The sequence below is a fragment of the Telopea speciosissima genome, chromosome 2 (assembly GCF_018873765.1).
Source record: "Telopea speciosissima isolate NSW1024214 ecotype Mountain lineage chromosome 2, Tspe_v1, whole genome shotgun sequence".
In the NCBI taxonomy this organism is placed as follows: Eukaryota; Viridiplantae; Streptophyta; class Magnoliopsida; order Proteales; family Proteaceae; genus Telopea; species Telopea speciosissima.
Genome location: NC_057917.1, coordinates 63,055,610 through 63,294,790, shown reverse-complemented (window position 1 = coordinate 63,294,790; position 239,181 = coordinate 63,055,610). Strand labels below are relative to the sequence as shown.

The following is a 239,181-nucleotide window of genomic DNA, read 5'->3' as shown; positions in this document are numbered from 1 at the left end:
GGTTTGGGTAACTAAGCGTCTAAGGCATTATATGGTAGCACATCCCGTTAAGTTGATCTCGCGAATGGATCCAATTAAGTACCTTTTCGAGAAACCAGCATTGACAGGGAGGATGGCTAGGTGGTTGTTGCTATTATCAGAATTCGACATAACTTATGTCAATCAAAAATCTGTGAAAGGGTGAGCAATCTTCGACCATCTAGCAGCATTCCCCTCAGAAGTTGATTCCTGAGCAGCAGAGGACCTTTTCCCAGATGAAGATTTTCACTCCATAGAAGCGGAACCAAATAAAGGGTGGCAATTGTACTTTGATGGAACCGCCAATCAAAAGGGGTTTGGTGCTGGGGTATTACTAATAACCCCAGATGATTTTTATTTGCCGATGGCCTTCCGATTAGAATTCAGTTGCACCAATAACATAGCAGAGTATAAAGCTTGTGCTATTGGGTTAGACATGGCTTTGTCTGTAGGGATGGACAAGATTAAAGTTTACGGAGATTCCTCCATTGTGATCTGTCAAACACAAGGAAAGTGAAAGACTAAGGATGAGAAATTAAAGCCTTACCAGGTGTATTTGGAGCGGCTGACTCAATGCTTTAAGGAAGTCTCTTTTGAGTATCTACCCAGGGATAGCAATCGGTTCGTTGACGCTTTAGCCACTTGGCGTCCATGGTGGAATGTGATACTCAGGACAAGATCCAACCTTTTCTAATAGAAAGAAGGACTAGCCCAGCATATGGAGAGCCATTCAATGCACTCACTGAGGATGGAAGGCCTTGGTATGCTCTAGTGATTGATTACATCAAAGAAAAGAGGTACCCTGAATATTATTCAGAAAGAGAGAATAGGCAATTGTGGAAATATGCTACTCAATTCATCCTCCAAGGAAACTTGCTATATAAGAGGTCTTATGATGGTATCCAACTATTATGTGTAGATGAGGATCAGGCTCAAACCATTATAAAAGAAATCCATCAAGGAATATGTGGACCACACATGAATGCAAGGATGTTGGCTAAGAAAATTCTCAGGATGGGATATTATTGGGCCACTATGGAAGCTGAGTGTGCTGCCTTCGTAAGGCGATGCCATAAATGCCAGATATTTGTCAATATCTTTCATATTCTTCCAATAGAGTTGCACTAATTAAATGCCCCTTGGCCATTTTCTACTTGGGGAATTGATGTAGTTGGTAAGATAACTCCAAAAGCTTCAAATGGCTATCAATTCGTATTAGTCGCCATCAACTACTTCACAAAATGGGTGGAGGCTCAATCTTATACATTATTGACTTCCTCCAAGGTGGCAAAATTCATAAAAGAGAACATCATCTATAGATACAGTGTCCCTCAGCAATTAATTTTCGATCAAGGCTTGCATTTTTGAGGAAAAGTGGAAGAACTCTGTAACCGATTTGGCATTAAGAGGCACAAGTCTACTACTTACCGTCCACAGACTAATGGACCGGTAGAAGTAGCTAACAAAAATATGAAGGTCATATTGCAAAAGATGGCAAATACCCACAATGACTGGGCAGAGAAACTTCCATTGGCCTTATGGGCATATCGGACATCTGTCCGAACCTCTACCAGAGCTATTCCATACTCCCTTGTGTATGGGATGGAAGCTGTATTGCCAGTAGAAATTCAAGTCCCTTCTCTTCGAGTCTTACTCGATAGTCAATTGCCAGAAGGGGAATGGGTAGGGGCTAGATACGAAGAGCTCAACCTCCTGGATTAGAAAAGGATGAAGGCTATGGACAATCTCAAGAAATATCAACAAAGAATGGCTAGGGCATTCAATAAGGGTGTCCGCACTCGAAGCATTGAAGAAGGAGCTTTGGTCCTTAAAGAGCAGCGGGCTCCGATTCACGACCCAAGAGGAAATTTTTGACCCAATTGGAGTGGACCCTACAAAGTCAAGACCATATTACCAGGCCAGGCAGTCCAACTCTCTGACCTTGACAGAGAAGACCTTTGGGGATTGGTCAACAAGGACCAGTTAAAGAAATATTGTCTGAGATGAGACTTGAACTACGTTCGACCTGATTCCCCCCAAGGGATACGTTGGCAACTCGATGTATTCGGGTACGGTCTAAAAAAAAATAATAATAAAAAAAAAGAGAGAGGGCATTGTGTTGGCTTCCTTCCACAATTCAGCCAGCCGGCATCCCTTGCACATATGGGTAAATCCCGCCATTTGGCCTTTAACCCATTTTTCGTGACTTAGCTTAGGTGTAGAGTCATTTGGAGTTAGTTATTAACAAAGGATTTATTCATTCTATGTCACAAAATGCTGACCCGATCCTTGATGTAGGTAGTATAAGGGGACCAAAGAAAGAAGGGTTGGATGAACAGTTGCGCCAGTGGACTCTCCAAATGAATGTAGATGAGCCTACACTTCTAGAGGATCTCCATCTGACCATACTGGGAAGAATCGATTGTTTCAAGCTCCATCATGACTTACTAAGAGAAGTAACGAAGTGCTGGAATCCCTAATTACATGCATTCCATTTCAAAAAAGTCTGGCTGGCTCCAACTATTGAAGAATTCCGAGCTTGCATGATGGCACCCCCTCGAGGAAGATTATTCCTCCCAACCATGAAGAAAGAACAACTTTTCAGAGATTTGGAAGATTTCTTCGCCATGAATAAGAAGGAGGTAAAGCAAGCTCTCAATTATGACAAGGTGGATGCGTTGAAAGTTGTGAAGATCTTCAACAATAATAGGTTTGAAGAAGAAGGACAGATCAGATACAGAAAGCGGGCATACTTATTCTGTATGATTGAGAAGTACCTGTTAGCATCTCCAGGAAAAGGCATGTCTCCAATGATTACGGAAGTAGTTAAGCAGATTGAAGAAGGATGCGACATCGTTCCCACTATTTTAGCAGAAACATTCAAAGGGTTTGATACCATGAGCCAGTCTCAGAAATACGGAACGGACTTCCTTCATGGATCTTCAGCAATGTTCCAAATGTGGTTGATGGAAAAACTGAAGTTGGTAACACCAGTTCCATGTCCTCACCTCCGACCCATACATTATCAAATAAAGAGGGAAAAGTCGGAGTTCCACAAGGTCCAAGATTAGAAGAAATATTTGGAGGAAAGAGATGTTCAAGAAATCCAATGGAACTGCCCCTGGATGAAGGCTGAAATGGAAGAACCAGAAACACCCGGGGTGCAATTATGTGAGATTCAAGGGTCTGACTGACACCAGATTTTATATCCCTTCCTTAGTATCTCCAAGGTAGGAACAACCTAAGTTGAAGAATTTCAGAACCCCAGAGATGTTGACACAAGAAGTGGTGATTCTGTTATCCGAAATGTGGAAAAATGTTGTAAATAAGTGATATCAATCCAATGTTCCTATCTTTGTTTGTCTTTTCTCAGTTTTTTTTTTTGTCATTTCTCATGTGATGGAACCATTTGTCAATGGAATTTGTGCTTCTAAGGAAAGGGATTGAGTCATGTGTGCATTCCAAAGAAGGAAGTATCCAATGAATTCATAAACAACTTGTTTACGTACATAAAAAAAAAGAAGAAAAAGTGTACATAAAAATCACAGTAGTATCTATACAAAGAATAAACAAATATAAACAAAAAAAGAAAAAAAAAAAAAAGAGTAAATGTACATAATTGTGACAATATTTCAAAACAAAAAAAGAAAGAATAAAAAATAGTCACGCCTCGGGGGAGTAATCATCGACATCCAAGCCTCCCCCCTCACCACTCTGAGACATCCTCAGAATGTCTCTCTCGACCTTGGCTCGGGCCAGATTACCCTGTAGCCTCTCTACCAGGAGCCTCATCCTCTCATTCTCCCTCCGATAATGGTCTAGCTCAGTCCTCTGAAAGAAAAACCGAAGAGATAAGCATCAAAGAAATAAAAAAATAAAAACAATAATAAAAAAAAAGGAGAAGAAGAGAAGCATTACCAGCTGGTGGGTCGACTGCGCACGAGAGATGATGACCTCGTCCATACTCGCCATCATACGCCGCATGTTGGCGTATCGACTCGCGTCCACCTGGACACATCATTTATTTGGGATGTTAAAGAGGTTCAAATAAATAATGAATGAAACAAAACACCCAAAAATGTCAAATTTGCTTACCCCGTCATAAGGAAGAGGAAGGCCTAGATCCGCGTTCTCCGAGCGGGGAGGCTGCAGGATAGTCTCAGCTCTCCCAGGCTCGTGATGGCGGATGAACCAGGGCGATACCCCGGGATATGATCGTCAGGGCCCGTAATCTGTAAAGTCGGGACCCCACTAGAAGGCCCAGCTCTCGACTCGGTTTCCCTCGCTCTGGAAGCACGAGAAGAACTCCCACCCCCATAGACCCCCGGGCATACAGGGCGGTCTGGGAACTGTCAAAAGAAGGAGCAAGGAAAGGCAAGAGTTAGTCTAGCAGTCCGAGAGGACAAATAATTCAATGGGAGAAAGATAAGGGAAATCTTACCCGAGGCCCCTCCCGAGTAAGGGGGACACAGACCGTCTCCCGATGAAGGAAGGTGGTGTAGTCCATGTTGGTCAACACCAACCCGATCCCCGGCTCACCCGCTCTCCAGTGCTCGATCTCCTCCCGGTCCATCAAGGCTGGCTCATGGACTCGAGCATGGGGAGGGCAGGGGACCAGTCGTGACTCAGACCACTGCAGGGACACTCGCTCTCCCATGTAAAATGAGAGTCCCCACGGACCCTCAAAGAGAATCCGGTAGGAGGAGAGAGCTGAGGCCCTAACAAATAGGTCCGGCTCCACAATAAATTCCCCCAAGTGTGAGCGGAGGGCACGCTGTTAAGGAAGGAAACATTGTCAGCACAAAAAAATAAAAATAATAATAAATGATAATAAATATAAAATAATAATAATAATAAAAAAAAGAGGAGGCTAAGTAGGGGTGTACCTCGTCGAGCTGTATCTCGTTCAGGAGGCCACGTATGGACTCAAGGTCCTTATGGCGGCAGCTCTTGAGCAAGTGGGACTTACGCCATCGTGTAGTCCGAGGAAAGGTGGTTCTAGGGTCATCCCCAGCCTTGAAGGTCGAGACCTAGAACCGAAGAGTCTCGTAGCTCCATGTCTACAATGGATGAGGGAAAGTCAGTAAAATGAAGTCAATGAACAAATAGTAAAATATATATATATATATATAAAGAAAAAAAAAAAAGAAGACTTACCCAAAGGACATAGCAGCAACCGATCAGGTTCGGCGACCCCACAACCAAAAAGTCCATCATATAGAGGAAGTGGGCGTACGCCGAACCACCCCAATCATAGCCCGCGGCTAGATCGAAGTCCTCGAAAAAGTGGACAAAGGCGGCGTCAGCTATCACCGTCCCCGTCATATCACTGAATACAACCTCCATTAGCAGATATAGGAGGAAGCATCTAGCCTGCTGGTCGAGCGGCTCGAAAGGCGACTGGTCCGTCACGACCCTATCATCCCAGTAACTCCTCAGGACGGCTGTAGGGATATCTCTACTAATAACTGGAGTCCCCAAGTAGCACCGGTAGTAGTCCAGGCGCTCGGTAGGCTCCATCGAGGCTATGATCCTCTCATCCAAAGTCAGGGTCATGGGCATCCCTCCAAAGGGAAGCCCAGTGATCATATAGAAATCGAGAGGGGTGACCATCACCTCACCTGGAGGGAGGTGGAATGTGTGGGTACTCGGCCACCACCTCTTTATCAGCACCCTCGCTATATGGCTATCTAGCTCTCGGGCTGAGGATGTGGCGATATGACCAAGCCCGACCCTGCTCACTTGCGACTGCACTGCTGGGCAGAGTGCTCTATACCACTCTGAAACAGCCTCCAACCCACAATACTTCTTGGGCGAAGGAAGAAACTGGCCCTGCAAAGAAGAAAAGATCAATAATCAGTCTAGATACATTAAGCAATAATCAATAAGATGGATAATGAAAATAAGAACCAAAAAGGAAAGATGAGGAAGAAGCATGTCACTGGGTGCCTAAGGTGGTATCTAGCGGCATTGCCTCGATTGATGTGTCAAAAGACACTTAAGGTAGTATCTGATGGCCTCGCCTTGATTTACGTGTCACTGGGTACCTAAGATGGTATCTAGGGGCACTGCCTCGATTTACATGCCAAAAGATACTTAGGGTAGTGTCTGATGGCCTTGCCTAGATTTACGTGTCATTGGGTGCCTAAGATGGTATCTAGGGGCATTGCCTCGATTTACATGCCAAAAGACACTTTGGGTAGTGTCTGATGGCCTCACCTTGATTTACGTGTCACTGGGTACCTAAGATGGTATCTAGGGGTATTGCCTTGATTTACGTGTCACTGGGTGCCTAAGATGGTATCTAGGGGTATTACCTTGATTTACGTACCAAAAGACACTTAGGGTAGTGTCTGATGGCCTTGCCTTGATTTGCATGTCATTGGGTGCCTAAGATGGTATATAGGGGCATTACCTCAATTTACGTGCCAAAAGACACTTAGGGTAGTGTCTGATGGCCTCGCCTTGATTTGTGTGTCACTGGGTGCCTAAGATGGTATCTAAGGCATTACCTCGATTTGTGGGCCAAAAAATACTTAGGGTAGTGTCTGATGGCCTTGCCAAGATTTATGTGTTACTGGGTGCCTAAGGTGGTATCTAGGGGCATTACCTCAATTTGCATGCCAAAAGATACTTAGGGTAGTGTATGATGGCCTCGCCTAGATTTACGTGTCATTGAGTGCCTAGGATGGTATCTGGAGGCACTGCCTCAGTTTGCGCATCAAGAGACACTTAGAGAGATACCTAATGGTCTCACCTCAATGGGCTGACCTTAAGTCATGTCTAAAGGTTTTTTTGCAAGAAATAATGACAATAATAAATAAATAAAAGCAAAGGAAGGACGACTGACCTGGCCCCAGATGGAGCAGTAGCCATGTCGGGACGTGTCGACCAGCGTAACCCCAACAGGGCGATACCAGGCCGCTCGAGCATCCCTACCAGTAGTTCCAAGAAGTGCGCCCTTCGAGGGCTGGCGGGCTCGTCTGTGGAAAGACATGGTGAAAATAAAGTCGAAAAAAGAAGTCAAAAAACAAAAATGGCAGAGCTTCGCAACAAAAATGGCAATGAAGAAATGAGGAGGAGGGCCCTCTATTTATAGAAAAACACATCGCGTCCACGGCGCCGTGGAGATCTCCATGGCTTCGTAGGCCAGCGGCCCACTGTGCCATGGGAGATTCCCCATGGAGCTATGGAATCTGGCACATTATCGTGCACACGGGGCCGTGCCAGCACGGTGCCGCCCAAACACGATGTCGTGCGGACTCCCATAAGACACTGTGGACCAAAAAAAAAGAAGAAAAAGATATAAAAATATATATATATATATATATAAATAGTAAATTGTGCCTGCCAGCACGAATGGACCATTTGGTCTCTGATAGTGTACATTTTTGGATTGCTTGTTGGCTAAGAATTCATAGGATTGTATGACCATTGCCCTGATCATATACTGTTCGAATTCAATCATAGCAGAGCGGGTTTGGTCTCTGATCATTCAGTTCTATCAAATCTCCGTATAATTTAACCAACTCATGCGATCATTTCTGTACTCACGTGCGAATGGATTATTTGATTATTGTTAAGGCCACATGCCATCCGAGTCATGGGTCCCATGTATGGTTGGTCTTTCCAGAGTCACGTGCAATTCCACATCCCCAGTGATCTTCTGTAACTTTGCATTATTGATTCATTATCCGATCGTCCCTTGTATTCACGTATAAGTCAACATTTTTCATACTCGTATGCATATGGTAATTCCACTATAGGACCATTGCTTACCCATATCCCCAGAGAAGTGCATCTAATATGATTTTCATCCACAATGGAACCATCTTTTACTCATGTTCCCAGGGACGTACGTCTAATACGATCCCCAATAGAGTGGTCAAAACCTGATCTTCGGTAGAGCGGTGCCTTATCACCCTCAAAACTTGATCTTCGGTCGAGCAGTGCCTCATCACTAGGGTTGTAAACGGATCGGATTTGGCTCGGACTCACTACTATCCAAATCCGAATCCGTTTACCAAATGCCATATCCGAATCCGATCTGATATTTGACGAACTTTTAAAATGTATTACCATATTCGAATTCAGGAGTTTATCGGATATCCGGATATTATCCGATCCGATAACCTCTCCGATTAGTGAACACATCTGAGATTACAATTATGGCCTCCTTCGAGCTATTGATTAAGATTCAAAACCAAAGAACACAACGGAGTCACAGAAATCAATTATAAATTATTTTAGATATAGATTGAAGCAGGGTAGGGATTTATTACAGATTCGAAAAGATAAGAAATTAAAACAAGATTACAACTCAAAGGCAAGATCCAGTATGGATCAGACAAAGAAAAAACTTCAAAGAAAAATAAGATTGGATGAAGGCTGATGCATCTGAACGCTCCAGTGTATAGTGTCGATGATTAGCTTGCTTCGATTCTCCATTTTCACTGTCTTCTTCGCTGAGTTTTCGCCTTAAATCTCTCTTTTCTCAAACCTTAGATTTAGGTTTTCATTTCTTTTTTCTCTCCTTTCCCTCCGTTTTCTGGCCTTCCTCACACATCCTTGTGTAGCCTTACAAATTTCTGCCAGTTTCAAGAAGTTGGGTATAATGATGTGAAAGAGATGTCACAAAAGACTAGATCACTAGAATATAAGTAGCAGAACAATTTCTCATTTTTCATCCGTTTCATAGAGAGCTACCATGTTGTCATGAATTGTGCATTTATATTTCCCAGTGTTCAATATAGGCCGAACTCCACTTCGCTCGGTGGGATGCTTCAGAGATCAAATCTATAATTACTGAAAGCCTAAAAAGCAGGTTTTCTTCCCCATCCACCCTCTTTTTGAGTGAGTGGGCGCTGAAGGAGGGTTTGTGAGAGGATGTAACTGAAAGCATCTTCAACTTAAATGCCAAAAAACCATCAGAGGGTGCTAGTGACCATTATCATTTAGCCAACATCATAGATCGGGTTCTGTTGCCATTGTCATCTCTGGCTGCTAGGCAGCAGTGCCATTACGAGGGCTGTTGAAATGAACCAAAGAGAAGGAAGAGAATGAAACAAAGAAAAATTAGGTGAGACGAATCTCTATTTTCTCACTCAGAACGAAAGATCCCAAAAAGTCCCTTTTAGAAACCCTTCTCTATCTTTTTCTCCTGTTTTCTCTCTTCTCTTCCCTTTTTTCTCTCGCCCAGAACGAAAAGATGGTGAAGAAACCTAATCAAGAGTTGAGATGGAAAAACAAAAAAAGGGAAATCAGAAGGCAGAACCTACCATTGTCGGTTGCGCATGTGTTGCTGTCGGTGAGAATCGAGAGTTGAGAGGGTTGTGCATATGCCGTTGCCGATGCCGAGTCGAGAATCGAGAGTGAGAGTTGAGGTCTTGAACGACCTTGAGGCTTGAGTACAGAGTGCCGCTGAAGGTGAGGGCTTGAGACATTGAGACTTGAGAGACAAGAGTGAAAGAATACAAATGAAAATGGGATTAGTCGATTAGGGTTTAGGCTGTATTACCAAAATAACCTTAAAAAATAAAGTTATAAATGGAAAGTTAAATGGATCGGATATCCTATCAGAAATGGGGAACTATCCAAATCCGTATCCGATTAGTTATCGGACGGATTCAGATAGTTTCCAAATGGATACAGATAGTAATTTTTTAAATACAGATAGTCTTAAACGGATTCGAACACGGATCAGATTCGGATTTTTGGCTATCCATTTACAGCACTACTCATCACCCTAAACTTAATCCTCGGTTGAGTGGTGCCTTATCACCCTCAAACCTGATCCTCGATCGAGCGGTGCCTTATCACCCTCAAAACTTAATCCTCGGTCGAGCGGTGCCTTATCACCCTCAAAACTTGATCCTCGGTCGAGCGGTGCCTTATCACCCTCAAAACTTGATCTTCGGTCGAGCGGTGCCTTATCACCCTCAAAACTTAATCCTCGGTCGAGTGGTGCCTTATCACCCTCAAACCTAATCCTCGGTCGAGTGATGCCTTATCACCCTCAAAACTTAGTCTTCGATCGAGCTGTGTCTTATCACCCTCAAAACTTAATCCTCGGTCGAGCGGTGCCTTATCACCCTCAAAACTTGATATTCGATTAAGCGATGCCTCATCACCCTCAAAACTTAATCCTCGATAGAGTGGTGCCTTATCACCCTCAAACCTAATCCTCGGTCGAGCGATGCCTTATCACCCTCAAAACTTGATCCTCGGTTTAGCAGTGCCTTATCACCCTCAAAACTTGATCCTCGGTCAAGCAGTGCCTTATCACCCTCAAAATTTGATTGAGCGATGCTCACATAATAGAGATTTGGTTTTTTCGAGTTTTTCTTTTGAGGTTTATCAAAAGATTTTATCGTGATGAACCGTCTATTTTTAGCAACTCTGTCGCCTTTGAGCAAAGCGTCAGCAGTACATGCTCTTGGTGATAAAATTAGTTGGTCTTTTGTCTTTACCCTTCGACTGTTGGCACGGGGCTCAGCCAAAGAGGGGCAAACTGTAGATACCGATTTTTGTCACCCCCCGATTGGCGATGATGACAACGGGACATGGACGATGGACGATGCATTTTGTTATACCTGCACCCCGGGAGTATAATTAATTATTATTTTCTTCCCATGACGTGTGATTACCGCTTCCATATATGCTGGTGAGCTGTTCTCACTAGTGGTCAAACCCAGCTATAAAATTATTGATCACAGTACGGGTTTGCCTGTAGAGGAAACTATCGGGGTCATGGGGGACAAACCATGACAATTGGAGAAGTAAGTTCTAGCTTTTAATTTTATTTATTTATCATTTTCCTCGATGCCCTTGAAGTGCGGGCCAAGGTTTGAATCGCCCGGGCTATTTTAGTTGGGTAGGAAATATTTTATTTGTGGGTCCCATTTATTTAAGGGAGCGTGTGATGGGCCTATAATCCCATGGTGGACGGATCCATCCCTAAGTGGGTTCTTTTCTATTTCAAACCAGTGGGTTGACCCATTTAGCCCTATAGGCCCATTTGACTTAATGAACTAAGAATGGGTTTCTATTCTAATGTTACCCAACCAAATGGGTCCTAAAGTCACATTGCCTATTTAGAACTAAAGGCATTTACTTCTCTTTACTATTCTCACCAAGCCTAAAACGTGGAGGAAGAAGAGAAGGGAGAAGAGGTGTGGAGGAGCTTGATAGGGGGCTGGAGGATCTTGCTTCTTGGAGCCTCAACGTGGGTACCACTTCCTTGAGGAAGGTAAGCCTTTAAGGCCTTCTTCCTTCTTTATTTTGGATTTTGGGGTTGGGAGATGGGAGAGAATCGATCTAGGGCTTATTTTGAGACCCAAGGATCGATGTGAACTCATGGCCATGATCATGGTGGAGCTATCTTACTCCTTTGGCTAACCTCAAAGCTCCCAATCCCATCCTAATGGAAAGTCCTAGGGTTTCTACCCTATTATGCCCTAAATAAAGTTCTCCTTGCTTTCCTTTGTTGAATCCTTGGGATGTATAGGCCTAATGAGGTCTTAGGACCCTAATGTGACAAGGAGGAAGCTCTCTTGGTGTTTCCTTTCCTCCAATCTACTCGGAAATGGAAGCCTTGGTGAAGAATCCTTTGATTTTGGGGTTTGGAGACATGTGATTTTACCTGCGGTTTTAAGACCTATGAGAAACCGCCTTTGCAACCACCCTAAGACCATCCTCTTAAGAAGCTCTCGATTAAAGTTGGTTTTAGATGCGGTTTCATATCTGAGGTAAAACCACCCATAAAACCGCACCTAGCAGAACCCTTCCTAAGCCCCTGTTAAGGCTGGATTTACATGTGGTTTTAGGTTCGGGCATGAAACCACCCATAAAACCACCCTACCTTCAAAATCTACAACTTAGGTAATTTGTGGGGAGACCTTTTGGGAACCCTCCCCTTTGACATAATTAACCCTATTCTCAATCTTTCACTAGGTTTAATCTCCCATTTTGCAACGTGCTACTTAATCGCGGCGACAACTCATAACATCAGGACATAATTTACATTGTGAGTGGGTTTGGTTTGTTTGGGTTTGCTATTATTATTAATTTCATATGTACCATGCTATTAGTATATCTTATTAAGCATGATTGTGCATTTTGCATACTTTATTAAATGATTGATATAATGATGTTGTGGTTGCTTTCCATTCTTTATTGGGTTACGGTGTTGGTGAATGCCGGTACCAGAACCCCGGAATACATATATAATACATTTGATTGAATGTCATATTGAACTATATGCGTCGTGCCATGCTGGTACCTGGGTGCTAAACCAGATGAAAAGTTGATGCGCCCGAAATATCTCTCGGGACGATAAGACTTGCATATAGTATATTTGAGATTAGGACTTGGTACCCTTATGCTACGACCCTTACCAACAGGGGTTTAGGTGTTGGATAACCAGAGCCCGGATTCTATGGTGTAAGAGAGAGCCAGTCATGGTAGTGATGGTTATCAAGGGGTTTGCCACTGGGATGTTTTGGTGGCATTGTCCGGCGTAGGCCCCCATATGACAATTGAGGTTTCATTGTGGTGATGATAGAAGTGACCCACAGTGTTACCTGAGTTGTCACAGTAGCATATACCTTTGACTTAGTCGTGATGATAGGTGAAAAATTTATTTAACATATGCATGCATCATTGGACTATGTGATCTGTGTGTTTGTGCATCCCCATCCCCTCACTGGCTCAGTGGAGCTAACCCCTTCGTGCGCACATTTTGTAGATTATGATGCAGATGGTGGTTATCTCGCGGGACTCGAAGTCCAACCCTCGGGATACGATGATATTGGTACGGAGGAGCCGACAGCTGTGTCAGAGGAACATAGCGACGAGTGTCCTTGTAATGATTGCGCCTACGGGCCATGAGAATACTTGGGACTTGGTCCCTTTTTTGATTATTTTAGGGCTTAAAGCCCATGTATAAATATTTACTATTATACCCTTGTTGATAGTTATTAGATGGTCATGAAAAATGTATTAATTACAGTATTTATTATTTAGCCTTTAAACATCTTGTAACTATTTGCTTTTATACGCTTCCGCAAAACTACTGATCTTTGGAATGTAATATTATTCCCTTTCCGCACTCTGATATTATATTACTTTAATATTGGTTATGACTATGCGTTGGGACACTGTGTCAGTGATCCTGGCAGCTTAATGGGATGACACGCGTCGTCCTAGTCACCCCGTATATTATATTATATTCCTTGTCTGGAATAGGGGCGTGACACATTTTTCCTCTTTCTGGACCTAAGATACCTGACCCATAAGCCCAAGAACCATTCTGAACACAAAATGACCCATTTTAGGCCCAAAAACAAGGGAAAAGTGGTACTGCGCTCCCACGGTGCCGTGGGCTCCTTCCCACAGTATGGTGGGGACGTGTACTTGATTTCTACGGCACCATGAAGGGGTGTGACATCAGCCTGCTGACGTCACACATGACGCCGTAGAGGACTTATCTGGCCAGTGCTGAGGGTCCCCCTCCCCTATAAATAGGAGGGTCTCCCTCCCTTATTTTTCAAGGATTTCCAGGTAGAGAAACCCTCCCTAAGTGATTTCCACCCATCTTTTCTCCATTTTCACCCTCCTTTCCCCTCTTTCTCTTATGAGAGTGTGAGTGAGTGAAGCCTTCTTTGGCGTGGATAGATCCTTTGATTATCCCTCCAAGCATAGAGCATTTCCGCCCCTAAGCGTTGTTATCCCGTCAGTGTACGGCTAACAGTTAAAACCCCTTTATTACGAGACGTTATTCTGTGCTGTTTGCTCCCCACCAAATCACTTGAAAGAGCCGTTGCTCTGCCCAGAAGGAATCGGTGTCAGCCCGTTCGTCCATCTCCCCTGAGCCAAGGAAATATAATCGTATAGGTATAATTACTGCATTCTCATCGTTTCAATGTAGTCCTTTCGTATTTCATCGTTTTAGTATATGTTTTTTTCATATATGTAATGTAGTTTATTATGTTCTAATTTATTTTACAACGTCTGAATGTAGTCCATAATATCCTCCATCCCCGTAATAAAAGAGAGAGAACATTCGTCCTTATGTAGCATTTAATACAGAGAGACCGGCTTCGGCCGGGCGAGGTGGGTGCCTAACACCTTCCCACACTCGTAACCTGACCCCTTACCCGAACCTCTGGCCAGACCATATAGAATCACGTAGCCCGATTCCGTTCACAACAGATAGGGCTACACTTAATGGGTCCTAGGCCCTAACCCTAGGTGGCGACTTCACATTATGTTAGCATATTTTAATGCATGATCTCAATCCCCATTTATCAATATTATACATTGACAATATTATCCATACCAATACAAACGGACGCCAAGAAGGCTGCGAAAACCTCGTCAGAGACCGTGGACCATGGTACTTACACGTTGTTGAAGTATATCAAGCATATTCACATGTATCATCGGTGAACTCCGCCTCGCGTGATTTCGGCGATTCTCATCCCTCAACCCTGCGTTGTTAATCTCTTCCCTCCATCCTGTCCTTTTCCTCTATCTTTCGCCTTTTAGTCTGAGCCCTCATAACCTTCTTATCCTACATCTTCACTTTGTTTTCTCCTACCGTCCCCTCACCATCTTAATCTCCATTGCTGCTACTATACTCAAACCTATTGACCTCCTTTCTGACTGTCTCTCCAACCTCATGAACCGTATACCTCCACCACTTCCAACACCCCCTCCATCTATGCCACCAAATGCTCTATCACCTAGACGTGAATCAGAATCAAATGAAGATGCCTTTGTGCTGGAAGATGACACAAAGAATCGCTTATCCCATTCCTAGAATCTAATTCTAGTCGGAAATATCCTACAAGCCAAGTAATACCGACCTCAAATTGTCACCGGAGTATTGCTCCGGGTCTAGAACACGAAGGAGAAAGTCGAAGCATACCCATACATGGACATGACTTATTTGTTCCACTTCCAACACGAACAAGACCTCCTCAACATCCTTGAAGAGGGTCCTTGGGATGTTGCTGGTAACCTTATCGTCCTTGAATGATGGAAAGAGTCTAAGGACTGGAGTTTTAATAGTGTATAGTTTTGGATCCAACTACACGACATTCCAACATAACTACAGGGTCTAAAGCTTGCGCTTCAACTCAGCTAAAAAATTGCCCAACCATCAAAGGCAATGTTGATAGATGGGAACCAATTTGGGGAGAGAATCTGCTTCGTGCGGGTTTGAGCAGTTGTTGATATTCTTAAACCTCTGAGAATACATCTTCCTCTCCGACGTAAGGATGGCTTTCATATACCCATTGACATCAAGTATGAGCGGCTCCCCTTGTTTGTTATTTCTGAAGTTAGCTAGGGCACAATGAAAGCAGATGTATCTCTTGGTACGAAGAGGAACAGAATCACTACTGTACACATGGATGTAGAATTGGTTCAAAGTGCTCTCTTCTTTCTCAGAGTCAATGCGGCCTAAGTATCAGAGGAATTACTCCACCACTTCGTGCTCTTGAACTAGTTGTTGTTATGACTATAGAAGAGCTACCTGATGCAGCAACTTTCGTCGAAAATGAAAGAGATGATTGGAGTCCTATGACTGGGCAATCAAGCATGCAGAGAGAATCTACACGTATCGAACCTGCGCTGGCCCAGGCACGCTTTTCCCCAACTAAAAATACTGCTACCAACGACACTTTCTCTGCCATGTCAGGTAACCAGGACCACTCCCCCCTCTCACGATTGGCCAGCTCCCTTACTCCATACGCCAAATCCCATAACCATCTTTTCGATAACTAAATTCCAACCCCACCCATGACCAGTTTGAGTTACGGCCATTTCACATCACCTCCACACACCCTCCAATTCCTCACGCCCAACCAATACTATCCTAGGTGTTGAATAATCAGACCCATTTTCAACACCTGAATACTACCCTAGCCCACCTTCAAGTTCACCTTAACCCACGTCCTGACCTTAACAATACTTTGTTGAACCTTTACCTCAACTTACTGCATGCTCCATCTCCAACCCTCCCCAAAGGTCTACCCTAACATCAGAGCCTAAGCTCCCTCTCCAACTCATCGGATTTTCACCCACCAAACGGATCTTCACAATTTCTACCTCTCCTAATACCTCTTCCAGTCTACCCGATTAACTACCAATCCCTCCCATTACCACCTCAAAACTCCACCCCAGGGGGCCCACCAACATGGATCCCAATTTCCTTTCCACCACTTAGAACCTCTGACACATCTTCCCTGACCAAACTGAAGCATGTACCACTAATGCATATGTGGCACCCACCCCCTTTGGAACCTGCAAAGTCCAGGACCAGAGGTTGGAGAACTAAGCAAGGCATTGTAGTTGACATGGAAGCGGACTCCACAAACCCTGCTACAGATCATTTTTTAACGTGTGTCCCCATGGTGGCTGGGGGATAATAAGCCCATGGGACATCATGAAGATTTTGAGTTGGAATTGCCAAGGTTTGGGGAGCTCCTTGAAAATTTGGTCGTTGAAAAATCAGACCAGATACCATGTTCTTGATGGAAACCCGATGTACTCCTCTGAAACTCTCTCGTATTTGTAGGAAATTCATTTCATCTGTTACTGTGACTCCTATAGGGATGGCTGATGGGTTAGCTATCTGTTGGCAACCACACGTCCTGCTGAATGTTAATTTCTCTGATAATAGAATTTTAGGTTGTCATGTCTTTGTTTAGCAAGAGGACCCCTTTTTTATTACATGTGTTTACGACGATCCAATTCGTTCCAAACGTCAAAATGTTTGGGATAGGATCATCTATATTGGTGCTAATAAAAGGGAGAATTGGGTCTGCTTAGGTGATTTTAATTGATACCTGGGCTAGTATGAGAAAGTGAGTGGCACCAACAGAATTTCACATTATTCCCAACGCTTCCAAGATATGATCAACAAATGCAATTTGATGGACCTGGGCTCTAAAGGCCCTAAATACACTTGGAGCAACTGGAGATCTGGTGCGGCGAACATTCGAGTGAGACTTGATCACACTCTTTCTAATTCTCCATGGCGGACAAGATTTGAAGATGCGGCCATTTTTGTTAGACCAATTTTGGGATCAGACCACAACCCGATTTTGGTCGACAGAAATGGAGGCAAGTTTAAATGAGCAAAACCTTTCCGCTTCGAGGGGGCGATGTGGCTTCGACATCCCCAATGCAGAAGCACCGCTTGCAAAGCATGGCATATACCTTCTCATGGTTCTGCGGCAAGTCAGATTCATCAGAAAATGAAAAATTGCAAAGAGACTTTTAAAAAGTGGAACTCAGAAGTATTTGGGCACATCCAGACTAATATTTGAAACTCAAAGCAGGAGCTCGAACATCTTCAGAGCATGGACTAGTCCGGTTTCTCCCAGTCTCGTATCAATGATGTCTCTACAAGCTTGGTGGAGGAACTAGCTAAAGAGGAAGTGATGTGGGCACAAAAATCCTATATCAGCTGGTTAAGGAGTGGAGACCTTACACGGCATTTTTCCACGCTTCCACTATTCAACATCGGTCTTCTAACAGAATCCTCAAGCTTAAATCAAATTCCGGTGAGTGGACCACATCTGATTTTGAAGCTCAACAACTCCTTCGATCATGACCATTTTAATTAGTACATAGCATTCTTCAACAATTTCAATTTCCTGTTATTACTACTATTGTTGTTCTTTGTGATGCATGTCAACGTTCCAAGAGTCATCGCCTCCCTTTCCAGCTTTCTTCTTCCATTAGTTCTGCTCCTTTGGAGCTCATTCATTGTGACTTGTGGGATGCTGTCTCGATTCTTTCATTGGATAATTTTTGTTACTATGCTTTGTTTGTAGATGATTACAGTCGCTATAGTTGGCTGTATCAAATTCCAAAGAAATCTGATAGTTTATCTGTCTTTGTCACTTTTCAAGCTCATGTTGAGACTTTCTTTGCTTGTAAAATAAAATCTCTCCAATCTGATGGCGGAGGGGAATATCAGAAGTTGGATCCTTTTCTATGTTTACATGGGATTTCACACAGGTTATCTTATCCACACACTCGGGCACAAAATGGTATCACTGGGAGAAAGCATAGACATATAGAGGAGACTGGTTTGTCTCTTTTATATCATACCTACGCATTTACCCTCTAAATTCTGGTCATATGCTTTCTTTACCGCCGTTTACTTAATTAATCGACTACCTTCTCATGTGATTGGTAATATTAGCCCTCTGCAGCGTTTGTTTGGTGATGTTCATGATTATACCTTTTTGAGGACTTTCGGTTGTGTGTGTCATCCTTGGCTATGTCCATTTTGTCAGCATAAGTTGGATCCTTGGTCTACAACCTTTATATGTCCTGGATACTCACTTACTCCTGGAAGAGTCCTGGTTGTCTTCTGCTCCTCCAATCTTACTTCCATGTTCTGCGCCCTTACCTGCTCAATCTTCACGGCCTACTCTACCTTCACCAGTCCAACCTACTGTCCCTTCACAGGCTCCAGCTACTATCTCTTCAATGGTTCAAGCTGATATTTCTTCACAGGCCCAAGCTGGTATTCCTTCACAGGCTCAGGCCGCTATTCCATCACAGGCCCATGCTATTCCTTCGCAGGCCCAAGACAACTTATCACGCGAGGATCTAGACAGAAATGAATCCAACAAGAAGGCTGACCTTTTTTCCGGTGACGGCGGAAGTATAGTTTTCTATCAGACTCTAGTCCTTCTTATCACTTTCTCCGCTTACGCAGCGTTCCATGCCTCTCGGAAGCCTCCTAGCATCGTCAAGAGTGTACTAAGTCCAGACGTTCAATCGAGCGACTCAAAATTAGGCAAGAATTCGAGCTCAATCGATACAGGGTGGGCTCCATTCGATGGAAAACATGGACCTCACAGGTTGGGTGAGCTCGATCTCGCTTTTCTCTCAGCTTACTCGATCGGAATGTTTTTTTCTGGACACATTGGAGATCGGATCGATCTTCGGTTTTTTCTTTCATTTGGAATGTTTGCTAGTGGGATTTCTACAGTTGTTTTTGGGTTAGCTTATTGGTGGAAGATTCATTCTTTTGGGTTCTTTTTGCTTCTTCAGATCATCAGTGGATTGTTTCAGTCGACGGGTTGGCCTTGTGTTGTCTCTGTTGTCGGTAACTGGTTCGGGAAATCGAAGAGAGGGCTGATAATGGGGATATGGAATTCGTACACTTCGGTTGGTAATATTCTCGGTTCGATTGTTGCGTCATCAGTCTTAGTATTCGGTTGGGTTTGGTCCTTCGTATTGCCTGGGGTTTTCATTATTTTGGTCGGAGTAGTTGTTTTCCTATTCCTTATCGTCACTCCAGAAGATGCAGGGTTTGAATCCGCTGTAAAAGATGTAGAGATGAGATCAGAAGCTGAAAATGTGACAGCTTCAGAGGAAATCAGAGGGGAAGAAGAGAGTCTCATTCCTGGCTTTCCGGATTCAGAGGTTGCAATTGGATTCTTGGAGGCTTGGAGGTTACCTGGTGTGGCCCCATATGCCTTCTGCCTCTTCTTCTCCAAGCTTGTGGCTTATACTTTTCTGTAGTGGTTGCCCTTCTATATAAGGCACACAGGTAAGCTTAAGCTTAGACTATGTAGTAGCATTATTAAAATTGAAGTTTCTGGTTGTCCTTTGTTTTTGGAAGTTTTAGTTTTAATTGATAGAATAATGTGGTTATTCACGCTAGTTTAATATTGGTATTGAAGCTGTTGCTGGAGTGCAATTATCACACGAAACTGCTGGAATGCTTTCTACAATATTTGATGTTGGAGGAGTATTTGGTGGGATCTTGGCAGGATATATTTCTGCTAGGATTGAGGCCCGTGCAGTTACTTCAATTATATTCTTGATATTCTCAGTCCCAGCTCTTATTTTGTACCGAACTTATGGAAGCATCTCTATGTACTCCAGCATTGGATTGATGTTTCTATCTGGATTGCTCGTGAATGGTCCATACTCGTTAATTACAACAGCTGTTGCTGCTGATCTGGGTACCCAGAGCTTGATCAAAGGCAATTCCAAGGCTTTGGCTACAGTGACGGCTATCATTGATGGTACTGGTTCAGTTGGGGCAGCTTTAGGTCCTCTATTTACTGGATATATTTCCTCTACAGGATGGAACAGCGTATTTTTTATGCTTATTGTTGCTGTTCTTTTTGCGGTTTTATTCTTGATTCGCCTTGCACAAGCTTAGATTACTAGCATGTTGAGTGAGGGAAAATGGTTTTTGGAAAGCATGACAGTGAGGTGAGATCAACCTTTCTTGCTTGGCCAACATTCATGTATGTCTCTTCTCCTCTCATTCTTTATACCCAGCTAATCTTTTATTTGTAATTATACGTGTAAGATTAGTACCACATTACACTTGAATAGCTCCATTTTTCTCCCATTTTGTTTAGGGAGGTCTGACATACTGGTGTAACATGTGTTGTAATCTTCTACTGTTCCATTATTAGAATTTGGATTTTCTTGTAACTATACCTATTGGACCAGAAAAGGATACCAAAATATTCTTATTCATTGGGATTCCTAATCCTTCTTTTGATTTCGTTTTGAATGTGTTGAATTGCTTCGACTGCTAGTTCGTTAGCAATTTTGGAAAAGAAAACAGAATTACGTTTGATGGATGGTCTGTCAGTAAAATATTGTTCCAAAGGTTATATTTTCCGTGATTCATGGTTCTTTGCATCACAACATTCAACTTCATGGCTATTTTAATTCTTCAAGAGGAGGACATGGTTTGGTTTATGAACACTTTTAATTTGGTTATGTCACACTGTATCGTTTGGATCCTGATCATCAAAAAAGATCTTTATGGTTCTTTGCTCCTTTAACTCCCAACCTTTTTTTTTTTTTCCCCTTTTCAAGTAAGTTATAGTTTGGATTGAAAATATTGGTTTCTCCTCAATTCTGGTTGGTAGAACTTTGCTCATGTGCAATGGAATAAGGTATACCTTGAAGATCTTCTAGGTGGGACCTGTGTTTCATCCCTACTTTGAACCAATTTTAGGTAAGGAATCTTTTTGCAACAAACAGGTCACTATGTAGAACTTTCCTTTGTCTTGAACTTCATTTTTCAGGCCTGAAAAGTAATCTTATGCAATAGTCAGAGACACTCAAGCAGCTGCCATATATGATGATTGTTACTTTTGATATGGTGAAAAATTCAGTTACTTTTTTTTCTTTCTGATACTCAATGTTTCTTCATCATCATTTTGATGACTTATACCAAACATTTTGATTGTTGGAGCTGCATGTCAAGATTCTTGTGATTGGATGGGCCCTTGTTTGTTCGAGTGGCATCAAGAAATCCTTGTCCCACCTATTTGGATATGCTAGATGCACCCCGTTTCCCACGCCCATCTTGAAACAATGGATTTTAGAATTCAAGCTTTTATGGGTTTGGCTAAACGTTAGATGCTGGACCCGAAGCTTACGCAACCCTCCATTATCTGGGATTGGGACTGGCAGTACGCAAGAGCACTCCTTGAGTTGGTTCCTTGTTTATTCTACATCTTAAAAATCTGGAAGAAGATCATTGTTCTACATTAAGTTTTAAGATCTTCTTATGGTGATATTATAGTCATGAAGTGATCAGGACCAGTTGACATTTGGTCCCATTACTGCACTCAATTTGTTGTAAAATTGGTCCTTGTTGAAAAATATATCCTACATTACAGATTAAGCTACTTACATTTGTTTATGCAAAATCTCTCCATTTGGAGTCCCCCTGGCTTCACTTGGCAAGTAAATGATCAAGGTCTTCCTATTAAAATTTGGTTGCTGACTGGTAAATTTGATGTTGGTGAAATTTTTTGGATGAAAGGGGTATGGTTCTGGTTTCGTTTTGTATGAATGCTTGTATACTCTATCTCCTAGTTCCTAGCATTTATGACCGGCTGCGCCAAATATATCATCTTGATGTATACCATGAATTACTCAAATCAAGAAGGTGGGCTTGAAGATGTCTTCTGTATTTCATGCTCATGTAACAATCACAGTCCCCAATTGTCCTTTCATCTTTGTTCAAGTAGGCTAACTCTTTGATAGGCAGATCATTGTGGCTGATGAGCATTGATTCATCTTTGTTGGAAATTGAAGATATATCACCATCCTATTCTATTTTAGGCAATGTTACACAACTCTTCCCCCCATCCCCCAAATCAAAAAAAGAAGAAAAAAAGAACATACAGACAGACCCAAAGAATATGGAATAGAAGAACAGATTGAGATGAGCATTTAATCAAAACATATATACAAACAGCATTCCAGAATGCTCCGAATATGTCTGGGCATGGGAAAAAGGGCACCATTAATCAGGATAAAACAATCAGGTCACTAGAATCCATTACATCTGCCAAAGTGAATCCTTGAAATGGCTAGTTGTTGATGAATTGAAATGTGATGGAGCAAAAGCAGAAAATCAGATAGTGAAGAGAGTAACTAAGCTAGATTTCTCTGTTCCTCACTGAATAAGATAAATTGAAGACATATACAAATGTACATGGAACTACTACCTCCAGGCTATCTTTTATTCAAAGTCATTAAACTGTCATAGGTATCCATCCAGAACTTACCTCATCATATGCTGTATTAACATGCGTCCTTTCCTGCTAGAGATAATGGTGGAACCTATAGCAGAATTCTTGAAATGTCAAAGGTGAAGAATGGACAGAAAGCCTTGGAGGAGAGACAATAGTAGTTTTTTTGGAACAACTGAAAGAGAGATTATAATAGATTTTCAGTCATGCTCGCATTCATAGTCAACAAACTACTACTTTTATTATTTTCAATGAGGCAATCAGACAACATATAATGGAACACAGTCCAAAAGTCTCACAAGTCAATGAGGCTATGTTGGATTTTCAATTTTCCATCCTCTGCCATGGGAAACTGCACTCTGGACCTCAATATGTAGGTGCGGAACCACAACTGAATCCAAGAAACTTTGCCTGAATTTTCTGTAATACAAAGGAAACATTTCTGGTTCAGGCCTTGGTGCAACGGTTAAGTTGCGCTATTGCAACCTGGTGGTTGCAGGTTCAAAACTTGGAACAGCCTCTCCTGCGAAGCAAGGGGTAAGGCTGCATACATTTGCCCCTCCCACACCCTTCTGTAACAGGAGCATTGTGCACTGGGATGCCCTTTTACAAAGGAAACATTTTTCTGGATAACAACGGGAGTCACTAAGTATTGCAATTGCTCGTGAATGGGTAGAGAAAAGATGATGATCTAAGCCAGAAGAAGAAGATTTCAGAGGTTACTCCATCACAAGAGAGCTTGTTGTCCAGCCCTGGATTGTTTGGTCCTGACTATCGTAACAGATCCATCACAAATACACAGTTCAGAATGATTTAAATACAGATTAATGGAGAATCTCATAAATTTTTAAAACCTTGTACAAATTCCTTTATCCTTTTGAGTTATTAAATTGAACAATGCATTGAGAGTTCATGTTTCAGGATTTGGTTGGATGTTGTTTGGTATTTCGAATCACTGCCTCAGAAATCAATTCCAAATGCTGAATGCAGAAGTTGCTTAATCAACCAGTAGATGTTCAGTCAGATGTTCTTGTTTCTACAGAATTAAGAATATACAATTTGAGGACACTGGCAGCAAATTTGATACAGAGACCTTATCTCAACACCCCCCACCCCCCCCTTCAAAAAAATAAAATAAAAAGAGGCAAAAATGAGACCAAGAAAAAAAAAAGAGAGCAAAATTCATTTCTAGTAAGAGTTATATACAGAAACTCCAGAGAGTGACCAATTGATTAGCTACCACATATTAGTTCTCTCCTGAAAGACATCTGATACTGTGAAGAGTGTGAAGCCCCTCTGCAGATATACTCCTTCTGACTCTACCCTTTTGCACCACACTACGGGGAGGTGGGTCTGAGTGGAAACATATTAACACAATTGTTAGATTGTCTATTGCCCCACGCTTTATCGCCTCATCCACCATTTCCTTACAACACAGCTTCACATCATTGTGCTCCTGGAGCCTCCTCCTAGTGAAGTCAACAGCATTTTGGTTTGAAAATACATCCCATACTCCATCACTACCGATGATCAAGAACTCATCCTCTTTGGTTAGTGTAATCATTTTCAGTTCTGGTTCAGCACTCAAGGGTCCACCTTGCTCACCAGTTTCCTTCATCCCTTGAAGGTGCCAATCCCCAAGAGCCCGGGTTACACCCAACTCTCCATTCAAATAACCATCATCAATGAACCCACCCAAGGATTCAATGCGCTTCCTTTCCTTTTTACAGCAGGGCCTATGATCCCTTGACATTTCTATGGCAACACCAAGTCGTGACAACACAGCCCGACAATCCCCAGCATTTGCAACCAGCAGAGATCTGTCCAAACAATATCAGAAGGGTTAGCAAATTGAACTTAAATGGTACATTTCCTCTTTCTCAGTAATAACTTTCGTTTTTTTCACCCAAAAAAAAAAAAACTTTCGTTTCTTATGAATTATTTTTTATTATATATATGTTCTCTATTTGGCTTACGCACAAATTTGAGGAGCATAAGTGCCCAATGAGCAGTGAAGAATGGAGGACTGACCTCCCAAATATCATTGCAGTGAGAGCAGTTGTGCCAGAAGACAAAGCAGACTGCAGTGAGCACTTTCTTGCGAATGCAGCATCTGTCTCCATAAATGACCTCATGACCACCTTTTCAAGTTCCACAGGAAAATCAGCATCCTCCACAATGACCCTCGGCAAATTGTCACGGACAAAATGTGAGGCATCCTTTCCACCATGTCCATCGAATACCTGTAAGAGTTCAGGACAAATTCCATTTTCAGATGTTTTACTCTGCAAATTATTCCCAGTGTGGGGTGTTTAATATTAAGATTCTTATTCAGTATCTTGATCCATTTTAATGTAATAAGTTTATATAATGGTTTACTGGATGAAGAAGCTAAAAGTCTTCAGCTTGAATGAAACTGCAATGTCCTCTATCTAAGCTCTTATGGATTCTAATTTGCTGGGCTGTACGGAAAGAAAGAAAGAGCCATTTTTTTAACATTTTAATGAATCCAAGTTGGAGATTACTCAGAATATGCACTCAGTCATAATTCTTTGGACTTCTATATGAATGAAGAATTTCAGTCTATCTGGAATTTGACAATTTTGAAGCGAGATCCAATAGCTAAAATCAGGAAATGTGTTCCATACAGTTATGTATCAGTTGAATATTTATAGTTAGTTGCTTTTGCTCAAAATGGGGTACTGCAGGCTGCTTGATCCCTTCCTATTTTTCTCTTCTCCTCTGAAAAAATTCATCATTAAATGCAAAAAAATACTGTTTTTAAAGAGTAGAAGAAGGCATTATAATTTTGGCTTCTGGTTAATTATGGATGATGACTCGATGGCACTGCGCATCTTTATTTAGTAGGTGGACAGGACACCCACTAAACTAATCTTCTTAGTAACACTTCGGAAGACAAATTGAAACTACCATAAAAGAGATCAAATTATTGACTCATATGCCAACTTAAGGAGTATCAGAGACTAAATCCTGTCATGTTTTGTTAGATATCCTCTGGTTAAGAGAACTAGATTTTCTTTCTTTTTTAAGCCTTCGTTTTCAACTATTTTTGGTTTCTTCTATTGCGTGTAAGCGAATTTTGGTTGCTAATCGATATAGGTAATCTTCCAGGAATTACCCAAACAAACACGCAAAAGAAATTTCTCTCTTTCCAATCAAATTATTTGCAAAACTATAGTAGTCTACTTGTTTCTGCATAAAATCATTGTTAACAATCAACTTATGTAGATTAGAAGAAGCACTTACGCCAAATAAGGAAATTGCCTCTCTGTCAAGGACATCATAACCAAATTTCTTAGCCAGGTCTCCAATGCAGACATGGGTATCCTCCATGTACTGGCGGCCTCCAATATCAGCCCATTCTCCTGACCGAATAGCTGGGACAAAGTTCCCTGAATTGTTCTGTTTACTGTCTACAACTACTGTGTCCTCACAAATGCTTTTGAGCTGCCGAGTACCAAAAATAAAATGGGGTTAGAATGGCGTAGGGGACAAAATGGAAAACAAAAACAATGGTAGAAGTTTCAAGCTAATTATCATACTAGGAAGACTTCCTGTATGCTTTCCTACATGCATCATCATGTAGGTGGGTGATTTACCTTGAACATTTCAATGAATAATCTGGTATTCTAGCCTTCTTCAAAATTATATCTACCTTCCGCTGAAAAATAAAATATCCTAAGAGTAGATTTTCAGATAATTTTTCTGAACCTCAACCAAATTACAAATTATCAGGGAAATGATTTCACTAGAGAACTGAAACAAGGTTGGAAAGGGAGCTCTATTAATGAACAACTAAGGAAAGAAAAGGCCAAGAAGGAGGGCACACAGAATGAATAGAAGAAGAAGAAGAAAAAAATCTGACTAAAAAGCAGCAGAGTTCTTGATACAATTTTAAAGCAGGAAAGGAAAATGTGGCAGATGGGCCATAAATGCTATACAAAACTTTAAGGAAAGAAAGCAAGGAAAATTAGAGATAATTAGAAGATAAGAATAATGACCTCAAATGAGTGAAAGAGAGCAAGGAAGATAAGAACAGTGACCACAAATAATGGGTGCTCAGAAACAACCATTCAGATCAGTATCCACAATAAGCACTCAGGTAAAGCTCTTAAATTAATTTTCATTCTTATTTCTCTTTAATACTCAATTATCTATTAGACATGTTAAAGCTCAGAATTAGACGAAACCTACACAGGAAGGAAACTAGAAGAATCTGCTAGAAATAGTACCTTGACAAGGAAATGACCTGACAAAAAAAGGAGACGATGGCCTGAACACAGAAAGGCTAACTAAAGAATAAGAAGAAGAAGAGGAACAAGCAATAGCTTCAGTGAAATGAAAATGTAGAAAAAAAAAACACTGATGGACCAAAGAATACTATTCTGAAAGTAGCTTCAAAATGATTGAGGGGAAATTAAATGCAGAGCCACAAACTTGAAACTCATGAGTCATGATACTTTAAGCACTGACAACAATACAAGACAAAAGCCAAGCAATTAATAAGAATTCCAGGGAGAGAAACCCCCCCAAAAAAAAGAAGAGCCATGAAATAAAGCGAAACAGATCAGAATGAAGCCCAGAACCGAAACCCATCACCAACATTCACTAATCCTGTTAAAGGGGTTTGTCAACTTTTCTTTCTTTTACTATGTGCAAGTGACCAAATGAAAACAAAAATGAAAATAAAGAAGGGTAGCCAAAAAAAGAAGAGAATTGAAGCTCTTACAGGAGATGAATTGGAGAAGGCAGAGTCATTTCCTGAAGAAAACAGATAAGTGGTACTCATCGGCGAAGGTGAATCTTGTTCCCAATTCTGAACGCGGGAATTCAAGAAACCCTGCCGCTTCTTCTCTTGGTTTTCCATACTTTCCCCTGCTATTTCTTCTTCATCTACACACATGCTTTGAAGACTCTCGAGTTTAGGAAATTATAGAGAGAAATGAACTGAAGGAGGAAAGAGAGATAGAAACAGAGAACAATTATTAGAGGAATAAAAACAAGATTCGGAGATCCGCTTAATGGGAGAAATCGAGGGTGAGAGTCTGAGAGTAGTAAGAAGAAGTAGATATTAAGCGGAAGAGAAGAATAGAGAGCGAAGAAGATGCCAAGTCCAGATTTTTCTATGAAAAGCGTGGCCGGAATACGTCCGAGGTGGTGTTAGTTTTGTTTCTGAGACTGCGTCCCTCCTCCACATCATCGTTTACATTACCTATAATTACCAATCTAGGCCTCATCTTTTTGAAATTATAACTTCACCCCTCTGTTATCTCGATTTACTTTGTTTATAGTGAAACATTATTTCCTTTTCCTTTTCTTTTTATGGCCGGAGAGTTGGGGGGGGGGGGGGGGGGGGGAGGAAATTATCTCCTCCCGTTCCCTGCCCGGCCCAGTTCTCCCGGTGCCTGTTATAAGGGGGGGGGGGTGGACCCCACTTGGACAGTGTTTGGATAGGGGTAGGGTGGTCATTGTGCCCCCTCATTATAAGCATTGGGGGAACTGGGCCAGGCAAGAAACTAGAGGGGACAAAGATCGAGGGCTGGTGGTTTGGCAAGTTTCAAGTGTGTCAAGGCCTGAAGTCCCATGTTTTTTTAATAGTGGCCCATATAATTATTATTGGACTTGTATATAAATTTGGGTCAAGTTTTGGGTCCATTATATGTATATGGGTAATTGTATGGAGATTACATTTTTAGATTTCATATATCCTCTCCATGGGAAAAACATTGGACATAAGCAAGGGAGATCACATTGCAAGACGGAGAGTGGTGCAGAGAGTTTTTTCTGACTTAATAATAAATCTCTTGGCTAGATGTAAGCGTACGGACCACGTTAAATTCTCCATGTTGTGTGTGATTGTTTGTTTTGTTTCTTCCTTATGACTGTACATTCATCCCCTACAAGGCAAACAAATCAGTCAAATGACATACCAAGGGGATTTTCAGCCATCTAATAATCAAAATGACAGAAATTCAATCTACTTGATAGAAATGGGCAACACAACCTTAGCCAGTATCAATGGAGAAGTATGACAACAAATTTTTTTTTGGAGGCGATAGTATGGACCAGGATCCTTTGCAGTACCGGGGGGCAACGGTGCACATCCGACAGCACAGCCGAGGCCACGTGGCACACATGGCACACATGGTCTCTGCTATGCCGCCGGATGTGCACCGCCGCCCCCGCCGGGTATTGCAGAGGATTTTAATTCGGGTAGTATTGCATGTAGATTAGCCACCCCTTTTTTTTGGGGGGGGGGGGGGAGGGGGGAGGGGGGCACAAGAATAATATAATTCCAAAATTTTATAGATTGTTACGAGAAATAAAAATTTGAAGTCTGGAGTCCTTACTGGTTTTGTGTTTAATGTAAAAGAGTGAAGTTGAGCAATAATTGAGGACCATAAGTAAGAGTGAAGTGGTTAAACCAGGATCATTATCCTCTGTTGTCCGCTGCCAGAACAGCACCTGCTGTCCCCTCACATGGGGGCGAAATGATGACTTAACCTCCCTGCCCGAATACACTGTCCGAGGGAGGTTAAGTCGTCATTTCGCACCCCATGTGAGGGGACAACACTGTGCTGTTTGGGCAGCGAACAGCAGAGGATAAAAATTCGTTAAACCAAACCGAAACATTCATTGGTTGAAAATTCTATTATATCTTTGAGGTCACAATTAAATCAAATGTCAACTAATTGTTATTTGGGAAAAGGTTTTATTGAACCACAATTGGAGGATACACATGCACCTTATCTCTCTATGTCTCTCTCCTCTTCACATGAAATGACCTCTTTTACCTCTTTGTATGAAATTGTTTCATCACAGTGAGCTCCCTAATGCTACTCGCTCAAATAACCCTCTCCCTTATTTTTACTTGCCACATTTTACATAGCTTTTGATGCTCTACATCCCAAGTGCCTTGCTTGCATGGTTAGAGGTGCAATTGGGCTGGGCTTACCCTTGGCCCTGGTACTAAATGCAATGTGCTTTTAATGATTAATAAAAGTAGGAAGCAATTTTCCTTCATCCATGAATCCTTTGATCGAAGGATTCGGATGGCGTCCAAGAGTATTCGAAAACAGTCAAGAAGTATTATCGACTTCATACTATGAGCCAAAGCCTTTATGACCTTAGGTGAGTGTATTTTTCCTTCATCCACTGCAGAGAAATTTTTTCCATAACAGTAGTGACTTCCCCCACACCGCCCTCCCCCCCCCCAAAAAAAAACAAAAAAAAATTAGTAAAGATAATAATGCAAAATATAGATAATAAAAGGATGAATGTGCAAATACATCCAATGGGGATTGGAATAAGAGGCCACACGACAAAGGCCAAAAATGTTTCAAAAAAGTGGGATTCGCTTACATCATCTTCTTCCGGTTATTTGGTAGGTGTCATTGGTGTGCATACCACGAGTAGAGGCGCGTCATGCATAATGTGAATTGCCCCATATTTGGGCCCAAAATTGGCCCATAAGTTTAAATTATTATTAGTATAATATCTACCACAATTGAGAGAGTTCAAGATTCAGTTTTCTTTTCTGGCCTTTTTTTTAAAAATGGAAATAGAACAAAAGTAGATTAGGAAAGAAAAGAAATTACGTTATCCACAACATAGGCCATCAGTCTCAACTTTTCTCTCCTAACTAGAGAGATAATGGAGCAGGTTAGCAACATATCCCAATTGTTTCTTATTTACAAACCCATCACACTTCTTAATAAAACATAACAAAATTTCCATGGTCATATCTTCTCATTAATTAGTTTTCTAGAGTAGACGGGTTAACAAATCAAAATCAGTCTATGCTTCTATGGGTGTGAGATCCAACGAATAATATTTCTTAAAACAAATAGGATTAGGGGTGATCTTATGAAAAACTACTTGGTTCCTATGAATTCAGATGAAATACAAAGATATAGATGAATGCTAAAAATTCATTAATGCTCAAAAATCGATAAAGCATCATTTGTTAAAAAAGATATGGGAGAGGGTTAGGCATACTCTCAATTTTTCAGAAAGCTAGCAACATACACCAATCACAAGCAAGGATCAAGAATTCTAGTTTCGACCTGACTGAAATCAAGATTTGATCGAAACCAATCGAAACTAGGTCGAAATCTGGTACTTTTTTCCATTCATGGGGAAACCTTGGTTGGAGGGGTTTCTGTCGAAACTATCGAGTTGGAGGGGTTTCTGCCGAAACCAAGTCGAGATATGCCTTTCTCGATCGAGATGAGGTATTATTTAGGCCTGGTTCAAGGTGGTTCAACCATGTTTCAACCGAAATATGGTCGAAACATGGTCGAAATTTTCGATACCGAGTCGAAGCCATGTAATTTTTAAAACATCCTTCCATTTCGTCTTGAAAACCTGCGAAACCGAGATATCTCGGTGGTTTCGACCGAGTTTTCTTTCCATGATCACAAGGTTAGACAAAGGAGGGCAAGGAGGTCTTTTTCAAATGGGGAGGAGAGAAGAAGACACATGCTGGGCACCCTCATGGCGTGCCCAACCTTTTCCCAAAAAAATATATTGAAATTCTTTCTCTTCTTAGCCCCAACACCGCTTCAGTTTAAACTCTTTTAGAGAAGTCACATGAAAGAAAGAGATATGCCGAATACTTTCAATTTTCTTTTAAAAAGACACACATCGTCTAAATTGTTATTTAGTCTAATATCAGCAATTGGAAAGATGATGTTGTTACACATTAATCCTTGGGATGAAATCTCGATCGTATATCATACAGTGAACCCAAAACATGATGTAACAATTCATAGAAAAGAGATTCAGGTGTACCTTACACCGTTTTATGTTGGTGGTGAATAAAAAAGAAAACCCTCTTCCAATACTAAATTATTACTACTTTGATCTGAGTCTTCTAAAGCTTTCTGCCAATCTTTGTTGTCCTTCTTTGTGAGAGAAGAGAAGAATACTGAACATAGATTGCAGGGACCAAAGACAATAGTATTTATAATATTGTCTTAACCATAGTTCACTTCCACAATGAATAAGATTGACCTATCTCTAAAAGTGACATACCTAAGCGATTTATAAATATAGACTTCCACCAAACTATTAACACTGTAATTAATTAAGCCCTCTTAATTTAGAACTCCAACAATGCAAGTGAGTAGAAATATGAAATGGGACTTGCCTTTCAATCTTTTGGTTTACTTTGTAAAAGCTTCTTTGCCTAAGATATTAGGGGAAAATATCTTCTTTCTCTTTCATTGTTACTAAATTTATTTGCCTAATTATGGTTGCCTTTGTTTTCAAATACAAAATACAAATGGGCTTTAGGAGTCGTTTTCTTCTTGGGCTTATATCATGTCATCAGTGCTCGTTTAAAGGTGTAATTGTCAAAATGTCACGTTTAAGGAATCGGACAATGACAGTTGACACATAGTATGAGAGCGTGGCATAATCTTGACCAGTAGATTTTGGGTTTCAACTTTCACATCTCATGAAGATTAGCAAGAGTCGATTTCACTTATAGCTGACACGTGAATTGATTCTAGGGCTGCAACAAGGTCGGGTTGGGCCGGGCCTATTAAAACCTTAGCCCAACCCTGAGTCCCCTTCGTTGGGCCCAGACCCGACCCGGCCTTGAATCAGGACCAGAAAAATCCAATCCTGACCTGCCCTCAAGGTTGGGCTGGGTTGACCCTGATTGGCCCTAGCCATGGGGGGGAATGGAGATGCATGGGCTGGTTAGGCTGGGATAGAAAGATGCATGGGCTTGCCAGGCTGGGAAGAAGAAGAAAAGAAACAAGAAACAAGAAAGAACAAGAACAAAAACAAAAAATAGAAGATAGGGTCGGGTTGGACCGGGCCGGGCTCAGCTGAGGCCTTAACCCTGACCCGGCCCAACCCTGACTCCGGGTCAGGAATTCCTAACCCTAACCAACCCTCAGAGTCAAGGTATCTCAACCCATGTCCTATTCGGGCTCAGGACGGGTTCGCCATCAGGGCCAAACTTGCACCCCTAATTGATTCCACTCATTCTATTTCTCATTTCTTTTACTTATTACCTCTTCCTTCTCTTTTAGCCTCTCACTCTCCCTCTTATCTTTTATTTATTTTTTTAAAATTCTTATTCAACATTCATTTCTTTTTTATTTGGCACAATAGTTTCGGGTAAAGATCTTGGTTGATACTTGACAGTTGATACCAATTCGAAACCGATAAAAATGAAAATAATAAAATATTGATAAAAATTAGTATCGGATTGGTATCATCGCCAGTTAGCGTTATAGTACCATGACACGATGGTGTTATGATCATGATCAATATCAATTTATATTTACATATCAAAAAATTTGCCACCATGATGTCATATTGCCAAATCGTGGTCATGACACCAAATCATCATATCGCCAACATATGGGCATCATGGCACCATATAGTGATTTAGTGATATGACGGCATTCAATAATATTTTTGATACACCGATACAAATTGATATTGATCATGGTCATGGCGCTACGATGCTATATGATGATGATACCGATTTTTATCAATATTTGATTATTTATAATTTCTATACGTACCACTGTACCAGATTAGTATTGACCGAGACCGATACCTAAAAACTATTGTTGTGAAATAAAGAGTAGATGTTGAATAAAAAAATTTTAAAAATAATAAATCATAGAAGAGAGAGAGAGGAAATGAAAAGTTATCGGTTAATGAAATGGGTCAGAGAATGAGTTGAATTCATGTGTCGGCCTAATCACTCACTTCACGCAAGTGAAGATTTACTGGACTCTATTAGCACTACCAAATTGGCAACAAGGAAAAGTAATACCTGGCACTGAGGTTACGTTTGGATCCCAAGAATGGCAAAAAATTCAAAAAAATTTGAATTTAAGGAGAGAGATAGACACATAATACAATCATTACATCAACATGATTTTTGTTTCATTATGTTTTTTCTTTTCTTTTCTTGTCTCATTACAGATATTTTGTTGTACATTTCCCTTGACCCAACTGGTCAAAAACTCGCCATGCCTCACAATTTTTAAAAGCATGGTTTGGGCTGCATTGGGATTTTGAAATGGATATGGGCTTTATGAGTGAATGAGTAGATTAGATGAGATGTGATATGGGTATTATGGAGTAACTCCTTCGATGATTCATTCAATCCAATTGATTTATTGAAACTCTTTTTCCTATGTTCATTTTTGCAGTATAGTTTTACACTTTTACCTCCTTTCCCTGCTCATTTTGCAGAAGCTGTCATAGGGGATTCGGCTCCTCTTCTTGGAGGGCATCACCCAATGAGAGCCCAATGAGGCACGGACGACTGGGCTGTGCTGTGCTGCACACATCCTGGCGTGTGCCCAGTTAGCCATTGGGATGTGTGTGGCACAGCCCAGCCATTGGATGCCTCGTTGGGCACTCATTGGGCGATGCCCTCCAAGGAGAGGAGCCCAATCCTTCATAGGTTGGCTAATTAACCTTAACATAGGTGATTTATAAAGGAGCTGTTATTGAATTGGGCTGGGTTTAGCATGGACAGGAGAGCCCAATGGACTTCCTTAAGTTGGAGAACAGAAGACAAAGCCTACACAAGAGCCACTCATTCTTTGGTGTGGCCTTGTGGCCTCGGTTATGGACTTATGGAGCCAAAGAAGAGAATGGCAGAGATGGCCCATTTGTAAGGTGGATCCGTGGAGAGAGGGAGAAACGACCTTAAAAAGTTTGAAATTGAGGTCCCACATTCCCACGGTCCCACCCAGCAGCAGTTAGTATGCCAGTAGAACTCATCTTTGATTTCCCCATTCTTTGCGGAACTACCTCTCACTCATCTCGTCATTAATGGCTAAATTCTCTCACTCCTTCAGCAATCTCTCCCTCTCTCTCTCTCTATATCTCTGCCCCATCCTTCCCTTCTTAGAACCTCATAATCTCTGTGTCTCTGCAACACAGATAAATCTTCTACCAAAAGAAAAGAAAAAAAAAAGATGGAAACGAGGTACGATCTTCCCCTTACCTTACTTTCATTCCCAGTTCTAGCAATTTAGTAAGGGTTGAATCTCTTGATTTGGCTTCATATTTAGTAGGGTCCAACCAAATTGACCAAATTGATCAGTTTATAAGCAGTGACTATTGGTTGATTTCATTTACTTTAGATTTTTCTGTTCTTAGAAGATTTTAGAAGGGAAGCAATTTCCTATATGTCCGATGACCAAACTCAACTAGACCAGGAGAGGAGAAAACCTTTGTCTCACTCTAGCTACATTTTAAGCTTCTGACCAACATTTTTAAATTGAAAAAATGGAACCTTTTATCTAACAGAGTTATCTATGAAATGAAATCATGGTGGGTCTGTTCGTTCTATGATCCCAGTCCCTTCCCCTCACTACAAATCTAGGACCACAGAACATAGGAAAGCAAGACAAGTAAAATGCCCAGAGAATCATCTTGGTTGGTTCTTACTCTCTCTCTCTCTCTCTCTCTTTCTGTTGGACATTAAAATAGTTTTAAGGTTATATTGCTTTGTTTCTTCTTCTTGTTAGAAATCTGAATTTGGGGGTTTCTCTTTTTTGTTGGATTTAGGAATTTGGTGTCTACATCACCTTGTGACCTTCATCTTCACATACATGGTACGATTTGCAGACTTAACAGAGTAAGAACAAGTCTCAAACACAAACTGACAACCATTTGTTACATATATAAATCCTTTTGTTATTTCATCTTCTTTCCTCATATCTCTGTATGCAGGAACTTGTGGTTGCAAAATCAGCTAAATTAGCCATCCTACTCAAAGAATGCCACCATGAAGAGAAGCCTTCCCTTTCACTCCCAGACATCCCTGGCGACACCAAAACCTTTGAGCTAGTTGCAAGGTTCTTCTATGGTTTTGAACCGAATCTCTCTGCTTCCAATGTTATCCCTCTTGCCTCTCTTGCTTACTATCTAGAGATGACAGAAGTTCACAGTCCCAATAACCTCTTGAACAAGTCCCTTGCCTTCTTTGAGCAGAGAGTCCTTCCCAGCTGGAATGAATCCATTAAGGCCTTTAGAACTTCAGAGAATGTTATTAAGCAAGCTTCATCACTTGGTTTAATCGATGCCTGTTTGGATTCACTCACCAAGAAGGCACTTTCAGATCCCCACCTTCTTGGTGGACCAATCCAAGATGACATTAATGACAACAACAACAGCAACAGCAACAACAATGGGGAGAGTTGGGTTTCTAGGAGGAGGCTTTTTGTTCATGACTGTCAATCAGAAGATTTGAACACATTGCCTCTCTGTCTTTATGAACTCATCATGTTGGCCATGATTAAGCATGGTGTTCGATCAGAATACATAGCTGGGTCACTTTTCCGGTATGCAAAGAAGTGGGCTTTCACAGAATGTGGAGAGGCAAGTGTATTGATGTATGTGAAGATGGTTCCTCAGAGAGAAGTCATTGAAGTTGTTCAGAGGCTTTTGCCTGATAAAAGAAGCTTAATACCTTGCAAGTTATTGTCTGAAATGCTCCGAGCAGCGAATGCCTTGCAAGCAAGCTTGGATTGCATAAATGGGTTTGAACTTAGGATTGGGAAACAACTTGATGAAGCCACTGTGGAAGATCTCTTGATACCTTGTCAAAATTACTCGAGGGAAATGCAGTATGACACACAGTGTGTCAAGAGAATTTTGAAGAACTTCTATGGGAATTACCCATCTAAAGATGATCCATCTAAGCTCATCACAGTTGCAGTGCTGATGGATGAGTTCTTGGCAGAGGTTGCAGGGGATATTGATATGCAGAAGGACACATTTACATCATTAGCAGAGATGTCGGTTGCTGCATCAAATGGGACTGGAAGGAATGCTGATGGGATATATAGAGCCATTGATATTTACTTGGAGAAGCATGGTTTCCTGACGGAATCAGAGAGGGATGAGGTATGCAGGATGCTGGATATCAATAATATTTCAGCCGCGGCACGTGGACATGCAGCGAAGAATGAGAGGTTGCCGCTGCGGGTGGTGGTACAAGTGCTGTTTGTGGAGCAATTGCAGCTGAGGAATGTAATTGCCAATGAAATGCAAGGTTTAGAGGAGAGGTGGGGAAGGGAGGAGGAGGAGGAGGAGGAGGTGGGGGTGGGAGGTGGGGAAGAGGAGGAGGTGAGGATAGAGATGGAGGAGATGGATGGGAGGGTGATGGAGTTAGAGAAGGAGTGTTATAAGATGAGGAGAGAGATTGAGATGGGTGGGAGAAGCAATTCACTAAAGAAGGACAACGGGAGCTTGTGGAAGCAATTGAAGAGGAAGCTTGGGTGCACTAGTAGCATTCATTGCCATGTGAAAAAAAGAGGAAAAAAAGAGGAACATGCATACAAGGGATTTTCTATTATCTACAAATAGGGATGTAAACGAATCGAATTCGAACTAAAGATAACATTGTTCATATTCACATCTGATAAGTTTTCGAGCGAATTTGAGTAGTTTTTGGAAATCTATTTTTTGAATATTCCTTTAAACAGATATGAACACGGATCAAATATCTGTTCATTTACGCTCCTAGTAGAAATAGGAAAGTAGAATCATGAGTCTGAAGAGAGTAGCATTGAGTGGCGGAGGATGTGGAGTGATGAATCCACTACCTAACTGGGGTTGATGTTGAAGTGTCATATTTGAATTTAGAAGGATGTCCTCGTGAATCTTTTTTATTTAAATAACTATTATGTAATCATATTCTTATTCAGGTCGGATAATATCTGGTTGAAATTGAATTATCTACACCTGATTAGATTTCGAATGGATTCGGTTAGTCTTTGGAAACCAAATTTTTTTTTTTTGTTTTAATACGGATTCCTCTAAACGGATACGAACATGAATCGAATACGTTACATCCCTATCTACTATAAGTACACGGTATCGGATCGGGTATCGACTAGATTTCAATACTAATACCGATATGTATTGGTCCGGTTGTATCATACGTTTTTGCTCTCAAAGAAACATATACCAGCATTATTGACCATTTTACCCTTTGTTCATATAGTACCACTGATTCAATATCGACCAGGTATCAGTGTCGGTTGATACCAATAGTCATCGTCCAGAAAAAAAAAAAGGCTAAAAACCCCTAAACCCTAATTTTCGTGTAGGATCGATCTAAAAGCAGGATGGGCCATGGCCAATTCTGATCTAAATCGGCCCAAAATGGCTGATCCGATTTTTTCAAACCCTGTGTTGGAGTCTAATTTTGTTTGGCAGGATTCTTTTCACTTTCGGTTAATAGTCGCTTTTGATGCATTGTTGTTTGGTTTTATAGTTTAATGAAATTTTGAAAATTTTGGTATGGGAATGTAGATTGATCATTGAAGAGAGAATCGATCTACCAAAATTTATATACTACAACACGTCAACACCCAAGGTTCTCCAAGTCAATCCAAGGACCTCTTCAAATATTCAAACAAAATTCTTGGTTTCCAAAACCCTAGCTAACTCTCAAAAGCAAGAGAGCAAGAGAGAGAGAGAGAGAGAGAGAGAGAGAGAGAGAGAGAGAGAGTGGAGTTCGTCCAAGGGGAAAGAGAGAAAATTCGGTTAGTAGTGCTGGCCGGCTCCCCCCCCCCCCCTTGTGTTTATATATGTGAGGCTCTAAAGAGCCTGACTTAATAATCTCAGTGAGAGTCTGGCTCTCTCACCTCCTTGACTTGAACCTGTTTAATCTCAGTGTACTTCTAATAGGTGAAGAAGCAGAATCTTAAAGGGAATAATAAATAAAATATTTATTTTCTATTTAATGAATAATTAAATTATTGCACCACATCCATTGAATTAAATAATCTAATTAATTAATTAGCAAATCCCAGAATTAACCTTACATAATAATAACACATTATGTACCAACCCTCCACTAATCAACATCATCATTATGGAATCTAGGACATGTACACATGTACCGCCAAACCTCATTCCATAGTACATGTCCATATCAGAGCATCCGTATACGTGATCGGAATCCGCAAAACGCAATCAAACATTTTTAATCAAAACATACATTTAATCTATCATTTTATGTGAAAATAAGTTTTGCAAAAATCATTTTCAAAACGGTACTGAATCTAGATTCTGATTCGGCCATCTATAGACAATCTCTATGTTGATGTTCCCCAATCGGGTAGTGGAGACCATGTTGAGTAACTCTTTCACTCACAAAATGTTTGCGCATTCCCAGAACACTAGCTTTGATTCTCTGGATCCTTAGTCATTGAAGATCCAAAGAATGCGTTCACATTTTGTAGTAATAAGGTCTTTTCAGGTACTGGGTCTCGGTGACACGTGTCTATCACAATCCTACATCTAGCAGTAATTAATGAGGGAATCGACAATGGCAGAATCTTCGCCAATGCACATCATAATGTGCACTCGCATTCGTACTCTGATATCAACATGTCTAGGCATAACCAATGCGACGACCATATGATAAGGATGCCCAACCCAAACCCTAGTTGTGAATACCATTTTAAGTTAAACTTAAAGACACATGATGCTCAAAAAATTTATATCACATGTGATAATATTAAACCAAAATATATAGACAGTTCAATACAAAGTAAACCGGAATGAATTGGAACAAACTGGGTTAATTTGATGGACACAAATCCAACAAACAAAACAAAGACTTTGAGAGTGTGTATATATATGGACACTCTCTAATTTATGGCAACCATAGATCTTCATTATTCAAGAGACTCACAGTTAACATCTACTTCAACATTGCATTTAATTTAAGCATTTAGCGAATGCGTCTGCACAAGGTAACACCATCACCAATAGAAATTTGTGATATTTCTATATGGGGATCAGAAGCCAAGTAGGAATTGAAATCCATGATAGCCCTTCTGCTATCCTTTAAGAACTCATGGGCATCCTCTTCATCAACAGCAACTGAGCCATTCCATAGTGTGTTATCGTAAGCAATGAGTCCTCCAATCTTTACGATCTTCATTAATCGCTTGTGGTAATTAATGTAATTAGGCTTATCAGCATCCACAAATGCAAAGTCGAAGTACTCCATTCCATGCTCACCACCCTGCATGGTTACAACATAACATGTAGATGGAGAAGGGTTTAGAGAAAAGCAGGGGTGGCCAGTTAAGAATGGTAATATAAACAATACTTGAATCATCGATCATCACCAGTCTTACATTGTCCAGCATTTCATCTAAAACTGATAAAGCATTTGAATTGATAAAGTTGATTTTGTGCTCCACACCAGCCTTTCGTATGAGCGGCAAACCGGTCTCATAGGCTTCTCTATCTGGATCAATTGCTGTTACCTGCCAAATCATAAAAGTTCTTGATATTAGCATCTACTCCTTATAATGTTTTCATCATGTATAGACCATGCATCAATAATTGTGTGGGTTCGGATTAATAGATGGATGTGTGAGACCTAATTGTACTCTATTTCAGGGTTAGTCCCTGCTCCCGTCTATATAAAGGAAGCAATGCCCATTGGTTGTTATTTACAATTGGGCCTCACTCTATTTCAAGGTTAGTCCCTGCTCCTGTCTATATAAAGGAAGCAATGCCCATTGGTTGCTAGTTACAATTGGGCATCATTATGTGTGAGACCTAATTGTACTCTATTTCAGGGTTATTCCCTGCTCCCGTTTATATAAAGGAAGCAATGCCCATTGGTTATTATTATTGATAGATTGTGTAGAGAGGGGAACGGACAAGACTAACAAAGGAGGGAAATGAACATCTGAGGAGTTCTTCAAGAAGTGATATGGATTTGGGTATAGTTCCAATCAAATCTATTACTATTTTTGCATGCATTCTTTGATTCGTCATATTGATCCTATAAATTATTTCCATCATTCGCAACCATTTTTCCTCATGGTTCTGCGTAGGGATGCCCTTGGCTAATTTTAGAACCAGTCCATTACTATCTAGTTTAACAAATTTTCCAACTGGATTAACAGTTTAGTTACAATTTGGTGGTAATTAAACCAGGCCTGAGCCAACCCGGTCATGATTGAAAGGATGAAAGCCTTTGTAACCATACTATTTGATCATCGATACCTACCTTACCATCATCTGGCAATGCAAGAGCAGTGGTTAAGAGAGAATAACCAGTGAAAACTCCGAGCTCCAATGCCTTCTTGGCATTTATGATCTTCAAAAGCATGGATAAGAACAACCCTTCATCAACAGGAACTTGCATGATACTCCTGTATATACGCAATATTTCTAGTCATCTCTGAAAGCTTTTGTATAATAATTAGTAGTTACTAATTACTAGAAATGACTAAGTTGCAAGTTTTAGGTTAGGGGGCTTACGCAAAGCCATATTTCTGAATGGTGACCTCTCTGATCTCCTTGAGCTGCTCATGCTCTCTTGGGTAAGAACTAGTCTTTAAGATATACTGCACACAAAAGAAAAAAAAGGGAAAATTACATCTCCCTACCCTGTACTTTGCCTTAATTACACATTTCTCCCCTTGGTTTTCTACCTTACATACATTCTCCTGTAGTTTTCAAAAAATTACTAAAACCTCCCTTACCGTTAGCTTCTGTCTGTTAAATACTGATGTGGCATGATTAATTTTTTTATAATGCCCGAACTAACCCTGGGTCATTTTAGGATGACCCATTTACCCTTTTGATTTAATCCCAAACTAACTCTTGGTCCATGTGAATAGACCATTTAACCCTCCCTTCTTTACTTCTTCTTCTTCTCCAGCAACCCCTTTCCTGTAAATGGAACCCACCAAAATCCACTTCAATGGATTCAGATTCATGAAGTTAATGGTAAGATCCACTCTGGAGTATAGGGTGAAGATCTCACGGACTCTGGATCTGATCTCTCCTCTGTCATTATCTGAAACTGAAGAATTGTGAAGAGACGGAGGAGTAATTTCTGATGGCGAGATGGGCCACCCATGGATCTCTTCTCCTTCAGATGCAAAAATACTACTCTATAGCCGATATTGCCTTGGAACTTAAGAAGGTTGCGGCGAAAAAAAGGAAGACGAGAGAGGAAAGTGAAAAGAAGAAGATTGAGGGAGTTAGGGTTTTTTTTTTTCCATCAAGAGGAGGACACTTGCAAAGACGCAAACACTTCAGGTCGCGAATGGACCATGGACAACTTGTAGTGAATCCTTCACAGAGTCATTTTCGAAAGCAGTAGGCTCTGAATTATGAGAACCACTAATGGATGTTTCTTGAGTTCCAAGCTGAAATGAGAAAAAACAGGGAAAAAAACCGAAAAAGAAAAATGAAAAGATTTGAGTCCCAACCGAGAAACTAAAATGTAGGCAAAAAAGTTGAATCTGAAACCTATGCAATCAGATTATGAACATGAATTACAGCTGATTATTTTGCTCATTCCTGTAGCAAGGATTTAAGAATTAAATGAAAATTTTTCCGGTTTTTTTTTCCTTCTAGTTTAAAGCAGAATTTCACGGAAAAACTTGAATTCGTTTTGCATTTCAAATTCTCAAAATTAGAGATCATCAACCGTCGGAAGTCGGAACGATCGTCGTCTTTTACGACTGATTCTGTTTCCTTTTTTGACGGTGGAGGAGGAGGCAGTAGTGGTGGCGGTGGTGGTGGTCCTGGCTGTGGAGGAGGAAAGTAATGGGTGTTTAAGGTTGAAGATGATGAAAATGGTATCATTGTAATTCTACTTGTGGTATTTTAGAACAAGGGTAATATCATCTTTTCAAATCATTAACTAACAACACTCTAACACTGTCAGCCATAAAAGGTCAAAATGTAAGATGAAAAAACCAAAGGGAAGAATGTGTAATTAGGGTAAAGTACACGAGAGGGATATGTAATTTTCCCTAAAATATGGTGATGCTCACCATTATTACAGTTGATGACCAAACCAGCAAGTCAGAGAGAGAGAGAGAGAGAGAGAGAGAGAGACCTCTTGAAGGGCTTCGCTTTGGAGGATACACTTACGAGGAGCTTTTGTGTTTTCCATGGTTAACTCGGGGGGAATACTCATGTTTTGAAATAAGATGGTGGATTGAAGGTGAAGCACATAGAAGGAACGAAGGATATAGATATATAAAAGAGAAAGACGGAGAAGCATTCAATTCAGACACCTAACCATGGCCACGGAACCTCTCCGCTCTCCGCCAGTTGCTTGAAACTAACTAAGGTGATCACAACAATGCAAAACCGTCACAGTTATTTATGGGAATTTTTATCCTCTCAATTACATTGCCTGTACTTTACGTCAAGTACATCTAATAGAGGGAGGTGGACCCCACCTAGGGCAGTGTGTTCGGATAGGGGGTAGGATAGTCATTTTTGCCTCCTCTGTTAGATGTACTTAACGTCAAGTACGGGCAGTGTAATTGAGAGGATCAAGAAGATCCTATTTATGGCACATAGATTTTGACTAGGGGTGTCAATTCAAGGCCCGGCCCGGCAGAACTGATGGAGCCCGCCCGACTAAAGCCCGGCCCGGCCCGACCTGTTTACTAAATGTGTCGGGCTTAAGCCCGGCATGTTTAGTAACCGGGTGGTCTCGGTGTGGGGTCTTAGCCTGTCGGGCGCCCGACTGGACCGACCGAATGCTAGCCCGACCTAGCCCGACCTTGATGTGTAAAGATATCCAGGAACTGGGTGATCTTCCATCCTCTCCTGCTGCTCCTTTCACCTTCAACACAGAACCACCACCACATATATACGCAATATTTTCTTATCTATGATTTGATTAACTCCTCCTAATCTAATCTTCCATAAAGAAACAATTTAGTTTCAATTTGATGATAGGAGATCTAATATAAGGCTCTTGATGATACGTACTATACCTGATAAGCCGAAGTTCTTGCACCAAAGACGAAGTCGGAGGGGAAGTCATGGCGACTATATTTGGGTGAGTTTTGGCAACTATATTTGGGTGAGTTTTGGCCTGAACCCACCTCTGATGAAGCTAATAGACAACTTAGCAAATGAAGAAGAAGAAGAAGAAGAAATAGCCAAATTGACTACTCCTTTCCTGAACCCACCTCTACTATTATTTCACTCAAATCGTTCACTGTTGATGAGATGGAACCCATTGCAGGGTATAATATTGTATTAACATCAGTGCTGAGAAGTGTCAATTTAAAAAGATTGAATCCATTACATGACATTTGGTCTGAAACATCAATTAGTCCGACCGTTTAGAGTTAAATAGGTCATTAACCCAACCGAGACCCGTTTCAGGCCCGTTTAGTCCAAATAAGGTTGCACCGATTAAAGACCGAACACCGATCGACCGAAATGAAACCGTACCATGCCCGCCCAATGCAAGCCCGAATGCCTAAACAGTCGGACACGGTGCAGCCTATAAAATTGGTGAGGCCCGTTCAGGCCCGACTGAGACCGACCGAGCCCGACCGATTGACACCCCAAATTTTGACAGAAGAAAATATACACTTGCTACTCCCATGCTATGATAAATGATAGACATGCAGCTGTCTTTAGGAATGTAAATGAATAGTCGAAATCCGTTTTCGTATCCGTGTCCGTATCCGTTTAGCACTATCCGAATTCGTTCAAAAGCTAATCGGATGCGGATGCGGATATAGCACTAATGAGCCGAATCCGATCCATTTACATCCCTAGTTGTGCTGTCATGCGTCATGGTGAGAGAGGATGTAATGGTAAGGAAAAAAATTTGCTGCTACCCAGGTTGCAGGGATGTTTCTGTTACCAGGGCTTGTAGCCAAAGAAATGGAATAATTTACTTTTCCTTTGCTTCATAAATACCCTCTTAGGTTTTAATATTTTTCAAAATACCCTTTTAGATTCCATTTCTTTATTTGTGAATTAATTAAAATGAACATTCCTATAACCCATAACCCGGGTAGTAGCAAAATTTCATCAAGGCCCCAGTGACCAGTGAGATGGTTCTTGCGTGCACGAATTTTGTAGCTACCTGGGTTGCAGTAATGTTCCTGCAGCTACCCAATTCACAATCAAAGAAATAGAATCTAAAAGGGTATTTTGGAAAATATGAAAAACCTAAGAGGATATTTATGAAGGAGAAGTAAATTATTCCAATTCTTTGGCTGCAAGCCGGGGTAGCAGAAACATTCCTGCAACCTGCGTAATAGCAAAAAAATTTCCCACTAAAGAACAAATACAAGAAGCAAAAGTCATTTTGGGTTAATAGAATCTAAAGAAACACTTAAAATTTTGGACCGAGTTTCCCTCCAACAATTTGTGGGGCAGGAGAGGACGGAAAAGGGTATTGGGAGGGAATTTTGGAACATACAAAAACCCTAGGAGGGGTTTGTGAACCCTAGGATAGTGGGTGAACCGTCCTCTATGGGTGGAGGAAAATTTAGTCCTATAATTTTTGTCTTTCCTTCCACTTTTAATCCACTTCCCAACTTCTTTACTCATGATTATAGGAATTGGAATTGGAATTGGTTTAAGTGAATCACTTGATTCCAATCGATTTCTGCAAATTTCTGTTTAATCGCCTTGGTTTCATGTTTAATCTTTATTTTTGTCATTTTTTCATTCTTCTAGTCAGTAAAATAGCCAAAGAAATCACTAAAACTTACCTTATACTTGAAATGTCAGATAAGAATGTGAACGGTGAAGAGATTCCATCACTTTATTGCCATTGCATGAAACTCTAAAGTAGGGACCAGACACTTTGTACAATCGGAGGAGGGGGAGATTATGACTTCGATTCTCTTCACCTCATCATGGGTGAAGAAAAACTCTCTGAAAAATTAGTTCTCGGTTTCTAGGGTCTTTTTTTATGGGCATTTTTTTTTCCCATCATGCTCATCTAAGTTGGATTCTAATTTCTCCATGCAGAGTTATTTTTGTTTGGTTAAAAGTTTTGTGCATGGTTATGTACTATGCACGGAGTCGGGTTCACGTTCACGTACGTTCAGGATCTACATGGAATGGATTTCATTTGAACGGCTGTGAGCCGTTCTCGTACATTCACGTACGTGAACGTGAGTCCAACTCTTATGCACGGTCACGTAACAGAAATGGGATGGAGACAATAGAGACAAAATGACCAAATTACCCTTATTTAAAGAATGGTTGGATCCCCGTGTTTGACCTTCAACCCTAAAAAAAAAAAATCTTTTATGGGAATGTAGATGTGTATAGAACTGTTCTACTATAATGTATAAATTTTAATTACTATTTGTATTCTTTTTCTCATGACTTTATAGAGTTTTTATTTGGCTAAATGATCTGAACAAAACAAACACCAAAGTGTATATACTTCACCAAACTCACAATCAAATAGTCTTACTACAAGAAAAAAACATCAAATAGTTTATGGGTAACAACAAATTGCATTTAATTTAAAGATAGGCAGGAGATCACTACTTGGTCACATGGTCTCTACACCAACATCTGGGCCAATGGGGGGAGCACACCTGGGTATCTACCCGGGGGTAGGTGCATCATTTCATTGTGCCTTGTGAGAGGGCGTAGGTGCACCACCAAGCAAGGATCTATTTCCCTTTAACAAATGCGTCTACACAAGGTAACACCATCACCAACGGAAACTTGCGACATTTCGATACGAAGATCAGAGGCCAAGTAGGTATTGAAATCCATGATAGCCCTTCTGCCATCCCTAAAAATCTCAGGGACATTCTCTTCATCAACAACGACTGATCCATGCCATAGTGTGTTATCGTAGGCAATAAGTCCTCCAATCTTTACGAGCTTCATTAATCTCTCATGATAATGAATGTAATTAGGCTTATCAGCATCCACAAATGCAAAGTCAAACAACTCCATTCCATTCTCACCATCCTGCACAGTTACAACGTGTAGACAGAGAAGCCTTTAGAGGAATGTTGCTCGGTCCAGTAAGATACTTAGATCCCCAAGAGTACAGCGGTCATTTTGCGTAACCCTGTGTCTAGGGATAGGAACCGCATGCCGAACACAACAGGTAGCATTCTCTTTCCCTATATTAATTGGGCAATTTGGCGGTTCAGGCTTTAAATGAAAGAGGTGCACTACCTAATCTGGCCTGGAGTCCATCCATGCCTGAGCTCAAGCCCTAGACTAGTAAGTTTGTATAAGTTGAGTCAATTTCAATGGTTTAACCACCAAGGCCAAGTAATTAAATGGTCCACAGAATAAACAAAATTGAAAGTAGTTGCATAAATTCAAAGGAAGGGCATGTATCAACAATAGTTCTTACTTTGATCAGCATTTCATCTAAAACTGATGTAGCATTGGAATTGATAAAGTTGATTTTGTGCTCCACACCAGCCTTTCTTATGAGCGGCAAACCAGTCTCATAGGCTTCTCTATCTGTATCAATTGCTGTTATCTGCCAAGGCATATAAGATCCCAAGATATTAGCATTATTTCTAACCATTTCTCCCGGCCCCTGGTTCAGGGTAGGGATGCCCTTGGCCAATCGCAAAACCAGTCCATTAATTAACCTGATTAATAACCGGCCAGGCCTAAACCAATCCAGTCTCCCTTTTTCTTTACCAATAAAGAACCCACCAACTTTGATCATCACCTACCTTACCATCCTCTGGCAATGCAAGAGCAGTGGTCAGGAGAGAATAACCAGTGAAAACTCCGAGCTCCAATGTCTTCTTGGGATTTATAATCTTCAAAATCATGGATAAGAACTGCCCTTCGTCAGCGGGAACTAGCATGGCACTCCTGCAATATTTATAGATAAGTCATCTCTGTAAGCTTAAGTTATTGTTTTATGGCCAAAGATTTCATACACGGCCGTTGCAAGCATGCATGGTTGTGTCCCATCTCACAAAGAGTAGGAAAAGTCATAAACCCCCACCCATATTTATTGCCTCGAAACTCCCACCCTCTAACATGCATCGCGTACATAACTGTGTATGAAAACTTCCCCTTGTTTTATCATGAAAAAAATGAAGAAACAAGATCTAAAAATACGATACAATTCGGTTTTTTATTTTTAATTTTGCAAGAGAACGCCAGTTGGTCGTGTAGCCCCAACACTACAACTGGGGCTAATAAGAGTGCACGCACAAACGCCAGTTTCGATTTCGATTTTATTGGGGACTGAGCACTCTTTTCACGTGTTCCTATTTCTAGGCATAGGAACCACATAATCAGCTAGCGTTCTTTTTCCTTTTTTGTTTTTTAATTGGCATGTGACTGATATGTGTTCGTGATATCGGGATCGGTCTCGAGATCAGTCAAAATCTGTTTGTATCGTAAAAACTGACAAAAAATCAGATTTTGTTGCATTGGTTCCCGTATCAGCCAATATGAGTAAAAAATAGGGGGAAAGAGTGCTAACCAGTGTTATGCCTCAGCGTGTACTTACGCCTAGGGATAACCCACAAAAAATGATCGGCGCACTCCTTGGAAAGACGGAAAGGACCAGGGGTGCACTGGTCATTTCGTGTGTGGCTGTGCCTGGGCACAGGTACACGTCGAGGCACAACACCGGTTAGCGTTTCTTTTCTCAAAAAAAATATTAGAAAATTATATTATAAAAAGTAAAAATAAATCGAAAATACCAATCCGATCCCAATATTACGAGCCATTTTAGAACCGTAATGACCGATATTAACCGATTCAATCCCAAGATTCGATCAGACCGATCCAAGGAAAGAGCCACTAATAGTGAGCAGGATTGGTCATAACTCTAGATCGGTCTAGGCGATACCGATCCGAGCTTATGAACCATGGACCTAATCCTTTAGCATTATTCGGGCCACAGTGAACCGAACCAATTAATAAGCTCGATCTCTATCCGAATCAAGGCTGGATTACATTTTAATCCTCTATCTTTCGTTGCTCATCGGTGTTGGATCCATCAAGTAAAGTTTACTGCAGCTGACACAAAGGTATAGGAAGCTCATAATAAAGTTGCAAGTTGTGACTTACCGAAAGCCATATTTCTGAATGGTGGTCTCTCTGATCTCCTTGAGCTGCTCATGCTCTCTTGGGTAAGCACTAGTCTCTAAAATATACTGCAAATTAACAAAAGGAAAAACGGTGATGCCCACCATTATTACAGTAGATGGCCAAAACAGCAAATCAGAGAGAGAGAGAAAGAGGAGAGCTACCTCTTGAAGGGTTTCACTTTGGAGGATGGTGCACTTACGAAGAACGTCTATGTTTTCCATGGTTGAAAACGCAGTTGAAAATTTGAAGAAAATCTGAATGATGGAAAAGAAGGTAATACTATATATATATATATAAAAGATGTATCCAGATCTTCTATGGCACGCTACCCATAGTGGCTTGAGTGGTGCAGATACATGGGTGCGGATATTGACCACCGCCTTAGTGCCTTACTGATAAAGTAGAAGAAATAGAGACAAGAAAGAGAGATAAGAGAAGAGATACCATACCACAATTTAACGTTGTTCGGTTCAGTTTGAACCTACGCCCACAAGAATAATTTTCACTTCTGTAGTTACAAGGAAGACATGGTTCTCCTTTCTTATAGAGAAGGAGAGAATCAAGGAATGAGGATATGATTGATTAATAAAAGGAAAGATAGTGAATAAGAAACAATTAAGTAGCTGTTGAATGAAGAAAAAGAAAGAAGGAAAGAGCAATTTGAGAGAGGGAGAGGATTTTGATTTACAGCACATTTATCCTCTCCCATAGTTATCTCTTCTTATCTCCAACTGTATTTCCTTCTTTATTGGATTTGAAATTCTCCAACTCTGATTCTTTTGAATCATATCCTCTTATACTTACCTTTGTCCGAGTGCCTTATCCAAACGGGGGTAAGACAGTCATTGCATGCAACCATGTGTCTGTGCCGCTCAAGCTACTACGGGTAGCAGGCCGTAGAGGATCTGAATTGATAGAAGATACAAGAGTTTGATTTCTATTCTAAAACACATGAAGTAGAGTTGATTGAAATAGTATGAGCCAGCTATTAGTCGGTTGACACACTAATTGAAGAGGTAATTATTCTGAGAAAAAGACAAATGGGAGTATTGGCGTAGACCATACTTTTTATCAGAACCTATTTTTTATTTTTTACTTTTGAGTTATAAAAAATTATTTGGGAAAGTTTTCATACACGGCCGTGTAAACCGTGTATGTGAAAGGGTCTCTCACAAAGAGTTGGAAAAATCATAAATCCCCATCCATTAATTAATGCCTTGAAACTTCCACCCTCTCACATACACAGTTTACACGACTGTGTATGAAAACTTTTCTCAAAAAATCCCTTAAAAATGAAATAGAAAACTTAAAGAATTGATATGTGCACATGTATGCACGTGGAGAGGAGCTGAACTCACTATCGCCAAGCATTGGATTTTTTTATTTTTTTATTTTTTTAATTTCTTAATTATTGATTATTGAAAACCCCATTTATATGAGAAAAGCTGGTGGTTGTCACTGAGTTAGGGTACAATAAGTATCGTAATTTATTTTTAATTGACTAAAATAATCACCATGACAAATGCATGATTGAATGTACTATATTTTAAAAATATCGTGTTTTGGCTTATGAGAGGACATAAATGAAATTACATGTTGCCGAAGACCCATTAAAGACATTTACACTCGTAATGACATCATACATCTAAGCTAAGGAGATTCAGCTCCTCTCCAATGAGTAGGATCTCCCAATGAGGTTCCAATGATTCCTAGAGAGAAAATATTCCATTACTTTATGGGAAATTTTCAGTGCCACCCCTCAAATAGACCAATATTTTAATGTCAGCCCACTAAGGGCCAATATATCATTTTGGGCCCAAAAACTAACAGAAATAACTGAGAGTTAACTGAGTGGAAGTAAAATGACTAAATTACCCTTCATGCTAAAAACATAAAAAAAACCCAACCTTCTCCCTCTTCCTCTCCCTGTCTTCTCCGTCTCCGGCTACCATGCATCAATCTCCCTCCAACTCTACTTCTACCTCTCCCCTTCCTCGCCGGCTCCGGCTTCGGCTCCATTCCTCTCCCCTCCAAATCTGGCCCAAAACTCCCTCTCCGACCTCTGCCATGACCCTTCCTCATACACAAGCGGCAAGCTCATCCTGCATAGCGACCTTGATATGGCCTCTGCCTCCCTCTCTTCCATTCTCCACGACCACGACTTGCTCCTCAAATCCGATGTCCTCCGCTAATCGAATGCCATCGTTCTCTCTCAACCCGGTCTCGGCTCCGACAAAGAGGAGCTAGGTTTTTTTCCTTTTTTCAGCTGCGACCTCTTTGCTCGCTTGCAGATCGGAGGCATCGAGTTCAAGAAGAAGGCTCTGGATTCGTTGCTCCAGCTCCTCAGAGAAGATGACAGGGCTGCTATTTTGATCCCAAAAGAGGGCGACGTTGGCCTCGAAGAAACCCCGAAGAAAACTAAGTGGGTACCTGAGAAAAATACTCCAAAGCATGATTGAAGTTTCCCTGAGCCTGCAACTCTTTACCCTTCTCAAGCAACTCAATGGCGTTAGAAGACTTGTTCAGAGAGGGCAACGTTGGCTTCTCTCTCAGCTGGGCTCACTGGGTTGAAGTTGGGAAGAGCAAAGCAAGAACCGGGTTGATTTATAATGGGAAGGATTTTTTTGGGAAATTATCAGCGATTCATCCAGGGATTGCATCTTCAAAGAAGGGGTTTATGGCCCTCTGCTTCGTCTTCTGGACAGACTCTTAGGGTTTGAAGGAATAAACACACTCCTATCTTATCGTTGAACTTCAAATGTTAGGGCAACTGGGAACCTGCAACCACCGCTTCTTCCTTCTTCCATCTTTGTGATCCTGTACACCTGAGAACCTTCAATCGGCGGACGACTTGCTCTGTAAGTGAAGTCTACTCTCCATTCTATCTATTCTATCTACTCCTCCCTTCCCCTGCTACCTGAGCAAACGCATTCCCTTTCCCCTACTACCTGAGAGCGACCTTCACCTTGCTGTACTCGAGAACTGGAGATTAGATGATGAATAGTCGATAGATTATGGTAGATTTCATTTTTATTTTTTTTTTAATTTTTCCTTGTACATCCAATTCCTTGTTTAATCAAGAACTGGCAATTTATAGAGTTTGATCTACCTGCAATTTTTTGGGAAAATTGAAGTAGCCATTTGTTTGTTTGAGATTAAATACAAAAAAAAGTTTCAGAGGCAGCGAAGTGTCTGTGTCTCTTGCTCTCAATCCTTCTCGCTGTGCTTGGTTTCTGTCTTTTTCTTTCTATGGTTTTCTCGAGGTTTTGGTTTAACTGTGGTTAGCGATTGCAGGGGAAGCCATCGAACCAAAGACTCGAATGTATAAATTGAAACTGTTTGTATTCTTTTTCTCATGAATTTAGATGTATAGAATTGTTCTTTTTTTTTTTGGATAGGTAGGGGGAAGATGTAGGATGTATAGAATTGTTCTACTACAATATATAAATTGAAACTGTTTGTATTCTTTTTCTCATGACTTAAATAGAGTTTTTATTTGCCTAAATGAGCTGAACAAAACAATTACTTTGAGTTTGGCTGTGGACCTTCTGTTATTTTTTGTAAAAACGATAGGTCTTCATAAATCAAGAAACTCACTATCTTAAACATAAAAAATAGTCTCTGGGTGTATGATGTTCATCTCTAACAACAAATTGCATTTAATTTAAACATCTAACGAATGCGTCTACACAAGGTAATGCCATCACCGATAGAAATTTGTGACATTTCTATACGAAGATCAGAAGCCAAGTAGGTATTTAAATCCATGATTGCCCTTCTGCCATCCCTAAAAATCTCAGGGGCCTCTTCCTCATCAACAGCGACTGATCCATGCCATAGTGTGTTATCGTAGGCAATAACTCCTCCAATCTTTACCAGCTTCATTAATCTCTCATGATAATGAATGTAATTAGGCTTATCAGCATCCACAAATGCAAAGTCGAACAACTCCATTCCATGCTCACCACCACCCTGCATAATTACAATATGTCTAGACATAGAACCACACGTCACATGCGACCAGCTAGCTAGCATTGTCTTAAACCAATATTAATTTGGCAATTCGGCGGTTGGGGCTTGAAATGAAAAGGGTGCACTAACTAATCAGGCCTGGGGTCCACGCCTAAGCCCAATCCCAAGCCCAAGCCCATTTAACAATCAACTAAGAAGCCAAACCTGATAACAACTTATTATTAGTTAAATGGATTAGGTTCAGGCATCCATGCTGAAAATTGCCACCCTTGGATAATTAATACTATTCTTGTTCAACCGGTCCATTCATTCTAAGTAGGGGTGTAAATGAATAGCCGAAATCCGTTTTCGAATCCGTGTCCGTATCCGTTTAGCACTATCCAAATCTGTGCGAAAGCTAAACGGATGCGGATACGGATAAACTATTGCTATCCGAAAAGCTATATTTGCATGTAAATGGATAAAATATCCTATCCGTATCCGTGTCCATATCCATTTAGCACTATCCGAATCCGTCCGAAAGCTAATCGGATGCGGATGCGGATATTGCACTGTCCGAGCCGAATTTGATCCGTTTACATCCCTAATTCTAAGGGAACCCTCTTGAATGTGCCTTTAAAGGACCCATCCTGTCCATGAATCAAGGGGAAACAAAATGAAGGCAGGTCCTTTGGGGACCCATTCCAAGGTATAGTCCCCTTAGTATCACTTCCCTAGACTAGTAAGTTTGTATAAGTTGAGTCCATTAACTTCAATGGTTTAACCACCTAGGCCAAATAATTAAATGGTTCACAGAATAAACAATATTGAAAGTTGCTTAAATTCAAAGGAAGGGCATGTATCAACAATAGTTCTTACTTTGGTCAGCATTTCATCTAAAACTGATGTAGCATTCGAATTGATAAAGTTGATTTTGTGCTCCACACCAGCCTTTCTTATGAGTGGCAAACCGGTCTCATAGGCTTCTCTATCTGTATCAATTGCTGTTATCTGCCATGATATATAAGATCCCCTGATATTAGCATTATTTCAAATCTGGATGCAACGGTAAAGGTTGCTCCATTGTGGCCAAGTGGTCACGAAAATAGCATCTTTGCGAATATAGGGGTAAGACTGCATACATTAATTACGACCTACCTTACCATCATCTGGCAATGCAAGAGCAGTGGCCAGGAGAGAATAACCGGTGAAAACTCCGAGCTCTAATGTCTTCTTGGGATTTATAATCTTCAAAAGCATGGATAAGAACTGCCCTTCGTCAGCGGGAACTAGCATGGTACTCCTGCAATATTTATAGATAGTCTTCTCTGTAAGCTTTTGTATCATAATTAAGTACTTACTAGGGGAATTAAACCAATTTTTTTTACTGAGTCGGATGGGTTACTTATATCTTAAATGACTTGATCTTTTTGAGCAAAATTCATTGTTTTTGCTTGCCAGATCAGAAACCTGGTTAGGCGAACTAATGTTGACCAGAGATGGCCGTTTGGTGGTTAATTATGTGGTCCAATTTGTAGAGACATGCTAGATCTATTAGGGTTTGATTAACCTTAAATAAAGAACTATTATATCTATTATTATGCGTGAAACTACATAAAATCTGCCGAAGATAGGATTGGACTGGGCTCAACCTGAGGCCTCAACCCTGGCCCTGATTTAGGGCCAGAAATTCCTAACTCTAATCCGTCCTCAAGGCCAGGGTATGCCAGCCCAGGCTTTGTTCGAGCTCAGGGTGGACTCGGGCCAACAGGGCCAAACTTGCACCCCAACTCACTATATTATGCTTAACACGTATATATCTGCTTTTTTCCAATATATAGACATTAATGCTCTTTTCCCTACCAATGGCACTATGGCAGCCTAATTATCACAATGTATGATTGTTGATTAGAGGATCCATACCTCTATGTTTTGAATTTTGATGATGAAACAACTTGGATGATAATATTGGGATCATTAACATTGTATGTGAATGTGAAAAGCTTATATAATTCCATACGGTCCATAATACTATGAAGATATCAAACAAGAGAACTTGGAAAAGTGCATTCAAACGTCAATGGAGTAGAAGAAAAGAATGACGGTTGTCTTATGCAAGAACTGAGGAGTCTTTAAGTGAAGATGATGAAAAAGGTAGTGATAGTGACATTAAGAAAAAATATCTCGAAAAGTGAGTGTGCCACTTCATTTTGGGTTTGTAAATGGATCAAATTTGAATAGAATATAACACTATCCATATACGTATTCAATTAGCTTACGAATGGATTCAAATAGTTTAGTTTCTTGAAACCGATTTTCCAAATAGTGATTCCCTAAACGGATACAAACATGAGTAGAATGTATTCTCAATTATCAATTTACATCCCTAGTGGAGATTGGAGAGTGAAGATTGGGTTTGGAGAGAGCGGCATTGTAGTGTCACTGTTTGCGTTGAGCAGTAGAGAACTAGAGGAGAACCCAAAAATAAAAATAAAAATAAAAAAAAACAAGAAGGTAAAGGGTTGAATGTTGAAGTGTCATCTATGAAACTACATAGATGTCCTTATGAATCTCTTCTTTTTTTTTTTTCATTTAATTTCTTTTTTAATTATTTTAGTATTATAAAATATTACTCATAAAACTATTGTTTTATCATAATTTTCTAGTCGGGCCTAAACGGATCAGATAATATCCAGCCTGAAAATGAAATATTTGATTTTTATTGTTTTATCCACATCTGTTTACCTTTTGAATGGATTCGGATAGTTTTTGGAAACCAAGTTTTCAAATACGTATTCCCCTAAACGGATATGCAAACGAATCAATTAAGAATTTTTGACTCTCCGTTTACATCCCTAGTTCCAAAGGTGTCAATCGGTCTGTTCGGGCCGTTTTCGGTTTTGTTGAGTTGATTTCGGTGTGGGAATGATGAATCCGAAACCAAACCACTAAGGAAAGTTCGGTTTCGGGTTTGGTTTGGGTTCGGATTGTATCGATTTGTTATCGAGGTCGGTTTCAATTTCAGACCGATTTGGGTTCGGTTTAACATACATATTTATACAAAACTATGGAAAAACTATTTTTTTAGTGGGTAAAAACTACTTTTTTAGTGGGTTTTGGGTTATTATCAATTTCTTATTGGGGTAGATCGGTTTGGCTTAGGTTTCAGATCAAGTTTTGAGTCGATTTTGTTGTCGGGTTCTTTCGGTTTCGTTTCGGGGTTGTAATACCCCAATTTGAAACATGTCCAATAAGACATTGGTTCGATTCGGTCCATGCCATTTCAGTTTGTCGATGCATTCACATGGTATTTTTATCTGCTCCATTTCCTGCCCGTTCCATTTCCCCACGTTCCTCTAATAGAGGGGGTGGACCCCATCCGGGCAAGGGTTGGCTGTTCATTTCTGCCCCCCCTCTCTATTAGAGGAACTTGGGGAAATGGACCTGCCCAATAAATGGAGCAGATAAAGGTCCGCTTGAAAACGACACAAGAGGATTATAAAATATACTCTACACATTGGTATACCAAACCTATTTCTCATTTTATAGTAACCCCTACACTAGTACAGGGCCAATGAGAGTGCACACACATTCATTAGTTTGGATGAGATTTTGTATTATGAGGGATTGAGTCGTCTTTTCGCATGCTCTTGTGTCTAGGGTCTAAGCCCACAAACCATGCAACCGGTTAGCATTTTTTTTGCCCTTTTTTGTTTTTAATGATATGTGACTAACGTCTATGTGTTTGTAATATCAAGATCGATCAAAATCGATCTATATCATTTAAATTGACAAAAATTAGGATTTTGTTGAATTTGTTCCCGTATCGGCTAGTATTGATAAAAATATATTAGAGACTTATAAAACATCAAAATAAATCGAAAATACCGATCCGATCCCAAGATTACGATCCATTTTAGAATCATTATGATTGATACGACCGATTCAATCCCAAGATTTGATCGGATCGATCCATTAATACCGAGCAGGATTGGTCATAACTCATAACCGAGATTACGAACCATGGACCTAATCCCTTAGCAATATTCGGTCCACACCGAACCGAACAAATAAGCTCTCTGTGCAAATCAAGTCTGGATTACATTTTGATCCTCTATACTTCGTTGCTGTACCTTTTTGATATTGTTGATTGCTGTTGGATGAATCGAAATCCTCTATTTCCACCAGTCCAGTATTGTTGTGTGCGCCCACACACAAGTAAAGTGAAAAATATCGCCTTACCCCTGCCGGAACCACAGTACCCGGCAAGCAGAAGTAGAGGATTAGGACTCGTGTTGGATTCATCAAGTAAAGTTTACTGGAGCTGACACCAAGGTAGAGAAGCTCATAATTAAGTCGCAAAAGTTTTAGGTTATAAGTGACTTACCGAAAGCCATATTTCTGAATGGTGACCTCTCTGATCTCCTTGAGCTGCTCATGCTCTCTTGGGTAAGCACTAGTCTCTAAGATGTACTGCAAACAAAAGTAAAAACCGGTGATGCATTCCCACCATTATTACAGTAGATGACCAAAACAGCAAGTCAGAGAGAGAGAGAGAGAGAGAGAGAGAGAGAGAGAGAGAGAGATACCTCTTGAAGGGCTTCACTTTGAAGGATGGTGCACTTACGATGAACGTCTGTGTTTTCCATGGTTGAAAACCCAGTGGAAACCCTCTATTTTGAGTTGAAGAAAATCTGAATGATGGAGAAGAAGGTAATACATATACTCTGATTTAGTTTAGCTTACTGCCTCAAAGTTCAAACAGTGAGACAGCTGTATTCTTTTTTTTTTTTTTTTCTTATATCTATATCTTTTTCTCTCCTCCCAAGACACATCTGTCTCCATGTTTTGACATTTGGGAAAAAGAGACAAAAAAAACACATGGGAGCTGGCGTAACACCATACTCCCGAGCAGAAAGCGAGGCAGGTTCCCATTCACCTTCCCATTCTTGTACAAGAACGGGTTTCCAACCATCCATATGGCCCACGCCAACATTCCTATATGTTTATCTCTTTTCTCTTCGTATGAAAATACATTTCTATTCCTTGACTTTGAAGAGGAGGTGACTTTGAAGAGGAGACATATAGACACATGAAAATGCTAAACCGCACTCTTAGACAGATAATTACCTCTCTATTCTTATACTTGTCTGATCACATGGCCTCTATCATATGCCCCTATTAATGTTATACAAATTAGAAACTATACAAAAGGTATACTAATTATAAGTTTGACACCTCATCAGCTCATCTGATGGTGAAAAAAAGTATGACACACCTAATGCCTCCATGTGCCAATGTCCGCAAGCATTGGCTTCTTTTATTTTATTTATTTTTTTTTTTGAAAATTGAAAAACTTTAATAGGGGGATAGGGGGCAGTTTTTATCCTCTCTTGTTGCAGTACGGTACTGTAACGCATCATGTGGTGGCTACAGAGGCCATGTGCACTATATGAGACCCGCTATGCCATATGACCTTTGTAGTACCATACGATACGTTACAGCACCGTACTGTAACAGTAAAGGATAACGATTGAGATAGGGGATGGTTAATTTCACAATTATTGATTATTGAGAAGCTAAGAGAGCCACGTGAGCCATTTGTATGAGAAAAGCAAGCTGGTGGTTGTCACTGGGGTAGGTTACAATAAGTATCGTCTTTATTTTTAATTCACTAAAATACTCACCATGACAAAGGCATGATTGCATATTTGCATGTAATATATTTATAAAAAAATGGGAAAATTGTGTTACGACTTATGAAAGGACAAAAATAAAATTACGTATTGCCCAAGACACATTAAACATTTACACTCGTGATGGCATCATACGTCTTTTAAGTTTGAGAAGCCTCCTCCGTAAGTCAAGAATTTGACTCCTGACATGTGCAGTGTGGTACAGTTAGGGGGTGAGATATCACCACAGGTGCGATATCCAATAGTTTACCTAAAAGAAAAAAAAAAAAAAACTAATTGAATTGGGATTAAATTTTGCTGTAACACTTATAGCAGGGATGTTCTTGGCACAAGGCTAACAGACAAGGACATGGAATCTTAAAGGGTATTTTAAAAAATACAAAAATTTAGGAGGTTATTTATGGACCCAAAGGGGAAGTGAATTATTCCATTTCCTTGGCTTCTAGCCTTGTAACAACAAATTTTTTTCTACTGAATTGAGCTCAGACCGTTATATGTTACGCCTGCCAAATGACGACATCCCACTCCCGAACTGCACCACAATGCACATGTCGAAAATTGAAAAGGATTTTAATCCCAATTTGGGGGGGGGGGGGAGGAGCAAATTATAACTCTTGCACCTCATCATGGGTGAAGAAAAAGTGTCCTCTCAAAAATAAGTTTTGATATATTGGGTCTTTTTCTATGGGCATTTATTTTTCCATCCTTATCATTTGGTCTAATTTTTCCCGTTTAATAGAAGCCTTGGATGCATTCTTTTTTTTTTTTTTTTTTTGTAAAAATGAAAAATTTTTCAACCCCTAAAAAAAATCTATTATGGGAATTTAGATGTATAGAATTGTTCTGCTACAATGTATAAATTAAAACAGTTTGTATTCTTTTTCTGATGACTTAAATAGAGTTTTTATTTGCCTAAATGAGCCGAACAAAACAAACACTTTGAGTTTGGCTGTAGACCTTCTGTTATTTTTGTAGAAACGATAGATCTTCATAAATCAAGAAACTCAGTGTCTTAGATATCAAATATTCTCTGGGTATATGATGTTCATCTCTAACAACAAATTGCATTTAATTTAAACATTTAACGAATGCGTCTACACAAGGTAACGCCATCACCAATAGAAATTTGTGAAATTTCTATACGAAGATCAGAGGCCAAGTAGGTATTGAAATCCATGATAGCTCTTCTTCCATCCCCAAAAATCTCAGGGACCTCTTCTTCATCAACAGCGACTGATCCATGCCATAGTGTGTTATCGTATGCAATAATTCCTCCAATCTTTACAAGCTTCATTAATCGCTCATGATAATGAATGTAATTAGGCTTATGAGCATCCACAAATGCAAAGTCAAACAACTCCATTCCATCATGCTCACCACCGACCTGCACAGTTACAACATGTAGATGGAGAAAGCCTTTAGAAGAATGTTATTGGGCCCTGCGAGATACTTAAAATGGCAAGGCCCAAACAATTTGAGGCCTTTTCTATTTGTTAAGAGCACTAGATAGATCAGGCCTGGGGTCCATGCCTAAGCCCAAGCCCAAGACCATTTAACAATCAACTAAGAGGACAAGCCTTATAACTAGGGGTGTAAGTTTGGCCCTGTTAACCTGAGCCCGAATAGGGCCTGGGCTGAATTTTTCAACCCTGAGGGTGGGTTGGGGTTGAAATTTTCAGACCCTGGGTTAGGGTCTGACTGGGTCAGGGTTGAGGCCTCGGGCTAAGCCCAGCCTAGCCAGGCCCTGTGTTAGGTTATGCTTTAGAATTTATTGTTTACATTTTGTAATTTTTGTAGTATCTAATTATCTATTTGTTTATCAAAAAAATAAACTAATTTATCTATTGAACGTAAATATTTACAATTTTAAGATTGGGCTAAGTTTTTTAACCCAAAAAAAGTCTAATAGTCAATTGAGTATGAAACAAACCAATACCCAATCACATGTGTCTCATTTTTTTAATGCATCAGATGATGACGTAAATGGCAAAAAAGTAGAGCAAGTTTGGACCAATCCAGCCCTTGGCAAAAATCAGGTTCGGGCTGGGCTTGGGTTGAGCTAAGAGGATTTAGGGTTGGGCTTGGGTTGAACTAAGAGGATTCAGGGTTGGGCTAGCGTTTTAAAAAATCCGGCCCAACCTGGCCTTGTTTCACCCTACTTATAACAACTAGTTATTAGTTAAAATGGATTAGGTTCAAGCATCCGGTCTAGAAATTGCCACCCTTGGATTAATCCTATTTTGGTTCAACCTGTCCATTCATTCTAAGGGAACCATATTGAATGTGTGTCTAAAGGACCTATCCTGTCCATGAATCAAGGGAAACCAAATGAAGCCCTAGGTTAGCATAAGGTTTGTTTAAATGCCAAAACAAGGCAGGTCCTTTGGGGACCAATTCCAAGTAATTCAATGGACCACAGAACAAACCATATTGAAAGTGGCTTAAATTCACAGGAGTTGAAGGGCATGTATCAACAATAGTTCTTACTTTGGTCAGCATCTCATCTAAAACAGATAGAGCATTCGAATTGATAAAGTTGATTTTGTGCTCCACACCAGCGTTTCGTATGAGTGGCAAACCGGTCTCATAAGCATCTCTATCTGTATCAATTGCTGTTATCTGCCAAGGAATATAAGATCATGATATTAGCATTATTCCTAACTATTTCTCCCTTGGTTCTAGGTTGAGATGTTCTTGGCTAATCCCAGAACCAGTCCATTACTATAAACTTTTAGGGAAAAGGAATGCCATCCGGTCGCGCAGCATGGCGTTTGTCTGTGCCCAGACATAGTCGTAATCAAAATGACCAGTGCACCCCTTGTCATTTCTGCCTCTCCGGGGGTACGTCAGTTATTTTACACGCGGCTGTGTCTAAGCGCAAACACATGCTGCGCTGCGGGTGGTGTTCTTTCTCCCAGATTGGGTTTAACACATTTTTCAACCGGATTACCTAGGCCTGAACCAACCCAGTCTCCCTTTTTTTCATTTTCATTTTTTTGTTTTCTTTTCCAAAGAACCCACCAACCTCATTGAAAGACGACCAACTAGCCCTTGCATTTTTCAGCCCAAATATTAAATGGGCTGGGCTTGGGCTGCATAATTGATTCTCACTCTCTTAGGATAAAAGCTGAGTTATCTATCCTTTTTTTTATTTTTTTTGGTAGAGAGGTATCAATCCTTACTAGTTATATAGTAGAAGGAAATAAAGGGGGTTTAAATGAAGGGAGAAAGAACGCCACCCAATCCGGCAGCACACAAGTCCCCGTTTTTTCAGGAGATGCGGCGGTCATTTCATACACCCATGTGTCTGGATGCAGGGACGACGTGAGCTGTGCAACCGGATGGGGTGTTCATTATCCCTTAAATGAAATTTGAAATTAGAGGAAAGCCTTTGTAAATTGTAACCATACTTTGATCACTTACCTTACCATCATTTTGCAATGCGAGAGCAGTGGTGAGGAGAGAATAACCGGTGAAAACTCCAAGCTCCAATGTCTTCTTGGCATTTATGATCTTCAAAAGCATGGACAAGAACTGCCCTTCATCAACGGGAACTAGCTTGACACTCCTGCAATACTTATAGCTAGTCATCTCTGTGAGCTTTTGTATAATAATTAAGTAATTACTAGCGCTATTAAACCAATTTTTTTTTACTGAGTCCGATGGGTTACTTATCTCTAAAATGAGCCCATCATACAAAATCATGCATAGATGAGTGTGGTAGTTTCATTTAGGGTATGTAAATGGATCAAATTCAACTAGTATATAGCACTATCTGTATTTGTATCCGCATTCAAGTAGCTTTCAAATGGATTCAGATAGTTTCTTGAAACCGATTTTTTGAATATGGATTCCCCAAAATAAATATGAACATGAATCAAATACATACTTCGACAATCCATTTACATCCTTAGTTGAGATTGGAGAGTGAAGTTGTGGGCATGGAGATAGCGGTACTGCAGTCTTGCTGTTTGTGTTGAGCAAAGAAGAACTAGAGAAGACAAAAATCGAGAAGACAAGAAGGTGAAGGATTGAATCCACTACCCCTCTAGAGTTGACGTTGAACTGGCATGTATGAAATTACATAGGTGTCCTCATGAATCTTTTTTCATTTAATTTATTTTTTATTTACTTGTAATATACCATGAGTTGATAAGCTTATTTTAGTATTATATATAAAATATTATTTATAGAAATTATTATTTTATCATATTTATTCTAGTCAGACCTAATTGGATCAAATAATATCACAATCTGAAATTGAAAAATCTGTATCCGCATCCGATTAGCTTTCGAATGGATTCAAATAGTTTTTGAAAACCAATTTTTCGAATACAGATTCCCCCAAACGAATATAAACACAAATCAAATATGAATTTTCAACCATCCATTTACATCCCTGGATCCATTCACAATCACTTGAGAGTTGATACTAACATTGGAGGATTATAAAATATATTTTGTACATTGGTATGCCAAACCTATTTCTCATTCTGTAATCTATTACATCTATTAATTAGTAACCAAACAATTATTACTTATTACCTGTAATTTACTCATAAATGATTTCTCATTACAAATCTTAAATACAAAAAGTTATGCTACTATTAGGCATGGGAGGATGAAGCTTTTGCCAAACCAATAAGCTGACCTAAGCCCTTTGCATTATTCGGGCCACACTATCTGTGTTAGATCCATCAAGTAAAGTTTACATGAGCTGATACCAAGGTATAAAGCTCACTAATTCACAAGTTTTAGGTTAGGGGACTTACCAAAAGCCATGTGGTAAGCCATATTTCTGAATGGTGACTTCTCTGATCTCCTTGAGCTGCTCATGCTCTCTTGGGTAAGCACTAGTCTCTAAGATATACTGCAAACAAAAGAGAAAAAGATGATGCCCGCCATTATTACAGTAGATGACCAAAACAGTACAATTCAGATCCTCTACCGCACGCTGCTCATAACGGCCTGAGCGGCCCAGAAACTGAGGTGCGTGCAATGACCGCCTTATCTCTATTCAGGTAAGGCGTTCGGGCAGGGGTAAGGCGATCAATGCATGCACCTCAGTGTCTGGGCTGTCAGGCTACGTGCAGCGCACCGTAAAAGATCTGGATCCAAAACAGCAAATCAGAGAAAGAGAGAAAAAGATAGATACCTGTTGAAGGGCTTCACTTTGGAGGATGGTGCACTTGAACAGCGTCTGGGTGTCCCATGGTTGAAAACGCAGTGGAAACAACCATCTCTTAGATCTTATTTATAGTTCATTTGGGTTTGGTATCTTCAATTGTTCACAGCTGTACTCACCTTTTTTTTCTAATATCTATACAAATATTTTGTTCATATTCCCATCATCGGAGTACACACAAAATTATACAAAAATCCTTGAAAGATGAGATTGACAGCTTGGAGTAGAAGAAGAAGAAGAAGAAAGAAAAGAAATATTCCTGGTTCTTATATTTGTCTGATCACATGGATTAGAAAGACAGTATTGGCTTCTTTCTTTCTTTCTGTTTTTTTCTTTACCTAATTCAGAATTAATTATTGGGAACCCACGAGAGCCATTCTTATGAGAAAAGCTTATTGGTCACTGTGAGGTAAGTTACAAAAGTATCGTAATATATTTTTGAGGTGATGTTCTCTGTGCCGCAGCGCAGGCTGCACCCTGACGCATGAGCTGGTCATTTAGGGGGCGGGGTGGCTATTTTACCCACCCCATGTGTCTGGGCACACCCTATGCCCACGGCAAAGAGAACATTTGATCCTTTTTGTTTGTTTTATGTGTTGAAGTTCTCTCTTCGCATATATATCTCTGGCCCTCTATAACAAGAAAATTCATGGCATCAAAATCTCCCGCAATAGTGCTTCTATTTCCCATTTATGCTTTTTTCTCCTTCTCAATCTCTTTCTTCGACCTTCGAAAAAGAACAGAAGATGAGAATGAAGTTTTATACCTACTCTGAGTTTGTTCTGTTTACAAGTTGTAGAAGCCTCCGTCCGCTAGCAGGTAGGATATTAACAAATTTTGAAGCCATATGAAATCCCAAGAAGCACATCGTGAGTAAAACTACAAACTTCATTGTCATAAACACTGATTGACCTCTGGCCTGGCTTGCTTCAAGGACAGATAATGGAATCCTCTCCATGCTTTCCTCACCCAATTTCAAACTAATGAAGCCTAAATACATCAATCAAAACTGAATCAATTTAGCGCGCAGACTTGTTCCTCCTTTGAATATTGAATCACAAGGAAAAGGAAAGTTGGGGGGGGGGGGGAGGGAAGGAGAGAGAAGGAAGGGGACGTGAGAGGAATAAATTTATAGAGTATTTGGAAAGAGTTTTAGAAGGAAAAGGAAAGTTGGGGGAGGGCGATAGTAGAGAAAGGAGGGAAAATTATCTGCTCCATTTCCTACCCGGTCCGTTTCCACAAGTCCCTCTGATAGGGGGTGGACACCACCCGGGCAGTGTGTTTGGGCAAGGGGTAGGGTGGTCATTTTTGCCCCACCTATTAAAGGAACTTGGGGAAATGGACCGGACAGGGAAATGGAGCAGATAATGATCCAGGAAAAGAGAGATGAGGAAGGAGACGACCAAGAATGAAAGGAATAAAGGAATAAATTTTTTAGAGAGTATTAAGAAGGAGTTTGAGAAGGAAAAGGAAAGTGAGGAGAGAGGATAGAGAGATACAAAGCATAGTTAGTAAGGGTATGACAATAATACGGGAACGAATATATATGACAAATAATCGGCCCATATGGCAATAGTAATTAGTAAGGTTTCAAAAAAGCTGGCGCAATAAAACGTGTACGACAATGATATTATATGTGTTTAATACGTGTTTTAATATGGTTGATCTGTAAAAGTACAGGGTTATCCTAGTAAAAATCAAGGAACAAACTGATTTTTTTGCGACTAAATTCTAATCTCTCCTGCCTTCATAAACACTTAAAAGTACGGTGATAAGTGAGAAGATAGGTGAGCACGATGCCCTGGGCAAGAGATCTCTACTTGGTTGCATGGTCTCTATGCAAGTGTCTAGGCCAATAGGTGAGCACGCCTGGGTATCTACCCAGGGGGCAAAGGTGTCATCTCATGGTGCCCTGTGAGAGGGCATAGGAAGCACCACCAAGTAAAGATATTTTTCCCATATTTTATAGTATAACTTAAAACAGGGTCAGGCTGGGCTAGGCGGGCTCAACCCGAGGCCTCAACCTTGGCCCGACCCAACCCTGACTCAGGGTAAAAAATTTCTAGCCTTGACCTGCCCTTAAGATCAGGTATCTCAACCCAAGCCCTGTTCGGGCTTAAGGTGGGTTCGGGCTGACAGGGCCAAATGTGCACCCCTAGTTTTTTGGTGTGAATCTTATCGAATCCGTTGGAATCAGGATTAGTTACGATTGATTTGGCTGATTCACTGATCCAATTCTTAATTCTACCCTGACGGTAAATCTTAAGGGTGTTAAACGATTCGATTAGGTTTGGTTTAACATGTTTAGGGGTAGAAATCAAAACCAAACCGTTCAACTAAACGGTTTTAAAAAGCGAAACCTAAATCAATTACTAAAATGGCTTTGATTTAAATAGTTTTATTACGTTTTGGGGAAAGTTTTCATACACGGTTGTGTAAGCCATGTATGTGAGAGGGTGGGAGTTTCAAGGCATTAATTAATGGGTGGGGGTTTATGACTTTTTCAACTCTTTGTGAGAGGGGACATGACCATGCATGCTTACCCAGCCGTGTATGAAAACTTCCCCCTTAGGTTTTTATAATTTTTTCAATAGGTACGATTTTAAAAAACGAAACCTGAACGAGAGTCTCCGGGTATCAGGTTTGGGGGTTTTCACACGGATTATTATCCTATCCAATTCCCTATAGCTTGGCAGTGCAACAGTGCTAGTGTGGATGCCCGACATGTGGCAGCTCGAACATCCAACAGTCTAAGCTCAACATAGTCAATGAGCTTTAACTGTTGGATGTCTGAGCTGCCACGTGTCGAACATCCACACTAGCACTGTCGAGCTATAGGGAATTGGAGAGGATAATTTTTCGTTTTCTCACTGGCTTTTAGGTTTTAGGTTTTAGGTTTTAGTTTTTTATTTTGTTTAATTAAAACTCATAAATATGTATTAATACGTAATTAATACGAAAATTAATATAGTGTTTCTGAATAAAATTATACTACCTTAGAGAATAAGGTAAGAGTCGGATTATTGATTCATACGGTCGGATACGACAATTAATATGCGAACTTACTAACTATGATACATAGTGAGTTTTTAGATAGTATTTAATTACTAAAATAATACAAAGGGTACCAAAGATTTTAAAAAATTAAGAAGAAATGACATGAATGATAATGAGGAAAAATAATATTTAAATAAAAAGAATAAGGATAAAGATGTCAAGTGAAAAATTTACCGCATATTTTTATGCCTACTGTGAGTTTGTTCTACTTACACTATGTAAAAGCCTCGTCCGATAGCAAGTTGAATATTAACATATTTTGAAGCCATAAGGAATCCACAACAAACTTCATTGTCATAAACATTGCTTGACTTCAGGCCTAGCTTGCTTCTAGGACGGATAACAAAATCCTCTCCATGCTTTCTTCACCAAATTTCAGAGTAATGAAGCCTAAATACATCAATCAAAACTGAACCAATTTAACAGGCTTGTTCCTCCTTCGAATATGGCATCAGAAGGAAAAGGAAAGGAGAGATAAAGAAGGAGACGTGAGAGAGTGAGAGAAAAAATGAACCTAAATTTTTAGAGAGTATTTGGAAAGAGTTTGAGAAGAAAAAGGAAAGTTGGGGGGGGGGGAGAGGGAGGAGAGATAAGTGAGAGGAACAAGGGAACTAAATTTTTAGAGAGTATTTGGAAAGAGTTTGAGAAGAAAAAGGAAAGTTGGGGGGGGGGGGGGGAAGAGGGAGGAGAGATAAGTGAGAGGAACAAGGGAACTAAGAGCCCGCTTGATAACTTTACAAGAAATAGTTTTTGGTGTTTTTCCGTTCCAAGAAACGGGAAAACACCAAAAAACCGCTTGATAACGAAGTGTTTTTGGAAACATAAATCAAAATTTATGCTCTTTGAAAGACTTTTGATAGAACATGTTGGACATGTTTTGTTGTTCTGTGCTGAAAATTAAAAGTTGTGCCCGATAAACTGCTCACGCCTCTAACCTCTCTCTCACCTCTCAACGTCTCTAACCTCTCTCTCACTTCTCACGCCTCTAGCCATTGAAACCTTGTGCAACCTGCAACTCATCTTGGAGGTAAGATCAACCTCGTACTCTATCCCTTTCTTTCTCTCACTCTATCTCTTCCTCGCTCTCTCTTTCTGTCGCTCACTCTCTGTGCGCGATTTGGTTCACAGAAACCCTAAGAACCACGGTTTCTGTGTTCATCCATTGGAGTGAACTGAAAGCCGTGGTTATTAGGGTTTCCCACTTGAGAACCTTCGCGGCGAAGTAGGAACCCAGGAACCTTTCATTGTTGCTACAAACTTCAACAAAATCACCGGTTCGATATGCTTTCCCCATTACTAGAAACGGGAAGACCTCCCTCACTGAAAGCCCAATCGAAGGGAAATTTCAGGGTAGGTATCCGAATGTACTACCCTCTTAAGTACAGAGTATTTATTCACCCAAAAGATCAAGCCAGAAATAAAGCCAAGCCATTGAAATCATACCTGGTGGGAGAATAGAGATCAGATTTGATTTCAGTTTGATATATGACAGCAGAGTTGGATTTAGGGTGTAAGAAACAAGGGCTAGGGTCGCATAAGAGAATCTATTCAGACCCTAGAATTTGGGATGGAAAGATGAATAATTGAGAAGGATCAGTGTCTCTCTTGTGGAACCAGATCAAGCTGGGACTGAACAGAACAAAACAGGGATGCATGGGTAAGGAAAAAATAAAAAAGGAAAGAAATTGAAAGGAGGAAGGGAATCGTACCAAGAGGAGAAGGGAAAAAATACAAGTCGGCCAAGTCAGCGACTCGCCAAGCAAACACACACAGAAGGTATGATCCATTGATAAAGATTTAAAAGCAGGTTGCAATTGCAGACAAGACCCATAACCAAGAGAAGAAGAAGAGGAAAAAGTGAAGAAAGAAAAACGTTTTCCAGAACAAGTTTACCAAGCGGGTCAAAAACGGTTTCTCAGCACAAAAAAGAAAAAAATTGTTCTGCTGTTTCTCAGCACATAACTAGAATAGAAACAACATTAAAGTTATCAAGCGGCACTAAATTTTTAGAGGGTATTTGGAAAGAGTTTGAGAAGGAAAAGAAAAGTTGGGGGGGGGGTGAGAGAGAGAGAGGAATAAGGGAACTAAATTTTTAGAGAATATTTGGAAAGAATTTTACAAGAAAAAGGAAAGTTGGGGGGCAGGGAGGGAAGGAGAGAGAAGGAAGGGGACGTGAGAGAGTGAGAGAGTGAGAGAGTGAGAGGAATAAGAGGACTAAATTTCTAGAGAGTATTTGGAAAGAGTTTTAGAAGGAAAAGGGAATTTGGGGGGAGGAAGAGACTAAAGAAAGAAGGAGAGATGAGGAAGGGGACGTGAGAGAGTGGCAGGAATAAAGGAATTAAATTATTTAGAGAGCATTTGGAAAGAGTTCGAGAAGGACATTAGTTTCGATAAGGAAATTAGGAGTTGTTTGAGAAGGAAAAGGAAAATGGGGGAGAGAGGGTAGAGAGAGAGAGAGAGAGTATTTATAATAATTAAAAAAATACAAAGGGTACCAAAGAGTATAATAAAATAAGGAAAAAAATATGAATAATAACGAGAAAAATGATATTTAATAAAAAAGAATAAGGATAAAGCTATCAAGTGAAAAATTTATCGCGAAACACGCGTATGTTGACGGGAGCATATTTGTAAGCAACGACTTGGGTAGGATTTCCACCTTTTCATGAGGTAAGGTACTAAGGTGATACTTTCCATGGGAGAAGCCGGGAAGGGCAGTACTATGTCTAAGCGCAGGAGCCATGCTTGCCACATGACCAGGTAGAGTTTTTTTCTATGAAAATATTAGATTTTTTGGTTTTGATCGATCTTAAGAATCCAATCGATTTAGACCGAAACCAAATAGAACTGAGATTTATTTAAAATAAAAAATAAAAAATCAAAACCAAAGCCAAACCAATTTGGAGTTCCAAGTGGTTTGGCTCTATAATTCTTTATGGGGTTATAGACCGCTAAGCGATTGCACTCTAGGCGTGGCTCCAACGCCTGGACCGTCTAATCGTCTTGGAAATGACCACCTTATCCCAATGAAAAAGCAGAAATCCCTTGGGGCAAGGCATTCATTTCCAAGGCGGTTAGGCAGTTATGTGTCTAGCCGTGGGAGCCATGCCTAGATTAGGCATTCCTTTTCCCTTCTTTATATATAAAAAAGGGAGAGGGTTCTCTGACCAAGCAGGGTATTCTCCACCCTCTCACATTATTTTTTTGGAAAAAAGTATGCTAACCCTGTCATGTGGTAATCCCATTCACTTAAATGCTTTTGCACATGCTCTTATTGGCCCGCACTACACGATCGATTAGGGTTCTCTCGCCATTATTTTTTTAAATTATTATTTTTCTCTCATTAAAAAATAATGGGAAAGAGATCGCTGCCTGGGTTTTCAGAGTCTGCAAGTGCGCTAGCCAATAGGAGTGCGCATGCAAGCATTACTTTGGCGGGATTTCCAACTTTCCATGGGGCAGTACAGTACTTTCGCATGCTTCTGTGTCCAAGTGCAGGAGCCATGCGACTGGATAGGATTCGTGCCCAATAATATTAATTCTTGGGGTTTTGAAAAATACCCCTTGAAAATGCCCATTTGTCCAAATGCCCCTCTACAACTTTTCTAATTGTAAACTCTCCCCTATTTTTAAAACATTGTAGCATTTTGGCCCAATCCATTACAATGGGATGTGAATCTAATGACCAAAATGCCCCTCTGATAAAAACCCATCAAAATTAAAGAATAAATGATCAAATTGCCCTCATCTTCCCCAAATCGTTTAGGATTTGAAACTAAAATTTTTTCCCAAATCAGTTAGGGTTTGAACCCATCTAGAAAGCAAGGGATCAGAAGAAGAAATTGAATACAATACTGGGCTCAACGAAAATGAAGAAACAGTTTCAAAGTTTGATAAATGCAAACATCACAAGAGAGTTGAGATTTATAATATCAACACGTGAAATTGGATACGATACTGGAAGCTCAAAAATGGAAACTTTTAAATCCATGGAGGCAACCAAGTAACCACAGATGTCATCTAACAAAATTTCCTCCCCAATTATAAGAGGGAAATAAAAAATAAAAAAAAACGAAAATGTGTAAGCTTTGCAGGTTCTGGCTCTCCTCCCAAATGCATAAAGATAAACCGCGAAAATTGAAAATTTTCACTGTAAATGGAGAAAGCACTTTTCGTTTGTGAAGCATATTTCACTCGACATTTTCCATTCAACTATTGCATGCCCAGAACAGAGTCTATTTTCAGATTTAAACTTGGAATTAAATACCACAGTATCAGGCAATGGATTAGGGAGGAAGTTACCATCAAATGGAAAGAATGATATGGTGAATCAGCTCTTCAAAAATCAGGTTCAATTGATGGTTGGAGGCCTGGAACTGCAGTTGCAGAACTTCCCTAATTTAGATCACCAAAGGAGAAATCTAGCATCAGCCCTTGCAGTGATCCAAAGACAACCAACTTCAAGGTAGAGTGTTGGTTTCTATGTGAAAGTCCTTGGCTCCAAATATCACCCAATTCCAATAGGTGATTGCTAAGATATAGCTCTTCAAAGTTGCAGCAGAGGAAAACTTGGGGACAAGTCAGCCGCAGGCAATGATGGGAGATTTTAGTATCTCCCAGATCTGAGGTCAGATCTCCTTCAAATGCTGATCGAGGGACTCCTTAGGGGGATATTTCAATCCCAAAATATCAGCAGCAAAGGCCTTCAGTTTGCAAAGATCGATACACTCGAACTAGCAGCAGGAACAGAGAAAATAATCAACCGCAAGGTCTGGTTTGATCTTCAAATCAACAATAACTTACAAGCAGTGGTGTGGTCTCGAAATCTACCATTTTCTTCTTCTGATCCCTTGTTTTCCAAATGGGTTCAAACCCTAATCGATTTGGAGAAAAAAATTTCACTTTCACATTCTAAACGATTTGGGGAGGATAAGGAACTTGGTCATTTTATTCTTTAATTTTGATGGGTTTTTATTAAGGGCATTTTGGTCATTAGATTTTTTAAAATACTACAATATTTGAAAGTAAAGGGAATTTATAATTAGAAAAGTTGTAAGAGACATTTGGACAAATGGCCATTTTTAAGCGGCATTTGTCAAAAATCCTTAGTTCTTTGTGAGAAGGTGCACTGTACGCCGTATAGCCGGTTCCAACCCACAAAAACAAAAAAAAAAAAAAGGGAAAGTTTCAGAGTAATTGCATCAAACGCGAGTAAAGAGAGTGACGACGTCACGAGCCCCAATTTGCTGCGTTTGCCACGCGGGTGAGAACACAACAACGTTACAACAGAGAGAGCAGAAGATAAAAAAAGGAGAAAGAGAAGCTCTCTGTTGGCTTTGCCCTCCTTTCTCCCTCTCTCCCTCTCTCCCTCTCTCCATATCTTCTCTCTCGAGGTTTGTTCGATAAAGTTCTCATCGAGACAATACAGACCTTCGCAGGTAGTTTCTCTCTCCTCTTTTTTTTTGTGCTTTCTCAGTTGACGTTGACGTGATTAACAATCTTTGTTATTTTTTCCCAGTTTTATTTTTTGATTTTCTTGCTGCGATCCTTGTTTTTCTGCTCAGTTGCTGCATTTGGTATTGGATATGGATTCATGAATGTTATTTCTGATTCAAAAACCCTAAGCTTGTCGGACTGTTACGTACGGCTTCTCGAAAGCCAAAGTAACGTCAATGTGATCAGATTTGATCATTGTTTTGGTTCAGTTGCGTGTCAGTTCAAAGTAATAAAAATTGCAGATTGTGTCTGCCGAATTTAGTATGTGAAAGCTGAGTTGTGTAGTGACACTGTAAATTTCTTCGTTTCATTGTATTGGCGACTCTCAGTCGGCCCCGACTTTCAAATACTCATTGGTTCGCATTGGAAGTATACTCGATTTATAGAGGGTTGGTTCTACAAGTTTACGAACTTTGTGAATTGATGTGCTTCAGCTGAAACTGATCCTGTTCCCGGCTAGGGATGGACTGGTCTTGGTTTAGTTCTTTGACTGCTGAGTTTTTACTCTATCTCCCCCCCCCCTGCGCAAAGTTGCAATTGTGTCTTTGTTTTTTTAATGCAATTAGGGAAGCTTTCATTTCAGGAAATAGCCTCTCTGCAAAGCGGGGGTAAGGCTGCGTACATTATGACCTTCCCCAGACCCCGCAATGGTGGGAGTCTCATGTACTGGGTACGCCCTTTAGGGAAGCTTTCATTTGGGCACTGATAATAATTTTTGTCTTGTGTTTGCTTAATCTGGAATGCCAACTGCCAAGAATAATGGAACTCTAATCTGATGGAACGGAGCAATACTGCCAAATTGTTCCGTTAATTGATCCATTTAGGTTCCATTAAACTGTGGCACCATAACGAGCATTTGAAGAATTGAGCATTCTGTATTCTGGAATACTTACCATACAATTGTCTAGTAATGTTTTCTGATCGTGAAAGTTGAAGAGGTATAACTGGAATTTCATTCGAGGGAAATGAAACTAGTTTTATTTCAGCAACAAGCAGATGCTAGAGGCTAGAAAGTGATTCATTATAGACTTATAGTAGGAATGACCTTGTGCGTTAACTTGTTGAATATAAACAGAAATGCTTTATATATTTTTTGCAGTTTACTACACCATGCAAATAAAGAATAAAGAGCATGAACCATAGATACTCTATCACAAATAAATATTTTGACGTCTATTATTTTGTAGACCAATTGATGCACTGTACTGGAAAAAAAAACCAGTTCTGGCATGCAAACTATCTACTTCTGTTCTTAAGTGCCCGTAAATGGAATTGTTTTGAAAGGGGAATTGTTCTTTATTTCGTGAAAGTAAAGCTGGAGTGTTGCTATGCAAATTTCTCCCGATGATATGAATCTCTGTCCATGTTAGAAGTGTAGAAAAGCTTCTCTCCATTTAAATTCAATAGTAGAAGCTTTCTGATAAAACTGACCTTTATTTGTTGATAAGATCAAGAAATGTCTTGACTGAAATTTATTGTCACTGGAGAGCATCTTGCTTGATTTTGCATGCTAGATTTAATGGACATCCGGAGATTTTGCCTGTATTTATCATGGTGTTATCAAAGTTAACTCAAGAGAGATGCAATTATTACTGGAAAAAATCTGTCATTTTGTGCACTCTTGATCTTATGGCCATCAGAATGTTAGTGCTGTCCCTCGTTATCTTCTGAATATATTTTATGTTCTATCTTTTTCTTTGTTCCTTTTCCTTTAGTTATATTATATTCATACTTGTAATCCTTCTATCCAAAATCATGCTTTTCCTTTGTGTGACTCCTCTCGTAAGGAGACTTCCTTTGCGAGCTTGTTGATTGTAAAGCTTCACTCTTGGTGCATAAGTCACGACTAATACTATTTATCTAAAATATCATCTATTCATCCATATCAGTGATGGTAACACCCAGTTCTCCACAATGTTGTGGCTCTGGTTCCTTTATGGTAGTATGGAGAGCATACTTTAGCCTGTGCCGGATTGTGCACTGAAATTCAATCTTGATGTCCAAGTTTGTATATTTGTACATCTGAACCAGTTTCAAAATATACTCAAATGTTGAATTATTTACACTATTGTGGTAAGACGTGTTGTGCTGGTTCTCATGTAGGGTAGTCTTAGTCCTTACTGCCTTCACTAGTAGTTGTTTTTGCGGCACAAGTCCTTTTATATAAAGGAATCTGCAATCAAGTATTACCATTTGTATTTCTTGATTCTGCAAGGTGCATAATTCATGCTACTTGATTCTTTGGCCTTTATAGGTTATGGCCCCATTTATTTTTTTAAATTTCCCTGCCCCCTTTGTTTTTAGTCCCTGTACATTATCTTTGTTCTTTGCATATGCAGCTTATGTTAAAAAAGCACTTCTTTCATTGTTTTAAGTTTGGACATGACCACAAGATCATCAATCAAAACTTTGATTGAAGCATGATGATGCAGTTGCCTTGGCTTGTCTGGACCGGAACGACCCTCTTTGGAGGCCTAAGCTGAGACTGAACCGGCCCAAACCGATTTTCTGGTCTAGAGGGGGTTGGTAGTTGATATAGGGATGCAATCTTTATTTTATTTTATTTTATTTGGGTGGATAGATTATGTAGGAATTATTTTTGGTAGTTGCTAATTTAAGTTATTTCCTAGTTTCTTTAGGTTTCCATTTTAATTTGTTAGGGAGCTTCTTTATATTCATTGTAATACGTAGGAGAACACAGATTTCAAAGATTTGGAGAATGAATAGAAAGTTGATTTGAGTTTTCTTCATCTTGAGTGTGGTGTGAATATTGGTGGGGGGGGGGGATCCCTTCTATCTTTTCTTCTTCTTCTTCTTTCTTCCCTGTTGCATACCTTGAAACTTACCATTTTCTGGCGCTGAGTAAGCCTGCAACAGATCAGGTTTGAAGCCTCTCATCCTCTCTCTGTTTCTCTCATCTTCTGTTCTCCTTTTCTCTCCTCATTTCCTGCTTCCCCTGTTCACGGTTATATCACTGGTTATTGGTTTTCTCTCGCGGTGCTACCAGAATCAAGAGAGAGTTTATTTAATCCTTAATCTTTGTCAATTAGCTCTGAGTTCTGGGTTGAAGGAAGCATACTCATAGGTGACTCAAACCTCTGAAGATCCACCTCGAAATCTCCTTCGGTTGTGAGAACTGAAACCTGCAACATCAACCCCCAGGTTTCTGTTTCAGGTTCTCCCACATCTTTCCAACCTGCAGTTTTGAGTGTCTATCTGGTGGATTCGATAGAACTTCTAATTGCGAACATTCGCGTGAAATTTCATGCCAAACAGAGGCCTGTCGAGGAAGTTCTCCCGATCTGATTCACTCTCCTTTCGCCGGGTTTGTTCGTGACTGAAGGTTGAAGAAAACCTTCCAACGTGAGTGACTTTAATCCCTTTGTTTCTTGTTTCCAAGATTGTCCCTCTCCCCTTCCATTGTTCTCCTACTTTTAGTTTCAAGTTTATCGCCAGTCTTATTTTATTCACCTTTATATCCCTTTTCCATCTAACTACACTTTTGTCCTTGAAGATTCTCTCTAATTACAACCCTGCCACCCTCTTTGCATACATTGATTTATTCACTGTTTTGCCACTTAACTTTGGACTTGAGTGTTTCCTTGTTTGGGTGGGCCCACAAGCGACCCAATAAGGGCTATTCCGGCCCAGGTTTTCATCACATGATCCTGGGCATTTTGGGATTTTATGGTCTTATGTAATTCTAGAAACAGCCTCTCTGCGAAAGCAGGGGTAAGGCTGCGTAGATTATGACCCTCCCCAGACCCCGCCGTGGTGGGAGCCTTGTGCACAGGGTATGCCCTATGGTCTTAAATCTTAATGTAATTGTTCAAGTTGGATTTTGACGTCAGTTCTATAAATGCATGGTGTTGTAGTAATGCAAGGGATAAATACAAAATGCTACCAAATATCCTTTAATTTCTTGTACATATTTTCACACCAGATCCTTTTAACTCCTTTTATAGGCACAGTTTCCATCCGTCTTTGTGGAAGGTTCTAAACTTTCAACTTGGCCTTGCATTGATGCTTTTTGGTTACTTCAGAATGTGATCTACTGGTTTTGAGGAAAATGTTGGTGACATAAATCTCTTACCCAGAAGAAAATGATGTCATGGATAACCATGTATGTGTGGTCTAGTTGCAGTGTTTTAAATTAATATTTATATTCTTCTAAAGATCTTTTCCCATACGTTTGATGTTCTGTACTCTTGATCCTGTGGACTAACAATTTGAATTAGTCTCTTAAAGTTCCTTTTTGTTTAAGAATAACATCTTTCTTGTTCTATAGAACTGGTTATTACATTATCACTGGTTTTAACTTAATACAGTTATGAAATGTTGATATCCCTTCAGGTACTAAGTGGGTTTCTGACAAGGATGGGAAGTAATGGTGCTGATGAAGTAATGGTATGCGGAGATGAGGCAGAATGTTCTGAGGCCACTGTTGAGATAAAGATAAAGACATTGGATTCCCAAACTTATACTTTGCGTGTGAACAAACGTGTAAGTGCCATCTATTTTCCATTCTTAATCCAACTGTAGATATTCTGTTTTCAAAGGGGTTGGTTAAATGGTTCAATACCCGCCCAAGAATATGCTTTAATGGGGTTTCATTGTTTCAAGTTGGAGTGTGGTTATGTTTTGTTGACCCAGGTTGTGTTTTCTTAATGTGAAACAGTAATTTTATTAAGGGCAGTGAGTATTTATGCCCAAGGTTCAAAAACTCATCTTGACTCTGTGTCTCGACCAGGTCGAGATGACCAAGATCTCGACAAGTTATTGTAAATTTTTTTTTTTTGGTTTCGGTATGATGTTTCGGTGGGCAAATGGCCAGAGTTGACTCTGAAACTTTAAGGGAAGCTTGTTTTATGCTTAATAAACATATTTAAATCTTCAAATTGTAAAAAAAAGCACCCAATTTGGTGTTTTGGATTTGCACCCTTGGTTTGCAGTAAATGTCAAACCCTTAATGTAATATTGCGTATTCTACACATTGTTTGAGTGCTATGGGACATAATTGGCAGTAGATGTTGAACCCTTAATTTCAACATCGTGAGGTCGTAGATTGGCCTCCGCTGTCTGTCATATAAAGAATCTACCTCCATACAACAAGTATTTTTCGTATTTTTTTCTTCTTTCAAAAAATAGTTTTTGGGAATAGTAACTTTACCTAAAGTAGTTGAATGTAGCCAATCTTCCACAGTAAGCAGCAATCGATCTCTTCATAGTGATGTGGCAACCCCCAGTAGTATTGAGTGATGATGTGGTAAAAAAAAAAACAAATCAAGATCCAAGCCTTTTACCCCTTCTCTAGGTCCAAGACCACGAACCTGTCGAGTTTTCTTCAAAATGGGTCTAGTTGCTGCCTATTTATAAGGTGGTTTGTACCATTTCAGCACTTTATCGAAATCTCGCTGGAATTTTGGTTGAGTTTTTCGAAACAATGTTGATTTGAGATCTCTTCTCGAGCAGCTTGAGATTCTCGAGTTTCCGAGGCGAAATCTTGGCGAGTTTTAGAACTGTGTTTATGCCAATATCTCTACTCTCTTTTTCCTGTTTTATTACTTGTCTTGTTATCGCCCACTTAGGCGCTAACCCGCGCTCAACTAGGCCTTATACTTTCCCATCTCGATTAGTTGACTGGGTTAGGTTTAGGTTCAGGTTAAGGTTTGTAATGCATAAGCAGTCTACGATTCAGATCATGTGGCTGGGATTAATTTTGATTAGTATTGGTTCAGATCTTGTATGCCAGGGTAAGATAATCCTTTAATTAAACTTGGGGGCAATTATGTAATTTTTTCTTATTTTTTAGTAGAGTTTTAAGGCTGGTTGATGATTTCTTATTTAGCTATCGATTAGAAGTTTTTAAAGTTCAAAATATCTTATTTGATTAGTTTGTGTTTTGTTTGTTATAGGGTTTATAACTAAAGTTCTTATTAGTAAAGTTGATTAGCTATCCAAGAGTCTTAGATTTTGAAGATTTCATCCGGATTTTTTTTCTATAAATAGATGTAACCGCCCCTACGATTGTATGTGTTACTGAATTAAACTTGTTGATTTGGTAATGGCCTAGCTGGCTCTCTTCTCTCTTCTGTTGATTTAGTAAGATGATTCTCTCTCTCCTTATCTCTCTCTTTCTCTCTCCCCTTCCCATGGCTGTCAGTTTTCTGTTTTCCCCTTTTTTCCGCCTATTTTCTTATCTTCCTTTATTGGGACAGCACAACAGATTTAATCTCCTCTTTTCCCTCATCCTTCCATCACATGCTAGTCTCAGATCCTAAGTTTTTGTTAACTTTCCCTACTTTATCTCTTCTACAACACCCATTAATCACTCATTTCTCTCTATCAATCCACCTCATCGATTTGATATTTAAGTTAATTTATTTCTGAATCTTACATTGGAAATCATCTTCTTAAATTCTGGCCATTAGATCTGATTGGTATGTTCAGCACTGAGTTCCGAGTTGTGCGAAAAGATGGTCTATCTATATCCTCCAGATCTTCAATTGTCATGCCCAGTCAAACAATTGGTTTTTTTAACATCTAGACAAATTCTTGGAACAACATGAAGTCATATATAAAGTTTATTGGTTTCTTCATTTCACAATAATATTCGAAAGACGACACCCTTTGATGTAGATTATAGACCCCACAAACAGCTCCATATTGTTCTTGCTACCTCACAGTCCAAGACAAGATGGGAAAAATCATTCCTCATCTCCTCAACATGTAGCGTCTATTTGCATTAAGCCCTTTCTTTTAAGATGGTTTAAGATTAGTATCTGAACACTGATAATTCCACTAAGGAATTTCCTGGGAAGATTTGTATGAGTTGTGATTGCCTCTCCTATTGGCATGGTCAAGCTGAACTTTGATGGATGTTCTAAGCAATTGTGGTCCTTCTGGAGTAGGTGAGTGTTCAGCGGTAGTTCTGGGTCTATATGATTAGCCTCGTCATAGGTGGGGGCTGTGGGGCAACTTTGTTACGGCGGAATTGGTACCATTCTGCCTGGAACTGGAGCTGTTTATGAGGGAGAATCTTGATAACATTAACATTGTGGTAGAAGGTGTTTCAGCCATAGTGATAGGATGGCTTGGGAGAGATGGACAGTGCTTGTGGAAAAATTTCCCACATTGTTTGGCATGTTTGTCAGATGGTTTTTTTTTCTGGTTTTGTTTCATGCATGGTTCAGCCTGAAATTTTGGATGCTCTATCATAACACTAGGGCCTATCGATTCCTACCAAGCACCACTTCAAATGGAGCTCGAAGGTCAAAGGAAAAGTGCTGCAATTCAGATCTAGCGCAAGGGCAGAATCAGATTTGAAGTTCTTGTTAGAACTTCCAGCAGGGATCAAATCTCGATTCGAATCTCTGTAGGGTGAGTCGTTTCTATCGCAGGATTGATCCCTTAAAATCTCAAACTGATCTAAAGAGTATCAGTAGAGATCGATGCCAATGATTGGGGCTGTAAATCATGTTAGAACAGAGCAGCAGCAAGGTAGGGAGAAAAGAAGAGAAGAAGAGCTGATAGAGGGATTTCAAAGGAGAGAAAGATACGCAGCTCTTGGCAGCAAAGGTATCAACCCAATTTCATTCAACTTTTCTAAAATTCAGATCTGTCCAACGATGGACTACAAGCTGCTATTTAAAGAGTCTAAACAAAGAGTCCTAATCCTACTCTGAAACTAAAGGTAAAGTTAAGTCCAACTCTAACTACAACTCCATCAACAGCAATAAAAGGAAAATAACTCAAACTCAACTACGTACTAAGTCCTATCGATAAGAAAAATTACAATAACCCTATTTAACCCAACGTCTAACTGCACCAGGTTTTCTTCTATTCTGGCCTTTATTCATGTCCTGCGATTCTGCCTGTTGGGTTGGAAACTGAAATCTTCATGGTGCGAATTGAGGAAAGAGAGATACCGGAAAGTGAATATCTTAAATATTTGGGGTCAATCATAAATAAAGAAGCTGACATAGAGGATGATGTTTCACAAAGGATTAAAGTGGGATGGATGAAGTGGAGAGGTGTGTCTAGAGTGCTGTGTGACCGACGTATTCCTTTAAAGCTAAAAGGAAGGTTCTACAGGATTGTTGTACGACCGGCTATGATGTATGGGGTAGAATGTTGGGCAGTTAAGAAGTGTCATATTAAGAAGGTATGTGTTGCAAAGATGAGGATGTTAAGATGGATGATAGAAAAACTATGGAGGATAAAGTAAGGAATGATCGTATTAGAGCTGACTTGGGAGTTGCCCCAATCAATGACAAGCTCTGAGAGAGTTGTTTGAGGTGGTATGGTCATGTTTAACGGAGGCCTAGGGACACCCTTTATGCAAACCCGAGAGGGTAAGCAAGCCAAGACCGAATCTGGAAGAGAATAGGGTGTAGGTGCTGGACAGCTTGGGTCAGATTTGGTTTAGTTCTGATCCTGTTATGTTGCTGTTTGAATGATGAAGGTGGTAATGGTGCAAATGGTGATGGATCATGAATGTTGAAGATAGGAAGATAACTTTGGCAAGCTAGTATCCCACCAAGGTACTAAAACTCGGGTCTCGGTGCCAACTCGACTCTTGGAAAAACCGAGACGAGTCGAGATCTCGGCAAGATCTCGCCGAGTTGGTGCATTTTTTTTTTTTTCAACTCGAAGCCTCAACTTTGGGTCAACCCAAGATCTGGACCCGAGATCCGAGATCTCGCCGAGATATGTCGAGTTTTGTCCAATTAGGTAAGGTATTTAAGTGGTAGGTGGGTTAAAATAATGGGTTGAAACTGAGATCCAACCGAGATATTGCACTTTTGAGACTCGCAGGCAATCTCATCTCGAGATTTCAAAAATCCGAGAAACTCGGCGAGATCTCAAACCTTGAGTCCCACTAGTTGCCCAGCCATAGGAGTCCCCACCGAGGCCCGCTGTAGGAATCTCACATAAGCCCTCTTGAGTCACACAAGAAAATATTCAGATAGTTTACTGTAAAAATTCGTTGGGTGCCTTTGAAAGCAGCCCATGATTTGCATTATATTTGGGGGGGGGGGGGGAGGCTTTAAAAGCCTTGAGTACATCAAGTAGCATTAAAGTAGACTCTAAGAATTTCAGGACCCCTTTGAAATGCTCCATACATAGATAACAAATCCTAGACATAGAAATCTGCCCCCAAGATATTAAAAACTGTTCCCAAGAAGTCAAAGTGAAAAGACCAAAGCAAAATTAAAACTCGGTACTAGACTCTTTGACTACTACTTAGAAGACTGCAAAAACTAATTAATAGTCCTCGGAAATATGAAAAGACTCTTTGAAAACTAACAAGGGCTTCATAACTACTTTCTAAGGACATAACAGAATTTGTTGAAGCTGTTGCCATGTGGACCCCACTTCCCAAAGAGCATGCAAGACTTGGCCTTGGGCTGGCGTGTGCACTTCTTCTTAACCCCTTTTTTTCTTTTCTTTCTTTTCTTGGTGTAGCTGTAACAGCCAGATGCCCCTGCATCAGCCCCAGTAAGGAGGAGTGATATGATTCTGATTGAAGGAGCTAAAAAAGCTAGGGGCAGGCCTAAAGTGACCATAGAGAAGGTGTGAGGAAGTACATGCATAGTCTAGGTCTTGTACCAAGTATGACCTTGGTTAAAGCCTATTGGAGGGTAAGGATCCATGTAACAGACCCCATTTAGCTGAGATTCTCTCGACTTGCTGGGCTGTGCCTCTTTTCTCTTACTTTCATCTTACATCTTTCATTTCTCATCTCATTTTTCATCCCTCTTTTCCCATCTCTTCATTCCCTTTTTTTGTTTAGGCCTCAGTTTTCCCTACTTTGTTTTGTTTGGATCCATGTATCCAACCCCATGAAGTTGGGATAAGGCTGAGTTTTGTTCAATTGTTCTTCTCCTCCCTTTCCTGGTTGATTTTTGCCTTCTGGTTCATCCTCGCAGGTCAGACTTCCTCCTGTAACCTCCTCCTTCCTATAATCTCATCCTATTTCAGTTACGAACGATACCTGCAGCTCACCAGTTTTGGGTCGAACTCTAATGATCCATCTCTGTTCTTCCTAAAACTTGGGAGCATAGTTTATACATCATCAGGCAATTCAAGCCCTTGAATCTCACTCCCAAAATCCCCCCTATCGGGAGTTACAGACCTGCCATTGAAACCAAATCTGCAACTACCTCATCACCTGTTTTAAAAAATTTATTGTCCAAGTATTACCTGGGTTTTGGGATTTTTGTGGCTTGGGAAAAAGTCGAGAGGGTTGGCAATTGCGATCCTAATCCTAAAACCACAAGTGTTTTGGAGCCTTGGTTGCAGAGCAGAAGCAACCACAAGGAAATCTGTTTCGAATGCCTGTTTGTGGTGTCGTGAGGTTGAGGCTGATCAAGCATGGAAATTTCACATAAGGACATCTTTAGTTTAATTTACACAAAAGCCATTATTTCCTAAGCTTTGTTCTACTTTATCCCCAGACCATTTTGAAATACCAGATTGGTCCTTCCTCTTTTAAGCTTATTTACCATTCCATCTTAAGTCTGTTTTATTATGAAAAGGGGTCCCAAACTGTCCAGCATTTACAGAATTGCCACTATACCTTTATATTGAGTTGTTTATTATTTTGGTGGGCCCGTATCGACCCAAAATTAAGGTTTTGTAATTTCATTTTACTATTATTGTATGCCTGCTGTTAGCTATCATTGGTAGGAGTCCAATTAGTTTCAAATTCTGTTTTCAGTTTCAGATTATGATTAGGAATTCCTCAGTTTAAGTCTTGAAATGCTGTTGTCGTGACTTGTCGGAGCCAAGGTTGGTTCATTTGGTCTTCTCTTCCCTTTCCTGTTCGATTTTTTCCTTCTGGTTCATCCTCACAGGGCAGACTTCCTTGTCTAACCTTCTCCTCCTTCCTGTTATCTCTTCCTATTTCAGTTTCATTAAGATCTATTCAGTTGTGTCTGTTCTAAGCGGTCACCTGCAGCCCATCAGTTCTGGATCAAACGGTAAAGATCCATCTCTGTTCTTCCTGAAACTTGGAGCGTAGGTTATACATCTTAGGGCGATTCAAGCCCTTGAATCGCACTCCCAAAATCCCCCTCTAGCGGGAGTTATAGATCTGCCATTGAAACCAAATCCCCAACTACCGCATTACCTGTTTTCAGAAATTTATTGTCCAAGTATTACTTGGGTTTTGGGATTTTTGTGGTTTGGAGTTGAGAGGGTTGTGGATTGCGATTCTAATATTAAAACCACAAGTCTTTTTGAGCCTTGGTTGCGGGGCTAGAGCAACCACAAGGAAATCTGTTTTGTGAACCTGTTTGCAGTGTCATGAGGTTAAGGGTGATCAAAGCTTGGAAATTCCACTTAAAGACCTCTTTTGGTTATTTTGCTCAAAAGCCCTCATTTACTAAGTTTTGTTCTATTTTACCCCCATCAAGGTTCTAAATCTCGGTTTCGAGGCCGGTTTCGACCAGCCAAGAAACTGAGATTTCCCAAGTTTCAACCGAAACTAGGTTGAAACCTGGTACTTTTCTGGGCAAAACTCGACATGTCATGTGCTGTCAAAACTGGTCAAAATTGGTCGAAACTTGGTTTTTTTCAGTCGAAACTACTGAAATGTGTGAAATATGGTCGAAACCCGGTCAAAACCTGACTTGTACCAAGTTTTGTCTCGGTTTCTTGGGAAACCTAGATTTAGAACCATGATCCCCAGACCATTTTGAAATACTACATTGGTCTTTTGTCTTTAAGTTTATTTACCATTCAGCCCTAAATTCTGTTTTCTTGCCAAAAGGAGTCCTAAACTTTGCAGAATTTAAAGATTGCTACTATACCTTTAAATTGAGTAGTTTATTATTTTGGTTGGTCCCATAACGATCCAAAAATCAGGGTTTTATAACCCGGGGTTGCATTATAGGGCTAAGAGTTTGTTCACAGAGAAAGGATACTATGATTTCTCAGTTCTCACTACTAATTTGAATGAGAATTTGGATTAATCGAGAATTTTGGGCTCAGTAGCTCCTCCAAGGGGGTTTGGTTTTGCTCTGTCAGCAGCAATTGACAAGTTACTAATCTTTTCTTCAATGAATTACAAATTCATTAATAGAAAGTTCGATCGACTGAAGCATCTTGGGCTTCTGCTGGATTTGGTGATTCCTGGTTCACGAAAGGAAGAAGATCTTCATGATTCCTTTTTTGTAATTCCAATTATACCCTTATACTTTAGCTTAATTCATCCATTATCCATATTTTATCTTTGGTTCCAAGATTAACCCTTCCAATTACAAGCACTTCCACCCATATTTGGTTCTCTTCTCTTGTTAGTTGAGTTTCGGTAAATTATGAAATTGCCATTAGTTGTGGGCTTGATTGAATTCTATTATTCGGGTGGGCCCATAAGCAATCTGAGCCGGGTTTTCGAACCCCGGATCCGCATCAAAACAAATAACAACCAATCAACAAATTGGATAAGCCTCAAAGCTGAAACAAATATAGGGCTGGTATGAGGGGAACAACTTCCCAAAACCTCGTAGCAATCCAACGGTTGGATTCAAAGATATGAGTGGGTGTACCAAAATCGAAACTCAAGTTCCAGATTCAGCAATTATGCTGTAACTTCCCATACAGTAAACAAAACAGTACCAAACTAGAATTGATTTTGCTGTTCAATTGGTAGAACATGATATCAGAACATCTACTCAATCCAACGGTTGGAACCTCTCAAATCCAGCATAAAATTAGCAACAAAGACCTATTGGAGGATTGTCTTACCTCCAAAAATAGCTTATAATGAGATACTGATATTGCCTTAAAACAGCGATATAACTCCACTAATATAGCCCCACATAAGTTCAGTTTTAAGGTTAAGATGACGCTCAAGATTTAAGTATCAGTATCGTATTGGAAGGGTGATTTTAAAAGACGTATCGTATTGTAATAGAGAGACGCAAGATACGTTAAAGGTACACATGGAAATGGTCAAGGAACGAATAGGAAAGGACACATGCAAAGTATAGTTTTAAAGCGTAAAGCACTTAATAAACAATATGTAAAATATATTTACATATCATGTATGAAAATGAGAACAAAATACGACAACACAGTTGTTTTCAGTTGATTATGTATAAATGATGAGGTTTTTTACGTGTATTAATAGTCTAATACCGTAGAAAGTTGCGGGCTGGATCAAACTCAGAGTTAGAAGTAGTGTCAGGTAAAGGTGCAACCAAGATGATGGTTGTGTGCAAACCAAACATACACGTAATACGAAAAAAAAAAAAAACAAAAAAAAAAGAAGAAAAAAAAGCAATATATCCATATCATGAGTTTTGTGTGAATCAATTAGTATCAAGCTGTATCAACCGGTACAGTGCTATACATTTTCTTTTAATTAGTAATTATTGTATCGGTACCTTAAAGATACGGTATGTATCGGTAAGTATCGATGGATATATAAAACCTCAGCACAACAGAATTTGTGTACTCATCCAAGCTTCAAAGTATAATATGTCGATGAAAACAAATCACAACACTTATTTGAATGTACAAAACAGATTTGAAGGGAATAAAAGTAGAAGAAGATATGGCCAGAGCATCTCACTCATGCCTTTTTTTTGGGTGAATAAAATATTTCATTACCAAAAGAAGAGAAATACAAGGAGTCAAGGACTCCCCCCCCCCCCCAAAAAAAAAAAAAAAAAAAAAGGGGGGGGGGGGGAGGGAGGGACATGATATACTACTTACAAAGCCCAGCCCAGCCCTCACATAAGGGGGACATGGTTTTGCATCAGAGAAATGGTAAGGCCCCAAGAGTTTACAATGAGTATTCCTAGGGGAGTTGACACACCTATAGTGGGCCATATATAACTTGCTTCTGACATCAAAGACGATGGTATCCCAAATGTGCTGGATAGATTTGGATTTAGAGGTCTATCTTTTGAGGTTGCGCTCCATCCAGATGTGGTAAATACTGACACCAAATGCAAGCTTGCCCATCGTATCACAACTACATTTGTCAGCAAAGGATATGTCCACCCAAATCCATTCTCTCTTGAAGGGAAAAATCCTTCTTCTCTGAGGCCAACAATTTCCAAGAAGACCTTTCCAAACCGAGTAGGAGAAGGGGCAGTCAAAGACGAGTGATCCACGTCTTCAATGGCATTCCAGCAAAGGTAGCAAGGAGGGGCTGGAATCTATCTCTGAATAAGAAAGGACTGCGTTGGGAGGCAGCAGGAGAAAACTCACCAGACAATGAAGCTATGGCTGGGAGTGCGGCTCTTAAACTAGACCAAATGCCGCCATGGTTGTATGGCTCTGCGGGCCTTGATGAGGCCCCAAGCTGACTTGGCACTGTAGAGGCCCAACAAAAAGCAGACCAAGTAACTATATCACCACTACCATTGGGCCTTCTGGGAATACTCGATAGCATTCCATATGGTAGACAAAGGGGGAGAGGAGGAGGGGGGAGCCCAACCATCGTGCCAAAGAATGTACAAGAGCATGGCCAGCCTACCATAGCTTGAACTGTAAATGGCTCTATCATCGACATAGTGGAGAAGAAGTCCTAGTGGGTGCCAATGGTCCAGCCATTATCTAGTGGAGGCACCGTTATCGATTAAGGATATAATATCCCCCGTAAGCAAGGTGTCTGGGCTTTAGGACCTTACGCCAGACCCAAGAAGAATCAGAAATAGAAGGAGCAGTCCAAATAGAGTCATAACGAAGGAGGTGGGAATAAACCTAGTCAACCCAAATACTCTGCGACTTGAACGCTAACTTCCAATTCAGCTTGAGGATTCCAGCAGAATTGACATCTTTAATGCTTCTCAAACCAAGACCACCCCTCTTCTTTTGCGAGGTAGATAGACGCCTAACTAATAGGGTGAAGGAATTTGGAGGAGTCACAACCTTTCCAGAGACGGGCATCAGCCTTGGCTAGGCTCTCACCAGCACCACTAGCGTCCCACTAGGGTTTTCTACATCCCATAGAGATTTCCTATTTCACACAAGAACAATACATAACTATAGGTATTTTTCCAAAATCGTTGGCTACTTGAGGGTTCCAGGACAAGTACTCACATTGAAACAAGCCCAAATCCAAGTCTAATGGGTTAAATAAGTAACCTAACAGGTTTATGGGTCATGGGCTCGGAAATTTTAATGTTTTCTATTGTGACTATCCATATTTGAAGCATAGTATTAAATCTTGTCTTAGAAGACCATTCGTCCAGACCGAAATTTCCGAGATACTGAAATTTCGCTGAAATATTGTATTTTTCTATGAGTTTTGCTTGACCATTTTGGAGTGTCAAATGCCGAAATGACTGAAATACTGTACCGAAATAACCGAAATTTCGACAAAATGGTGCATTTTGTAGACCGAAAATTCTAAAACGAGATGACCGAAAATTTCAAAGTATTGCATTTTTTTCATTTCGACATAGCATCTCGTCTTGGCCTGGCTTAAATATCCGGTGAAATTTTGATCTATGATACGAAGGATAAGTGGTCCACACGAATTTAACTAGTTAGGTGTATCTAGTCCTCTAAAGTTAGTGAAGTCTTGGGGATGTCAATAGACTAGTTTCATTGTTTTTTTTTTGGGTGAATAAATATATTACCAACCCCGGGGGGGGGGGGGGCGGAAAAAGAAGGGGGGGGGGAATATACAAGAGAAAGGGGAAAAAAGGGGGGGGGGGGAACAAGAACCAGCAACCCAACCTACGCAGAGGTGGTAGACTGTAAAAGAGACAAATCAAGACCCCAGGAGACAACAATATGCCTGTTCCTTGGGGTATCCAAAAGGTGTCTGTTTCATTGTTAGTTATGAAAGACCTTGAAAATGTAAAGTTCATTAAGTATAATGAAAAGAGTTCCAATGTAAGGGATGTCGATAGGCTAGTTTCATTGTTAGTTATGAAAGATCTTGAAAATGTAAAGTTCATCAAGTGTATTGAAAAGAGTCCTAATGTAAGTCTTTGGAAATGTACAAGCCATTAAGTCTAGGAGGAAGTTCCAATGAGGGTCTAGAGCCCTCCCGATCTCTGTAAAAAGAGTTGCCTGTAAGCATTTGAAATCTGAATTGGAATGGATTTGAATTTATACAATTTTTTTTGTGAGAAGCAGAGTTGTAGTGAGATTCTGTTCCTCGTGAGAGTCGGGGGTGGTTGGTGAGAAACTAGCCTAGGCTTGGGGTGAGACTTTTCAAATCATATCCTTCTTTTTCTATCTTATTTTCTATATTGTGTCTGTACTATTATAAGTGAGTATATTCAGTTTGTTTCAACTTAGTTACTTCTGTTCCTATTGGTTATCTGAGGACAACTTATTGTTGATGATTCGGGCATAACAGAGCCTGAGTTAATACTGATTTATTGCAGTCAAAACAGGCCTGCGATACCTCTGTTTTCAATAACTTTAATTTGTTTCAGACTTCTCTAATCAGTAGCATGAAGTCTATTTTGAGTTCTGAAAGTTTCTCTTAATTCTGATCAATTTTGGGTGCCGTGATCCTGTTATCTTGTACTGGTTTTGAACTTATTAGAAACAAGGTACTAGATTGCGATCAAAACCTGTTCTTCTTCTTTTGAAAGTTTCGATGGTTGGTTTCGAGGGCCAAACGGTCAAATTAGGTCACGAAATTTCTAGGACACCCAACTTTAACATAGTGGAACCTCAGATCTTAGAAACTCACACCCAAAAGGGTAGTGTGACTTCGGACCATAGGTTGGTAGTGTACGCTGTATAAAAAAGAGCGTCCTAGTGCATGAGGCTCCCGCTACTGCAAGGTCTGGGAGGGGCAAATGTGCTTAGCCTTATGGACTTGCCTTTCTTCTCCTAATCCTCTAAACCCACCCCCATCGATCCCCGTTGTCAATACTCAATCCTTACTACTTTCCTCATCCACCATTAATACCGTAGATCCATTAGGACCCTAAAACCTGCAACTATTCTTCTTCCCTTCTAGGTCACATGCAAGGTGATTTCCGTGAGAATTCTGCCTAGCCAAATCTAACCGTTAGAACCTGCTAAATTTTGATCGAATCTTCCTCAAACCCTAAAAGAGACTCGATCCAAATTTCAGTACCATCCACCCAGCCAATTATCTGAAATTACACTTTTATCCCTCTCCTATCTCTACTAGGAAACCTCCATAACTCCAGATTTAACCATCTGACTTAGCTGTAACTTTCAGCATATATTCCCCTCCACCCTACCCACACTCAACCTAAATATTAAGCCCATTCAACCACCTGATTTCCTGTTATTATAAACCCTAGATTCCATCATCTTCCACCTTTCAAAACCCTAATCCTAGTTGCTGCCCATATCCATCTAACCTACTTCCACCCATCCAAAACCCTTAAAACCTAGTTCATTAGACTCCTCTAAACCTGCCCGGCTTTACCATATAAGATACCTATCCATTGCCCTAACCCTAACCGTAGCCCTAAAATTGACCTAACACTTCAAATCTGCCCCATCGAACCAGCAGCTTACAGATCCTGGTTGTGTTGGTTCCTAGTAGATCTTCTATCTATCTAGGACTACATTACCTTACCCCCTACTTTGCAGCAGAGGCTGTTTTCAAGTTTTGAACCCACAGCCAACAGGTTGCAATAGCGCAACTTAACCGTTGTGCAAAGGCTCGCCCACTAGTGTAAGTTGTATACATTTTCTAATATGGCCTATTCCACACAATGTTTAGTACTAACAATCTCACCCCTATTGATGCCCCACACGCATGCTCTCATTGGCCCCCCATGTTGGTGCAGGGGCCACCCAGCGTGGCAGCCACCAACCCTATTAATTAATATTTTGAACATTTTTCACATGATTATGCAATATTGTTAATTGTATTAAAAGCAGAATTGATCTTGAACCAGGGAAGAACCAATGAGAGATCAATTGGAACAGGATCATTGAAATAGGAAAACAGAATTAAGTAACAGAATTTTATTTTCTCTTTTCTTTACATACGAAAGAAGAAAATAAAGGGATAGGATAGATGGTTGAGCCTCTCACCTCACACTGGCTCTCACAGCTACGTGGTTAACAATCGCACTCTTTAATTCATCAAATCGTTTTATTTTATTTTATTTTTTTTTCTGTTGAGGGTGGACCGTGGTGCAACTGTAAGATTGCTCCATTGTGACCAAGTGGTCAAGAGTTCGAGTTTCTAGAAATAGCCTCTCCACGAAGTGGGGGTAAGGCTTCGTACGTTATGACCCTCCCCAGACCCTGCAGTGGCATGAGCCTCGTTCACTGGGTACGCCCTTTTTGTTCTAATGTTTTCTGAATCTTCCTTTTCTTCTTATAATATGTAAGAGAACAAAAAAATAGAAACTTCCTAATTCCAATACAGGTTTTATATAGTAACCTGACTACAATAAAAGACTGAAATAACAACTAAATTGAAACCATGTCTACAATTTAATCCTAAAAATCAGAAGAACCCACAAATATCCCCAAGCTGGCCCCACCGTAAATCTTCCACGCAAATAGCATATTGGGCTGAAGATAAGCCTCATTAAATCTTGCCAAATCTGTCTTCAAATGGGCCCATTAGTGCTGTCCTCATTTTAGAAAATCTCCTTATGTGATGATTCCTTAAAGCAGTTCCCACGGTTATGACCGATCCTAAAAGATAGGATCTGTGTAACTTTCATATCATAAAGCCATATCTTCTCCATATTGGGCCAAAAGGGGGCTGATTTTAAGGAGCTCTAATTCCTCTATACGTGGGATATAAAGTTGCAATTGCAGTTTCCTGAAATATAGGAAACTTGTTGCTGGAGATAAAATTCCTGGACAAGAAGCCAAAGATACCAACTGGCCCAACAATCCTGATTTTCAGGAATCCCAAAATCCCACACAGACAGGTTCAGTTTGAGTCAAAGAACTGGTTCAATAATGTACCAAACCCACCTAGATCAAACCAACCCAGGTGCTGGAAATCTGCATCAGTATTACTATATTGGTCCATTTGAAGTAGAGTGGAGGTTCCTCATCTTTATGAAAGGCAAAATTTTCTGATTTTGCGGGAGAGCAGCTTATTTTTCATGCATTTTATGTAAGTATACCCGTAAGTAGCTTTGGTGTCATCGTACCTAAAAATTGTACAGTCAGCAAAGGCAATGTGTGATTTTCATTATCTCAGATGGTTAATTTTTCTGTACTCAATTTTCTCAATTTTCTGTAGATGCCAGTTCCTGCATTGAAGGATCAGATTGCTACTGTTACTGGGGTAGTATCAGAACAACAGCGCCTAATATGCCGTGGAAAAGTTTTGAAGGATGATCAGCTCCTCTCTGCTTACCGTATCCTTAAAATTTTTGTATCAGGCTTTGGTATTATTTCAGTTATAGATTCTTTGGTGCTCAATTTTTTTCTTAACTATAAAATGCTGTGAGGAAAAATATCCATTCGTAACCTACCCTCCTACCAATATTTACAAGGTTCTATGGTTTTGTAGCAACAAATACTTGCATATGATCTGTAGATAAAATATGTACCATGTTGGATTTTCTACATTAGATTGAGGTACTTCTTTGCTACTTCTACCAGAAGGTGTTTAGTGGCTGTTGCTTTTGCTTTGTATCATAGTGTGTGCAATGAAAATATTCACTTGTTACATTCAAAGTGATACTTCCTTAGTTGTGTCGCTATTGCATTTTGCACTCTAATAATCATTTGATGCATTGCATGCTTTGTCAATCCTAGGCTAGGAATTCACTTCAGCCTTATCAACTAATCCTTCGTTGTTGATGTCATATTTTCCCCTGATTTTTCTAGTTCATCCTTTATCACTTCATTGTGGACCTGAGCACATGTGTACAGTGGCTGAATGTTACTTACATGCTCAATTCCCCTTGCAGTGGCACCAAGATTAAAACAATACCTATCATCTACTGATGAATTGTGAAGAAAGCATGTTCTGACCTTTCATCAGATGACTCATATTGATCACAGTTAATTTTGGCTGCAGTGGATTACATGCATCAACAAATAACAGAAAGTGTGTATTATTTGAACTTCCATATTGTTTTCCTTTGTGTTTGGAGTTTCTTTGATTGATCCTCCAGTGCATTCTTGATTTGTTATATTTTGTAGTATATCTGTTAGTATGTCACCGTGTTGGTGGTGTTTGCACTTTGTGCCATTGTGTCATTCTTCTCTACCTGGTCAGCTCTATATTTCTACGTTATTTGAATGATGGTCAAATTTATCTGAGGAATGAGTCCTTAACTTTGATTTAGATGTGGAAGATGGTCATACTTTGCATTTGGTTGTTCGACAACCGATCCCCCCTTCGTCTGCATCCACAATGGGTTTTATGGGATCTGAGAGCTTACCTGACCACCCAGGTTTACTGTTCCTTCCGAAGTTTTTTTTTGTTATTAACTACATATATTTGAATGTATTCTTTATCTCTTATTTTCCTTCTTTGAATTTGTGATGATGGGAAAATAAACTAATAGAGCATTAGCATCTGAAGCACCAACCCTGCATTATTTCCATATTTAGGTAAAGATTTTATTCAGAATCCAAAAGATAAAAAAGGCAGATCACTGCAAAGTGGTATGCAAATGATCCTCCATATAGATGATGTCCACCCTACTATACCTGAGCAAATCGTAGGAGCAACCGCTAGACTTTGCTGAGATTAAGGTCCAGAAAGTTAAAGATTGAAGATAACTCTTCGTCTATGTACTTGCTTATGCACTTTTATCTTCAGAAGTCCAGTTGTTTCCATCTTTCCAGACTAATTACCCCTGCATCATTGGTCAAAAGTTGGTGATGAATGGTGTTCAAAGAAATGAGAAAGCACTTGGCCTCATTGACCTTAGCTTTCCATAGTCCTCTGTAGGGCATTCAAGATTCCAAGTGATGCTGGAGGCCTTGCAGATGACTCAAAATACCAAATGTGGGTATTTCTTGACTAGGAACTATGTATAAAGGATTCTGGTGAAGTTATTTATTTTTTTGACCTGCTAAATATCAATGTAGAAATTGACTTCAATACTAAAATTAATAATTGTATCTATACTTGTATAGGTGAAGTCTGAGACTGGACAAAAATTGACCAAACTTACCTATTTGAAATGGTTTACTTGGTTTTCATGCAAAGTACAAGTTATTAATAGATGAACTGAACATTGAATCTGACTAGTGGTACAGGCTGCCATGGACTTACCCTGGTTGATTTCTAGTTTGGTTTCAATGGAGACCCATCATTCACTTCACCCCACTGTATAGAACTGGAGTTGAGATTCCTTTTTTCTGTTGATGGGCAAGGTCATTTGTCATTTCTGTTGATAGATTGTGCATTTTGGAGAGAACGTATTTGCCTTTTTATTTCTAAGTTGTGCATATATACTCGTCTTCTAGGAAGTCGTAATGCATCAGTTAGCTTATACTCACTATACGTTTTTGTCTGAGTGAAAACATTCAGTTCAAGAAGTCAATTGATCTATCAACGTTGTAATTTGCAGCAACTGATCCTACATTAAGTGCTGGTCAGAGTCAAGGTAATCATGTGGCTCATAGTGTAGTACTTGGAACCTTCAATATAGCTGACCAAGGGGATGGTGTTATTCCAGATCTCAACCGGGTGAGTTGTGAGTAGAGATGGAGCTGGATCTTTTGTTTTATTAATCAGTCTCGTCTGAGTTTAATGATACTTTCTCTTCTCATATGTCTTAGCAGATTATTTCAACTGTTCTCACTTCTGTTTTCAGCAATATTGGAAGTGGTAGCGAAGGGGTCAATCATAGGGTAACACTCAATGACAATATCATAGAGACCTGTTATTGCTTTTCTGATTTACATTTTACTTGGGAAGAAATGTGGGTGGCAATGGGGCAAGTTTAACTGGTGCATTACCCACCCTTCCCCACTCCATTAGAGTTGGGGTATGTTTGTGGTCTGACCATTATTGGTTAAGGATTGGATATGTTAGTTGAATGACTCCTCGTACCTGTGATACCCATCTCAGCCCCTCCTGTCCTATAGTCACCTCAGTTCCCTTGTAAAATTGGTGAGACCAGGAGCAAAAGCTCAATAAAGGAATTAGCTGGGGACAGAAACCAGTAGAAACCATCGAAACCATCGAAACCCGGTCGAATCCTGGGATTTTATAAAATCCCCCTTCAACTCTTCTCGGAAACCTGCGAAACCGAGTAAACTAAGGGAAACTGGGCTCGAAACTAGGACAAACAGGTATTTATGCTAGAAACTGCCAGAAACCAGGATAGCACTTAGTTATGTCTAAGATATTATTCATAAATAATCAATAACCCCCTATTTGAATCCAATAAAAATAGTTAAAAAATCAAATTCCAAAAGGAAAAAAGGTCAACCCCCCAGTTCATGAACAAAAATTGGATTTTCGACGGTAGGTGCAATTTTCAACTTTCTAATGCTGGGGTTTTTCTCAAACTAAAAATTCCATAAATCTTAATATGATAAAACATTGCTAAAAACCAGAAGTGCGGTAAAATATTCATTTGTTTTAATGTCCAAAAAAATATTTTCATTCAGAGCGATTTTGACATCATTCGCGCACACCAAATTAAGTTTGACCGGTACATAACTCCTTCAATATAAATCAGATTTAAGCAATCTTGGACTTGTTGGAAAGCTATCTAAACAAAGCTTTCTAACAAATCCGAGATTGCTTAAATCTCATTTATAATGAAGGAGTTATGTTCCGGTCAAACCTTATTCGATACCATGTTCAAGAACAATATAAGGTATCAAATTTGGATTAAAACCACAAGTAATATTTTAGTGTTCTCTATGTGAAACTAATGCATGGATTGGGTTTAAAATGTAAAAAATAGGTTGCACAACAAGAATCAGGGCAAAAAAATAACTTCTGGGCCTCGAAACCAAGGTTCAAGTTAGCCTAGAGAAAGTCCCAGGTTTCGATTGAGATATGGTCGAAACCAAGACAAACTCGGTTTCTGGCTGGTCGAAATCTAGTCGAAATCCGTGTTTTAGAACCTTGCTTGTCACACACACACAGATGCAGGGGTAGGGGGAGGGTGATTGATTGACTGAACTTTACTGAAATAAAAAAGAAAGAAAGGAAGACTGAAAAGCTTCTCTTTACTTGTCGCTGAGGCTAGAAGAAGAAATCAAATAAGCAAATTGATGATTAGGAAAGAATTGGTACATACAAGAGAAAAGGATGCACTGATTAATAAAAACCTCAGGTATTCATTTGGAGCTCTCCTATGGACTAGTATATCAATACCAAAATAGTAAGTGACAATTGCTATGAAAAGTGAAAAGGGAAATGGCCTATAAAACCTTTATCCTAAATAGAACCAGAACAACAGTAAGACTGACTTAGTTTAGGGCACCAGACAAATTTGTGGTCCCAAATTCGAAAGATACAATCAGCCCGAATTTTGGCTGATCTTAGCAAAATTTTGTATATATGTGCGTGATGTTTGTTGCCTAACCAGTTAGTGTTCTCTTTTGGCTTTTTTGAAGACACAAGAAATGGATATTATTTGATGTAAACTTTTGTTCCCAAATTCCCAGGGCTGGGCTGTAAAGCCATATATTTGGGAGAGAGTGTCTTATCCATAAGAGATGCCCATCGTGAATATCTTGATATGGGTTAGGTCAGAAATAGATGTATATCTGTTAAAAGAGAACACACCAATACTCAGCCCGAAGGTATTCCAAGCGTGCCGGGACTTATAGCGGTCACTGCCTGGGTCTTGATATGTTATCTAAACCTAACAACTAGCAGACATTTTCTGGTGCAGAGGGTCCGTCGAGGCGGCAACTGCAGAGCATACTTGCCTAGAAGATTAACTATCACACCATATCAACATAAACAAAGAGAGTAGAGCTTCGAGGAAAAGACACAAGGAAAAACTTAGAAATCCATGGCTCTGATACCAATATAGATGAAAGATGAACTTACAACAGTTTACCACGAGTCTGTTCAGCACGTTTGTTCACATAAAAAGCTTCACATGCCCAAGGGGAAGATGTATGCTCAAGGAGATTCTGTGCTTGGAGAAGGGCAACTTCCTGGTGAGCCAATGCAAGATGGTCAGGCTTCATTCCTGAATGGCTGGCTTTGGTGGGATTGGCATCCTCATTCTTCTTGAAAGGAAGAGGGATGAAGAATTGGGGATTTTGCCACAAAGGATGATCACACTTTGCCAGGAACTCTGTGTAGGAGCTTGTACTGCATTGAGAGATCAGTTGTTGCTTAATATTTGCAAGGGGAGTTGTTAGAAGAAGGGTGGAAACATTTGTCCAAGGGAGGAATTGCTGCTTGTAACTGAGACCATGGACACTCCATCGGAGATGAGGAAGTTGACAAAGAAGGTCGAATCCAATAAGAGCATCACGACCGGGGAGAGAAAAACCTAGAACGGTATGGCTGAGAGTGAGGGTTGGGTATAACTTACAACGAACTGGGCTTCTAGAGATGAGGTCAACAGAGAAGGTTTTTCCATCGGCAACAGTGAAATACTGCTTATGGGGTTTCCAACAGTACGAGGGTAAAACATGGGGGGCTAGAATGGTTATGGTACATCCAGTATCGAAGTAACCAATGACTTTGACTGGTCGATCCCAAGAAGAGGCTGAGATATACAATGGGGCTTGAGGAAGGGGTGTTGTGGTAACAGGTAACATAGGTTGAGCAACTGGAAGAGAATGGGGAAGAGGTGGTGGATCTCTGGGTATGATCGGGTAGATGGGGTCAAATCCATCGGACTCAGATTCGGAGGAGGAGTCGGAGTTATCATGATCCTCAACAACAAATAACAAGTCTGGGGAAAAGTCATCATCAATAGAATACAAAGATTCTATATCGGCATCCTTATCATCTTGGAGGGAAAACTGGGTCAGCATGTGCATGAGATTGGCCTTCTTCTTTTGGTTGGGACAATTTTTTGCAAAATGTCCGGTTTTGCCGCAAGAGTAGCATTTGGTAGAGGTCTTGCCACGAAACTTCTTTCTCTTGAAATACTTATACTTCTGAGGAAAATGCTTCTGCCTCTTAGGATGTCTTCGCCTGGAGTGTTGATGGCGAGCATCATCAGCATCATGGGATGGAGTTCTAATCTTTGAAAAATGAGATTTCTTCCTTGTAGGACACGTGCAGCTTTTCTCCTTACATTTGATCTTGAGATAGGACGTATCACAAGCATCGGTGATTTTATGTGTGGTTTTCGTCCATTGTTTGAAAAATTGCTGCTGATCACACAATTTCTGGAGAACACCCAATATTTCTTGATAGAGTCTACCAATGGGGGCTTGGTCCAGTCTGAGTCCTAATTGCTGCAGAGACTTTAATGCATCTTTTCCCAATGGTTCAGGGAAAGAGTTGAGAAAAACTTGCTTCATGTTTGGATCATCAAGGCCTCCTAGGATGTAAAATCTATCTAACATCCCGGTATAATGCTTGGCAAGGTCTGTCTTCTGAAAAGAACAGCATTTCATTTGGAAGTGTTCTTCTCGAGCCTTTATCCTGACGTTTTCAATTGGTCCAATCATTTCATTGTAAAGTTGGGCTATGAAAACATCAACTGGGACCTGAGACCATTGAAGTTGTCGATAACCACCAAGGGCCATGAACTATTCACGAAGAGTGCCATGAGTCCGAGCAAGGAACTTTGTAATGACACTTGCATCTGTGGTACCGTCTTGGAGTAGCTCAGCTGTTAACCAAACATGGAATTCAGAGATCTTGTCAGGCCACTTGTGAAAAGTGATGCCGTCAAAAGTGAACAACTGCTTGGGATCTTAATTGGAGAAAGGATATGTGGCCTGTGGAGGCTGTGGGGGTGGTGGCTGCTGGGGCACATGGTCGGCTCCATGGACCGATTCATGATCACTTTCACTTTCAACAAATGGCTAAGTGGCGGCTCCGGTGGCTCCAGTGGCTCCTGTGGCTCCAGTACTTGGACCAGGGGGCCGGGTTTGGAAAACTGGTGGAGGGTCCTCATAAGTGTCGCGGGAACTGGAGGTGTCGGATGAAAATTCTTGGGTTAGGGAGAGGACAGGGACTGGATCTGGATCTTTCATGGTAAGCTGTGATAAGTAATGAGTTCGAGAATTGGAGTTTTGAGCTGGGGGAAGAATGGAATAGGCCGGTTTTGTAGTGAGAGGTTTACTGGAAGGAGTCTGGGTCAGAGGAGGAACCCATGGAACAAATGGCGGAGGACCAGGTGGGGTGTGACCAGGGATGGTCTGGAATGTAGGCTGAGAGGTAGGGGTGAAAGGTGGTGTGAGGTAGGAGGGTAAAGAAACGATTGGTGGTTGGGAGGGTTGGAACTTCTTTTGTCTTAGGGTTTTGTGGCGGCCAAGGTTTCTTTGTCTTTCTTGGACTTCCTTTAACATGGCAGTGGGAAAAGTATGAGGAATATTCAGGGAAGGATGAGGAACTGGAATAGAATCCGGAAAAAAAGGGTAGCTGTAGGAGGGAGGGCTTGTTGGTGCCTGTGGTATTGGTGCCTGCGCATACCTCAGCTGATCCTCAAGTTGTCTTTTCTCTTTTTCTCGGACAGAGATAAGGGCAGACGCATAAGCGACATCCTTAACTGTAGTTGCAATGTGCAGCAGTTCTTGGTGAAGGGTTTCAATCCTCGTTTTAAGGTACCTCACATCAATTTCATTCTGTTGAAGTGCAAGGGTATTGCGCTCGTGGTAGGAGACCAGCTTTTGCAGATATTGGTTTTGAACCAAGGCATTTTCTGCTTACCAGTTAAGCTGGGCTTCAACAGAAGAATTGGCTGGTAGCTGACCAAGATTATCAACAACATTAGGTGGAGTGGTTTTCCACCGATGGCGACGACGGTCAGCATCTTCATAATCTGCTGTGCCAGGGAAATTTCTGCTGATCCCTTTTGAACCAGTGGCCATTAAACAAGGGATTAGGTGCTGTTGTTGCCAAAGCATTAGTGGTGGTGATACCGGTGGAGTTGGCGGCTCTGGGGGTAAATCTGGCTTGCATGTGGGTGGAGCCGGTGCTTGAAAAGGCGGCTCTTTTGGAGGATCAAGGGAGCAACACCCTAAGGAGCAGAGTTTGCTTGTCCTGTATTCAACGATGAACTGGTAGCGGCCTCTATCTTCTCCTAAAGGACCAACATTAGGACAGCCTGCTTGGTACCTTTGCCAGAGAGGGTCAGGGCCTTTACTCTTCTTTTTCTTAGACTTTCGTGATGTTGGAAAGTCAGCTTCATCGTCAGAATGATTGCAGTCAGAACAGTTGCAAATGTCAAACCAAGTATGACCGGTTGGTCCAGAGAATTGGTAGATAGGTGCGCCGGTACTATCAAAAGCTTCAATAGGAACATGGGGTAACCGCTCAGGGAGATCTTGAGGGTAAATAGGTACAGCGGTGCAGAAATCAGCTGGTCTAGGATAGGCGACCATAGTCTTACCATCATCTATCCTGGTATACACAGGATTTGTAGAGGTGATTGGAGGAGTAGCAGGTGTTGCATGAGTGGATTCATAAGCAGTGATCCATGATTCAGGAATCAACTTGACTAACTCTGCTCGACTGATTTGACGGGGTACATGAGTGATGGTAGGTATCCTGTTATCATCGATCTGAACAAACAGGGCTGAATCATTACTTGAATAGCCTGTGTTAAAATTCTTCGCATGGTTCTGGAGCCTGTAGCAGATCTGATAGTGAAGGGTTGTTGCTATAGCGGACTCTTTTTAAGGAGCACCTGTGAGCTGGACAAGGAACTGCCAGGCATCTAGGAGGTTAGGGTCTAACAGGGAGACATTGTAGTTGGGGTATACTGTGTAGAGCACAGTTTCATCATTCAGGGTGGTCTGGACATCAGTAATGGTAGCGTGAGGGAAATTCCTGAAACGGGTGTCAAGAAGATTAAGCCTCATGGCTACGGGGAGTCCTTTTCGACCATGGAAGGTGATGGTAATCTTAACCGCCCCAAGGTGGAGATGGGTGTATCCAAGTGCGATCCATTGCCTGATGAGTTCTGGGCTGATCTCAACCGGGAAGTATTGCTCCTTGCCTGAAGCCGTAATCTGGTTCTGAGAGAAAGGAGGTGCTTGGACATATTCTTTCAAACCAGGGGTCTTTTTTGGAGAGAGTATGGTCCTGAATTTCTTTGTGATGGAGGATGGTGTCTTTGGGAAGACATCGTACGGATTAATAATCGGGAAATTTGTAGGATGGATTTGCTGGTCGGCCGGGGTGTAGCTGAGTTCATAAAGGTAGTCAACCATAGCTGCATGAGAGCTATGGAGCGAAATGCCAGACGAAGGAGGTTGTAAAGCCATATATTTGGGAGAGAGTGTCTTATCCATAAGAGATGCCCATCGTGAATATCTTGGTATGGGTTAGGTCAGAAATAGATGTATATAGGTTAAAAGAAAACACACCAATACTCAGCCCGAAGGTATTCCAAGCGTGCCGGGATTTATAGCGGTCACTGCCTGCAACCCACACCTTGCTCAAGGATCTGTGATCGGCCTGAGTCTTGATATGTTATCTAAACGTAACAACTAGCAGACATTTTCTGATGCAGAGGGTCTGCCGAGGCGGCAACTGCAGAGCATACTTGCCTGGAAGATTAACTATCACACCATATCAACATAAACAAACGGAGCAGAGCTCCGAGGAAAAGACACAAGGAAAAACTTAGAAATCCATGGCTCTGATACCAATATAGATGAAGAAATTCACAAGAAGTAAGAAACTCAGAAATAGATAAACCAGCTAGTAAATACTTTATCCAGCCCAGTCAAGAATGCAGTGCTAATCCTAAACCAGTGAGATCCAAGGGGAGATCAGCTTGCGACAGGATCGCAAGGAATGAAACCAGATTTCCAAAGAATTTTAATAACAGAGAATCAAGGGATCAGATTCAGCCAAAATTCTGGGCAAAGGCTTAAAATTGGATGGGAGAATATAAGATCAGAAATGAGGTTTGATCCAGTTGTTAGATTCTTAGGATCTAAAGATTTGTACTTGAAGAAGGAATTTCCAAATCTGAGAATCATTGGAAAGTTTCAACAAACCAGAATAGAAATTGATTTCAATACCAAATAACAAGCCTAATGATAGTCAGAAATCTGTGATCAAACTTAGAAAACTGAACTTGAAAATCGATTAAATTGAAGTCAGACTTTTAGTAGGAAAATAAGAAATCAGTTTAAAGTTTGAATTTTGAAACCATAAAAAGGTTCAGAACAGAAATCAATTACTAAGTTTGGAAGCATAATTGAAATCCAATGGTCAGATTTGAAGTTTCAGAAAATTCCTTGTTAGAATAAGAATTCAAGAAACAATTTTTTTTTATGCGAAGAACAGAAATCAGAATATGAAGAGAGAAGAGAATTGTATAAACTAACCTTGTAATCAATGGGGAAGAAGAAGAAAATACTAGAGAAGAAATCAGGTCTGGGATACCAATCCTATATTGGCACCTCAACAAGTCCAAAACCCTTTAAAAAAAAACACATTATTTACTCAAAACATCTCTAATTTGATGGGGTGTATTACATATATAAAGACATTTTATAATTCCTATATCGACTCATAAAAGGACTCCTAACCACTTTCTAATATTGATTTTTAAGTAAATACACTCGAAACAGAACTCTTAAGAGCTATTAAGCATCCTAATCTAACTCAAACACTTAACTACTAATCCCATGTACTAACTCTACCCCCTCTTTATGGGCTTGCTTATAAATTAGGCCCTTACAATTGAACCCAAGAAAATAAAGATCCAACGTATAATATAACTACTCAAGCTTAATTTCAGCCCATAGGACTGCTACCAGCACTTTATGAGCATTCCAAGCTTGCGTTTAAGCATCCATACAGGATCATAGTCTAATGCAACTGCATCAGCCAACCCATGTACTCTGATGTGATCTTTGATTTGGTGTGGTCCATTCACTCAAATGTGATCCCATGTCCGTTAAAATAGACATTGACCCTTGCTGGCCGGCTTGAAATTGTAAAATTTCTCTTGGCCTTCTCTACAGAATTTTAGGCCGCTAATTTCTATTACAGTCATTTAATTTCCTTTTAAAACTGTGGAATCCATTTGACTCAGTTATCTACCTTCTTGATACACTCTTCTCTGCTAACATTCCTTTGTAACCATACTAATGACTATTAATTACTCAAGGCTGGGGTTAGAATAACCAGCAGTTATCTAGAACGGCAGGTCAACTATAACCCTTAATAGAGAAAACCAGCATCCTGGTTTAGAGGGCTCTGATCTGGTTCCTGTTCTGGTCGATTGGCTTAATGAACACAAGGAAGGGTTCCTCAAAAATGGAGTTTATTCCAATGGCCAGATTAAGGGATATCAGTGGTGCACTAAACTAGAAAGTGGCTGAAAACAAAATTCCGAAATTTGAAACAACAGGGATTTGTATCTGAACTGAGAATAATGAGCGGAATCTATCTAAATAGACACTTAGAATGGAATTAGTAGAAAAGCAAAATTTTCATGTAATTAAGATTTTCCACTGTTTGTTTTAATATAAAATGAAAAGGGGTGGGGGAGGGGGAGTTAAATTTTACATGGGGGTAAATTTTCATGTAAAATATCATTTGAGTGGAAAATTAAGACAATCAAACAGGGCCTAAAGGAAAACAAAATAGCAAGTATGATGGAAATTGGAACTAGTAACAAATTTTAGAACCAAGGCATATACGTAGTTGTTTCTAGTACAATGAAGATTGATGGATAAGTTTGGTGGCAGTTCCAACCCTAGTTCCAACCCTAACATAGGATCTGAAACAGGGAAGAAGACAACAGATGTTAATCAGTTAATGGACAGAATAGTAAATAAAGGAGTAAACAGAATTAAGAAGGAAACTAATATGCACAATCTATAGGGAAGGAGAAAATCTGACCTTAAGGGGAGAAGAAAGATAGAAAGAAGAAAGAATATGTTAGGCCCCTTACCTAACTATAGAGAAGGAATCACACCAACCCTAGCCTTGGCATCCCACCAAGGTTTCCTACTGCATCCCACAATAGAGCAGTTCTGAATCCCATAGAACCATGCTCTATCTCTCACAGAACTCACAAGCTCTAGGCTAAATTGTTTCCCTAATCCTTGGGGTGGGTATGATCCCTCCTCTTTATTATAACTGATGAAAGAGATTTCGGAGAATGATTGCTTGTGTCCCAAGGGATCACAACCAAGTTCTATTTATAATAAAAGAGGAAAGAACAAAATTACAAGTATACCCTTGGGACTTAACACACTTACGAGAATACCCAAAATAGCCAAATTACAACACTCCCCCTCAAATTGGGGCATATATATCACACATGCTCAACTTGCACACAATAGAATGACACTCCTTCCTACTAAGCCCTTTGGTGAAGACATCGGCAAGTTGATCACCAGATTGAACAAAGGGAATACATATAACTCCTTGATGAAATGGCAGTCTATCTCCTCGTGTTTTGTCCTGTCATGCTGAACCTATTAGGTAACTTAAACTGACTAGGAAATTGAAATACTGAAGGAAATAGACTCAAAACATAGAGTCCTAATCCAGCCCAACTTAAATAGTCACATGACCACTTAACCAAGTCACATGATCACTTAAGTGATCACATAACCACTAATTACATAAAAATAAAACTAAGGAATCCCGTATGCAATCTAATTACCCATATTTTAGGCCCATAAAGTGGCCTATTACATAGAAAACCCATGGGATCAAAGACCTGACATGTATACAACCCAACCCTAGTAATGCAAAAGTCGACCTTTAACCAGGGAGAAACCAGTGAGAGATCGATTGCAGCCAGGATCAACATGATAAGGATCTATTAATGGTGTGCAACAGCAGCAAATCTCACCCTGGTTGGGAGGAAGGGTGCTGAGATTAGGATCTTCAAGACAGCAGCAGAGACTAAGAAACTGATGCAGCCGCAGGCGTGAGAAGTGGTCTTCTTTGCCTCTGAACAGCAACAGCAGATTCAGTTGATGTTTAGGATGCTTTCTTGGTCGTCGCAAATGTAGAAGCAGCACTTGGTTGCAGTCACACTACAGCAGGAACAGTAAGGAATCGAGTAAGAGAAGAAGGAGAAGAAGATAAAGAAGAGAATATAGAAGAGAAGGGGGGGGGGGGTGTAAGGGAATGGCTCTCTCACCCACAGCTATCTCAGCTGTTGAAACAAGGAGGATCTCCCATAATTCGATGGCTAAATTGGCCAGAAAATTCTTTTCTCAAATTCTGTTCCTTCATTACAATGTGTGGCCTATTAATAGCTTAGGCAATCTCACAATAAAAATAGAAACTTTCCAAAATAGAAGGTAACTAAAATTAGAAACTATTAGGCTTTATAGTTTAGCCTTCTAAACAAGCAAGGAAACAAGATAGAAACAAACTGAAATTAGAAACTACCTAATATACTTTCTAAAACTGAAAATAGAACCTAAACTATGGCAGCATTAGGATAGAATCTTTCTCCACTTGATGGGCCCACAAAATCTTCTAAAAAATATCTCCACACAAAGAAAATATGAGCTGTGATATTGTTCACGTAAACAGTGTTTTGGCCTCTTCTTCTTCATGTGTTGTCCTACATCAACTCGACTTATTTCTAAGCAAAGAAGCCTAGTCTAGTGATAAATCCGCATCAACAAGATTGTGTGCAATACTAATAGTTGATGTGCTATCATAGTACACTATCATGGGAGAGGTGGTACTAACATCAAGATCATGAAGAAGACCCCTAACCCACAACAACTCACATATGCTGTATGCCATAGCATGGAATTCAGCCTCTGCACTGGACCAAGCAATAACAGCTTGCTTCTTACTCCGCCAAGTCAAAAGGTTACCTCCTACAAAGGTACAATAGCCAGATGTAGACCTTCGATCATCAGGAGAGCCTGTCCAGTCGGCATCAGTGAAGGCCTCTATACGCATGTGACTATGAGGAGAAAAAAGAACCCCTTTTCCTGGTGCTAACTTCAGGTACCTTAGAATACAATACACAACAGCCAAGTGAGTTGAGTATGGGTCATGCATTTACTGACTCACTAGACTCACAACATGAGCAATGTCTGGTCGAGTATGGGAGAGATATATCAATTTTCCCACCAGTCTCTGATAGCCTTCTTTGTCAATTGACTCACCATCTTTGCCCTTCAGATGTATGTTTGCTTCAAGAGGAGTATCAACAGGGCGACAACCAAGCATCCCAGTCTCAGATAGGAGGGAAAGATTCCCTTAGAAGAACGAGCAACTTCAATCCCAATGAAAGACCGCGACTGCCCCAAGTCTTTGATTTCGAACTCTTGCCCCAAATGCTTATTCAATTTAACTATTTCAGCTGAATCACTTCCAGTAAGGACGATGTCATCAATATAAACGATGAGAACAGTAATGTGACCACCTGACCGCTTAATGAACGAGGTGTGATATGCATTACTTTGAGTGTACCCAGCAGTAACCAAAGCCTTATGAAATCGCCCAAACCAGGCTCTAAGGGACTGTTTCAGCCCATACAAGGCACACTTCAGTCTGCACACCTTCCCTTGGGTTTCCTTACTTGAGAATCCTTGAGGAACTTCCATGTATACCTCTTCCTCAAGTTCTCCATGGAGGAAGGTATTCTTAACATCAAGTTGCTGTAGTTTTCAGCCCAAATTAACAACACATGAAAGGATAGCTCGAACAATGTTCAGTTTAGCAACAGGTGCAAAAGTCTCCTGGTAGTCAATCCCATATGTTTTTGTGAACCCTTTTGCAACTAGTCTGGCTTTGTATCGATCCACTGTTCCATCAGCCTTTTGTTTCGTTGTGTATACCCATTTGCAGCCCACGGGTCTCTTGTCTAGAGGAAGAGAGACAAGGTCCCATGTATCATTCTTTTCAAGGGCTCTCATCTCCTCTATTATAGCCTCTTTCCATCTCGAATCTGCCATTGCATCCTGCCAAGATTAGGGAATAGAAATAAAAGACAAGTAAGATACAAATGCACGATAGGAAGGAGAGAGGGAATCATAAGACATAACATGAGAAATAGGATGTTCGGTACAACTCCTCTCCCCCTTACGGACAACAATAGGCAAATTCAACAAGTCATCACTGGAAGAAGGAAGTTTACCAAGTTCAGGTGAGATGATGGGCGGTCCTGGATATGAGGAGTGCGGCTGACGAGGTAGAGCAGTGGTAATATCGGCTGGATCTTTGTGAGATCGAGAGCGAGAGTCAGTAGAAGGATGCTCCCCCTGCACGGAGGGGTGCACATCGAGCTCTGGAAGAGATAAGGAAGGACTATCAAGAGGAACAATCATCAGCACAACATCACTAGAAGGCTCCCCTTGAAGAGGTGTCGAGGAATAATAAATGGCAGACTCATGAAATACAACATCCATAGTACAAACATACGACGAATGGGCAGATGGTAGCACTTATAACCCCTTTTAAGTGGCAGAGTAACCGACAAAAATGCACCGGAGTCCCCGAGGATCAAGTCAGCTAGCAAGACTATGGTTGCTGGCGAAACACACACAACCAAAGACTTGCAGAGGAAGTATAAAAGAGGATGGATGTTGGAGAACATCCAAAGGAGACCGGGAACCTAACACACGAGAAGGCATGCAGGAGTATCTACACAACTAGTCTGATGAATTATGCCTTCAGTAGCAAGATAGGACTAAAAGGATATGTCGAAATACTCCCGACTATTGTCATTGCTGAGATCTTTAACAATAGCATTAAACTGAGTTTTAATCATACTAAGAAAAAACTGAAAACAATTAAACATCTCACTCTTATGACGCATGAGATATACCCAAGTAGCAAGATTATGGCAATCAATATAAATAACAAAATAACAATAAACAGAAATAGATACACAACGAGAAGGGCCCCAAATATCAGAGTGTATTAAAACAAAAGGTCCAGTACTCATGTTTTGAAATAGGATAAACAACACGAGTTTGCTTGGCAAAATTACAAGCACCACAAAAGAAGTCATTAGGATTACACTTCTAAAATAAACTAGGAAAAACCAGAAATAAAGTCTTAAGAGATGAGTGGCCCAAACGCCGATGCCACTGATGTAACTTTGATAGGACGGAAGCAGAAGAGTCCAACTGATGAACCTGAGGAGTAAGAACTGAAATTGCAGGGTGACTGTCCTCTAGCAGATATAGACCACCACTCGATCTACCACTTCCAATTGTTCTACCCGTCACCAAGTCCTAGAACATACAATGAGAAGGAAAAAAGATGGCCTTACAATTTAAATTCCAAGTAATACTACTAATAGATAGAAGATTAGTAGAAAAATTGGGCACATGGCGAACAGACAATAAAAGTAAAGAAATAGTACAGGAGATGGTTCCTTTCCCAGAGACAGAGGAAACTGAACCATCAACAATGCAAACCGGTTCCTTACCTGAACATGGATAAAAGGTCGAAAACTGACTAGAGTGAACTAGTTACATAGTCAGTGGCACCAGAATCAATTATCCAAGATGAGGATATAGCCAAAGCACAATGACCGACAAAAGAAATATCTGAGTGCACAAAGTTTGAGACAGAAGAGGTCAAACCAATGACAACAAAAGCAATAGAAGATGGTGCTGGTGAAGAGGTGGTGTCCAGTCTGGACATCATGCGGTGGAGAAGGAGCATCTCATCCTGTGAAAACTGGTCCCTTGGTAGGTGTAGGAGGAGTCACCTCAGTGTGGTGGGCATGAACCGGATCAGAAGCACCGCATCTACGTCCCCGGCCACATCTACGTGTAGCGGTGGAGGTGAGACGGCTGTGTAACTTCCAACATTATTCCTTTGTGTGGCGTTCCTTCCCACAGTACTCACATTTAACTGGATCACGAGTGGGACCATTCCAATCAGATGAAGGACGGCTAGTACAATGAATGGAAGCATCCCTGGGCTGAGAACCACCCAGTATAGAGAGTTGATCTCTCCTGAGAAACAGGCTGAAGCATGGATGTTCGTCGGCTTTCCTCAAGCTGAACAAGGGCATAAGACTGCTCCAGGGAAGGTAATGGATCCCGACTAAGAACCTGAGACTTAATATGATCATACTCCACATTTAATCCTGCTAGAAAGTCATAAAAACAGATCATATCTTCTCGTTTCTTGAAGTAGGCAGCATCAGTAGAGCATGTAGCCTGAAAGGTCTCATAGAAATCAAGCTCTTGCCACATGCTGCGCAACTCAGTAATATTGGGACAAGGACATCTCCTTCTGGATGGTTCCATGAATCTGCTTGTGCAACTCATAGACCTGGGCAGCATTTCCAACCTGCGTAAATGTCTCCTTGGCCGCGTTCCAAATCTCAGGCAGCAATAGAGAGGAAGCAAGAGCGGGACCACATCAAATAGTTGCTGCCATTAAGCTTGACGGAGCTAATAGGGAAGGACAGAAACTCACTAGGAGTACTGCAACTCGTTCCGTCAGTGTTGGTTGAGGTGGTACTGCTGTATAGGACTCAAATCCCTCATTTTCCTGCTTATAGAGTTGGCCCGTTACAATAGTAAACACAAAAATACTAAGCCCATGGCCCGTATAACCCATTGGATACTCAAAATTGAACATATTGGTCCAAGTGCCTGGTTTGCTGCTGGTCTTTCTTTTCCTCTGAACTGCATCGCATACAGAGATATCTGGATAAGCCTATATTCAACAACATGATTCTTTCTGAAATCTTGTTCTGCCTTCTTTGCCTTTTAAATAGAGAACTTAAGTTGATCTTTAGTGTGTGAAGAAAAGCAAATATGATAAGAAGATACCTCTTTAATCCGATTCCAAGGATGTTTACAAATTGGTTGATCAAGCTAAGATAGCCCCTTCTTGTCATTATGCTCCCCTAAAGTGTGAGAGTCTATTTACTCAGCTGTCTACCTCTCAATTCATTTTTCCTTGCCACTGAATAGAGCTATCAGAAGGCCATGCAGAACTTTCCCTCCACATCATATACTTTCTAGAAATTTGCCCTTAAACCTCGGCGGATCTCGCCGAGATCTCGGAAAACTCGAGAATCTCGAGCTTCTCGAGATGAGTTAACATACGAGACACAAAATATGCACAAACTCGAATATCTCGACCGAAATTTACTTTGTATTGTCTCGCCGAAATTTTGGAAAACTGATACATTCTACATTATAAAAAAGCACCAACTCGAGAGTACACTTCGAAATTTTGAAGTAACTCGACAAAGAAGGAAGAAAACCTTGTTTCTTGACTTTTTGGCCACATCATCACTCAATACAACTGGGATACACTATTGGCGGTTACCACATCCTACAAAGAGATCGATTGTATTGTTGGGAGTTGGGACATGGAAGACTAGTGAAGTAGGGTGTCTCTGACTAATGTATTGTTCACTGTTGGGTGTCTATGTGCTATGCATTGTGAACACTTCATGTGGAGGAATTTGTAGTAGAAACTTTAAGTCTTTAATTATTTTTTAAATATTTATTCAATATTATGTGTCTTCATTCATTATTGCATAATTTACTTATTTTACTTGCCAATTATGTCTCATAGTACTAAAACAATGTGTAGAATAGGCAATTTTACATTAATGGTTCGACGCTTACTGTCAACCAAGGGTGCGAGTCTAAAACACCAAATTTGGTTTTTTTCTTACCATTTGAATATAATTAAATATGTTTATTAAGCCTAAAACAAGCTTCCCTTAAAGTTTTGGAGCAAACTGGGACCATTTGTCCACCGAAACATCATACCGAAACCCAAAAAAAAAATGCACAAACTCGCCGATATCTCAGTTGTCAGGTCGAGACGAGTTTTTGAACTATGAATGGCTTATTGGAATACTGGTCCCTATTATGCTAACATAATATGCTTCCGGACTTACGTAAGCTTTCACGCTGTTCACCAAAGATTCAAATTGTCTTCTTCTAAGGGGCTTTATTTGCTTCAAGGGACTGGGCCTAGCCTTCCATATAATACATCCAGCAGATCAGATTCTAAATTACTGGATGATAGTTCACATTTTATGCCTAAGTGTTTAAATTTTTTTGTTTTCCCGAACAGGAACCTAGTTCGGAAGGACATGAGAGAACATCTGGTGCCAGTGGTCTTCCACAGACAGCCGGATCTCAACCTGAGCAATCCACCACCAGTGCTCAATCTGCTCCACCTGGTTTTCGAATTCCAGCAGCGATTTCTTTGGGGCCTTTGCATCCACCAGTAAGTTTCATGGTCTTCCAACACCAGATCACTGTCATACATCTTCCTTTCTTTATTCATGTCATTACTTTTTGTGCTTGAAATGTCTTGTTTGATGATGAAGACATTATAAGTTATTTGCTTTATGTAGGTTATTCCTGATTCTCTGAACACTTTATCCCAATATTTAAGCCACATGATGCATGAATTCAGTGTGAATGGTTAGTATTCTTTCCTACCACAGATGCTTGTTTGTTATATCTCTTTTTTCATGTTTCTGGTTCATTTGATGATTGAAAACATGCGACCCTTGGCAGGCGGAAGCCAGAACAGCAATGCTCAAGTTGCTGGCATCCATGGGAGTGAAGCACGAGAACCAGGTGCTCCTTCACATTTAGATGCTGGGCAAGAATTGCTGCCGACACCAGCAGCATTGGCAGAAGTTATGTTGTCTACAAGGCAAATGCTGATTGATCAAGCTGGAGAATGTCTACTTGTATGTGCTTGAGAACAATCCTTTGTTTCTTTATATATTGTTATAGCTTTTATATTTGTAAAGAATTGTTTTGCAAATCAAATCTATTATGTACTTTTGAGGTGGGTGGGTAGTTGGATTTGTGACTAGTCTTTAGCTGGTCTGCTAAATGATTTGTTGCTTTTGCTTGGGAGTTTTGGAGGCACTTCAACTCCATTTTGGTAACACCCCAATTCAAGAATTCTTGACATCCATGATTTTGGATAAGGGGTTTGGAATTTCTCAAACCCGTGATGCTCATTTTTCTTTCTGTTGGTTAGTGTATCTTAGCCACAATACATGTTTATCCTTATCTTTTGGCAGCAACTTGCAAGACAACTGGAGGACCAAGCAAATGTGACTGATCCACTGGCACGGATGTCCATTCAGTCTACCGCTATGAGATCTGGAATCTTACTTCAAAATTTAGGTGCTCTTTTACTTGAACTTGGTCGGACAACAATGACATTGCGAATGGGCCGTGCACCGGTAAATTTCTTTTCCTTAATGAGTTCCTCTCTGTTTTCACTGTATCCGCAAATGGTAATGACTTTTATTGTTACAGTCTGAAGCTGTAGTTAATGCTGGACCTGCAGTATTCATATCCACATCTGGCCCGAATCCTATAATGGTCCAGGTTATACTTTATTCCATGAAGATTCTTTGGTGATTTCTGTAGCTCTTTCCCTTTGTTCCTCCTTTTTCACCATGAATTTGTTTCAGCAGCCTCTTCCATTTCAACCGGGAACAAATTTTGGTGCAATCCCCATGGGAGCTGTAAATCCTGGTTCTGGTTTGGTAGGCGGAACTCTTGGTTCTGGATTTCTCCCAAGGAATATTGACATACGGATACGCACAGGTGCTAATTTATATAATGCCTCAGCTTTAATTCTCTTGATGTCTGGTGTGCATAAGTTGTCTGATTATTAATCAATGTCCATTTTATTGATAGGGTCTTCAATCTCTACCGCCAGTACTAATCAAGGGGAGCAGGCAGGTGTGCAGCAACCCCAGATGCGGGCAGATACACCAAGAAGTTCTGGTGGTGCAACATTTGTCCACCAAGTATCTTCAGGGGCGTCAGGTAATCTACCCTTTACTGGAGATTCTGGAGTACGGGTAGTACCCATCAGGACTGTGGTTGCTGCAGTACCTGCTCCGATCAGTCGACCACCATCCAGTACTTCGGGTGGCTCAGTAGGCCTGTTCTATCCACTTCTAGCAAGGGTTCAGCATGTAACTTCTGGAAATTCGAATAATGCAAGAGGTTCTCAAGTGGCCAGTGAACATCAACCTGGTGCTCCTGAAACCAGGCAGCAGCCAGTCCCAGCATTTTCAGTGCAAGAACAAAATATGGGTTCTAACATTTTTGTTTCTGTTAGAGATGGAAATTCAGCAGCCACAGTGACTGAGCATCAGCAAGGTAGTGTAATGATTCTTTTCTGTTTCTTATGCGGTTTGATGTTCTTTTCAAAATATAACTTGGGATGAAGCCTTCCATTTGGCCTTGTATTGTTTATCATTTAGTGTACTGTATATAGTATCTAAATAAAGCTTTATTATGTACTGTTCTTTTTGTTCTCGCATCCGATGATCTGGAAATCAAAATTGTATTCTTAATTGGAAGGAATGTCGAATTGGGTTAAATTGTGGATCCTATTGCAATTCTTAAGATTTTAGCCACGAAATTTGAACAAAAATTATACAGATATTAAAAATGCTCAATTTATCAGAACATTATACCCCATCCATTTCCTATTCAAATCCTTCATACATCGAACAACTCATTAATTAGCAGTTTACACTACTAACAGAACTGTAAGGGCTATGGATGGAGGAGAGTGTGGGAGGGAGCGTAATGGTGAAGGGAAAGGAGGGGGAGAGATGTAGCAGTAAAAGCCCCAGGATCCATGGGATCCTATTTTGTTACGAGCTGGAAAGGGCAAACAATTTGATTTGGATTGTAACATTAATCTGTCGACACTGCGTTAGTGAATGTACATACATTTCCATTTGGAACAAATGCAACTACTCAAAAAATTGACTCGTATCAGTTTGACTTCCTATATACAGACGGCATCCAAAACATGTTTTGTATTAGTACCTTTGTAAGCCTGTAGGTGAGGAAGTCAGATTGTAGACTGCAGCCTGTGGGGCTCGAACATTAAAAATGCTGATGCATCCATGACTAACTACTGTAGGCTGGTCAATAGACTGTCCAGTTTGTTTGGATTATTCAGACCACCTTGGTTTGGAGATGCCATAGATCAATCACATAATTAAACCTAGTAATGTTTTAATGAATTGACTTGTGGCAATGCTTGCACTCTAAACCTCTCATTAGGACATATATATTTGGGATCTGTCACTTATGGCATAGGATTTTGTTTAATCAGGTGATCTGAACATTCACAATTGGAATTATTAGCAGGAGCTGAATGTCAGCTTACATGTTCTCTGTAGGAAGCTTTCCAACTTCAAGTTCAAGACAACCTGAACCATCCAATTCAAGTAATAACATTCTACCAAGTGATGGGACTCAAAGCGGCCACGGAACTTCAAATCAGATCCCCAACAGATTGGATGAGTTGCTGAGGACCATTTTCCCTGGGGAGCATATTCGTGTTAGTGATATCAGCTTCCAACCCATGGCTACGACTTCATCCACTGAAAGTGCTGGGACAACCAGAGGTGCTGTGGATGCAAGGGAGGCGGTGGCAGGAGTTGATTCTGATGAAGGACTCTTCTTCTCAAATTTACTTCGACAAATCATGCCCTATATATCTCAAATTGGAGCTGCTGAGTCAAATGTATCGCTAGGAAGTGGAAATAATTCAGAGCATACAACTGCTCATGGTTCCTCTACACAAGTATGCATCATTCAAGATATTTAGACCCTTATAAACACTTGTGGACATGTATATGGCAAGATTATTCTTTTTTTCCCCCAGATTTGTGATGCATTGATATCCTGACCTTGCAAAAGGCTCTGTATGTGTGTTTGTGTTTTCAATCATCGCGAAGGATTATGCATGTGTGTTGTAGTCTTAATAACTGAACAATAAATGTATGCAGGCTGAGGAGAATCCAGATGTTGGGACGTCTTGTCAGCATGGTGATCCTCCAACTCCACCAAATTCAAAGCGTCAAAAGGTTTGCTGTCAAGTACTCATTACCATCTATCTCTCTCTCCCATCTCCGCTCCCCTCTTCCACCCCCTTTTCGGTTTGCTTATTTGATGACCAAGCATCAAGGTAACTGCTTATCTTGGTTGAATTTGTTGCTAAAGCCTTTAAACATAAGTTATATTGGTATAAAAATATATTCCCTGGAATAACTGCATTGAAATTAGACTTGTTGCTAGGTGTTGAAAATTCTGAACATCCTGCCAGCCCTAATCACTGATATTTTCAGAAGTTGCTACATAAATCATATTTAATTAGGCATGTTATGGTTTTAGTGGTGAAATTTATGATTCTTTATGATATACCATGTGCATGGGGACTGGCTTCCTGCACCCATTTGGTGGGGGCAGATTCTTTCTCTGAGGGATCATGGATCCTATTGGAAACTGAACTGATAGGAAAATCAATTATAACATGCTATGGAGGAAATTCAATGGAAATAATGGTAACGTTTGTACACTGATGCCCCCCTACACCAAGCATTTAAGAAACCTCTTAAGTGAGTGGGCCAATCCAATGATAGATCCCGGTCTCATCAGTATAACAGTGTAATATGTGCAGATTGTCTAAAATCTGCTTGATGGTAAGTGGTAACCCTAAATCTCTGCATTTACAAAAAAAAAAAAATACTAATGATGTTGAGATCAAACTAATGGCGCATTATTTATATAAGTATATTCATATGTTATCAGTTTGAAAATTAAAAAATGTGACCGGAAAAACAAAATCAAATGGTCTTGGAGTGTGTTGGACAGTTGGACTATTTCCAGAGGTTGTAAAGTCCTTTTAGAATGCCTAACAGAATGTAGGTAGTGGGTTAGGCAGTACAGAAAGGGAGTAAAAGAAAAGAATAACCTGATTTCTTCTCTATTGTGATACAGGCTCCTTGAATATTGAGAACATGCTTTTTTGTTTGCCTTGGTTGAGAATGAGATTTTTCCTCATGCCATATCCCTTGATCGTTCAATTTTTTGAAGGTTGATTTCTTGATGCAGAGAGAGTGATCTGCCTGAAAATGTTGAGCACTCGTAAATACATTTCCATTGGAGTGAAGATCATAATGATGATGCAGCATAGAAGCATTGCCGTGTTCAATGATGGAGTTATATTGGGAGGCATGCGTTGGCGCCGTACTTGCTTGATATATATATCTTGAATTTGGTTTTCCATTTGGCGTCGTTAGCAGGTGATAATATTTGGGACCCCTCTCCCTTTCACTCTCGCTCTTTCTCTCTCTCAGGTTTAAAATACTAGGGACATTTTACAATGATGAAACAATTTTTCTCTCTTCCTTTAGTTGAATCGATATATAACAGCATGTATGATCTTGAGATTTCGAATCCATATGTACATTGAGCACTTAAAAGACCTTCATCCATTACTGTTGGGGAATTGAATATGTAGTCTTGAACTCCAATTTTTGTGGTGGATTTGAAATATTGTTGGAACATTATCTAGTATGAGAAATGGGCCCTTTCAATCAGTTACAAGACATTTATAACCATTGATTACTTTTATTTACATGTTGGTTCCCTTGCTCTTTAGTTTTGAAAGTGAATGTCGTGGGTCACAAGACTCACTACAGAACGTGAGTCTAGGGTTGGGCCCTCGTAATCCTGCTATTTGTCCAATGACTAGAGGTTCAGCACCAAGGGACTTGTGATGGCTAGTGTTTGTGACAAAAACTCAGCTTGATCTTAGTCGTTTGAAGTTTTAACCATTTGGATACTGTGCTGTTGTACAGTGTATCTCTTTTGTTCTTCCAAGCTCTCTTCAAAGATTTTCTTTGAATTAACACAGAAAACTAACGAGGTTGTGGTCGTCTCCAAGCTGAGTTTTAACATTTGAGTAAATATGGAAAACTTAAAAGGTTCCTTGTGTTTTATGTTGCTTTATGTATTTCTTCTGTACTTTTTTGTGACGTCTCCGGTTAAGCGTCAATGGGATAGATGGATACATGATGGATTATGGCGGAGTTGTGGTCTCCGTAACACATTAAATCTTAAAATCGCTCTTCCAGTCATGGAACAGTGGTTTGGTCTGGGTGCTGATGGCACATTTAGGCCTATTATGGCTAAAGATCTATATGAACTTGGCAGAAAAAAGATAAATTTAAAAGGATCTATATAAACTTTGTTATGGTTCTTCCTTTCTATCCCTTGAAAGCACTTTTTTTCTTTTTTTATGTGGAAGTGAAAGGACTTGTTAGTACATACTTCCAAGGACCGAATATTTCTTCAGCCATGGTCAATGAGAATCCATTCTCCAAGGTGGGTTCAGATGGGTAGCCAAAGGGGGGGCGGGGGGGGGGGGATTGAATAGGGCTTGTGAACCTGGCTGAATGTTCACCAGGCAGTGGAGGAAAACTGTCCTACTTTCTGTGTTATTTCTCCTTCCACAGATTCAAAGTACTTTTGGACTCGAGCAATGGGTGTGCCATCAAATATTTGGATCCAAGTCTGAAGCATGGTTCGTAATCTTGGGATTGGATCAGTTGATTCACCTGGGTCAGATTGGTATGAGCCGAGGCCGATCTGATACTGATTAACTAGTACAATTCAAGGGTAAAAAAGTAATAAAAATTATGTTTTATTTAAAAGCAGGGGGGTAATTTCATACAATCTGGACAGATTCAGTGTGATCATCGATCCCGTAAACAATGGTCTGAACATGCTCCATGATCTGTAGTCCTTGAAGAAAATTCCTACTATGGCTGTTGGGCTGGAATTGGATTTGTTGCTTGACCTAATCAAATCCATTGCCTGGTCTATTTCTGTCAAATTGCGTAGTCAGTGCAGAATTCATGGGAAGAGTTCACACTATGAAATTTTGTTCATACCATATGTGGGTCTAAAAAACCCTCTTTTATTTTTGGTGGGGTTACAAAACAAATCTAAACGTTCTTTACCCAATTGAATTTGAGCTAGGGTGTATTTCTCTCACCTTTTGATTAGATTTAGGTTTTTTTCAAACTCTTAATAACCCAAACTTGAGTGGTCAGTTTATCCAAGGTTAGCATCTTGGATGCCCCCTTATACTCGACAATTGGCCCCTAAAAAAGATTGCAATTGGGTGAGTTTAAAAAGGTTGCAATAGGATGAGTTGAACATACATTGGTGTAATGAACTAATAAAAAAAAATGAATCATGAATTCTTTCTTTTGCAAACCATTATTTAATGTTTTGGAAAGATTCTATTTGCATTTGTGGCGGAGGTAGCTGGTTTCGCCCGCCGCATAATTGGGTTTTTCACAAAAGTCAGATTATGCCTCTTCCTTAGTCTAACTAAGGAGTGAAGGATGACATGAATGGAGTAAATTGGGGAAGAAAAGATTTAGGGAGCTAAGCAGCTATTGTAGCTTTTTTGCGTGGTCCCTCTGGTTGGCATGCAATGCACTAGTGTTGGATCAGACTAAGATGACTCCAGAAGAGGTTACTCAAGCAGGTTCCAAGGTGCATTGCGAATTCCTAAACTATCAAAGCACGTCCCAGTTGTAGGCCTCCAATCCTCTCGCTCAACACTGATGCATCTTGGTCCCCAGATCACAGTATATGTGGCATCGGCCTTATCATCAGGGATTCGTCTGGTCATCTAGGTTTTGCTAAATTTGAAATTAGCAACTTAGATAGCATTGTGATTGGGGAAGCTTTGGCAGTCTGCGTAGGACTTCTTGAAACAATTTCAGAAGATGTGGAGTTCCTAAGGGGGGAATCTGATAACCTTGAAGTTATCTCCCTCATCAATAATCGTAACAAGGTTGCTCCTCTGTCCCTTCAACCGGTGATAGCATATATAGTGCATATCTCCTATTTTTGTGAATGTATTTTCAGTTTTATTTCTAGAGAGGCAAATGTTGTTGCTGACACTCTAGCTCGAAAGGTTTTGTCTATTGTGCGTATGACAGTTTGGCCTATTTTCACTCCGTGATTTCAAGAGATTTATAATCTTTCTACCATGTGAACTTCGCTCTTTAATCAATAGAAACTTTTCTACAAAAAAAAAAACAAAAACAAAAACAAAAAAAAAAAAAAAAAAAAAAAAAAAAACGTCTAACTAAGGAGTGGTGTATTGTTGTATACCTGTTTGTATGATGGTTCATTCGGTTCTACTGGAACAGTGGGTGGTTGAATGTTTCACTTTATTTAAATCAGACATATGACATATTAAAGTGGGCGTTTTGATCGCCATGCTTCCCCCCCCCCCCCCCCCCGTTTCCTAGTATCGGTGACGAATGGCTTGAGCCTCACCTATCACCACCTCCTCAAAACCAATTGGACAAGACTTAGCCAGGGCCGAACAAACATTAGAGTCTCTGATGATCATCCCTATTCCGCTTAGCCTCTTGTTTGGGACCCCATGCAGAATTGCAGTTCAATTTCATGACCGGATGAGGAGGAGTCTAAAGTGAAGTAGAGTGGCGCTTCTCCTTTTGTTGGTTATTGCCAACAGCCTAGGACTGTTTAAAAACTTGGGAGAATTTAGTAAAGGCTGTAGTTGCTGCCCCCAAAACCTCCAGAGGTTGCCACTGCCTCCTTCCGAATACCAAGTCATTGCGCGCTTTCCAGATATGCCACGCCAAGAAACCACATAAGCTACCAATCTCCACTGCATCTTTACCCTTACATAGTTTTTTGGAATGTTGCCATTGAAATCAAAGATATAATACATTTTGTTTGCTTGTCAAAAAAAAAAATGAAAATACAGTTTGTAAGAGGATGCAATTTCATCCTCTCATGAATAGTTTTTTTTTTTTTTGGGTAAACGATTCTCATGAATAGATTGAATGTAACATAAGGATGTGAATAATACATGTTGAGGGTAAAATTGGAAAGGAAAAAGCAATTCTCCCTTCACTTTTATATTCGCAAAGATTAGGGTTTTGGACTCTCCTCTTAATCTTGGTCTAGGGTCTCCACCGAGTGATAGGTCTTCTCTGCGCTTCTGTGCATCTCAGTCTCTTCGAGAGTTCTCAACCATGGCGGAACAGGTGCATATCTGAACTGTCCGTTTGTTTTGGAAACCCTTGGTGTTCAGTTGTATACGAAGTGACGGAAATTCTTCAATCTTCTCTGCCTCTCAATTTTTTTTGTTGGAATTGGGAGCTTTTATATTTTTTGCCTCGCAATTTTATTCTCCCCCTGCGTTCTTCTTGTGCGCTAAGCGATTCATTTTATTAGTATTGTATTGAACATGGGTTTGTTTGTTTTCAGACGGAGAAGGCATTTCTGAAGCAGCCGAAGGTGTTCTTATGGTAAGATATATGCGTTGCTTTTAAAGCTTGAGTCTTGTCTCTGTGCTTATCTGATCTTGAACGTTGCAGCTCGAAGAAATCTGGGAAGGGCAAGAGGCCTGGAAAGGGCGGTAACCGATACTGGAAGAACATTGGGTTGGGGTTTAAGACACCTCGAGATGCGATTGAAGGTTTTTGTCCTGCTTTCTCCTTGTCGTGGTTTCTTTTGTCCTGATTTTGATTAAGTTGGTTGAATACTTTGAGTCATTTTAGTATTTCATGGGAATCCAGCTTTTCTGTCAGTGAATGTCGATGATTGTCACTTCACATGTAGGTTGAACCTATCTTTTCAGATCCACTGAAATTTTTCTCCGTATGAATGTAATATCTCCTTGCCAAAGAATGCGGAGTCATGGATGAATGTTTTAGTTGTGTTGCAAGAGGAAACAAAATTAAACTTGAGCTCCGAATTCCTAATTCACCGAAATGGGAAAACTGCAAACAATGCTTGCCAGCTTAAGAATAAAAATTGAGCATTTATGGAGATTGATTATATTATATCTTGTCTTTTTTTTTTTTTTTTAAATAAAGATTTGTAAAAATGTTGTCCAGGGATTATTTCCCAGTGGGTTCCGTTGCTTATTAAAACATGGGAAATAGATTTATTGAACTCTTATGATATGCCATGAAGGTTAGGCAGCCCATGATCTGTATAACGTGATAAATTCAATTATATCATGGTTAGGGTTGCTTAGAGAGTCCTTATGAGCATCAGGAAATACGCATCATAAGAGGGGTGTAAAATTCTGTCAATGTTGCATCAATGATCGTTAGTGACAACTGGATCCATTATTCTTAGTTTATTTTCATTATGATTGTAATTACTGTACTGCACCAATTATACTACAGGGTTACTTTCGTGTCAATATACTGTATGGTTTTCTAGCTGTAATCCCACATTGAGCTGCCATTCACGAATGTGACTTTGTACGTTTTTATTTTTTATTTTTTATATTCCCTTCTTCCCATCCTGTTCTTCATGAAAATAAATACATTGTAATGATTAGGTGATCATCATGAACAATTTATGACTGGGTCCTAGAATGCAGTACTATTGTGTGCTAAAAGAAAACTGGAGATGTTCTATTTGATTTTAACACATGCCTTATAGTAAAAGAAAATGCAGGAAGCAGGGAGTTATTACATTTTTTTCAATGTTCTTCAGTGATCTATAGTGCCATATTATGCTTGTGCTGAACATGCCCTTTTGCATATAATCCTATATAATTGTGTTCGGAATCTTTTGAACAAATATATTTTTTTTCGCGGGGGGGGGGGAAGGAGAAGGATAGGTAACTTGTGTGGACATTTTTATTGCCATATTTATGTTCACTTTTGTTATTCTGTTTAAGTCCATTATACAACAATTCAATCTGTTTGTTTTTTAGTAATGTGATGATTAAGAAAAGCATCTGAATCACACTGCATGATATATGCTTAGATTTAGACAAGATCTGGCCCATGTGTCCATAGACTTGTCTGATGTTTAACCATAGTTTGGATTTGACTACACATTCTCAGTTATTGATATTATGTCCTTCTCAGTGAAGAGTGCTCCTTTTATTCGAATTTCAGTTCCAGTTGTACATGTATATTTTTGTTTTCAAACTTACATTGTTTAGTTTCTTTATTCTAATCTCTCTCAAGAATTATTATAATGTGCTATACAATATGGTTTGATATACAAATATTTGTAATGATATGATACTTTTCTGTTATGCTTTTAGGTTGTTTATCTGGGAAAGTTCGGTGATTGAAGATTATACAATTGTTTTCTTGTTTGCAGGAACATATATCGATAAGAAATGCCCATTCACTGGGAATGTTTCAATCAGGGGCCGTATTCTATCAGGCACCTGCCACAGTGCTAAGATGGTGAGGACTATTATTGTCCGTCGAGACTACCTTCATTATGTCAAGAAATATCAGAGGTAAAATTCAGTATTTATCACTACCTTCCTTTATCTCCATCTTTTTTTTTTTTTTCTCTTTCTATATAATTGGGCCTTGATTTTTGAATTTTCCTTTCTATATTAGATATGAAAAGAGGCATTCAAACATTCCAGCACACATATCTCCATGTTTCCGTGTGAAAGAAGGAGACCATGTTACAGTCGGCCAGTGCAGGTTCAATTCTTTCACTCAATAAAGTTTCCTTTTTGTTGGCTAAGCAAAATGCTTGTTTTAATGTTTCTATTCCACCACCCCCCTCCCCCAAAGAAAAAAAAAAGGTTTCATATTGCCCATTGATGTTTGGTACTGAGTCATGAGTATGTGATTTTCCCTTCTTTCAGGCCACTGTCAAAGACGGTGAGGTTTAATGTGTTGAAAGTGATTCCTGCTGGATCATCTGGTGGAGTTGGGAAGAAGGCTTTTACAGGAATGTGATCTTGAGGTTTTCCATTTCTCTCGTTGCGTTTGATGTCGTTGATTTATGGCTTTTTACATTCTATTGTAGGCTAAGGAGTTTTGCCATTTTGGAAGGCATTAAAGTTATTATTGATATATCAACTTATTTGTTTTGTTGAAATTAATTTCTTTGAGATAACTCGAGCACTATCAAACTAAAATGTTACATACATTAGTTGCTAGCCCTGAGATATATGGATTTCTATGGCTGACATGAAATCATCATTGTTTGTTTTCTTAGTTTATCATGTTTTCATTGTAGTTGAACAACTCGCACACTGCATATACATTTGGTGTTAATTGCTTGATCGCCCGGGGCTAATGGGTATTTGCTGTCTTGGTTTTATCTGTTGATTGATTTAATCTTTGAGATTAATTTATCTGCTCCAACACCTCACATGATCAACACTCTTTGGACCTACCAACCATTTCGTGGCTATGGTGTGGGTTTCTCTTTTCAAAGGTTTTGAAATCAAGGTGCTAAGATCTTCATCTTTGACGAGGTTCACTTTTAAGGAATCATAATCTCTCATCATGTAGAAGTGGCAATCAATTCCCTCAGATATAAGGTGGTGGGTGTTTCGTAGTAGGCTGATGTTAAGATCGGTTCTTCAAATCTAAATCTAGCTCGTTCTTGGGCTTTCCAAGAAACGTAATCCCTAACAAAAGTTGGAAGATCAGCCCAAAGGAAATAATACCCTTGTCTTGCAGCGCGTTTAGCCATAGAGTCTCAAACTGGGTATGCTTCTCTATAACAATGTGTAATCTTCCAAGAAATGGATGAAAGATATGACCTAAAATAAAGCTATTGTTGAAGGAAAGCCCATGGAATGAAGTGTTTTTGAACACAGCATCCATAGAGTACTCACATTCAATCGATAAATTGTGGAAACCATTCTCCTTATTAGAGGCAACAAAATGAAATCTCAAAACTTAGCGGCAATTGTCATACGCACTCTCACGTAAATCTTCAAAACACCAAATATGATTTCTATCACGTTCATCATGACTCTTAAAAGATTCCACCAGCATCTGCATGAACAGGGTTATCAAGAGCATGCTCATTTATATTCAATTTGATCGACCCTGAGACCAGTTTACATAAAGTTTCATCATTTTTGGTGTTGGAAGCTGAGAAGACAACTCCCGCGTCTTAAAATTAGGAGAACTTCAATAGAGTGCACAATAAACAGCAGTGCTCTGCATCTCTCCCCACTTACCTGCCCTTTGCCTCTCCCCCAAACTCTGCAACTCAGTCTCCTTTGTTTTCTTTGCCTGTGCTCCCCATCGTTGGCCTCTGCATCCCTTGCTCTCTCTTCGTTGAGGCATGGTTTGAAGATGGAGAGGCAGTCGTTGTTCTAGGTGTTGATCTGGGTGAAGATGATGATAACTATGACTTGGATTTTGACGACCAAGGGCAACAGGGTAGCTGCCGTGGGAAATGAGAACATTAGGTGTAGAGCTTTGTATCAGGGCGACTGAGGTTGAATCACATGTGTGAAATTACATCATTAGTCAGTCCATCATAATGCCTTGCCATATTACGAGGGTAAAGAAAGTAAAGTTATGAATTCTATTTGTAATTTTCTTGGCTACAATAGGATGAACCTAACTAAAAACAATAGTGGTAGAACAAAGTGAAAGTGTTTGTTTTAAATTAAATTTGAAAATTAATAACGATTCAAAACATTTTCTAATAGTTTTAGAGACTTGATATATCCTAGTAAATGCGTCTTAATCTCTTCAGTTGCTAAAGGCCAATTCACAATACTCTCGGTTGCACCATAAGGGACGTTTATGATCTTAATGACAATGTCAAGTGACACGACTCAACCCGTGAGTTTTTCTAACAAATTTTGTTACAGGTTTTTAAAAGAGGCAGTGCAAATGATAGTTTGAAAGCACTTACTGTAAAACCAATTTCTACTAATTTAAGTTTTATCTTTCAATATTCTGACCTAGATAACCTACAGAAAACAGCAAGAACAAACCCCCCCCCCCCCAAAAAAAAAAAAAAAAAAAAACATTATTCGATCAAAACCATAGGCATAACTCTAGACTTTGATACCAAGTGTGAGATTTTTACATTTCATACAACCATAACAATGGGATATTATCTATACAATCTGGAACCACAAATTATAGATTAGAGTGGAGAAACACGTACCGTGCACCATTGATTGATCTCCATGGGCCATGAATGACGATCGCCTTCAGTACAGACTCTGGAAACTCAAGGTTTCTCTATCTTCCTCCCCCTTCAGTGTATCTCAGCAATGAGGGTTGTTAAGCAATACCAACATAGGATAGAGAGAGGACCGGACCAAGTGCCCTCAATTTATAGACAATCAATGCAATCTTCCCATCAACGATTGCAATCGGTTTAGGACACTAATTCTGCTAAGTGCTCATTAAATGAGTATTACATACTTGGAATTCAAGTAGTATACAAAACCAATGCCAAACCAATAAGATATCTAGTAGGTCACTAACACTTAAATCAGTCATGTGGGACACACTAATGGGATAAAATCCCAATAAAGAAGGCTTTCTACATGGCAATCAAGTTTTGACATTTTTAAATCTCTGTCATAGAGTTGAGTGGGACTTCGTTTGAGCCAGTTTGGAATTTCTATGCTTTAGCTGATGGATAGGTCATCTAGCTCTCTCCATCTAGGGGATTAAAACAGGTTGACAAGGTGACCTCCTAAACCCTGTAAGCATGCTCTTTTCATCATAGTAATTGAAGGGCAAAAAAAAAAAAAATCCTTTTGCAGTGCAGGACTGAGAACTCAACACGTGAAAGATGCGACATTTAACAGTACCAAGTTCGAGAAGAAAGGAAAGAAAAAAAAAAACTGCCTTGCATTGAGTTCGCACCGTTTGATGAAGCTTCTTCCACGTGTGGAGCTCTTAGAATCGCATTACAGTGCACTGCCAGATGCTCGCACTGCAGAGGATTTTAATTCTCCATCTCCATCTCCCAAGAACATAAAATTCTGCTGTAGGGTAAAAGTTGCAAGATCAGCACCATCAATACATCATTTATTGTTTGCCAATGACATATATAGTGACGATTGCTGCTGCTGCATGTTATGCAACAAGGACGTTGAATCTCTTTGGCCGCATTACCTCTTTTCATGCATGTCCTCTTGTCAAAAGAGTGTTGTTGGGTTGTGGAATGAAGAATCAATGTTAGTGATTATAACCGAAAATGGAATTCATGTAATCAGTGCTTAATCTTGTCCATAATCATTCCTTCTCTTTTGTCTCTAGGAGGAGAAAAAATATGTTTAGATTGAGTCGGAATATTTTAGTTTTAAGATTAGGTAAGACTTAAAACTCCATGGATGATTGTAATTTTTTTCCCCAAAAGAAAAAAATCCCAAACACTACCTAGATGTTAAATGTCCATTCCCGCCGTCTTACCCTTCCAATTTGAATTTACTACAGATTCACAATGCCGGAAAACACCCTAACAAATCAAGACAATAGATTTATAATTGGTACAAATTCCAACTTTTTGCTATAAAGATATTCAACATTTATTTGAACTTATTATGTGTCTCGAATTCTTGTACCTGTTTCGAAGATTGATTGATCCTGATATTTTTTTAGTGGAGATCTGTCTTGATGTAAACTAAGTCGATTTTGGGTGTTTTTTTGTGTGAGGGTTTTTTGGAGAGAGAAGCAGTGTCATTTTGGGTGTTCTTGAGAGATCACCATTGTAACTTTATTCCATTACATAGTGAAACATCTTCAGTTTCGCTCACGGACGTAGCACATATTGGTGTGTGAACCACATGAAATCTCTGTGTCGTTTTGCTCTGTTTTTGTTTTTTTTAGGTTTTTTCTTCGTTAGTTGTATGGGCTTTTCCGTCCCTTGATGTTGTTATTAACAACTTTGAATGGTGGTTAACCTCGGGTAAACAATTTAAAAATGGGTTTTCCTACCATTGAGAGTATTTAAACTTCCATCTTAAAATCAATTAGTTCAAAGTGGGGTGGTCTCTTCTGACTGTTATAGTTGATAGTCAGAGTACCCACAACCGATGTGGGATTACCTCAATATTCACCCTTATGTGTAAGTCTTCTTGTGGACTCTATCTTTGTGGGTAGAGCAGAGTCCATCATCGACAAAGACCCAACATACCCACTTGAGACCAGCTAATGTGAGATTACCTCAATACTCGCCCTTTGCTGTTATATGATAGCACAGTGCCTTTACCCAAAAAAAAAAAAGATAGCACATTGCCAGACATTAGCTATGCAAGAGACAATCTACCGTTATGAATACATTCATCCTGACCTACGGCTAAAAGACAAATTACGAATGAATAACTTTGCAGTGCTTATGTCTACTAACGCACCCACCTATTTCTATAACTAATGGACCTTTATCCCTTGAGGTTGTCTTACCGCTACGGTTATGCGGTTCCTCTCACAGTGGGGTTGAAATGACCATTTCACCTCTTGACCGAATTCACTGCCGGGGTGAGGTCCACCCCCTTTTATTAGAGGCACTAGGAAACCGTACCGGGCAGGGGAACCGCAGGTGATAAAAATTCATGTTTATTTCATTTCATCGCTATTGTGCGAGAGAAGGGACAAGACCATTAGAGGCACTAGAAAACCGTACCGAGCAGGAGAACCGCAGGTGATAAAAATTCATGTTTATTTCATTTCACCGCTATTATGCGAGAGAGGGGACAAGACCGTGCACAGTACATAGTTATGCATGGAACCTTTTGCCATTTGTAGTTTATGTTAAATATTATTTTCTTTATTTTTTTGTTTTCTTTCTCCACCCATTGCCAAGCCATGGTACTCATGTAGTGTCCGTGATACATGTCTTTTCCTTTCAAGTAAATGCATGTTCGCCTCTCCTTCTTCAGATGCCGTGCAATGAGGAATGAGAAGTCCAAGGAATGCCTCTATTGAGGTCAAATTAAGAAAATTTTACTGTCGCAATACTATTAAATGAAGGATCCCCGGTCACTTCTTTGTAATGCCTTGGACTCTTCACTCTTTCCCACTCTAAACCCCTTCATTTGCTAATTTTCGTCAAGTACTTCTGCTATGTGGCAGGAGTTGAATAAATGTCTATCCCGTATGGGGTTTGTTCTTTGAAATATTTATTGTTACTCAGCTCTCACCGTGCAACAGCTTCTAGCGTTTGCATGGAAGAAAAATTCGATTGAAATTTGTTGAAATCATCGAGTTAATTTGGTTTTGTAGGATTTTCGAGACGAGTTGAAGGGAGATTTTATAAAATCCATGGATTTGACTGGGTTTCGATGATTTCGATAAATTTTGACCATATTTCGGTGATTTCGATACATATGTCCATCGAAACTAAGGAAAACTTGTCTCGAACTAGGACAAACATGTATTTATACCAGAAACTGACAAAAACCAAACCAGAAAGCAGGACATACATTTAGTTATGTCTAATATCATTTACTTAAGATATTATTCATAAATAAGCAAATACCCCCTATTTAAATCCAACAAAAATAGTTAAAAAATCAAATTTTAAAAGAAAAAAAAAAATCAATCCCCCACTTCACGAACAAAAACTAGATTTTCGACGATAGATGCAATTTTCAATTTTCTAATGCTAGAGTTTTTTTCAAATCTAAAAATTCCATAAATCTTAATATCATAAACATTACTAAAAATCAAAAGTGCGGTTAAATATTTATTTGTTTTGATGTCTAAAAAAATATTTTAATTCAGAGTGATATTGACAACATTCGTGCACACCAAGTTAAGTTTGACCGGTACATAATTCGTTCAATATAAATCAGATTTAAGCAATTTTGAACTTGTTGGAAAGCAATCAAAACAAAGCTTTTTAGCAAATCCAAGATTGCTTAAATCTCATTTATATTGAAGGAGTTATGTTCCGATCAACCCTTATTCGATACCATGTCCAAGAGCAATATACAGTATCAAACTTAGATCAAAACCACAAGTAATATTTTTAGTGTTCTCTATGTGAAACAAATGCATGAATTATGTTTAAAATGTCAAAAATAAGCAGCAGAACAAGAATTAGGGCAAAAAAACAAATTTTGGGCCTCGAAACCAAGGTTCGAGTTAACCTGGAGAAAGTCCCAGATTTTGACCGAGATATGGTCGAAACCGAGACGAACTCGATTTCTGGCTGATCGAAACCTAATCGAAACCCGAGTTTTAGAACCTTGAACGTGAGCCAACATTATTCCTTGACAGTCTCACACATGCAAAGTGAGGGATCCATGCAACCAGTTATTAGGACTAAGGAGCCTTAATTCCCCCATTGGACGACATGCCACATGTGGAAGGGGTTGGCACTTGGCAGGCTTTTAAGTTTGAACCATTCAGTCCATACTTGATTATTGTTTAGACTTATGGGTTGGGGTTGGATGGGTAACCCGGCCTTAGGGGTGTCCGGACCGTTTTGATATATGGCCTTAACCGCAAAACTAAAACCAATACCGGTTATCGGTTTTGATTAGTCAGTAATAAATCGATTTGTTAAGCATTTTTTATGTACATTTTGACTAATTGGTCCTTAATCGATCAAGTTGGGCCGAACCAACACCCTTAACCAACCCGATTCAGGGTGAGATCTGGATCAATATCGATCGAGACCGATCCAATTCCGATACCGATTACTACAACCGTGGATGGCATGGGGCATAGCAGAAAGCGATGGCACGGCCATGAGTGGTCCTAAGTCCTAACTGGTAGGGCCCATGGGCTTGACTGTTCCCTACATGGACCTTACATACCTCACATTTAATGTATGCGTATATTATTATTATTGTCAAGGAACATCATGCCTTGCTTCAATGCAATCCCAACCTTTCCACGTTCGTCTCTAACCTCACCAAAGCTAAACCAACTGCTGTATGGCCCAACAAAGAAAAAATGGGGGCCCATGGACCACCACCATAGATGTGACCACTCAACCAGTGCAATCAATAGGGGAAACAAAGGAGGCCCATATAGAAATTCCAAAAGTAGGCCTAGAAAGGCTTCAATAACAAACTACAATACCCCATCACACAAAAGGTTTGGTCATATAATGCCACATAACCTATTATATTGAGCCAACCACTTCTGTGATGTCCATTTTGATGTTTTTGTTTTCTCCCGGCCGGGATCCTTTTATGGTCCTACACACCTCCACAGTTCTCTTACGGCGCATAACTACAGTATATTAATGAAGTTAAGATTTGGTTCATCTGAAAAGTGTAGGTTTATTTATGGTCTTGTTCATAGAGGCACTGTTTTGGAATATATTTGGCTCCACAGGAACTGGCCAATTTAGTGTAGAAAACCTCCAAACTGGCCAGTTAGTATAACCCCATAACTTGTTTGCTTTGATAGAGTACAAGTTTTGTTCAGCAATTGAATCAATGATCTGGTCCCACAATGGGTTGATGGCTAGGAAAGGTTTTTGGTTCTGGTTTGTCCATGTTAGCTACCTAAGGCCTTGTAACTTCTTTTTTTTGGGGTGGGGGGTGTTAGAGGCCTTGTCAAGTTCATGTTCTCAAGAATTCTCTGGTGAATGGGAATCCATCCACCGTGGGGCATGATGCACGCAAGAGGGTATTGAGAGGGTATTTTGGGGAACATACTAAAACCCTATAGAGGTTTGTGAACCCTAGAATGGTGTGGTGAATCTTCATCGCACCATGAAGTAAAAAAATAATGGAGCATCCAAGGTGGGTTTTTTATGTTAGAATGCTATACAAAGACTAGGGTTATGAATGATTACTGTATGAATGATTACTGTTTAGAGACCTTATATTGCAGCTAATTACTGTGATTCAAGATCAAAGTTACAGTATATATAGAAAGGAGGTAGGGCTTGCTTTTATCTCATCTTCTATCTCTTCCAAGTTCCACCAAAGTTTCTTATAATTACAACTTCTGAACAACCATGATTGGACCAGAAACAAAACAGTGTTTCAGGAGTAAACCATTAAAGCTTCTGTAATCTGTACCATCATTGAACCATACAATAAAAATATACTCATTTTATTTTGGCACCTTCCCATATATGTAATTATTGATAGGTTACAAAGCTTACTGAAACCCTAAGGGCTTAGTAATTATCATGTACATAACCATATATCAAAATAATATAATAATATACTATATACAAGATTAATAGATCCTAACCCTAAAAAACTGCAGCATTTCCTGCAATACTGCCCAACTTTCTATTCCTTTTTTTCCCTCTTCTAAAAACCACTTTTTTTTTGGTTTTATTAGCCACCAAGTACACTCAATTGTGAATAGGAGGCTTTCTCTTTGCTGGAGAATAATCCATCCCTGCTATGTCTATAATATCTGGATACCTCTGTGGAGCAACCTTCCCATGTCCAGAAACCGGCGATGATTCAACCGGCCGAAAGTTCTCATGGCTTCGTAGGTGGGGATGCTTTAGTGTTTGTTCCATTTTGGTCCCTCCATTGTTCTTCACACTCTGTAAATATATTGGAACATAGACTCACATATAAGTAAGAGAGAGAGAGAGAGAGAGAGAGAGAGAGAGAGAGGGTCTGTATTTTTTTTTTAATTATTTCCTTAAAAGCATAGACTAACCTTTGAATTTGTAGAAGTTGAAGAGGTAGAGAAGTTCTCAAGTTTTCTACTTCTTATTCCTGCACAAATAGATAGAATAGAGCTTCTTAAGATTTAGTTTCAAACCTAAACAACATTCTATGTTATCTTGTGAGCTTACTACAAAATGTCAAAATGTCATCCAAGAAGAACCTTGTAGTGATATTAGGAGAAGCTTGGACAAAATTTCTTTCTAGATCACAAGGTTAAGTGTTTATATTTCTTCCAAAACCCAGTTCTCATGTCAGATATCAAATAATATTAAGTGTCTATAACCAATCAAAAGATGAACACTAGAGATAGAGAGACTCATTAATGGGCTTTCTTGTCTACACTAGAAAATCTTCTTTTTTCATGGTACCTGAACAGTGCCCATCTCTACAAAGAGCAGCAACAGCCTTTCCAACATCAGCACCAACACCATCACTTTCTTTTATCAAACTTCTCTCATTTTCTTCCTGCAACACCACACCATTTCACCATTAAAATCAAAAACCAAAAGAATAGAGAAAACCCAGTTTAGATAATTCAAAATTACAACATGAAAAATTCAAATACCCACATGGAATATCTGATTGTCAATTGATGCAATTAGCTGTTGTTGCAGTACTCGAATACCTAAAGTTTCAGATAAAGAGAAAAAACAAATTAGACAATAGTGTTCAAAGAACAACCACACCCCACTCATTCTTATGTTCAACAGCAATAAACTACATATATACCTTGAGCCTCTACAAGAAGAAAGAGCATCAGAAAGACTAGTAAAGCAGGTCTCATTCTGTTCAAAGTTGAACTGAGAAGAAGAAGAAGAAGAAGAGAGTTGGAGTTTGCAAAATGAGATGGGTTTCCTTTGTTTCTTTGTATCACTCTTAGAATTGAACTTTGAAATGTGCAAGGGCTTGAGTGGTCGATAACTTGTCTCCAGCTTGTCTAGATATATATACTAAAAGAAAGAAAAATAATGAGCATAAAAAAAGTACAATTTGATTTCTTATATAAACGTATCTATCCAAATTTGTCTCTTACGAAACTATGTTCCTTTTTGAGAGACTTTGGATCCCCATTCAGATTTCTCAAGTGCCCACCAAGTGTTTAAACCATGCTGACCCTGTCGGTTTGGTTGGTTGCTATGGGATATGTGTTAATGGCTTGAGCAGTTGAGGACAAGAATTGTATAGAACCGATTGATTAAATTGGGTGAATTAATTAGATTTGCATTAAAAGCATGCATCTGATCTAACCAAACCCAGTGAAGCAAATCATGAGAAAATTAAAGAGCCTTAACCCGGCAAAAGGGTTGGTGCCAGAGCACCGCACCCATATATGCTTCAATAGCATATACTGGGGGGGTTTGGGGAGGGGGGAAAGTGGGGGGTTAGGACCAGGATCCTCTGCAGTACTGCCGGGTGTGCGTTGCACATCTTGCGGCACAGCAGAGGTCATGTGGCATGCATGGCACACATGGCCTCTGCTGTGTCACAGGATGTGCATTGCACACTCGGTGGTACTACAGAGGATTTTTATCTGAGGGTTAACGTTGTATTCAAGCACATACAAATGAAGGTGTATTGAGAGAATACTCCCACATCAGTTACCCTAAGTCCCTTCACTTTTAATAGTTCTAGTGTTTGGGTTGGATATTGACATGGCATCGGAACGGGTATTCCTATAGTTGTCTCCAAATCTATTTCCGTGCTAAAATTGATTCATCACTCTTAGTTCAAGAGAGTCGGTCCAATTACCATAATCTAAAATTAATTCAGACCCTAATTCCAATTACTAAAATACTGATTATATATCAAACTACTCTTAGTTCAAGAGAATTGGATTGAATCCAATTACTATCATCTAACCACAATTTAGTTCAAGAGAGCCTTTATTTTTCCCTATTTTCGTAATGGGAAAAAAGGCTCTATCTAAGAGTGTGGCGATGGCGAAAAATGACTGCCCCACATCCCAAAAAAGGCAAAAATCACTTTGTTATTGATGCTTTCGAACACTGTCTTATTGGTTCTTGCACTGATGCAGGGTCACACTCTTACATAGAAAACTCTTTTTCTTTCATAGAAAAAAGATTTACGAGGTTATATGAAGGCCAATGAAAACATGTGCACAAACATCTAAGGGAACGAGCTGATGGTCATTTCACTGCTCAATGTGAAAGAGTATGGTTCGGCGCGGCCATGGTTTTTTCTCCTATATTTCATATTATGAAGAGTAGTAAATTGGTACTTTTCAAGCACAAAAGGATAAAATATTAAATGAAATAAGTGATGATTGAAAAGTCAGCAGCAGTTGTGAAATTTAATAAGGGGAATGAATGACTTCTGCCATTGCAGTAGGAGATGGAGGGCTATCAGAGTTCAGAACACCACGTGTCAAGGAGACAAGCAGCAGTTAATTTGACGGTGACAGAAGACGTCTCCGCTCGCCGTTTAGCTGACGTTAGGCGGTTTTGTCTGTTAGTTACCCTCTCTGCGGGGTCCTTCCCACGTGGACGTCCACATCTCGTCTCTGACCAGCGATATGACGTGGCTGGGAGAGATTTCCACGGCGAACACCGTCTATCACACGCGGCTTGTCCGTTCTTTGTTGTGCAACAAAACATTGAGTGGCCAACCGTGTCGGGAACTCGGGGTTTGGAAGCTAATAAGAAATTATGAAGTGGACGACAACCATCCTCCACTTAGGTGTGCGTGCTGTCTTAGCCCTCCGATCTCTTCCCACTCCGTCTCACCAAATACCTCGGCGTCTGTGATTGTCTGTCAGTGAATCATCGGTGTACCATAAATCGGTAGCGATGCTTGACCCTCCGATGGGTATTAGTTGATAAAATCGGACGACTATTATTACCTATGACATCAAGTCAAACAATCATTATGGGGCTGCAAAATAGATGCTGCACACTTAATTTCTTCTTTTTTTCCCGTGAAAAGCATAAAACCCGACGATTCGTTATCCCCTCCAACTCGTTGCTTCTTCCGTTTCCTCCAATTCCTCATATGGGGTAGAAATGATCATCCTATCCCTTGCCCGAAAACATTATTCAAGGTGGGATTCCCTCTCCCTCTATTAGAGGAATTGGAGGTGATAATTATTCAAATACGATGGCACATCTGGATTGGTTCTTGACCCAATCTGGCTGACTCGGAGACTTAGCCTGGTCGACCCAGCAACATGTTGGCTAACTCGAAGACTTAGCGCACCCAGCAACATGGCTTATCCCTTGTAAGCTAATTAGTAGTTGATGTGGGAACTAAATCCAAAACTCCCCCTCCCACATGTGTGAAGAGCATCAAATATCAAGTAAAGTTTTTATTCCAAAAAGTTTGAATTGATAGGTCAAGGGACTTCTAAGTGTATAACTGGGGTTGTAGAGTAATCAATACCCTATATGAAACTAAACTCCCAACATATTTGAGGTTTCATGCAAAAGAAGCTCAAATTCTTTTTTTGTTTTAAAAAAATATGTGATTGGATGCTGGAGGAATGTATCGCACATTCCCAGATATAGTGTGAGGGTAAAATAACCACTCCGTCTTATGGAAGGCAAAAATTCCACCCCCAAGATGCTTCCGCACGTGCTCTCACTGACCCCTGCACGCGCAAAAACTGTTCTTCCACAAAAAAATACTCCTCCATCAACTAAAACTCAGATTTCCCTTAAACGGAAAGTGTCAGTAAGAGAGTAGGAGATCTAAATACCAACACATCAGATGCATGTAACGGAACTAAGATTTGCTGTATTATTTTAGAAAAAATTAATAACTGGAGCCTTATATATAAGAACCCATAAAACAAACAAAAATTTCTTATAATATGAAAAAGGAAGGTCAGCTGGTTCTAACAATCTAGAAGAGAAGACACAATTGAGTGGGGATAAAAAAAAAAATCGGCCGGCATAGAGACATCACATGTTTTTAGAGGTATTGGTGTTAAAGTAAATTGGACCACAGAGTCTAACTTTAATATTGCTCCCCATGTATGGTCAAACTCAAAACTTCCATTTACATGGCTTCCCTTTTTTCATACACACAAGTCAAATAAGATCAAACTCCAAGTCTCTTAGTAAAACAAGTTCCTAAATCTAAGCTCAAACTTCAAACTTTGCCCTCCAAAGCTCAAAAGTTCCAATGATTCTCTCTCTCTTTCTTAAGATTTGCTCCAACGTCTGAAAATAAGCCCGCATCAAGTACCAGAAAGGGATTGGGTCACAGCCTCACAAATTGATCATATATATTGTTTATATTAATTAGCTTCAAAAGATAGATTATGGGTTGTTAATAAGGAAAACAAAAGTAATTGCTTCTTCTTTGAACACCTCGTTGGATTGGGAATTCAGATCGTCTACGGTGCCCTGCCCAGAGCGGCCTGAGCGGCGCACAAACAGGGCGCCCTGCAATGATCGCCTTACCCCCGCTCGGGCAAGGTGCTCGGGCAAGGGCAAGGGCAAGGGCAAGGTGGTCATTGCAGGGCGACCTGTATGTGCGCCGCTCAAGCCGCTCTGCCCGTGGCGTCGTAGAAGATCAGGGTCCTTGGATTGGAGAGTTTGATCCATCGATGCTATAACTGCCAATGGATTGGTTATAAGTGGAGTTAATAGAAATGGGTTACATATATTTTAATGGAAAAGGGCATACCCGATGCACAAGGCTCCCACTATTGTAAGAAGGATCATAATGTATGTAGCTTTACCTCCATTACTTCGTGGAAAAATTATATATTTTTCTTCTCGAAACCTCGTCCTAAGTAAAAAAAAGAGTAACTTTATCGTTACACCGAGGCCCACTCTCTATCAATTTATCCTTGAGTCACATCCATTTCTTTTAAATTGAAAAATTTGTGAAACATGATAGGAGACAACTATTATCTTTGGTATCAACATATTGGGCCATGTGGGAAGAAAAACTTTAATTAATGTGTCTATGTAGAAAAACCCTAATATCAAAGATGGGTAGATGACAAATAATTCATCTTATCATATCAAAACAATGTCAGATCAAAGCTAATCAAAAAAAGTATCCAATCACTTCCTTTTTGATACTCAAGCTAAACACATATGTTGAATAATTGGCCATCTTAATCAACTCCACAATTGTCTCAATTTATCATAACAAAACAAAAACAATCAAATTTCATTTTAGATGCAAAGATATATAGTTGGTCTCCATTTTTCTTTCTTCTTGATTTTTTTTTTGGTAAGGTCTTTCTTCTTGATGTACTATACGTTTTTCCCATACTGTGTTGAAACCTTCACATGTTTCTGATATGTAGTCACATGGAAGTGAGCCCCCCACCCCAACCCTCCTTCCCCTTCCCTCTCTCCTGCATATATGAACTCATCTACTTGACAAGGTAGATTTAATGGTGGTGGCTTGTCCAGCAAACATAGCTGTTGAATTCGCCGACCATGGATCCGAATCGTCCGACCCCTTGACGTGACTTGACTCACACCTGACCTACATGTATAGACAAGAGTTTACAAGAGCTTCAATCTCAACATCAAGCTAAATAGAACAAACTGGTCTTCCTTCTCCTGGGTCTTCAAGCATAGATCTATGAAATATTAATTAAACAATCTGAATTTTATGATCTGATCTGATCTGAATTTTAAAGAAGTGTTGAGCGCTCCATCATCTCTGCAAACAATGAAGCTTCTTGATTGATTTTTCCTCTTTTTATCAGACTCTTATTGCATGCAGGTTGTGTCATTATCTTCTAACAATGACAGCCATGGAAATGTGAACAAGAAATCACATCGTAATAGTGACACTCAATTGGATTTCCGACCGTTGTCTGTAAGATTCTTTTCAATTATAGTAGGTTTTCAACTTGTGATGCAAAGGAAAACAATGGTTGTCACACTATATTCCTTTTTTTTTTTAATAATTTCGACGATATTTTTATGGGAAAATGATGTCCCGTGTCATATATTTAGCCATTGGCTTGGTGTGAGAGATGTCATTATATGCAAGTTACGTGTAGATCTCTTGTCTTATCTTTACTTACCACTTCACAAGTTTGCCCAAGTATGAAGCCAATAAACTTCAACTTTTGTGTCAAGGCATATGTTTAATGAAAGGATCAGTTTCTCACTTATGGGCAAGAGAGAATCCCTTCAACTATATATGGGATTGAATTTTTCTCCTCTCAGGTTCCCTGTCCGGTCAGGTTCGTAGGTTCCTCTCATAGGAAGGGCGAAAATGACAATCTCACCCAACCCGGGTAGTGTGTTTGGGCAGGGGTGAGGTCGTCATTTCCGGTCCCCTATGAGAGGAACCTACGATCCTGACCGGGCTGAGAACCTGAGGGGAGTTAAGTATTGGCGATCTGACTTTCCAAATGAATGAATTAGGGAAATGTACTTTAGATATTATACAATAGGAGTGAGAATTAATGATGAACCAAAGTCCAATCATAAAATCACATCATTAATGGTGAAAAGAGAAAAGTGAAAAATGTATTTGAGAAACTTTTAGAGTAATAAAATGTCGTCTTGAACGATTAGTTATAGGAAGTTGGAGTTTCACTTCAAAAATTCAATTTCTTGCAAAAAAATCTGTCTTCCATCCTAGCTATGCTAGTAAAAGAATTAATAATTGAAGTGCCAGTCTCTAGAAGAATTAGTTATTGATAACTACAATAGTAGTCACCCTTCCACTTAAGAGTCCAAAAAGAAGTTCTCATCAATGACATCGTCAATTTAGACTCTACATCAGAAATAAGAAGGATATTCTTCCTAGTGCACGAGGCTCCCGCCACTGTGAGGTTTAGGAAGGATCATAATATATGCAGCCTTACCCCCACTTTAGAGAATGCTGTTTCCAAACTCAAAATCAAGACCACTAGATTGCGGCACATAGCGACACATAGCCAAATGCTTAAAGCCTCTATTGTATTGCCACCCAATCTATATTAATGGTTTTTAATATATATATATATATATATATTTATTTATTTATTTTTAAACCCGAATATTCACTAGACCCAGGCCAGCCCCTAGAAGTTTTATTAAAAAATAGTACAAAAATTGATTACACGAGGGGACATAAACCGCCTGACCCCAAACCCATAAGAAGAACAATATAATTCTCTCACACAAGACACCTTGAAAAACCCATACACAAGACCAAAAACCAAGAATTACTTTCTAAACATTGGCAAGTCAGTTTTATCCTCACGAATAATGCGTCAAAGGTTTGCCGATAAATTCTACTCAGAAAAATAAGTTTTATCATTAGTTTCTGCGTAGGCCAAGTTAGCTAACAAGTCTGCTGCCCGATTACTCTCTCTGTACGAAAAAGATATAACTACTCTTAAAGAATCACAAAGAGAGATGACCTCTTGAAACCAATACCAGTAACTCCACAGACTGCATTTTTTCCGGACAATAAAATTCACAATCATGGTGGAGTTAGAATTAATATAAAAATCTGAGACATCCAACTCCTCACACAACCGAAGGCCATCCCTTAGGGCTCTAAGCTCTGCTACAGAGTTGGTGCAAACACCGTAAAAATTTGAGAATGCTGTCAGAACCCTACCTTCATTGTCTCTAACCATTCCACCTCCTTCACCCAAACCAGGATTTATTAAAGGTTCTTAATTGGGTTATTACATATCCCTTTGCTACATTACTTTGGGATATCTAAGTCTGATCGATCAATACAAGGCCCTGTTTTGAATTTGGATTGCTAGAACATATTGAGCTGGATTAAATAGAGGAAATCAAGAGATATGAGAAATAAGAAAAGAACAAGAATAATAGCTAATAAAAATCACCCTTGATTGGTTTGGTACGTAAAAATTGACAGCTATGGTATCATATGACTGAATGATACAAGAAATACTGCAGAACACTTTGATCGTGTAGGTAACCCTCCAATGAGCATCTTTCACAGAAAAACTTGGAATTTATGGCAAAAAATAAAGATTTACCGTATTCATAGGGGTGTCAAATTTAGACTAACCCGATTGAACCAATTGAAACTGTCCGACCCAACTCTTTTATCGGTTCGATTTTTATTTTTTAGAAACTTCTAAGAGATTGAAATTAACCATTTGAACCGAAAACAGAAAAAGCTAATAAACTTAAAAATTTGTTTACACTTTTTTCCCCCTTTGATCTATATACTTATATCAACTATATATAAGAGTTAGGGAAGCAGTTTTCTGTACGGGAGTGTGGCCTATGCCAGCACTCCCATGTGTCTATCTCTCTCCTCCTTAAAACAAGGGGATGGAGATGTCATTTCACATGGGGAAGAGAGAGATAGACTCATGGGAGTGCTGGTATAGGCCACACTCCCGGACAGAGATCTTTTTCCCTAAGAATTATATCTAACTACAACCGAGAGGGAAGAGGTGTTTTTTTTCTAACACAAAATCACAAATATACAAATTAGGAAAGTCGACCCCTTGACCTCTTAGGGGCAAGCGTTTCAATTGCTGAGCCATCAACCAACCGATCAAGCGGTTGTTTGAGAAGAATATAGTTGAGGTGCATGGATTATAATATGAAATTTAACATCCACAACACCATGCTGTACACATTCAACGGTCATAAGCATTCTTTCAAGTGGTGAAAACATACACTAGGACACCATGCCTTACACTTCCAACGATCATTATCATTCTTTCACATGGCAAAAACACGAGATGGCATGCTAATCAACATTGGGTATGAAGAAATCTTTTTCCCATTATAATTATAGGCTCTCAGATGTTTTTTTTTTCAAATGCAGTCTCACATATCTATATATGTCCAAGATATCCTAGATGATCTCAATTCCATTAATCAACGGATCAAGTTTTTCTTGAGCCACGATGAATGAGGATCCATTCATTGCAAAGCTTCAGATGCGTGTGGGAGGAGATTGAGAAGTTATTTTGAAAAACAAATATACTAAACCCTTATAGGAATTTGTGAATTCTAAGATGGTGTGATGAACATTCCCCGCATGGTAAACCTAAGGAAAATTAACTTTGTCCTTAATTAACCAACCACTTGCAAAATAGCTATATTATAATGTTATTTCTATTATTGTATGGCATAAGCAGTCTATTTGGGACAGAAATGTAGCCCGAAGTCTGTCAGCCCTATAAAATCAAGCAACAAAGGCCTACTGGCCTGGATGGGTCTGGCCCGGTCCATCAATTGTAACCCCTAATTTCAAGGATTTTACCTCTTGAGGGCTTCTAAAATCCATCGATGAATGATAATTTGATGACCACCAAAATCCTTAATGAGTGGAATATCTCTTCCCAATTCTCATTTTTCTAACTGTCAACTGCTAATAACTGAACAGATCGATCGTTCCCTACCCCAGTATAAATGGGTCAAAATGAATTTTGCAGGTCCGAGTCAAATTATCAAAGAGATTGAATCTTACCAGAATACATCCAGATTGCAAGAAGCTTCTGGCGTGTTCTCTCTTTCAAACAAAAAACATGAAATCACCAAAATTGCCCTCTAAAAATAGGCAAATGGCGAAATTCTTCGGAGGCCGTTGGTTCCCGTTTCTCCTGGTCGTTAATTTCCGTTGCAAATCCCCCGCCATTACAACCGCTTAACCATACCCGCCCATAACTAAATTCCCTCCTATATTCACTTTGATTCACAATATGACTTGAGCTGCTTTATTTTCTCCCCCGGTCAATCCATCTCTCTCTCGCAGATCATTCATTCCTTGTACAGAAATCATGTATCGACCTTCTCAGCTGCCGCATGGAGAGAACCCCCAAAATCAATCAATGTAAGTGAGTTTTTTCTTCTTTATTCTAATTCAATTTGAATTTTAGTCCATGGATTATGATCGCCCTTGAAGTACCAAGGTATCTGATTTTAAAATTTTTATTCTATCCTTCATATCTGGTTATCACTGTTGTAGCTTGTGAGCAATAAAAATGGGCTTGAATGGGGGGGGGGGGGGGAACTCCAGAGAAGACTGCATAATTAACAGTAGTCAAGTTGGGTTCTACTTTACTGGTTGTTTTCATTGGACAAAATATTTCATTATTTTCAGCGTGAAATATTTCTGAATATTTCATTATTTTCACAACAGTTCTGTGTTCAATGTTTTCTCTTCTCAATATATTTGTTGTTCACCAGTTGTTGAATCAGAAAAATTCATAACTTCATTCCCCGCCCCCTCTTTTCAAAATGTAGAAGTGGAAGAAGAAGAGGTAACAACACTACAAGGAGCTTACAGGGTGATACATCTGAAAGCAATGATAGGAACTTTGAAGGTGTTTCTGATCAGCCTCTGGATGGAAATCCAAGTTTGTTTCAGTTGGATGATGAACTTGGATTACTTTCTCTCCTTGGATCTAAGAGGGTTCATAATAAATCTGATCATGTGAGTCTTTCCTGGTATAAATTATGTTATTTGCATTTTATTTACTACAAAAAATAGAAAAAAGAAAAGAAAGATCTTGCACTTATGAATCTGCTACATGTTAGGATTTATGCCATTAGAACCGTAATTCAGCCCTAACAATGGTATGATGGGTAGTTCAAAGTCCATGACAACTTGTTTGAGACTTGGGAGTCATTCAGACTTTATTTAACTTACTTTTGATGGATCTGTGTCAACCAGGATTTGATTAATTTGTACAGACCAGGTTCAGTACAATCACTCCATATCCACTGAGACTAATACATGGTTAAAAGCTTTAATCAGAAAAGATCCAGGTTGCTTTCTCTCAATTCATACCTCTAGTTTGACTCAATTTTGGCTCTGTCTTCCTGCAGATTTGTTCATCCTCTTATGAAAGATCACTCCCATTTGAACAGTTAGTCGGTCAAACTTCAGAATGGTCCAGTTCAAGTTCACTGCCAGAAGACTTGTGTTCAGTGCACATATCAGATCCTGCACAAGTTCTACCCCATGTGAGATCAAGCCCAGGATATAATTCAATGGGTGCTAGTTCATCCACTGCTGTGGTCATTTCCAGAAGGGACCCTACACCATTACCAGAGACAATTACAGAGAGAGGCATCACAGAAATTCCACAACCTCCATTATCGAATATAATTGAGATTATTGGAAGCACTTTTTCAGGTTCTCAGGTAGAATCCCGTACAGTAAGTTGCCAGCAACAATCTTTCAGTTGGGTAATTCGTAGCCGCCGTCCTCTTCCTCGAATTCCTCGTGGTGTTCCAGCTGTGATCCACAGGTCCTTCCTTCCCGCCATTGGATTTAGCTCCAGGAGTGGAAATACCTTATCTCCTGAACTTCCCCAAATTCCTTCCTTGCCTTTTGATGAAGTAGGGTTAGAGAGTGATCTTGATCCTCTAAGGCAGCAATATCTACAATCTGTTCTTTTCATCCAGAGGCTGGAAACTGGCGTTATAGCAGGTTCAATTTTATTAAGGATGTTAACAGCCAGTAGTGGAGCACAATTCAGGCTAGCATCTGAGGTTTGTCTTTTCCTCTCTGTGATAGACAGCTCTATACTGAGCTATTTTCTAACTCAATATATGTAATGCATAAAGGAAAAATGGATGTCTTCATTCCCCAACGTCTTGCAAAAAGAAAGACCTCCACAATTAATTTCACTTTTGTTAGTTCAAGGTATACTGTAGCCCTGTAGCTTTTGCAACATTTTATCTTCTAAATTGCAGTCACTCGTGTCTCATGCTTTACGTTCATGTAAAACCAAATCCTTTTCCAGTGACTGTCTCCTTCCGACTAGGATATGCAGCCACATCTGAAAGCATTTTGGATTTCATTAATGTTCATATTAGGAAGCAGCCTCTCTGCGAAGCAGGGGTAAGGCTGCCTACATTATGACCCTCCCCAGACCCCTCAGTGGCAGGAGCCTCATGCACTGGGTATGCCCTTTTTATTAGGAAGCTTCAAAGTTCACTCTTCCTGAAAGATAGAGAGTCAAAGAGAATCAAACTAATCCACTTCACATCCCATTTTGGTTCAGAACTAATTATGTCTCCATTTCTAAGCCAACACCTGCTGTTCAGTCATGCACAGTATAACATACACAAACCACAGTAATAATTAACAGTGTAGAGACAATATAAGCATAACTCAGTTTTTACAATGGGCTAACCTTGCTGGGATTTTGAAATAACTTGAACACCCAATGTAATGTATTGTATCAAAGTTGAATCTGAGACCCTACAATTATGGAGCTGAGACACATTTGATATCCACCAGCAACTAGTACATCCAATTTACACAAGTTGCCAAGCCACAATGAGTCCATTTATTATTCCACAAGACACATCTGTTTACTGGGCTAGATTTGCTGCTGGAAACACAGTTAAAGCAGTATATGCAAATTGCTATTGTAGCCATCAGACCTGGCCAGTTAGGTAGCGTTGCTATTGCAAAGCCTCAAATAATGTTATGTATGGTCAATGGGCTCCAACTGGCCCTTTATAAGCTGTAGCTGCAACTTGCGTAGGCCATGTTCCATGGGGGCTGCCTAACTGCAGTCTTGGGGTATGACATGCACCATGGCAGCCTCTTGTGCACTACAGAAGCCATACCAGCAGCCCCCATTGCACATGGCAGGTAATACTACTGTCAGAGGTCTGTGATCATAAATGCTATCACTAATTGCAGCACCACATTTTTTTTTTAATTTCTTTTGTCTATGACATCTCCTGCATATGATCCATTTAGGCTTTGGCATATGTGGTTTCCCTCTACATTTCCCCCTGTCCTGATGTTTTGCTTAAAAGACATTCACCATTTTAACTATAGTTACCTGGGAGAAAGGATTAACTGACAGAAACTTCACATCCAACATTAAGAGCAACATTAACAGATGGCAGTTGATAATGGAAGGATTGGTTTCATTTTCAAAATGAGTAAATTAATTATGGTCTCTAAAAGGTTATGTAGAAAATTTATATTTAAGTATGATCCTTTCCTGCAAAACTTGTGATGAATCCATTGTCTTCAATAGATGTTCTGGGTAAGAACAAAAAGGTCTTTGAATTGTTTACTGCAGTAACCCCCCCCCCCCCCCCCACAACAAAAAAAAAGAAACCCATGTGGTTTACGTTTACTTGTACACATGATGCACTATTGACGTGAAAGAATTGTGGCAATAAATTGACACAGTTTGGGGAAAGAATCAGTCACGAAACAAAATAATCATTTTAAAGTGTTCACACTTCACAGTCGATATTTTGTTAATTTTATGCTAGATGCATTGTGTTCATCTAGATGTCAGAATCTTCGAATCATATATGAATCTTATAAGATCTCATGCTTGTCAGTTCTAGTTTTTCCTAATCTTAGTAATTTTTTTTTGTTTATTTTCCCGTGATTAAAAACTTATTGTAAATTATTTAATGTACATTTACAATTTTTGCTGGTTCGAATTGGCTTACAAGCACCCACTGATCATAAGCAGGATATTCTGATTCTTAGTCAATCACCATCATCTGATGTAGCTAATTTGCAAGACCATTATGGAGATATGCAGCTAGATGTGGATAACATGTCTTATGAGGTAATATCCATTCATCTTTCTCTATGAAGTGTGATCCACTTATTTTTTTCCCATTTTTCATGTTATGTCTCTGGATCTTCCTTAGGAGTTACTGGCTTTGGAAGATCATATAGGGAATGTAAGCACAGGGCTGTCTGAAGAAGTAATTATCGAATATCTAAAACTTAAAAAATATTTCTTATTCACAGAAGAGAATTCTCTGAAGGTATCGTGCAGTATTTGTCAGGTACCGTATTTTCTACTTTCTCAGCTATTTCAATTGAATGTTTAAACTTCTCATAGGTCCTTGCAGAAAACTAAGAACGACAGGACATTGGTGCACTGGCTTTAATTACAGGACGAGTATGTGGAGGAGGATGAGCTGGGTGTTCTGGACTGTGGACATGACTTTCACAGTGCTTGTATCAAGCAATGGCTAATATGCAAAAACCTCTGCCCTATATGCAAATCCACTGGTCTGACTACCTTAATCCCCAATACGCCCATAAACTCGTAGTCTAACAGATAATCTTATCTCAACTTTATTCCTTTGCGGTAGGAAATTGTCTCATGTGGTAAGAATTGAGCATTTACATTAATTTTTTTTTGTCACCATTCTTCATTCATATTGTTAATTGATTAGGAATAATGTGCGTGCAGATTTCTTGGTGAACAAGTTTTAGACTGGTCAATGTTGGCTCCATCATAGGCTCAAGCCGTCATGATTCTCAGGTATCCTTAAGCATAGAATACCAAGTAGTACCAGATGGAAGGTTTAGCAGCTACAAACAAAGGAGTTCCTAAGAAAGACTTTTTGGCTGTATGGTGAATTCAAGTACTCAAATGGATACAGGAGTGGTACTTTGTCATATCATTTTGAAACTAAAAAGTCAATATGTGATGATTCAACTTAGTATTCTTTGCTCAGAATATTCTCATGGTGTCACTCTGGTAATAGTTTTTATTCAACCAACTGTAATATTGTAATTTTCATTAAAAAAAAAAATAAACTGTAATATTGTAAGTCCATACAATGAACAAAAAGTACTATTTTGAATTTCTTAAAAAAATGTAGATATCATTGAACTTCCAATGTTCCAAATTTCATCTGAATGTTTTGGAAACTTTCAACACAGTAAGGTTTTGAATTCATTTCTCATTTTCTCAGTGTAAGTGAAAGAAAAAGAGGAAGAAATCTTGAATCATTCATCTTTCGTCTTTAACTAATAAAAATAGAAAGATTTATTATCACATAAGTTCCCAAAACAGCAGAGAATAGAAATTTATGTAGATATTTGAAACATAAACTTATGATTTCTCCTAAAAAAGGAGCCCAATTCTTCAATGGAGTGCAAGTTAAAATTGAATTAAGTGGTTTTTGTTCCAAAAGCTCTTCATTGAGAGATCAGGTGGAGGCTTCCTATTCTTACCAAATGGAAATATATTTGACATTTTTTGGAGAAGTTTTCTAAGATTCTTTTGTCATCAAAACTATACTTCTTGCTGAATAAGTTTTTTGTGTTACCATCTCCTCTGCTTGGCCTCCATACTCTGCACTGCAGGCAGGCCTTCAGAGTGTTGATCAAATTCCTCTTCAAAGGTGATGTTTGAGAGCTATCATGAAGCTTGAAATTAAATTTTGGAGTTGCAGGCATCCTTGATCATAATGGTATAGGGTATGAGTCAACCAAATCAAATAGTTCATCTCCTATACCAAATCCAAGCATTCTAGCCATGTCAGTTGTCTTCAACTTGGGTTTTGGGACATTATGTTGCTTCAACCAAGAGTACACAATAAATACTTTCCTCATGACAAACAATTCCAAGGCCTCTGGATTGAACACAATTCCCATTCTCATGCTTGTCTGTCAACAGAAAATTTAGGAATTAGAGCTGAAGGCATCCTCTCTTTCTCTCTCTCTCTCTCTTGCAACTAATACCTGGTGAGGAACCAACATAGCTGCATAACGAGCAAGCTCTCCAGCACGCCAATCCAATACGACGGGCAGCCATGGGTAGGTAGTATCAAGCCTCAGGAACCATAGTCTTATATCTGGAAATTCAGATAGTTCTCGAAGATCATGTGGATCTTCTCTTGTGTAGTTTATGGTAAATCCGACCTTTCGTTCCAGAAGCTCTTTTGGCTCTGTTACGGTACCAAGTGTAGATGTTCATAATGGGCATTCAGAAAAATTCCATACGTGCAAACCGGTATTCAAGGAAATAGGAGTTCTGTTTCTCCATAAGTTTTAGACAAAATGAAGGCTTACTTACCTGATGAAAGTGAGATAAATCCATCAGCTCTGCAAATAGGTGACAGGTCAAGGTGCCGAATGATATCATCATCGATAACTATCTCCAATCGTCCTTCTGCTGGAGGCATTGGAGGTGGAACTTTAGGAATATCTGTCAATCAGAGTTCATTTAGTAAAATCTGATATAGTGCCGAGATTCTAATGTAGAACAGTAGTTTTCAAATTGGATCAGATGATGAAACAGAAAGAATCTAGTTCAGGTTTTCCTGGTTTGATTAGTATGATTTGAAGGATATATGCAGTTCTACATCTTTTATAGTTCATTTCTTACTTACTGAAATTTCAGAAATAAAACCAAAACTCTGTGAAAACTGAGGAAAATATAAAACTGCATACATCATTCAAAACAAAAGCATTCAATCGGAAAATGAAAAGCAAATAATAATTTTACCATCATCTTCATCATGGAGGGAGAGGTCAAAATTCCCCGATGGGTTGAAAGCAACAAAGACCACAATTTCCTGCCGTCGACCCAACTGTGAAGATGGAAGAGAAGTGATTGTACTCGAAATGGGTTTGCAGGAAAGCCATTGTTTGAGGGAGGGAATGTTCTGTTTCAACGAATGAAGAAGGGGAAAGAAGATTGGGGAGGCAGCCATGGGAGGAGAGAGAGAGAGAGAGAGAGAGAGAGACAGGTAGTTTTCGACATGTTAGTTAATGACCCTGCGTTCAAGTTCTCCTATCCGTTTTCCTTGCCGCTCTCCAATTGACTAAAATACCCCGCTCGTTAAGTAGGCCCCACAGTGACTTCTATCTCTGATTATTTTAAAACGAATCGGATGGTGGAGTTTCATCCAACTGATGACTTTTTGATCCGGCTTCAGTACTGCCACGTGTCCGGTAGATGTACACTTGTTTTTTAGGATCTTAATAGAGTAATGCACTTCCCCTTTCGCAACATTTCAACATCCACATTTAAAAATGCAGAAAGACGAAGTGAACAGAGCGGAGAAGAGAAAAGAACGCAAAGCTCTGCAATTCAATGATGACGATGGTGGCAGCTATGTCGCTTTGCCCTCTCCGCTTCCATGTCTTCCCTCAATACCCTCCCTCTTCTTACGATCTACGATGTCGTTCTCCTCTCCGGGGTAGTCACTCACTCCGTTCTCCCTCCAGAATCCGAGCTAGCTCTTCAGTCGCTATTGAACCGGTATTGATGCTTTCCTCTGAAGATTTCTTTTTCACCATTTTTGATTGATTTTTATTCTTAATGTTTAGTATTGAATTGTGCTTCATGCTATTGATTGACTTAAGGAGTTTAGATTGCTTCATTTATGTCATCTTTTATCCCTCTCAAGAGAGAGGAGCTTCAAAGGGCTGGTTTAATTTATTGATGCTCAGTTTTAAAGAATGCTGCGATAACTGCAGTATATATGCTCTGTAACACGTAATAACCACATAAATTCATAGACTTCTTCGATCTTAATTCCTGACATAGTTACGTAGTTATGCGTGACAGGTTTCCATGATGATTTTATTCCTTCCTTTGCATTTATTTTCTTTTCCAGGATCATGTGCATCTCTCTTTGATGATTTAGTACGTTATGAGTCCATCCTGTATTATCACCTGAAGGATTCAATTCTTTGGGATTTTAAAATGAAATTGTTTCATTCTAGCGGTCACCAATGCAATATTCATCTTCTCTTACAAAATAGAAGGCTGTGCCCATTGATAGTTTGGGATGTTTTATTCTTACTTTATTTCTTACAAGAGAAGCTGAGAACTTTGGTTGAATTATAGGTTCTTAAAATCTGAAGCATAGACATTTCACTATGAATCTATGATCATTTGCTCCCCTCACTAGTTTCACATGTCAGAGAATTGTTATTATGTTGCCATGTTGGAGACATGGAATTTGGATAAATAAACGAGTAGGGCCTGACAACCTTGGGGTTTGCGAGGAACACTGATTATGGCATGCGTTTCTTAGAAGTGGTCGCACTATAGTTGTGCTCTTGTGGATTTCAGTTCGAGTTTAATAGAAAATGCTTCAATTTGAAGAGGTTTTGCAAATGTTGTTCTAGAGATTGGGTTAAAGATGGCCATCTATTGCATGTTTAATCCATTAGGTATCTTCTCAGTTTCTTTTGAATTGTTTTTTTCAATCCTCCCAAGCCTTCAAGACCTTTGGGCAGCAGAAATCTAGAGTTCTGCCTAGCTGATGTCCCTTGTCCTCATTATACATACAGTATTTACTGCTGGTATGTAAGAATTTTTTTCTTCAACCATTACTTGCTCCTTGGGATTAATTGTTCCCATTCAAAATAATATTCGGATGGATAACAATTTTCATTTTCAGGATTCAAGCACTCATCAAAAAAGTGCTTTGGAACTTGACTTGTTTGCATGCCCAATTTGTTATGAACCACTGATAAGAAAGGGCCCTCCAGGTCTAAACTTGTAAGTAGCGATATGCAGTGAAATGTGCAGAAATTTAACTTATTTTCTTCAGATGTTTGACCCTGTTTCATCTGACTAAGAATTGTGTAAACTGCAGGCCAGCAATCTACAGATCTGGTTTCAAGTGTCAACAATGTAGCAAGGCATACTCCAGCAAGGATGTGTATTTGGATCTCACTGTTACTTCTGGAGCAAAGAGCTACACTGAATTCAAACCAAATAGAACTGAGCTATTCAGGTATGAGAAATCTGGTTTTACTTTAAATATCTTTATGCATTGAATGAAGATAAATCCTGAGCTACGTAATTAATTCTGTACCTTCATGTTCTGATGTTTAATTCATTTAGTGAACTCTAGCGATTATATAGTATTTCAAGGATTAGAAATTGGGTGGTTTGCAACATGACCATTTTTCTATTCAAATATTTTAGATTACATATATTTACAGAGTGTCTGACCATTTTGCTTCCATAAATGTAATCTGTATATTTTAATGCTGAAATTTATCCTGAATTCTTGATTCCCCCACCCCCTCCAAAGGGGAAAAAAAAAACAGAATTCTTGCTTTGAAGTAACATCATTCTCCATGTTTGTTTGGATATGAATTCCAGGACTAGCAGGAAGTAGAAAGTTACAACACTTTTTTTTTGGATCGACAAAAATCAGAACTACTCTTGATCTCCTTTACGTGACGTAGATTCTGCCATTTGTTGAATAAATGCACGGATTGCTTGCTTCACCTTGTACAAAAGTATCCCCCACCTTATATAGATGAAACTTTTCAGCCTTCATGTTATTCATTCCCTTCTATTTCATGGAAGATGATATCTAGGTTTTCATATGTAGCAGTCCATGAGCCATGTTAATTTGGGTTGATTGGCTGCTGATTAGAACATGATGCAGATTTTACAATAATTCTTGAAAACCATAAAGAAATAGAACATAGTGCCTCTCTCGTTACAAGTTAAAGCAGTGGGAATGTGTTTCTTGTGCAAACTGAATTTGCCTGTAATATTATGGTTTAGCTAGTTCCTTTTGAATTTATGTGGTGGGAAACATTCTCATTTCATTGGGGACTGGAACTTGATTTATTTAAGGTAGAAACTTTTCCGCTGGAGTAATGCCAGTCCTGCCAGTCCTGCTTATGCAAGTAGAGAATATTTGTCTACATGTATTTGAGGAATAATTTATATTCATTGATAGATAGTTGTCTGGTAAAGTAAGGAAGTTATTTCACCTTTTCTGGTAATCAATGAGACTGTCGTCATCTTTCTTATGGATTACTATGGAAGACCAAAGAAGAAAAGAAAAATGAAGTACATTCATTCTTGATGAAGAACAAAAATGAGTCAAATCTAAAGATGGAGCACTTATTTTGAGGGTGATTCATTTTCCATATGCATTTTTTTGGTGTGATATTGTGATTCTCAGCTTGAGAGGGTTTTCACTTTTCAGAGAAATAAGAAACACAAATATTGTTGGGGTGCCCTTTCTAGAGATGGGTCAGAGACTCCTCTACGGTTATTGGATGGTTATCCTTTTCTAGTAGTGGCCATTGGAGATTTTGTCACATGCTCAGGAAAGCACAAATTACACCTCAACTTTGAACTCTATATTTCAAATTCCTTTGTAAATGAGTTATCATAGGATGGGTTAATAGACCATCTATGTATGTTGGGTCTTGACCTCCAATGATATGAGGACGAGAGGTTTTTTGCTTTCATTTTGCTTTTTGCTCAGAGTAATCAGCTATGTTATTTCTTTTTTATGGTGGTTGGGATTTCCCTTTCTTCAAAAAAATGAGGCATTCAATTAAAAAGAGAACTTAGTTCTAATATATGTTGCCTTTGATGATAAACTTGTTTTCATCTTGTGCATGTGGCAGTGCACAAGTAAAACATTTGCAGAGTTACAAGTTTTGTAAAATGTATTCACTAAAAATTCATTGTAGCTTACTGACCAAGTTCCAATATTGTAGTTTGATTAAACTGCTACAGTGTCTCTATGTTGAAATCAACGGACATCTTTTCTTTGGAATTGGAGACTTTTTTTTGACATGTAATCCATGCTAGTAACTGCTAATGTTGTAACTTTCATTTCTGCATTTCTGCATTTCTGCCTTCGTTTATGCTAGGAGCCCAATTGTTTCGTTCTTGTATGAGAGAGGGTGGCGCCAAAATTTTAATCGGAGTGGCTTTCCTGGTCCTGATGAAGAGGTATTCTTGTTGCTTTTGGTTTTCTGATGCTATTTTTCTAGGTCATAGTAAAAATTTGAATGCAATATATAATATTCATAATGATTCTTACAAAGGGAATTTACCATTTATACGTATGGATATCCTGAGAAGCCCCCCTGCTCCAAAAGAAAAGGTTTTTCAATAGGCAATTTTGTTGAATGTAAATGAGTCCATGAAGCATATTGAAGTATCTTGATATGGTAGGTAGTTTCTCTTATCTGTTCTGCAGTTGTCCTGTTTCGGGCACTAATTATATGACCTTATTGATTCCATGCAGTTCAAAATGGCTCAGGAATACTTCAAACCTGCAGAAGGTGGTCTTCTTGTAGATGTGAGCTGTGGGAGTGGCTTGTTTTCAAGAAAATTTGCCAAGTCTGGGACTTACTCTGGAGTTATTGCATTGGACTTTTCTGAGAATATGCTTCGCCAATGCTATGATTTCATTAAGAAAGATGACACTATTTTAACTTCGTAAGTGTTTTTCTGCCTCCAATTCTTGAGAGTGGAGATAGCGAGGTTCTGTTGTACACATCCATAGTGCTTTATCTGTTTGATTTCTAAAGAACTATATGTCCACTGGAAGAAAATAACAACATAATGTGGTTCTAAGTCACCTAGGACATTAGGAGTAGAAACCAATAGAAATTTCCAAAATCGCAGGAAAGTAGGAACCTATTTGAGAGATTTCAAATATCAGAAGATCAAATTGTCAGATCTGGCCAATATGCTGGTCGAAGGGTATGTTTTACTAAGGGAACAACATACTAAAATCTCAGCCAATTCTGATGGTTGAATTGGGAGATTGAAGAGTTCCACTTGAACAAGGAAACTCAAGAACAAGAGCATTCGATGGTCAGAATATGCTGAACTTGCTTGAGCACTAAGGCGGATTAAATGTGAATGTTCAACAACCAAGTAGAGTATAAGTACTCAAACAAGTAAATCAGAAACTGAACAAATTCTGTATTGACCTGAGTTTCAGCAACTAGAAAGAGAGAAGATAGGAAGAAGAGAGGATATAACCTGAGAATTGTTAGGAAAAAACAATGCAGCAGAATGATGATTTGCAAAAGAAAAAGAGAAAAGAGAAAGCACACACACACAAGACAGCAATTTACATGGTTCACCCCCAAGAAGGTAGGCTACATCCATGGCTGAGCGATAGTCCAGATCCATTATTTCGATGAAGAAAATTACAAAACCTCTCAACATCTCTCAAAGAGATAACTACTATATATAGCGTTTTCACGTGTTACAATATAGAGAAAACCCTTACCCACGAAAGTACAAAACTGCCCCTAGAAGGCCACCCGGTCTGGTCCGAGGTACAAACCAACATAGGGTGAATATTATATCAAATCGAAGATCTCTTCAGGAGTCGGTGCCGTTGGCGCTGATGTATGCACTTTTTGGCTGTTTTTGCGCGTTTCAAAGGCAAAACAGCTCGCCAAAGAATCAACAGTACTTTTTGGATTAAAACTGAGATCAACCTTCACCAATAACAAGAATCACCACCAACCAACCTATTGAATCACCACAACAGAATTCTGATTCACCACAGAACTTTGGAAAGCAAGAGCTTTCTTCATTGATAAAATCGTGGGGGCTCTATGGCCTTACATCATTTAAATAGAAACTAAAAGTGTACTTACAATAGGAAAGGAAAAAAGTGTGAAAATAGGTCTCTCGCCTCTTCGGTGAGTCACCGAAGTAGTCTCTACACCTTGGGCAGAGATTGTTTTTGATCAACAGAAGCAGTTCGAACCTCATTTCTTCTTCGATCTTTTGCTTGTCTCTCTTCGAAGCACTCTCCCACTAAATCTGGGATTAGTGTCCCACAAAAATAAAACTCTATATTAGATAACTAGACAGAATAAATGTCCCACATGATTAAAACTCTATTCATTTCATGCAAGACTCTATCCATTCCTTAAAAATAAAGAAATAACATTTTCATAATAAAATAAAGGGAAGCAGTTTTCTGTACGGAAGTGTGGCCTGCACCAGCACTCCCATGTGTCTATCTCTCTCCTCCTTAAAACAAGGGGGCAGAGATGTCTTTTCACATGGGGAGGAGAGAGATAGACTCATGGGAGTGCTGGCGTAGGCCACAATCCCGGACAGAGAACTTTTTCCCTAAAATAAAATACTCAAACTAAACTAGTAAAGTAAATTTCGTATGCCTACTTCCTACCCATATTTTGGGCTCATTAAAGTGATTCTCGTACATTTGCCCCTCCCAGACCCGGCAATAGCGGGAGCCTCGTGCATTGGAGGACTCTCTTTTTAAAGTAGCCTATTAGAATAAAAATCCATTAGACCAAAGGCCCACTACATAAATAACCCAACCCAAGGCTTATTTCTAATAAAATGAGCCCATTTATGTGATTTATCTGTATTATAACATTTCATGGTATATGCTTTAATTGTGATGTGCAGCAACCTTGCTCTGGTCAGGGCAGATGTTTCTAGGCTTCCTTTTTCGTCAGGTTCAGTTGATGCTGTTCATGCTGGTGCAGCATTGCATTGCTGGCCGTCTCCTTCCAATGCAGTAAGTATTTTATTGCCCTCCTTGACTTCTATATGTCAATTTTCTTAATAATTTTTTTGGTTGAATTTTACTAATTTTCTTTTATTGCTTTTAGTGATGCTTGTTTTTTTCATTGTAATCTAGTCTACAATCATTTCGACCTTCTTGTCTATTTTGAATGAAATTAATTAGATCCAGATAATGGTCCAATCCAGTGACATCTCCATGAGCCCATAAACTACCAATAATAGTGTTGATAATATACTGTTAGGATGTTTCATAATGAGACTTTTCCAGTCAAGGGGTTATTTGTAATTCTTCATAAGTGTTGTCCTTAGTTGCTTTTGGGGTTATTGTCCTTACTTGTAATTATGCAAAGTTTATATTATAATAAACAACAACAACTACTCAGCCTTATCCCAACTAAATTGGGTCGGCCACATGGATCCTTGCCATCCAGTCAGCTCTATTTGAGGTCATACTTGATACAAGGCCTAAGCTATGCATGCCTTTCCCCACCACTTCTCCTAGGGTCATTTTAGGCCTGCCCCTAACTCTTTTGGTTCCTTAAATCTTAATCGAATTACTCCTCCAATCTCCATACTGGAGCATCCCAAGGCCTCTGTTGAACACGGCCATGCCACCTCAAATGACTTTCTTGAAGCTTATCATGTATTGGGGCTACTCCCTAATAAGCTCTAATATGGTCATTCCTTACTTTATCCTTCCTAATTTTGCACACATCAATCTCAACATTCTCATCTCCATTGCATTTAGTTTATTTATATGACACTTCTTAAGTGCCCAACATTCCGCACCATACATTAGGGCAGCATGTTTATATTATAATAAACTGTTAGAGTTTATGTAATAGGGGTACTTTAGCCACCGGTTTATGTAATAGGAGTGTTGAGTTGTAATTTTATCTTTTTCCTTTTTGACCTTTTACCTCCGTAGGGAGGCATATGTAATTCCCATGAAATAGTTAATGAACAATATAGGGGAGAGAATTCGATTCTCTCTCCTTACGGTTCTCTCATCTCTTCTTCTTTACTTCTCCTCCTTCTCTTCTCTTTTTAGCTCTTACTTCTTTGTTCCTTAATTGAATCAATCCATACTTGATTTCTAACTTGGTATCAAAGCTTGGTTTGAGAGTCGACTAAGCTTACATTTCCTCTATACCTGTCTTTGAAACCCTAGAAAGGTATAGAGTTCCAATAGAGGCTATACTATGTAAGATAATACATTTAGAAGATCTAATAGAGTTCTATTGTCCAACACAAGGCCTAATGGAGGAGGTTTGGGGGTTGTGAAAGTCTATTTAAACACCTAGAAGCTCAAGACAAGGTTACCGCCAGGCTCTCCTTCATCCTTTCGTTTCTCTCTCATCAAGCCACCATCTGGGATGTGGCTATGCTTGCTAGAATTGCCCAAGAGGTACCTTTCACCTCCCTAGGGCCTCATTTGCAGTGCACGCTTCAGTTTTCAAACTTTCCCATGAGTTTTGTCAGATGAAAAACATGGAGGAATCTCCATATACACTTCCTCCTCAAGCTCTCCATGAAGGAAAGCATTCTTGACATCAAACTGCTGCAAATCCAACCCAAAATTTACAACACATAATAATAATACATGAACATTACTCAATTTCGCAACAGGAGCAAAGGTCTCTTGGTAGTCGATCCCATAAGTTTGAGTAAAACCCTTGGCCATAGGTCTTGCTTTGTACTTATCAACCGTTTCATCCATCTTCTGCCTGACTACAAACACCCATTTACATCCAACTGGCCTTTTCCCTTGAGGAAGAATAACAAGGTCCCAAGTGTTATTTTTTCCTATGGCTTTCATCTCTTCCACCATAGCTGCTTTCCATTTTGTATTTGCAAAAGCCTCTTGCCACTTCTGTGGAATAAAAACAAAGGAAAGGACACAAAAACATGATAGGAAGGAGAAAGAGAATCATAGGAAACAACATGAGATATGGGATGTTGGGTACATGTCCGAATACCTTTATGAACAGTAATAGGAAACTCAAGAGAAGAAGAATACTTATCAGACAGAGTAGTAGGCTCAGGCTCAAAGGATGGCGATGGGATGAGTAAAGGCGCCGTAGTAGTGGTGGTTTCAACTTGCTTCTTAGGAGTTCAAGTGAAGACACAAAGATTTGGATGACCAAGTCTACCCTGTATTTCTGCTCCCATGAATTGTATCCAAAGAAGCTTCTTCTTGAACATGAACCTGATCTGGCACCTGCTCCCCTGAATTGGAACATTGGAAGGAGTAGCAAGTAATGGGGTAGGATCAACAGGTAAAATTGCAGGTAATGGGGTAGGATCAACAGGTAAAATTGCAGGTAATGGGGTAGGATCAGCAGGTAAAATTGGAACATCTTCACCAGCTGTGTCAAACTCCCCTGAATAGGTGACGATGAATAGTAGGCTAAGGACTTATGGAAGATGACGTCCATGGATACTAGGACACATCTTGTTAGAGGATGATAGCACTTGTAGCCTTTTTGAGTTGCAGAATAACCCAGAAAGATACAGTTGACTCCACGAGGATCCAGCTTCCCATGGGAGTGATGATGGCGAGCATAGCAAACAGAATCGAAAACTTTTGGGGGAACAAGAAAGGAGGAAGAACCCTGGAGGACATCAACCGGAGCAAGAAAGTTTAGAACCCGATTGGGCAAACGAAACGGTTGATCAAGTAGGCAGCAATGAGAATAACATCACTCCAGTACTAGGAAGGGACATTTCGGTCAAACATCAAGGCGCGAGCCATTTCTAGGAGGTGGCGATTTTTTTCTCTCAGCCACACCATTTTGAGGAGGTGTGTTGACACAACTGGTTTGATGAAGAATCCCATGATCAGCCATATATTTTTTAAATTGACCCTCCATGTATTCTTTGCCATTGTCATTGCAGAGAATTTTCAGAGGCATTAAATTGAGTCTGAAATAACTTGTGGAAAAGCTGAAAAACAACAAAATACTGCATTCTTGTGCTGCATCATATACACCCAGGTGGTGCGACTATAACAATCAATAAAAGTGACCATCTATGACCAGAAATAGTGGCTTTCCGGGCAGGACCCCATACATCAGAATGAAGTAAAATGAGAAAGACTTCTTTTATTTAATGGGGAGTGACTAGAACGAGTCTGTTTAGCCAAAACACAGGCTTCACAAAAAAACTCATCCTTATTACAATTATTAACTAGCTGGGGAAACAAATAAGATAAAGTCCCAATGGGGGGATGTCCTAGCCTACGATGCCACTGATATAAGTCAGAAGAGACAGAATGTAACTAATGAGTGTGAGAGGGAACGACAACAGAAGTCTGTGAACCACTATTAAACAAGTAGAGACCACCATGCACTTTACCAACCCCAATCGTCTTCCTTGTTACCAGATCCTGTAAGACACAATGGGAGGGTTAAATGTTACTTTGCAATTTAGGTCCTTAGTAAGACTACTAATAGACAATAAATTAGTAAAGAAAGAAGGAACATGCAAAACAGAGATTAAAGTAAGACTAGGAGAGCAACAAATAGATCCCTTTCCAGATATAGAAAAAAGAGACCCATTTGCCACTTGGACAGTGTCTTTCCCGGATGAAGGATAGTACTGATGAAAAAGGGTAGAAGAACCTGTCATATGGCCAATGGTACCAGAGTCAATGATCCAAGAATTGGAGATTGCCGATGCACAATGACTACCAATAGGAATACCTGAGGCAAAGTTAGAAACAGAACCAGAAGGGGCAGCAGCTGTAGAAGACTGGGCAGAGGAGGCAGAAGAGGCCTTTAACATCTGACGGAAAGCTTGAAGTTCTTCCAGAGATAGGACAGTGTCTGTAGGAGGGGCTGCAATGATGTCGGTTTGATTTGCCTTAGCAGTAGGCTGACCACGTCCCTTGCCACCATCACCACGTTTGCGATTTGCTTCAAAATCAATGGACTTCCCATGTAACTCCCAACAAGTGGCCTTAGTGTGTCACTGCTTACCACAATGTTAACACTTGACAGGCTCCTTAACAGATTTGGAGGTGTCAACAGTGGTAGTACTCGAACCAGACCCAATATGTAAAGCCGATTGATCTGTAGGTGAAGGGTGGAGTATAGCTGAATGGCGGCTGTACTCAATATGAACCAATGCAGAAGACTGCTCCAGAGTAGGGAAAGAATCTCTGCTGAGAATCTGTACTTGAATCTGATCATATTCAATGTTGAGACCGGCCAAAAAATCATAAACTCGAATTTTGTCAACATGTTTGCGGTAGGCAGCAATATCAGTGGCATTGGTGGGCTGATAATTTGTATAGTGATCAAGCTCCTGCCAGCAACTACGGAGCTCTGAATAATATTGAGAGAGATAACTCCTTTTGTTTTATATCTCAAAGCAATGGAAACACTTCTTTGCATGGCAAGTATCTGTTTCTTTCTTTTTTGCCATAATGTGGTCTTGTATAAGTCAAGCAACTCAACTAATCCTTAGCCTGACTATTTGGGCTTGGATGAATGAATTTAGTTTTCCATTTCACTGTTTTTTTGGCCAGATGTTGACTCATGACCACTAAAGTCTTTCTCACCACTTCAATGCAAGTCATAATTTTTGGCCTCCCACTATAATCTTAACAGCATCAACTTGTGCCATATCATTCCGTATTGATGCATTTATTGGTTCTCTGCATCTGTCAATCAATCTCAATCTACTTCATCTCATCTTTTCACTTATTAGTGCTGCTATTAAGTTCTCTCAATTATGTTATTGTATTTGTCCATTTATGTGCCTCAGCTATTCTGTATTCCCATTTTGGTCTTACATGCTCTCTTCTTGAAGTCTGATATGTTTTTATGGTTGACTCAGACTTTGATTCCAATGTAAAACTGCTACAAAGCTTATTGTGACTATTGATATTATTACTTGCATCTTTTGACCAGGTTTCTGAAATTTGTCGTATCTTGCGAAGTGGCGGGGTCTTTGTAGGAACTACTTTTCTGTCAAATGCCTTCAATAATTCATTCTTGAGACCCTACAGACAGGTATTTGTCTTTCTTTATATTCCATACTTCCTGAATGTTTTCTACAGGAAACGATATCTTTATTTTCACACTATTGTGTATTCCAGGAGGGGCACCCAAATGGTGTCCAAAGATTGTACAACTCCTTGGATGGGTAATAGATCCAATGTACCAATTTTATAATCTGAATTAATTAAATAATTCAATGCCCCCCCCGCCCTCCAAAAAAAAAAAAAAAATAAATTATAAGATAGTTCAATTTCTAGGATGCAATCTCTCTAGAGAGTGGCTGAACCCCTTAGATAGGCTTGCCGAGCATTCCATATTATGCAGGATGAAAAACCAACAACAACAACAACAACTCCAACTCCAACTCAGCCTTATCCCAACTAAATGGGGTTGGCTACATGGATCCTTGCCTTCCAATCAGCTTTGTTCGAGGTTATACTTGATAGAAGGCCTAAGCTATGCATGTCTTTCCTCACCACTTCTCCTAAGGTCATTTTAGGTCTGCTCCCTGGCTCTTTTAGTTCCTTCAATCTGAATAAAATCACTCTGTACTGGGGCATCCAAAGGCCTTCTTTGAACATGGCCATGCCACCTCAAACGGCTTTCTCGTAGCATATCATGCAGGATGAAAGACCAATCCCACAAAATGAATGGCCCAAAAGACTCAAAGATTTCTATAAAGAGAGGGACAACAAACAGAAAAGCAGGGGTGGAGCCAGAAACTTTGTTTCAGGGGGGGGGGGGGTGATGCAGGTTCATCATAGAATTTGGCTTATTTCTTTAGAAATAAGCCTAGGGTTGGGTTATATACATGTTGGGCCTTTGTTCCCAAGGGTTTTCTATGTATTAGGCCACTTTAATGAGCCTCAACTAGGGGTACATAGGTTGCATACGGGATTAGCCCAATACTTCGTTTATTTTTATGTTTTTTAATTGAACCGGTTCAAATTGGTTGCATCCAATTGGTTCAATTTAAGTGATCATGTGACTTGGTTAAGTGGTCATGTGACAACTTAAGTGGTCATATGATGTAAGTTGGGCTGGATTAGGACTCTATAAGTCCAGCCATGTTTTGAGTCTATTTCTTTTAGTATTTTAGTTTCCTAGTTAGTTCAAGTTGCCTAATAGGTTAAGGATTGGGTTAGGCCCTTCCTTTTTAGTGTAGGAGTCTAATTTTGAGTCTTTTATATAAGGTTGTAAGGGGGCCAAGTATGGAATACGAATTTTGATTAATAAAAACTCAGCTTTATGCTTGCTGCCTTTGCTCCATCGTGAGTGTACCTTGTGAGTAATATCAAGGTGAGGGTTGGTGGATTCCGGCGACTCCTTGCATCTTGTAGATCGGGAGGTCCTTTTTCTGCTATCAAGCTACAACAAGCTGCTGTTGCCTTTGAAGGAGATCAAATCAGTGAGTTATTTTTAATTCCCTGCAAGTTTCCTTCTTCTTCTTCTCCATCCAACCTAACCCTGATCGATTCCCCTTAAACCTTAATTGTTTTAAACCCTAATTATCCTGTCCAGCCCCTTCCCACCATCAGATCTGTTCCAATTTTACACCATAGTTCCAGCAGGCCATCTCCGTCACTCGATCCCCATTCTGCCCCCATTCCAACAGCTAAACCCTAATCCCCCTCTTCCCCATTAAGACCTAAAAACCCTAAAACTTACCTAGACCTATCCAACCATCCAAATCATTCAATATTACAACCGAACCACCCCTACATTGCCCTTAACACTCGATCTTAAGCTCCAGCTCAAATTCCAGCTCTAAACCCTAAATCTCATCTCCCCCTTCATTCCCAAAACCCGAAACCCTAAACCTAAAATTTCTGAAATTTAAAAACTTATTCAAATCTAACCAAACCTAGTTCATTAATACCTTTAAAACCTGCCTAGTTTAATCATATAAACTATTTTCCCATTACTTTACCCTAACCTTAGAATTTTGACCTAAAACTACACTGCTGTCTTATTGTAACTGCTGAACCAGCAGCCCCCTTAGTTCCTTTTGCTATTTTTCCTATTACCCTGGTTCTTGGTGGGATTACTCCTACCTAGGACTACATCAAATTGGTATCAGAGCTATGGCAGAGGGAAGCTCCAACCAAGCCTCGAAAGACCCACCTTCATTCGTTTTTAAGACCCGAGTTCGTCTACCCAATGGGAGCATAGCCATATTAATTGTTGATGAGAGGCGACGTAACAATATTATTTCACAATCCGTGGTGGATATGTTGTCACAGTCAGGAGAGATTTGCATCATGCCTACAGGTCAAGTCTTTGTTGAATTTGAATGTTCCTTATACTCGGACGGTGCTTGGTGTAAGCCAGTACCATCTCTAAGGAGCGTTATTGCAGTAGGTTGTAATTGGTTGGACAAGCGACAAGGTTGGATTGAACCTGAAAATAACTCATGTGTCCTACCTGATCGACACCGTCTATACCATTTGTTTACTCTAAAAGGGTTACAACCAAAGGTGACCACATCGACTGTACAGCCACAGGGATTGCCGAACATGTCAACTCAAACGCAAGTGGCATCGATTGTGTTTGAAGTTTCACCAATGACGGATGTACCAACAGAAGATTCTACGAAGGCAGTTTGTGTTGAAGAGATTCAAGAACTAATAGCTAAAGAAATTCAAGTAGACCAAACTGCATCAGTAGTTGAGATCATAATTGAGAAGCTCGGCCATCAAATTGATGTGGAGGTCCAAAACACAATTGTAGAAGATTCTACTGAAGAGGTATACATTGAAGAGAACAAAGTAGACAAAGCTGAAACAGTAGAAGATGAAAAGTTGATTGAGAGCATTCCAAAGGAAAACAATGACCTTCAAGATGTTGTTCTTGAAGAGGTGGAGCTTGTATCTCATGCATTAGATGAGAAGGTTGCTAACACTGAAGGCTCTATGGATGAGACATTGACAGTTGCTGCTGATTCAAAGAAAGAACACATAGAGTTTGTTATGCCACTATGGTTCTTCGAAGAGAAAGCTCCACACATTGAAGACTTTATCCCCAATGTTCCTGCCTTATCGGAATTTTGTTTGGGGATGGTCAAAGCAGCTGATCACATGTTGATTCCCCCCCCCCCCCCATCACTGCAAAATGCGAGGACGAATTTTTTCAAGTTGGGGAGAGTTGATGCAGGTTCATCATAGAATTTGGCTTATTTCTTTAGAAATAGGCCTAGGGTTGGGTTATATACATGTTGGGCCTTTGTTTCCAAGGGTTTTCTATGTATTAGGCCACTTTAGTGAGCCTAAACTAGAAGTACATAGGTTGCATACGGGATTAGCCCAATACTTCGTTTATTTTTATGTTTTTTAATTGAACCAGTTCAAATTGGTTGCAACCAATTGGTTCAATTTAAGTGATCATGTGAGTTGGTTAAGTGGTCATGTGACAACTTAAGTGGTCATGTGACAACTTAAGTGGTCATGTGATGTAAGTTGGGCTGGATTAGGACTCTATAAGTCCAGCCATGTTTTGAGTCTAATTCTTTTAGTATTTTAGTTTCCTAGTTAGTTTAAGTTGCCTAATAGGTTAAGGATTGGGTTAGGCCCTTCCTTTTTAGTGTAGGAGTCTAATTTTGAGTCTTTTATATAAGGTTGTAAGGGGGCCAAGTATGGAATACGAATTTTGAATAATAAAAACTCAGCTTTATGCTTGCTGCCTTTGCTCCATCGTGAGTGTGCCTTGTGAGTAATATCAAGGTTGCCTTGTGAGTAATATCAAGGTGAGGGCTGGTGGATTCCGGCGACTCCTTGCATCTTGTAGATCGAGAGGTCCTTTTTCTGCTATCAAGCTACCACAAGCTGCTGTTGCCTTTGAAGGAGATCAAACCAGTGAGTTATTTTTAATTCCCTACAAGTTTCCTTCTTCTTCTTCTCCATCCAACCTAACCCTGATCGATTCCCCTTAAACCTTAATTGTTTTAAACCCTAATTATCCTGTCCAGCCCCTTCCCACCATCAGATTTGTTCCAATTTTACACCATAGTTCCAGCAGGCCATCTCCTTCACTCGATCCCCATTCTGCCCCCATTCCAACAGCTAAACCCTAATCCCCCTCTTCCCCATTAAGACCCAAAAACCCTAACACTTACCTAGACCTATCCAACCATCCAAATCATTCAATATTACAACCGAACCACCCCTACATTGCCCTTAACACTCGATCTTAAGCTCCAGCCCAAATTCCAGCTCTAAACCCTAAATCTCATCTCCCCCTTCATTCCCAAAACCCGAAACCCTAAACCTAAAATTTCTGAAATTTAAAAACTTATTCAAATCTAACCAAACCTAGTTCATTAAGACCTTTAAAACCTGCCTAGTTTAATCCTATAAACTATTTTCCCATTACTTTACCCTAACCTTAGAATTTTGACCTAAAACTACACTGCTGTCTTATTGTAACTGCTGAACCAGCAGCCCCCTTAGTTCCTTTTGCTATTGATCCTATTACCCTGGTTCCTAGTGGGATTACTCCTACCTAGGACTACATCAGGGGGGGCATGGATGCATCGAAGTTCTAGGATAATGCACTATCATAGTGGGTGTTCAATTTCGTAGTAATCCCACTACATACATGGGTGCTTCCCACTATCTTATGTATTGTTGTAGGTGGACCAACATTTGGTATAAAATAGGCCCTGCCCTCCAGTATTCTTATGGTGAGTTTTATCCCACACAGATTTTCATGTGGCAAAATATGAAAGGAGAAGTCTAATTTCAGAAAAAAAGGGTAATTTACACATGCCACCCCTGAGGTTTAACGAAAGTATGATTTTACCCCCCAGTTTTGGAAAATTCTGCGTACCCCCCTGAGGTTTACAAACGTTAACAAATAAACCCATTCCGTCAGTTCATGACTGACAGTGTTAAACTAAAGGGTTAAAGTTACAAAAATACCCCTTCAAGAAAAGAAAAAAAAACCTGCAACTCATCTTCCCCAAATCATTTAGGGTTTGAAAAAAAGGGAAGATGAGTTGCAAGCTCTCATGTCCTTTAAAAACTTATTGGCCAATCTGAACAAATTTACAACATCAATGGAGTTGTTGATCGAGTGAATCTGGCAACAAATTTGCTATGTCCTCGTCATCTCATCAATAGAGTTGTTGATGAAGCTGTAGGCTTCTTCCTGATGTTGTGAAAGCCAGTGGTCACAAAACCATGTAGAGGTCTTTACCAACTCCCACCACTCTGCTGCGAAATCCTCTATTTGGCGGAAAGCTGCTGGGATGAAGAGAGGGGCATCTAGGTTCAGTGTTGATGTTCTTCAAGAAACTACTGGCATCACCACTTCGTTATCACTTCTCTCCTTTCATTTTATCAAGTTCTGTGCATTGGCAAATTGGATGTGAGAACTGAGAGAAGGGGAATTGAATTGAAAATTCTGGCAAGTGATTTTAAAACTTCATATCCTTCGATCTTAGTTTCAAACTACTCTGAAAATTTCAAAACCATAGATAATGATTCCGACAAAACTTTTAATTTTAAAGTTAAAAGTCATCTAAAGCCCAAAGCTGGATTTGATTATTGATTCATAGAACCCCCAAAAAAATCCATTGTTCATCCTTCGAGAATAATCCAAACGCCTTCAACAGCCAGATCTTAATTGTTTTAAACTATTAACTCTCTAATAAATGCTAAAGGTCAAATCCTCTAACTCTTTACAGAAAAATCACGATTTTCAGTGCAGATCTTCAAAACACGACAACAAAGAACCGGAAGGATCTTCAGAATTCCAAAACCGAACCAAATCTTCACAAGCAGATATTCAGATCTTACAAGAAATACAACCTTCGATATTTTCAGAACCTAAAACACTTAAACTCACATCCAAGACTCAAGGATACCTGCAACTCATCTTTCTCAAATCGAATGGGGAAGATGAGTTGCAGGTTTTTGTTTTTGTTTTTGTTTTTTTTTTTTCTTGAAGGGGTATTTTTGTAACTTTACCCTTTGATTTTAACACTGTTAATCATGAACTGACGGAATGGATTTATTTGTTAACATTTGTAAACCTCAGGGGGGTACGCAGAATTTTCCAAAACTGGGGGTAAAATCATACTTTCGTTAAACCTCAGGGGTGGTATGTGTAAATTACCCGAAAAAAAATTGGACTGTTGCAAATACAAGGAAAAAAAGGTCAATATATGGAAGGATGATTCAATTGAAATAACTGAAAATTTTGCATCGTGTTCGTCCGAATGTACCCTATCCATCCAACAATTTTAGTTGGTTAGATAGGTCCTCAAGTGGTGCAAAGGTCAACATTCTACTAAACAAAACAAGGTGACCTACCTATGCTTTTGATGTGCTAAATTTATTTTAAATATCAAGCTTACTATTCTTTTCCTTATTTCAAATTTTAAAGTACATGACACAGGGTGAGGGAGGGGAGGAGTCCTATGTACCATCGCCCCCTCTCGGCCATATCCCCCCCCACCCCCATACGGCACTTGTAGAAAGTTATTCTAACTAGTAACATAGAAAATAACTAAAAAATAAAGAAAACAGCAGCAAATGGCTTGTATTACGCTACCTGGGCCAACCCAATGGACCTGAGATGTTGATATCCCAACCGCGGTCCAGCCTGTAATCTGAAAACCCAATCCAAGTTTTCAGGCAATGTCAGGTCGACAAACCTATCCAAGTTTCTACCCATTTTCATTTCGAAGAGCAAGGCCTACCACTCATGCCAACATGTCACATCCCTGTGGAGTATACTGTAAAATCTGATGGACTGTGTCTTAGCCCCCATATTAACGTATGTATGGCATGTGAAACAGGGAAAGACCCAGAATCGATTATATAATATATCCCTTTAAAAGATTATCTTGTGCTTGAGATTTTTTATTCCAAATTTTGGTAATTTTTGTATATCTTTTTCTGACTGGCCAAAAGAATAGAATAGTTTCAACTGACTACAATCCGAGTTGATTGATTTTTGGCTTGGAAGAGATTCCGGGCTAGACCATTGTCACACCCCCCATGTGTATGCCTCATGTTTGCGGCTGGATTGTATACTGTCCTTAGGGCCAAACCAATTCTAAGAATTCTAGTCCATTTGTTTAAGGGACTCAAGTTTGATTGTTTTGTGATCAATGGCAGACTATTTTGCAGCTGGAAAACAGCAGCTATAGCTATCTGACTGAAAATGAGATTGAGGACTTGTGCACATCCTGTGGTCTTACTAACTATAGCAGCAAAGTACAGCAATCCTTCATTATGTTTTCTGCGCAGAAGCCTTGAGACAAGGTTGGCTCCATTACAACAATACCCTTTTTCTACAATTCATATATTGTTCCTTGTTAATTTTTTGTACGCTATATATTATCAAAAATTTATTGTACAATGTATCTATTATTTTTTATGGTTGGAGAATACAATGCCTTGAAAGGTTAAATTTTGTTGCAGAGGCTACACAACATAAATAATCAAAGAACTGAAGCAAGGGTGAACTCCAATTTTGTTTGGTTAGGGTCTACATCAGTCAGACCTAATTCAATTGAGTCAGATGTCTGTGTTCTGCTGTCAGGCCAAGCCCAACAAATTGCAGGGAAGGTGCAAGTTGGGCCAGGCTCGACCCAAATTCAACTCATCAACTCAGATCCTTAAGTTGGTTGTGCTGGGTTATAAATAGGACTCCACACATGTGTGTTACCAGCATGCTTTGGTCTGGTAAGCTGAGCAAATACAATTACATTGAAATTTGTAGTAGTTAGAAGACCATACACAGCCAAAACCTCCTCGTGTTTTTCATTCTCTTATAAATTTTGTAGAGCATTGGACAATTCCTTCATGATTTGACCTGGAAGAATAAAGTTAGAATTTCTTGGAGTGCCTCCTTCTACAAAGGAATCATCAAATCTTGGAGGGTGAATTCGTATGTACCTTACCATGTGTAATAGTGTAGTGGGTGCTATGAAACATCTCAGGGTATGATGACAGACCAGTTAATAATTGTATCAGTTGGTCTCTATTCTGGTTGCATATAAGGTCCCTCTTTTGGGGAATTTTGTTAAGTTGCATGCACACTTTCATAGATTGTGTTCCTTTAAACCAAAACTCTAAGCTCAGATTCTTCACTTAGTTGACCAAACTAGTTCAACTTGAAATTGTATTATACCAACAATGGCTAGAGCTGACTTGAGTTTGCAATCAGCTGGACCAGCACTAAACTTGAATCCGAGCTGGGTCTAGAGCTTTCAAAGCTTTCAATGGATCATCAGTCCAATATGACTTGATTTAGGGAGATAGGAAATTGAATATATATAAATACAGCAGGTCAAATTTTATTCTCAAAACATATCCATAGATGTTGACCAGAAATATTGTGTCAACTGTCAAGTACTAGTTTACTATTTGAGAAGATACAAAGTGGTGAAAACCAAAGTTTTTTCTTGCAAGTAGGTGAGACATGTTTAGAAGATCCTAAGGATGAAGGGGAGTATAGAGATATGGCCATGTGCTGCATAATGAGGACAGAAACTTTGAAAGATGGGGAGATTAAGAAAAAGCGGATGAGATTATTTCTGGAGATTACCAAGTGATTGAGTTCATTGTTACAAATTATGGATGAGATATAAAGAAATAGGCAGATATTTATAATTAAGGTTGTTGAAATCTAAGGATTTTTGAGAGAGACGGTGAGAACTCTTTAGAACAATCTGATGGTATAAATGAAAAATGGAAACGCGCAGAATACAAGTACTTGTTCTCAGTAGCTAAGATTTTTGTCTTACAGATGAATGGAGGGTAAGTATCATGGAGCCAACATAAGATGGAGGAATTATTCACCCAAATATTGTAGGGTAAAGCTTATGAGTTATCCTGCGAGATATAAGGAGAACATGATTGTAAATAGACTAGGACATGAAATAAGGGTGTTGCGAAGTCAGTTTAATTTCATTAGGAACTTGAATGACCAGTTGAAAAGTTCAAAGAAAATAGGAGTGAGATTTTGTGGTTTTTGTCGACTCAAACAGAGCTGCTTATGATATGATCCATGAAGAGAAAATCTCTATGTTTTGCAAATGAGGAAGTCTCAAGTACATACATAGACATGCTTAAAAGCATCCATGCTAGAGTAGTAAATAATGTGAGAACCACTGAGAGGGAGGAATGAGTTTTTACCCACAGTAAGCTTACACCAATGAGTTGATTGAGGAGGTTTTCTAGTATCTTGTTTCCTAGTATCTTGTTTCCTAGTATCAAAGACTTGGTTTATGGGATGATGAAAGGCAAGTAAATGCTACATTAGAACCGTGGGGAATACTACAGAAGTGAGTGTACGGTACAAGCTCGACTAAGAAACTTTGTCCTACAAATTTAGGCAGCGTTTGGTATGAATTCTAGGTCAATTTCGCATCCTCGGATGATAGAAATAGTTGTTTTTACCGTTCGAGAATGCAAAATCGACTTAGAATGCATTCCAAGAATACATACCAAACACAGCCTAGTTAGAAGAGAAGTAGAACTATGAAATAGTTGAGATTGAGGAATGCCCAGCAGTTATTTGCACTATAAATGTTTAAGGTTGTACATATATGGGGCAATGCTGAAACATTTCTGATCCAACCCAGATAATTTGTTGGGTATGAGCCACTGAAGCCATTTGGGTTGGATTTTACACTGGATGGGCGTATCTCATTCAGAGGCAAATGCAGACCCAGCTATTGAAAAAGCAGTTCAAATGAGAACAAATCTAAACTGAAGAACCGTCAGAAAAGCGAAACACATGGCCTCGAGGCCCTCGATGGGTTAAAAAGATATATAATCAATAATAGAAAATAACAAACGAAGCTTGGCCGAAACTTTTGACAAAACAAAGTGGATCTCTGAATCACTTACTGAGTTTATCAGACTTTCCACACACACACACACACAGTCTTCAGAGTCGTGCGTCTACCACGTCATTAATTCTATTTGTTTGGTTTTGGTTCCCCATTCTCCTTCCCTCGTGCAGTGGTGGTGGTGGTGGCGGTGGGCCTTTGATCTTTGACTACAAAACCAGACAAGAAAGCCAAACAAAGCAAATGGGTAATCTTGGGGTGGTGGTACCTGTTGGGTTTTGGGGACTTGATGATGATCAGTCCAATTAATAGTCAGACGAATCAGACCCTTAGATCCTCCTTTGCACGTGAGTTTCACTATAATATGATAACCCTTTCCCACCCTATCACGTGCTCGCCTCCTCTTGTCCTACCACTTCAATCCAAAAAAATAAAAATTTCAATCACTACTACATCAACTGAGGATCATTATCCTCTCTGGTTCCCTGTCTGGAACAGTTGTCCAGTTCCTCTCATAAGGGATTAAAAATGACAACCTAACCCCTGTTTAAACACACTGTTCGAGTGAGGTTAAGTCATCATTTGCGTTTCCTTATGAGAGGAATTGGACAACTGTACCGGACAGGAAACCAAACAGGATAAAAATTCATCAACAGATCAAAGTTTAAAACTCAGAATTGGACAAAGATTGGTTTCTATCCATTTGGATTGGAATTGGCTGATTGAATCGATTAAAATTCTAGAAACATGGATTCTGAAAAAAGAAGCAAGCATGTCCACATATTTATGATTTTTGGAGTTTGTGATTCAAAAATCTTGTGGAACAGTTCATCCATCATCCTAGGGTTTTTGTATGTTCCAAAATACCTTTCCGATACCTTTTTCCACCCTCTCCTACCCTGCGCTAAATGAGATCCCACTCACCACTAAGTTATAAATTTCATTGATTTTTTTAATATTTTAGTGACAAAAGGAAGGAAAGAAGGTAAGAAGTGAAGATCGAGAAATAAATTTTAAGAATCGACATGAATTGGAATCAGGAACAGCCAACTCCGATTTTATTTTTAAATACATGAACAACATACGCTTTAATATTCATCAAATTGATGGACTTGACTACTGCCCATGGCCAATGCGACATAGTCGTTTGTGGTCCTCTATTCGAACCAAATAAATAAATAATAATAAAAATAATTTATTAGGGTTGATTATTATTATTAGATATATTTTCTTTGAATAATATTTAATAATTTAGAATTTAAGTTTCAGGTGAGTTGGGTTTCCCCCAAAAAACTGTGACCCACTAATTGAAAGGTATGGATTTATAAGTTACTGGATTATAAGCTATCCAAATTGTTTTAAGTGGCTAATTTGAATGAATTAATTAAAAAAAAAATAAAGGCAAATGGGATAGAGATGTTGAAGAGTCTAAAGGTCTCAGCTGGCACATTTGATGAACCTCTAAGGAGTTTCGAGCTTTGTTCTTTAGGACCACAATGCCTTAGAAAACAAAGGAGAATCAAGAGTCTAAAGGGGCTGTTTGTTTCACATGTGGTCCCAAAAATCCATAGTCGTTAGGTGCATGGTTCAACTTGATTCGTGCTCAATTCACTGTTCATGGTTTATAGTTAAATTTTCTAGTAACTCCAACTATGATCTTCTTTTGATTCATCATTTAACTATTACTAGTTCAATTCATTTTCATTAAATGTCTTGGTTTGGGGAATTTGGGTTTGTTTAGTCGGTGAGATCTGACTTTTAATTACTGAGTTCTTTAATCTGTTTGGTTCCTTGACACTGTTCTTGATGAAGATTACTGATTATTAATCCTCGGTTATGGTAAGTAAACGAAAGACTAGATTCGCTTGATTTACCTTATTTTGTGAATAATTCAATTTACATGGAAAATCAGATCAGGTGAATCAATTTTTGGTTTTATTTGGGGAACTCCAATAAATATAATGGTGTTTTTTATGAGCTGATTGTCAGGTTTGAGAATGATATTTAGCTGATCTAGGTGAGTCCTGATGAAGGCCTGAAATCATGGCTTAATCATAATTCACAGGTCTAGAATTCTAACACTCTTAATTTTACTTAGGAACAATTTTTTTACCAATTCCCTTCACAGCTCATGAAGGAAGTTCTTCATGTAAAAAAGGGGTGTACCTAGTGCACGAGGCTCCCGTCAATGTTGGATCTGAAGAGGGTCCTAATGTACGCAGCCTTACCCCCTCTTTGTGGAGAAGTTGTTTCCAGAATCGAACCCGTGACCACTAGGTCACGATGGGGCAACCTGTTAGGTACTTGACCAATACGCCAAAAGCTCCGAAGCTGATGGAACGTGTTAAATCAAGCCCTTTAACCTATCCCATACTAGGCTGGCACAATCTAGTGCCCATACACTATAGTGGGCCCCATTAGGCACATAACACAACCTTACCGTTGCGTGAAGATCGGGCCTCTTGAAGGAAGATCTTCCTATACAGCTCAAAAATCTTCCATGTGGCAGCACAATAGTGCCAAAATATAGTTTTTACATTACAAGGAAATATTTTGGACCACGGGAGAGTGTACAATAGTGGTTGGAGTACTGCAGACATGCATGGACATACTTGAGAATGCATGCCAATACATAGAAGGATATTTGATTGAATTAAACTTTGAAATTTAACACAGCCAATCCATTGAATATATACTATTTATCCAATGGTCAAAGTTGCCACATCATCATTCTGGATATCACGATAAAATGAAAAATAAAAAAAATTGTGGATGTGAAAAATAGGGAGAACATATCCATTTAGATGATTAGTAGATGAGGAAACATTACATTGTGAGACTATTATCATTATATTAATGTATAATTTTTTGAAGTTTAGAATAATTTAATGTTTCATAATTCCACTTTTACTATGTAACTTAATTTGCTATTTTCACTAGACAAGGTTATTTAACTACTTGAGAATTGAGATATCCAATCCACATATTGGACAAGGTTATTTAACTACTAAAGGATTAATTAAATGACATTTTTAGCAATATTGATATATAAGGTGTTATTGTTTACAAGGTATTGCTTATGAATTAAAACGTGTGGCCAACTTTGTTGATTAAATTGTTGTTAAATATAAAAGGTCATCTATGTAAAAAGGGTAAAAGATTTATTATAATTTTTGGATAACCAAAATATTTGTTATAAAGAAGCCTACCGTTTAAAATAATTCCCCAATACAATTGCATTGGCAGAGCCAAGGCGAGACCAGTAGGTGCCTAAATTGGAAAGTTCTTACAAAGTCACCTAAAAAATCGCCATCCAGTGTTTATACCTGGTTAGAGAATTTAGAAGTTTGTTTAGTATGGAGAAGGGACATAAGTTTTGCCTTTGGAGAAGAGAAATATGTTGTTATTGTTGAGAAATTAGGAGTTATAGATGAATAGTTTTGCATCGGGTTTTTTTTTTTTAATAGAAGTTTTGTATCGGTTAAGTTCAGTCTTTAGTGCCTTCATGTACTTGAGGATCTATTTCCACCTAATGTCTTAAGGGTTTTTTTTTTTTTTTTGGGACCCTCTAACACGGTATCAAAGCATGGTTGGTCTGTTCTCCTAGAGTTTTCGGCAAACCAGATCTCTCTTGCTGCTGTGTATTCTTCAACCAAATAAGACCCGCTGCAACTTCTACAACATTGAATTGTGAGCGAATGAGCGATCAACATTTGTCTCCTCCAACTTGGTATCAGACCCCAGGTCCATTTATTGTCCCCCCTAAGTTATTTGTTAAAATACATGTAAATCAATTATATGGACAGTACACAAGAGGGAAATATTGAGATATTGGGAGCCATAGAGGTACAGTCCCATTTCGGTTAAGTTTGGTCATTGGTGCCTTCAGAAACTTGATGAGCTATCTCCACCCCCTAATGCCTTGAGGTTTTGAATTGAACCCTCCAACAAAAGAACTCTCTATTTTTCTCCCGGGGGGGGGGGGGGGGGCACCAAAGACCCAAAAACTTCACTATATCCATTAATCGGCTATTTCCTTCTCTTAAAGACAGCTCCATCTCATGTTTCTCTCTCTCTCTCTCTCATACACAAAATAAGGTAATTTATTTATTTATTTTGTTTATTGTTGATTACCTTTCTTCGTATTAAAGTTGAACCAAGTCATTTTTCTTTTTGTGATTATAGATTTTTTGGGGGGCTTTAATTGGATACTTGGAAGCAGTCAAATTTTTTCTTGTGTTCTCTTTCTTCCCCCTCTTTGGTTACCATGCATGTGTTTGTAGTTTTTGTCAATAGGATATGTGTTTAATAGAATTAATTTTAAGTTTGTGGCAAAATTTTTTTTGGGTAATTAAAACTACTTCAATTATTATATTGTACTACTTCTAAAACATTTTACGAGGCTGTTTAATAAGTTTGTTCCATTTATTTTTTTCAGACAACCAAAACAATGATGGACAATATGTAAAATTAATTTTCAAGATCACTAGTAAATAAATCATATTTATAGCATCAGACTTTTAATTATTTCTTAAAGAAACAAATATATATATTTTCAATTTTCATATACATGCTTATATTCTAGACTTCATTTTAGTTTTTTAAACCATGAAAAGCTAATCATATATGATGTAGTAGGACATTGGGGGTTAGATCTCGTTCTAACGTTGATGAACCTTAATTCCACAAGTAGAGGAGAAAACGGAAATTTCTCTATTCAAGGTAAAAGCTGATTACAAATGAAATTCAAAGCCCTTATATAGAGAGGCTTGCTTACATAAGAAAACAAAATTCATAATTCATAATTCAAATTTCAAAACTTTGGTGGGCACTTTCGCCTTCGAAACATGCTAAAACGGCCAAAAAACGCATATGTCTATGCCAAAAGAATTCGATGAGATCTTCGATTTGATATATAATTCGCTCTATATCGCTTAATACCTCCGACCAGTCCGAGTGGACTTCTGCTGGTCCAACCGGCTCAAGAGACGATTAAGTACAGCCTAGGGTACTTCAAAATACTTTCTTTTTTTTTTTACTTTTAACCATGCAATTAGCTAGTTCAATTCTCGAGATTAGCTCTTGGTTACAACCTAGGGGTACTTCAAATTAAGACCCACATGAGATTAGCTTCGCGAACCTAATTAATTAAAGCATTAAACCCTAAAGAGAACTGGAGATGTGATTAACTAGCTAGTAATGTATTTGTTTCTAAATTGAAGTTTTCAAACATTTTAAACCTTATTATTAGAAAACAAAACACAATTATTAAGCACATTTATAGATAGTGGAGTAGTTGAATGTTGCCATGGTTGACATCCCCAAAAACCAGGGTTCCTCCGATATGTTTTTCCCATACTTTTTCCAGCAATCAGTGATCAGCTAGTGGCATACACCCGGTGATCATGGGTCCCATTCTCCCATGGTTTGATATATATTTCTCTCTCTCTTTAGCTCGCAAATTAGAAGCTCTCACTTTCATACTCATGGATCAAGTATATATCCACCTCAATTAATCTGATTTTTTCTTCTTTAATTTCCATTTTTTTTCCCTTGATCACCCAATGGTTACTTAAGACTACTAATCCCAAAAGAAGGAAAGCTTGCCAACCACTCACTGGCCAAGCAACAATTAAGAAGATTCAAAAAAAAAAAAAAAAAAAAAAAAAAAAAGGGTCTGCTAGGGTGGGTAACTGGTTCATCAAATGGATTTGTTTAAGGGTTAGAGCTCTTGAGCCAAGGGAGATGAGAAGAATAGTTTAAAGGGTAAGGAATGGGAGACATGGAAACAGCACCCACGTTCTCCTCATATCTTAATCTCACTTCCTTTCTTTATTCTGCTATCTCTTCTTAATTACAAACAGCTACTCTTGACAAAATGTTGTGTATCTCACCAAGGAATAAATATATTCTCCATCTTCTCTTTGAGTCACTCCATAAATACTCTCTTATCTCTTTACCCTAATTAATACCTCTCTCTCTGTCTCTCTCTCTCTCTCTCTCTCTCTCTCTCTCTTGTTACTCAATTTGTTCTTAAAATTAGTTTCTAACTAAGGCAAAGAGCTAGAGTTCAAGTTATCATCTAGCTCATGTGATCATGGTGGGTGGGTTTCTTTGTTTGTCTTTAATCATCAATTGTTTGATCGAGAAGGGTTTTGAATTCAATTTGTGTTAAAAAAACATTTCAATCTTGATTCTATGTAGGGAAGAATTCAGAAGCCAGCTTGGTTGGAAGCTCTTTATAGAGAGAAATTCTTTGTGGGTTGCTCAACACATGAGAGTGCAAAGAAGAATGAAAAGAATATTTTGTGTTTGGATTGTTGCATCAGTATTTGCCCTCATTGTTTGTCGTCTCATCGGTTTCATCGGCTTGTTCAGATTCGTCGATATGTATATCATGACGTCGTTCGATTGGAAGACCTTGAGAAGCTCATAGATTGCTCTAATGTTCAGGTTAGTAGTAGTAGTAGTAGTAGTGTTTTAAAAGGAATTATTAACAAAAACACAATAATTCAGTTCTTATTCTTATTCTTATTCTTATTAGAGTTCATGCTCATCATTCATGACTGAATTATATATATCTTTCTTAATTTGTTGAATTTATATAGTATATGTGACTTAATTATTGCAGGCCTACACCATTAATAGTGCTAAAGTGGTGTTCATCAAGAAGAGACCTCAGAGTAGACAATTCAAGGGAACTGGAAACTACTGCACTTCATGTGATAGATGCCTTCAAGAACCTTACATTCATTGTTCTCTAGGGTGCAAGGTAATTAATTAGTTAGTTGTAAAAAATAATAGTGAATTATTATGGTATATAATAGTTGTGATAAATGGTGGAGTTAATTTAATTATAAATTGTTAATAATTATTAGGTGGAGTTTGCAATGAAGCATAATAATAAGGACCTCTCTCCTTACTTGAGAAATTGCAAGATGTTACAACTTAGTCCAGACTTCATGATACCTCAAGACTGCAGTGCAGGGGGAGATGATGATGATGATGATGAGATGACGAACGAAACGCCGCATTCGTCGGTAGTGGACTGTGAGGAGGAGGCAATGATGATGAGTTCATCTTCAGGATCTTCTTCAGGGGGGTGTGAGACCATTATTAGTAATAGTAATAGTAATATGGTGGTGGTGGTGTGTAGTAGTGAGTTTGTAAGGAAGAAGAAGAGGAGTACTACTACTAGTAGTGGTTTGTATGTGTGTGGAAGGTCTGGTAGTAGAGTTTCAGATGAAGAAGACATGGCTACAAGCATGATCAGTAGAAGAAAAGGGATACCTCATAGGTCTCCTATGTGTTAGTCTAATTAACTATTTACTATTTAGTTATTACTTATTAGGGAGGAAATATCTTTTATGTGTTCTTAACTGACTTCATCAATTATATTGCCTTAGCTTCTTCTTCTTCTTCCTACTCCAAATTCCAAGTTAATTTCTTATCTCTCTCTCTCTCTCACTCTTTTTCTTCCCTTTTCTATGGTTTTGGGTTCTAATTTAATTAGATTAATCAATCGGTCGGGGGACTTTGTCTTAATGGCATCACGTGTTTACCAATTCCAAGTTTATCGTTTCTACATTTTTCGAAGGCTCTCTCTCTCTCTCTCTCTCTCACAGACACACAAACACACAAAACAAGTTATAGCTTTTGATAATGGTTTGCCTCGTTAAGGCCACGTATTGTTTTGAAAAATTAATCATGCATAACCCACAATACCAGAAACTCGATCTATAGTTTCAAAAAATCAAACCCCAAAAGAAGCAGCCAGAGATTAACTAGACAGGGATCGAGTTAATCTGCAAATTAACATCCATAACATAAGAAACAGCTTATTCTCCAACCATAGACACCAGCATATATATATATATATATATATAAGAAAACTAGAACTTTCAACAAGAGTTGGCTCTTTTATCTCTTAGTCTCCACCCAAAAAAATAAAAGGATATTGTTGCTTACATCAAATGATCAATTTAAATTGCACCCCAAACCCACCCCCTCCCCTCCAACCAAAAAAAAAAAAAAAAAAAAAAAAAAAAAAGAAAATAGGGGGATTATTTAAACTCCTATTGAAGCTATCATCCTAAATGAAGTCTATTATTAGGCAGCATTTGGTTCCGCATTGGTTCCGCATAGGTCAAATACTACATTCAAGTAAGCATCATCCCAACTAAAGGAATGCAGTTGTTATTGGCGAAGCCTGATCTCCATTTAATCTAGGAGCTACTGTTCATTTTTCCCCAATATCGGAAGTCCCGCTCGTCAGAGAATGGACCGGGGTTTGGGGGTGGGAACCCTCAAACCGAATTTTTTAGAGACGTTTATACTAGGGGTAATCTTGTACTTTTAAGAATAAGGGTTTCTCTATATTGTAATGCTCAAGACAATACAAATATATACCACCCACAAAAATCTATATATATGGGGTTATCTTGCAAAGCAAGGTGTTTGAGGATTTTGCAATTTCTTTGATAGAATAATGGAAGCTCTGATTTATCGCTTGACCATGAACATAATCCATTGGATGAACCACATAATTCGGCGCACTCTCTCTCTCTCTCTCATGCTCTTCATTTTTCTTTTGCAATCATTGTTCTGCTACATTGTTAACAGCATTTACATGGGCATTCATTAACCCTGGTTAAAGCCATGATTGATTACGGTCAACTTAAAATAATTTATTTATTTTCTCACCATGCTCATTCAACTAATTACCTCCTCTAATCTATATCATATCACTCTTCGTTATTGATTTTTTTCAAAGGCATCTTTACACATGCCCATATCATACAAAACGTTTCTCCTTCTTATCTTCTATTAGAGAGAATACTAAACTAATAAATTTCTAATCAAGTGATCATTCAAATATATTTTTTTAGTAACAGTCTTAAAAAAAGTTCATAGGACTATCAATTTTTATTTTTGAAAGAAACCATTTGAATTGCATAGCAATTTTTTTTGGTTTATAAGATGATGCTTCAAAATGGATTAATCCCAAGTCTCAAAGGATTGTTCATGAAAGTAGAAATAAAGGCCTGCTGATATATCTTTGTGTTCCACCAAAAAAAAAAAAAAAATATATATATATATATATATATATCTTTGTGGAAAATGTTTTCCTTCACCGCGTAAAATGAAGAATTAACCACCCCATTCTAGAGTTCACACTCTCTTATAAGGTTTTAGTATAAATTCCAAAATACCCTCTTGCATCCTAGGGTTCACAAACCCTTATAAGGTGGTAAAATTGAAAAGTAATCCAAATGATCGAATCATTTTCATTCCAAAGGGCAACTAATTTACAAAGGCACATAGCTTGTCATGTTAAATCAATGGACTTACTTCAAAGATAATATAGATACAATCTTGTGTAATTGAAAAGGATTACAAAAAGTAAAAAATAAGTGTGTAGTTAGAATAGGGTAAACACGTGCACCCCCTTTGGAACTGTCAAGTTTTTGCAGACTGCAGAGGAGATTTATGCTAAAACAAGGTTATGGGTTTTTATTAAACTAAGGGCTCGATCATATGGATTCCCATTTTAATTTTTTTTTTCTCCCATACTCATAGCTAGAAAATTAATTAATCCTCAAAAGAAATAATAGATAAGATAATATAATATATATATATATATATATATATATATATATATATATCAAATGGAATTCTTGATACGCTTCAAGATAATTTGATGGTCAGGATTATCTAAGCATTGGGACCAGAAGACATTTTATCAAAACTATTATTTAATTATATGATTTTGTTGTACTAATAAAATACTATATATGTAAAGCGTAAGGGTTCCACGACGGATTATTCTATTTAATTGGTCCTCACATGTCAACACTGTTGCAATATTAACGGCCATGACACTATGACTAAACCGTGTGTCTTGGTATCAAAAAAAAAAAAAAAAATTTTTAGTATAATTTCTTCAAATTTTTTATAAGTAAAAAAATTTAAAATCATTACTCACTTGGCTCTTTCAATTGCAATTAAAGGATGAAGGTTTCAAAACTTTACTTAAAAAGAGTATTATGGATAAAAGAAAAAAAAAAAGATATTCAATTTATTAGGCGGTGGAACTCTACTATATATTGTCCAGTAAAATGAGGGATTGACTTCTTTGCTTCAAAGTTCAAACACTAGGCCATGAAGCTACGACCTTCTATAAATTTTATTTTTCGTTTCAAGTAAGATCTGCTATAAATTGAGAAAAAAAGAAAAAGAACCCTGAAAGGCAATGTGACATGAATCGAAATCCTCTATTTCCTTCTGCCTGGTATTGTCGTGTACGTTCCACACACAAGCAAGGCAAAAAATACAGCTTTATCCCTACCCAAGCGCCTTGTCCGAGCAGGGATAAGGCAGTATTTTCTGTCTTGCTTGTGTGTGGGGTGCACGACAGTACCGGACAGGTGGAAGTAGAAGATCAGGGCTCATGTGACATATGTATCCGGACACAAAGAGGTGTGAAATGACTGCCCCATCCCCATGAAAGACAGAAATATCATCCTATTGATGCTTCTACGCATACTCTAGCCACGCTGACTTTCAGGAACCCTCTCCCTTCAGAAATTACATAAACGATTTTTTACAAAGTTTGGAAACCATATAGTTTATCAAAAAGAAAGAAGAAGAAAAAAAGTTCTCTGTGGACAAATGTGTGTCCTATGCCAAGACATAGAGGGAGTGAAATGACCACTTTATCCCCATGAAAGATGATAATGACCACCCTATCGATACCACTATGCGTATTCCCATTAGCCCTTGTGCATACAAAGGGACAACGCTCCCCCAAAGAGAACTCTTGCCCTTATTTAAAAGAAAAAGGTTAAAAGCTCGGGAGTAGCACTCGTGCCCCCCTTATTATAATCAGCTCAAGTACTACAGTGGTAGTAATAAAATGACAATAAGTTCAAAACCTAACTATGTTCTTCGTAACTAGTATTTAAAATCCTAAAATCTTTGTCACCCTTCATGATGGGTTTTCTTAAAAAGTAATTTCATAGATGGGGAAGGGGCTTCCTTTGACTTTGACTGTTAGAGACAGCTTCACTCACTACAAATTAACCTCGAAGAGAGAGAGAGAGAGGAAGAAAAGTTAACACCTGCAAAACTTTGACTAGTCAAACTCACCCCACGCTTACCACTGGTAACTAGTACTACAAAATGGATAAAATTTTGCTTTCTTTTTCTTTTCTTTTTGTCTTGTTCCTTAGGGCTTACGGGTAGCAAATCATGTGCTTACACATATATACAATTCATTAAGGATGTCAAGACCCAAGAGCACTCTAAAATACATTAAAGCCCATGAAAAGATCAAAATGCTGTTCTTTCAAAAACGAAAAAGAAAAATGACATTTCTTTAGAAAATTATTGACTTTTTTTTTCCTACTAGTAACATGAGCTACCCCAAGGTTTGAATCAAATGACAGTTGGGGTCTGTTTCTTATCTGTCATATTATGTTTTCCTCCCATGGGTCATGACAGCACAACTCTAAATGGGACTATGCAGTCCCTCCTCTGATTGCTCGGGTTCTAATACATAAAATGTGAAGGGAGAAAGAATGACTGGAAATACCCCAAGGAATCAGCTCAATTGGTAAAAGACCAACTTCTCAAATAAGAGGTCATGAGTTCAAACTACCTTGGGGCCTATCCCCATCTCCTTTCCCCACCCCCCTATTAAAGCTCTCCAATTCCACAAAAAAAAAAAATGGAAACCATCGCCCTGCTGCTTGGAAATAACTGCTTTGCCCCCATGAGATTTCTGCCTTTTCATGGGGGCCAAGGTGATCATTTACAAGCGGCTGGACAATTTCTGTGTCTAGGGTTTGGAGCCACACTAGGTGCGCGACCAATTAGTGTTCTCTCACCCAAATTTTAAATTATAAAGATAGATTCCAATTGGTAAAAGTTTCTCCAAACTTAATTTTAGTTTTCAGAGAATTAGTTCAAATCCATATCGTTAGTATGGGGCCATGGGCTATAACGATGGCCTTTTTTGAATTTTCGATCAATACAAACAAATACAATTCAATACATATCAATATCATATCGGTGTCGACAATGACCAATACCAAATCCTTGAACTAAATATCCTTGGTTTTTTACTCTTTTTTTTTTTTTTTTGTCATCTCTATCCATGGTTTTAGACTTTTAGTGTATGGTATTGGATTGGGTATCGGTTTACTTCCAAAACCGATGCCAATATTGATTCCGTTACTCGTATTGACTGTATTGGTTTGGATCGAACTGTTTTGACTTTCAAAAAATTGATACCTAAGTATTTTTACCTTTTTACCTTCCCCTATTCAGCTGATACGATTAATATGATATTGATCAGGTTTTATTGATATCGATATGAATCAGTCGATACAGTCAATCTAATACTGATACCTAAATCATATATATATGGGACTGACGTTGTCAATCAAATTGTTGAATAGATTAAAAACCCTCCCCAGACTCCACAGTGGCGGGAGCCTCATGCACTGGGTACGCCATTTTTTATTGGACCCCATTGCAGTACGAAGAAGTAAAATTTCATGCGCCAACCTACTGATATGGTGAATTATTACGTATCTGGACATTTCCTTGTATATATATTCCTAGTTCTTCTGAATTTTCTCCCACGGGGTTATGTTCCAACTTTAGAAGTGATAATGTATATATTCACGAAAATTTATGAGTTAGCCCATTTATGGGAAATAAAGGCCTTAATGGACCCATGGGTATCTGTGGATCCGTGGGCTTAATATTGTGTTAGCGCAGCAAGGTCATTGACAAGCAGATTTCACCTTTTTGTTTTGATTGAAACCTAGCTGGAAGCCTGGAACACATTAATTTGCTGCCATGCCTAATACGAGAAAAAGAGTAATAGATCAACAGCCTGGAGGACTTTCTTAGATCATCGCTTTTTATTATTAGGGCAAAAGTTTCATGCGTGGGACGCAGGGCCACTCCCACGGCTGCATGCGCAGTGGGTGAGGGAATGACCGCCATGCCCCCATGTATGATGGAAATACTGCCGCCCATTGTGCGGCCACACATGCTCTCATTGGCTGGTGCGTGCGACGTGGCCCCTACATCCCATGCAGAGAACGGCTTCCCTTATTATTATTAGGAGAAAAGTTCTCTGTGAGGGAACGAATTGCCCATGCCTAGGCACAGAGGGAGTGAAATAATTGCCCCGTCACCCATGAAAGGACATTTACCGTCTTGTGGAACCTAATTCTGTCAATTATTATGGCTCACAAGCATGGTTTGAGGTATCAATATTGGATCGATCGATTTGGTCGATTTATATCGGTATTGATGGAGACCAACACCGATTCCTGACTGATCCCATATCGATAGATCGGTACAGATCGATGGGTAAAAATAAGAAAAAACTAATTTTATGATGAAAACAAAGCCCATCCAGAGCGGTACCAACAGAGATTTTGTCCGCTAGACGGGCCAGGCTCAATCCGGATTGATGGCCCAGGAGTCAGCATGTCCTATTTTATCCCACCAGCATGTGCTTCATCTTACTGGTTGCCTAATTTGCACCGTTAATTACCTACAGAATATCTATGGATGATAGTACTGAAATTTTGTGGATAGACAGAAGGTGAGGTTGTTGGGGGTTTGCCGTCGCTTGCATTAGTAGGGGCCGAAGGTTCATCACGACACCACCCCGATTAATGATCATAAAATTCTGCACCCTATTTACAAATGGTCGAACATATTTTCTATTGTGCGTGATCCTCTATGGATATTTATTCTATTTCAATAATATCTAGTCCAATATAACTTAATATTTTCTATAATTATTTAATAACTTATGTTTTATATGTATATGTTTAGAGAGAAAGAATGCCACCTGGTTGTGCAATGCATGCCACCTCTGCGCCCAGACATAGGGGTGTGCGTAATGACTGCCACACACCCCTAGAAAGATTGAAATGACCAAGGGTGTGGAGGTCATTTTGTGTGCCCTTGTGTCTGGGCATAAGGGCGGCGTACGCTGTGCGATTGGGTGGCGTTCTCTTTCCAATATGTTTATTTATATTCTCATCAAGTTAAAGTAATTGAGTATTATTTTGATATTATTTTAATTTATATTTATAGATAATGAAAACTCTGATTGACTCGGACCTCGTTTATTCATTTCTTAAACCTAGACGTGTCTTCATAATTCCTGGCTAGATTTTATATTTTTTTACTCATCTGGGGTGATTCATCCAAATTAAAACCCGGTTTTCCAACTATACTTGGAATATCTAGATACTTTCAAATGTCAATTTTTTAGGCGCCCAAGCCCATCTCAACTGTATCCTTTTAGAGCTAAAGGGAATTTACCGTCCTGTGGAACCTAATTTTGTTACCTAAATCATGGGCCATGGCTGGTGACATGCCAGAGACTTTGGCCGCAGGATGGGCCCAGGCTCAAGCATGGTCGCAAGAATGTTCTTGATCATACTCTTGATTGCCTAATTTACACCTTTCTTTGTTTTATTAAAATGATAAATGTAAAATTAAAGTTTTAATTAAGTGGGTAAAGTTTTCTTAGATGTCAAACTTACTACAGAATCTATGGATACCAGAAGTATCTCTATCTGCCGTGTGGTAGGTTTAAGGGCGAACTGTCAAACTCGAAGCATATGAACCTCATGCCAATGCATGGGTCAATTTGATTAATAAGTGGATGTGATAATATTTACGTAATTAAGGTAAAGTTTTTGTAAACAAGTATTCTTCAAGAATTCTCATTAACTCATAATAATTGTCATTTAGTCAATTTCGATGGCCCCTTTCCTTCCTGTTGAAGTCAAAAATGAACTAAAATTGTACGAAAAATGTGGGGAGGGGTAGCTCGAAAAGATCAATTCCTCATAATTAAGAAGTCATAAGTTCAAATCTCCATAGGACTATCTATCCCTAAAAAAACGTGGGGAGATCACTTTATTCGTGCAATGTAGCAATCACCTAACTAGTAAAATTTCTCATGAAAAATGTGGGGGTTTTGGTCGCTACCCGACACTGAGGAAATGAGTCATTCTTCTGAAAGCGTGAAACGTTTTTCATCGCTGAAACGTTAAAGTTATGGAATAGTGCAAAACGTACACTTAATAAGAATAACACAACACTGAATTAAACCAAATTTATGTATCCATAACAGTACCCTCTTCCTGATTCCTAATCTCCATGTACTCTTCTTCCCAGACTGCAACAATGGCTTCAAAGTCAAATCCCAGCTTTGATCAGCTTCGTTGGGTAATTCAAATACGTCGAACACTTGATGAAGAACTTGAAGACGATGCCGGGGCGTCAGTGTGCAGCATCTTCAATGTCCCCAAAACTCTATTGTCTAGCAAGCCAGATTGCTACATTCCTCAAGAAGTTGCAATTGGCCCATACCACTACTGGCGGCCAGAGCTGTATGAGATGGAGAGATACAAGGTTGCTGCTGCTAAGAGGACTCAAAAACAACTCAAAAGCCTGAAATTTGAGAACCTCGTCGATCAATTGATGAAATATGAGCCAAGGATCCGTGCTTGCTTCCATAAGTACCTTGATTTCAATGGTGAAACCATAGCTTGGATGGTTGCAGTCGATGCTTGCTTCTTGCTTGAATTCCTCCAAATTTATGCAATCAAAGAAGGCAAAGTTCAAACAGAAATTCTATCCACAATGTCTCATTTGGTGGACTACGCAGGAAGGAAATCGGCTCATAATGCTGTCCTTAGAGATATAATTATGCTCGAGAATCAAATTCCTCTGTTCATATTGAGGAAGATCTTGGAATTTCAGTGTTCATCGTTGGATGCAGCGGATGATTTACTGCATTCCATGATAATGGGTTTATGCAAAGAGCTTTCTCTGTTCAAGATGATTGAGGACTTCCCTAACATCCAAATCACTGATTGTGCACACTTGCTTGATTCTTTGTACCAAATAATTGTGCCCAAATCCAAACAATCCGCTATCATCGAAGCCCCTGAAGATCCAAATGCTCCTGCTGATGATAACAAGGAAGAAAAATTTGAGGATTCAAGTTATGTGAAGAAACTCCTCAATGAGATAGGGAAGCTGCTATCAAAATTAAACGAAGGCCCGGTAAGTTTCATAAAAAGGATATTGCTTTCAAGGTCTGTTAAATTAGTGTTTAATTTACCTTGGACAATCCTCACTCGTCTTCCCGGGTTTTCGATCTTAACACAACCTGTTCAGTATATTTTCTTCAATCAAGATAAAGAAGACATCAAACCCGAAAATGGAAGTTCGAATTCAAATGACAATAACAAGCCTCCTTTGTTAGAGGAAATCACTATCCCTTCAGTGAGTGAGCTCTATAAATCAGGTATTCGATTTGTAGTCACTAAAGGGGATATAACCACTGTTAGCTTTGATGCAAAAACATTCACATTTCACCTCCCTAGTGTTAGTTTAGATGTTAACACTGAAGTGGTATTAAGAAACTTGGTTGCATATGAAGCATCAAATGCATCAGGGCCATTGGTTTTTACGCGTTATATAGAATTAATGAATGGGATTTTGGATACTGAAGAGGATGTCAAACTGCTTAGAGAGAGAGGTATTGTGTTGAATCGTTTGAAGAGTGATAAAGAAGTAGCTGACCTGTGGAATGGTATGAGTAAGTCAGTCAGATTAACCAAAGTACCCTTTTTGGATAAAGTGATTGAAGATGTGAACAAGTATTACAGTGGTAGATGGAAGGTTAAGGCTACGAAATTCTTGAAGAGTTATGTGTTTGGTTCTTGGCAATGCTTAACATTCTTAGCAGCTGTTCTGTTCTTGTTGTTGATGACTCTGCAAGCATTTTGCTCAGTATATAGCTGTGCCCGTATTTTTCGTATCAAGACAACAACTGGATGATTCAGTTCCTTAACGTTCTGTGTGAAGGATTCAATGAAAAGTCAATTTCTAGAGAGATTTTGTTTGATTTCTTTCAGAAGAAGAATGAGAGGAAAGGAAAAAGACAGTGGTTTGTACTTGTTCTGTCCTTGTTTCTTTTGTGAATTGAGATGAGAACCTAAATTATCAATCACTTGGTGTCTTTATCTCAAAATAAAATAAAATAATCTGTTTTTTTTTTTTAACATTTTCCTTGGCTATTAGGGTCTGGATGCTGGTGGGTATTTGGCAATTTGCTAGGCGATAACATAATCATGATTTAGGTAATAATATATCATAGAAAAAATCCTTTTAGGGTGAAGGACAAAGTTTTCCTCCACCCATAGTGGACGGTTCACCCACCATCCTAGGGTTCACAAACCCCTCTTATAGTTTTAGCATGTTCCAAAATACCTTCCTGATACCCATTCCCGTCCTCTCCAGCCCCTCGATGAATGAGATTTCATTCACCATGGGTGCAGGGAAACTCGGTCCTAGGTTGAATATGTAGCATAGTACTCAATACAAGAAGAATACTTTACAGATCACCATCTTCTTTGGATTGTTTATTTGAAGGGTCATAAAGTCTGAAAACCAACCAATTCATAGTGCTGCCATTTCTTCTCATAACTAGGGGTGTCAATCAGTCAGCTTGCGCCAGTTTCGGTCCATGCTGAATTGGTTTCAATATGGTAAAGGTGAATTTGAAACCAAACCAATATATAAGGAAAGCTTCGCCTTTGATTTGGTTTGGTTTCGAGTTTTTATCAGCTTGTTATCGGTTTTGATTCGGTTTGACATATATATATGTATGCAAAATTAAGGCAAAAATCTGTTTTTTAATGAGTTTCAATTTGGTATCAGTATCAGGTTCAGTTTCAGTTTGGTTGCAAGTGTGCAATACCCCAGCCCAAACCGATCCAATAAGGAATGGTTTGGTTTGTTTTGGGTATTACAGTTGGTTCGAGTCGATTTCACCGGTTCATTAACGTATACGACTGTTTGACCCAATTTCGATCATTGATTTTCAGAGATGTGTTCATATTCTAATCATTGAGGTTTTCACATTATTTCCATTAATAAATAACTCTTTTCATAAATAAAAAAAAAGATAGGTCAAATGTTCTCTGTGCTAGGGGTGCAAGCTATGTCCAAACACATAGGGGTGGGCAAAATGACTGCTCTGCCCCCTTGAATGGTTGAAATATCGCCCCCATGTGTTTGAGTGCAGCCTGCGCTGCGGTACAGAGAACATCGACCCATAACTTTATGTAAAAATGATGCACACTAGTGCTGTGTAATGAAATATATTACACAGTAGCATTTTACCCCTTTGTGTCCATGTACAACATTTAATCCCAGACGGAGTTCTTTTTCCCTTGAGAAAACAGGAAAGGTTCTTGAACCGTCAAGGTAGGGACCTTTCACAGGGGGGAGTAAGGTTCCCTAGCATCTTTGTGTTTATTTTCTTTGCTTCTCAAATGAAATGACTTCATTACCCTCTAATGTATGATGCCATTTTGTTGCACGGTACCTCATTGTTGTGTTCATTTATACCGCTTACTTAGGGAACCCTTTCCCTATAAGAAATCACAAAACTTTTGGATACAAGGAAGATGTATTTAGCTCGTCTCTAGGGAGGCATGTGCCCAGAGTGCTGCCAGGGGCATCCAAAGGTTGAGCTGTGCTGCATACATCTCGGTGCACGCCTAAGGATGTGTGCGACACAGCCCAACGGCTGGCAGCGCTCTGGACATTCCCTGCTCCTTGTAGACGATCCTGATCCAAGGAAGATAGATATTTCATCAGTTAGACATTAATGCTACGAGATCAAAATTTCAGATGCAAATAAAGGGATCAAGCCCTTCCAGAAAAGGAGGAGATCCACAGCCCAGAATATGTTAAATAGAACCCCCCCTTTTTTTTTTTTAATGGTAAAAAGCAAAATATATTACTAGGGAACTGAAAAATATACAGTGCTTTTAGACTGAGCATGTTTGGCAAGGTTAATAGCTAAGGCTATACAAAATGAGTCTTCCTGTTTGTCAAAACATACATCTTTGGATATATCAGAAATATAAACTAAGTCATTTCTAAGATGCCAAGGCCAAGGAGAATTGGTTGGAGATGGAAGAACATCAATGATCTATAGGTGGACCATTAACAACTGACATCAGAGATGCCCATACTTGTCTTAACCGGAGAATTAAATGACTCCGTAAAAAACATCAAACAGTAGCTTTGATGGTTTTCAATTGGCCTATCTCTATTAATGATGGATCGAACCGCTATGTAGATTCCCACCAAACTACTAACTCTTGTAATTAATTTAGATCACATACATGGTATACCTAACATAATCACAAAGTACACACCTATTTGGTAGGCTTAGCACTAGGAATAAAATCTTGGGTCCAAGAACTGAATTCCAACTTCACTTTTCTTCTTCTAATCTTCCAAATACACATTCTTGACAAGCAGATTTCATTTTCCCTTTGTTTTGATTGAAACCTAGAGCACATGAAATTTTTCTACAATGTCCATTTCATGAGAAAAGAGAAATAGATCAACCGTCCACACACACACACACACACACACACACACGGGGTGTCAAAACCTAGCCCGAACCGAAATAACTAGGATCTAAACCGATCCTTACCGGATTGGTTTTGGAATAGGGTATGACAGGACCATCTAAAAACCAGACTATATTGAACCGACCATTATCTAGATCAAAAAACCAAACAGAATGAAATCAATAAAAAAAATTCAATGGGTATGAGGTTATGAATAGGTGAATTGATTTCAATACCAGTGAGAAGATTTATGATTGTATTAGGAATTGTTATCAATGAGTATGAGGTTATAAATAGAGAAAATGATCTCTAAGAAAGCTTCCATTGATCTTCTTGTTCACTATATAAAATTTGTTAGACACTTAAATGAATGATTTGATATTTGGTTACATTTTGTGATTTCAATGTTAGTTATGTTTCTTATTGATAACTATCCATTGATTTCAATATTAGTTATCTCCTTACAATTTATTCGTCTTTGTTCTGATTACAACAAGAACACATCGAATCAATTTCCCTATTATTGGTTGTTTGGGTTGGGAAGATGGTTTGAAGTGTTTTTGTCGAATCTTTCCTCATTTCAAGTTATGAATGTAAGATTTTATTGTGGTTCAAGTCCAAAAACAAACCGATCAAAATCGTTATTAACCCGATAATAAAAAATCAAAATCATACTGAATTGAAACTGATACTGACTCAAAATCAAAGTTTCTTAACGGTTTGATTTTGGTCTCACCTATTCTTAGACCGAAACAGATTCAATCTAACCAAAACCGGGCTGAACTAACCGTTTGACACCCCTAATATTATATACTATGACTAGCTCGTGACATGCAGAGATTTTGGCGCTCAAGCATTACCTGGATGTTGGCCCAACATATCCCCTTTCATCCCGCCAGGATGTGCTTGATCCTGCTCTCAATTGCCTAATTTACACTTCTTAATTTGTTTTAATAAAATGATAAATGTAAAATTAGAGCTAATGTTTATTTATTTTAAGCGAGTCGTTTTCTTAGATGACATAACTACAATGAAATCAATCGATAACACAAGTATCTGCCATGTGGTAGGTGAAGGACATTGAAATTTTGTGGATAAGTCGATCCAGCAGACCTTTGTCAATCCAGCAAGTCTGTTTGAAAGTAGGCTGTGGCAGTGTGCCGGCACGTATGAGCAGTTTGGCGTTGGACTTTTCAGCACGTATGAGACCCTCTCTTTTGGCATGCATGTGCATGCGCTTAATTTTAGTTGTGTCTACAGCTTTTTTATCTAGGGAATGAAATGGTTATCTTCCATTCCCTAGTCTGGATGACCCACTTAATGACATGTGAGACCGGGTCAATTTTCACTTATTGGTTTTGGATACTGTATATCCATATCTTATGTTTATCATGCTCTCTATCTGTTTTATGTATCTTGTTTTCCGTTGTTTGACATTAGATGCTCATGAATGAATAACCTTCTTTCTACAAAAAAAAAAAAAAGTCCAAGTAATCTACTCATTTGTCGAATTTAAATCCAAACAGAGTAAGTCAAGTGTAAAATGAATCTTTGAAATTAAGTGGAAAACCAAAATTTATTTAAAAGAAATAGATGGAGAAGAAAATGCCAATAAATGAGAAGGTATGTGATGAAATTGAGTATAAACTCTAACACGTGGCTTCATTCATTAGGTATTCAATCAACGATTGGAATTACAACATCACCCTTCCATATAACACAAATAGGTAGATCCTCCTTAAATTCATAATAGAAATGCCTTTCATTACAAATGTGGTTAGTCACCTATTGATCGATCAACGTCCATGAATGATAAATTATAGATGGAACTATCGAATCAGAATAATTGGGTGCTACCTTTGTATTGACTATTTATACGACGTTCGAGACTCAACTTTGTCCTTTGACTTTTCTTTTGAAGTTCGGGTTAGGAATAGAGGGGTAGTTCCCCAAAGCCCGTTTTGCCTGATCCAACTCCCATGGACTGGACCTATTTTGATTCTTAATTATCTCTCTATGCTGTTCTTAATGGAATTTTTATCCTCTCCGATAACAGCACAGTGATGTAATGCATCGTGCGGCGGCTGCAGAAGTCATGTGCATCATGTGGGGCCCGCTATGCCACATGGCCTCTGCAGCGCCGCATGATGCAGTACAGCACCGTGTTGTAATAGGAGAAGATAACGATTCGTTCCCAATGACTAGCAGAACTGAAATAGCAAAATTCTTAGGTCATGTCATGGGTTCAGAAATTACATGTTTCTTTGGATCATCATAGCGGACTTCACATATCCACTCAGAGGAAGATCTTTTTCATAACCCTCGAAGCCATAATCAGTTGATCGATATACAATGTTGATCCAGATATTGATGGAAGAAAAGCCAAACATATTCCATACTTCTCGCTCCCATTCGAGATATACTTTTTAGTTATTAAAAGAATCCAAGTAATCTCTTTTAGATATGTGAAAGAAGAAGTTGAAGTAATGCAATATGACATTGTAACAACTATACTTGTGGGGCAAATCGATACAAATAACCTAAACAATGAGTATCTTGTTAGGGTTTAGGGGGTTTAAGCACAAGGTTGCTTAAAGCAATACAACCTGCATATCAAATTTGGAATAATACATACAGGTTGATATCTCCAGCTAGTATTTATAATAAAGATTAGGATTTTTAGGTTAAATGGGATTTATCTAGTGGGACCCACTACACCCTGATTCCTTATTCAAGTAGACTTATATTAGTATATATATATTAGAATTATAGAATATATCCAACATATCTGACGTCTCCAATCAAATGATTACGCAAAACAAGACGTCGAGAGTGTCACTTAACCATTCTCCTACCTGCCAAAGTGCAACCGATATCCAAAGTAGTTTAAACAAATATATAACCCTGGATATCTAACTTAAGTTCTCAATTGAACTATAAACTCCCTCTAATTATTTCAACTTAAAAAAAAAAAAACTCTAATTAGTGATGAAAATAGCATTTTAACAAAGACAAGGGTCAATATGAAGTATTTTTCTACTATAGTTTCTATATGATGGGATGCTCCATTGCTCCATACCGGCCATGTGTCCGGTTCGTGGCAGTTCCTTATAACTAGTTTATATATTTTCTGATTCATGGGTAGTTTATATTTTCAATTTTCACTAGAACACCAAGTAAGGGGAATATTAATTGACTTACATCAAAAGAAACAAAATTAATCTTTGCCCGTTCTTTCTGTCCTCATTTTAGTCACTGATAAGATAATTAAGAGATTGATACGATCACAAGTTTTAGGGGTATTTTGTTAGTTATTAAAAGTAGATGAGTAATTAGTGATTAAGGTTAGTTAGATAATTTGATTAGATATGACTTTATATAATGTAAAAGATCAGTTGTAAAGAACGTCAAGAATTTATCAAAACTCTTCTCTCATCTCTGTTCTAGGAGGCCACTGCCCTCGAAGCCAGAATTTCCCTTCCCCTTCTCCTTCTTCAACTTAATTAATTTCTTCCTTCCCCAGACTTAGGTTCATAACAGAGATTGTCATTATGTGATTGGAAGTAGTGTGTAAAAGATACTTAGTTTGTTGGAAATTAATTGTTTATCGTACCTAATTAATGCTGCTAACTTTTGTGCTGCCACACTATGTAATCTATATATAAGAGATTGGACATCATATTCTACCATGTGGTGGGTGAAGTATTCTTTATATTAATTCGACATGTGGGGATGAACAAACACTTAATTTAATCACAGCAAGCTGAGAACTTACTATGAATAGCAAGCTTTGTTATCTGTCCATATATTGTACTGACTTGTCATTTATACATGTTAGACCATGTTTTTCTTCCATTTAATTAGGATTTTTGCTAATCAACTACTGGTATATCTGTAAATTCTGTATATTTATTGTTTTCTAGCTAGTTTTACAAAACATGATTAGTTTAGTTTATGTTTTATGGGAAAAGGTTGGACCCATTGCTGGTATACCGTAATCTAGAACGACCCATTGTGTCTATCTCTTTCCCCTCTCTTTCAAGATGACTCTCCTGCCCCTCATATATAATGCCCCGCCCTCATTGATAAAGATAGATTTTCTTTTCGAGACGACAGAGAATCGTGAAAAATTTTATGCTCTTACACTAATCATTATCAATAATATTAATTTAAGTGACAAAAAAAAATCTTGAATATACAATTCAACTGATCAAGTTGATTCCGTGATCCTAAAAGTCGATTAACCTTACGGGTACTCGCGTGTGATTTGTGTGTTTATCAATATCCAAAAAAAAACAGTTTATTCCAAGTAAGTGGAGTTAGCTACGTGGATGCCCTTGATTAAACCTAACTAAACTTAATGTTTGAGTCCTAACTTTCCTAGCTAAACCATTCATAAAAGTCATAGTACTATTATTGAAGCCAACCGGTAATTTTAGATGAAGACTCAAAATTACTAGCAAATAAAATTAATTAGGGGGTGATTAATGCATGGTTGGAATTCCAAATTTGTTGAAAGACTCCATTGCCAAACTAGGCAGTGATGTATCCAGTTCTCCTTTAGATCGAAAAGAGGAAATATATAAATCAAGGATCCATTGTTTTAAGATTACATAGAATAGCTACTGGACAAGATAAATTGTTATAGCAATTAAAGATACGAACCAGCTATAATAAAAATTGGAAAGATACCTGCTACAGAAAAAGGATAAACAAATATCTAGTATAGTGACTTTGGGGGTGTAGCTAATTAATAACTCTCTTATTTGGAAAAGAAGCAGTATTAGCGGTAGCACGTACAACACCACTGGTCGATCAGCCTCATAATTTTTTGAAATATTTTAACTTTAATCCTACCACAGACTGGTGGTCTTGGATATGTGCCTCAGTGTCTAGAAGCGTAGGAGGAGGGAACCTCTATATTCCCTAAGATTCAACCATCATTCTCTGGGTTATTTGTAACTCGAACGTATTTTCCCCACAAAACTTTTCCAGTTGGAATAATGGATCAGAATCCTCTGTAGTACTGGCGGGGCAGCAGTGCACATCCGACAGCACAGCAGAGGCCAGGTGGCACACATGGCACATATGGCCTCTGCTGTGCTGTCGGATGTGCACTGCCGCCCCGCCTATCCTGCAGAGAATTTTAATACACATATCTAACCATTGGGTTTTTTGTTATTCACTCCTCTATTATCTCTAGGTTTAGTTAAATGTGCACTTAAGCTCAGGGTGGGTAAAATGCATGGGCTTTGGTGAACCGCAAGCCTGTCAGACAAATGAATCGCTCGATCGTAGTTTGGAGGCTTCCTTGTAAAACTAGGGCGCCCTACGAATGTGGCCTTGGTTACCATTCTCTTCCATTGCTTTGTTTTCCGTTTACAGTCTTGACATTAACCCTAATTAAACATCTCATCTTCAGCCACAGGTCTCACCATAGGTAGTGGAACATCCCATTTACCGGCTTTCTCCTTCCTCTTTTGCTTTAATATATAGTGCTGCTAATTAAGGACCTCTTTGCCCTTGTTGTTGTTTCACGATCCAGAAGATAAGCAGGAACAGCTCCTTCATGAACCTCATCATCCACCTGCACCTTCATCTAGATACATTTGTTGAGCTTAGAGGGGTTTCATTTCTGGAATGTATTCTTGTTTGGTTGAAATTATGGCAAAAGATTGCTTGGTAGGAGTTAGGCTTTGGAATTCGATCTATGGTAGCCTTAAGGATGAAAAAGGTGGCTTAACCTATGATTGAAAGCTTTCTCGTTCTAGATATATTCTCTCATGGAGACAGTAGCTGACCAGTACAAATACACTAGAGCTTAGAATTTAAGTTCTAATCTTAGCATCCAGAGAGCAGTCTAATAGGTTAGGAACCCTGTGACTTCGAAGGGATCATGTTGTTGTTATAGCAAACACCAACAAAATCACGAAAAGAAACAAGAACCAAGCAAAAGAACACAGAGATATAACGTGGTTCACACACCAATATGGTGTGCTACCATGGGCGAAGACGAAGATGATTCACTATGCAAATCGGAGAAAAAATTACAATGGAAACTCTCAAGAACACCCAAATCGGTGCTACTACTCTCTCTCAGAAACCCTAGAACGAAAACCCCAAAATCTTCCTTTCTCTATACAATAAAGCGGGTAAGGAACATAAATACTCCTCCATCGGATCCGAGTCGATGGTCGGGTCAGTGAGGGAACTTTTATTGGTGTTTCTGCTGCTAGAGTTTTTCTTGACCTTCTAAAAGAAAAAATTAAACCCATAAACATAATATAAATTGGAAGGCTATGAAATGAGGTAGTCAGTGGGTTAGACATGTGGGAGTGGTGGGGGGGAGAGGAAGAGTTGGTCTTTGATAGTTTGATGGAAAACTAGAAGTCGTCTTTGGTTTGAGTCCTATTTCTCTAAATGTGAAACATGATATAAATTAGAAGGCTATGAAATCTTCTCTCTCTCTCTCTCTCTCTCTCTCTCTCTCTCTCTCTCTCGTGTTACATACAATGCATGTGGTTCATTGAATAAACGAAAGGGAAAATGGAAAAAAAAAAAGGAATAAAGAAAGAAAAATTCTGGGAATTAGAAAAAACCCAAAATGAGCGACGATCAACATGGTGGGACTGGTACTAACTCCCTAATCACATACCCATCTCTCCCTTTTTCTCTTCCTCCCAATTCCCCAAGTCTAGACGGAAAGTCAACATTCACAACCATTGCACCGGTGGCGGAAAAAGAGAGAGAGAGAGAGAGAGAATGGGACATGGGAAGGTGGTGCTATGAGTTCTGAGTCTTGTGAACCAAAATATTTTTCTTCTTTTGTTAATTAATTCGAAAACCCAAAAAAGAAAAGAAAAAAAAAAGTGTGGAAAAAGTAGAAGCAGAATGAGTAATAGAAGGGGATAAGTTAGAAGTTTGAAATGGCTGAAATTCTTCCTGTCACATCTTGAGATAGGAACTAGTATTTTTAAGTTTAAAATCTCAACAGTATTTTGAATTTACAATTTACATTTGAAAGAGCTAGAATTTACTCCAAACTCTCCTTCACTAAGTTCGGATAACTTCCAAACGAATCAGTTGAGCTTGCAACGTGTGCTGACTCAGTCAATCCAGAATTTGAATTTGAATTGAGTTTATCACTATCCTTTTCCATTACACTCCCCCTCAAGCGAAACGGTCGCATGCACACAGTGAGCTTGTCTCTCAAATTTCAAAATCTTGGCCCAGGGAGTCCTTTTGTTAGAACTTTAGCCACTTGATCTTGACTGGGATCAAGATCATGTGAATGGAGGATATGTGAGTTGATGTGAATGGATCAATGTGAATGTTAATTGATTATGTGAGTCAATGTGAATATGAATGTGCGTATGTAGGGGGGAAGTATGTGAACGGATTATACTATTGTTTAACCTAATATTTGCAGGACAAGTCAATATTTTTCTATATATTTGTTAACAAGTAAATGGGTGTGCTGCTCATTATTTACTTGAATCATTTCCCCATCATATTGTTATCTCAATTTATCTATTGTGTGCTTCTTTGATCTGTTGTGTGCTTAGAACCTAAAGCCAAATAATTCGATCTCTTGTGTGTTTAAAACCTTAAGTTTTTTTTTTTTTTTTTGGCTAGTAATATCTTATGACAGCTATAACAATGGATCCATGCATCAAATCCTTTTGAGAAACTTAAATTGAGTGTTAGTATCTTTTGTAGGAGTTTAGTTTACTCAGCTTGAGAAAAAACTCATTTGGATAATCTATTTCCCTTGTCCATCTTAGCTGCTGAAATACCCTTTTGTTTCCACTGATTGAATACTACTTGATGGGTCTTTAGCTCAAATTGGTAGAGCACTTGGAACATGAGCATGTTCCAAGGGGATGGTGGTTCGAATCCACCAAGGCTCTTTTTATTCAAATGTTCATAGCATAGTCAGTTATGGCACTAATCCACACAAGAACCCAATTTTTAATGACATCTTTGAAATTTGACATATTTTTATAATTACTTTGGTTATATTATTGAGATATTTAAATTTTATGCTAAGGTTGGTAAGAGAGAAAATGATTTTATAAGTATTTTTTTGGTATAATTTAGAAGGAAATAGCATTATTGTAATTAATATCAAATTTGAAAGAACATGTTCTTGAGACCGTTACCAAACGACATTTTTGTTCTATTATTGTTCTTCTGACCATTACCAAATGGCCATTTTCAATAACAGACCAGAAACGTTAAGAAACGGGTGTTTTTTATTCAGACTATTACCAAATGCAGCCTTACTGAGGAAGGTCATGAAGAGATATAAAGAAAACAAGAAGGATCTCATAAGAATTCTTTTTTTTTTTTTTTTTTGGTAAAGATCTCATAAGAATTCTATAACTCGTAAAGATGGTATCTAATCAATTTGAGTTATGCATATGACACCAACATTTCTTTACCACTAAACCCTCACCAGGTATGTGTGGATCAAGTTAGTGGTGCCTTATATTTACATTAATTAAGGCCCTTGTGATTCTTTTTCTGTTTATCATGATTGGATAGGACTAGCAGAACCACCACTCTCAAGTCCCACCTCCCATAAAACAGGGGAAAAGAAAAAATAAAATATTCCAGCCATAGGGTCAAGCCAGGTTGGCCATTGAAAATATGCCAATATCCGTCATATATGACATAGAAGGCAAGTACCCCAAAGACAGATTTCAACGACAAAACAGATCCTCTACGGCGCGTTGCCCATATATAGCAGCCTCACAGGGTCACGCGCAATACCCGCCTTAGCTCTGCTTGGGCAGAACAGGGGTAAGGCAGACATTGCGCACGACCCTATGAGTGCGCTGCTACGGGCAGCGCACCGCAAAAGATCAAGATCATTTCAACGGCCACTTTCATTCTTCTTGTTACCTTAATAAAAAGGAATATAAACATGAGTAACCACAGCACGTGTATGGATCCATTGGACAGCCGGTGGTTAATGTAGACTATGTTGGAACAACCTTGGGTTTTGTCAAACCTGAATCCATCTCCATATAGAGATCTAGAACACGATTGAATAAAATAACGGGAAAACAAGTGTACCTGTTACCCACATATGTTGGCGAAGAACAATAACAAAGGAAAGGCTCCAAGCTTGATTCGTCCTCGAACAATAACTGATGTCCCTCAGTCTGGATCTTCCACAACCTTCTCCTCCCACTTTGGCTCCCTTTCTTGTGAGAAGAATAGAGAATGAGACCAAGAGGCTGCAGGGACCCTAACCATGTATTTATAATAAATACAATCCCTAATCCAATCCACCCAAACAATGGAAAGGATTAATATACCCCCAATATCCTTAAAACTATTCTCAAGCAAGGTTTATGCCTGTGGACCCACATCAATAGGTATAACATAATTAATTAAGCCCACAGAATATCCTAACAATCTACCACTTGGGCTACATTAATTATACTCACTTCCCAACTGGCTTGGCCAATGAGTCACACCGCAAATAATAGTTTTGAATCCTTGATTCAGTCAACAAATCGACTCATATTGGACAACAGCAGAAGATACACCTCAATATACGGTGCACAACTTTCTGTCAATCACAAATACAAGTCCATCTGTTAACCAGAATCGTATTGGGAAATAAAACCATGACAACCACCATGTGATCACAACCTTGTTGTCACGCCCTTAACAGATCCTTTCTTTGATGTTAATCGACATTGGGCAAACCACCACAACCTTGTTAACATCTAACTTTGGCTTACCGCCTAACTTTGGCTAAATATCGCCTTTAGTTATTACCACCACGAAACATTGACATTACCGCCTTGAAACATTTACATATCAATAAACATATGCATACAACTGCTAAATCAAGCAAACCATGCATACTCATAAATGTCCATGCTCAACAAACCAAGCATAAACAAGTATATTCACAATTATCATGCTTCACAAACTAAGCATGAAACATAACAGTTAAAAAAATAAACATACTCCCACTGAGTTCTCACTAATTAATCAAAATAAGCAATAGCTCCCACTGATTAGCTAAAACAAATAACAAACCACCAAGTAAATTGTACCAAACTTTTTAAACAACTGCCTGAATTCCTGTGTGGCCTGGTACCACCAAACCTTTAGTTTCATCACGAGTGAACACTACTACCTTCTATCCCATGTTCCCATTTTCTTATCATGATCTTATCTCCTAGAGTGTTCCTAAACATATCAAGTTTGGACAGAAACCCTAAATTCTCTTCTAGGTCGACAACTTATTCTTTTTTTTTTTTATAATCATTCCAATACGAGTAAGAATAGTAGAAAATATTCCCAAACATGACATCATGCATAGAAGAAGAAGCAATCAACAAGATATTAGACATGAATAAATAGGCCAGTCAATCACATAATCAGTGCACTTACCAGTAAAATCGAATAAGAATTGCAACCGTTACTACACCCCTATCCTTTGGGCTAGGGATGCACTAGTTCTCTTATTCATCCACATTTACCGCAGAAGGAACAACTCCTGGAAATTCTATCACCTTTGGGCAGAAGAGACCCCTGGATTATTGTCCTTTCCAATATGTGTTTCCTTAACTTAAGTGACATTACCTTTGGGCAAATGTCACCAACACTTTGGTGTGATATACCCATACCAAATGAACCATGCCAACAATTAGAACTAGCAAACAAGAGTTCCGACCATACTACACTTTACAATCTTTGGGTTGAGAAATGCACTGGTCCTTTTAGTGCAACTACTACGAGAAGGCAATGATGTTCGAAAATCTCCTCCACCTTTGGGTGATAAGAAACCCCTAAGCCATGCTTCTCCATTTCTTGGGCATAAAAACTTCTAAACCTCGACAATGTCACCTTTGGGTGATCATTATCTATTTTGCTGCAAAATACAATTATATAACCTTGAATTACAAAAACATCACAATAAAAACCAGGCATGCCATTTTGGTGGGTCCCGCCTAATCCCATCATGACACTTTGCAATCCTAACCTCTGCAGCCAAATTGGGGATTCCAAAACCTATGCACAAAATTAACTTTGATATTAAAGTCACTTTGATACATTTAAGTATCTCAAACCCCAAAACCAGGACACCCATCATCTATTGTAATTAAAAATAAAATTTGAGAAAACCAAGTCCATATATACAAAACCATAAAAAAACACATCTTTGAAGGTGTCAATAGTACTCAAACAAGGTACCCAAAAATAGATCTCAAAAAACCGGACACCACGTTCCAAACTAGAGCTCAATCCGATGCTCCACGCCCATTATAACATACATTTAAGATTGTAGGACAACGTAAAAAATGCCAGAACTATGGTCTCTGATTTTTCAACATATATTGAATTGCAAATCAAAACAAAGAGCACGAGAAAATAGACACCCTAGAAAAAACCATACCTCAAAATTCGTCCAAACTAACCCACATAGTCCTCTGGAAGTTTTTTGTTTTTAAAGAGTGAACCAAATCGGTTTGACTGAACCGGACCGTCAGTTCACCCAATTGGGTTTTCGGGTTAAAGAAACCGGGTCAGCCAACGGGTCTCGAGTCTTGTCGGTTTGACTTTGATCGGGTCAGAGAATCTTTGACCTGGTCATAGTTGACCGGGTCGGGTATCTTTGACTTGGGTCGGGTCCTTCTCTGACCGGATCAAACATGACCCGCAAGTCACAGTGGCTGACGCCAGCACTACGACGTCACGATGATATCATAATTATTTAATTTTTTTAAATCAGCGGGAGAGTGGATCTCACCTGCTGCTTTGCCCGGCGGCGGCGATCCACCCACCAAAACGTTCATCTCGCTGAGCCCTATCGCCCAGTATATAAAATTTCCAGTTTAACAGGTGACAAATTCTGGCAGCTGCCAAAACAAGTACGCGGTTCACTCGAAAAAATTCGTTCTTCGTCGTTAAAATCGATTCAAGTGCTCACACTAACAAACAATCGATTCTAGGTCTGTATGGATGGCTCTGATACCACTTGTTAGAACAACCTTGGGTTTTGTTAAACCCGCATCCATCTCCATACAGAGATCTAGAACACGATTGAATAAAATAACGGAAAAACAAGTGCACCTGTCACCCACGTATATTGACGAAGAACAATAACAAAAGAAAGGCTCCAAGCTTGATTCGTCCTCAAACAATAACTGATGTCCCTCGGTCTGGATTTTTCACAACCTTCTCTTCCCACTTTGACTCCCTTTCTTGTGAGACGAATAGAGAATGAGACCAAGAGGCTGCAGGGACCCTAATCATGTATTTATAATAAATACAAACCCTAATCCAATCCACCCCCACAATGGAAAAGACTAGTATACCCCCAATATCCTTAAAACTATTCCCAAGCAGGGTTTATGCCTGTGAACCCACACCAATAGGTATGGCATAATTAATTAAGCCCACAGAAAATCCTAACAGACTACTCCTTAGACATTCAATAATAAAATTTACCACTTCATATCATTCTTTCATGTGGCAAAATGAACAATGTTATACAATATTTTTATTGGGCTTTATAAGCCCTAATTTCCGTTGTTGTCAATAATACCATCAAACTATATTTGAATGGTGTTATGACCAAGCTTTTAAGTATCTTTTTTATATTCTTTGATACTAATTAATGCGTATCATATCTTTAAGGTATTGATACGATATAATACAGAGATGATACTTAAAAGAAATGTGGTAAGTACATGTAAGAAACCTCACTCTATATACAATCAATTGAATGCACTTGTCTCGTCGTACTTATTTACAATGTTTATGATTTAAACTATATTTTACATATATCCTAAGCATTTCCATATGTTTCTTAACCATAACCACACGTATTTAGCATATTATGCGTCTCTCCGATACAATACGATATGATATGTCTATTAAACAAGCACCCCGTGGCTGGTTCCATTGCTTGTCGCAGTTTCTTCTTCACCTGGGTTTCATTGCTAGCAAAACCGACCCGTCACTTTTTATCCTCAAGGTGGGTTTTCATGTTCTATATGTTTTGGTACATGTGGATGACATCTTAGTCACCAGCAGTGATTCCTCCCAGGTCTCTCTCCTCCTTCGCCAACTTTCAAGTGAGTTCTCCATTAAAGATCTTGGTGAACTACATTATTTTTTTGGGATTGAAGCGGTTCGCACAACCACTAGTGTTTTATTATCTAAGACCCAATATATTCGCGATTTACTCACCAAGGCAGGCATGGCTGATTACAAACCAATCCAAACACCCATTGCTACAACTCAGGCCGACTCTAACTCAGGGGGTGCTCCTCATTGAACTCCACTCAGTACCGCTCCATTGTTGGAGCTCTCCAATATGCTACATTGACACGACCTGACCTTTCTTTTGTCGTCAATCGTGTATGGCAATTTATGCACTCTCCAACAGTTGATACCTGGGCCATGGTGAAGCTCATCCTTCGATATCTATAGGCTACCATCGATCATGGTCTCTTTATTAGCAAGTCCACATCTCATTCACTTTAGGCCTTTTTTGATGTCGATTAGGCTGGGAGTGGCCTCGATTAGTGCTCCACAAGGGGGTACGCAATTTTTCTTGGACCAAATCTCATCTCTTGGTCGTCTCACAAACAGAAAACTGTGGCCCAGTCCTCTACAGAATCTGAGTACAAGGCACTGGCTTATGCACCTGTAGAATTAATCTGGCTTGAATCCCTATTTGCTGAACTTGGATATCCTTTACGTAGCCCTCTCGTTGTTTGGTGCGACAATATTAGTATCATCTATCTCTCGGTCAATCCTGTGTTTCATGCTCGTACCAAGCACATGGAAATTGATTTCCATTTTGTTCGCGAACGTGTTGCACGTCGTCAGCTTTCTTTCTAAGAGAGAAGAGACAAAATGGAGAAGATAGAATTTACGCGGTTGGGTTAATGAGTAACCTAATTAAGTCCATGGCAAAGAGATTATTTCACTACGTAGACTGGATATGTGGTGGTGGCCGGATGGAGATAGGGCAACAAGTCTCGACCAACAAAAAAGCAAAAAAAAAAAAAACATGTGCGTTGAAGTGGTGTACGCACAGTTTATATATAAAAGAGAGCAACACAACACAACACAACACTCAATTAAACCATAATTAACAGTCTCTAGCTTCTTTCTGAGCTTCCATCTCGATATATTCTCATCTCAACCCACTCGTAGAAAATCATAAAAAATGTACTCTTCTTCACCAAAAAAATCAATGGAAAATTCAAGCTTTGATGAACTGGGTTGGGTCAGTAACATACGTCGAACAATAGATGAAGAACTTGAAGACGATACAGCAGGAGTGCCAGCTGTTTGCATCTTCAACGTCCCCAAAACTCTATTAGCTAACAAGCCAGATTGCTACATACCTCAAGGAGTTGCAATTGGACCATACCACCCCTGGCGTTCTGAGCTCTATGAGATGGAGAGGTACAAGGTTTCTGCTGCCAAAAGAACTCAAAAACAATTCATCCAAACCCTTAAATTCCACAACCTTGTGGATCGATTGTTGAAACATGAGACCAGAATCCGTGCTTGTTTCCACAAGTACCTTCCTGTCAATGGTGAAACCCTAGCCTGGATGATGGCTGTTGATGCTTGCTTCTTGCTTGAATTCCTCCAAGTTTATGCCATCAAACAACAAGGTAATCAAGTCCTTTCCAGGACAATCTTGTTGTCGTTGTCGTCGTCGTCGTCTTCTTCTTCTTCTTCTTCTTCTTCTTCTTCTTCCATGTCGCATTTGGTGGACTATGCAAGAAGGAAATCGGCGCATAATGCTATCCTTAGAGATTTAATGATGCTCGAGAATCAAATTCCTCTCTTCATATTGAGGAAAATCTTGGAAGTTCAGTATTCATCTTTGGACGAAGCCGACGCTTTACTGCATTCCATGTTAATGGGTTTATGCAAAGACCTTTCTCCATTAAAGATGATGATGGAGGAGGACTTCCCCAACATCCAATTCACCGATTCTGCACATTTGCTTGATTGTTTGTACCAAATATTGCTGCCCAAATCCGAAGAACGACTCGAAATCACCACTGAAGTCCATGAAGATCAAAATCCTTTTCCAATCGACGAAAACAAGGAAGAAAAATTCGTCGAGGAGGATTCAAGTACTGATGTGAAGAAGCTCTTGAATGCAATATGGAGTCTTCTATCCAAATTAAACGAAGTCCCGGTAAGTTTCATTAGAAGTGTATTACTTTCAAGGCCAGTTAAGTTATTACTTAAATTACCTTGGACAATTATCACTCGTCTTCCTGGGTTTTCAATCTTAAAACAATCTGTTGAGCATCTTTTCTTCATTAATGAAGATAAAGAAGACATCAAACCCGAAAACAACGGAAGTTCTTCGAATTCGTTGGACAATAACAAGACACCTTTGTTAGAGGAAATCACTATCCCTTCAGTGAGTGAACTCTATAAATCAGGTATCAGATTTGTTGCCACTAAAGGGGATATCACCAGCATTAGCTTTGATGCAAACTCATTCACATTTAAACTCCCTAGTGTTAGTTTAGATGTTAACACTGAAGTGGTATTAAGAAACTTGGTGGCATATGAAGCCTCAAATGCATCAGGGCCATTGTTTTTTACGCGATACATCGAATTAATGAATGGAATTATAGATACTGAAGAGGATGTGACACTGCTTAGAGAGAAAGGTATTGTGTTGAACCATTTGAAGAGTGATAAAGAGGTAGCTGACCTGTGGAATGGGATGAGTAAGTCAGTAAGATTAAACAAAGTACCCTTCTTGGATAAGGTGATTGAAGACATAAACAAGTACCACAGTTGTAGATTGAAGGTTAAAGCTAAGAAAATTTTCAAGAGTTATGTGATTGGTTCATGGCAATTCCTGACATTCTTGGCAGCTATTCTTCTCTTGTTGTTGACCACTCTACAAGCTTTTTGCTCGGTATATAGTTGTGCCCGTGTTTTTGTCATTTCAACACCACAACTGGATGATTGATCAGTGTGCTGTGTCAACAATTGGTTCATGGCTTTTGTTTTTTCTTTTTCTTTTTTACCTTTTTTCTTGTTTTCCGAAGAAGAATAAGAAGGGGAAGATGATTGTGGGTTGTTCTTGTGTTTTCTTTGTTAATTAATTTCATTTGTAAATCAAGATGAGATTGTCATGATGAGACTGGTTCCTGTATTAGTGGGTGTGATAAGGAATGCTTAATTAATTATTAATCACTTGGTGTGTCTTTATTTCAATAGTAAATAGACTAATCTGTTTCTACAAAATACTTTTCTTTTTTTTTCTTCTAATTGTCATTAGCTAAACAGGTCTGGATGCTGGTGGGAATTTGGCCATTTGCTATGCACATCGCCGGTATACCATACGCTAGAGCATCCAGATCTTCTATGGCGCGGCTGTCCCAAAGGCTTGTGTTGTGTAGACACAAGGCGGTGCGTAATGACTGCCTTACCCCAACTCGGGCAAGGCGCTTAGGAAGGGGTAAGGCGGTCATTAAGCACTGCCTTGTGTCTGCGCAGCACAAGCCATTGGGGCAGCCCCACCGTAAAGGATTTGGATAGTAAGCTAGAACCCATTGGATCTATCACTCCGAATCGTTATCCCCTCCAATTCCTCGCATGGGGGCAGAAATGACCACCTTACCCCTTGCCCGAAAACACTGCCCAAGGTGGCGTCCACTCCCCCCTATTAAAGGAATTGGAGGAATTGGAGGTGCCCGCGAATTAGAGGTGACAATTATTCTGATCTCTGCCTCCTCCTTACCACCCATTGTGTCTATCTCTCTCCCATCCCCAGGCCCCCATTGGTGGTGCCCGCTAATTAACGCACGCAACGGTGTGCCTAACCCTCTCCCATGTTTTATAGATACTAAACTCCGTTTTGTAGCACAAGGTATGTATCTATCCTTTCCCTTATTATAATTTCTATTGTATATGTCATAATTACTGCAAGAGAACATTGTCTGGTTGTTTAGTGTTCACATCAGTGCGGGGGCCAATAAGACTGACTGTATGCATAGGCATCACAGAAATGCAAGAAGAATACTTTACAGATCACCATCTACTTTAGATTGTTTATTTGAAGGGTCATAAAGTCTGAAAACCAACCAATTCATAGTGGTGCCATTTCTTCTCATAACTAGGGGTGTCAAACCATGTTTCGGTCCATGCTGAATTGGTTTCAGTGTGGTAAAGGTGATTCCGAAACCAAACCAATAAGGAAAGCTACGCCTTTGATTTGGTTTGGTTTCGAGTTCTTATCAGCTTGTTATCGGTTTTGATTCGGTTTGACATACATATGTATGCAAACTTAAGGAAAAAATACGATTTTTAATGAGTTTCAAGCTGGTATCGGTATCAGGTTCAGTTTCAGTTTGGTTGCAAGTGTCCAATACCCCAGCCCAAACCGATCCAATTAGGAATGGTTTGGTTTGTTTCGGGTATTACAGTTGGTTCGAGTCGATTTCACCGGTTCATTAACATATACGACTGTTTGGCCCAATTTCGATCATTGGTTTTCGGAGATGTGTTCATAATCTAATCATTGAGTTTTTCACATTATTTCCATTAATAAAGAACTCTTTTTATAATAAAAAAACAAAAGATAAGCCAAATGTTTTCCCCATGTGTTTGAGTGCAGCCTGCATTGTGGCACAGAGAACATCGACCCATAACTTTATGGGAAAATGATGCACACTAGTGCTGTATAATGAAATATATTACATAGTAGCATTTTACCCCTTTGTGTCCATGCACAACACATAATCCCAGACGAAGTTCTTTTTCACTTGAGAAAAAGGGAAAGGTTCTTGAACCGTCAAGGTAGGGACCTTTCACAAGGAGGGGGGGGGGGAGTAAGGTACCTAGCATCTTTTTGTCTATTTTTTTCCTTCTCAAATAAAATGACTTCTCTACCCTCTAATGTACTATGCCATTTTGTTGCATGGTACCTCATTGTTGTGTTCCTTTATACCGCTTACTCAGGGGGAACCATTTCCCTATAAAAAATTACAAAACTTTTTGATCAATTAGACATTAATGCTACAAGGTCAAAAATTCAGATGCAAATAAAGGGATCAAGCCCTTCTAGAAAGGAGGAGATCCACAGCCCAGAACATCTTAAATAGAACCGTTTTTTTTTTTTTTATGGTAAAAAACAAAATATATAACTTGGGAACTGAAAAATATACAATGTTTTTAGACTGAGCGTGTCTGGCAAGGTTAATAGCTTAGGCTATACAAAATGAGACTCCCTGTTTGTCAAAACATATATCTTGTAATATATCAGAAATATAAACTAAGTCATTTATAAGATGCCAAGGCCAAGGAGAATTGGCTGGAGATGGAAGAACACCAATGATCTGTAAGTGGGCCATTACTAGCTGACATCAGAGATGCCCATGTCTTAACCGGAGAACTAGATGACTCCGTGAAAAACATCAAACAGCAGCTTTGATGGTTTTCAATTGGTCTATCTCTATTAATGATGGATCAAACCGGTATGTAGATTCCCACCAAACAACTAACTCTTGTAATTAATTCAGACCACATATATGGTGTACCTAACATAATCACAAAGTCCACACCTATTTGGTAGGCTTAGGACTACGAATAGAATCTTAGGTACAAGAACTGAATCCCAACTTCACTTTTCTTCTTCTAATCTTCCAAATACACATTCTTGACAAGCAGATTTTTTCTACCCAAGCAAAAAAAGTCAAAAAGATTTCGTTTTCCCTTTGTTTTGATTGAAACCTAGAGCACATGAAATTTTTCTACGATGTCCATTTCATGAGAAAAGAGACATAGATCAAACATCTTGAAGGGCTTTACTAGACCATCACCTATTAGTACTATTATTATTGTTGTTTTGTTTTTTGGTCACCACTAGATAACTATGAGTGTCGAAACATAGCCCAAACCGAAATAACTCGGATTGAACTGAACTGATCCTTGTCGGATTGGTTTTGGACTGGGTATGACGAGACCGTCTGAAAACTAAACTGTATCGAATCGACCAATATCTAGATCAAAAAACCAAACAGAATGAAATCAATGAGTACGAGGTTATGAATATGTGAATTGATTTCAATACTAGTGAGAAGATTTATATGGTTGTGTTAGGAATTGTTATCAATGAGTATGAGGTTATGAATAGAGAAAATGATCTCTAAAAAACACTTTCATTGATCTTCTTGTGCACTATATAAAATTAGTTGGACACTTAAATGAATGATTTGATATTTGGGTTCATTTTTGTGATTTCGATGTTAGTTATGTTTCTTATTGATTACTATCCATTGATTCCAATATTAGTTATCGTCTTATAGTTTATTCATCTTTGTTCTGATTACAACAAGAACACATTGAATCAATTTCCCTATTATTGGTTGTTTACTTGTTGGCTTGGGAAGATGATTTGAAGTACGTGTTTTTGTCGAATCTTTCATCATTTCAAGTTATGAATGTAAGATTTCATTGTGGTACGGTTCAAGTCCAAAAACAAACTGATCTAAACCGTTATTAACCCGATAATAAAAAAAAATCGAAATCATACTGGATTGAAACTGATACTGACTCAAAACCAAAGTTTCTTAACGATTTGATTTTGGTCTCACCTATTCCTAGACCGAAACAGATTCAATCCGACCAAAACCAAGCCGAACTAATTAACCGTTTGACACCCCTAATATATACTATGACTAGCTCGTGACATGCAGAGATTTTGGCGCTCAAGCATTACCTGGATTGTTGGCCCAACATATCCCCTTTCATCCCGCCAAGATGTGCTTGATCCTGCTCTCAATTGCCTAATTTACACCTCTTAATTTGTTTTAATAAAATGATAAATGTAAGATTAGAGCTAATGTTTATTTATTTTAAGTGAGTCCTGTTCTTAGATGACATAACTACAATGAAATCAAAGGATATTCACACAAGTATCTGCCATGTGGTAGGTTGAAGGACATTGAAATTTTGGCAACCGGATCCGAGAAAATCTTCCATCTTCAATAGTTCTTCACAGCAATTAGTAAATATTATAAAAAGTCAAACAGAGCAGAGAATTTTCAGACAAGGAAAATAAAGTAGAAGAAAAGGGGACAGAAGAAAAAGAGAAGAGAAATATAAATTTGATTTTATTGTTAATTTTGTTCGTTCGAAAGGGGAATACATATATTTATTCGATCCCCTCATCGACTTCTGATCCTTATTGGATTCCGATCTTTAGCATCTCACCTTGCCTTGGCCAAACGCCAATACTCATTGCAGCACCATCAGAATTCGCAATTAGGTCCCCTTCTCTTCATTCAATCTCTTGTATCAAGTTATACACCCTAGGAATATGAAGATTCAGGCTGTTGAATCTAGGGCTGAAAGACCACCTGGTTTATGAGTTCCATACCTGTAATTATCGCCAGGATTAGTTGCAGGTCTTAAACCCTCTTTAAGAGTAGATGGGAAAACCCACTAAGCACCAAAATCTTGGCTTTCAACCAAGATTTTTTGAGCAAAACAACACCCAAAAAAGAGAGAGAGAGAGAGAGAGAGACGAATAAGGAGTTTGGGATTTGAGCAAAGCAACACCCAAATGCAGTTGCATAATCCACGGACAGAAGAGACAAACTGAGAAGAAAAAACACTTGGAATGGGGAAAAGAGAAATGGAAGAATGAAAAATCAAAGGAAAGAAAGAGATCGATGAAGGAAATGGGGATTCAAACCATAAGGCTTCGATTTCTCTACAACTCTATCGGTTCGAACTTCGAACTTCGATCTTGACTCAAACTGGGTTTGGAGTTGGGGCTTGGAAGATCCACCCCAAGTGAGTGTGTGCCAGGGTGTGCAGAGATGAGAGATGGGCAACGGTGCCAGTTGCAGAGATGGGAATTCAACTGAAAAAGATGACTAGGGTTTAGTTGTTTTAAGGGAAAAGGCAAAATAGTCTTTTAAAAAAACTAACATGCTGATATCACTAATTAACAATTAAAAGGTTTTTTATGTTAGTTTTTGGGCCCAAATTTATTTTTTGATCCTTACTGGTGTGGCATTAATTCCATGGTCCATTGGAGGGGTTGTTAGATGAAAATTTCCCTAAATTATAGATGGAACTGTCAAATTATTTTGCAGTTCGGGTCAGGACTCAAGAGCAGACGGGTATCTCCCTATAAAACCCGTTCTATCCGATCCAACTCCCATGGACCGGACCTATTTTGATTCTTAATTATCGGTCTCTACGCTGTTCCTGCTCCCAATGACTAGCAAAATTGACATAGCGAAATTTGAAGATTTGAAGTCAGGCCCAAATTTTTAACCTCTTAATTTGCCTGTCCGTACGTGACGTCAAGTACATCTAATAGAGGGAGGTGGACCTCATGTGGACCCCATCTCGGGCAATGTGTTCGGGCAGGGAGTAGGATAGTCATTTCCGCCTCCTCTGTTAGATGTATTTGACGTCAAGTACGAGAAAGCAAATTGAGAGGATAAAGGCCCCTTCACCTTGAGGGAATGTATTGACCGTTATAGTACTGCCAAAGCAATCTTGCATCATTAGGAAACTCTCGATCTCTCTCTTTATGTATAGCAGGATTAGCAGCCATATCACATTTCACATGTGGTGATATTGGCCTTGCCACTTTTTCTCTTTCCTTATTTCTGAGATATCCTAGGATTCTCTACAATGTAATAGAAACCATGTTTAGTTTAAAAAAATAAGAGAAAGAGAAATAGAAAAGGTAGGATTTACGTGGTTCGGTTAATGAGTAACCTACGTCTACTGCAATGTGGTTAGGTATGTAAACAGATCGGATTCGGCTCGGATAGTGCTATATCTGCATCCACATTCGATTGGCTTTCGGATGGATTCGGATACTGCTAAACGGATACGGACATGGATACGAATCTGATATTTTATCCATTTACATGTAAATATAACTTTTCGGATAGTTATAGCCTATCCGTATCCGTTTAGCTTTCGAACGAATTCAAATAATGCTAAACAGATTTAAATACGGATACGAAACGAATTTCGACTATTCATTTACATCCCTAAATGTGGTGGAATGGATATGTGGTGGTGGCCGGATAGAGATAAGCCAACCTTATCGTTAACATCTACGTTCAAGTCTCGACCAACCAAAAAAAAACATGTACGTTGAAGTGGTATAGTGCAAAACGTAAGCACAGTTTATATATAATAATAATAAGAGAGCAACACAACACTAAATTAACAGTCTCTAGCTTCTTTCTGAGCTTCCATCTCGATATATTCTCATCTCAACTATGTACTCTTCTACCCAGACTGCTGCTACCAGGAGCTCATCAAATAAATCAAGGGAAAATTCAAGTTTTGATGAACTGGGTTGGGTCAGTAACATTCGTCGAACACTAGATGAAGAGCTTGAAGAGGATACAGCAGGAGTGCCAGCTGTTTGCATCTTCAATGTCCCCAAAACTCTATTAGCTAACAAGCCAGAATGCTACATTCCTCAAGAAGTTGCAATTGGACCATACCACCCCTGGCGTTCTGAGCTCTATGAGATGGAGAGGTACAAGGTTTCTGCTGCCAAAAGAACTCAAAAACAATTCATCCAAACCCTTAAATTCCACAACCTTGTGGATCGATTGATGAAACATGAGACCAGAATCCGTGCTTGTTTCCACAAGTACCTTCCTGTCAATGGTGAAACCCTAGCATGGATGATGGCAGTTGATGCTTGCTTCTTGCTTGAATTCCTCCAAGTTTATGCCATCAAACAACAAGGTAATTATAATGTCCTTTCCAGGACAATCTTCTCGTCGTCGTCGTCGTCGTCGTCGCCGTCTTCTTCCATGTCGCATTTGGTGGACCATGCAGGAAGGAAATCGGCTCATAATGCTATCCTTAGAGATATAATGATGCTCGAGAATCAAATTCCTCTCTTCATATTGAGGAAAATCTTGGAAGTTCAGTATTCATCTTTGGACGAAGCCGACGCTTTACTGCATTCCATGTTAATGGGTTTATGCAAAGACCTTTCTCCATTAAAGATGATGATGGAGGAGGACTTCCCCAACATCCAATTCACCGATTCTGCACATTTGCTTGATTGTTTGTACCAAATATTTCTGCCCAAATCCGAAGAAGGACGACTCGAAATCACCACTGAAGTCCATGAAGATCAAAATCCTTTTCCAATCGACGAAAACAAGGAAGAAAAATTCGTGGAGGAGGATTCAAGTACTGATGTGAAGAAGCTCTTGAATGCAACATGGAGCTTGCTATCCAAATTAAACAAAGCCCCGGTAAGTTTCATTAAAAGGGTATTACTTTCAAGGCCAGTTAAGTTACTGTTTAAATTACCTTGGACAATTATCACTCGTCTTCCTGGGTTTTCGATCTTAAAACAACCTGTTGAGTATCTTTTCTTCAATGAAAATAAAGATGAAATCAAACCCGAAAACGGAAGTTTGAATTCGATGGACAATAACAAGCCTCCTTTATTAGAGGAGATTACTATCCCTTCAGTGAGTGAACTCTATAATTCAGGTATCAGATTTGTTGCCACTAAAGGGGATATCACCAGCATTAGCTTTGATTCAAAATCATTCACATTTAAACTCCCTAGTGTTAGTTTAGATGTTAACACTGAAGTGGTTTTAAGAAACTTGGTTGCATATGAAGCATCAAATGCATCAGGGCCATTGTTTTTTACGCGATACGTCAAATTAATGAATGGGATTATAGATACTGAAGAGGATGTAAAACTGCTTAGAGAGAAAGGTATTGTGTTGAACCATTTGAAGAGTGATAAAGAGGTAGCTGACCTGTGGAATGGGATGAGTAAGTCAGTAACATTAAACAAAGTACCCTTCTTGGATAAGGTGATTGAAGACATAAACAACTGCCACAGTTGTAGATTGAAGGTTAAAGCTAAGAAATTTTTCAAGAGTTATGTGATTGGTTCATGGCAATTCCTGACATTCTTGGCAGCTATTCTGTTCTTGTTGTTGACCACTCTGCAAGCTTTTTGCTCGGTATATAGTTGTGCTCGTGTTTTTCATCTCAACACCAACACAACAACTGGATGATTCAGTCTGGTGCGTCAACAATTGGTTCATGGCTTTTGCTTGATTTTTTTTTTTTTTTTTCTGAAGAAGAATAAGAAGGGGAAGATGATTGTGGTTTGTTCTTGTGTTTTCTTTGTTAATTAATTTCATTTGTGAATTAAGATGAGATTGTAATGATGAAACTGGTTCCTGTATTAGTGGGTGTGATAAGGAATGCTTAATTAATTAGTAATCACTTGGTGTGTCTTTATTTCAAAAATAACTAGACTAATCTGTTTCTACATGATACTTTTCTTTTTTTTTTTATTCTAATTGTCATTAGCTAAACAGGTCTGGATGCTGGTGGGTATTTGGCCATTTGCTATGCACATCGCCGGTATACCATAAGCTAGAGCATCTAGATCTTCTACGGCGCGGTTGCCCCAACAGCTTGTGCTATGCAGACACAAGGCGGTGCACAATGACCGCCTTACCCCCAGTCGGGCAAGGTGCTCGAGTAGGGATAAGGCCGTCCTTGCACACAGCCTTGTGTCCGTCCAGCACAGGCCGTTGGGGCAGCCCCCTCATAGAGGATCTGGATTGTTAGCTAGAACCCATTGGGCCTATCTCTCCCTCCTCCTTAGCACCCATTGTGTCTATCTCTCTCCCATCCCCGGGCCCCCATTGGTGCTACCCATTAATTAATGCATGTAGCGGTGTGCCTAATCCTCTCCCATGTTTTATATATAGTAATCGCTGTTTTGTAGCACAAGGTATGTATCTATCCTTTCCCTTATCATAATTTCTATTGTATATGTCATAATTACTTTAAGGGTAAGAGAACGTTGTCTGGTCGTGTAGTGTTTGCATCAATGCGGGGGCCAATTAGAGTGTATGCATAGATATCACATAGATGTGATTTTTTATTTCATGTGGGCTGGGCGGTACCTACTTTTACGTGTTTCTGTGTCTTGGCACATGAGCCACATGACCAGGTAGTGTTCTTTTTCCCATAGTTTAATTTTAATCAAGTAACCAAGAACACCCGTTTGAGCGGGTGAATCGAGATACCTAACACTAAAGGTGCCAATCGAACGGTTCAGTTCGGGTTCGGTTCAGTTTTTTCGGTTTCAGTGTGAGTTTAAGGGAAATCAAAACCGAACCAATAAGGACTTTTCGGTTTCGATTTCGGTTCGGGTTGGACTTGGATTCGGTTCGATTTGTGATATCGGTTTCAATTCGGTGTTTGGTCCTATCGGGTAGGACAATCGGTGGCCCGTCGGTTTTGCCTCAACCGAGCCGAAACCGAATTGTTTCTTAACCTGGAAACCGAAGCTGAATTGTTAAGGCATTGGTTCGGTTTGGATCGGGCTCGATCAGGTTGGGCCGGGCTGGTTTTATCGGTTCGATTTAGGTTTTGACACCCTTACCTAATACCTATCTTGGTTTGCAACTCGACTCGATCGTAGCCTAATTCCCATGATTTGATTAGTTTCCATTGAAATTACTTGTGTAGTCATATTTGTGGATACGTACTAGATCTTAATCTAGGTGGCAACTCATGACCATTGCTTTTCTGCTAAAAGTATGATATAGATAGATTTTCTTTCTCAGACGACAGGAATCGTGAAAAACTCTATGCTCTTACACTATTCATTAGCAATAATATTAGTTTAAGTAACAAATAAAAAATCTTGAATATACAACTCAACTGATCAAGTTGATTCCACGGTCTTAAAAGTCGGTTAACCTTTTGGATACTCCCGTGTGGTTTGTGTGTTTACCAATTTTTTAATGTTGCATTTTAAAAAAATGAGACTATAGAAATGAATCTCAAGCATGTTTTAAAACATACCCACGGCCATCTCACCAATTAAAATTTGGGAAATAAAGCCTCCATCGCCAAAGAACACGTCTATATCTCTACTTCTCTGTATCCCATCTACACACCTGATTGGTTGGATCCCCATGAGCAAGCCCCTGGCCTGGGCTTCGACTTTATCTCCTGCCATATTATAGCCAAGTCCTACAAAAATTAATCTGTTAAGATAAAAAAATATTGAAGCCCAATCGGTAATTTTACATGAAAGACTCAAAATTACTAGCAAATAAAATTAATTAGGGGGTGATTCATGCATGGTTGGAATTCCAAATTTGTTGAAAGACTCAATTGCCAAACTAGGCAGCGATGTATCCAGTTCTCCCTTAGATCGAAAAGAGGAAATATCTAAATCAAGGATCCATTGTTTTAAGATTACATAGAATTGCAACTGGACAAGATAAATTATTATAGCTAGCAAAGATACGAACCAGCTATAATAAAAATTGGAAAGATATCTGGTAGAGAAAAAGGATAAACAAATATCTAGTATAGTGAATTTGGGGTGTAGCTTTAATAGCTCCCTTACTTGAAAAAGAAGCAATATTAGAAGTAACACAACGCACCAATGGACGATCAGCCTCATAATTTTTTGAAATATTAAATTTAACCCTAACATAGATTAGTGGTCCTGGATGTGTGCCTCAGTGTCTAGAAGCATAGGAGGAGGGAATCTGTGCTCCCTAAGATTAGGTGGTGGAGATAAAGGGGAGTCTCTAAAGACATTTATTGATAATGTAGTCAAACAAGGAAATTGAGACTTCGAGGGAAACACCAATGCAATGTGGAACGAGATGATGACTTGTATTAAGAGAATTGTCAAAGATATGTTAAGGGAAGCGAAGGGTAGTCGTTAGGCCCGTAGGGAGACTTAGTGGTGGAACGAGGAGGTCCAAGTGGCTATTAAGATCAAGAAAGATTGTTTTAAGACATGGTTAAGGACTAAAGATACAGAGGATAAAAAAATGTATAATGATGTTATAGAAACAAAGCTAAGAAGATTGTGGGGATGGTTAGGACGAAGAAATATGATGACCCCTATACCAATCTAAATACAAATGAATGAAAAAAATTATATATAAGATAGCTAAGATGAGAGAAAGGAAGAATAGAGATTTTGGAAGGGTGAGGATGGATGAGTGTTGGTAAGGGACGAGGACATTGTGAAGAGATAAGATGAATATATTTGTGACCTACGTATTAAATAGAGATAAGTCAAGTAGAAATGATCCAAACGATTATACTATTCAACAAGACACCATACTGCATAGGTATGTACGAAAGGTTAGCATGATAGAAATTAAAGAAACCATAAAATAAAAAAATAAAAAAAAGATAAATGCATGCAAGACACCAGGCCCTGATGAGATTCTAATATAAATGTGAAAAACCCTAGGAGATTGTGGGGCTTATAGGTTAACTAATCTGTTTAACAAGATAATGAAAACAATGAAAATATCAGATAAATGAAAAAGAAGTATTATAGTCTCAATCTATAAAAATAAAGATAATATTCAAAACTGTAATAATTATATTGAAACCCATTTGAAAAGAAAAACTCATATCTCAATGAATTAATTTAACTTTATGCCACGGTTATATACTAATATGCATATGACACCAACACTTCTTTGCCACTAAACCATCAACGGGTATGTGTGGATCAAAGTCAGTACTGGTGCCTTATATTTACATTAATTAAGGCCCTTGTGATTTTTTTTCTGCTCATCATGATTGGATAGGACGGGGAGAACTACCACTCTCAAGTCCCACGTCCCATAAAACAAGTACACAGAAAAATTAAAAAATTTCAGCCACAGGGTCAAGCCAGGTTTGGACGTTGAAAATATGCCATTATCCATCATGGCGTAGAATGCAAGTACTCCAAAGACACATGATTTCAACGACCACATTCTTCCTTCTTGTTACCTTAATAAAAACGAATATAAAAATGAGTAACCACAGCACGTGTGTATGGCTCCATTGGACGGCCGGTGGCTAAGATAGACTTACTCCTTACATATTCAATAATAAAATTTACCATATCATATCATTTTTTTCATGTGGCAAAATCGACACTATTATACAATATTTTGGATCGTTCTTCTCTCAGGTTCCCTGTCCAGTCAGGTTTGCAGGCTCCTCTCATTGGAGGCAAAAATGACGACCTCACCCCCTACCCAAACACACTGCCCGGGTGGGGTGAGATCGTCATTTCTGCCCCCTATGAGAAAAACCTGCGAACCTGACCGGTTAGGGAACCTGAGAGGAGAAAAATTCCAAAAACTTGATAGGGCTTTATAAGCCCTAATTTCTGTTGTTGTCAATAATACCATAAAACTATATTTGAATGGTGTTTTGAGTCTTTTGACCAAGGTAATAATTATCTTTTTGTATCCTGTGATATTAATCGAAAGTATCGTATCTTTAAGATATTGATACGGTACGTAAAAAAAATTTGGTATTAATACACATAAGAAACCTCATTTTGTATATAATCAATTATTGAATGCACTTCTCTCGTTGTACTTTGTTCTCCTTTTTGTACATGATATATTTTACACATTTTTTTGGTAGAAGAAATATTTTACATATCTCTTATGGGCTGATGTTCTCTATGCCGCAGTGCATGTTGCGCCCAGACACATGGGATGGGTATTTCTGACATTTAGGGAGACAGGATGGTCATTTCGCCCACCCCATGTCTCGTGCAGCCTGCGCCCCTGGCACAGAGAACAATTGGCCTATAGTGTTTATGCTTCATAACTGTATTTTACATGTATCCTAAGCATTTTCATATGTTTCTTAATCATTTCCGCATCTATCTAATATATCTTATGTCTCTCTCGATACTATACGATATGAAAGGATATGTTTATAAAAAAGGTTTTTTTTCAAATGCCCCTTGAAAATGGTCAAACATATGAATTGCCCCCTAAATTTTCATTAATTTCACGTGCACCCCTATTATCCAAACTAAGTACCACTATAGTCCCTCTCGTTAGACATAGACAGGACGTTATGTTATAACGGATCCCAATTTTTTAACATTGATGAACCATTCTGCCCCTTGATAGGGTTCAATGATCCAATTGACCTCAAAAAATTGATCATACAAAAATTTTTTCTTTTTTTTATAAAAATAAGTAATCGGAGAGGAAAATTCCCTCTCTTTCTTCCCCAAATCGCAAAACAGAGACTGGTTAGGGTTTTTTTAAAAGCCACTGCCGTCTCTTGCGGTGGCCGAACCAGGAGGCGGCGGCCTCAGAAGGACACGGCGGACGACGGACGTCCTCTGACGACCATGATGCCTACCTCAGATGCCGGTAAAACAACCGGTAACCAAGATGAGTTGCAGGTGAAACAATGAAGACATGAAATCCTTCAGCTTATCCATCACTCCCTAACGTAGCCTACTCGCTCTGTCGCCGCTGAAATTAACCCTAAATGTCCTATCGTCTACTCGATCGGGACCTTCCATCTCCTAATTTCTGCTATATAATAAGTAAAGATACAGAAGCTCCATGGGTGAGTTAATCCAGACCCCTATTCCCTCCTCTCTTGTAAGCGCTTTGACTTTCTTAGGATTTTATTCCCTTCCTAGGCGGAGGTTGGAAGCTTGGAGCAATCAAAGGCAAACAAGACGAAGTGAAATTTTTTGCAGTTCTGTATCAGAGGTTAATTTATTTTTTAAGTTTTTCTGCAACATCAGCCATTTCTCTAGCTTTGGTTCAAATTAGGGTTTTTGGAATTTCTCTCTCTCTCTCTCTCTTAATTTCTCCACTTGGTCCTGAGTCTGCATTGCACTTCTCAATCAATCTCCCCGAAACGATTCAATGGAATTAGGGTTTATTGAAACGATGGATACAACTAACCTTTACAAAAATAAAAAGGAGTTTGAGAGATCTAATCATCAAGATGAGTTGCAGGTGCGGAACAGGTAGCAAGCTTGAGAGATCTAATCATCAAGATAGTCGCAGGTTTTTTCTTTCTGTTTTTTTCCAGGTAAAGGCGTTTTGGTCATTCTATCCTATCAAGGGCAAAATGGTTCAACAATATTCAAAAACTGGGATCTGTTATGACATAACGTCTGTCTAACGGGAGGGACTATATGGTATTTAGTTTGAAAAATAAGAGTACACTTGGAATTAGTGAAAATTTAGGAGGGCATTCCTAAGTTTGACCATTTTTAAGAAGGCATTTGCAAAAAACCCCTAATAAAAATCACAAGATGTCGGATACCAATACTTCAAACCTTGATTATGACACCTAAACTACTTCTCACTACTATTGGGTATTAAATATACAACTAGCTTCCAAATTTAATTAGGTTTTCATGGTAGCAGATATATTTTTTTTTCGGGGAATTAACCAAACGGATTAAAAAATTTTAAATGGTAGGCTCGTTGGATCTAGCTTTATCACTTTCTTCTTACAATCTAATAATATTCTAACTGCTAAATTCTCACACGAAATGTGTAAGTTTCGGTTGAGAGAGAGAGAGAGAGACAGAGAGACAGAGAGAGACAGACCTGTTGAAGTGGCATTGTGCAAAACGCAGACTTTATAAGAGAGCAACACAACACTCAATTAAACCATACTAGTCTCTTCTTTCTTTCTGAGCTTCCATCTCCATATATTCTCAACCCGCTCTTAGAAAATCATCAAAAATGTACTCTTCTTCCCAGACTGCTACCAGGAGCTCATCAAATAAATCAAATTCCAGTTTTGATGAACTGGGTTGGGTCATTCAAATACGTCGAACACTTGATGAAGAGCTTGAAGACGATACAGGAGTGCCAGTATGCATCTTCAATGTCCCCAAAACTCTATTAGCTAACAAGCCAGATTGCTACATTCCTCAAGAAGTTGCAATTGGCCCATACCACCCCTGGCGTTCGGAGCTCTATGAGATGGAGAGGTTCAAGGTTGCTGCTGCCAAAAGAACTCAAAAACAATTCATCCAAACCCTTAAATTCCACAACCTTGTGGATCGATTGATGAAACATGAGACGAGAATCCGTGCTTGTTTCCACAAGTACCTGCATTTCAACGGTGAAACCCTAGCATGGATGATGGCAGTTGATGCTTGCTTCTTGCTTGAATTCCTCCAAGTTTATGCCATCAAAGAAGGCAAATTTGCTTTCAATGGTGAAATCCTGTCCACAATGTCTCATTTGATGGACTATGCAGGAAGGAAATCGGCTCATAATGCTATCCTTAGAGATTTAATGATGCTCGAGAATCAAATTCCTCTCTTCATATTGAGGAAAATCTTGGAAGTTCAGTATTCATCTTTGGAGGAAGCCGACGTTTTACTGCATTCCATGTTAATGGGTTTATGCAAAGAGCTTACTCCGTTCAAGATGATAGAAGACTTCCCCAACATCAAAGTCACCGATTGTGCACATTTGCTTGATTCTTTGTACCAAATATTTGTGCCCAAATCTGAAGAACAATTCGAAATCACCACCGAAGCCCCTGAAGATCAAAATCCTTTTCCAATCGATGAAAACAGGGGAGAAGAAAAATTCGAGAAGGATTCAAGTGATGTGAAGAAGCTCTTGAATGCAATATGGAGCTTGCTATCCAAATTAAACAAAGCCCCGGTAAGTTTCATTAAAAGGGTATTACTTTCAAGGCCAGTTAAGTTACTGTTTAAATTACCTTGGACAATTATCACTCGTCTTCCTGGGTTTTCAATCTTAAAACAACCTGTTGAGTATCTTTTCTTCAATGAAGATAAAGAAGAAATCAAACCCGAAAACGGAAGTTCGAATTCGATGGGCAATAACAAGCCTCCTTTATTAGAGGAGATCACTATCCCTTCAGTGAGTGAACTCTATAATTCAGGTATCAAATTTGTAGCCACTAAAGGGGATATCACCAGCATTAGCTTTGATGCAAAATCATTCACATTTAAACTCCCTAGTGTTAGTTTAGATGTTAACACTGAAGTGGTATTAAGAAACTTGGTTGCATATGAAGCATCAAATGCATCAGGACCATTGTTTTTTACGCGATATATCGAATTAATGAATGGGATTATAGATACTGAAGAGGATGTCAAAGTGCTTAGAGAGAAAGGTATTGTGTTGAACCATTTGAAGAGTGATAAAGAGGTAGCTGACCTGTGGAATGGGATGAGTAAGTCAGTAAGATTAAACAAAGTACCCTTCTTGGATAAGGTGATTGAAGACATAAACAAGTACTACAGTGGGAGATGGAAGGTTAAAGCTAAGAAATTTTTCAAGAGTTATGTGTTAGGTTCATGGCAATTCCTGACATTCTTAGCAGCTATTCTGCTCTTGTTGTTAACCACTCTGCAAGCTTTTTGTTCGGTATATAGCTGTGCTCGTGTTTTTCATATCAGCACAACAACTGGATGATTCAGTGTGGTGTGTCAACAATTGGTTCATGGCTTTTGCTTGATTTTTTTTTTTTTTTTTTTTTTTTTTTTCAAAAGAAGAATGAAAAAGGGGGAGATGATTGCGGGTTGTTCTTGTGTTTTCTTTGTTAATTAATTGTATTTGTGAATTGAGATGAGATTGTAATGATGAGACTGGTTCCTGTATTAGTGGGTGTAATAAGGCATGCTTAATTAATTATAAATCACTTGGTGTCTTTATTTCAAAATTAAATTGACTAATCTGTTTCTAGTACTTTCTACATAATAAATTTTTTTTTTCTAATTGTCATTAACTAATTGAGTCTGGATGCTGGTGGGTATTTGGCCATTTGCTAGGCGATTAACATAATCATGATTTAGGTAATAATATATCGATGAAAAATTCCTTTTAAATTAAATATTTTTCAGGGTAGTTGTTACAAGAATGCTTTACAGATCACCTTCTTCTTTAGAAAATTCTTATAATTTAAAGTACACATGTCAATAAAGCTCATAAACCAACACATTCATAGTGCACGTGGTCTTTTGCTTGGTTTCTCTGCTTTTCTTGTGGTTTTTTGAAGATAAAGATTATAGAGCAAATTATATGCACCCCTGATGTTTGAAACATTAACAAAATACTTCTCTAGTTTCACTTTTTATGTATAACCCCCTGATGGTTCATGGTGTTAGAGAACTGTTAGTTTTGAAAGTTTAAAAAGACAATTTTTCCTTTTATACTTCAGTGATCTATGTAAAGTACCAGTTTACCCTTTATGACTTTCTTCTCCTTCAAAACGAAAATTCTCTAAATCGATTTAGGGTTTTCCTTCACACTATCTCCAATGAAGGTTGCAGAAGATAATACATCTCCAGTGGACATCTGATTTAGGGATTTGCTTTACACAACACATCCACGATCGCTTTTCAGAAGATGATGACACTTCAATAAAGCTCCCTTATACTTTTATTTGATATTGATTATGTGGGTGGATGGGTTCTCTGTAGTTTTAATCAAAGTGGAAATGGAAGGTTGTGGGTTAACCCTATCAAAAGCATAGTTTCAATTAATGAAAATGATGGAGCAAACTCGGAATCTGGTTCCCGTGGAAAGATCATTAGATTGGAATTGTTTCAATAATGTCGTTTCAGTGATCATAAAATGAACAGAATCGGAATTTTTTTTCCCCATTTTTTAATCTTCATATTTTGGGAGAAGGGAGTTTCAGATCGGAGTTACGTATTTGGTTCATGGCAATTCCTCACTTTCTCAGCAACTATTCTGCTCTTGTTGTTGATGACTTTCCAAGCTTTCTGCTCCACATTTAACTGTTCCCGTTTTGTTCATATCAACACAAACAACTGAATCATGATCAAGCTAGCTGGCTAGTGTATTTAAGGATTCAATAGAGCAGTCAGTTTCTATATAGCTTTTGCTTCTGTTTTTTTTTCTTTTTTTTTCTTTTTTCTTTTTTTAAGAAGAAGAAGAAGATAGTGGTTTGCTCTTGTGGTTTCATTGTTAATTAATTTCATATGTTGAATCGAGATGAGATTGTAATGATGAAACTGGATCTTGTGTTAGTGGGTAGTGATATACATAAGTAATATGCTCAATTAATGCTCAACAAATCACCTTTCTTCTTTAGAATTTTTTTTTTTGTTAAATTTTAAAGTATACATATTTCAATAAAAAAAAAAAAAAGCGATTCATAAAGTTTGTAAATTAACCAACCCATTCAAAGTGCTAGAATTTCTTGTCATCAATTTTTTTTTTTTGGTAAATAAAATTTCATTCAGATAAGATGCATGAAAAACATAAGGTTTGGGTACGAAGTATTCAAAACCAAGGAGTGGAATATGACTATCCTGTCGTACATAGTGATGTAAATGAATAGCCGAAATCCATTTCCATATCCCTGTCCGTTTCCGTTTAGCACTATCCGAATCTGTCCAAAAGCTAAACGGATACGAATACGGATAGGCCACAGCTATCCAAAAAGCTATATTTACATGTAAACGAATAAAATATCCGATCCGTATCCGTGTTCGTATCCGTTTAGTACTATCTGAATCCGTCCGGAAGCTAATCGGATGCGGATGCGGATGCGGATATAGCACTATCCGAGCCGAATCCGATCCATTTACATCCCTTACTCGTACATGCAAATGACAAGGTCTTCCAAGCTAGGATAAATGGGCAAGCCCAACAGTTTTCCTAGAGAAAAGGCTGTAAACACAACTTAAAATACGATTTGATACATGACAAATATCCTTGTGGGAAGGAATGGGCAAGGCGGACAAAACCATGTGATTTTCCATAATGATGATTGACATCATGTCTGGGCCCCACATTTCCAGATGCCGGCCTGACATATTTTGATCCGAACCCTAACCTGAATCCGAATGTAGATCTGGAACCCGAAGTCGTGGCATCGTGTGCGTTATGGAGTATTGATTTATGTTCGAACAAGTAGAAGATGAAGAAGGAATCTCGGTGGTAATACGCCGCTTGTAGGCAAAACGACAGATACCTCCCCCATGCGGTTGTGGGATCCACACACGGATGTACAACTCGTGGTAAGAGATCCTAACCGCGTATTAGGTATTTTTGGTATTATAACTATGTCCGTGTGGGTTCGCTTGCGGAACGAATCGACTTTTAGATGTTCCAACACGAAGAAAACGAAGACAGAAATCTCAGGCTGATGTACTAGTCGATTGCTGCATCGACCAGAGAATTCTGCCAAAGCGAATTTTGCTCTTAGAGGCCCAGTGTTTTCGATCGGGAATCTCGTTATATCATCTCGATTAATGGCCTGAAATATTTTTCCCAACATTCTAGGACCCATAGGGCTCACAAAATCCAAATATCTGCGTAAGGATCGGCTTAATGCATAAATAGATAAAATCCCACAAGAAAAGACAAAATTAAGGAATTAGAGTTGAGTTTGGATTATGTGAGGTATTAAGCTAATGACACCTATCAAAATTCACAATTCATCTTATATGACACTTATCCAATTCATAAATTGCCTTATGTTAGCTTAATAAAGAAATCAATCAAACCTATCCACTACAACCTTCTACACCAATCCAGTCAATTAAAAAACTAAGTTCTATCTACACCCCACCCAACCGATTCATGAGTTAACTTAGTAAAAGAAATTAAAATATAATCTAATAACTAACTCACTCACTTACAATGTTTCCACCTGTATGAATTAAAACAGAGAATGAGAGAAAAGAAGAAGAAAAAGTAAGGGAGAAGAAGAGTGCCGGATTAAAGTGGATTTGCTAACCTAAGGTAATAATCCTCACCTCCTCATTTTCTCTCCAACCTAATCATAGTGAACCCTAATAAACCCATGCTGATCTTCAAAGTATTGAAATGAACCATGTTCTGTTCAATTCCTGTAGCTTATGAAATTGAGTTTTAATTTATGGAATTAGAACCTAAAACCCGCATATATATAAATCCTAACCCTATGCTAACCTTAATACTAACCTATCGAATTAAAATACTTGATTCATGTGCGGCCATATAGAACTATTTTACCCAAAGACTAATTCATGAAATCACCTTCATAGTTGTACCCACCTTCAAAACCCCGACTTTTTCATGCAAATTGATCATACCATGGTTCCAATTCATGGTAATGATCGCGCGAACAATATCCATGATCAATTGAATGAGGATTCGGCCCAAAATCCCCATTAAAATTCTGTTTCCTGCAATTTTTGGGTTGTTGTGCATCTCTGGTCGATGTCCTAGTCGACTGGGTCATCAACTAGAGAATGCTACTTCAGTTTTACACCTATTGATAACTCTGGTCGATGTCCCAGTTGATTGGTCCATCAACCAGAGAATACTACCGTAGTTTTACACCTGTTATAATCTCAGGTTGGTGTCCTAGTTGATTGGTTCATCAACCAAAGAATAATTGTTTCAGTTTTTAAAATATTGTCATCTCAGGTTGATGCCCCGGTTGACTGCCTCATAAACCTGAGATGTTGTTTCATTCGTGAACACGTCCTAAACCTTACCTAACCTTACCACAAGGTAATCCTAGGGCTCCACTCAATTTTTTTACGCTTTCTAACACCGAATGTGATTAAACATTCGTAGGACTTTACCTCTCGCTCGTCAAATCACGCTGATCACCGACACGGAACATAACCCAACAATACCATCGAGATCATAACAAGGTAAGTGGGGGTGGGCTTTAATTTCTTTTAAGAGTGTTTATTTCATTCTTAGATGTATTTGTTAGGAATCATTTGCATATTTAAATTCATGCTTTATTTATGTTATTTATTGATTTCATTATTTATAATTTATGGTTGTGAACAATATGATGTGGAATGGTTGGCAATATGAATTCTTGCGATAGATTAGATGCCGTAGTCGGCTTGGAAACGAGAGGTATGGTATGCTGTAGTATGGGATGCAGGAGCACTGTACACCTCGTACTATGCCATTTAGACTGCATATGGCTAGGAATGTCATTCCTTAGTGCTACAACCCTTACCAGCAGGGGTTCAGGTGTTGGGTGATCATAGCTCCCTGTCATTGAGGAATGTGAAGGACGCCAGGATGGGATCCTGACTATGATTATCTGGGTTTACCCACGGGAAGGTACGTATGTAATACCAACGACCGCTGTGGGCTCCATACAACAGTTGAGGTTACGTCTCGAGGCGGTTAAGAAGGAACCGAGAACGTCTCCCGAGCTGTTGTCCTAGCACAGACCCGACTTAGGCATTTGTTTATTAGGTGGAATTAATATTAAAATTGAATTCATACATTTAGGATGCATGCTTGTGTGTGTGTGTGGTCTATCCTTTACTTGTTGGGCTCAGTGGAGCTCACCCCTGTGGAATTTTTTCTTTTTAGATGATCATGCAGGTGAATGCGTTTGTGGCAGAAAGGATTACTTGGAGAACAGGAACTGATGACATGGCATTACCTTTTTATTTTCTTTTATTTAGTACTATCCTTTTTTGTGGAAGAGTTTCCACTATTTATATTTTAGAATAGTTGTGTGTTGGCTCGATGGTCATGAACTTGGGAATATCGAGCTGTTGAAACTTTTAATGTAAATAATAATATATATAGGACTTGTAAATATTTACTTTCCCTGCACTCTGATCAATGTAACACGTGTTATCTTGAAGTTGTGTTGTGCTTGTGACGTGTATTTACTGCATCTGGATCTTGGTGGTCTCCGAATACATTGGGTATTCGGGTCAGCAATCGAATCCTCCCAGAGGGTGGGTTCAGGGTGTGACAAAGTGGTATTAGAGCGAGATGCTCTATTTACACTCACAAGTTAGAAGTGAAAGTAATATGGTCTAGAGCCAATGAAATAAAAAATAATTATTATTAAATAACATAAATATAAATAGGGGTAGAAGAACACCATAGAAGACTAGCTAGGTGCAAAAGCCGACAATATATTATAAACTAAGATCATAAACTTTTACATTTAGATTTTCTTGTATATAATAAAAGAAAAAAAAATTACAAATAAAAGGCGAAAGAGGATAAAACACAAAAATAAAATAAAATACAATGAGAAGTCCCAAAAAAAAAAAAAAAAAGAAATCCCTAAAACCTAGATCTAGTCTTAAACTGTATCTAGCGAAAGCTGATGCAGATACGAGTTGACCTTGAAGCGGGCATCCCAAAAGTCCAACCTACGTTCCATAGTACCCATTCCGCCATCCAGGCCTGTAAGCCCTGCTTCATCTTAGAGGACGTCTCAGTAAGCCTAGTGCCCAAAATATCAAAACAGTCCATCATATCCTGCCAACCATAATCCCCAGTCGGCATAGGTCCCTGTGATGACGAGGCCCCAGCACGACCTCTAACAATATCCCCTGCAGTGGTCCTTCCACCTCATCACTACTGACCTTGTCAAATAATTGCATTCTTTTAAGAGTTGCATAGTTGATTGGCTCTGTTCCCTCTTCATCCGTCGCCTCTTCAGTAAAATCAACTCTGAGCATTGAAACGCTCAAACTTTTTCCTGAGATGCTCAGTATTAATCACCTTGCCATTCTCCACCTTCTTCATACGATAGGCACCCCATTTTAAGAATTCAAGCAATTCAAGAATCGATCCTCATCATATTCATTCATTTCTTCTTCCTCCCCTCTTTCTGATGATGATGAAGATTGTTGGTGGTTCTTACCGTTGGCATTTACTAGCCAAGATCTTTCTTGAAACACCACCGGCTCTACTTGAATACATGGCTACAAGAAAACAATAGGACAAAAATAAATAAATAAATAAAAATAAAATAAAATAAAAAGTTAGAAGTTTTATAAAAAATAAATAAATACATATATGGTGGGAAATTTAAAAAACAATACCGTTATGACGACATCCATGAGCTGAATAATAGCTCGAAATGATAACCAATAAATCATAGATATCTACAGACCTAGTTGTACCGTAATTGAACCCTGACAACCAGTGACTTCTGCGTAATCGAAAGAGAAACAAAATACCTCCAGATTCAAACAACCTGTATCAAAACCTTACTCCATTCATTGTCAAACCAAATCCAGTGTTTAAGTAAAGACACAAGAGTGTACATTTCTGCTTAATCCTGCCTCATTATCCTTCAATTTAAACGTTTCGACTTCTTAAAGCACACTTTTGTGACGCCGGTATCCCTGATTGATTCCATTCTAATATTTGGAGAGTACAAATATTGTCCCAATATATAAAATATATCGAATCTTCTTATTACATCCAAGTAAGAATATATTTCCAAATTTTCTTTTTAGTAAGCGATCATGGTTCAAACTCGATCCGACAGAAATGTTCCTCGTGAAGCATGTCCTTCTATCATTCATCCACTTCGACATCTTGATGAACCCATTGCTCAGAACATAGAAATTTCTGCCTCCTCTACAAGAATACCTGAGAATCCACCTACACCTGTACCTGAGGCCCTTCCAGCTCATGCATCTGCACCTTTCCCTGCTCTGACCGCTAGTGAGGTAGCTGCCATCATAACCAAGGAGATGCAGTTCATACAACAGGAACAATGAGCCTTCATGCAAACTATGAGTGCCCAATTTCAGGAAGTAATGCGAGATAAGAAAATAATCGGGATGCCTAATCCTACCATGCTTACAACCCCCACAGCTCCATTAGTGCGTACAGTTCAATATGCTATTGCAATCATAGGAGATATGATGAAAGATTTCCAACAACAACAACAGGGATTGTTCATGAGCAATACAATTGCTGTGATGCGACAACTACAGCAGCAGTTCATGATTTGCATAAATGGACAAATTCAAGTTGTGCAACAAGCGCAGGCCGTACTGGGAAATCCTCTTGTATATGACACATCGCCTGTGCCAGACCAATCTGTGGGAGAAGGACAAGTAGATGAGGGCGTAACACGACAAGGGTCTAAGAAGAGACCTATGACTTCACGAGAGTTTGAAACACCTAGTAAAGCTCCCAAAGTACCCCATCATGTTTTGACTCCAGCATACTCTGACGGAAAAGATGAAAATCGACTCAGTCAATCGGCAAAGTTCACAGCTACAGCACAGCCGTCTAGTGCGAACATTTGTTGTTTCGACTACAACCAGTTAGGGCATATGTCCAGGGCTTGCTCGTATCATAAAGCGAAGCACGTGTCGCAAGTATCCGTCCCCCATCTCGAGTAGCCACAACAGGACAGTAAGCCAGAAATGGATCAAACTTTTCAGCCCCTTCGACCAACTACAATTCAAGAAAGTTCTCAGCCCATTGGGTCTGCATATAATCCATGACGCAACGGTCCGGTCCGGTGTTTCATATGCAATCTACACGGACACATAGCTAGGAACTGTACTCGACATGGATATGGAGCGCCTTCCCAATCTCAATCTATCACCCGGCACTTCCAGCCCCAAGGCAATAGAACTCAAGGGAGGGTGTACGCCTTGACCAACGAAGAAGCCGAGGAAAACCCCGATGTGATGACAGGTACTTTATCCATATCATCCTCACCTGATCGAGTATTAATTAATTCTGGTACATCACACTTTTCGTTTCCACTGTTCTGCAATAAGATGAATGGGCCCTAGAAGAACTTGGAACACAAATTAGTGGTTAGCACTCCTACTGGTTATGTTGTGAATCTAAACGAAGTGTATAAGTCTTAACCGTTAGAAAACCTTCGATTCGTATCTAGATTCTAGAGGGTCGGTGAGAGACCAAAACACGTAATTAAGTGTCGATAAGGTTATATAATCGCAAACCAGATAACTAGAACATTTTAAGCTGAATTCAAGTAAGTTTAAAGTGTACCAAGCAGTGGGTGGTAAATAACAAAATCAAGAAATTAAATAACGGATGTCAAGTAAAGCCAAGAACGGTCGAGAACAGAAAGAGACCACAATAGAAGGACATTTGACGAGACTTTGCTCAACAATAGGTATGAGTGGAGTAATGGATCACCGAATGCCCCCTCCATTATTGGGAGTGAAAAGTAGGGATTCCATCAATATTCCAATTCATTTTAAAATTGAGTTAGGTATTGGAGAACCATAAATAAAGACCTTCATAAGAAAAGCCATGCAAACAAGGCAGTATAGACTTTTACCATATGATCCAAAGCCGTAAGAAACATAGATTAGTAGGTGAAATACACGAGGATAGGTTGATCGATCGATTTCTTGAATTATACGTTTGGGATTCGTTTTCCCGTTAGGCCCTGATATTAAGCGGAGCTAGGTCAACTAAAATAGGGTATGATTTAAATTGCTTGTCGAGGAGCGAATACTATGAGAATTTAACCTTAGCGGTTCAATCAAAACAAAAAGAGTCATGCCAATATGAGACAAAAAGATACTATGATGTAATCGCATCGAATCAAGGAAAGTCTGGGTAGAGAAAAGATGAAAGGAGGTCAAGGTATCCTCACCCATACGGATCCCCAGATACGTCAAATTTTGAGGATGAAATTTTTGTAAGGTGGGGAGAATGTTACGGCCTGACATATTTTGATCCGAACCCTAACCTAAATCCGAATGTAGATTCGATACCCGAAGTCGTGGCATCGTGTGCGTTATGGAGTATTGATTTATGTTCAAACAAGTAGAAGATGAAGAAGGAATCCCGGTGGTAACACGCCGCTTGTAGGCAAAATGACAGATACCTCCACATGCAGTTGTGGGATCCACACGCGGATGTACAACTCGCGGTAAGAGATCCTAACCGCGTATTAGGTATTTTTGGTATTATAACTATGTCCGTGTGGGTTCGCTTGCAGAACGAATCGACTTTTAGATGTTCCGACACGAAGAAAACGAAGACAGAAATCTCAGGTTGATGTACTAGTCGATTGCTACATCGACCAGAGAATTCTACCACTGCGAATTTTACTACTAGAGGCACGGGGTCCAGTGTTTTGGGTCAGGGATCTCGTTGCCGCATCCCAATTAATGGCTTGGAATGCTTTCCCCAACATTTTAGGACCCATAAGGCCCACAAAATCCAAATATCTGCGTAAGGATCGGCTTAATGCATAAACAGACAAAATCCCACAAGAAAAGACAAAATTAAGGAATTAGAGTTGAGTTTGGATTATGTGAGGTATTAACCTAATGACACCTATCAAAATTCACAATTCATCTTATATGACACCTATCAAAATTCACAATTCATCTTATATGACATCTATCCAATTCACAAACCTCCTTATGTTAGCTTAATAAAGAAATCAATCAAACCTATCCACTACAACCTTCTACACTAATCCAATCAATTAAAAAACTAAGTTCTATCTACAACCCACCCAACCGACTCATAAGTTAACTTAGTAAAGGAAATTAAAATCTAATCTAATAACTAACTCACTCACTTACAATGTTTCCACCCGTATAAATTAAAACAGAGAAGGAGAGAAAAGAAGAAGAAGAAGAAGAAGTAAGGGAGAAGAAGAGTACCGGATTAAAGTGGATTTGCTAACCTAAGGTAATAATCCTCACCTCCTCATTTTCTCTCCAACCTAATCATAGTGAATCCTACTAAACCCATGCTGATCTTCAAAGTATTGAAATGAACCATGTTCTGTTCAATTCCTGTAGCTTATGAAATTGAGTTTTAATTTATGGAATTAGAACCTAAAACCCGCATATATATAAACCCTAACCATATGCTAACCTTAATACTAACCTATCGAATTAAAATACTTGATTCATGTGCAGCCATATAGAATTGTTTTACCCGAAGACTAATTCATGAAATCACCTTCATAGCTGTGCCCACTTTCAAAACTCTGACTTTTCCATGCAAATTGATCATACCATGGTTCCAAGTCATGGTAATGATCGCGCGAACAATATCTATGATCAATTGAATGAGGATTCGGCCCAAAACCCCATTAAAATTCTGTTTTCTATGATTTTTGGGCTGCTGTGCATCTCTGGTCGATGTCCTAGTCGACTGGGTCATCAACCAGAGAATGCTACTTCAGTTTTACACCTATTGATAACTCTGGTCGATGTCCAAGTTGATTGGTCCATCAACCAGAGAATACTGCCTTAGTTTTACACCTGTTATAATCTTAGGTTGGTGTCCCAATTGATTGGTTCATCAACCAGAGAATAACTGTTTCAATTTTTAAAACACTGCCATCTCAGGTTGATGTCCCGGTTGACTGCCTCATCAACCTAAGATGTTGTTTCACTCGTGAACACGTCCTAGACCTTACCTAACCTTACCACAAGGTAACCCTAGGACTCCACTCAAGTTTCTGACGCTTTCTAACACCGGATGTGATTAAACATTCGTAGGACTTTACCTCTCGCTCGTTAAATCGTGTTGATCACCTACACAGAACATAACCCAACATCACCATCGCGATCATAACAAGGTAAGTGGGGGTAGGCTTTGATTTCTTTTAAGAGTGTTTATTTCATTCTTAGATGTATTTGTCAGGAATCATTTGCACATTTAAATTCATGTTTTATTTATGATATTTATTGATTTCATTGTTTATAACTTATGGTTGTGAACGATATGATGTGGAATGATTGGCAATATAAATTCTTGTGATACATTAGATGCCGTAGTCGGCTTGGAAACGAGAGATATGGTGTACCGTAGTATGGGATGCGGGAGCACTGTACACCTCGTACTATGCCATTTAGACTGCATATGGCTAGGAATGTCATTCCTTAGTGCTACAACCCTTATCAGCAAGGGTTCAGGTGTTGAGTGATCATAGCTCCCTGTCACTGAGGAGTGTGAAGGACGCCGGGATGGGGTCTTGGCTATGATTATTGGAGTCTAACCACGGGAAGGTATGTAATACCAATGACCGCTGTGGGCTCCATACAACATTTGAGGTTACTTCTTGAGGCGGTTAAGAAGGAACCGAGAACGTCTCCCGAGTTGTTGTCGTAGCACAAACCCGACTTAGGCATTTGTTTGTTAGGTGGAATTAATATTAAAATTGAATCCATGCATTTAGGATGCATGCTTGTGTGTGTGTGGTCTATCATTTACTTGCTGGGCTCAATGGAGCTCATCCCTGTGGAATTTTCTCTTTTTAGATCATCCTGTAGGTAAATGCGTTTGTGGTAGAAAGGATTACTTGGAGAACAAGAACCGATGACGTGGCGTTACCTTTTTATTTTTTTTTGTTTAGTACTATCCTTTTTTGTAGAAGAGTTTTCACTATTTATATTTTAGAATAGTTGTGTGTTGGCTCGATGGTCGTGAACTTGGAATATCGAGTTGTTGAAATTTTTAATGTAAATAATATATATATATATATAGGACTTGTAAATATTTACTTTCCATGCACTCTAATCAATGTAACACTTGTTATCTTGAAGTTGTGTTGTGCTTGTGGCATGTATTTACTGCATCTGGATCCTGGTGGTCTCTGAATACATCGGGTATTCGGGTTAGCCATCGAATCCTCCCAGGGGGTGGGTTCGGGGTGTGACACAAAGCCCAATGTTTCTGACCTAATGTTGATGAGGACGATGTTGTAGGGCCAAGTGCGGGTGGTGGAGTCCTTGAACAAGACCGACATGAGCTCATACGCCACCCATCTCTGGGATCCGGTGTCAAACATCTCGACAGTGAAAGGGTCGTTCCCGAAGTTAAACATGCTACCCACAATGAGAACATGAAATCCGAGGCCAGCGACAATGAGGTCCTGATACCACATGTGTAGCACTTCCGTGGAAGTAAGACGATAGCCCAGGATATCAGGAAAATCTCAGCTACAAGGTGTCGACAACATGGATCCTTGCCCTCCAATAGGTTCTATGCGAGGTCATACTTGGCACAAGACCTAGGTTATACATGTCATTTCACAATCTCACCTATGGTCATTTTAGGGATGCCGTTAGCTCTTTTAGCTCCTTGAATTCGGATCAGATCAGTTCTCCTTACTAGGGCGTCCCTAGATCTTTGTTGCACATGGCCAAACCACCTCAGATGACATTCTCGAAACTTATCATTGATCGGGACAACTCCGACATCAGCTCTAATATGTTTGTTCCTCACTTTATCCTTCTTAGTTTTGTCATACATCCATTCTAACATCTTTATCTCTGTAACACGTAGCTTCGTTATATAACACTTCTTGACTGCCCAACATTCTGCCCCATACATCTTAATTGGTTGAACAACAGTCATGTCGTGTGGAAACCACACTCCCTTGCCTTGAAAAATGTTTTAGAAAGGTCAAGGCAGCCTATAATTATACAAGTAAAAAAATTCAAAATTCAGTTGTGTCGAACCTCAACTTAATAATAATAATAATAACGGTCTTGGGATGGACTTAAAGGTGGGTGGAACAGCTCAGTGCCCAAGTGAAATTCAGATTCATACGGAAAACAGGCGGTAAGGTAACTGCTTCCAACACCGAAAGAAAAGCATTTGAAAATTTGTAAAAAACAGTTGTAAAGTTCGGTAGTATTATTCTCTTTCATTCTACGTTCAACCGTTGAGAGAAGAGAGGGAGATTTGAAAAGCAGTTGTCAAGTTCTGAAACACGGACCCCAACAGAAACCTATCTGGTATTTCTGAGTACATGATGTGGTTTCCACACGAGACGCTAGTGTTACGCATCTGCCGGATGCTTCTCTGTTTTTTGTTACTCCCAAGATGATCCTCTCCAGCGTGTCAATGTGAATTAGACGGCTGAACGCATCCCAAGGTCCCAACAAGCTGCCCAGCTGCTGGATGGGCTGGCGGCACCGGACATGGATCTGGTGCTCGACTTTTTTTGTTTTTTGGTAAATCTGGTGACACTCGACCACGAGTGTAAGAAAACGCAATTTACCAATTTACCATAGCGAGGTGAAAGCGGTGGGCAACTGGTTTGACAATACTACCCTTCCCCGATCTTTGCTACACTCACTTGGCCTTTTTTTTTATTGAATAAAAGTACCTCAACCCCAGATCCAATGGTGAAGCTAATGTTATTACTCCGTCGCATCCGACATAGAATACCATATGGTCAAGCGGGAATGAAGGGGGCTTTTAAATAGGTCCCACCTCGATTAAAATCCTCTGCAATGGGGGTATCTGGCAACACATTACACTGTGCGATCTTGAGAGCTCTGACACATGGAAGAAGTTTCATCCAACGGTGTCAGTTTGATGCAAGACAGGTTTTTGTTTTTTTTTTTTTTTTTTTTTTTTCTCGAACTCAACATCGTTGGATGTCGCATCTTGCACGTGTCGAACTCTCAAGCTCACACTATAGTACACAACCAAATTAGGGCATTGCAGAGGATATTTTTCCGTCCCACCTGTGACATCATCATGAACATCTATTGTTTAGAAGGACACTTTGGGTCCTCTATAGTCAAGCGAACCATTTGGCGGCCTCACACAAATAGGGCATGGACCCCACCCGGGCAGGGTGCTCGGGCAATGGGTGGGGCGGTCATTTCACCCCTGCCTGTGTAAGGCCACCAAACGGCCACTCGGCTGCCCGACAGTAGAGGATTAGAATCCTTAGAAGGAAGCAATATACAACAGCAAAAGTCTCTTCAGGGTAATTTGGTCATTTCCAATTTATCAATATCTCGTAATTGGTTTATTTTCGTTTCAAAATCTAAGGGTACGTTGGGAATAAATAAATAGAGAGTGGAAGGAAAAGAGTAAGTGAGAGGAATGCTCCACCTACGCGTAGCAAAGTTGGAGACGCGACTTTAACCACAGAACTCAGTGGGTCTCGGACCTAGTTTTCCTCCAGCCATGGCAGGAGTTAGAGGATCCAGCTCAGCCAAACAGAGGGTTTGGTCATTTTATAAGGTGGGGCCCGGCTGAGGAAATGACCAAAACACCCCTGTTTTTGGCTGGACTGGATCCTCCAGCTCCCGCCAGGGCCGGAGGAGAGCCGAATTTGGTGGGTCCCGCCATTTAAAGTTGTTAGTAGTGGGAAACCACCTCTCTCCTACAAAGAGAAAAGCAGTTCTGAATTCATGACTCATGAGACGATCTGGCTTTCCCGGGAGTAGTAAAATCGAATCAAATCTATACGGAAAGGGCTCCCATTTTCAGAAAAGCTTAAACTAACTTCCTTACCGGTCTGCTGGCTTTGCCATTTAAATCCTCTCTCTCTCGCTCCCTTAACGATGTGTATAAGAAATGAAGCTTTCAGTTGTTTGAAATTTGAATCTTCTCCTGCGGACAAACAGAAGTTCTAACAGAATCAGTGTAGAATGTAATTTGGATCAGAAAAGAAAACAAGATAGAAGGAGAACGAAGAAGCCATTATGTCATGTTTCAGAGTTCAGGCTCTTCTTTTTTTACTTATTCTCTTCGTTTCCACAACCGTCTACTCTTTCTCTCATGGAATTTCTCAGCCTCACCCTCTTCAAAAGAGATCCGATTCAGGTAATCTTTCGCTTATTCTTCCATGACTTTGAACCTTAATGTTAATTTCAAAATGGGTTTCTCTTTTGTATCTGTTTGGGACGAGGAAGTTGGTTTTTACTGTAGCACATTGTCGTCGTTTTGAGGGGAAAATTGGTTTGTTCTGAATTCTGAAATGGGCCTTTTTTGTTTTTCCTTCCTCTCCCTTCTTTCTATTGCAGGGTTGATTGATGAGGAGGTACATGGTGGGTTCATTCCTTGGGGGACAAGAAGGTCTGTTATTGAGGGAAATGATACAACCAACTCCTCATTTCTCATATTTGCTGAGCATAGAACATATAGGAAAGATCCTCTCAACGGGTTCAAGTATTATGCTGGTGGATGGAATCTCAATAACAAACATTACTTGGCTGTGAGTTTCTTCAATCCTGAATCGATTATCTATCATCTGTGCTTACTTGGTTGTTTGTGATGGACCATTTAGTTTCTGGCATTCTGAAGCCATTTTCTCTCTTTTTTTTTTTTTTTTTTTTTTTGGGGGGGGGGGGGAGGGGATGGATGGGCTGTAAAATATTTCCAGAGTCCTTTTCTGAGTTGATTCCCTGACTCTTGTTTTGCATAATTATAGCAATTTCCCAATGTTTATGGTTTGTGAAATATTGCAGTCTTGATTAGCCTAATTTTCAGTTGTTTTAATTAATTTAGTACCCCCACAACCACTAAATTTTGCTTTTGAATACAGTCTGTAGGTTTTACTGCTGCTCCTCTGTTCCTCATTGGTGTAATATGGTTCGTGGGCTTTGGGATATGCTTGTCCTGCATCTGTCTTAGTCATTTCTGTTGTGAACGACCACACTATGGCTATTCTGAAATTGCTTATGCTCTCTCCCTTATATTTCTTATTCTCTTTACCATTGCTGCAATGTATGTTCCTCTTTTCTTTTTGGGTTCTTTCCTGCAGATTATTTGTTTGATCTCTGTCTGTCCATCTTGTGCGACCCCATCTTTATTTCATTCCATGGTTTCAGCATTGGATCCATAGTTTTGTTCACCGGCCAGGGAAGATTTCATAGGAGTTTTGTGGATACAGTGGATTATATTTTGATGCAAGCAGATACTACTGTAGATAGCCTTAGGAATGTTTCAGAATTTCTTGCCTCTTCAAAGCACACTGGGGTGGATAGTGTTTTTATACCCTCAGATCTCCAAACCAAGATCGATCAAGTTGACGCGATGATTAGTAATTCTACGGGCACTCTTTTTCATCGTGCCACTCAGAATTCAAATAGTATACAAGGAGCGTTGGATATCATGTAAACACTAAGGCTTTTAAGGATTTAATTCTCTGTTTCAGATCACATTTAGGCTTTGTTGCAGTATCAAATTGATACCCTATTGTGTAATGCAGGAGACTGAGTCTTATTATACTCGCAGCTGTGATGATTGTGTTGGCATTTCTTGGTTTCTGTAAGCCTATTCATCTCTTTAGTCACATGCCTGATATTTGATTATCCAATATATTTATAGATGTTTTTGTGTTTTTTATAATGTTTTTATTTTGATTATCTGCTGCAGTATTGTGTGTTCTTGGCTTGCAGTTTCTTGTGTACATGTGAGTGATTATATTGTGAAACCTCTTCCTTATCCTCTTGATTATTCCTTTTTATGCTTTCTGTTCTTTCCTGGTGTATCTGTTTCAATATCTTCTTACTTTATGCTTTTACAATAATGGTTGCAGATTGGTGATCATTGGATGGATTCTTGTAGCAGTAAGATTTATTTTATGTGGCGTATTTCTTCTGCTCCACAAGTAAGTTTTATTAGTTAGATTAGATTAGATGCATATATACATTTATTAATGTTTATTTATCTCTCCAGGCAGTTAATTTTGGGATTTGAAATGCGATTTGTTAGTGACATCAACGTAACAATTGCAGCTTGTATAAGTAGCAGGTTATGTTGTTTATGATTTTATTTACAATTTATATCAAAACTAGCTCTTCTTGAAACACAATGCACCAAGGATCAATGCATGCCACAAATGAAAGGAAGGATTTTCGTCATGAAGCTTATGAAATAAAGAGAATTTGCAATGCTTATATAAAGTTATTCGCTTTTCTTGCTGGATCCTTCCCAAAATCCTACTTTAACATTGTCTTGGTGTGTAACCTTAAAACCACTTATATTTTAGATATCTGTTTGTGATTTAAAACTGACCATAGAGAAATATGAAAGATCCACCAACAAGTTTTTCTGCCTGTGGAATTAGATGCTTGTTTCATGATTTAATGGTTTTGACCAGTTTCCTTGGTGTCAGTTTTGTTGCTGCACTCAAATTTCAGGTCTTTAGCATTCGATGATCAGTTGAATGGTTCTTAGGCTTGAAACTTTTTGTCATCTTCTGATGGTTTGATAATCATGTTGTTGTATGGTACAATTCTTTTTTGTCTCTTGATCTTACAAAAGTTGCCTATGCTTCATGAAGTTGATTATCAACTGATCTGCCCCATCTTTCTCTTATAGCTGGAGTAGTGCCACTTTGACTTGCTTATATCATTCTCTTATAGTTGTAGTAGTGGCTTACTACTCTTTCTAAAATTAAAATAGGAAAAGGTATTTAATGTACTGCTGATCAAGCTTCTTCTCCTGATAAAATAAGGGACACAGCTCTCTCTCTCTCTCTCTCTCTCCCTCCCTACGCAGTATCTTATTGTTTTCTACCTAAAAACGCAGTACCTTGTATTTGTTGTCTTCTAAACATCTGTGTTAAGTATTTGTAGGTGATTTAGAGAAATTAAATGTTATTCTTTTAAGCTCATTAGAGTTAAGGATCGTCTCATTTGCAAGTATAGGGATTTCAATCCCAAAATTCCATCTAATGTTTGGGAGAAATAGTTCCCTTAAGTGTCACATGCGCAACACCTCCAAGGAATTGGCCCCCATCGATATGGACTAATTTCAATAAACTATTGGCCCCAATACCCTTACTAGAGAAGGGTTTCCTAGCTAGTCATTTCCTTATAAGTAGGATTCACAGGTGAGAAAGGCTCCCTGCATTCAGATCATCTAAAGGTCTGTCTTTTACTAATCTAGTGATCTTATCCACTCCAATATGGACCCACCTTAGGTGCGAGAGGTTAAATATTTTTAAACTTCTGACCACCCAACCCCAAAAGTCCGTTATAAGTTGTTGGGGTGATGAATGGAGATGAACTCAAAGACCAAGTATGCAAAAGAATTGTAGAGTAAACCCAACATTTACATATGCTATTTCCTTTGGTGGCTTGCTCCAACTGGACAAGCCATACTTCATACCGACCCAATAAAAAAGAAGTGAATCTGAAGGGAAAACATTGGATAGTTCCAAAGAACCCCAGAAAAGGCAAAAAAGCAGCAAGCAGTGCCTTTCATGTATAAGTAGAGTTTACTAGAGGAAATTTTCTTTTCAAATGCACATTTGAAATCTCGTTGGTTTTCTCAATAAAATTTAGAAAATATAGTCTGTTCTGAAGAAATCCAGATGCAACAAATTTGCCATTATTTCAAAGGGTTTTCTTCTCCCTCATTATGCCTAGTGAAGTATAATGCTTTAATATTTGCCATATGATAGTACATGGGTTAGTCCATGCGATAGAGGGCAAGGCAAGCATCTCATTGGTACAATTTCAGTTTAAAATGAGTAGAAGAAGTAGCTAAAATCACAAAAGATGTCATTTTGTATTTTATATTCATCTCCATTTGATGGCATTTTAGTAATTTTACTAAAACTTTGAATCAAAGTTTAAGCAACTTTCCTTTCTTACTTCGGACTAGAATTTGGCCATTGACACAAATCGAAAGTATGCCTATCATCTTGGAGTGAATCATGGGTTTCGTGGGATAATGCCCACTACTACAATGCACTCTCATTGGTTGTGTCAGCTACCTATAGGAGATGAACGCAGACCATCTCATGAATTGATCTATGCATTATCCTATCGAAATCTACAAGAATCAGCCTACGAAACCTATACGACCACCAACAATAGAAGATCATAAAGATTCTACCACTTAAGAATTTCCGTTTCACACTTGCTTTTGCAAGTGAGAGGCTAAACATCATATGCTCAAATTAGACATGCATCAAATGTACTTAAAAGCATCATCTTATGATAACAATCATCTCATTACATGTAATATCACATGTAATAAGAATAATATAACACATTACGTAGCATTTCATGCAAATATAAATAATTACATTACAATTATATCAATCTTAGTGTCAGTAATTACGGTAAGGCAACTGAAATTAAATTGATGTACTATCTCATAGACTTCACTTTGATTTTGCTTTTGGGGAGGAAGGGGGGAGTGAACCAGAAACCTAGAAGCATCTTACCAGAGAAAATGAACTTTTGGAATCCAACATATATACTTCATTAATTTACAAGTGTGCATGTAATGCTGCAATCACTGTTTTTAATCTATATTTTAGTTTTATGTAGATGAAAAGCTACTTCTCTAAGCAAGGTTGGGATTGCATTTGTTTAGAAGAAAACGTGGATTGAGTATAATTTTATTTTCCTTCGGGTTCATATTCATAATCTATTGCAGTTTAATTGTGCATATCTAATTCCTTTACTCTCTGTTTATTATTGTTGGGTATATCATCTTTGGGCATCCTTACTAAGAAATGTGTCCATAATAATTGTTTGTCAAACATGAA

At 39.1% G+C, this 239,181-nt stretch overlaps 16 protein-coding genes across 21 annotated transcripts in view; 10 read left to right on the top strand and 6 right to left on the bottom strand.

The window, feature by feature from the left end:
* Nucleotides 1–23,724: 23,724 nt before the first annotated feature.
* On the bottom strand, nt 23,725–27,620 carry LOC122652784 (probable protein phosphatase 2C 27). Of its 2 annotated transcripts, XM_043846637.1 has the most exons (5): nt 27,385–27,617; nt 27,319–27,342; nt 25,836–26,036; nt 24,600–24,811; nt 23,725–24,388 (listed from the first exon to the last, which is right to left on the bottom strand). In XM_043846637.1, exons 1-5 carry the CDS (start codon nt 27,490–27,492, stop codon nt 23,815–23,817), a joined length of 1,119 nt encoding a protein of 372 aa, XP_043702572.1. In that variant the 5' UTR covers nt 27,493–27,617; the 3' UTR covers nt 23,725–23,814. The 2 variants fall into 2 exon arrangements, with proteins under 2 accessions (XP_043702572.1, XP_043702571.1); XM_043846636.1 differs by having other exon boundaries at nt 27,319–27,620.
* A 7,281-nt stretch (nt 27,621–34,901) lies between these two features.
* On the top strand, nt 34,902–36,954 carry LOC122652783 (BTB/POZ domain-containing protein At5g17580-like). The gene is made up of 3 exons (XM_043846635.1): nt 34,902–35,015; nt 35,148–35,217; nt 35,313–36,954. Exons 1-3 carry the CDS (start codon nt 34,996–34,998, stop codon nt 36,948–36,950), a joined length of 1,728 nt encoding a protein of 575 aa, XP_043702570.1. The 5' UTR covers nt 34,902–34,995; the 3' UTR covers nt 36,951–36,954.
* Nucleotides 36,955–39,326: 2,372 nt separating this feature from the next.
* Nucleotides 39,327–48,687, bottom strand: LOC122652787 (putative caffeoyl-CoA O-methyltransferase At1g67980). 2 transcript variants are annotated; one of them, XM_043846642.1, is made up of 5 exons: nt 48,620–48,687; nt 48,438–48,523; nt 40,630–40,774; nt 39,743–39,874; nt 39,327–39,627 (listed from the first exon to the last, which is right to left on the bottom strand). In XM_043846642.1, exons 1-5 carry the CDS (start codon nt 48,677–48,679, stop codon nt 39,331–39,333), a joined length of 720 nt encoding a protein of 239 aa, XP_043702577.1. In that variant the 5' UTR covers nt 48,680–48,687; the 3' UTR covers nt 39,327–39,330. The 2 variants fall into 2 exon arrangements, with proteins under 2 accessions (XP_043702577.1, XP_043702578.1); XM_043846643.1 differs by lacking the exons at nt 48,438–48,523; nt 48,620–48,687 and adding exons at nt 40,884–40,969; nt 42,478–42,534.
* A 3,430-nt stretch (nt 48,688–52,117) lies between these two features.
* LOC122652785 (caffeoyl-CoA O-methyltransferase-like) lies at nt 52,118–63,332 on the bottom strand. 4 transcript variants are annotated; one of them, XM_043846641.1, is made up of 5 exons: nt 63,261–63,332; nt 56,797–56,882; nt 53,568–53,712; nt 53,289–53,420; nt 52,118–52,430 (listed from the first exon to the last, which is right to left on the bottom strand). In XM_043846641.1, the coding sequence occupies exons 3-5, from the start codon at nt 53,703–53,705 to the stop codon at nt 52,131–52,133; spliced, it is 570 nt and encodes a 189-aa protein (XP_043702576.1). In that variant the 5' UTR covers nt 53,706–53,712; nt 56,797–56,882; nt 63,261–63,332; the 3' UTR covers nt 52,118–52,130. The 4 variants fall into 4 exon arrangements, with proteins under 4 accessions (XP_043702576.1, XP_043702573.1, XP_043702574.1 ...); XM_043846638.1 differs by lacking the exon at nt 63,261–63,332 and adding an exon at nt 56,999–57,105; XM_043846639.1 differs by lacking the exon at nt 63,261–63,332 and adding an exon at nt 56,999–57,096 and having other exon boundaries at nt 52,118–52,425; nt 53,290–53,420.
* On the bottom strand, nt 59,149–63,326 carry LOC122652788 (caffeoyl-CoA O-methyltransferase-like). The gene is made up of 6 exons (XM_043846644.1): nt 63,261–63,326; nt 62,894–62,975; nt 62,442–62,445; nt 61,529–61,673; nt 60,593–60,724; nt 59,149–59,477 (listed from the first exon to the last, which is right to left on the bottom strand). The coding sequence occupies exons 4-6, from the start codon at nt 61,628–61,630 to the stop codon at nt 59,187–59,189; spliced, it is 525 nt and encodes a 174-aa protein (XP_043702579.1). The 5' UTR covers nt 61,631–61,673; nt 62,442–62,445; nt 62,894–62,975; nt 63,261–63,326; the 3' UTR covers nt 59,149–59,186.
* Nucleotides 63,333–71,639: 8,307 nt separating the features above from the next.
* LOC122652782 (ubiquitin-like domain-containing protein CIP73) lies at nt 71,640–115,203 on the top strand. Its single transcript, XM_043846634.1, has 16 exons — nt 71,640–71,785; nt 76,197–76,346; nt 91,027–91,144; nt 92,084–92,191; nt 93,320–93,438; nt 93,534–93,602; nt 109,876–110,031; nt 110,162–110,231; nt 110,328–110,506; nt 110,849–111,013; nt 111,090–111,161; nt 111,251–111,383; nt 111,477–111,947; nt 112,988–113,394; nt 113,600–113,677; nt 114,705–115,203. Exons 2-16 carry the CDS (start codon nt 76,221–76,223, stop codon nt 114,711–114,713), a joined length of 2,280 nt encoding a protein of 759 aa, XP_043702569.1. The 5' UTR covers nt 71,640–71,785; nt 76,197–76,220; the 3' UTR covers nt 114,714–115,203.
* Nucleotides 115,204–118,591: 3,388 nt separating this feature from the next.
* On the top strand, nt 118,592–121,547 carry LOC122649754 (40S ribosomal protein S11-2). Its single transcript, XM_043842993.1, has 6 exons — nt 118,592–118,696; nt 118,920–118,960; nt 119,030–119,130; nt 120,786–120,930; nt 121,037–121,126; nt 121,294–121,547. Exons 1-6 carry the CDS (start codon nt 118,685–118,687, stop codon nt 121,385–121,387), a joined length of 483 nt encoding a protein of 160 aa, XP_043698928.1. The 5' UTR covers nt 118,592–118,684; the 3' UTR covers nt 121,388–121,547.
* An 8,145-nt stretch (nt 121,548–129,692) lies between these two features.
* On the bottom strand, nt 129,693–130,979 carry LOC122650981. The gene is made up of 5 exons (XM_043844332.1): nt 130,753–130,979; nt 130,593–130,648; nt 130,392–130,488; nt 130,013–130,071; nt 129,693–129,893 (listed from the first exon to the last, which is right to left on the bottom strand). The coding sequence occupies exons 1-5, from the start codon at nt 130,805–130,807 to the stop codon at nt 129,693–129,695; spliced, it is 468 nt and encodes a 155-aa protein (XP_043700267.1). The 5' UTR covers nt 130,808–130,979.
* Nucleotides 130,980–139,699: 8,720 nt separating this feature from the next.
* Nucleotides 139,700–144,477, top strand: LOC122650045 (E3 ubiquitin-protein ligase MBR1-like). The gene is made up of 6 exons (XM_043843342.1): nt 139,700–139,785; nt 140,199–140,388; nt 140,784–141,452; nt 143,417–143,515; nt 143,601–143,741; nt 143,853–144,477. Exons 1-6 carry the CDS (start codon nt 139,733–139,735, stop codon nt 144,009–144,011), a joined length of 1,311 nt encoding a protein of 436 aa, XP_043699277.1. The 5' UTR covers nt 139,700–139,732; the 3' UTR covers nt 144,012–144,477.
* A 305-nt stretch (nt 144,478–144,782) lies between these two features.
* Nucleotides 144,783–146,424, bottom strand: LOC122653201 (protein CHLORORESPIRATORY REDUCTION 6, chloroplastic-like). Its single transcript, XM_043847147.1, has 4 exons — nt 146,201–146,424; nt 145,769–145,900; nt 145,435–145,640; nt 144,783–145,359 (listed from the first exon to the last, which is right to left on the bottom strand). Exons 1-4 carry the CDS (start codon nt 146,406–146,408, stop codon nt 145,156–145,158), a joined length of 750 nt encoding a protein of 249 aa, XP_043703082.1. The 5' UTR covers nt 146,409–146,424; the 3' UTR covers nt 144,783–145,155.
* Nucleotides 146,425–146,732: 308 nt separating this feature from the next.
* On the top strand, nt 146,733–165,800 carry LOC122652736 (uncharacterized methyltransferase At2g41040, chloroplastic). Its single transcript, XM_043846562.1, has 9 exons — nt 146,733–146,959; nt 148,110–148,210; nt 148,308–148,448; nt 150,346–150,427; nt 150,726–150,919; nt 152,888–152,999; nt 157,924–158,025; nt 165,135–165,281; nt 165,441–165,800. The coding sequence occupies exons 1-8, from the start codon at nt 146,792–146,794 to the stop codon at nt 165,273–165,275; spliced, it is 1,041 nt and encodes a 346-aa protein (XP_043702497.1). The 5' UTR covers nt 146,733–146,791; the 3' UTR covers nt 165,276–165,281; nt 165,441–165,800.
* A 5,816-nt stretch (nt 165,801–171,616) lies between these two features.
* Nucleotides 171,617–175,228, top strand: LOC122650980 (protein RGF1 INDUCIBLE TRANSCRIPTION FACTOR 1-like). Its single transcript, XM_043844330.1, has 4 exons — nt 171,617–171,664; nt 174,023–174,271; nt 174,450–174,590; nt 174,697–175,228. Exons 1-4 carry the CDS (start codon nt 171,617–171,619, stop codon nt 175,129–175,131), a joined length of 873 nt encoding a protein of 290 aa, XP_043700265.1. The 3' UTR covers nt 175,132–175,228.
* A 7,821-nt stretch (nt 175,229–183,049) lies between these two features.
* Nucleotides 183,050–184,714, top strand: LOC122650979 (putative UPF0481 protein At3g02645). Its single transcript, XM_043844329.1, has one exon. The coding sequence runs from the start codon at nt 183,050–183,052 to the stop codon at nt 184,712–184,714; it is 1,665 nt and encodes a 554-aa protein (XP_043700264.1).
* A 24,883-nt stretch (nt 184,715–209,597) lies between these two features.
* LOC122650978 (putative UPF0481 protein At3g02645) lies at nt 209,598–211,385 on the top strand. The gene has a single exon (XM_043844328.1). It carries the CDS (start codon nt 209,598–209,600, stop codon nt 211,383–211,385), a length of 1,788 nt encoding a protein of 595 aa, XP_043700263.1.
* Nucleotides 211,386–217,892: 6,507 nt separating this feature from the next.
* Nucleotides 217,893–219,611, top strand: LOC122650976 (putative UPF0481 protein At3g02645). Its single transcript, XM_043844327.1, has one exon. The coding sequence runs from the start codon at nt 217,893–217,895 to the stop codon at nt 219,609–219,611; it is 1,719 nt and encodes a 572-aa protein (XP_043700262.1).
* Nucleotides 219,612–234,302: 14,691 nt separating this feature from the next.
* The window catches only part of LOC122653122, a 5,745-nt gene continuing 866 nt past the window's right edge, over nt 234,303–239,181 (top strand). Inside the window, exons 1-8 of the mRNA XM_043847058.1 lie at nt 234,303–234,321; nt 234,359–234,494; nt 234,695–234,885; nt 235,216–235,397; nt 235,502–235,786; nt 235,882–235,940; nt 236,049–236,085; nt 236,212–236,283. Coding sequence (XP_043702993.1) covers nt 234,374–234,494; nt 234,695–234,885; nt 235,216–235,397; nt 235,502–235,786; nt 235,882–235,940; nt 236,049–236,085; nt 236,212–236,283 — 947 coding nt within the window. The 5' untranslated portion in view covers nt 234,303–234,321; nt 234,359–234,373. The remainder of the gene's footprint in view (nt 234,322–234,358; nt 234,495–234,694; nt 234,886–235,215; nt 235,398–235,501; nt 235,787–235,881; nt 235,941–236,048; nt 236,086–236,211; nt 236,284–239,181) is intronic.

Excerpts from the sequence above, each read along its gene's own strand:
- LOC122652784 (XM_043846636.1), bottom strand. The coding sequence starts at position 27,492 with ATGTGTGTAGATGAAGAAGAAATAGCAGGGGAAAGTATGGAAAACCAA. Across the intron at positions 24,812-25,835 it reads AGGCAATTTCCTTATTTGGC|GTATTCGATGGACATGGTGG; the intron begins GTAAGTGCTTCT and ends GAACTCTTACAG. Across the intron at positions 24,389-24,599 it reads ACTGCAATGATATTTGGGAG|ATCTCTGCTGGTTGCAAATG; the intron begins GTCAGTCCTCCA and ends TTGTTTGGACAG.
- LOC122650045 (XM_043843342.1), top strand. The coding sequence starts at position 139,733 with ATGTATCGACCTTCTCAGCTGCCGCATGGAGAGAACCCCCAAAATCAA. Across the intron at positions 141,453-143,416 it reads AATTCAGGCTAGCATCTGAG|GATATTCTGATTCTTAGTCA; the intron begins GTTTGTCTTTTC and ends GATCATAAGCAG. Across the intron at positions 143,742-143,852 it reads TATCGTGCAGTATTTGTCAG|GACGAGTATGTGGAGGAGGA; the intron begins GTACCGTATTTT and ends CTTTAATTACAG.
- LOC122650981 (XM_043844332.1), bottom strand. The coding sequence starts at position 130,807 with ATGAGACCTGCTTTACTAGTCTTTCTGATGCTCTTTCTTCTTGTAGAG. Across the intron at positions 130,649-130,752 it reads TCTTCTTGTAGAGGCTCAAG|GTATTCGAGTACTGCAACAA; the intron begins GTATATATGTAG and ends CTGAAACTTTAG. Across the intron at positions 130,489-130,592 it reads TTGACAATCAGATATTCCAT|GAAGAAAATGAGAGAAGTTT; the intron begins GTGGGTATTTGA and ends GTGGTGTTGCAG.
- LOC122652787 (XM_043846642.1), bottom strand. The coding sequence starts at position 48,679 with ATGGAAAACATAGACGTTCTTCGTAAGTGCACCATCCTCCAAAGTGAA. Across the intron at positions 40,775-48,437 it reads ATTCAGAAATATGGCTTTCG|GAGTATCATGCAAGTTCCTG; the intron begins GTAAGTCACAAC and ends GCGTATATACAG. Across the intron at positions 39,875-40,629 it reads CATTGCCAGATGATGGTAAG|GTAACAGCAATTGATCCAGA; the intron begins GTAGGTATCGAT and ends ATGATTTGGCAG.
- LOC122650978 (XM_043844328.1), top strand. The coding sequence starts at position 209,598 with ATGTACTCTTCTACCCAGACTGCTGCTACCAGGAGCTCATCAAATAAA.
- LOC122650976 (XM_043844327.1), top strand. The coding sequence starts at position 217,893 with ATGTACTCTTCTTCCCAGACTGCTACCAGGAGCTCATCAAATAAATCA.
- LOC122650980 (XM_043844330.1), top strand. The coding sequence starts at position 171,617 with ATGGACAGTACACAAGAGGGAAATATTGAGATATTGGGAGCCATAGAG. Across the intron at positions 171,665-174,022 it reads AGATATTGGGAGCCATAGAG|GGAAGAATTCAGAAGCCAGC; the intron begins GTACAGTCCCAT and ends GATTCTATGTAG. Across the intron at positions 174,272-174,449 it reads TAGATTGCTCTAATGTTCAG|GCCTACACCATTAATAGTGC; the intron begins GTTAGTAGTAGT and ends TAATTATTGCAG.
- LOC122652788 (XM_043846644.1), bottom strand. The coding sequence starts at position 61,630 with ATGCTTTTGAAGATCATAAATGCCAAGAAGACATTGGAGCTTGGAGTT. Across the intron at positions 60,725-61,528 it reads CATTGCAAAATGATGGTAAG|ATAACAGCAATTGATACAGA; the intron begins GTAAGTGATCAA and ends ATTCCTTGGCAG. Across the intron at positions 59,478-60,592 it reads TAGATGAGATGCTGACCAAA|CATGATGGAATGGAGTTGTT; the intron begins GTAAGAACTATT and ends GTCGGTGGTGAG.
- LOC122653201 (XM_043847147.1), bottom strand. The coding sequence starts at position 146,408 with ATGGCTGCCTCCCCAATCTTCTTTCCCCTTCTTCATTCGTTGAAACAG. Across the intron at positions 145,901-146,200 it reads CCTCCATGATGAAGATGATG|ATATTCCTAAAGTTCCACCT; the intron begins GTAAAATTATTA and ends TCTGATTGACAG. Across the intron at positions 145,641-145,768 it reads ATTTATCTCACTTTCATCAG|AGCCAAAAGAGCTTCTGGAA; the intron begins GTAAGTAAGCCT and ends GTACCGTAACAG.
- LOC122652785 (XM_043846638.1), bottom strand. The coding sequence starts at position 57,058 with ATGGAAAACACAGACGTTCATCGTAAGTGCACCATCCTTCAAAGTGAA. Across the intron at positions 53,421-53,567 it reads CATTGCCAGATGATGGTAAG|ATAACAGCAATTGATACAGA; the intron begins GTAGGTCGTAAT and ends ATATCATGGCAG. Across the intron at positions 52,431-53,288 it reads TAGATGAAATGCTGACCAAA|GGTGGTGGTGAGCATGGAAT; the intron begins GTAAGAACTATT and ends GTAATTATGCAG.
- LOC122650979 (XM_043844329.1), top strand. The coding sequence starts at position 183,050 with ATGGCTTCAAAGTCAAATCCCAGCTTTGATCAGCTTCGTTGGGTAATT.
- LOC122652783 (XM_043846635.1), top strand. The coding sequence starts at position 34,996 with ATGCCCAGAGAATCATCTTG. Across the intron at positions 35,016-35,147 it reads ATGCCCAGAGAATCATCTTG|GAATTTGGTGTCTACATCAC; the intron begins GTTGGTTCTTAC and ends TGTTGGATTTAG. Across the intron at positions 35,218-35,312 it reads CGATTTGCAGACTTAACAGA|GAACTTGTGGTTGCAAAATC; the intron begins GTAAGAACAAGT and ends CTCTGTATGCAG.
- LOC122652736 (XM_043846562.1), top strand. The coding sequence starts at position 146,792 with ATGATGACGATGGTGGCAGCTATGTCGCTTTGCCCTCTCCGCTTCCAT. Across the intron at positions 150,920-152,887 it reads GATGACACTATTTTAACTTC|CAACCTTGCTCTGGTCAGGG; the intron begins GTAAGTGTTTTT and ends TGTGATGTGCAG. Across the intron at positions 153,000-157,923 it reads GGCCGTCTCCTTCCAATGCA|GTTTCTGAAATTTGTCGTAT; the intron begins GTAAGTATTTTA and ends TCTTTTGACCAG.
- LOC122652782 (XM_043846634.1), top strand. The coding sequence starts at position 76,221 with ATGGGAAGTAATGGTGCTGATGAAGTAATGGTATGCGGAGATGAGGCA. Across the intron at positions 92,192-93,319 it reads GAGCTTACCTGACCACCCAG|CAACTGATCCTACATTAAGT; the intron begins GTTTACTGTTCC and ends TGTAATTTGCAG. Across the intron at positions 111,014-111,089 it reads TGCGAATGGGCCGTGCACCG|TCTGAAGCTGTAGTTAATGC; the intron begins GTAAATTTCTTT and ends TTATTGTTACAG.
- LOC122649754 (XM_043842993.1), top strand. Across the intron at positions 118,961-119,029 it reads CAGCCGAAGGTGTTCTTATG|CTCGAAGAAATCTGGGAAGG; the intron begins GTAAGATATATG and ends TGAACGTTGCAG. Across the intron at positions 120,931-121,036 it reads TATGTCAAGAAATATCAGAG|ATATGAAAAGAGGCATTCAA; the intron begins GTAAAATTCAGT and ends TTTCTATATTAG.